At 38.6% G+C, this 240528-nt stretch overlaps 8 protein-coding genes and 1 long non-coding RNA gene across 17 annotated transcripts; 3 read left to right on the forward strand and 6 right to left on the reverse strand.

Annotated features, from left to right (window-relative positions):
• Positions 1-485: 485 nt before the first annotated feature.
• On the reverse strand, positions 486-53127 carry il11ra (interleukin 11 receptor subunit alpha). Of its 3 annotated transcripts, none has more exons than XM_080304421.1 (12): positions 52963-53127; positions 15128-15224; positions 11078-11144; positions 9210-9376; positions 8434-8548; positions 7491-7651; positions 6228-6391; positions 5634-5778; positions 5281-5373; positions 3200-3302; positions 2944-3023; positions 486-673 (listed from the first exon to the last, which is right to left on the reverse strand). In XM_080304421.1, the coding sequence occupies exons 2-11, from the start codon at positions 15222-15224 to the stop codon at positions 2945-2947; spliced, it is 1191 nt and encodes a 396-aa protein (XP_080160547.1). In that variant the 5' UTR covers positions 52963-53127; the 3' UTR covers positions 486-673; position 2944. The 3 variants fall into 3 exon arrangements, with proteins under 3 accessions (XP_080160547.1, XP_026030015.1, XP_026030016.1); XM_026174230.2 differs by lacking the exon at positions 486-673 and adding an exon at positions 1507-2367; XM_026174231.2 differs by lacking the exon at positions 486-673 and adding an exon at positions 1933-2388.
• A 5311-nt stretch (positions 53128-58438) lies between these two features.
• Positions 58439-63275, forward strand: LOC113025953 (cystatin). Of its 2 annotated transcripts, none has more exons than XM_026174233.2 (5): positions 58439-58579; positions 58733-58965; positions 62431-62582; positions 62680-62781; positions 62970-63275. In XM_026174233.2, exons 2-5 carry the CDS (start codon positions 58878-58880, stop codon positions 63063-63065), a joined length of 438 nt encoding a protein of 145 aa, XP_026030018.1. In that variant the 5' UTR covers positions 58439-58579; positions 58733-58877; the 3' UTR covers positions 63066-63275. The 2 variants fall into 2 exon arrangements, with proteins under 2 accessions (XP_026030018.1, XP_080160543.1); XM_080304417.1 differs by having other exon boundaries at positions 58448-58579; positions 58757-58965.
• A 3178-nt stretch (positions 63276-66453) lies between these two features.
• On the reverse strand, positions 66454-79260 carry rassf6 (Ras association domain family member 6). Of its 6 annotated transcripts, none has more exons than XM_026174234.2 (12): positions 79093-79260; positions 74344-74470; positions 73530-73604; positions 73273-73351; positions 70902-71062; positions 70372-70463; positions 69919-70118; positions 69733-69834; positions 68046-68097; positions 67838-67956; positions 67597-67694; positions 66454-67206 (listed from the first exon to the last, which is right to left on the reverse strand). In XM_026174234.2, the coding sequence occupies exons 3-12, from the start codon at positions 73586-73588 to the stop codon at positions 67131-67133; spliced, it is 1038 nt and encodes a 345-aa protein (XP_026030019.1). In that variant the 5' UTR covers positions 73589-73604; positions 74344-74470; positions 79093-79260; the 3' UTR covers positions 66454-67130. The 6 variants fall into 6 exon arrangements, with proteins under 6 accessions (XP_026030019.1, XP_026030020.1, XP_026030024.1 ...); XM_026174235.2 differs by having other exon boundaries at positions 73530-73601; positions 79093-79234; XM_026174239.2 differs by lacking the exon at positions 74344-74470 and having other exon boundaries at positions 79093-79245.
• Positions 79261-81735: 2475 nt separating this feature from the next.
• On the forward strand, positions 81736-114782 carry musk (muscle, skeletal, receptor tyrosine kinase). Its single transcript, XM_026174245.2, has 17 exons — positions 81736-81986; positions 87600-87726; positions 87883-88034; positions 88186-88313; positions 88617-88758; positions 88840-88964; positions 92242-92401; positions 92943-92949; positions 95598-95861; positions 98969-99162; positions 100689-100712; positions 100868-100956; positions 105210-105384; positions 105597-105783; positions 105880-106074; positions 108129-108277; positions 111797-114782. The coding sequence occupies exons 1-17, from the start codon at positions 81872-81874 to the stop codon at positions 112501-112503; spliced, it is 2940 nt and encodes a 979-aa protein (XP_026030030.1). The 5' UTR covers positions 81736-81871; the 3' UTR covers positions 112504-114782.
• Positions 114783-118306: 3524 nt separating this feature from the next.
• On the reverse strand, positions 118307-161353 carry lpar1 (lysophosphatidic acid receptor 1). Its single transcript, XM_026174246.2, has 3 exons — positions 160711-161353; positions 137512-138267; positions 118307-122119 (listed from the first exon to the last, which is right to left on the reverse strand). Exons 2-3 carry the CDS (start codon positions 138248-138250, stop codon positions 121797-121799), a joined length of 1062 nt encoding a protein of 353 aa, XP_026030031.1. The 5' UTR covers positions 138251-138267; positions 160711-161353; the 3' UTR covers positions 118307-121796.
• LOC145430069 (uncharacterized) lies at positions 130408-137487 on the reverse strand. The gene is made up of 2 exons (XR_013910472.1): positions 131996-137487; positions 130408-131539 (listed from the first exon to the last, which is right to left on the reverse strand). It is a non-coding gene; the product is annotated as an uncharacterized LOC145430069 (long non-coding RNA).
• A 46867-nt stretch (positions 161354-208220) lies between the features above and the next one.
• Positions 208221-209967, reverse strand: LOC113027355 (heat shock protein 30-like). The gene has a single exon (XM_026176973.2). It carries the CDS (start codon positions 209572-209574, stop codon positions 208936-208938), a length of 639 nt encoding a protein of 212 aa, XP_026032758.2. The 5' UTR covers positions 209575-209967; the 3' UTR covers positions 208221-208935.
• A 1316-nt stretch (positions 209968-211283) lies between these two features.
• stbd1 (starch binding domain 1) lies at positions 211284-217520 on the forward strand. Its single transcript, XM_026174247.2, has 4 exons — positions 211284-211453; positions 211544-211844; positions 212802-213079; positions 214399-217520. The coding sequence occupies exons 2-4, from the start codon at positions 211550-211552 to the stop codon at positions 216331-216333; spliced, it is 2508 nt and encodes an 835-aa protein (XP_026030032.2). The 5' UTR covers positions 211284-211453; positions 211544-211549; the 3' UTR covers positions 216334-217520.
• A 5500-nt stretch (positions 217521-223020) lies between these two features.
• LOC113025960 (phospholipid-transporting ATPase ID-like) lies at positions 223021-237797 on the reverse strand. The gene is made up of 27 exons (XM_026174264.2): positions 237358-237797; positions 237076-237131; positions 236718-236831; positions 236476-236574; positions 236267-236328; positions 236088-236160; positions 235916-235986; positions 235724-235806; positions 233699-233857; positions 232844-232932; positions 232536-232729; positions 232252-232460; positions 232113-232156; positions 231859-232024; positions 231354-231542; positions 230632-230747; positions 230377-230541; positions 230047-230158; positions 229813-229918; positions 229335-229485; positions 228218-228401; positions 227900-228123; positions 227010-227093; positions 226042-226287; positions 225625-225763; positions 225258-225388; positions 223021-225104 (listed from the first exon to the last, which is right to left on the reverse strand). The coding sequence occupies exons 1-27, from the start codon at positions 237410-237412 to the stop codon at positions 224847-224849; spliced, it is 3579 nt and encodes a 1192-aa protein (XP_026030049.2). The 5' UTR covers positions 237413-237797; the 3' UTR covers positions 223021-224846.
• Positions 237798-240528: the final 2731 nt, after the last annotated feature.

Consider the following 240528-nt stretch of genomic DNA (forward strand, 5'->3'; position numbering starts at 1 on the left):
CCCCAAAGATTATGTTTTTTCCTTACATATAAACACCACATATAACATAGGTATGCATTTTTTAAAAGTTTGATATACAATAATATACAAAAAAGCTTCAACTGGATCCATGCATAATATGTGGAGCTAGCTTGAGAGACAATACAGTTGCCAAACTGGGAAAAACAAAAAGAAGTTGGACTTGGATGCACCTTGTGTTTCTGAAATGACAGCCAGCAAAAGAAACTACACAGCCTTAGATGAGCAGAATGTAACAACCAAACCAGCAGAAAGAAAGAAAGAAAAATTGCTTCTCAAGCAGAAGAGCCTCTCGGTTCCATCTGTGGTGCAAAGCTAGCAGGACACAAGGTTTATAGGCACAGGTGTGAAAAGCAGGACTAAAGCAGACAAGCTGTATCGGAGGTATTTTTAAGTGTTGGCCACCCAGAAATCGAGTGTTTTCCGTGAGGCGATGGGTTTTGAGACAGATGTACAGTGAGCGAGGGTTACTCTTGTCAGTTTATTGCGTGCGTGCTCATCTCCACCACCGCCCAGCATGCACTGATCTACCTCATAAACTCAAAGGTTAATTGAACAGCTGATGCAGGTGGTTCTTGTACAATCTCTGCAGTTGATGGCAACTATTCGATCTGTGCCAATGCCCCGCTGTTTATTTCCTCTCCCCAAATGTCCCCTAAAAAACAAACAAAAACCCCAAGAAAAATCAGCATCCTAAAACCATCGTTTACATTCATTTTAGTAACTGCAGTGAAAGCCTAGTGCTGCGTACCCCTTTCGATGTTAGTTACTATGGTGAACAAGACCGTAGTAACCACCCAGAATGCACCTCTCTCGTGTATGGACAGATATGAGGCGTGCGAGTACACACATTGTTCCTAATGATATCAAATGCAGCACTTTCTGCATCACTTTCCATGTTTCGTGTTACAATAAAGCAAGCTACTTTGTAGCACTTTTTGCTTTTGTCCCCTCAAAGGCCCTTTGAGGGCCCCTTTTGATCTAAACCTTTGCCCTCATTTCATTAGTAACATCACTCTAATCTTGTAATTTATTAAAAAAATAAAAATAAAATAAAAAACATGATAAGGAAACTTTTTTTAACGGCCTCATTATGTCATATTTTGTCTTTAAAAGGCTGACTACACCAGTCAGTTTATGACAACAATTTTCATCTATTCCAATTAAATTTTAAGTTCCAGCTCTTCAGATTTACTACTTTCCTCTTTTTCTTATGATTTCATGGTTTGACTTAATAATGAATCTGAACAAAACATACTCCCATTTTTTTTAACACAATGACCCTGGGGTTATTATTATTGGCATTATTGGCATTGACAAAACAGCTGAATATGTATGCTCTAATATTCTCTAGATGACTAAGAATCCATGTATTTTCATAATGCTGGTGATCTGTGAAAGGCCAGTATCTTTCCCTCTTTCTTTTATGCGAGTCTTTCATTCACACACATTTAGAAACAGTGAATGGATGGACAGAAAGAACTACAATAAAAGAAAAAAAACCTTTACTTAATATGCCAGACAACATAACAGGGATATCATGCAACATAAAATCACTTGTCATAAATGAAACAAAGTCTATTAAACCCCGGACCTCATTCTCTATGTCCATATTCTCCCTCATGCCAGCAGCAGGTGACAGGTTGCTCCCTGCCTCCCACCTGAGCCCATAATGCCCGTCATTGCTTCTTTGGCATCAGACACGCACAGAAATTAGCAGAAGTGTTGCTTCCTTCACAGCATTGAGTTGGTCAATCAGTCGAGGTGAGAATGAACATGTGTTACCTCTCACAGTGATTGAGAGTGTGAGGAGTTCTGGGTGACGAGTTGTTCCAGAAACAATGTTCCCCTTTGCTCCTGTTTGGCAGCTGCACTTGTTTTTCCTTATTTGTTGCTTAAAAGTTAAAAAAAAATGTTTGGGGAGACTTGACAGAGCACTGGTTATGAGTGAACTCATATGTCCCTGTGCAGTGTTGCTCCTACAGTCGTGTGTAGTAGTGAGCATTGCTGAAGTGAAGAGGACTGTCCCTATACCCATGGACGGCAGGTAGGAGTCTCATGTTGCATTATGGGTAGTGCACTTGTAGTCACTGAATATGTCCAAGGAAATCTTTCAAAAAAACTGTCCATCAGTCAGCCGATATAAACTGGTAATGACCTTACTTTGTCAAGCTCTTTACATGAGTTAGTTCCTGCTGCCTTGGATTCTGGATGGACTCTTGAATGACGCTCTGTGGTTAATATAGCCAAATACGGACGGTCAGCATGTTAACAGCGGGGAATGGTACAGGCTGACACACTGGTGAAACCCCAGAAGGGGCTGATGGGTTGAAGATGTTTCAAATTAACCTGAGATGAGAGGAGAAAAAGCTGATGAAAAATGAAGATGGGAAGGGAGCACGTGAAGGAGAGCAGAGTAGAGGGAAGCAGGAGGGAAAAAGGTTTTACAAAAGCACAGATTTAAATAGCAGAGTTAGATGACAGATATACAGCCATACTTAGAGGGTTATAATCTGTGTGTGTGTGTGTGTGTGTGTGTGTGTGTGTGTGTGTGTGTGTGTATGTGTGTTAGCCTTATAATCACAAGTTGGCTAGCTATCTGAAGGGTTGTCTGAATGTTGTTTATAGCATTCTTTTGAACCATTTTGGTTCTTCTTTAGGCAGTGGCTCACTAGCTTAGTGCTCTTTTGAGGGCATTTTGCTGTACTTATACAAATTTGAAAGAAGTGACATTTAATTAGGAGTTTAATTATCTCCTTGCCACAGAATCTGTTCACCATTGAAATGTCTGAAACTGTCAAAACTCCCAAATGTGCTCATCTAAACACAAAAACAGACAGGTATGTTCACATATGCAGCATAGTTTATGTAAGGGGGGGAATAAAAATGGCAAAAAGCCTCTAAAAAATAGTAACAGTTTCTTACATTAGATTGGGATGGACTTCATCTTGACCATAGAGGTGAGCTCTTGTTTGGTGGCATGATCACGTCGCCTCTGTCTCATCCTGGATATACAAAATGAAACATCAACACTGACTGACAAAAACTTTAAGAATGCCAGGCTATCCAAAAAAAAAAAAAAAACAAAGAAAAAAAATGTTACTCAAACTAAAACAGAGACACAGACCACACAGTCATGGACTGTGGATGTGGGATATGCCTGTGTGTGTATTTTTCTTACCACACAACAAAGATGAGGGAAAAGATGGTGGTGAGGATGACCACTGAGAACAAAACCAGGAGAATCACCAGACCTAAATTACCTTCATCCCCGTGTTTAGAACCTGGGTGGGAAGAGAAGAGGAGCAGAGGAGAAGGGAGGTTCAGCAAAACAAGCAGGGTGGGAGGTACAGAGAAGGACAGATGACAGAATTCACACAGGACATTGCAGAGAGACGAACGCACACATGATGGAATAAGCAGATGTAAAAGTGCAGTGAAATAAATACAATAAAAGTCCAAATTGGCATAACATGGGGAGAAAAAAAAAGAAGTTTACACATCTATGTGAGACAAAAATGGAAAGAAAAAAAGCTGTGTGTGTTCCTGGATTTAATTACTCCCTGGTGAGAAGCTAATTTGAAATCTGCCATTATGGCTTTTCATCCAAACATGCATTTATTATACTGAGAGGAGTAAACAACTCGCTTTCACATACACAAATGAGAGAAAACATCAACCCGAACTGTAAAAGTACCAACACATCCAAAAACGAAAAAGCAAAAGTGCATATTACTGACAGCATTAAAAGGTGATTTATGAGCACATCTGCAAACGACAGTGCTTTCTCTCACACGCTGACACAAATAGAAGAAGACATCTGCTTCACAGGACACCAGTTTAAATAATCCAACAGCACCAGTCACAGGCTTTTAGCCTGTCCTCCACTGCCAAACCTGTAGTTGTCTCCTTGTATATACTGCGTGTGGGTGGGTGTATACTTGTTGTGCGTATCCTGGATGTGTATATTTTAGACGGCATGCTTGCAGCTGCAGGCTGCTTTTAACTCTGTTTTTTTCCCATGTATACCTGAGCTTGCCATGTACTTTGCTTTCATCCAGTGTGCACACAGCATCGTAGAAAACATGACAACCCACAGGTGCCAATTACTGCAATTATATGTAATTTGGTGATGAAGCCAGGCACAAGCTACTTGCACTGTTCTATCAAGTAACAAGTAATAACCATAATAAATGCCTTCCTAGAGATTGCTGCTGCATCAATGCCCGATGAGCCTTCTCAATGCCACCAAAACACAAGGTAAAAACATCTCGTCTTGCGCTTATTAGGCTATGATTCGCATAGTTCAGTGGTTTTCAATCATTTTCATCTAATATATGCTCAAAAAAGGGCCAATAGATACACTGAAGGACACCTACATCATTAAAAAAACATATTTCTCTTTTTTCCCCTCTATCTCAGTAACTGTTCATCTGATCCACTTCAAACTTGTTGGGCATGTTACTGGAAACTGGAGTAAGTGCAGTATCAAGTGCACTTAAAAATCACTTGGACAAGAGGTGCTCATATTTTGGCTAAAAATTGTTCTCTGATAGTTGTATTTCCTCCACAGTGACTGCTGTCTACCCCATGCTATGTGTGAGGGGGAGGAGGAGGACCACACATACACACAAGGGAAATGTATAATTGGCTGTCTTTGTGATGACATCGCAGACATTAACGCATCCCCAAGCCTCTTACCCTTAAGTTTGACAACCACAACTAAGTGCCAGACTACTCTCCGAACCTAACCCGGAGTCTGGGACTCTCGAGTTAAAAATGTCTTATGTTTTGTAAAACTTTTACAAAACATAAGGTCAGGCCATCCACACTAATTCAAGGGGCTATTGGGTCAAAGAACCAGAAAGACCTTTCTAAGTGCTATAGGAAAGCAAAATGCATATATAAACATAATTTTCATTCTACTGCTATGTGTTTAATTCCTCTAATAACTGTAAATAATGCCTCAGCTTCTCAGCTGTTGAAGATAACTGAGTAAAATCTAGACAGAGGGAGAGCGGAAAAAAACAATCTGCTAAAAACATGCTAATAAATGAAAATCATTTATGGTTAAAATTACTTAGTAATGAAACGGTAATAGCAACTGTTACAGAGCAGGTCTAATATTAGTAGTGCTAAAAGGGGTTGTGGTAATTGTGGTAGCAACCTAGGTGGTGTAGTACTAATCTAGTGACATTAGCTGCACTCTAGTTGACCCCCAACATAGCTGATTGTAATAACAGTTTTCATTTGGTGTCTTACCCCGTGACTTTGGAGTGGAGGCTTCAGGCTTTGATTTGGTTGGGAGAGTAAAGATGTCCTCTGGCTCCACATCAGGCTCAGGGGTGGTATAGTCTGTAAGGCAAACACAGGCCCAGAGTAAGTTTTTTACTTCAGTCAGTAGACAGGAATAGTACAAAGCCTTTAATAAAAGTTCTAATACTACTCTTAACTGAATGTGATTCAACTTTAAGTGTATTTAAAGATAATTATTTGATCGTGTTACCTTTTAATCAAATCTATATAATGCCTTAATTTATTGATCGCTTTTTGCATCGTAAATTTACTCTCAAAATAAAATGACTGATACGGACTACTTTAATTTTTCCTCCTACCTTCCCAGGGCCTGCCGAGTAGCAGAGGAGACCATTCACTCCACTGGCTCTCCGCGTTAATTTCATCACGGGTTCGGACCTGAACCTGGTGAAGGTGGCCTGCCAGAGCGTCCCATATTACAATTGAATTATCCAAAGAGTAAATCTGGTTAAAAAGAGAGAGAAACATGTCAGGGAAGGAACACACACACACACACACACACACACACACACACACACACACACACACACACACACACACACACACACACACAAACAAGATGGTAGCAGTCAACTTGGAAAGTTAAAACAAAGAAACCGCAATGCAGAAGTTCATGACCAACACTTCCCCCTTTGTGTTTAGCTGTAGTGTGTTTAAAGTGACCTACCAAAACAAAAACAGTGAAACAGTTGTGCGGCTTTTAATGTTTTATCTCAGTTTCTGCCCACAAGCAGAAAGTTGTGCTTTATCAGTTGGAAATCAAAAAATTATTTTCAACTGCTGGTAAAATATTTGAAACATTTTTTATATTTTCTCCAATGTGCATGTTCAAGTTTATTCCTAACTACAACCCCATCGACATTGAAGTGAAATCAACGGTCTTGCTTACGAACCTCTGACCAGAACATAGAGCCCTGTGGCCTATATCTGATATGAAATATCAAAGGAAAAGCATCATGCTGGGGCCAGGAAGAGGGAAATCTCCATGAGATCAGTAGCTTCTTTGGATACCCTCCAAGTTCCTTCACCAACACTGACTCTGGAGGGTCTGGTTTTACTGGAAAACACAGGATTAAATCAAATTTGATTAAGTATTATATTTTGTTATTTTCACTGGGCAAAAAACATACAAAATCTCTCATGCTGTTTTACTTTGATGTTACTATTGGTGATCAAAAACTCTAAAATAATGACGTTAATGAAATAAAGTATGTTGAAACAAAATCATGACCTGGTACAACTGGTACAATGAATCCAATTTAACTTCAATGATTTCATTAACTATTGTCATTGTTTTAAATATTGCCCTCACCTGTGTGTTAAACAAAAATGCAGAGAATGGGAAAAATGGTGAACAACATCTAATGGCCATTCACAGATCTCAAACAGCTATGAACGCCTCTATTCGAGAGCAGTGAAAATGTAGACAGTGATTGTTAGGTAGTTTTTATTGTTTTATTTGCTTATTCTTCAAAAGTTATGTTATACATATTTCACCAGACACAGTTTTCTGTAGAAACAGGAAGCTGACCCTGTGACACTGGCATTTACCGCAAGAGACCAGTACAGAAATACATATCCGCAGAAGTTGACTTGCATTATATTATTCTTAGAAATTGACCTGCAACACACATACTCTGTGACACACACACACAGCTTACACACAGACAGCATCAGGACCTGCGTAACAGGAAATGTGATTATATTTGCATATTGACGATGTAACCTATAAAAATAAACGAATACTGCAGTTCGGGGTGATTCGCTCTGAGCTTTTCACCCGTGCAGCACGTTAACCTACACAAGTGTCTCAGTGTTGTTTATTCACCTGACTGTTTGTTAACTGTAAATCTTTGACAGTGATGCAGCAAAACAGGATGAATTAGGTCATAATATGAGAATCACAAGGGCATGGTCATAACAGCAGTAACAAAGACAGGCGTGTGTCATTAGATATCATGATGCATTGTCTTCTGTACACACCAGTTTGCTTTAACTTTACCTGTGCATGTGTGAAATTCCACTTTGTGTTCCCAGAATTTGTTTTGTGTGTTTATTCATAATGCAGGTAATATTTTGGAAATGGGAAAAAAATCCTTAAAATGTAATGTATATATGAGGTCTATATTACACAAGTGTGTTTAGCGTGATCTTACATAGCTCGTGTAATTTAACACTGGCAGTTGTATTCTTAGACCCAAGTGCATTCGTCTCTGTGATTCTAAGGGTATGGATGGGCTGCCAGAAAGCAGGGTGAACTACATCGCAGTGCTTCTGGGTGACGTCCACGATGCATGGGCTCCACTCTTTACCATTGCTTAAAAACACACAAAAAATGCTATTTAGAGTTAATGACAACTGAAATATGTGATAAAAACAGCAAAGATAGTACAACCAATTCACCACAGCTCAATACTGAAGCCTCTAAATAAATGTCAGGCTGATATAAATGTAGTGTGTACATGTCAGCTCTGAGAGTCTGTTCCGCCAAGGCTTATGGTGTTTACAGTGACCAGATAAAGCTGTGTAGTGTGTGGTCTGTAAATTCCAGATGAATTATTAAGAATCAGTCTCTTCTAGTGTTTCCCAATAAGAATTTTTTCGAAGTGTGCCAAACATTTACCAGTGAGACAAAAGATAAAATGAACAGAAATGACAATGGCACAAGTGAAATTATTTACCTCAACAGCAAAAAGGTAACAGATCTAATAGCCCTTTTGTGGTTCAGTGATTCAGTATGCTTACATCTCAGAGTAGAAAAGTCATATTGTGACTGTATTTGTTTACACTTATTATTTATTTGTTGAATTGTCCACCAGCTGAATGTCTAATCTTTACTCAGCAGTCCTTAAGAGTCAGTCTTGTTCCTGCTAGTGTCTACTGCAGTCCATGAAAACACTTTAAATGTGTATTGTTTCCTGTTTGAGAACACTACAGTTTGCAAAGGTATGCGTGCCCAGCTTAAGAGCCATATGACAAGTTGGAGGAAGAACAGCAGACTCAAAGAAGGATAATTTGATATATACTATATATTAGCATACTACTCAAACTATACACACTGCATTCAAAATTCAACTCTGTGCAGTAACTAGCTCTTACCTGAAGGAGGCATTATACTCTGCTGGCAGAAAGGTCTTTACAGTTTCTACCCAGGAGCAGCGAACATGTGTGTGATTGGGCACTTGACAGGAAATGGTCAGCCGCCCAGGGGGATCTGGGGAACAGTAGTAAGGCATAGATCATTTTCAGGATAGAAAGGGAGTGATGTTTTTCAGAGCTCTGTTATAAGTTGTTATATATTTTAAAGTTTATATGGCTTGTCTTCAAGTCTAAAATTAACAGCTCGGTGTCTGTGCCCTAGTTTCCTGCACATTAACCAAAATATTGAATGACCAGTACCATGGAAAAATTCCCTGAACTTCAAAAGGAAGCCTACTTAGGGAGATGCTTCCTGTGCAAGACAGTTATAGGAAGTGGGAGGCAATTTTGTCTAATTGATAAACGATAAGACCAGTTTCCTCTGAGGACCAGCATTGGTGCTCTGATTATCACTGTTTCAGTAAGTTGTCCTGTTAAATTCCTTCATTAAAAATGCAGATCCAGAGGGAAATAAAAACATGTTGAGATAAATTTGTAAAAGAAATGAGAATTTCTCAGGGGCACAAACATAAACTTCCTCTAAGATCTGTAGGGGATTGGGAGACTTACTGTATACATGGGGCCTGTAACACAGGGATGCAAACAGGTTTCTGCTTAGAAAACTGAATTTTTGAAGGCTGCAGTCCCATGCCAAAAGACTAGATACAGAACAGACCTTTTTAATGGTGCTAACCCATAAATTAAGAGCAAGCTTAACAAGTCACAGGAACACTTACGGCCCAGCCTGAGTTTTATAGAACGGAGGAGCCGCCCACTGTTGTCATAGCAGCTGTAGGTGCCCTGCGCTGAATGGTTGACACGCAGCAGGACTAAGCTTCCATTTGGTGTCACTTGATGCCATGGTAACACTGCGCTGTGGCTGAGATGCCACGACACAGGTAACCTAGTCAGGGACATGTTAGACTTTGGTTATTATGCTTTAGGGGACTTTATCTCAACTCCAATCCTAGATTAGAACAATAACAGTAAGCACCTAATATCAAAAACATACATGTTACAACATTCATTTATAAAGAAACTACAACTAACACAACATCAGTACAGGTTATATTACATTCATTTTTATTGTGCCAGCCCCCCTTTTGTTTAAAATAAAGAAGTACATCTTATTACTTTTTTTGAGCAACACACTACTTTCTTCTGCTATGTAAGTCAAACAATAACAAAATGCACAGTTTGTTGATGCCATTAAGAAGCCGTCCTTATTCATGTCAAGTCATGTACATTATTTAGCTGCATTATGACAAGAAAGGTGCAAGTAAAGTTAACCAAATTAATGATAACTGTTAACTTGCAGCTATTGAAGCCAATAGTAACTGTATGGGCAGAAAACTACTGTTAAACACGCCAGTGCTTCACTCAAGCATGACAAAAACAGGATGAAGGCACATACAATACACTACAGGACAATGAACAATTTTAGCAGTAGAGTAAAGGCATGAATATACCTGAGACTGACCATTTGAGCAATTAGGTATACGCCATAAAAAGATAAGGTTTCTATAGTCCTGTGGACGACACAGTATATGTTCGTATAATCAACTAATTCTTCAGAATCTTTTCCTATGGAATTTGCTGGCATTATGCTTCAGTTATGTGTAGTATCTTATTTTTGTCTCATCTCTGTAAAGCTTACGGGTTTTTCTTTTAAGTAAGATATCTGCTGTTAAGTTTCTTTGTTGTAATTAAGGCCTCGGTTAAGCAGGCCTAAAGACCACTTGGCAACCTCCAGTCACTAGTGAAAAATATATTCCTATTGGCTGGCAAGTGGTTGTTGGCTAAAATTGGTTGAGGAAGGAGTACTAAAAACCTCCTTGTGATTGCTTTGGTTGCTAGAGGATTGCCGCATTCACCCATGGTTCACCCAAGACCCTGGCCTATCTGCACCAAACCACCAAATTGTAGTAAAACTTGAAAAATTGTGCTTTACAGCTGAAACCAGCACATTTAAAAAGGTGCAACATTATATTTTCCTGATTTGCACTGCATCTTAGCAAGTAAGTGGCAAGTCTTTGTGTGTCAATTCGATGTCTACCCTACATACTACAGGAAATAGCAGCAAACTGAAGTGACCAAAGTAATCAGAGGAGGTTTTGGGGGCATTAACATGTACTTCTTTGCAATGAATTTAACCTGGCAAAAGCAAGCAATTTCCTGCAACCGCTCTGGGAATACACGCACAATTCCCCAGCGACCAGTGGTTACCAGTGACTGACTGGCCTTAAGCCAATATGACTGAGGCTTAGCGATTGAATTCACAGCACACTCCAGCAACCACTCTCGAAACAGCTTCCTTAATGACCCTAATGGTAGTTAACAGATGGCCGCAAACTGGTTTCTAGGCCGATGACACTGGGGACTATGGCAAACTTCTTTTGACACCAACATTAAAAATGAACCTTCTGAGTAAGAAAATAACTAAGAAAAACAATGAGTCTAACAGTTTTTCAGTATATCAATTAATATCATCAAAACCTTTATGACAAATTTGCTCTGCGTGCAAATGCATGGAGATGCTATACTGAACAACTCTTTCCAACACCACAACAAGTGTGCTAGTGTGTTGCTCTTTTTTCTTCCTTACCTGATTTCCGAATTATTGCATGCCAGTGTCACATTCGACTCCAAGCGCCCATACTGCTCGCCTGACACTGCAAACACAGACATCGCATAAAATATTAAAGCACTGTGTTGTCTGGCTTGCAGTATCTGCACATTGCACAATCTAACATACCATGTGTCAGCATTGTCTGTATTAATGTGATTCAAGCGGCACCATTTACAGTATATTCTGCCGTGTCACAATAACATGACCATACAAGGCAAGGGATCCTGCAGACACCAGGCTGAGGAGACTTTGGCTCACAGTATAAAGCTGCTCCATCATTAAAGTAATATTACTGTGTATCAGCAAATCCAATCTGGGAGCCATTTAATAATGGACAGAGGATCAGTGAAACGTTTCACCAAAATACCAGGAACATCCTGTCGTACTGGCTTCTACAAAAGGAGACAGTACGGCAGGTCGTGTGAGAGTTTTAAACTTGGAAGTGCTGTAATATGAAAAGTGTTCACTTTCTACAATATGGAACCTTCAATTTTCTTGTTGATAACGCTCACTCATTGATTACAGAAGACTCAAAATCACCTTGGTTTCCCAGTCTTAACTTCACAAAGACACAGTAACATATTTCACGGTGACTTGTATTTATTTCTATTTCAAATTACTGCTGTATTGAATAATGGAGATAACTTTAGTTTTATCTGCTGAGATTTTTTAGGTTTTATCTCTGATATCCTCCTCTTCACCAGCTTTGCTGCAGCTATGCTTTAATCCATAGACAACTATGGCAACCTAACAGTTTAGGGCTTTTTGGTATATTATTTATTAAACAATGTAAGATTAGATACAGATGTAACCTTGTAGTTTTAAAGATCATTCTCCAATTTAAATCCAGCAACAATGGATACTAATGACTCTGGATATGAAATTTTGATATCAGTAATATTCTTTGTAATCTGCAAAACTACAACATGCTGTCACACAAAATTGCAGGGTGGTGCAGATTTGAAGGAATACTAAGACTAGTGTATACCTGAGCAAATATTTGAGGTGGCTGTAGTGATTTGCAAACTTGATACACTATCTCCAGTATGAGTATCTGTGTGTATGTTTAGCTTGGCTACAAAAAGTGAATGCCAGCATTTATAGTAGATTCAGTGTGAAGGAAAAGAAAAACAAAACAAAAACACTGACTGCCAGTCTGCCACGAACACACCTTCATTAATGTTAACCTCAATCACTCAGGCATGCATACTCCCTGCCGACCTCTCCTCCCTTGGTAGCAAACAATCTACCCCAGGTTTGTGATTCTGCATTTTCCATTAATTCAGCTTTTTTTGTATCTTATTATCTTGTAACAAACTTAATAAAGTGGCTTCATTAAGCTGAAACCTCCTTTTATGTTCAGAAATCACATGGAGAAGAAGAGGCATCTACTATATGTTGTTACATATATTATTTTTCCCCCTCCCATAACAACTGCGTATGCCCTTTGGGGACCAACTAAGTAAATCCTAAATTAAATTTGACACATACTCAAGATGACGACTTTACTGACAGCAGTTTCAATATTTGGTTTTCACTGGCACTCCTGCTGTTAGTAGCTGTGCAAAATGAGACCGCTGGGAAAAGAGGAACAATGATCCACAGTGACTTTGTGGTTGCATTTATATTTTTGAGCGTAGGAGATAAATGCTCAAAGAGGAGAGTACAAAGCTGAGTGACATTAGAAACAGAGCTGTGATAGAAAGATACATCTAAAACTTTCAAAATGAGAAAAACGCTCTCCAGTTTCAATAATGGAAATAAAAATAAGCCTGCATCTTGTTATTTACGGTTTGAATTAATTTGATCAGTTTAATTGCTCTTCAATCAACAACTTAATGAGTAAGATCTGGAAACATTAAAAGAAAAAAAGCTTGTAAGGGTTCAGGCAAAACTCAAACAAAAAAAAATCCAAAAAACAAAACTACAGATTTCTGAAAAATAAATAAATACTTTACTTTTACGATTGCTAGATCAAGGTCTTAGAGACTTGAAGGCACAGAATCCAAGGTGTTTGAAGTACAGACTGACATATCTGGAGTCTTTAATGATTTGGCGTGCCATACCATCAACCGATGTTGGTGGTGGTTGGTTTTATCCAAAGTCTAAAGCCAACTATTTCCTTTTCCAGTAGGACTTGGCATTTCCCCATGGTGCCCAAACTACTGCCAAATTGTTTCCTGATGTCACTACTGTGCTTTGTTGGACAGCCAGAGGTATTTGTCCGAAAGATGAGAAATAACCAACTCCAAAATACAGGTGAGCTAAGGTATGTTATCAAAGCTACCCAGCAGTGATTGAGTGATTCATGGTAAAGGAGCCACAAGCAAATAAGACATACTTTTTAGAAGTTATATATTTCTTTATTGTAAATCCTTTTTTGATTGATCTTAGTAAATGTTCTAATAATCTGAGATAATTGATTTCTAATTTCCATGTGCTATAAGTCATAATTATCAAAATAAAAGAAAAGATATGCAACATTTCAATTTATGTGTAATGAATATATTGCATTGCAATTTCTTATTTTAATTATGCATTTCGACTTTCCACCTTGATTAGATACGTGTGCATTGTGCAGTGAACAGAAAACAGGGAGAAAGCGTGTGAGGGCATACATGCACCAAAGGCCCTCGGGTCCAAGTTGAGATTGGGCTGCTGCATTTAGCCTTTTGGGATGTGGGTACCTGCTTAACCTGCAAGCTAAACCAGTAGCCATTTAACTGTAACTTCTATATAAAAAGGTTTAATCATTCAACCCCACTTGTGTCCATATAACAAAACAAGCGTAGTAGGTTAAATATTACCTTTCACCTTTATCTTTTCGTATTGTTTCATCTTCTGTGTAATACTTTCCTTCCCTCCACTTTTGTTCTTGTAGAGCCTCTCCCAACAGCTTTACCCAGATTTTCTTTTCCCCTTCAACCACTGAAAACACACACACACACACACACACACACACACACACACACACACACACACACACACACACACACACACACACACACACACACACACACACAAAATCCTCCCTCTGTTTCTGCGTTTGTGAGTGTGTGAGCATGTATGTGTCCTACCCGGGGCCTTGGTGCAGCTCAAAGATTTGGCTGGTCTGAATGTGTGTATTCATGTTTTATTGGCAGTGAAGTACATTATTCCCCAAACCCGCAGCGTTCCACTCATATCTGATTCTGCCTCTGGCAAGAGGACCCAGACATGTGCACAGGCGCACACAGACATAAAACCACACACATAAATGTGCATTTAAGTACACATACCCACATACATGGACACACGTGCATAGGCACACACACACACACACACACACACACACCCACACACACACACACACACACACACACACACACAGGAAGGTTGCAGGTCTCTCCTAACATTGAAATCCGATGGCAGGGTGGACACAGAAATTGCAAGCTGTGTGAAACTTAGTATTTTCCAGACAATAAAAACTGAGTGTGGAATTGCTGCAGGGAAAAGAAGGGGAAAAAAGGAGAACTGAAAAGGAAACATTTTGACAGTTTCAGCTGAAGGTCTATGGGCAAGCTGTTCATTTTGTTGGAGTAATTAAGAAAAAAAGAAAGTGAGAAAGAAAGAATCTCAATGCTGTAGAAATCTGTGCACTAAGGCCAAAAAGGCTCAACAATAAAATTCTTGTTGGAACAAAAGTGAGTAATGAGACTTTCTCTGGTCACGGCTCTTCTAACAATTTCATTTTTCATAGTAAATGCACTGGGTTTAAAAAAAAAAAAAGAAATTAAAAATATGTTTCCTTCTTCCATTCTGTTGCAGGAGCTTTATATCTCACAAGTACTTGCAGTCAAGATAAGTCAAGAGCACCCAAAATAGCTGACACAGGAATCTGTCCCTGATCCTTAACACAATATGTGTGTAAGTACATGTGTTTGCACATGAATTTGAAAGTGCACTGTCACAGATCTTCTTGTTAAAACAGAAAAGGTCTTTCCGCAAAGTGTTCAAATGCAGTTTGTGTGTGCGCATGTGTCTCACCTTCATCGGTCCAGATCTGAGCACAACTGGGACACAGTGACCACGATAAAAACCAGATGACTGTCAGACACACAGGGCTGAACAAAAGGCCTGGCATCTAGAAAGAAAGAGAGATCGAGTCAGGAATAGAGGTAGCATTATGATTAGGAGTTATTTTAAAGCATTAACATGAGCAGCAGCAGCATTATCATCATCATCACCTCCATTCTGGGTCCATTTTGTACTAGAAAATTGGTATGAAAACAAAAATGTGCCCATAAACAACCTGAATTTTCCATTTCTTTTGTCAGTTTCCTCACAGCAGAAACTACATACCGATGTATAAATGGCTTAGAAACATGTTCCATGCAATTACTTGACAAATCATGCCGTACATGCTTCTTCCTTATTACTGAAAATTCAGTATCAGAAACTATCCAAGTCCAAAAATGCATAGAGCCTGGCCAAGACCACTGTTTGCCTCCATCTCTCAGTGGTGGAACTGTTGAGAGATTTTTTTCTCCTCAAAATTAAAAACAGATTTCCCAAATAAAACAAAAGTGAAAATATGTTGGACAAGACTCTAGGTTTCCATTTGCCAAAAAAAAAAAAAGATCGTCAGCTCCACATGTGTTGGAGAAGTCATCTATCTTCAAGTTTTCTATAAATTCTCCATTTCTTTTCCCAGATGTTCTGAATTTAAGACAATGAAGGTTCAGTGTTTAGGCTCCAATCACTGTGATGATTGGAGCTAAAGTCTAATTATCTGCTGGCATTCTTAAACTAAGATATGAGGCATGATGATGTCTGCATCTGCACTGTTGGCATGCTACATTTCCTAATTAGCACTACATGCAAAGTACAGCTTGATTGCAATTTAGCATTGTGTATAAAATTAAATCTATAAAATTTTTGGAACACTATTAAGTGTATTCAAGAGGCAAAGCATGGTGCAGCCGTGCCACCCGTCATAGCTAATTGACATTGCTTTAAACTGACGGCTGCCAACCACGAATGTCTCATTTTGTAAAATGCCAGTTGCCTCGACTCCTATCTCCTCGCATCTCTTCCTCCTGTGTCTGAGGTAGGAGGGACTGACGCACACAGAGAGGAGGCGAGGGGAAAAAAATCAAATATGTAGAAACTGCGAAATGAGATAAGGGGATGATACTCTCTAAAAACTTCCTGTTGGAACTTTCAGAAACCAGATCATTTCAGCAAACCCTCTCATTATATTTCACACAATGATTGGTCAGATGTGTGAATGTGAGAAAGTGCACCGAGCTTTAAATGCTTTTATCCTTTGTTACATAACCACATAACTTGCAACAATTTTACTTTAAACAACAAGACGCAAAACTATGGATGTCTTCCTGTGTAGTGTGATTAAAAAACAGACAAGGCAAGCAAGGACTTCAAAAAAAAAGAAAAAAGAAAAAGAAAGTTCCAACTCCACACAAGCTCAGGGACAGTCACATGAACCCTTCCTGACTGCTTCTTTATCCATATGAGACACACATCAGTAAATAACATATAAAAATGTTTAATCAGGCATGTTTAAAAAAAATTAAAAATAAATCCAGAAAAATAGGTTTGACCCACAGCAAAGAATAAGAAGCACAGTGATTTTATAATGTTATAAAGTTACTCATAATTCAACTTCACTCTTTTGAACTGCTCAATGTCATGTTTGTATAAATGAAAATGTAGGGTTGATTGTGGGTTAATCCTGCCTGGTGAAGTCATCACAATGAGGTAAGAACAAACCTCTTTTATTTGTACAGAAACTGCACTTCTTTCAATGTCAGAGAGAAACATGGTTCATGAAAGAAAATATCAGGAGCGAGTTAGAAGGCCACAGAGACCTTCAGTGAGCTTATCTAACAGTCTTTTCGTGGTATGAAATCCGACAATAACAAGAAACACAAAGAAGGGAGTAGGCGGAGAAATCAAGTGCTAGATTAATTAACCTCCACCTCCAAATCCAGGGGACTATTTCTTTTTTTCTTCTTTTTAGTCTAATGTACACTCGAGATTTTTCCATGAGTACGTATACTAACATCACCACCTTATAGTCAAGTTTCTTTAATATTTACAGTTTTATGGCATGGTCATTATAGAATAGCATAACAGTGAGAAACATTTCAAAGAGAGTGGTTAGAAGTTCTTTGACTTTTAAGCTTATATACAATGTTGTGCAAAATGCACCCTATTTTCTCGATGTTTTTCTAGGGCTCTTCTTTGGATCTTGGCTGCATTTTGCTTCAATCTTTGCCAAGGTCATCCCACACTGCTTCAACAATGCTGAGATCCAGGTTTTGGAAAGGCCAATCCATGGATGATAGTGCTCCACTGTGTTTTTCTATCCAGGTATGCTTTTATTGCATTAGCAGTGTGTTTGGGATTGTTGTCATACTGAAGAAAATGAAGCCGCTGCCAATCAGATGGTTTCCAGATGGTGGATCAAAATCTCATGGTACTTTTCTGAGTTCATAATTATATCAATTTTGATACAATCCCCAAAACCACTGGTTGAAATGCAGCCCCAACCCATGACAGAGCCTCCAACTGTGAGAGTCTACACATGACTGTAGACACTCACTGTTGTTCCTCTCCCCTTACCTCTTCTGTGTATATCAACAACAATTAGAATCAGGTATTTGACATTTGGATTAATCTAGAGCTGGGCGATATGAGATTTTTTCATATCACGATATGTTTTTTTCATTTCAGGCGATAACGATATCTATCACGATATAAGCCAAATAACTATATTTGTAAGATTTAAATGTGCCGTTGCTCACAAGTAAAATGTGAAATAATCAGCAGCTTGTTTTTATTTAAATATTTATTTCCCATAATAAGTTCAACAGGGTAGATGTACTTAAGGAACATGAGACTTTTTCAGATAAATAAAGGCAAATATTGCAAACTACACAAAAGGCAGCCGCTAAAGCGTTTAAGTTTCAAAATAGAACAAACGAAACAGACTAAATTGTCAATTCCACTTAGAAATAAAGTATTAATTCTAAAAATAAATCTTAGTTTGTTTTACAGAAGAACAGACAAAACTGACTAACTTTTGTCAATATCAAGTAAACTGAGAACTAAAAGGAAATTCTCAATCTCTCCTTGTTGTATAGCTGAGCTTTTCAAACAGTTTTAACAGTTACTTTAGTCTGACAAAAGCCGAATGATGAATTAGCGCTTCCAGTCAGAGACTGAGGCTACGTCCACACGTACACGGGTATTTTTGAAAACGGAGATTTTCCGTTTTCGTTTTAAAAAATAATCCCGTCCACACATAAAGGCAGAAATGAAGGAAAACGCTGCTATGAACATGCCAAAGCAGCAGGTGGCGCTAGATTCCTAACCGTGCAGAAATGTTGGCCAATCAGAAGTCTAGAAGCCTCGGTGGGAAAAAGTAAACAAAGCTGGGGCATAGAAGCAGAACCGAGTCGTATGTGTGGAGGGACAGTAACTGTGTGTATATGTAAGCATTTAAACACTGCAGAGAGTAGAATTAACAGTATTGTAGAAATTCATTTCACCGAAACAATAACGTGGCGCACAGTGTGACGCATGCACCAGTTTATTGTATTTCCAGACTTGCTTTCGGCACAATTTACAGTGCACGCTACTCTGTTTTTTGTCAGACTTGAAATAGCCGAAATACCTTCACACTACGGAACTTCTATGGCTCTTCCGTTCGACAATCTCTCCGGCATTGGAACCATCATCTGTTTTCTCTTCGGTCACGCTCGGTTGATTTTTCTAGTCGGCACACTCATTTCCTCCATTACGCGCTGGCTCCATTACCCGCTGGCTCCATTACCCGCTGGCTGCTTCCCAAACAAACACACGTGCGGCTTGGCACTTGTGCTGTACGTAACAAGTCACGCGACGTGACGCTGCGGCTGTGATTGGTTCGGCTCTGCGCTACTGAATTTGGATCGGCTGACCTTTTTTTTTTTTTTTTTTTTTTTTTAAGAGGACAAGAGCGGCGAGGTCTATCGCGATAGCTTAATTTCTCTATCGAGTAAAAGTTATATCGCGATACATATCGTTATCGTTCTATCGCCCAGCTCTAGATTAATCAGTCCTTAACACTTGTTACCACTGATTTTCAATCCAGTTCTTGTGTAATTTGGAATACGTCAGTCTTTTCTCACTGGTGCCCTTTCTTAAGAAGCTTCAGTGAACAGCAGATGAATCAGCTAAAGGTGCATCTCTCAGGTGCTGTGTCAGGTTTTGCTGGATTTCCCCCCCAATTTCCTTAGCTGTAAATAGGATTTTGGCTCTTTTTTTGGTGCAACTTCTTTCGCCTTGCACTTGTCCAGTTTTTTTAAGGATACAGTTCACACTATAACAAGATGTCCCAAGTTTTAAGCTAATAGCTTTTTGAGAATCATCTTGTTGGCACAAAAATACTATTTGCCTGTCAAACTGTCTTATCTCACATTTTTGACAGGTTCAACTAAATGGAAACAAACTGTACTTTAATGACAGGCTGCTCCTATCAAAGGGTCTGGGGAGCTATTAGTCAATAGCACTTTAAAAAAATTATTGTAAAACTCGGTAAAAAAAAAAAGAAAGAAAAAAAAAAGAAAAAGAAAAGAAAAAGTTCTTCACAAAGTAAAGAACAATTCACCCTAAAAATGAGCTGTGATTCAAGACTTCTGCACAATATCGTATATCCTTTCCAAAGACAACCTTAAAAAAGCAATCTGAGTCTAGGAATCATTGTTTCGTTTCAGGGGGAAAAAAAGTTTGTTCCAAAAAGCTTCAGACATACTTTTTGGTTCCTATAATAATACCTACGGCAAGATTTTAGCAATACATGACACAAAAGACATGAGATAAACTCTTATTTGATATCAATGTCTTTTTTTCTTAGTTAATGGCTTTTTTTTTTTTCACTGTGCGCCAAAATTTAGACAACAGACATTTTCACTGCTACCTTCTCAATCATTGTCGTAATTCTCAACATAGCATGTGTGTGGATTAGACAAACATGAAAAAAAGAATAGGTTGCAAAATATCATTTGTTGAGACTACAAATCAATTTAATAATGAATCCTATTTTACTTTTGTAAATAGTGGAAAAAATAATTCATAGTTCCCTATGTTACCATTTACAGCAGATTTTGAGGAATCACAATACTTCCATCATAATTTTGTGTTATACTAGCAATACAAATATGTCGATGTCTATTCAAAAGCACTTTAAACCATTCACCTCTGGTTCTTGGCATCTCAGCAAAAGAGATCATATGTTTGTTTAAACCATAAAATAAATAATCAGCTTTCATCTGGACATGAAGGTGTTGTGTTTGGCTGATGTAAGTGCTGTGAGTTTGCCAATGTCTAAGCAATGGTTACGATGTGTTTAGTAAATTTTAGACACTGATTTAGAGTGTTGTGAATAAAATAATACAGTTAATGGTAGGACTTAATGTAAGCCAAATAGGATGACGGCTGCATAATGAGCTCAGAGCAAAACAAAAGCATAGTGATACACAGGGCAAAACACAATGGTAGGGTGTAGTGGTGTCGAAACACTCACACCTATTGTTTGCCATGTAAACCCACACCATTGGACTAAAGATACTTAATTATGCCGTTAAGCAGCATCAGTGCAGATCAGCTATCTCAAAGAGATAATGTTCATCATATTCACTCACTGGATTCACAAATTCAAGCTGCTGTACCAAGTATTGTACAATGTACTTTGTAATGCCTCCATTTTAAAGACCATTTGCTATCTATTTGAAGTTATGTGACACAATTTTAAAATATTTTTAAGTAACGAAACTTATGCAAAACTATAAAGCTGACTACTTTGTCACAAAAGACAAGTAAACCCTAAAAAAAATAAATTTATTTTAGCTCTACATAATTTCAGATAATCAGAAACCATTTATTTAGATTTAGAAGTCCTACTTTTATATGTTCAGCCATATCTTCTTATTAGTACTGGCACAAGCTCAGTTCCAGGTTAAAACAGTTTAAACCCATGATTACAAACTCATTTATCAGAAATTTACAGCTGATTTAAATCATCTTATATATTTTTTTTTCATAACATCTTTTAACAATCAAAATTTTTAAGGAAAATATCAGACTGATCCATTGGTACTGCTTCCTTTCTAGTAGGTGTAGCATGTGTGTTTGCCAAAAAACTAAGGCACCATCAGTGTCTCGCAAAATTGAATCGCCTAAAGATGTTTTTGAAAACCAGATAGGGGAGCAAAGACTCCACTTTCCACTGGTGTTCTGGCACAGCAGTGTTACATTCAGTGCCGTAATGTCACACATCACACACTCAGCAACTTTAAACCTCAGACTGCGATCTCCATTTTTACACAGACTTAGCTACATTACTTAGGTGGAGCTACCCAACACTCGGGTATTATAACACTAATTCATATAATAATAGTATTATGAAACTTTACACTATATTATGATTTGCCTATTGCACTACAGTATGTGCTGAAGAGTCCAATGATGGAGGTCCCACATTCAAAAGTGTAGTGACAATTCAACCTTTGCACAGCAGTGATTTATGCAGGAATGGTCTTAAAATATGTATTTTCTATGTTTTACCAATCTTTACTATTATTTAATGAGATACTAACAGCAGAAGGTGGTTGTGATGCATGTATTAGCTGTCTGCCTACCACCACTAAAGAACAAAACTAGAAGAACACATTACCAACTACCAGGTGGAGGACTAGCACAACATGTGTAGCATGCTCAAGTCGAATGTTACTGTAAGACATGTTACTGTAAGACAAAACACACAAACCCAAAGTCCACTATAGACATCCAAGGATTTTTTCCTTATTTCAAAAAACAAACATAAATAAGGTCTAGTGCAAACTCTGGGCAGCTATTTGAGAATGGATACTGGTGTCTAAAGCTATCACTTTATGAGATCAACAAAGTCAACAATGTTAGGTACACTATGTCTGGAAACAGTTTTAATTTCTCATGGGCGACATTGTCATATTTACTGTTGTCTAATGTGAAAAAAGGTAAATATTTGTTGACAGGCATGAATGGGTAAAGGGAATATTTATTCAGATCCTTGGATAAAACAAATTCTAACCTGATATCTCACACGAGGTATTCATATTGATGACTGTCCACCATCTCTAGCCTGCTAGCTTTTTCAGACCTGAATAAATTGTTTTTTTTAACTACTTTACTCCTCAGTGAGTGCTTGGCTATACTCTCTACACAGTAAAACATCCATATTCTGAACACCTTTGTTTGTTTGAGTAAATATTTCATCGCCCATTCCTCATCATACCATAGGCTAAATCATTTTGTTCAAGTTTTGTTTTGTTCAAGTTTTTAAATAATTTTTTTAACAAAACGTATAAACAAGAAAAAATTTATACAGTGAGTCATTTGAAAAGTGGAGGTTAAGGAGAAGTACAGCATGCATATCTGTATAAAATCCAGGTTAAATCACCCATAAATCGGCTCAAGAGTTGGGAGTTCGCCTTGTAATCGGAAGGTTGCCGGTTCGAGCCCCAGCTTGGACAGTCTCGGTCGTTGTGTCCTCGGGCAAGACACTTCACCTGTTGCCTACTGGTGGTGGTCAGAGGGCCCGGTGGCGCCAGTGTTCGGCAGCCTCGCCTTTGTCAGTGCACCCCAGGGTGGCTGTGGCTACAATGTAGCTGCCATCACCAGTGTGTGAATGTGTGCGTGAATGGGTGAATGACTGAATGTGTAAAACGCTTTGGGGTCCTTAGGGACTAGTAAAGCACTATACAAATACATTTACAATTTAAACGTGCTTTAACCTCCTAGGACCTGGCGTCCACATATGTGGACATCACATTTTGGGTTATTTGGACCAAAATACTCAATTTTGCTCTACAAGTGCCTGATATCCACTTACGAGGACATTATACTGCTACTGTTCTATCAAAATTTGAAACAAATATCCTCATATGTGGCTCTGATTTTTCATAAAAACAAAAATAAGCCCCAATATGCATCGGGCCCCAATATGCCCAAATATCAAAGAGAAATTAAAAATGCATGCCGTGGAAGAGTTCGGGTCTTAAAACTCTATAAAGGAACATAGAAGCACTCTATTCCCAATGATGCATATCATGTGGCAATGTAGTGTTATCTATACAACACTCTAAGCTAGTTGCTTACTGTTTAAGACCTTGACACGTGCTTGTTTTCCTTACTCCGCTTAGCAATGGGACCTTGGCCACATTTTCCACACTGTAAAAAGGCCAAATTTGAGTTGAGTGAGCAAATGTTTAAGAAAACTGAGCCGTGCCAAAATAGTTTATTAACAGCGCAATCAACAGAAAATCTGTGACTGAGCTTAAAAGCTCATCTAACCTAAACTACCAAGTTTATGAATACATAATGCGATTTCCTAAAAATCAAACAGGGAAAAATGTGGGATAGTGGATTAGTATCATTTAAAAGCAGGGCATGCAGCTCTAAGGCTGGGAAGTACTTTGCATTATGTGGCATTCTTCAAAAAGTGGCTAGTCCTTCCAAGAACTGGACCAACCCATCCAAGAAATTAAAATAACAACCCACTGTAACTATAGTCTTGCTGAAATGGGCATCCACCAAAGGAAATGCTGCCTGTTTCTACAGTAGAACTGCGGTCACAAAGACATTGAGTAAAGTTGGGCTCGTTTTTAATCAACTTTGCACTAATAATTGCAAGAATAGCAGAAAAGTAATGCAAAAAGTGACACAAAAGTAAACAAATTAAGTAATGCACAGCTATATAAAATGAGTGTTGAGTATTTCAATATATTGTCCATACAGCTGTAATGTCACTGCCCTTCAAGCAATTGTTTAAATATGTATCCAGACCAGCTTAATCCTCTACTGGAATAATACAACCGTTTTTAAATTCACTTAAGTGCTATCAATTTAACTAACTGAGTAGATGTAAACAGTGCCTCAGATATGGGAAACTTAAAAGGTCTTTACAACTGCTTGCCTTGTCTTTTTTGTTGCTTTTTTCCCCAGGTTTTTCCTGTTTTATAGTGCCTTCCTCGGGTGCTAGAATGCTCAAGGATTACTATACATAAATATGTCATTGTTTAAAATATCTTACCATATTCCACGTCCTTCTTTTATCCATAGCCACCAGAGCAGATAATGCTGAACTCACTTCCACATAATTTTTTCCATTCACACCTCTTATCTCTGCCTACCCCTCTCAAAACTTTAGAGGTCTCATTTTCTCCCTCCCTGCTTGTGTTTTCCTGATCAGGCATTTTCCATCTCTGTTGCCAGACAGTACAAGGTCCAGTAAATATATTTACGCAAACATTTCTAATTCCTCTTCCCTAATACTTGGAGACAATGCTTCTCCCTGAGACCAAAAAGCTAATCTGTCCTCTCATTAATAAGCAACACATTCCTGCTCATTCTCTGTGTTGACATCCAGGACCAGGATTTCAACTACACGAGTAAATAAACAATATTTATGGATGGTTATGAATGATATCCTGGGTTTAAAACATTTGTTCATTGAAGAATATTTTCACCACAACTGTAGTTAACAAGTCACTCATTTGTGGACATTTTTTCCACAAGTTAGCTGTGGTTAATAAGTCACTCTATTATGGAAGGCTGCATCATACCCTCGAAACAGTTAACTGTCAGAGTTTGAATCCCTAGTTTAAAGTGTGAATCTGAAATTGGTTAACTGTTCCTGAAGATCTTCAAGATGTTGGAGACCAGTCTGTAGCAGCAAGTGCTATTTACTTTTCTGTTTTCTGCTGGTGGGCTTAGCAACAGTGCCAGATATGCCAGCAGAACCAACAAACTGATTCAGAAGGTCAGTGTTGAGAAACTGGAGGTGTCTTGAGTCAGTGAGGGACAGGATGTCACTGAAAAATAATAGAAAATAATAGTTCATCTCTGTTAGATGAAGCTTCTCAACTGAGTTTAGAATTTCATCCTAGTACCTTAAGCTAATGTCTTGGGCTACTGTATTACTAGGGATTATTCGGGACCAAAGCTCTTTCCTTAGCCAAAGAAAAGTGAAAACTGATTTACAACTGTATGTTGTTATTTTGTTTTGGATATTTCTTCCCTTTTTAGAGAACGTTCCCAGCTGTTTAATCTTATAGTAAATGAGTGATTTGAATGTACACTGCTGTGACAACAGATAAATAATAAACAAACAAAAAAACATAAGAAACCCTACCTTGCACCTACAACTGCTATAATAAATACAGTATAATAATACAAATAAGTGAAACTTTTGAGTCCCTCACCCCTTCTTCTATGCCAAAGTGAAATTCTCTCTTTGGTTATTTTTCAAATCTAAATTATTAGCTTAAAAAACTATTTGAACCATCTTCTGAAATTTCATGAAAAACCATGAACTGTGATGATAAACTTTTCAAGGTGAAGCTAAAAGGTACCAATGACAGTTCATTATTGCCACTGAAAGCACAGCTGACCTCGTTCTTCAACCAATCTCTGTGATACTAGACCTCCACAGCTGAAGGAACCTGACTGATAAAATCTGTACAAGCCCGGGATTACCACAAAGCACTTACTGAGCAGGTTGAAGTTGTCTTCCAAATACATAAGTGGAGAACTACGCTTTTATTTAGTGTATACGTTATGAGTTAGAGTGAACTATGATGTGCTACGGTGCTTATTTAGTCTAGTGGTTACTGGAACACAAGTCTAAATACAAAATTACCACCACGCCTTGAAAAAACCGAAGGACCACTAAGAGATTCTCCAGTTTCTATTCTTTCTTTTCATAAGGTGTGTGTGTGTGTGTGTGTGTGTGTGTGTGTGTGTGTGTGTGTGTGTGTGTGTGTGTGTGTGTGTGTGTGTGTGTGTGTGTGTCTGTTCTCTGACTCACCACCACCAGTCACCTTTCTACTGTAACTCTTCGAGCAAGACCTAGAATAGACAGGGGAATGTAGCCATGGATTCTGTCACTAGGATGCACCCGTGAAGAAAGTGTTCCCACATGCCCAAAGATGCAAAACAACAGCTGCCTTAAGTCTATCAATGAGACATTTACTCTTGAAAATGAAACTGCTCCTATTTTTGTAGACTTCTATGCCTTTTAGTGCATTCCAGAGTATTAAGAATAACTGATACAAGGGAACTTGTAGAAATGTCTTCCAACCCATCCAACAGAGATGACTTTCACCTTTGAACTGGTTAAGTTATCCTGACAAAAAGGCAAGCAATAACTGCAACTCCAGTAGCTCTAAAATAAGGAAAGTCAAACACAGATGTGTCATTTTACTTTAAAAAATGTGATTATAAAAAGAACTTCATAGTAAAATGAGGCGTGCACACACTGACAGTGAATAATCCAATCCAAAAGGAATCTCTATTAGCCAGTCCTCTCGTTGGCAGCACAATCCCACATGGTGAGTCACTCAGACTCTGGCATGCCACGGCACATTCAAACAGCTTTACAAGAGAAGAAACGAGACAGAGAATGAGAGAGAAAATAGAGCAGAAGAAACAGAGAGAAAGGACAAAGAGCAAACGACTGGAGGCTAAAATGTAGACAAAAATTAACAAATGGAAATAAATGGTAATGTTAAGTGTAAAAAAGAAATGCACAAAAACTATTAGACACACTCTCATACAGACTCACTGTTTTACTGTCCAGTGACAAAAACAATATTACAGGATGTCCTGTTCATAAAGACGAGTCACTGGAGTCGATGTCATCAATCAAACATTAACCTACATGATGTTTAATTTAGAATATTGCCTGCATTGTTAGGTCATCAGCTTGTACATGAGTACGTGTGTGTGTGTGTGTGTGTGTGTGTGTGTGTGTGTGTGTGTGTGTCACTTCATTCAAGAAAACAATGATGATCAACTGAGGGATTACCTAACCTAAGCATGTATATTGTGTGTGTCTGTGTGAGACAGAGTTAAAAAAGTACACAGTGTGCGCTAAACCAACAACATGGCTTATTGCAAGATGATGGGCAAGGACTACAATGACACTGGTGTTTACCCAGGTCACTATGGCAATCACCGCACACCCACTCTGTCTGACCTTTCCAGTGACAAAAACACTGCCGACTGGCATGTGTGTGTTTGTATTTCCACATGTCAAGAGCTTCATTATGCGTCAGGCTTCCTGTAAGTTTGTGGACATATATCTTTCAGCTTATTTGTATGCCTATCCAAGTAAGTGGAAAATACTCACTGATATGGATGTGATTGCGCACCCATGTCAGTGTGAAATAGAGATGCATGCAGTCTAAGTGTATCCCAGTCGATTTATCCGTTTGTGAAAGTGTGGGAAACTGAGTTGGTGGTACAAGTGTGAGCAGAAGATACTGATATCCACAAGTGCACCCGAAACAGAAAAGGTGTGTTGCAGGACTGTGTTTTTGTTGCTTTTTTCTTCATTTATTTTGGTTTTTCTGAAAGGCAGCTCCTTTCAGAGGCTTAAATATTTGATACATTTTAATGTTAGTTTTAAATTTTACCAGCCTGTTTTGTAAGGAGCCAATCATTCCATGAATTATTACTATTATTAAATATACAGTGCTCAATAATTGCATTATAAGTGCTCAAATAAGCTTTTTAACCGAATGCATATTATTTAATACTAAAATAAATAATATGTTCTCATCTATGAAGGTTTCAATTTACTGTTTTATTAAAAAAACCAGAAAAAATAGTAAAGCACTTGCATTTATTTTTAATTTTATTAGAGTTAGTGGTTGACTGTCATGCTTGAGTAATTGAGCAGTGTGCTGGCTCAAATTTGGGAATAAAACCTGAATTCAGTTTATTTATGGTTTCAAACAACTTTTTGACAAATTGCTAAAATATTTGTGTTTTCTTTTTTTTTATAGGAGTGGTCTAATAAATTTGTGAAGCACTCTATGTGTGGGTTTTTTTTTATCCCCCCAATCTTTTAATTTTTTTTAATTTATACATTTATATTTTTAAATTGTACTTAAGGTCATTTCTAAGATACATAAAACCAGGGTAAAAACTAACATGGGTGCTATTAATGACAATAAGGATACAGTCGCAATAAGGAAAACAGATGTGCAATCAAGATTCTTGCCTTTCAAACGGTCACATCCAAGACAGGAACCAAGTGTGAAACCACTTGAAGAGCGTTGCCAACTTCACACCAACTTTGGTAGGTCAAGACAACAATACAACAGGGTTAAAAGCGCAATAAGAGAGTCAGATCTTGAATGAATTGAGTCAAGTTGGCACTTACAGCCAATCTGTTTGTGATAATACTGGGGCTTACCGTGATAAATCTCAAATCTGTTGGCATCTACAGCTGACATGTAGTGCTATATTGGAGCTGGGGATGGACTTGTGAGCCACAGACAATGAAGACTCCACACATCAGGAACAACGGGTCAAACCTTCACCAATTATTTTCACAGTGACTGCAGTCAATGAGTCGGACAGAAGCAGGTTGCCTCCTGTATAACTTTAAATGTTATCTGATTTGCCGTTATCCCAACACCAATTTCTTCATATTCTTCATATCATATTTCTTGATGTCTTAGCAGACTCTTGGACATATTCAACTATTAAACTATGGAGACAAACCATTCCATAAAAGTTGGTCAGATAATACCTGGCCCATTATGATTTTTACCCCTTTGCCTATTCTGTTTTTACTTTTTTTTTTTTTTTTTGGTCCCAGCTTGCCAGGTACATGCTATGTCTCACCTTACAGCTATGACTAATCCAAAAGAGATTCTAGCAACTACTAATAAGAGTTTAAAATGAAATAGGAGAAAACTACAAAGATATTTTTAAAAATGCATAGGAGGGAGAAACACTAATGTTATAGGTACCCAGAGAGGGGAAACGCATTCAGTCACATATCAAAACCAAAACCATGTAATGCAGACGTGTCTTGAGTGCACAAGATAAGAAAACAAGTGAAGTGGACAGAGGAGGTGTCATGATCCTGAGAAAATAGGAAAAGTGATAAGCATGGGAAATTATTCCTCTACAAGGAGGAAAAAATAGGACAATAATAGGGCAAGTATATTTTTATTAAAACTTCAATCATTGTGGAGCTGGAAATTAATTAACACTATTCTTCTGTGTTTTGACATCTTTTTAATAATAGTGCTCTGACATACTGAGACCAGGAGAGGAGCTCTGAATATAGAGTTGGACTTTAAAATAGCTCAATCCATACATACATGAAAAATAGACCTATAAAATGTGTTACGGTCAGGACGTAAAGTAGAGCGTTATTGTACTAATTACAAAACAGTTACAATGTCATTACTTGCATTATAATAATAATGGATTGGATTTATATAGCGCTTTTTCAAGGCACCCAAAGCGCTTTACAATACCACTATTCATTCACTCTCACATTCATACACTGGTGGAGGCAAGCTACAGTTGTAGCCACAGCTGCCCTGGGGCAGACTGACAGAAGCAAGGCTGCCATATCGCGCCATCGGCCCCTCTGGCCAACACCAGTAGGCAAGTAGGGTAAAGTGTCTTGCCCAAGGACACAACGACCAGGACAGAGAGCCCAGGAATCGAACCGGCGACCTTCCGGTTACAGATGCGATTCCCAACCCCCTGAGCCACGGTCGCCCTTACAATGGCTCTGCGGCCTGGAGGGGTCTACAGCCTTTACGGAGCAGAAATATGGATTTTACATGTATTTTTATTGCTAACGCTTCAGTTCTTAGCAAGCATCTGCACAGAAAGCATGCTAACGTAATAATAGTGAGGAACCCAAAGTGATCTTAAAGCTTAGTGTTTGCTGACCCCAGCCCAGCAGCCAGAGCTGAACTTTGACAGGCAATAAAATCAGTGATTAGCCGTCAGCCTTGTAGTAGACTCCGTTTGTGCCAGTAAATGTGTCTAGAATCATTGTGGCAATTTTAAGTCTCTTTGTTTTGAAGGCTTTTCACATACTAAAAGAAAGACAGTATGTGGCCTCATTAGGATAAGAATCTGTGTCAGTGTATGGAACTGGTAATTATGTGAAAATGTGTTTCTGGTCATTTATTCAAATTCAAAGCCTTTATTGTCACTTCATTTGAAAACACAACGAAATCTGAGTTGCATCACCAGAGTGCTTAACAAACACACACAGATGCACGTGTTCCCACATGTATCTGTGTGTGTGTGTGTGTGTGTGTGTGTGTGTGTGTGTGTGTGTGTGTGTGTGTGTGTTTTACTGGAGTAATCCAAAAGTAACAAATTACTTTCTCCATCAAGTAATTAAATCACATAGAAAATTACTTTTAAGAAAAGTAAACCGTTATGTGTAACACATACTTTTTTGAGTACCGTAACTAGTTATAGCTGACAATGAAAACAGAGCATGGGACCCAACAGAAACTAAACCTTGGTAATACTACCCAGCAGTCAAACTGCTTAGGCCTACTTCCAATTTTTGCCCAAGCCTAAACACACAAGAAATAATGACTGCCATCTGTGTACAGAGATAGCACCTAGCCAATCCACAGACCAAGGCCTGAGATGGTGTGCATTTTATGCATTTGTGTGCAAAATAAAGCAAGAAGAGTTCATTAGGAGGAAAGAGTGGGAGTAATTTTTTAAGTCATTTTGGGTTATTGCCGAAAAGAGAATTTTCCATCAACTTGTTAGTACTTTCAAATGTAAGATATTATTCTGTGTCCATGACTTTGGCAGAAGTATCAAAAACTTGTACTGTTCTCTCTGTGTGTGTGTGTGTGTGTGTGTGTGTACACATGCATGCGTGTGCGTGTGTGTGGCAGCACCAGTATCTTGGCTTAGTTCTACGACGCTGGAATTTCCTTCAGCACTGCCGCCAGGGCTAGATGGCTACCATATGCCAGCTATTCACACACATGCAAACACACACACAGTTGAATGAAGACCGCAATCCTGCTTGCATACAAGTTTGTAATACTAAAGCCAACCTCACATACAAACAAACACATACTGAAAGGCATAATGGGGTGAAGTCAGAGCTAAACACACACACACACACACACATACACAGACACAGACACACATAACCACACACATCACTCGGTTTTGTGTACTAGTACATTTTTGTTTGTGATTGTACTTCTGCATGTGGGTGATAAAAGTCACAGTGAAAATTCAAAGACTGTAAAGAAATCGTAAAGTAAAACATCATGCACCTTTAGCTGCTCCTTACTTTGTGATTTAGTTGCGATTTAACAGTAAACAAGTGGTTGTGAAGTGGGTTAACGATGACAGAAAAGCAATGCTAATGCCATAATGTCAAACTGGTTTATAAACACTTCTCCCAGTATGTCATAAAAAAGTTTTCGACATGCAAGAAAAAGAAAAGACTGGTATTCTGGTATCGGCCCAGCAACAGCACTCTCACTCCAGCGTGTTTTGGGTCTGAAGTTAAAGGATAAAAACAGTGCCATTTCTAACATAAACAACCAGTTGATCCCCAGGAAATGAATCAACAGTAAATCTGTTAACTGATTATTGTTTTTAGACTAGGGCTGGTTCCAGCTTCTCAAGCACCGCAATATGCTGATATTTGTGTTTTGTTTTACAGCAGTATACAGTCACACAAAAAATGAACCTAGAGTAGAAACAAAGTAAAATAATAATAATAATTTTCAGTTTAGAGAAATTCTAAGTGACCTATTTTCTTTTAAAGGTGGAAATAAAAATTACAATTACTTCAGATGGTTGTTTTTGTTTGTGTCTGGGTTCTTTAATCCAAAATCTGAAGTTGTATCCAAGCCTAATCTTTTATATGGAGGCTGTAGTAAATCATCTTTCCAATCAAATCGAACCAGTGTTTATGTGGCTCAAACGCTGCATCAGCTGCAGGGGGGGGAAAAAGCAATCCAGTTAGATACTGATGGATGACCAATAACAGTTTTGCTGATAATGGACCTTTTAAGCCATGTCTAGTAACAAAGCATCAGCTAAATTTTTCTGCTAGTTCTTCTTTCTGGAGAAAATGTGTGCACATTTGGTATCGTTATACATCTGGTACTGCTTCTTTTTGAAAAGTTTATAACAAAGTAAGTTTATAACAAAGAAACCATGAATCTAAACTGTACACTGTGGCACCTGCTTAGCCCCATCCATAGATAATCATCAGCCTCTTGCACACAACGTGGTGTTCGATCCTTAAGAGGAATTAGTAAAAAATATACAAGCAGTCAGAGTCAGAGTAAACACCATGTGATGATGCTAACCACAGCCAGCATTCGGTCTCTTGGTTAATGCAAGACCATAGTGATCCAAAACAAGAGAGATCTGATGAAACTCTTGTGGTTCAAAACCAGTCCCACTGCTAACTGCTGAGGATCTTTAGCTAAACCTTCTAGGCAAACAGCAAACTGCTAGCTTGTAACATACTGTCAAAGAATCCATGATCATTTATTTACATGTAACATCTGTCACAATGGTCTGGTCCATACACAACCAGGTTTATATGCAAATACAACCATCTATACAAATATTTTTATAGCCCTTTACCAACTCATCAGTCCTACTGAAATATTATTTATGGGACTAAATTAAAAAAGCAAACCAATGATTGCCAAGCTTCAACCATTAATAATCTTGATGATTTCAAAGAACATGGTAAGAATCAAAAGCCTATTCTTTTACAGGACACAAAACATGGCTTGATCTCCCAGACTGATGTCATTCCTGTGACTTAAAGATTTTTCCAACTAAATATCCAGCCTCTCTTTTGCTGGTAACCAACTTATATAAGCCAAGACATTTTGTTCTAGCTTAGCAGCTCTCAGTAGAATCAAGTGACCACAAACATAGTAGCCAAGCAGATGTTGTCCTGTGGAACCTCCCTGCCAGCACCAGTCAGAACAAACCTTCTTATAGGGGTGTAACTTTATTCAGTTTGAAGTAGTACAAAGAGGAATGAAAACTCCCAGTCATCATTTCATGTACATTTGCTTATCTAAGAGATTAGAAAAATGCAACCAGACATGCATGTGTGCATTTTATTTACTCCTCAACTGTGGTCAGACTCGTCGCCTAGCACAATAAGCCTTTCAATCATAAAATGTGGTTTCAAGAATTTTATCATTTTTACTGTATTGTGGAAGCCCCATTGCACCACTCATATACAGTTCAATCAAGTAACGACATGAAAAAAACAAAACATATTTGGATGCGTCACACAAAATAATTTTTCCTATTTCTCTATGAATGTACACATGAGTTGTGCAACATACTTTTTTTAGTTTAATTAGGTGTTTGTAATGTATATATGTATCTAGGGCTGTTGTATACACCAAAAAAGTTGCATGGTTGAACAGTTTCAGATTTCGCCTTTAAACATTAAAAAGGTGCAATTAATCTAAAATAAGACTGTCAACCTAACCAAATTCAAAAAAAGGTTCTGGTGACATTTGTTTACAAGCTGTGGTTTTCTTGTAAATGTATGGAGTGAACTAAAATAAACTGAATACAAAAAGGTGACAAAGAAAACCTTTCCACTAACTAAAAATCAAGCATAGATGTGATCTCACCACTCAACATGTTTGGCTGTGCTTAACTACGCTTAACCGTCTGGACTACGTTCAGCTGGAGTCAGCTGGCAGTACCAGAATATTACCGTAAACCGCAGTCTTTTATTGCTGTGGTTTGGAAAATTCCATAGCTTTAGTGTCCTAGTTAGAACTTCCATTCAACCGTATATTGACCTAAACAAACGTCAATGCATCTATCACTCTGCTAACAAACTACACATCCTAACAGAGAGGCTGCAACAATGAGCTTTTGTATGCTTTTTGTACTGCGAGTTCCACTTTATACCGCTCGGTCCAGCATCTGAATCATTACTGCTAGTAGCCAGAAGAAGATGATGGCCCAACAACATCTGCTCTGTATGAGCCAATGACAAGCTCTTTAAACATACACCCACTTACCCTCCCACATCTGCTCTCTGTTATCCAACAAAGCCTTATACACAGACACAGACAAATGTGATCAATTAGTAGCATACCCAACCCATCATCAGAAACTGTAACAATATGCAGAAAAGAGATATAAATATATAGATAAACTCTTACACAAATATATGTATAAGCAACCAGAGACCAAAGGAAAGGACGGACATGAGACAGACATTTTTGTGACATTGTGATCAATACCATTTGAATTTTATGCTAACTGAACAAGCAGTTGAATTCTAACAGCAATTGAAAATAAGCAAGTCATGTGTCATTTCATGGCTTGCTGTCAAAGACCCAAAAAATATCATACCAACTACACACACATTTACACACAGCGTCTGCACACATATGCTGCTGATGAAAGCTTTATCTAACTCAGTCCAAGTCAATAAGCCAGCAGGTTCGCCGACCAGGAACCACTGCCCAGTTCTGTTTTTTGCCACACTGCTCTGATAATCTGCTGAGAGTTTCTGCATCTGAGTATGTGTGAGTGCGCGTTCATGTACATTTGACTGGCGCCATTCTACGGCTGGGAACAATTATAAAGACATGAAGCAGATAGCTGAAGATTTGTGTTTTGTTCAACACTGAGAAACACACAAGTGCATGAATATACACAAAAAAAATGATGATGAAGTGGACTGTTTACACTTTTTGAATATTGTAATTTGTTCCCATTGACACTATTTCATTACAGTGAGAAATGTTCAGATAGCAGTGCCTTACCTCATAACAGGTTAGCATCCAATGCTTTTTAGAGAATCCTAATCTGAAAAATGATTAGTTAAGAAAACAACTGTTAAGTCTAATGGAGCAGAAGTTTAGCATAGAATCAAAACACTTAACTCAAGTTTCTTCTTCTTCTAAATATTAAAAAGACCCAGATTTCAGCTATAATGAACATGATAGATACACATGACTCTCTTGCCTGCTTGTTACACTGCAGTGTCTGTTGTGGCAGCGAAACTAATATTAGTCTAATTAGAGATGCAATTGATCATCCAGTGACTAGAACCGGTGAGATTAAACTCTGATATATCTGATACTGTAACAATTCAATTAGCCTGTGCAGCAGCCTGACATGCACATAATAATCCATAAATATGAGTACATGTCCGCTCATTAGAAATATACCATGTATATATGTGTAAATATCCAAACATGAAATGTTTTGCAAGAACACTATAATATATTTGCAGAAATATATGTAATGAGCTGTGACTTTACCTGGCTTTCTAATAATGGTAGATAGCATTAGCCTGCCAAACAACATTAGCATTTTGCCATATGGCTTAAAACCCATGTATAGACTCCACTGGTTATTCCACAGGTTTTTAAATGAAATTTAAGCTACCTTTTGTTCTACATTTGTAAGCACCAACTCCAACTTGATTTGCTCCGACTACCTCATGCCATTTCAGTGTTTTAAGCACATGAAGACATTCAAGGCAGTATAGAACCGCTCTACCAAACAGCATTTTAGAGGTATAATTACAGAGCAGTTAGATTTTAGTTGTACAAAGATGCACCGTCCAGTAATGTGGGGCACTTAATTTTAGGATTTGTTTAAAACTGAAAATACAAACAGTTTGTATACACTGTCAGTTATACTTCTTAGAAAGAAAATGCAAATTTGCTAAAAAAACAAACAAAAAAAACCCCAATATGGGCAGGTTGGAGTAGTTTGCAAGTCTAAAAATAAGAAAACACTCAGAAAATACTAAAACTGAGCGCACTATAATGGATGGAATTAAAGATCTGAAGACATTTTGTGTCTGCATGTTTTTATGTTTTTATCTACGAAACCATTAATTAGTCTTTATTGGTATAAAAGTATTGTCAATGTAGCTCAAATATGTGGCACTTGGCAGCGTGCATAGCACGGCGCAAACACAATGTCAAGCTAGTTTAGAGCTTCCCATCACAGACAGATAGGAATAATGTTAAAACCCAGTTGGAAGGTGGCTGTGTAACCAACAGTTAACCAGCACTGTATATTAAAAAATAGCTAGGGCTAGGCATGTACATACCTACTCACCCACTTTCCAACCAACTATACACCCACCCAATTTATTGTTGTAAAAAAACAAACAAACATCTAAAACGGAATGAAAACTCAATGTTTATTATCAGTCTGATGTCAAAGCATTTCTAATGATAACATAGAGCATATGTAACTGTCAATTAACCAAAACAAATAAAAATGCCCAATAAACTTAAGAATGTTAAACAAGAGATAAGTAGGTGCTATAACGCTTGAGTTTTTGTTTTCTTCTTTATGACACCAATTTACGTTTGCCTGGCTCTCACTAACTGATGACCATTACACAGCAAGCAGAGACCTCTAACTTGTTCAACAGGAAGGAAAAACATGAAGGAACATATACACCCAAACTACACAAACATGTGGACCATACCTACCCACCCCCAACACACACCCACCCACACGAACAGAAATCCCACCCCCTGCCACCCACTCGCATTTCAACCATCCTACACACATGCGCGACCCCTGTTCGCTGGAGATGACTCACTGTGCTGGGAACTCCATGCTTTTCCGATTACTACAGACCGGCTGACTGACTGTCTCAACACGCTGAAGAAGAAAAAAACGGTAGATTTTATAGTGTAGTGATAAGAGAAAGTAGAAAAGAAGAAGAAAAAACTAAACAAAACACAAGAATAAGTGTGCAAAAGAACAGAAGAAAAACAGCATCATTCCATGTTAAACCTCAGTGGTTGTTCTACTATACACAAGGGCACAGTGAAACAGCCAGTTTTACCTCCAATCACAACACAGTAGAAACCAAGGAAAGAAAATCCTATGAGTGCTTAAATATGAGAAACTCATGCTTTCTTGATTACTACTGTCTGACTGCCCTTCCAAAAATGCTTCTGGCAAAGAGACAAACAAAAAGAAAGGCACAGAGCAAGAACGATCCTAATGCAATCCACATTTTATATGATGAATGCCTCTCCTGCCAGTCATAAAACTTGACTGAAAAATACAGCAACTGACTATAGGTAAAGATCTTTAACTAAATGCAAAGTCTGTCAAGGTTTTCATGGACAAAACTGTTTTAAAAGGAGACTGAACACTCGTATTTCACTTTAACATGTGTAAGTGCAACAAAGGCCTTTACTTGGAAGCAAAAAATTGGCTAAACATTGACTAAACTCCAAGATATCTGATGAGAGAAGAGGTAAACAAAATTTGACCAGTACTTGAAAGTCTTCTATCCTGAAAGCAATAGACCAATTATAGCAACTGTAGATAGATAGAAAAAAACAGAACACCAGCTATGAAATCAAAAAATAAAATAATACCAATTCATAACAAAAAAGCTAAATAAATGTGCACTTGACCTAGCACCACAGGAAACAACTCACAAATGAATGGAAAAAGAAAATCATAAAACACACACACACACAAAAAAAAAAAGCTGTTACATTTAGTTAGTTACTGTATGCCAGATGTTTTTATTTTTCATTTCTACAAAAGCAAAAATAAGTTGCAGGCACGCATACATTTCATCATTTGCCTGCAGGGTGTAATTTATCTGAGTGATGGGGGCTAGTTTTAAAAAATATTATTTTAAGACTGCTTACGTTTAATTCATTGCAGGCTGGAATGTGATGGAATAGCAATTTAGAGATGTGGAATGAGAAAGGAGGCAACAAGGAAAATAAATGCAATGAAAGTAAAGCAGAGCAGAGGAAAAACTAATTATTCACAGCACTTAAAGGCCCTGAACTGTGATCTCTGGACACCTGCATCAAAAACAACATGAAAAAGCAGATTGACGTCTGTTTGGAAGTGAAATGGGCTAAAAAGCCAGTATGAACTGTCAATAACTGGGTTAATTTGCCACCTATGAGCTCACATGTATGTTTTTTTTTAAGTATTATTATGTATTATGCTATACTCAACATCTGCTACACACTACCATTAAGAACAGAATGACTGTTATTGTCTTTTTGATCCTGGGTTTTAACAGTTAAATCAAGTCCTCTCAGAGTGGCTCCATAGATGAAGGTTCACACATTCGCCTAACAAGTGAAAGATGCCTTGGTTTGATCTTGGGATGAGACACAAATCCCTTTGGGAGATTAAAAAAAAAAATCCCCATATTAATAGGGAAACAGCTGAAAGTAGAGCTTTAAGTCAAGGTCTCTCAGACTAAATCAGGAAAAAAAATACAGTAAAATAAACAACAATCATATACAGAGTTCTGCTACAGTGTACACTGGAAGATTTACAGTATACCTATTCAGTCAAGCCAGACACTGGAGTATACAGACCCTATATGTGTCAGGATGAAGTAAATACTCTAAAAGATACAGCAGGCTAACAACCTTTTCTTCCTTAATTACTGGAAGCACTAAGCGAGAAATCTATAACAAAGTTTCTTTCAGAATAACTGAGTAACAAAGCCCTCATCAGACTGCAGGGCTCTGCTGCACAGACCTAGATCACAAACAGCAGACTATCAAACGGGTTTTCTTGAGATAGTAAGGCAGATAGCAGGTTGATTTACAGTGCACCACCATGATTTGGTTCCCAAGTTTGTTGATTTTCAGATAGTCCATGTTTGTGTGTTCATGTCTAATGTGTGTGTGTGTGTGTGTGTGTGTGTGTGTGTGTGTGTGTGTGTGTGTGTGTGTGTGTGTGTGTGTGTGTCTTTAGTGATCCAGGAGTCAGATTATGAACCCTGTCTGAGATCAAAGGCAGACGCAGAGGGAAGGAGACTTTTAAAACCAAAAACCGGCTCAATGTGACACCACCAAAAGGTTTTGGGGGTTTTTTATACGAGTTTGGATGTCTCCTCATCCACATACAATATATATTTGTTAGTTTAGTATGTTGAGGTATAGTTTATGATCTTTTGACTAGGGCTGCCACAAACGATTATTTTGATAGTCGACTAGTCACCGATTATTGTTGCAATTAGTCGACTAATCAGATCATGCATCCACTGGACGTAAAACGTACAGCTTATTGCACCAGCATGCATCTGCTCTTATATAACTATCATTAGCTTACAGCTTTAAATGTTTAAGGTATGTGCTGACTAAAAATAAAGACGAGATAAGATAAGATAAAACTTTATTGATCCCACGACGGGGAAATTTTTGCATTACCTCAGCTCAGGTACAGATATCAGAAGGAAATACAAAAAATACAAATAAGTACAAACAATGAAAATAAGTAAGATAATACATTATATACAACAGTAGCACACACAGTATGTGACTATGGATATGGTTGTGGAACTATGCAAGACATAGCTTAACATAACTATTGTACCACTACTATTCCTATGTATAGACATGTACACACACACATATACACACTAAAATATGTATACCTATACATACATATATACCTGCACATGTCCATACACATTGAAGGTCCATTATGCATGAAATGGTGACCGTGGATGTTCACAGTGTCCAGTGAGTCATGACATCGTGATTGAGGAGTTATAGAGTCTAACTGCTGTTGGGATGAATGATCTGCGAAAGCGACCTTCCTGCAGCGAGAGTGTTTCAGTCTCTGACTAAAGGAGCTGCTCAGCCTACTCACAAACTCATGCAGTGGGTGATGTGGGTTGTTCATGAGGGATGTCAGCTTTACTAACATTCTCCTCTCGCCAACCACCTCCACAGACTCCAGAAGACATCCCAGCACGGAGCTAGACCTCCACACCAGTTTGTCAATCCTGCTCCTGTCCCTGTCCGTGCATCCACTCCCCCAGCAGGCCACTGCATAGAAAAGGGCAGATGCTACCACAGTGTCCATAGAATGTCCTTAATAGAGTCCTGCACCTGCTCAGTATCCTCAGCAGGTGGAGTCGACTCTGGCCCTTCTTATACAGGATGTCTGTATTTGTAGCCCAGTCCAGTTTATTGTTGAGGTGAACACCCAGGTAAGATGATAGTTTATTAAATTTTAATTAAATTTCCAGATTGTTTCAGTGGAGTTTAATAAACTCAGCCGTCTGCTCCTTGCCATCTAAAATATAACAGGACACTGGAGTATATTCTCGAGCGTCTCACACTTCTGATAATCAGCTGTCTGCTTGACGTTTACTCAGCTGTGTAAAAACTATAACTTTAATCTCAGCCAAACCGATTTACTGAGGAACAAATAAAATACTAAAAAAGGCCCAACAATAACATTTTTAAGTTATCTAAGTGACTTATATATCATGTTTAACCTGAGTAGCGAAAGACGGCGGTGGGTTTGAAAACGATTTGCCGGGAGTCCGGTGTTCTCACCGGCCCTAGTGAGCCTTGCCCCCGGCTAGCTATCGAGCTGGTGGGTAACAGACGTCTCCGAAAACGTTGGGAGCGAGCGCTTTTCAAAATATGTGGTGTCTTGATAAACTGAGCAGATATTTGAGGTTTACACAGCTACATTCTCGCCTGAAAATATGTTAAACGTTTATTTTGTGACCCAGAAAGAATAATAAGAGTAATATTAAAACTAACTAGCTGCCGCCATTGTTGGAAACTGAGCTGGGCCTCGCTATGAATTCTGGGATAGGTTGGGCCTCGAAGTATACATCCGACCCATCCTTCAAATGTGGGGAAATGAAGGGCGCATTTGTCGGCCGCATTTGTTGGAGTCTTCGAATTTGGACAGTCTTCGTTGTGTCGCTGTAACGACAGCAACGACAACAAATGCAGGCACAGGAGGATGCGGTTACTGAATTTGGACACGGCTACAGCTTCTTCTTCTTCGAGGTTTAACAGCAGCTGGCATCCTTGTACATGCAGTGCTGCCATCTTCTGTTTCAGTCCATTATTACACTCTTAAATCCTACTACTTATTCCTGCGTCTTTTGTGATCTTACAAAGCTTCAAATGACGCGTCGACTATTAAATCAGTCGTCGACGATTTTAATAGTCGACGTAATCGTGACTAGTTGACTAATCGTGGCAGCCCTACTTTTGACAATAAGATAATTTGTCTCAGTGCACTGGACTTTGCTGCCATTTTGTGAAATCAATTTTGCTGCCATTTTGTGAAATCAATTTAACACAGAGACTTCTACCCATGCTTTTGCAGTGTCCCATTGAATGTTATTTAACCTAATGGCCTAATGTTGACTCAGGGAAAAGCCTTGATGAAAAAATCATTTAAGCAAACACAGTCCCTATGGCCATCAAGTAGTAAGTGCTCATTACTAACTGTCTGTATCGTGTTTTCTGATCAATCTCAAAAGCTATGTTCTTAACATGTTCCTAAACATGCAAAGCATTTTGTGTCAGTATGTATTCTTCCTTGAGTGATGGTGAAAAACATGTATAGAAATATTAAAGCATATTTTGATCTGTTGCATTATTTCCATCCTCTAACATTAATTGCCTGTCATCTACAAACAACCTCAATCTGATGTGTTTAGCGCTGAAGATTTGCCAAAGTAAACCAAAGTCTAAGGATCATTTATCACATCCATCTACTCTAGATCACTGGATATTTTCCGAGTTTCTCGCCAGCTAATTTTCTTAAGCCCAGAGCAATGTTGTTGAAATGCATTCATGTCAATGGCATTTTCTTGACTCATTGCAACCAACCATGATAAATGACTATAAAACTGTCTTCAAATGAAAATTACAATTAAAAAACACAATCCACAAACTTTAGATGGCAGACATTTCTATATTAAGCAAGCTATGATCAACTGTGCATTTAAGATAAATGTAATGAAGAGAGACTTGGATCTTTATGATTTAAGCCTTTTTTAGATGAAGGAACTCTAAGAAGAAAAAGCAAACATTTAGTGTTCAAACTGTCTCACAGTGAAAGAGCCATTAAACAACTCAACTGTTGAATTATACACATCAATAATATAACTATTATTTATTTATATATGATAATATTACTACAGTTGGATGGATGAACATGAACTGCCAAACAAACCTTATTGGTTCCTGAACTACTGAGAATGCAGTGGTTTGTATTCAGATTTTTGTGTTAAGCAAGCTTTAATTCATCATTAAAATGTATTTATAAAGTTTTCATTAAAGCTTCAACATGTCGAGCTGCTGAACTGTTTTTTTCCAGCTTCTTCTTTAAGGCCTTGTATTAAAATTATCTTACTGATGTAGTGACGCACAGAAGCTGCAATGCATTACCATTGTTTCCTAAGAACTGACACCTACTACCAAAGAGTTCAGAGTACACACGCTGAAAGGGCAGAGGATCAGGTGTGCTCTTACTACTTCCACGTAGGACAACCACTGCTGTGATACTAGCCCATAGTCAAACTGGGCGATATAGCCTCAAAATTGTATCACATTTCAAGAGAAACTGCTTGTAGGCAGTATCATTTATGTGTGAATGAAGGGTATTTTCCTTCAAAGGTAAGCACAAAAATATCCTAGGTAGTGTTTTCTCTGGAATTTTTAGGTAAAACTATAAAATAACTGGTTGACACCAGTTTAACAGTAAGTGAAGCAACTTCAATCAATCTTGTAACTCTTTATACTGTACCATATAAAACTGAAAAATATTTTCTACCTGGGATTCATCTGGGTCAAGCCTTTTAACCAGTTGCTTAAAGTCCTGCTTTTCTACCATAAACACCATTTGCTCTTCCTGTCATATGGAGTACAACTATCAAGTGTTCCAGTAATGCTCAGTGAAGTTATTTGTTTACATTAAGGTTGTGCATTACGTGCTACTAGCATCTACTCCACCATAGCATGGTAGTACTCAACTCTGTGTTTTTGCCTAAAGTGATGGGACACATTTGTTGTTACTTCCTTTAGCGGGAATACATTTAATGCTGATTTTGCAGGACCAGACAATGTTGGATATTATTGAAACAGTTCTCTTTTTAAGTACTAATTCATCACAAGAGGCCGACTCTTGCTTCATCAATCAATCAATCAATCAATCAATATTTATAAAGCACGTTTCATACAAAAAAAAATGTAGCACAAAGTGCTTTACATGGTTAAAAGCAGCCCACCCCACCCTCCAACTCACTCCCCACACTCTCATTAACAACTCGCATGTGCCCGGCTTGCCTCACTGACACATGCACTATGGAACGTAAATACAAGTTGTTGCTATAGCAGCGATATCGTAATTTGGCATTTTTATCTCACGTAAAAATTTAATGGCACAGCCATAGTCCATATAATTCAAATGCATAATGTGACATATATTCAACAATCAACAAACAGCAACAATTCCAAATGCCAAACCACATCATCATACCGATATGATAATTACATATTGCAATCTTTATGCTGAAAGCTGATCAGATTCAGGCAGCCAAAGCCTTACTGCTTGACAACAGTTCTCATTCAGTTTTACACTGATAGCAAGTATATAACCAAAGCTTCGTCACCTGCAAAAACAAAGATTTCTGCCCTGAAAACTGCTTAAGAAACATTAGCAGTGTATTCAGTTTCATATTCATTTGTTTCTGTCACCTGCCTGCCAAATAAGATAAGATCAACATGCTCGATACACCCATTTATTCTCCTTTCAGACTGCCAACACTCCATGAACGGAACAACACAGTGGGAGGGGGTGAGGGGGAGGAAATAGATACTGGGAGACCGAGGGCATATAAAACAATAAAACTGGATAGGGAAAGAGAAAGCTGAAAAAGGCAGGAAAGTAAGGACAAGGGAGAAACAAACCTAAACAAAGCGGGAAAAAACAGACCGCAAAGGGAGAAGACGCATTTTATAATTTGTGGGCAAGTTCATACCTACTTGCCATAGACATTCCAACTGAATTAGGTCATGACAGAGACACATACATTTTTTGGACCCTAGAGACATTTTGGCTACATAAAAACTGTCATATAATTTAAACAGACAAGTCTATTCATTATGTATGAGGAGAAAGGTAAAAATAGTCACCTAAAGGGATCAGTAGTGACAGTTTTGGATTTTAGCCTTGTCCCCAGTGACACAAAGAGGTAAAGGACTGTTTTGGAGTGCACCAAATATTCAAGCATAAAATGAAACAAATCCTAAAGTCTTTGTTTTGCTCTAACTGATGACAGTTAATGCAAAACAACTTCAATTACACAGAGCAAAACATAAGGACATACATTTTAATGGTGTTAATACTTTGTAGCAATAAGAGAGTGGCTATAAAACTAAATAACCTAATGAAAGAATTTTTTTTTTCCAAACCGTTTCAAAGTATTTCAGCCCAGCTTCACACTACCTTCCAATCAGCACATCACACAAAACTTTGAAACTACATTTCTGATGAAAGGAAATCAAAACTGAAAGCAATAGATGTTTTTATAGATGCAAGTTTGATAGCTTGATATATAAAAGCCTCAAATTAGCACAATTAGAAAAATGAAAATTTTAACATTTCTGGTTAAAAAAATTACAGAAATCATGAAATGATTTAAATGTTGTTGCTATTTATTTTTCCGGTGATTCAACTGATAAATTAAGAGTTACACCTCTATTCAAGTGATGAGCTTTTCTCGAGATACGTCAAAACAAATCCCACCCCATGCAAATACCAATACAAACAAATGAATGGCAATTCATATGTGGAGTACACAAACATGACCCCCCCCCCCAATCCCCACCACACAGTGGAATCACTGAATCACTGATGCAAATAACTGAACACACAGGGAGCACTAAGGACTGTTTTGGATTATCAAAAACACAAATACATTATTCACACCAGAAAATCTCCCTTTTTTAAAACATTTGTTTTAATTTTTGACTGTGAGCTTCAACAACACTATGTTTATCAACTCTACAGGTTACCAAAGCCTCTGCCATAGCCACTCTGGGTCAAAGCCTGAACAACATATGTGCATGGCAAATGTTGTCTATGCAAGTTTCTATGCAATGTTGTCTATGCAAGGCTGCTGTCTCCACACTGGACTGCACTCAAAATCCATACATTTATTAGAGAAAATACAAAAATTACACTTGACTGAAAAAAACTGTACTCATTTCACTAGCAACTACGGTCAATTGCAAGGTGACAAGGTTTTTTAGCTACCTAACGTATACTGGAGACAGACTTGAAAGCACCACTACTTACACTGACCAAAGGCTAAAATAAGAGCACCAATCATCTCTTTCCCCTTTAGCCCTTAGAGTTCTTCCCTGTCTCTGAAAATAAACCCTGCAGAGAGAATAAAGCAAGGACCTCTTCGAATGCTGAAAACAACAGGTTCACAACTTTCAAAACAATATTTTTGACATGGCAGTCATGTTAAATATGACCACCTGCTCGGTGGAAGTTAGCGCTAAAAAAAAGGTAAAATTTTGGTAACTTTTCCACACCAGCTTGTAAATCAATCCACTGTATTCTTCATGATGGCTTTGCAAATAACCGTGCATAATGTGGAGGTAGAATTGCAATCAATATAGTGTTTTTCTAGAACAGACTAAGGTTCTGCCAAGCACTAATAATCTCCCAAGTGAGCTCTGTTTTCAGAGTCAACACTGCATTGGAAAGAAGAGTTACTGTTTATACAGCTAAACCTAATAGATGTTATTTTCACTGGCAAAATGGCAGCAAGGTGCCAAAAGTACCCATTTTTTCAGTCACATGGACATTAATATTTCATATATGCTGCTCACAGTAAAACAAGCATACACACCTCACAGCACCTTTCTTCATCATCATAGTAAAAGCACGCAGTAAAATTAGGGTTTATCGTTCTTTGTGACAAACAGAAAGCATAGTTTCCTGAGAGATCCTGCCGAGGTCCAGAAGATCATCCAGTACATTTGCAAGGGAAGGAAGTACATTCTTTAGCAGTTATCTTCCCTGGATCCACAAAAACCCTGCCACACAGAAGTTTCTACAAAGAGGCTACCATTGCAAAGACAATGACTTTGCAATGAAATTGCTTTAAAAACACAATGAATTAAATGAGAATTTCAACCTTGCATCTTTAGGCTTCCACCAATCAGTGATCTGATAAAACAAAGTGTTTATTTTGCTATAAATTCTAAAATGTGGACGCTGTAAATACACTTACTTACACACATGCCTTCAATCCAACAGCACTGAAGACACGATGCTGCTGGGTTGAGTACAGTACCCTATAATAGTGTCTAATGTGAAACACATGATCACATTTTCCACTTGGTTTCCTTAATTCAAACAAAGTTTGAATTCAAATGTCAGTTCACGACATTTTATCTTATTAACTTTTTCTGTGAAATACTGTTACAATAAGCGGCTTAATCCTTGACACACGGGCCGAAGAAAAAGCACAGGAACAATCACAATCATAAGCAGTATATTTCCGTCACTGCCTTCTCCGTTAACCATACTTAAAGCCAAACCAACAACTATAAATCCTCAATGGCATGATGACAAGTTTTTACACTTAGATGTATGCCAGAGATCATGTAAACAGTATGCAGCATAGAATGTATTGTGAAAATTGACAAAGGAAACAGCTACCTATGACCACAATTAAGGACAACTACCGCATTTTTCGGACCATAAGGCACACTGTTGATGAACGGGTCTGTTTTCATACATAAGGCGCATTAAGCGAAACAAAACAGTCAGATAAGTCAAATTTTACTCAACTCATTCTTCTTGCTTCCTCAACTTCCATACCATTAATTCATTAATGTTAAATTCTCTTACCGCTGCTCCATTCCTGTGTTGTTGCAGTATATTAATGACTAACCTCATATTGTGGATGGATTATGTCACGTAGCACATTATTATATACCAGCTAGCCCAACTTCAGTAACCCTACAAAAGACACTGCTGTTTAGTTTTTTGTCTTCATTTATGTTGGAAGTGATAGCAGAGCTGTACGTTTTCATTTTATCAGAAATCTCTCAGTCAGAACATGCTATAACATGTTTAGGTGGAAAATAGCAAGCTAACTTCTAACTCCGTGAAATTTAATAAATTCTGTTTTCATGGATGCCTGGATGTTAAACTTAATTGTTACATCTGGTAAAGCAGCAACGCTGATCATTTTATTAAAGATGAAAGAATTTAGAAAGTTTCGAGAAACTCAGTGATGCCGCAGTGTTCGTTTGACTTTGGGACCTGAAGCGGACGGAGTTTTTCACCCAGATTACTCTGCGAGGCTCCTGACTACGGTAATGCTCTGACAATCCATCAAGTGGTCCAGCTTCGTAGCTTACCAAAGTCATTTGAGCGCCGCATACCACATAAAATCGGTTTGAGGTCAGTAAGCACAACCAGAATTCATACATAAGGCGCACTGTCGATTTTTGAGAAAATTAAAGGATTTTAAGCACGCCTTATAGTAGGGCTGCTCGATTATGGCAAAAATGATAATCACAATTATTTTCACTGAAATTGAGATCTCGATTATTTGACGATATTTATTTAACCCTTTAAGACCTACCATAGAACCAAGTCCGCCAGAGCTTATATATATATATTATTTTTTTTATACATGCTGTAGTGCCATTTCTGGGAGCATTTCAAGTTACTATACATCAATACAACTGTTATAGCCCATAATTTAATAATATGTATGCATTAAGTCCATAGTAACTACATTAACTGCATAAAAGTGCAATAAACTACAAAAAAAATTAATTGAAAATCGTTTTTGTTACATATATTTCTACTTGGAGAAATTTAAGAGGCTTATCCCTCAAAACTTTAAATACAAAAAAGTTGCAAAAAATAGTTTACAACAACAGGAAATTTATTTTGAGTGTCTTCATAGTTTTATTTTTGAGATACACCAATTTTTATATACTGCAGGAAAAACGAAAAAACTATCCTATGATGCAAATTTGCAAAGAAAACAGCAGGTGCATCAAAATAAACTATTTCCAGCAGTGTAATTCGAGTTCTAAGCATCACAGAAACTATTCAGAAAAGTCAAACATGACTTATAAAAACACCAGTATAGGCTTTTAAGGCCTACAAGTAAAAAACTACATTTTCCGCGAAAATGACGTCACTTCCGGTTTAGGGCAGGAAATGGCGGACATGCGACAGTTCGTGCTGACGTCTGTTTCACTGTGGGAAGTGGCAATGCGTGTTTCTGTAATATTATGTTTTTGTTCCTGCAAGCGCTTTTTATGCAGTTTTTGCAAAGTTTTATGTGGAAGGAAACCGTGACCGAGGACAAGCTGATGGCATAAGATGTAAGTACAACTCCTCCGGTTTCATATACAAAAAAAATTATTGTGCTAGCTTACGCGGTTCAGGTTCTACAGGGATTTAAAAATAGTTACACAAAACTGAACGTGCGGCTCTTTAAAGGGTTAACAATAAGAATGTATTGAATAATGACTTTAAAAAATAATATAAAATAGTGTGCAACACCACTGAAGTCTTTTTTTACCTCTCTTTTCAACCAACAGCAGTCACTCTCCTCTCCAAATAATTTCTGCTTAGCTTTCCGAGCTTCCCTCGGGTCCTCTTAATCAGCGGTCTCCAACCTTTTTTGCGCCACGGACCGGTTTATGCCCGACAATATTTTCACGGACCGGCCTTTAAGGTGTCGCGGATAAATGCAACAAAATAAAACTAGTACCGGTACCGAAAAAAAGAAGAGTTATTCATAACACACGTGAAAAGACCCAGGAAAACCGAGTTAACGATCAAAATGATAACAAAATAACGCTGAAAACCGATAAAAACCCTGAAACCATACATTTCACACCTGAGCCTCAACTCTCACGGCCCGGTACCAAACGACTCACGGACCAAGGCCCAGGGGTTGGGGACCGCTGCTCTTAATTGTTGTGACGCATGTTCGAAATGCAGAGAGGTGCGCTGGATTTGCCACACGGAGCAGCGCGAGAGTAAAGCACGAGGGAGGGGCTAATAATGATCGTTGAAAGCCCAGATCGTAATCGTGATTAAAATTCGATTAATTGAGCAGCCCTACCTTATAGTGCGGAAGATACAGTAGTAACTATTTTGCATTGGCTGATTGAGACACTACTAAAGTGTGTCTCAATGGCAGGAAACTACTCATTTCCTGCCACTTCTTTACACGGATGGAAAACAAGGTACCAATGGTCGCAATGGTCCAGTCTCCACCCTGCATAAAAAGATATAAAACCTGTTCTGATAAAACTGATATAAAAAATAAAGAAGATGTTGACAGCCATGTCAAAAATCATGCGTCCTTATGGACTTTATTATGGGCTTTATTTTTTTTATAAACTTGTGTAAATATCTGCCATATTTGTTTCCAATATTGATGTGGCATTCTTATGTTCAGTTCTGCTATCTAAAACAGATCCAGCATAGTTCAGCTTTTCACCACAAGGCCCCATTTATCAAAGAGTGTGTATGTTAACATTTCAGGGCAGCTGGGTCTCAGATGGTAGAGCGGGTGGTCTATTGGTATGTTTGGGCAAGATACTGAACCCCAAGTTGCTCCTGATGCATCCATCGGAGTGCAAGTGTGTGCATGAATGAGTAGAAAAGCACCAAGTTCCAGTCCATTATACATTAACAAGGAAACAATTATTGTAGAATAGGCTCGATTTTATTTGAGATGGAAAAATCCTTACTGGCTAGCAAATATTACACTTTCACCCTCGCTGTCGCCACAGTATCATTGCCCTTATTGGTCAGCTGACCACAGAAGAGAGTCATAGCTCCTAACAGAGAGGACGCATCTCTCTTAAGTGGCTTGATCTTGTGGCTTCTAGCTGTGGGAACTCTTCCAAAGGCAGACATTCATAAAATATGTTGAAATGGAATGTTTGCCAGTTTGAGGCTTGCAAAATAACTCTTCAAATGCACAGTTAAGCACAGCTCCTGGTGAGTGGGGATAAACTGCTTAAACAGCAGCACTAAGGACTAGAGAGACCCCTATCTAGGCCCCTCAATGTTGGTTTAATATCTGGCTGGCTCCTTCTGCTCTTTCTTTTACTTACACATACACACACCAAAAGTATGGCCTCAGACCTGGCAAACAGCCTTCAAGTTCTTGGAGCAGCTTTCTCTCTAATTTAAAGTTGATTGCCATGGCCCTCTGTGAGTGACTAGTGAAATACGAGTGTGGAGAAGAGTATGAAGGCTTGGATGTGCGTTTGGCTCCGCGTGCATGTGAATGTGTGAGTGTGCATGCACAAAGCCATTGGATCGTTTACATATATGTGCATGCAGAAGTCTGCGTCAAGGTCTGTGTGGAGCCAGAGTGTATCTGTGTGCTCGTGTGGTTTTTGGCCAGAGCTAGAGCAGAGATTGGACTTCCAGCTAAAGACGTCTGCAGGGAAAGCGAGCTGAATAACAGTACCCTGGTGTTAGAAGGTGAGTTTAACTGTACTGAGCTGTACAGAACATGTGCTCAAGTGAAGAAAGTTAGACTATACAGTCTGGGGTCTGTCTTTATAAACCTGCTGCGAGTTAATGAATACTTCATACAACAATGGGGAAGATTGGGTTAAGTTAAACCTTGCCTCGGATCCTGTGTATTTCTTGGTGACGATTAAATTGATTACTAATGTTTTCTATAATATTTTCATTAGCCAAAACACGCAGGTGTCAGCCACAGTCGACTTGTTTTACTCTGCTTAGGATCCTGGATTTCCCTTTCTTTTTTGGATATGTATGTGGTCTGTGATTCCAAAAAGCAAATTTGTTCCCACTATTTTTCACAATGTTTAGAAAGCAAAAAATACCATCAAGTTTTCCTTTTATAGAGACAGAAGGCTTTAATCCGTGGGTAGGCCAACATCCCAGAGGTAAACAACAAGGTGCCCGGTGTGCCTCGTTTTTCTTAGTCAGTGTATATTTAGTTTCACAGTGGTGAAGTGGTCAAGAAATCTGGTTCTTCGCAAAGGTGTCCAAACTGAGATGCATCCTCCCGAATGAAAAACAGTAAACACTGCTGTAAGTGACACGCATGCTACGCCAGGTGTTTGGCTTCTCTTTCCACACAGCCCATTGTGCGTCTGGCTACGACAAAACAACAATTACACGATCTGTCTCTCTGCATAGAATTAGCTGAATGGATTTTAAAGGAGAAAAATAAACAGCAATCAAACAGGGAACCACTGAAAACCTGGGACAAATTAACATCACAAGACTGGCTTAAGCAACCCCGGTTTTCTGTTTTACTCCCACATGGGAGTGAAGTGGAAAAATGGACTCCTATTGGCCAACTGTAGCTAACAGTACAATTGCTTCCGCCTCACAAGAAACTAGAATAGAATAGAAATATCCTTTATTGTCCCTCATTGGGGACATTCACGTGTTCCAGCAGCAAACTGACAGGCAGACGCAGCATGCAGAGTCAAAAGACAATTTACAACATAACGTAACAAAGTACTAATGAGAAGTCTTTTTTTTTTTCTGAAAATACAAGATATCTGAAAAATTCAAATAATAATAGTACTAATAAAGCAGATGCAGTTTTGTCTTGTTACTGTCTTTGACATATAGTACTAAGACTCCTGAAAACTATCTCCAAGAATTTAACACGGAACTTCTACAAATCATAACCGATCCAACAGCTCTTACTTTAATATTCCTCGTTTTCAGTACATGTAAAAATTATTTTTGTTGAGGGCCATGTACTTGAGCCAGTGCAATCCTTGATCAATAAAAGTGGACTCTGATCCTACTTTTCGCTGCATCCACCTCTTTAAAGAATCACAGACGTACACTGATGCTGGAATACACAAAGTTATTGGCAAGGTTCAAATGTTTCCACTGATACAGAAGTACTGCTTACACTGTGGGCAACTATGAGTTTCTTAAAGCCTTTAAGCTCATAAAGACAGATGTTACAGCATGAACTTTGACCCACATTTTCATTTTAGCGGAGCAACATTCAAGAAACGGCTAATTTCAAGCAAAAGGCTCGCTGCCTGCTTTTCTGATTTCTTTTCCCACCTTCCTTCCCTTTCCTACTCCTGAGACACCTCCAGGCTTCATCATTCTGCTTTGTCTGTTTGCATTCCTGTTGAGCTCTATTTAAAAGCTTGATCACTCCACTGGTTAGAGGAATGCACATCTGTAGTGAGACCCCATCCCAGTGTCTCTGTCATCTTTTTCTTTTTTTGTCTGTATCTCTGTCTGCTTCTGCATTATAGTAAGTATTTGTTTCTGATTGAGTTCTCAGAGCGTTAGCTTTTGCTATTGACCTGGAACTTGAACTAATTGCAGATATAAATATACAACAACAAAGGGCAGGATGAAGACTAATCTTGTTTATTACATCAACAAGTGCTTTCAGTGGCCATGATTTCAACGCTTCATTTATACTCTGCCAAGTGAGTTCCCGTGCTTGGTTTTCAGAACTGAAACCAAAGCATGTCAATGAAAGCCAGTGAAAGTATTTTTTCTTTACCTTTATCACACTATTTTACTATATTTAGAAAATAATTAGACAAATCACAAGCACGCTTTCCACAACAATAATACAAAAAGTACACTAGAACCAAACCACACCAATCTACAATCCACCCATCACAACAATATTTACACATTTAAATATCATGCAGCACCTTGTTCTCACTGTATCATTTTTAAATGAAATCTAAAACTAAAACACAGCAACTGAAAGACATTTAATTAACAGTGGAAACAAAAAAGCAGCCATGCTCAGTTTATCAATAATAAAAGAACAACACATTGTAACCAGTGCTTTTTGTCCAGGGTACCACCAGCTTTTTACCCATAATTACAAGGCATGGAGTTAAAATACAATTAGAGGGAAAAAAGACTGTGGTATGATGTTTAACAGCCTAAACAGGGATCCACATTGAGGCTAGTACGACAAGTCCCCACTGTGAACAACAGTAGAGTACATTTCCCTTCATTCCCTCCTGTCCCGTGTAGTGAGGCGGATTAAACTTTTCGTCCCCACATCCCTCACCAACCACCCCTCACACACACACACAGGCAGTTTACTAGCCGCTAATCCTCTCCCGCCCGGTTTAAACACTTTAAATGGCCGGACTTACCTTGGAAACTATCCCCGAGTCAAACAGGCATTATTATATTGTCGCCTTCCATGGCTGGTACCTCAACGAGTTGTTCCTCGACTCACCGATGACACTAGACACGAAGTAGCGGGGCAAGAGAGCAACAAAGTCGGACAGCAACCAGGAGGAGGAGAGAGGAACGAGGCCGGAAAGTGGGCTGCTGCGCCATTGGAGGCGGCGGATGTCAATCACCTGACTGAGTGGGCGGCCCCTAACTGTAAAGAGATTATGGAGGCTGAGGTGTAATGAGGAATGCGGGATGAAAAACAGAGCGAGGTCTCCAACAGCAGGGTTATGAAAGTCTGAATGTTTTGGTCTGTTTTTAATGTATGCAGGTTTATTTCAAATGTGTGTCTACTATAAAAAATGGAAAATAATCAAAATTCAACTTCAGGCAGTTGTAACTTTTAAAAAAATGTACTTATAAAAGCTGCCTCTTTTAATTTCTAATGAAATTTTTTCCATGGTTTACCTGTTTATTTCTTATGCACATAGCATAAAATAGGTATAGGTAGTCGGAATAGGTATTGCAATATAAACAATAAAAGCACAACACTTTTCAATGGCAAAGTAATGCTGCATACAGGCAGGTTTTGATTACAGATTTCACCAAACTGACAAAAGATTTTCACTGGATATATTAATTTTATTTAAGGTGATTTATTTTTAAGACATAATATTGTTACGTTAGTTCTGTTTTTATTTTATTTTATTTAGCTAAATGTTTTGTTTAGACATGAATAAGCTCTTATGTGTCAAAGTAATTGAACATGTCTATAACGATGGAAGCAAAACAGCTTTTTACAGGTTTCCAGCTAAAATGTTGATCCCGTCTCATGAAGTGCACCACTGATTTACTTATTTCTTTTTATATTTGGCTTACCTGTTTGTTAATGAGTAAATAACACATTAAACCAATTAATGGTTCCAGTGCTCTGGGCTTCAGCAGCAATAAATGACATGACAGTAACAGCTAATTATTGGAAATAATTCCCTTTTCGCCTCCCCCATGAATGGTAGAGGTGGAAAAACACATCTGTTGGTCTAATGCAGTATATTAAAAAAGCACTGCTTGTCACAGGGACAGATTTACCACATGACAAAACAGCTTTCTGACATAACAAATTCTCGTGCAAAGTCTGTTTTACACTCTTTTTTCCTGTAAACTAACTTTGACCTCTCACCTAGATCTCCTCCACAGAGAATAAAACAGCCACTTGTGCAGCTTTTCGTTCAGTTTTATGATTAACAGTCAAGAACAATTAGAGTGCAAACTGTGGCAGTTGGATTCCAGTCCGCTCATCAGGCATACAAGGGTGACATCAATTATTCCATTGAAAAGGGGATTTCCAATTTCCAAAAGCTCAGCCAGCCCCCCTTACTGACCCTGACCTTTTTAGCTGCAGCTTGGAAGAGTTACATTTTAACATCTCATTAGGAGCAGAAGAGCAGTGATTGCCAAGCATGCGTAAAAGAGATATGAAAGAGTCTGGTTGTCCATCTTAATTTATCAGCTTATCCAGTGTTTACATATTTGAAATGAGATTTTTTTTTCTCCTACAGAGTGTACCTGCTTAATGTTTGTCCTAGAACAGCAGTCCCCAACCCCCGGGCCTCGGACCGGTACCGGTCCGTGAGTCTTTTGGTACCGGGCCGCGAGAGTTGAGGCTCTGGTGTGAAATGTATGGTTTTCAGGGTTTTTATCAGTTTTCAGCGTTATTTTGTTATTGTTTTGATCGTTAACTCGGTTTTCCTGGGTCTTTTCACGTGTGTCATGAATAAATCTTATTTTTTTTGGTACAGGTACTAGTTTTATTTTGTTGTATTTATTCGTGACACCTTAAAGGCCGGTCCGTGAAAATATTGTCGGGCATAAACCGGTCCATGGCGCAAAAAAGGTTGGAGACCGCTGTCCTAGAACACTTGTGGAGTGAATTCTCCATCACTACAAGCTTTACAAAAATACCGCTTTCCTGAAAATGAGCATTCACTGTTTGTTTGCTTGTTTAAATTGTGTTTGTTAATTTAAATCTTTCATACTTTTGAAAGAGCAGTTTGTGGCATTGTTGGAGTGTACTACCTTTGCCTTCTGCTGACCTATCCATCTGTGTGGTTTGTATCTTCCAGTCTATTATCTTGCCTGGCATCTGTCTTACTACTGCTGGACGAAATGTACCTGTCACTCTGTTCCCATCTGCCTTATCTTTTGTCTCATTGGTTTGTATGTGTCCGTCCTTCATCTGGGTCTTTTTTCTGTAGCTCATTTAGCCATCTGTTGTGACACTTCTGTATTTTCATGCATCCAAAAACTAGGCTTCAAGTTAGCAATTAAATATCTGTTTCTATGATAAACATATTCAAATTTAGATTGAAATTATACTAGTGTCTTCTCTTTAATTTTGTTACAGTAATGCACCTTGTAATACAAACTTTAAAGTAAGTGTAGACTTTAAATCTATTATGCAGGCTATTATTTGTTGACGACGACCAAACTCAAATTCTTACATAGAGCTTACAGTTAAGCACTCAGGACTCATAATGTGAGATAGCACTAGAGCATCTCAATGAAGTGAATGTTAAAGAAAGAAAACTTTACCTTATTTCTCTACAGTTATATAAAAAAAAAAGTCAACCACTTGTTGCTTTATGTTCTGTGGTATTGCTTCCCTCTGCTGGGCCTTTTAACTCATTACAGAGTTCAATAAGTTTAAAATAAGAACAGGATCAGTCCTATAGACTGTGTACATCATCCACATTTTGTATACCACAGTTTACCACACTTTAACACAAATACTCAAGCAAGCCAGTGTAAATCCACCAGTGCTGACCTGCTCGCTGTCTCTCAGTAAGATTACATTAAACCTCAGTTCATATGCAGCCAGTTATTAGATTTTAGCAACACATATTTTACAACCAAGTCTTTACCTCATTGTGTTTTTGAGCTCTACCACCAGTGCACAGTTGTAACTTGTGCATACCACTACCAAAAGTAATCGCAAGATTACTGTCAGTACACCCTATGCTTTTAGGCATTTTAACCTGGTGGTGGTGCAAAAGGAAAAGCAAGACAATCCCTTAGCACAGATGCAATATACCATAGGGGCTCCACACACACCCTTCCAGTTTTCTCTAAGGGTATATTTACTCATCATACTACATGTTTATATATAACACGCTGTCAGAGTGATGAGCTCAGAACTGTAATTATTCTATTGTTGCAATAAATCATTTAAAGTTGTGAGTTGTTTGATTGAACCATCTTAAATATTTGTTAATATTTCAGCCTGGGTCAAGGTTTTTGTCAAACTGAGCCTCCCATAAGTGATGAGGATTATAAATACTGTGATTTCCCATTTGTATAATTAAAATTTAATGCACTTTCTGAATTTTCTCTAATGTCTGACCTGAGGCTGGTAAAAGCAACACTATTTGATATCCAATGAAAATCACTGGATATTGTTTATAATCGTCTTGAACAACAAAACAAGATGTCACTCTTTCCTTCTTTCTTTTACTTTTTTTTTTTTACTTGGTGTTGCTCACTAAGTGAGTAATCTTAGCATATTCCACTTGCTTATATTGGCAAATCTATTCAAAACTTTCAGAACAGTTTGTTCCATGATAAGAGATATTTTGGACCTGCTGTGGTTTTGCTGTGTGCCATGGTTTTCACTGTTACTCACTGTATGCCGACTGATGTCATCATCTGGCTTGTGTTGGATCTCCACAAAGTGGCTTATCCAGTGCTTTAAAACAAGATGAGAACATAGCTGGACTGGCCATCGGGCATACCGGGCATTGGCCCGGTGGGCCGCTGGCGATTTTTTGTTTTTATGGGCCGATGGATTTTTTTTTTTTAGGAAGGGTATATATAATGAAAGGTGTTGGATTGGCCAATTGGTCATGATCGACTCTGGGCTGGACCAATTACAGCCGAGGAGGCTGGATGCACCCTCCCCCTTGTTTAGCAATCACGTGATTTTCGCGCATTGCATGCCGGGAACTCGTGGCAAAACAATCCAAGTACCGCATCAAATGCAAGCGTTTGCAGCACCGCAAAACGTTCATTCTCCGGTTCCAATACCTTCTTGTTTTTTCTTTGCCGCACAAAAAAGGAATGTACAAAACAAAAGGAGAACAATGCCGGTCCATACAAAGACAGACTCGACGAAAAGACAAAGAAAAATACGAGGAAAAAATCAAAGGAGTGAAAGGGTCAGACCCTTAGGAGCACCCAGAGTGGACAAAAGACGTCAGCGTGCTGCTCAACTTTCACCACGCTCAAATTTATAATTATAAGGTTCTTGGAGTGAGTGCATACACTCGTGAAGTTTAGTAACTTCAGATCACTGCAACAAGCCCAGGTACAGTTTACCGACAGATGGGTGCAGGACCTTGAAATGCACCGTGTAGAACGAAAGACCATCGTACATATCATAAGTTTACCAGTCTCACAAATCGTCCTCATAAATACACATTCGTTAACCGTTTATTAATAGGACCTTTGAGCTCAACGGTAATTAAGTAGTAGTGGAAATAATTTCTGGTAGCATCACAGAAATGTAGCAGTGACAATAATACTGTATGCTGTAATCGCACTGGGCAATTAGTGATACAAAAAAACTGTTTTATCCTGTGAATAAAAGTATATGTTTTTGTCAATGTACCATAATAACAGAAGCGAAACGCAATATTGTGTCAGGATAATTTACTATTTATGCACAATAAATAAAGGAGCATAGCGCGACAATTTCTGTTCAGCGCCAGACTTGCTTGTAACCTATATCACCAATTATGTTAAGAAAAATGACGCATTAACTACAACAAAACTCTGACCTTTGTGGGAATGCTTGGAGCAGACTAACCTGTGAGCTGGAGTGTTCTGAGACGTTATATTTGGTATATCCAGACCATCCGTCGGCTCTTACTTCGGAAACATGGCTTAAAAAATTTCTCTTCAGCGACGTAATCCGATAAAAAAAAAAACGATCTCTTTACCCGTCGGCTTCCCGTGGCTGTCATGCGACCAGCTATTGCAGTTAATAATACAACAGCTTCTTGGCATTTTTTGGGTTTCTTTTTATCGCTAGTACCTCTTGCCACAAGTTCCCAGAATCCTTTGCGGTTTACCCCTGAATGACGTCACATTTTCAATCTTTATCCTGGTGGGCCGGTCTCTAGTCAAAATGCCCGGGCCGATTTTTTGTCCCAGTCCAGCCCTGGATGAGAAGATGGAAATGTGCAAATCTAAATAGACACAGACTACACACCCACATGATGCATTCAGAGAGAAACAACAGAGCGCGCACATACACACAACAATGCCCGTCAGACACTTATCTGAACTGACTCTTCCACTTGAATATTTCTTTTCTGGCATTCACACCCTAGGTTAAATCTATGCATGCAGTCATATGTGGTATTAGCTGGGTGTGGTCTTCACTGGCTTGTTATACAGGCCACAGCTGAAAGGCTGAATAGTCACAGGCATTCACTGACGCCACCCTCTCCCTCTTTCACTCTCCTGCCTCACATTTCTCTGTTTCACCCTCTGTTGCTCCAGCACTCACCAGTATTCAACTTCTTTAACAAAAAGGTATTTATATTTCCACTTTCTTTGTAGCATAAACTATACGGATGGATAATCTATATGGATTATATATAGTACTTTGTACTTTTTTCCTTTCAGCTATATTATTTAAAGTTTCATTTCTAGAGTAAATCCTCTTTATCTCTGTCCTCATTTAAGTGCTCTCTTTGTGGACTTGGACAGACCAAATCGAGTGGGACATCTGCAAGTTGGTTGACAAGTAAATTATTCTGCTCATCTGAAGTGTTTTTCTGGAAACCAGTCTTTCTCTTGTGAGGAGCACAGCAGAGTTTGGTGTATAAAGATGTCTCTTCCATTGTCACTGCTGATATGCCTATCAGTTATCCAGCTGGGCTTGGGAGATCAGCTTGTGGAGAAAGTCGTCATAGCCGGTAAGTAATTATATCGATAAGAAATATAAGAAGCAAAAGCAAATGTGGAGTAATGTCACAGGCAAGCGAGCCAGAAAAAATAGCTTCTGAAATTTTGGGGGCAATACTGCAGAAATACTATCTAATACACGCACATTATTTCTTTTTAAATGTGAAGTTTCATGACAACTGAAGTGGCTGTATTTATTAATGTGCTTCAAAAGAGCCTTACACTGGATATATAAATTCATGAAAAAATATCACTTTCCAACAGGGACATTTGCAAAAATGTTAAGAAGCTGTGTAAAATTAATATGTGAAATATTTGCAGATCACATAAATATCTAGTTAAAAAATATTTCATTGTTTCCTTAAAGTATGCACTGATTTTAAAACCAACACCAGCAACATGCTTTGTGAAAGAGCTGGGATCTGCAGATGTTTAACCCTATGTTGTAACATCTGTCCTTTTAACAAAACTGTATGAGATCAGCTGGAATTTTGTTGAAATCATGTTTGTCTATTTTTGTCAGATGATGGATGTCATTTGTCCTGAGTAACAATGGGTTCTGGCCAGTTTAGCAACAGGACTGTTTTATTACACAGTTTGTTATGCTGTTGTAAATCATGCAGTGATTAGTTGAAAAACAAAATCTTGTCTGGTTGGCAGCATCATGTTGCTCCAAAACCAGTTTGTGTTGCCCAGCGTACATAGTGTCAGCATGTACAATCAAGCAACCCAATAAAGATATACTGTCCATGATTTCCAACCATAGGACACATTTCCTTTCAAGTCCATTTTAAATGCACTTGATCCTAGAAAAGGTTGTTTTTCTTTTCCCTGTCTGATCCCAATTCAGTGCCCATTTAGACCCAACAGATCATGCATGCAGTGTTGGCTGGTTGTTGTGATTTGGGGCTATATAAATAAAACTCAGTTGAACAGAACTGAATTAGTCTTGCTCTTTAGATGCAAATCCTACATGGATAAAAACAGCCACCAGTATATTATTATGTTAATTTAAACTTCATCTAAATACATTATGAGAGGCATCCATCTATTTCAACAAATTAGTTTAAATGGGTCGACAGAATCTGTCTCTTGGATTCTGATTAGTACCTCAACATGTGGTGACAGTAAAGTAGAAACAACATTGGGCTTGAAATGGGAGCCATTCTTATAAAGTACAATGGAGGTATATAACAATGACTGCACTGGAGCGTAGACATCTGTGTCAGAACCATGACTAACAGTCTAGAAATGAGTCAGACAAAACATTTGCAATTCAGCTACTTTGACTTTGTGTATTCATATGACATTTAGCCACAATGAAAAACATGTATTAGTACTACTATCGCAGCATTAAAGAAAGGATGAGATGAAATGTGCATATACACATCTGTATTTTTTTATACAAATGATGAAGAAAAAATACAATAACAAAATGCAGATACCAACCCAGGGTAATAACAAGACAAAATACAGAAAAATACGAATGCTAATAGTGAAAAAGATATGATAGTCATTAAATATTTTTTGTGGCATGATGAGAGAGGCTAGATGTGATCTTCTGTTGTGCCCCTTGGATGTCGTGTTTGTTGGAGTTTAAGGGAATTGTGTTTGCTATTATGGTAGCGTAGCTGTTATACGCTTGTTTCTTCCAATGCTACTGTGTTCTTTAATGGCTTACAGTTGTTGTTGTGGAAATGAGATGTTGCACCACGAGTGAAGTTATGCACTGGGCTAACAAAGTGTTAGAATGTGTGCAAATGCTGAATAAAATAGCAGTTGTAGTGACAGCTGAAGCTTCAGTGTCTCTGTGTCAGTTCTTGCATTACAGATTTCTCAGCATGGCATAATATGGTCAGAATAGTTTGGATGGTAATAAATAACATTGTTTAAAACCATTCATACAGTCAGGGAGCTTACATTTTGCCTCTTAGTAAGTCTTTGAATGTCAAAACGGCACCAAAATGGCGCCATATTTGATGACTCTGTACTGCAGTCTGGTTGGCTACAGTGAGTCATGTTTATCTTAGTGAGAACACAGATACGGCCGCTTATCGGGGCCTGGAGCCTGGGGCTCGCTCGGGCCACTTCGGAGGTGGGGTGCCCCCGGCCTCTCGGCCTGGGGCTCGGTCACTCAGGCACAGCTGGCTGCCGGCGGAGCTTTTTTTTTTTTTTTTTTCTTCTTCCCCCCCCTTCTCACCGTCTCTTCTCCCCTTTGGTTTTCTTTCTCTCCCTCTCTTTCTTTCATTCTTTCTCCCTGTCCTGTCCCCCAGTCATGTCTGTCCCGTTTGTAGCAACTGAAAATAAAATAAATTCATAATTATAATAAAGGTCAATCAAATGGACCAATATGGCAAGGCCATGATGATCCACTTGGTAAAATAAATCCGCTTGGCATCTTTCTTGGCCTTAAGACAACAATTCTGATGGCTAAAGATCCAAACGGGACACAAAAAAAAAAAAAAAAAGAGAACACAGATACAGATGTTCTTGTTCAAGTGCTGTTTAATTTGGCATGGTGGAGTTGTAGCTGCAGAGTGTTAAGGAATAAAAATAATAAACGAGTAATCCATCAGGAAAACTCAGTACCAGTACTTAGTATGTAAGGAAGATTATATATAGTCCAGTAAAATCTGCAGCATGGATGCAATTTACGCAGAATTTGGAATGCAATGTGATTTATCATTTTCATAACTTTGGAGTGTTTGTTTTCAGACATACATCTGACAAAATTGCATTTTTCCTTGCGTATAACTTTAACTTGTGTTTTAAGGGCAACTCCTTGCTAAATCTGTTAAGATGAAAACCATTGTTTTACTCACCGAGTACTCAAATAGATGTACGTTAAGGGGAAAAATAATGGGGGAAGGATTAAAAGAAAGTCAGCCTCGAGAAATTAGTTTCAGGAGTGATTTGAAACAAAACACTGATTCAGCTGATCTGACAGGCCAAAGAAGAATATTCCAAAGTTTAATCTCCACAACATCAGAAGCTCACTTCTTATTTAAAGTAAGAGGGTGGAGCAGTGAAAAGATGAGAAGTCGGCTGCATCTGCATATAATACCTCAGTCGCGCTGATATATATGTAGGCAGGAGCCATGTAGGGCTTTACAGCAGATTCTGATGAGCAATGCTTGGTTTGGCCTAGAAGTCAGTGTAGTTTGGCAGTATAAGACCAGCTCAGTGCAGGGTTTTGTGGTTTCTGGACTAAAATATGGAGTTCGGCATAGTGTATGACTTTGCAAATGAAAGCAGATCCAAGTTAATATTAGGATATAAGAGGATTACTAAGGTAAGCACTTTTAATAATTTCCTAAATTGGCAGATGCATTAAGTGGCACACGGTTTAGTGCAATAAGGAAATGCATCCTCATAATAATATCCATTCATCATTTTTTTAATCATTGATGTGATATCTTGATGAAATTGTGTAAATTAAATGTTTGTGTGTTTTCGTGTGTTTAATTTCATCAAAGAAAACAAGCCTCTTCTGGGTGGCTGGGTTAAAAGGAATCCAGATTCAGCCGAGGTTCAGGAGGCAGCTCAACATGCTGTGAAGATGTTCAATGAAAAGCCCAAGGGCAAGAAAATGTTCAAATTGATTGAAGTGACTGATGCTCAGAGTCAGGTTAGAATCAGCTTTCACAAACAAAATGAATCAGCGTTTTACTATTGCAATCCCACTACAGCGTAAAATATACATTTATGTATGCTGATGTTTGTAGGTGACCAATACAATCGACTATAAGATCGATGCAGTCGTGGGAAAAACCAAGTGTCCCAAGTCTGAAAACCAAGACTTGAAGGGCTGCAGTGCTGTGAAAAAGGTGAATGTTTTCTCTGTCTGCATTTGTAAAAGTCTGTAAAGTTTGTAAAGTCTCTCAACAATATTTTTTTCCAAAGCAAAAAAAGTGAAAAGCTGAATATTAATAAATATTAAGTTAAAAACAGAAATCTAGAGAAATGCTCCCTTTTGATTCTCATGTAATGCTCATTGTTGTTTCCTCTTTCACAGCATCTGAAGTGCCGCTTTGTGGTGACGTACAACCCCCGCAACAACAAACACGAGCTGCAGAAACAAAAGTGCAGGAAAGTTAAAGACAATGTTTAAACTTTGAACAGCTTTAATTTGAATTGCTTTTGTAGGCTTATTGCCATGGCAAATTTATGTGTTCTTATTTCCTGTCTCTGTAATTTAGATATATTTTCAATACTATGTAATGCAGCACATTAAACATGGTGGATGTGGAGGATTGTTCAAAATGAACAAATCATAAATTTGAAATAAAGATTAAAAAGGTTTGCCAGAATGCAATTATAATTTGGTTTACCATGGTTGTGGTTCATGGGTTGAAATGCCTTCTTTTTCTATTTTACTTTAGCTTAAAAAAAATATGTGTGTGCCATTTGTGCAAAATGTCAACTTGATTCAGTTATTTAGTTATTACTGTGGGCTATTTAGAATAGACTCAATCATATGCATGCAGGTAAGAGTCAAAATGTTCATGATTTATTCATGTTTATCTAACTGATGGTTTTCGTTGTTGTTGTTGTTGTTGTTGTTTTATAGCTAAATCAGCTGATTAGACATTTTGTCATGAAGTTTTTCACAAGTCAATCTCTCTTCATGCTCTGTCAAATGTCTGAAAAGAAGGATAGGAATTGAGTCATTAGAATGATTTGACATTCAGAAATAACATCTCCTACACCTGTTTCTGTAGAAATATCTTCCAATGAAAAAATACATGAGGAATGAGAAACACATTTCATTATACATTTTAGGAAACAGTGGGTTGTCTCTTCCATGCCTTTTGTACTCACTGCATTTGTACAACTTATTGATCCTTTCTATATCAATCTTAGACATTTTGTCTGTTTGTCCTATTGGCACAGAATGATCGGGAATGGCAGTAATGGTTTCTTCTCCAGGCACTCATGCAAAGTCATTCCTAAGAAATGACTTCATCACTTAAAATTCATCAACAACTAGGAATAAACCAAAATTCAGTGTATATTTAATTTTTCTCCTGCTAAAGAGTAATGTGATTCAGATGCTGCTACCACAGCGCTATACACACCCAACACCAACATGCAAAGAGATGAAGTCAGAAACTGCTAACTGTTACAGAAAAAAATAATGTAACAGTTAGCAGCTAGGCAAGCTACCATTACACTCATAAACAGAGGTACTTCTTTAAAAAAAAAAAAAAAAAAAAGAATAGCAAAACCATTTTGCTACTTTTCTGGAAACAGTTATGATACATCACAGAGGAGCAGTCATATAGTGTGTAAGTTGGCAGTATCCCGTTTATGCAAGTTGAATGCATTCTGTATTGAACAAAGAACAGAAACAGTTATCATTGTTCATTTCAGAGATATGAGCTTGTTTTGTCTCAGAGGTATTTTTGGAGACAGTCCTGTTTTCAGTCCAAGATCTCTGTGACCTTTGTATCAGTTTTTAACCAAATGTAATATAATGGGATGGTCAGACTTTCTAGGTATTGTTCTGAAATTCGATTTATAAATGAAACTACTAGCAACCTTTTCTTCCTTAGATTCAAGATAAATCTGAATCCATAAAGGGAGGAATCATTAACCTCAAACAAGTTGAAATAAATCTCATCTGAGCAGCCAATATGTATAATAATTAACTTTTAATGCAAAATAACACTGTAGGTTGTAAGCCACTGCCCACAGGCATGGTATGGGCAGTTAAGGATGCAGCTGAAACATTTTGTTTTGAATAAATAAAGATTACCTTTGTTTGCTGCCAGAATTTTAGACATTAAGCCTAAATGTTGAGTGTCCTCAAACTTCACGTCTAAAATTAAATGATTCAGTTATCCACCATGAAGAAGCAAGGAGTCATAAAATGAGTTAAAGACCCATGATAAGAATATTCAATCACCTTTCTTTTGTGGACGCACCTCCAGAGACACAAATGAATCTTAAGCAGTAAAATAAAACATGAATATTGAAGAATTTCATTTTTTTGTTTTCATTTTTATTGTCCCATCTTACTAGCTTTTTAATACAAACTAAGATTCATGTCGTGTTTACTTACTGCAAGATCAGTCTAAGAAGAAAGAAGAGGCCCATGTCTCCAAATACACACACACACACACACACACACACACACACACACACACACACACACACACACACACACACACACACACACGTGTGTGTCTGTAATCATTGGTGTACATCTATCTGGAATGAGAAACCATTACTTTTCTTCTCAATTCTGATGAACCAGTTTGACCTTGCTATCATGTGAATGGCTGGTTAGACATTTGTGCATGTTTGTTAATGGGCAGTTAAATGAGCTAATAAACCCAACTAATAATCAAATGCGCTCTCTCTCTCTCTCTCTCTCTCTCTCTCTCTCTCTCTCTCTCTCTCACTCTTTAAACTTGTGGCTTACACCCAGAGTTGTCAGACACTTACATAGATCACATATTTGCTCTGCATGTACAATATCATCTCAGTTAAAACTACAAACTTGTATGATTTTCTTTTAAATAAAAAAGAAAATTAAATGAATGAACTAAATGAAAAGTTGCATTTAGTGGATAAGAATACATTCTTCCTCTTGAGTAAAACCCAATTTTCAAAAACAGAAATGTAAAACCTCTTCTGGGGCTTGCACAGCTAACATCTATGGATCTCCTTCATGATGGAACAGCAAAACTGTGCCACTGGGAACACTCATTTTCCATTTCTTAAAAGTCTACCATTTGGAAACTGGTGCACATGGAAACCCTATCCTACAATAAAACATCTGTTTATTCTCATTTAGTCATTCATCATGGCGGAGGAAAATTGCTTAGTAATATAAGGCTGTCTGGTGGGCTGGCAAGCCATTACAAAGTCTTTGCCTCTAAACTGCAGTGCTCACCTCATTTCACATTCATTATTTAACTATTAAGACAAAGTTTTCCATCTGTAAGCATTTTCCCATCTTTCACACACAGACACAGAGAAGCAAAATGAGAGAGGACTTTTATTTACTGGTTTTATCTCCTGTCATCCAGTTTTCCTATTATCTGTCCCCTAAAGTAGCTTATTATTGCATTCACTCTTTGTCATCTTGTTTGTACCATTGTTGATGATTGCTATATTTAATTAAAGTGGCATTTTCATCATTTTATGATTCATCTTAGACATATTTCCCCCACTTTCAACCTGTCATGTGTGGCATCTTTGGAACGATGTTTGGCTGCACAGAGTGACTAAGTGACAAATTAACCACCAGCCACTTTGAGAGGTTCAGATGAAGGCAAACAAATAAAAAAAAGGGTGGAGGCAGAGAAACAAAATAACAGGGGCCTACAGTAAGTACAAAGTATTATGCAGACTCTCATGGAAGAGATAGAAACACACTGGGAAAACTACGTAGAGAGGAAAATGCAGGAGTCTGAGGAACGTGCAAATGCTAAGCCTCAAGGAAAGTTTTGTCTGGATTAAAATTTGACGAACACCACACACAAGAACTATTTCCATTGAGCCAATCAACACTTTATTACAAACCAGGAAAATAAATACCAGAAATCAGCAATAAAATCCATCCAACTCAACCACATATAAAATAACAAAGTACAAGAAAAAAGAGTAAATAGAATAGAATAGAATAGAATTCAACTTTATTGTCATTGCACATGCACAGGTACGATTAACAATCAATATAGTTTTATCAAAAGTCTATATACACATACATTGATCATTGATAAAAAATAGAAACCTTGAGCAGAGTCCATTTAACCCTTGAAAAGCTCCAGTGGCACACATAACTCAAACATAGCAAACAGAAAGCACAAACAGAAGTGGCCATGCTGGTCCCATATTTATTCACAGACACAGTGAACTACAATTTCTGGCAGCAACTTACATTTGCATCTTTAATTTATTTTACAGTTTAAAATAGAAAAAGACACATAAGACTGGAAGGATGATATATTTTTGTATGGGATATACACCAGCCTCGTGCTTCATATCCCAAATTGTTCATCTTTATTATGTATCAGAGATTCAGAATTATAACATTAAAGAGTGCGTGAAGAAAAAAAAAACAAGGGAAAAGAATTCCTCATATTTCTGTAGATCTTTCATCGTTGAACATGGAAATGGTGCTGTACTGAATGTTGAATCTTGTTTTAGGAAATCAGGTGAGTTGTTAGACACTGGTCTCAATGGGACGTGACATCTTACAGTTTAACATATTGGACAGGACTCTCTTTTGGTGTTTGTACCTGGCACCCACACACACACACACACACACACACACACACACACACACACACACACACACACACACACACACACACACAGACAGATAGATAGATAGATAGATAGATAGATAGATAGATTAGGAGAGAGATACAGACACCATAAGCAAAAAATAAATGAGAAAGTTTAAATATTGGCGCCACCACCTGACCTCAAACGTTACTACAGTTTTTATACTGGTGAATGTTGGTTATGCACATCTTTTTGACTGGTGTAAAGGAAGATGTAGTCATGCATAAGTGGTAAAACACGCACCGTTAGGCTCTTTATTTATATTCTCTATTTTCAAAACTTAATTGCACTCGTGAGAAAGCATTTCAAGAGCGTTTAAGCAAATAAAATTGTATACTAACTTGTTCTCAATCGTTTGTATCTCTCTGTTCTCCTCGTCTTTGAGTTTCTGTAAAACTTTTTCAAGGATTGGAAGCTCTAAGTTCAGATATTGAGCTACCTGCAAAGAAAAATATGTTACCATATAGTTTGCAACAAATAAAAAAGCAGAAAACTCCTTATTAGAAGTAAATGAAGGTACCTTAAAACACTTAAAGGGTAACATTATGTTACCATAAGTTAAGGCATGGCTACTACACTCACATCATCACTAACTTCCTCTTCATCTGCATCCATCAAAAAAATCTTCATGATGTCATCAGAGGGTCCCTGCAGTGTGCGCTCCCATAACGGCTGGTCTGTGTTACTCAGCTTCCTTTTTTCTGGACAAAGCACACAAGTGCCACATTGGTGCAGCATTTTCTTGTGCTATGTCTAATTATTGCATTTCTTGTGGAAAAGATGAACCCACCTCCACTTTGATGAAGACAGTAGAGAGCAAATTCCTGGGGATCGTTCTGTATCTGATGAACATACAGCCAAAGAAATATATAAATATATACATATTTTTTTTTGGATGAAGTTATTATGGTTTGATGAATTCTGACTATACATTATTTACATCCCATGCTTAATCCATGAGGTATAATAAGATATTTGCAACCCTGAGAGCAACCCATTATTTCACAAACGTTTGTAGAAGAACTCTATGTGCCTAGTGACTGGATTTTACCCACCAGAGGCCCTGGAAGTGATTGGACCACCTGGATTCAGTGATTGATATGGGTGACTAAATACATTTGCCAATATAGTGTACCTCCCTCCCTAAACAGTGCTGTGATTTCTTTTTTTTGACTCCTTCCTAATTTCTTGGATTTTTGCATATTTGTCACACTCATTTATTTCAGATCATCAAGCAAATTTTAATATTCATTTGTGTTCATAATTTTCATTTAAGGGTAACCTGAGCAAATATAAACTACAATTTTTAGATCATGATTTCATTTTTTTAAGGGACAAAAGCTATCCAAACCTCTCCTTCAGGAATTCATGATTCCGTTAATTACAAGAAGTAATCCAGGTCCTAGAGCAGCAAGGACCTGGAGTTGCTCTGTTGCTCTGTGCTCTGTAGTTGCTCTGTGAGTAACTACAGAGCATCGCACTATCACCATTGTCTGTTGGTATAATGTTCTTTTTTGATGTAACAGGATATAAAGCTGGTTCTTTTGTTATGCCCCGAATGAGTTCATGTTGTAAGTTTTGTAGGGCGGCCAGTCCTGGGAAGTTTCCCCAGTGTTCCAAGTTTTCTCCCTTTGTGGATAATGGCTATCACCTTGTTTCACTGGAATCCCAAAGCCTTAGAAATGGCTTTGTAACCCTTTCCATACTGAGATGTCACTGACTTTGTTTCCTATCTGTTCTCAAGTAAGTTAGGTTTAGGCAATGTGTGTCGCTTTCCGAGCTCCTTTAGCCCGTTTAAATTTTCTCAGACAGGTTCTATTTAAGCGATTACCTGATTCAACATGTCTGACAGTAATGAGGCCTGGGTGTGGCTGCTGAAAATGAACATGAGCATTCAAAAAAAATAAATAAAAAATTAATGATTTAACAAGAGGGGACGATGCAGAGATATGTTTGGGTTGCTGTTTTTTCCCTCCTGAATAAATGAAATCATCATTTAAAAACTGCATTTTGTATTTAAAGGTACAGTGTGTAAGTTATTTGTGACCTTTGAATGAAAAGTTATGAGGTGCATTATATGTGTGCCTGGTCTCTAGTCACATGCATAAAAGGATGGACTGGTGATACCCATGTTGGACACTGTATTCAAGATAGCCGCAACATCGCAACATCCACAAATGGTGCTCACAACAAAGTCTTTTTAATGCATTATTTCTACGTTTAATCAGCTTCTTAAAAGATTTAATTACACACTAATCAAGATATATATATATATATATATATATATATATATATATATATGTGTGTGTGTGTGTGTGTGTGTGTTCAAAATTGGGGTTTTGTCTATTAAAAACCTCATAGACTTACTGTACCTTTAAAAACTCAAGAAGGTGAAAATCCTTTTTTTCACAGCACTTGCATGTACACAAAATAAATTACAACAATTTTTTGTACCAGCCCTCTGGCACCAAACTTACCTTGAACTTGTGCAGCAGCTGTTCAATGACTTGGTTTGTGGTCATTCTGCTAGAGATACGAACTTTAGTTGGTGTACCAAAGCACGGAGTGAAGATCGAGGTCTGTGGAACAGAGTGAAACAACACTGACCTTAAACTCATGATGAAGAAAACAAGCCCTGAGGGCAGTTTTAAGCAGAAACCCACTTTGTAATTGTAGAAGTGGCCATTGATTGAAAAGCGATGCTGCCTTTCTTTTTCTCTTTGAGCTGCTGACTTTCCTGTGCTCCTCCTTCTTTTAACCAGCGAGGCATCACTCATACAGCGGAACAGGTTGGACTCTGCTTCCTGTTCTGGATTCTTCTGCTTTGGAGGGCGCAGGGTTGAGGTCTCATAAACAGGTGGTCCTTTAAATTGTGCAAACACCCCCAGAGAAAAAAGGTTCACATTCAACATATGGTGTAACTACAATAAACAAGACAGTTTTAAATGTGTGTAAACAAGTAGACATAACATTCAACTAAAGCTAACAATAAGATTTGATGATAATCCATAAGCCAAGATTTTATGTCCAACAATATCTATAATATACTCTAATTTAATGGTTAAGATAGCATTTTTGAGAAATGACAGAGATAGTGAAGAGAAAAAAGCGTTCACCTGGTAAAGGGTTTTTGATTGTTTCCTGTGGTGTCTCAACCATCTCATCTATCTGGTGAAGGTCAACATATTCTCCCCATCGTGACATTCCTCTGAAAGAAAGATTGACTATGAAAACAAAACCTGAAACACTTTAGCTATATAACTACTGTAGTCATGCAGTAGGGTCGCGTGTGAGCTGAAGCCTAGTCCAGCTACCACTGGTTGAGATGCAGGGTACACCTTGGACAGGTTGCCAATCTTAAGCAGAGATAACAGAGAGAGACAGACAACCAGTCGCACTCACTTTCACACCTATGGCCAATTTAGAGTCACCAATTAACTTGACCGCACCAATTGCATGTCTTTGGACTGTGGAAGAAGCTGGAGTACCTCGGGAGAACCCATGCAGACGCAGGGAGCTCATGCAAAGCCCGCGGTCAGATGGTGGAGGCAAACTCAGGATCTTCTTGCTGTGAGGCAATGGTGGCAACCACAGAGCCACTGTTTCCCACCAGTACTAAAAATATTGTACAAAATTTGATTTTAACCTCTTGCTTTCCAGTGGGCTGACTGGACTGGTGGGATCTGGAGAGGTCTTAGGAACAAATGGAAACATTTGCTTGTCATCCTGTATTTTCAGCCTGATTGGTCTCCGTACTCCCCAGCAGATATTCAGCATGCCTTCCACCACCACCGTGCCATCTGCTTCCTGTTACAGAAACACATACACAGACATGTTAAAACAAGCTTCACTATTAGCTATATGGCTAGATACAGTCCCAATCAAAGGTTTAAGACCACATGCCTTTAAAAGGCCAAATCTGTACAAAAATGTGGATTTTCTGTCAGGTAGTCACACTGTCATGTTGTTCTGATGGCAAAGGAAAAAAAACTTTCCCTTTTTGAACATGGTCGGGTTGTTGAACTGCATAAGCAGGGTCTCTTGCAGCGTGCCATCACTGCCGAGTTGGGACGCAGTAAGACAGTCATTTGGAATTTCCTAAGTGATCCTGAGGGTTATGGAACAAAAAACTCAAGTGGAAGACCCCAAAATTTCACCAGCACGGAGTTGGAGAATTCAATTGGCTGTCCGTCAAGACACTGGACGATCCTTGACCCAAATTAAGGCCATTACAGGTGCCGACTGCAGCCCGATAACCATCAGATGGCATCTGAAACTGAAGGGCTTCACAAACAGAAAAGGTCTTCAAAGGTCTCGTCTCCTTGAAAGCCACAGAACTGACTGTTTGGACTTTGCAAAAGAGCACCAAACATGGGACATTGAAAGGTCGAAGAAAGTTTTATTCTCTGATGAGAAAAAGTGTAACCTTGATGGTCTTGATGGTTTCCAACATTAGTGGCATGACAAGCAGATCCCACCTGAGATGTTTTTCTATACGCCATAGTGGAAGGGGCATCGTAACGTCTGGAGTGCTTTTTCCTTCAGTGGAACAATGGAGCTTCAGGAGATGCAGGGGTGTCAAACGGCTGCTGACCATATCCAGATGCTGCAGAGAGCATCCCTCATGGCCCTCGTCTGCGTGGTAACGACTGGACAACGCTACAGTACACAACACCCACAGGACAAGGACTTCTTCCAGGAGAATAACATCACTCTTTGGACCATCCTGTGTGTTTCCCTGATCTAAATCCAGTTGAGAACCTTTGGGGATGGATGGCAAGGGAAGTTTATAAAATTGGACAGCAGTTCCAGACAATAGATGCCCTTCATGCAGCTGTCTTCACCACTTGGAGAAATGTTCCCACTCACCTCAAGGAAATGCTTGCATCAAGCATGCCACAACAATTTTTTGAAGTGATCAACAATAACGGTGGAGCTATTCGATACTGAGTTCATGTTTGAAACTTTGATTTCTGTTTTGGTGGGGTTTACAGGTTTGTTTTGGGGAGGTTTGGTCCTAAACTTTTGATCAACTCTAAAACAGCCTTTTTCAGTGGGAACCTTGAAACCTAGTTAAGATCCAACTATGCAAAATTTTTCAACTATGCCATTTTTCAAATGGTCTTAAACTTTTGATCGGGACTGCATATAGCTATAAAGTTGGAGACTGCATGAGACAACAGAATTATCAAAATTACAGCTCTATCATTATGTCATGGGGGAATCTAATGGATTATAATTGGTTATTATTTAATGATCTATGAAACAAACAAGCAAATAATAAATAAATATAAAAAATAGGCTTATTCTACAAGCAAATGCAATACGCAGTAAGAGCAGCAAGTACAAATGGGTGCTTTGTTTTAGGTCTATAAATTAAAGTTTATAGAATAATAACACTGTTTTAAATTTGTTCACTGTGAACAGGAAAACAGAAAACCAAGGAATAAATTTGTGCATAGGAATCTATATTTAATACTGATGCTCAATGGGGAAACACGGAGAAACTACTTGAACTTTAGGCCCACCTGCTTTCTGTGCAAAGAAGTCTGGGAGATCTTCCAGGAATGGTGACGCTATTTTCAGGAAAAACTGGCTAGTAGGTGGTGGTTAAATACCTGTTGATCTATGATGTGGAACATAACCTGCTCCTGAGCAGGTTAGGCTAGCAGTGTAAGCTACAATCTACACCTGTAAGAAGTGATCCACCTTCACAGTACTAAAAACCCAGGATTAACACTGAAGTACAGGCCTCGGGTCTGCAGTCTATTGGCTACCACAGACAAGGACAAACAATCTTTTTCTGTCAGAGTAGTGTGAGAGAACCCACACACATGCAAACTCCACACAGACAGGCCTAAACAGGCAGGTGCATTTGACCCCAGGAAGCCAAAGCACTAACCATTGAATCATGGTGCTTTTGTATATTACCTATTAATTAACTAACTAGCAATGTGAATATCCCAAGAATTGGGAAACAAAAGGGAAACCTATTTCAAATTCTTATTAAATCATACCTGAGCGTAAGTGAGGCGAAGTTGAGTCTGGTCCTTCAGGAAGCAGTTGTAGGTATTAAACAGGGAGAGAAACTCCGCTCTAAAATTAATAAAAAACTAAATGCAAGGTTTTGCACAGCACAGCCCGACAATGTTCAGGTCATATTTATTAGTTTATTATTTTATATGTTGCATTCTTTGTCAGATTATTTGGAACCACTTAAGGGAACATGAAATACAGAATGCATAAATGACATTTAGTATACAAAGTAACTCACCTGGACAGTGTTCGCCCATTCCCTGCCTTGATGACTGGGAGGAGAGCTGCTTCATTCATGTCTGGTCATCTACTGCTGTGAAAACAAACAAACAATTTTATAAAGTTAATGAAAACTTTATAAAAAAAAAACCCTCAAACATATACGTGTAAGCTTGCGTGTAAAATCAGGTGACTAACACCAGATGCTGCCAACTTGTTGAACAGTATTGCGTAGTAGTGCATATGGCTCCATAAAAATAGTTAACCAGCATTATGAGCAACTTGAGCAAGGAAAGACACTGGGAGCTACAGTGCACTTCTACAATCCTCAACCAGCTGTCAGTGTTTCTAAGAACAAATTAAATAAAACGAGTCTTACCTCCTCTAACATGGTGAGTCAGAGCTATCCTCTCTTCTCACTGTCTTTGTGTCTGCCTCTTTCTTCCTTCTGTGCTTTAAATATCTCTTTCCAGTCTCTCTGTCTCTCTCTCTGATGTGTTATATTTATCCCTCTCTCTTTCTCTTGCTCTCTCTCTCTCTCTAACATGCCTTCACTCTTTTACTTTCTTTTTTGTGCTCGTCTCTAAGAGATTTTATAGCAGCACTCCACCCAGCAACCCGTGATGACAGTGTAGACCTAACCATTTGTTTATTCTTTGGTCAGAGACGCCGAAGTCTGTGACCGACAAAGAGGACTGCTGGAATATTCATGTTGCCTCATTTAAAAAACAAAAAAGCAAAAACTTCTTTCTCCTGTTATTTTCTGGAATCCTGCAAAAACTCCCAGCAGTCTGAAAACAGCAGTCATATATGCCTATTTCTTTCATTCTTACCGGTTTTCTCTGCCTCAGCCTGTTTGCTGGTAAGTAATATCTCAGTTATTCAGCAGCTGTCATACCAGAAGCCACGGCACTCCTCTTTCTGACTGACTGTTTCCTCTTGCACAGGGAGACGTGCCAGCTACAACAATAACAATAACAAAACTTTAAGCACGCAGTTTCTACAGAAAACGTTGGTATTTGTATCTCATGTGCACATGAATCTGACTGAATCTGGCAACAAACTTTAATGTAAAACTGCATTTAGGCACTGTAACAGTAAAGCACAATGTACAATCCCTAATATATCAAAGAATCAGTAAAGACTCTTTTTTACTCTTTTCTGATAGAAAACACTATGTTTAAGAATAATAATAATAAGAAGAATAACTTTATTTATCCCGAGGGAAATTCTTTTGTCATGTATATGCTCAAAGCAGCAGGAGAGACAGAGGAACAGATGAATAAGACATGAGGTATACAATATATACAATAAGAATAGTAGTGTACAGTAATATACAGTAGGATAGTGCAAGACATAGTATCAGATAACTCTAACAAGTAATATATATAACTATATCCTTGTGTTCTGAGGGCCTCTGGATGTCTGGAGTTTTGATCTCCTCCATACCTGCTTCACGCCCTGGAGGACGGGGCTGTGGCTCCCCACACCCTCTAGCAGATCATTACATGAAGGAACCTTTTAAAACAAAACAAGCGCGTCCATGCTCACAGGTGTACACACGGGTGATCACACCCACAAACTACACCCTTTTTGGCTCCTACCTCAAAGCACACTGTGTTCTGTTGATCTTATGTGCTGCACAATAATGTTTAATATTTAGTATTTACTGTCATATTCCCATATATCATTGTGATGTTGTTTATTCTATTACTCTTGTTCTCTTCTGCTTGTTTTCTTTTTTCTTTCTCAACAGGTGATCCAGGTGATCGATAGATGCATTTTCTTTTTCTTTTTTTTTCTGCCCGTTCTGTTGTTTTTTGTTTTTTGCCCTTCTCCCCCATCCCTCTTCTCAGCTGTTTCTCTTTCCCTCTTTCTTTCTCCCCTTCTTTCCTCCAGTCAAGTCTGTCCCCGTATTCAGCAAGTGAAAATAAAATAAACAATAAAAGGTGAATCAAATGGACCATTATGGCAAGGCTGGGATGGTCAATTTGGTAAAGTAAATCCGTCGGGCATCTTTCTTTGCCTTTAGACAACAATTCTGATGGCAAAAGAGCCAAACGGGACAGGCAAAAAAACCAAAAAAACAAAACTATATCCTGGTGAATAAATAACTTAACTATCAATGCTGGCGATTCTAGAAAGTGACAGTATTGTGCAATAGAATAAAGGGAGTAGCAGCGTATGATGGGGGGATGAAACAAATATTCAATAAGGTACTGTTGGGTAATATTGCACGGTCTGGAAGGGAACAGAATAACATTGGTAATCGTCTCAGGAAAATCACCTACAGAGTGAGGAAGAGTTATTCTTATTGCCCCGGTACAAAGGATTTACTATGGCGGTCAGTTCTGCATTTCGGGGCAATGAGTCTTTTGCTGCGTTTGCTCCGATGGTCCATCATGGGGGCGTTCAGGGGTGGGAGGGGTTGTCCATGATAGAAACAAGCTTTTTTAGCATTCTCCTTTCAGACACCTCCTCCAGGTTCTCAAGTCTGACACCCAGGACAGAACCAGCCTTTCTAATCAGTTTGTTCAGCCTGTTGGCATCAGCTGTCTTCACCCCACTTCCCCAGCACACAGCTGCAAAGAACACGACGCTCTCCAACACCGAGTGGTAGAACATGGTCAGCATTTTCCTACCAACATTGAAGGACCTGAGTTGCCTCAGTAGGAAAAGTCGACTCTGCCCTTTTTTGAAGATAGCATTGGTGTTCTTGGTCCAGTCCAGTTTACAATCCAAGTGTACCCCCAGGTACCGGTAGTCCTCAACTATCTCCACATCAGCCCCTCTGATGGTGACAGGGTTAGGAGGAGGAGCCTGCTTCCTAAAGTCCATAATCAGTTCCTTTGTCTTTGTGATGTTAAGTAGGTTGTTTATAACCGTGTGCTACTACTACTACAACTCCTCCTCCTACTAATTACAATAATAATGGTTATCATAGTGATAGAAGCTTGGAGTTAGAGTTCATTTGAAAATCCAGGGTCTATGTAACAACTCCCAGGTGGGCATGTTTGTGTGAATGAAGTACTAAAGTACATGGCACAGAGCAAATGTACTTTTATAATAATGTTTGCTGAAATTGTTTTTAAAAAAAGTATTATCACGCTCATCATGCTGACTCCAGCTTACGAGTTTGAGTTAACTCCAGCAGTTTGTATGTTTTCCCTCTTAAACATGCAGAGTTTAGGGTTTCCAACAAATTTTAATCAGCAACTCTTTTTAGAATGTATAAATTGCCTATTAAGATTAATACGTGTTTCATTTTTTAAATCTAATAACGCTCATTTTTGAGAACATCATCTCACCTAAGAGATTTAGCCATTACAAGCATAGTAATTTATTTTTTACTGAGAGTGAAAATCGCAAGAACAAATATAACCGTGTTGAACTATTATAAGCATTAATCATTGTCTTCACTTGTTTCACAAAAAAACATTTATAATTAAATCTTAAAGCAAAAAACAAAAAAACAAAAACTTGCCTATTGCAAACTAGTCTGTGCATTCAAAGCATTGGTAAGTCACGTGCCTTTCTAATCTTATCATCCCACCACCCCACTTATGAGCTCTGTTTTAATCTTAGCTCTCAGTTAGTTTAATCTCAGTTTGCGCGGTATAAAAATATTCTTATTTGTTTATTTTTAGATTTTTTCCTCGCATTGAGGATATTTGTGCTTGTAGTTACACAGCACAAACAAGCACAGGATGTACTTTCATTTATATATAACCTTTCTGTTCTTTGTGACCACTCAAATCACTTTTAGCTACAAGTTTTGTTTTAACCATTTAAAATTAATATATATATATCACTTTAGTGCAGCTCAAGCAATATCTCATACAAAAGCCCAATTTAGAATTATCAATTAAACTAACAGGTATGTGTTTGGACTGTGAGAGGAAGCCAGAATAACCCAAGTGCTCTGGAATTGGTCAAACATGCAAACTCCACACAGAAAGGCCTAACTGGGTTTTGGACCTCCATAATCCAACTATATTTCAGACCTTGTATCTGTGCCATGGCAATACTTCTCAAGCCACTCTTCAGGCTAAAAGAATGACATTTAGACATTTTGAAGTATTTTATTTTTATATTTAATCTTGAAATGGTCCAAATTTGTCCTGAACAGTATGCAAAGGTTAAATCATTCCAATGGTATTTGCTTTAAGAAATCACAGCACTAATGTGATCGACAAGAACAGTTTCTAGTCATAAAAACGTGATACGTGGTAGTAAGCTGCAGAGAATTTAAGCTCTAGCATATAATAATGTGAGCTCTTTCACTGACCTCTTATAAGCCTTTGTAATATAAAGGAAACAACTACTGTATATATACTGAAGAATATAAAGAATGCACAGCAATTTATCACCATTTCACACAGCATCCACATTCACAGTATTATAGTGTATTCACAAACATGTAATTATTTTAAATAATTTTGTTTTTTGCATTTTGTTACAATGTAGTTATACATTTTTAAAATTAATTCTTCATTTAAAAATATTTTGCATATTATAATCAAAAGTTGACTCTTAAAGTCTATACAAAGCATGCTTTGAGGGTGGACATCCACTGGAAGACAAGTGACCTTTAAAGTTGTAAATCTTGCTTGCAGAAAAAAAAAAAAGAAAAAAAAGAAGAAAGAAATCGCCAGCATCAAATGTGACGTTTGAATAGAACCATGGCATATATTTATGTTCTCTCAAGAGGCTAGTGGTGAGTAAAAATCCCACTGTAGGTGAACACTTTACAGCCCTCTCTCTGCTAATCCGCTAAACAAGCCATCAGGAAATAGATTTATTTATTTATTTATATTTTGAGAGGGCATATGTTCTGATAGCATGCGATAATCACTCGGAAACTTTTACAACTCTTTGGCATATACACTTCACACAATTCAGTGCCACAGTTGACTGCTTCACTTTACTTTTAGTACGATGTTATCTGGAGGTTGAACAGATGATTTTGTGTGTGTATGCACTAAAAGCCTTTTTCAGATTGTCAGCTGTGGTTCTATAAAAACGGAATGAGGCCAAAGAAAACAAACACACATCCATGTATTTGTTTTACTTCCTTTACTTTACTTTTTGCTCCTCCCCATTTTGCCACTCCTTTCTGTATCTGACTGTCTTCATACATAGCCCTTGCTCTTTGTTTCTCCCTAGATTTGACCTGATTATGTCATTTTAATATACCCTCTGGTTGTTTCTTGCACCTGGGCTGCAAAACTTGACAAACATTGTGACAAAGCTTTGTTCTACTCCAGCCTACAGATAAACTGTGCTGTATCAGGCTACTGTATGACTCGAGTCACATGAGCTCTAGTCTGTGACATTGGTGTCCACCCCATGTGGCTAACATAGAATGAGTATGCTTTTCATACAAATAATATAAAGAATTCAACTATTACAGTCTTTTATTTTCTTAATGTGACTGGCAAGTGTTGCTCAGCAAGAGGTGTAACGCATTTCATTTCCATTTTGTTAAGCCAGACACTCTTTGGTTCTTTTACAGCTGCAAAGAACACCTTAACAAACCAAAGTATAAAGTGAAGATGTACCAAAAGTAAATTTCCTCTTACCTGACTAGTGTATCTTTTAATCTTCTATCGAATGAAGCAAGTTCACTCCATATTCGAGCTCTCATGTGTGCATAATGTACATGTGTGTTTGTGGTAGGAGGTCCAGAGTACGGTGCATGTGGCAGGAGGTGAGCGTGTGTAGCACCCCACAGCAGCTGGTTAATTATTACAGAACATGTTGAGACAGTGTTCATAGGGAGTGGCTGACTGACACCAGATATGACTCGACTTAACTGTACGTTTGTGCATGCATGCCCGGAGAGAGTGAGAGTGGGGGTTATGCATAACACATTGCATTTGCCTGCTGGGCAATTTTACAAATTACAAATCAACTGAGATTGTAGTGGGATTGGAACACTGTTGATGTTTGTACCATTTGGACTGAACCATCTAGAAAGTCTTCAACATTCTAAATACAGAGTTTATTCACATCCTGCACATTTGTCCTTTTAAAAGTTTAGACCAGGTGTCTTACACTGCCAGGATCAAACATCTACTTTGTTGATGTTCAGGTTACAGCATGTAACACCACAAAATCCTACTAGTCAACATTCAGTATGTTTGCTTTTAAAATAGAACTTGACTCCTTCTTTTTATTAGGTTATAGTTAGGGCTGGATCAGGTGACTCTGAACCTCTTTTAGTTATGCACAGTAGGCCTGGGCTACTGGGGGGTTCCCACGATGCCCTGAGTGTCCTGAGCAGATGACTGCCCCTCCCTGAGCATGCTCCTACTGGAGGTTTCTTCCAGTTAAAACTGAGTTTTTCCTGCCCACTTTCTCCAAGTGCTTGCTCATAGGGGGTCATCTGATTGTTTGGTTTTTGCTGTATTAATGTATGCTCTTTACCTTATAGTACACCTTGAGGTAACTGTTGTTGTGATTTGCCATTATATAAATAAAATTGAATTGACCTGAACTGAAAAATGTGACTTTGGAGTTTAATGTAATTTTTTTATGTTCTCTCAAAAGAAAACAGACGTTTTGTTCAACTGTCATAATCTCAAAAGCCTTAGCAATGATCTTTTCAAATAAGCAATTTGTGTCAAATACACATGCATGTGAGCACCAACAAACACATTAAAACAAATACATACATATGAATACAAAATGTAGGGCAGAAACCTGGTAGTACAGCCTATGTAGAGAAAAAAAAGTTAAAAAGTTTACGGTTGTCAAAACAATGGACGTCTTTAAAGTATGTTTGCAAACCTCAGTCTGATGCAAATTGGAGCCACTACTGCGATTCTGTCAGCAGAGGGAGGCAGAGTATTAGTGCAAATATTTAACAGAGACATCTGGTAATACTGAGTCAGAGATTCCAGGCCTATCAGTCTCAGAGGGATCTTGTTATCTTTTTCAGTTTTATCCTGGTTTGATACCAGGTTAAAACCTGATCTCTTTGATGTGTTTGGGTTACTTTGGTGTTGTAACACTTTCATGAAACAATAAAACTGATTAAAAAAAACTGGACTCATTACACTACATACAGCCCAGTTCTGTCAAGCAGCAGTGTAAACTAATAAAATCCTGTGCTTTGGCAGAGCAGCAGTTTATATAACATTTACTGTATACTGTTTACTATATAATAGGCTAATGTACTCTTTGAAATAGCAAAGGGTGAATGGAGCTAGACAATCAACAGATGTGAATTATTTCATCAGACGCAACGTTTACATGGACTGTAAGTTAAAGAATTCTCATATTATAGGCTTTTGCTAATTAGCCAAAAAGCCCATAAGAACAGAATGATAAAACAAAACAAAACAAGAAGGTCACAAACAAGCAATCCTTTGTATTTTACGTTTAATTTAATCCGCTTTATTTATTAATTTTTTGAAACAAACCTCCCTGTGACATCCGTTAGGTCAACAGTTAAACCTACACAGATGACAGACTGAAGCTAACTGTGTGTGCTGATGGAGTACAATAGTAGAGTGTATCTGAAGCAGAATGGATAAGGAGCAAATAAACTGAAATGCCATTCCTTTCCCAAAATAAAACAGGACGTACAGGCTGGCAGGCAACAGGTGGGCACAAAGGCTTCCTTCTGGAGTGTGTGTGTGTGTGTCAATATATAACAGTAAATGCATGTTAAGTAATGTGCTAAAATAACCCTGTCTATATATTTTTAAAAATACATATTTGTAAATTTCTTTATATATTAATATTAATGACTTAGTATTAATATTAAAAGAGGATACATCTGCAGATAAAATATACCTTATTTTTCTTTTGATGGTTGACATGAGCTGACTTTAGTGGCTTTTTGGTTATTTTACTTGTGTATTTAAGGATCACACCTCTGACCAGATTTACATGGAGCCATTGGTGCATGAGAAAAAGGGTAGTATGCCAATATAAAGTAATTTGCACTGCATATAAAAAATGTAGAAGTTTCAGAATTTCTGTGTCTTTATGTATGCCCATACTGACCAAAACCTGTACCTAGTGTCTTATATGAATATGATAAATAAACACTGTTTGTTGATGACTTTAAATGTAGTTAACACACCAGCACTGGAGCCTGTGGAGCTTAGAGCAGAACTACACAACCTGAGTGACTGTACATGAGGACAGCAAGCAGCTGCCGCCGTCAGTTACAAAGTTAAAAGACACACGCGCGCACACACAGATACATACGCAGAGTGATTGAGCTGGTTCTTGCTGAGCGCAGAGCTCATGGCTGTCCCTGGCTAAGACACACGCAGATGCACATAGGAGAGAAACACAACAAGAACATCTCTATATGTACTGGGGGAATCTCACCATAGTCTCATTATGTATCTGCTAGATAATGGTCTGACCAATAATTCTAGAGCAAGGATGACGACTGTGGAACACATTTTGGTCTTTCTGCTGATTTTGATCCCTTCATGTTACAACATGCAGACAGGTAAGTGAGACTCCTACACCAGAGGTCCTTCAAGCATGTCTTTTTAAAGTTTTCTAAAGTGTCTTATTACACTGACGTGGTGAATAATTAGAAGAACATGAAGTTTGAATTAATTATGCATGAAAGCTGCAATGTGCTTGCCAAGTTACAACAGCAATCCTAATAAATGTCACGAAATGTAAACAGAAGAACAAAACGAAAAAAAAAGGATAAACCTTTTAAGCCCGTGCCTTTGGATGGGTGCACATGTGTAAGTGAATATAATGTGCAGAAGACAAAGAGAAAGCAGTCTGAGTTTTTCCTGGCACATGTAATCACCTGTTTCCCACTGCACATCCTGCAGGGAAAAGGAGAAGGTGTTTATAGGTCAACATAGTGTAAATGTGATTAAATCTACATCCTTCCTACACTTTGGGATATCCTCTCTGAAGCATATGGTAGGGGTGGTGGGGAACTAGCTATTCCTGCTTCTTCTTCACCACATCTCAGCCTGATTGAGACACCTCCTGCTGAGCTACATTGGGAGGAAACAGCAAACCTGAGCTTGTTGTTGAACCAATAAGGTCAGCTTCAGGGTCATGAGATGCAAGATGTAGATGAAGTCATCGATAATACACTACTACACATTAGAAATTATTTAAAGACTACACACATAAAGCTATACATGCTACAAATCGTCTCATAGAAACAGGTGGTGCAGATGCAGTTTCTCTTTGCCTGGTTGGCTATTGTAACAGTCAAGCTACACGGTGGACTGACATGGTGTAGGGTTAGGTTTGACTGTAGGTTTTTCCTGTGGAAGTCATTGATCAGAAGGTTGAATTGATGTGCATAGCTTCTTCCACGTCATTGCAGATCAACTACAGTCAAATAAGAAAAGAAAAGTATTTCTTGAAGATTTGATTTAAACAATATCTACAACACATTAACATCTTAAACTATTCCACTGGATTTACAATAAGTCTTGAGTCACTCCTCATTTTTTTCTTTTGCTTCCAAGGACCCAGACTTTCTTGTACGTTTTAAAGCGGTCTAAAACAAGTTCTCCAAGCTTTCTGAAGGTCTTTCAAATTTTCTCTTTGGACACTGGCTTCTATTTTCTCTTATATACTGTATTTCTGGGATGTTTGTATATATTTCAATAGATCACTGAACCTATTTCCTAAATATAAAGCTAAATATAAAGAAATAAAGGGTGACTCAAGACTTTTGCACAAAAGCGTACAATATTTGAGTTTAAACATCTGTGAAAATTAAATGATCATGGGTGACGAGTTTGGCTTGACCACAGTATAACAAACTGTGATGAATATGTAAATGAATATTTAGCAACTTTGGACAGACAAGTGCTATAAAAGTGTTATTATCTTATTACTATTGGTTGTTTTATTTTGTGTTTTTTCAGGCACTGATTAATTGACCAAAGCCAATATGGCTGGCACAGAAATATTGACTTTCATGTCATGCTACGGGTGATCTGTCTTTATTTTCCTGTGTTTGGTTTAATTTGAAATGACTGCGAACCAACTGTGGTGACACATTGCAGCATTGCCTCACAGTAGAAGGTAACTGGTTTGAGTCTCCTGGTCAGCTGGGGCCTTTCTACATGGAGTTTATATGTTGTGTCTGTTACTGACAGTCGAAAAGTAGACTTGATAGTTGGTGGTTGCACAGGTAGCCAGTCCAGGCTTTTTAGTAGCAGAAATCTACACATTGGATTATGGTTTCAATCTGCATCTGTCAAGTTAACAAAATTAGACTTTCAATATGTACACCTTCAGACTCAATGTATAATTGTTAAGTAATTAACTGTCTATTCTCAGAATCAAGATCACTTATTGATTCAAAAGCAGCCTGATTAGTTAAAGAGGCTTTTTAATGTTGCTCAACATGCCTGTGTAACTGAACTAGAATAAACAATGGAAGAATCCTTTGCAGACATCTGAGCACCAGATACACCATGAGAACAATGCTATTTTTTTTTGTTTTGTTCTCATTTGTCCAAAGTAAAAGTCAAAAGCTTCTATCTGGTCTGCACAACAGCATTGAAGTATGCCTGGTTGTGTGTGTGTGTGGTGTGTGTGTGTGTGTGCGTGTGAGAGAAAGAGGATAGTATTTACAATTTATCTCTGAGCATGGAAAAAACCTGGAGGCTAAACTTTTATTCAAGGCAAACTCCAAAGGAACCAAAGGTTATGAGTTACAGGCTGTATGAAAAAAGCACATTTTATGGGATAAAGATTAGGAAAAGATACATTTTATCAGGACATTTCTTGAATTACACACACATTTCTAAAGTGCTGCACACTAGCATAAACAAGCTGGTTGCTACTTCTTCAGCCAATCAAGATCAGCATTAACACAGCAACACTAAAAATAATAAAGGAACTTGCTGTTAGTTTGTAAGAGTTTGTAATGCCTATAGCAAAGGCCAGAAGTGATCACTGTAAGTGGCCTTCTCTATTGCAGGCCTTGACGGCCTTGAGTCATTTCTGGTGTCCAAAAAACATTCAGAGATTTTGGAAAAACAAAATCCTCTGCCGGGGTCAGATCCGCAGAGGTTCTCGTTTGCTTTAAGTGGTGAGTCATTTGGCTTCAGTCTTCAGATGTTACCCATCTGTTCAGACATAATATTGGCAATGGAAAGACATTGCAGACAGAAACAAACAGTCTTCTCCAAATTTGCTGCAACTTTAATACAACATAATACTTGAAAAAAAAAAATTAAAGTTCTTAAGAGGAAGTGTTTCCTGATATTCAGCCTAGTCCTTAATCCACAACAAGGGTAACAGCAGTTCAACATGTGGTTAATTTCCTTTAATGAGATGGAAAGTTATTTCACCACAGAATTAATTAGGATTTGTTCTCTTGGGACAATGAATCTCCACACAAATTGACAAGACAATACATAGAATAGTTCATTGATACTGAGTTCATAGACCTCCATCTTACTTTGACTTTAGCTACAAATATATCATTTTTCTAAAGACCAAGACTTTTTCAGTACATGAGTATGCTTTATAATAGGTTTTGTTTTCATCAGTCAGTAGGAAGTCACAGCAGCAGTGACCTTGAATTGAGGGTGGGGATGTGGCTGCTTCTCCCAGCTATGTTATTGTGAAATCTTGGTTTCACCAAAGACAAAACAAGCACAATGCCCTGTAAGCCCTAATCCTATCATTGCTTCTTCTTTCTTCTTCTTCTTCTTCTCTTTCCATGCTCTCACCCTTCCTCTGCTCTCTCCTTTCATCCCTCCGCTGGTTTATATCTTTCCTCTTTCTCTTCTTAGTTCGTGCAAAGTTTAAAGCAACCTAACTCTCTGATCTAAATCCTGTGTTTCCATCTCCTTACTTCTCTTTGTCTTTTAAAAGTGTGCTTTTTGTATCTTTCTTTTAAACCCACTACTAACTCTCTACTTCTCAATATAATAACCTAGAGCAACAAAACAATGTTGAAAATACAAGCTCAAAATTCCTGCAACTCCCTGTCCGTTATTAAGACGGAGTAGCCAAATAAATATTGATCACATCTTTAGTCTGGATGGATTTACATCACAAGAGATGTGTAATATTTTGCATAGTGTTTGTACACACAATTGGTGACTTATTCACCCTAGTTTTGACAAAGACCATGTGCTGAAATCAGATAGTGGAGAACATTGGGTGCTGTGGGGATAAAGGCTTTCCTTGAATGTTAAGTTTCTCTGTTGCCTTTGCTTTAACCTCACCCGACTAACAGCAACCCTCTAAACACTAGATAAAGTTCAGCTTCTATACTGGTCTCTCCTTTTGTGCTATCCTCCCTTCCTCGTCTTAATCCTCCAAAACTAACCAAATCCTAAATGTTAATTCTGACAATAAACATGCTTCTTCTTTTTCTTTCGTTATCTCAAGGTCAAATTCTTCTGCTTACTCAGGTCAAAACTGTGACAAAGCACAAAACCTCTGACCCTGTCTCATTAGTCAGCAGTGTTAGCTGGATCCTCACTGACTAAAACAGATGACTCAGTCCAACAGAAGAATGCCAAGAATGTCAAATAATTTAGCTAAAAAGATGCAGCTGTTGAGACCTCCTTATCACTTATTATAATGTACTTGAATCATTATATTGCATGCTGAAATAAATGTAAAAAAAGAAAAGAAAAGTGTACAGACTGTGAAATGTCCAATATCTATTTTTGTCTATCAACAGGGCTCCTTATAAAATATGAAAGCTTTTGTAATAGTATTTTAGATTTCTAGACATAGTTTACTTATACGGTATCTAATGACTAACTAATAACTGCCAATATAATTCTAAAATTGCAGTCACCTATAAATGAAAAAATAATTAATTCAAGTTTTGTAGCTTCTGCACCCAAAATCACAGCAAATACAATGTACTATCCTTTAGGGCTGCCACGATTTGTCGACTAGTCACGATTACGTCGACTATCAAAATCGTCGACGACTGATTTAATAGTCGACTTGTCGTTTGAAGCTTTGTAAGATCGCAAAAGACGCAGGAATAATAGCAGGATTTAAGAGTGTAATAACGGACTGAAACAGAAAATGGCAGCACTGCATGTACAAGGATGCCAGCTGCCGTTAAACCCCGAAGAAGAAGAAGCAGCTGTGTCCCAGAATTCATAGCGCGGCCCAGCTTAGTTTCCAACAATGGCGGTAGCTAGTTAGTTTTAATATTACTCTTATTATTCTTTCTGGGTCACAAAATAAACGTTTAACATATTTTCAGGCGAGAATGTAGCTGTGTAAACCTCAAATATCGGCTCAGTTTATCAGGACACCACATATTTTCAAAAGCGCTCCGACGTTTTCGGAGACGTCTGTTACCCACTAGCTCGATAGCTAGCCGGGGGCTAGGTCACTAGCGCCGTGAGAACACCGGACTCCCGGCAAATTGTTTTCAAACCCACCGCCGTCTTTCGTGACTCAGGTTAAATATATATGAGTCACTTAGATAACTTAAAAATGTTGTTGTTTGGTTTTTTGTTTTTTTTTTTGTATTTTATTTGTTCCTGAGTAAATCGGTTTGGCTGAGATTAAAGTTATAGTTTTTACACAGCTGAATAAACGTCAAGCAGACAGCTGATTATCAGAAGTGTGAGATGCTGGAGAATATACTCCGGTGTCCTGTTATATTTTAGATAGCAAGGAGTTTATTAAACTTTACCGAAACAATCTGCAAATTTCATTAAAATTGAATAAACTATCATCTTGTCTTTATTTTTAGTTAGCACCTTAAAAGCTTAAAGCTGTAAGCTAATGATAGTTATATAAGAGCAGATGCTGCTGGTGCAATAAGCTGTAGTTTTATGTCCAGTGGATGATGATCTGATTAGTCGACTAATTGCATAAATAATCGGTGACTAGTCGACTATCAAAATAATCGTTTGTGGCAGCCCTACTATCCTTACAGTTCTTCATTGAGGCTTTAAGGGTAATAACATATAACCAATAAACATTTAACAGTGTATTATGTAGCATAAAACATAATTCAGCGCACTATGTTTATGTATTAACTCAAACACAAACTGCTGCAACTACAACAATAAATAACTTACATATATAAAGAAAAATCTTGATTTTTTTCCTTTGGATCTTTTTTTCGTAGCACCTCGTATCATCACATTATTAGAGACAGTGGACGTTCTACTGGATCACAATGCCACCTTCATCTGTGAGGTGGAGTCACACCCCCCTGCTGAGATCACCTGGACCAAAAATAATCACCAAATTATGTAAGTTTACAGCTTTATTTAAACTACAACAGTGAACTTAATTTTGATCCAGTTTAGAGTTAGGTTGGGGCTGTAGTCTAACCCAGGAGTATTACATATAGAACACATATCCAGTGATCACTTCTTTGCTTTGCACTGTCCTTTTTGTCCCATTAGGTACTATGACACACGGTACCTTACCAAGGAAAAGGGTCAGATGTTAATCATCCCACATGTAAGAGAGTCAGACAATGGGGAGTATTGTTGCCTTGCCAGTAATGGCATTGGAGAACCTGCCAAGAGCTGTGGAGCGCTTCAGCTAAAGATGAGTATGTTTACTTTTTTCCAAGGATGTATGACTGGAGTTTGAGCGAATCTGATCATTAGTTCACATTTTTGAAAAAAATAACTAATACCAAGGCATCATTAAAAGAACACATTCCAAGCCACTGTTCTATGTCTTGTTGGTTTCGTCATCAGAGCCACAGATCAAAAGGCATCCCACCAATCTAACACTACTGGTAGAATCCAAAGCAGTGTTGCCCTGTGTTACCCTTGGCAACCCTAAACCAGATGTCACGTGGCTCAAAGATGATGAGCTTATCAAGGTACAGTTGCTGCAAGTTTTCTAGGTAAAATACATGCAGTTCACTGACTTATGGAGTTAATAATAACTGTCTGAGAGTACCATATACTCATGAGTAATTCATTTTTTTTCACTATTTGACCAGAACTGCAAATAGCTGGATAGTTTTCAGGTTTTCAAAACTGCAAGACATTACTTGAAAAGGAAAGTTATTCTGTTTTTCAGTTTGCTTTCTTGCGTCTCATAGCCTGTGTTGACAAATAGTTGGTAATAAATAATGCTAATATATCATTTCTATTTTTAAAACAAACAATAACTCTTCCAGGTCAATGACCGTGTTACTATTCTCGACTATGGGGCATTGAAAATTCATAACATACAGAAAGAGGATGCAGGACAGTACCGCTGTGTGGCCAGGAATAGCTTTGGTTTGGCCTTTTCAAAGCCTGTCACCATAGAAGTACAAGGTATGTATTTTAATGTAAGCTGTAGCTTGCAGTAAAACCATGTGTGTTTTCTACGCTATTGTTGTTTGTGTGTGCCCTCAGCTCCAGCACGAATCTTGCGGGTTCCAAAGGACAAAAGGGTGGCGTATGGCAGCCAGATTTCCCTAGAATGTAATGCCACTGGAAATCCAGTCCCAACCATTACCTGGCTGGAAAACGGGAATACTGTGAGTACTCAACTTGTGTGTGTGTGTTTGTGGGTACCTGTACAGCTGCTGATGCTGATATTTTTATAATATATACTGATTTTTTAACAAAAAAAATAGAATTTAATCAAAATATCCAGCCAGCTATACATATCCATTCCTTGGCCTCTGTGTGATCCTACCAGGAATATGCTTGTCTCCCCCACAGTGGTTGCAACAGTGGTTGAATTTGGCTCAAATGTCAGTCACACACTGCCGACATAAGAGAAATTCTAGCACGTAGCTAAAATAGTGACACATTGTCAGCTGCATAGCTGTACATAATGGGAAAGCGGCAACAATAATTGATTAAATGTCCAAGCTGTCATGTAAGAGAGAGTGATGTTATGATTACAATTTGTATTCATTATAACCCCATATCAAAAGCAAATTAATAGTTTATTTTCTGCTGTAGGCATAGATATAGAACTACACAAATACTTATTGTCTAAATCCAACACATTATCATTACCCACTTTTTTGACTATAGCTAAAGAGATGACAGTTCACTGGGTAAATGCAAATGCTTACAAGGCACTCTTGGAAACAAATCCGTCCATTGGTTTCAGTTCTCCAGTAAGAATTATAGTATCCAAGTGGGCTTGCCACTTGGATACTATAATACATTTTAATACTATAATATTATGGGGCGATCGTGGCTCAAGAGTTGGGAGTTCGCCTTGTAATCGGAAGGTTGCTGGTTCGAGCCCTGGCTTGGACAGTCTTGGTCGTTGTGTCCTTGGGCAAGACACTTCACCCGTTGCCTACTGGTGGTGGTCAGAGGGCCCGGTGGCGCCAGTGTCCGGCAGCCTCGCCTCTGTCAGTGCGCCCCAGGGTGGCTGTGGCTACAATGTAGCTTGCCATCACCAGTGTGTGAATGTATGTGTGGATGACTGGATGTGTAAAGCGCTTTGGGGTCCTTAGGGACTAGTAAAGCGCTATATAAATACAGGCCATTTTTTTTCTCTTTTTAGACAAGCTTGCTTGTGTGTAGCTCTGCAAAATAGAAGCGGTTTTATTGATATATGTCCATCTGCTAATGACTGAGTAAATGACACAAAAGTAAAAGGAGTACTGTTTAAAGTTTGCAGCTGGGCCTTATTATCACTACACTAGCAAAAAAAACAACAATACCAAAACCAAACAAAAAAAAACCCTTACACTGGAAAGCTAAAAAAACATGGTACTGCTATATTAAGCAGCTACTTCTGCTACTCCTGTACATAAAACAACGAATGATTTAGTAAGAAACTGAACACAAGCTATACTTTAAAGATCAACACTAAATGTGGGTACCTAAGGGTACCCGCAGGTCTGAATATTTTTGTCTTGGCTGTCATACGCAATATTCTATGGTTATAAAAGCAACTGTCCATTATACAGTTTGAGTGAACATAAGGATTCCTCCTTGTTTTTGGGTTGTTGTTTTTTCTTTATCAGAAATGAAATCAGTTAGAGACTGTGCAAAGTAAAAAATTAACATTTAACTTACAATTTTTGAACATATACTAAAGTAGCTTCCACCTTTTCTTTGAGCTTTGCCCGAGACCTACTCATACAGGGAAAAATTTATTTGTGCAATCTTTGTACATGTAGCAACAAAATAATTAGTCATGAAGCAGAGTGAGCATTAGCAAATATACAAACCAGACCTTACCTGAGATTGTATGCATATATATGTAAAATTACACATTTAACCTTTGCTGTCTTTATCTGTCTCTTTCACGCTCGCACGCCCACGCACACGCACACACGCACACACACACACACAGACATTTAATGGCTTTGAGATCACAGCAAAGGAATTATCATCATGGTGACAGAGGATTGAAGAGATGATCTTGCATTTAGCTTATAATACACTCTGTTAATTAAATTTTTCATATTTATTTCCTTTCTTATTCATAGCCTTTTCCTTTTTTGTTTTCTTTAGGTCACGAGCAGTTGTCCAAGCATTTCACTACATATCGTACTGTGTATGACTGTGTACGTGACAAATAAAAAATTTGAATTTGAATTTATTAGTGTTAATTGTTTTGTTTTTTTTTAGTGTGAGAGGGGTATTGAAAGATGGGGTTGTTTTTTAAGGTTTTTAAGGGGTCGGAACCTTAAAATGCATGAAATTCAAATTGGAACAATGCAAACTTGAACGTGTATGTGACCACCTTTAAAACAGGGCTTTTTTTCATCAGGCAGCAGACATTTCTTAAACATGCTGTTGCGGTCGACATATACCACATAATGTCTGGGTATTTAATAGTCTTGGGTGCTAGCTACAAAGTGATTACATGCTCTTAATGCCTGTAAATACTATGTGTGGGCATGTGCTGATTAAAATGACTGTGAGAGTTGTTTTTCTGGCAGCTTGGTATGGTCATTAATTTCAGTGGATGGATGGATGGAGCTTGTCCTAAAAGCAGGCGGTGTCAGACGCAGTTTCAAATATAGACATAGCCGCTTAATAGCACCTCTCACATACACTCACATGCTCACACTTTAGAGGTCCTCACATATCATTTATAAATATATAAGTACATACATGAATCATCTAAAAACAACAGATACATTTTATCTGGCTAGATTTACAATGTGTGAACACTTTGGGAATTTCAAATCTGTTAAAATAATACAAGTGGTTATATCGGTGCCAGACACGTACTGAATGCATTTCATTTTATGAGCTTAACACAAAGGCTATAATGATCAGCGTATGAGGAGTTTACACACAATTATTTTTTTTAACTAACCAGTTTTACTCAGACCACTATCAAATATCAAATGACCAAAGTGTCAATAAGAAAAACATCTTGTAGTAATCTGTTATTACTCTTATTATTAGTAGTTTTATATAAAGTCTAGATTTTAATTTAAGATATATAAGTTTCAGTATTTATCAATATTTTATATAAATGTTTAATAAAATATGTAATATTATATATAAATAAACTGTCATGCAGCACCCTGTATTATATAAATTATTGTTAAAATTCACCTCCCATGCAGCAGTTATGAACAGGAAAGCTAGGCAGACAAAGCAAAACCTGATATTTATGTTTAATTCAGCAGAGGACTCAATTCAGCCTCAAGTGGCCATTCCAGGTAGTGCAGTTATTTTTTCCAGCTCTGTCATTTAAGCTTAGGATGCTCTCACAGAAAGTCTTCATGCATCTCTGCACTGTTATATGCAAATTGCTCATTGCATGTATATGACAGATTTTTACAACTTTGATCTTTTTGTCTCAATTTCATTTTCCTCCAGATCTCCGGAGCCTCAGTAGAGGAGACATTAGTGGGAGAGGTGATACTCTCTGTTCTTAAGGTGACGGTGACTAAGCCAGCCCTATATACGTGCCTGGCTTCCAACAGACACAATGCTGGAGCCAACACTGTCAAAGCAACTGCAAAAGTCACTGTTGCAGGTGGCAAGTTTTGATTTCCAGCTTATACTATGGTGTTACATGTTTCAAATTTGCTGCAGCCTGCTGCTATATTAGAGAAAAAATGTCTGCTTTCTATTTAGCTTCTATCTCGGTGTTTATTGTTACTGTCAGTACTACCTGCTGTTATGCTAGCTGCCAGTTATATTGGTTGTGCTTTGTGTGGTTTCAGCTGTTTGTTGCCTACCCCATTTGGTTACTACTCCTCAAACAAAGCCACTCCTTCACACACACACACACACACACACACACACACACACACACACACACACACACACACACACACACACACACACACCTGTTCCCCAACAGAACACACTGCCCTTCCACCTGGTTGCCCCTCAGTCTCTCCACAGTTAGTGATGACTTGCAGAGAGTAACATCATGGTTGTTTTTCTCATCCTGCTAGGACTATTTTTCATCTATCAACCATTTCTCATCACTCTGTCTCTCATCTTTTTCCCTCTTCTTCTACTTGCTCCTATTCATCCCGTGTACTCTGGATACTGCCACTTCCCAGTAGAGTGGAGGTAAGAGAAAAGATATGTGCCAGATTTGTGTGAAGTTGTCTAAGCTTTGTTTCTTTTGTTACTTCTTTTTGTATATATTACATTTGAATTGATTATAGAAAATGTTTCAGCTCATTTGACCCATGTTGAATCAGAATAATTTCACAGTACATTGCCTGCCACTATTTTTTTTAAAGTAAGCACCATAAAGGTCTCTGTGTTGCTGCTTCTATTCATTTTCCTGAACATGCCCGTATGCCAAGAAGAGAGTGGGTCTCTCAATCACCCATATGGTGTGAGTTGAATTTGAACTGTTCTGAACCTTAACACAGCTGCTGTTGCCACATCTGGACTATGTAACTGTGAAGATGGAGAGAAAGAGGGAGACAAGATGCACATAGAAGGAAGCAGAAAGAACGAGACTAAAATAGAAATAAAATAAGGAAAATAAAATGTTGGCCTCAGGGTCCTTGATGAAAAATGAAGTACATTAAGGATAGAGGGCTGTAGGTCACAGAAAGGCAGGTTTAACCCTTTAGAGCCGATCGGAGCGGGAACGCTCTGTTATGCGTAACTATTTTTAAATCCCGGTAGCACTGCAACCACGTAAGCTAGCGCAAAAAATTTTTTTGCATATGAAACCGGAGGAGTTGTACTTACATATTGTGCCATCAGCTTGTCCTAGGTCACGGTTTCCTTCCACATAAAGCTTTGCAAAAACTGCATAAAAAGCGCTTGCAGGAACAAAAACATAATATTCCAGAAACACGCTTTGCCGGTCCGATCAGCTGTTCAAAACACTTCCTACGTTGGAATAGACGTCAGCGCGAACTTTTGCATTTCCGCCATTACCTGGCCGAAAACGGAAGTGACGTCATTTTCGCGGAAATGTAGTCTTTTTTGCGATCAGGGCCTCAGGGCCTATACTGCTCTTTTTAAAAGTTATCTTTGACTTTATGACTTTCTGTGTCGTTTCTGGGATGCTTAGGACTCATATTGCACTGCTGGAAATAGTTTATTTTGGTGCATATGCTGCTTTTTTGCAAATTCGCAGTATAATATTTATTTTCGTTTTTCCTGCAGTGTATAAAAATTGGTGTATTTCAAAAATAAAACTATGAAGACACTCAAAATAAATTTCCTGTGGTGGGAAACTATTTTGTGCAACTTTTTTGTATTTACAGTTTTGAAGGATAAGCCTCTTAAATTTCTCTAACTACAAATATATGTTAAAAAATCAAAAACGATTTTCTATTTTTTTGTAGTTTATTGCACTTTTTTGCAATTTATGTAATTACTATGCACTTAATGAATACATATTATTAAAATCTGGGCTATAATGGTTGTATTGATGTATAGCAACTTGAAATGCTCCCAAAAATGGCTCCACAGCATGTAAAAATATAATATAAGCTCTGGCGGACTTGGTTCTATGGTAGGTCTTAAAGGGTTAATGGCTGCATTTATCTTGATCACTTGTGACCACATCTGGACTAGATGCACAGAGATCTGGTGAGGAAGAAAGAGAAAAAAGAAAGAAAGAAAAGAGTGAATTGATAGATTTACAGGGCACCTTTGAGTTTGATAGTTTGGCTTGAACTCTGCTGAAGCACCAACCTCCCCAAGAGGGAACATCTGGAGTCTGTAAGAGAATGCAGACAGGCCGCAGTGATGCTGGAGTGAAGGTTATCAGAGTACATGCTGTCAGAAACACAGCAGTGTGGAGCAGACAGAGATAAATGTGGATCATAGCAATGCTTGAGGACTAACAGATGAGAAAGCATTAAGAAAAGGAGGCAAACAGGGTGAAAGAGGAATACAGGGACTTTGTCCCACAAACATTCATGTTTATGCAAAATAGGTATGACTGAGCTCCAGCAAGGAAGTTGAACAGACAGGATGCAATCTCACTTAAACTTTCTCCAACCTGTTTCATGATCAACATCTGGATGATGTTAAAGAAGATATTTCAAGTGAAAGATGATTTCTTTTTACTTTTTAGTGGACACTTGCTATAAGCCAAGACAGTAAAAACAGACCACTCTCTGTACTTTTAGTCTGCAACTCTTACTGGTTTTCTTTTCAATGATTTTGTTAAATTAAAATATGCAAATAACAAATACCTAAATTACACAAAGAAATATTACTAGAAAACGGTATGGAATATGGTCAAACTCCAGTTTTTGCTGCATGACTGAATCACACAAGGCATCTTTTCTATTAGAAATAACATGCCATCCCAAATACATATTAATGAATTAGGCACTAAAGTTACTTTCGCAAGTCCCTGTTCTTAGTTAGGTTTAGGCTCTTAAATCTGTTTGATGATGTGGTATTCGATGATTAGTAAAGGATCATGGTTATCGTCACTCCCCATAACGGTAGATGTTGAAAAATGGTGATTTGGGAGTGATCTCATGTGTTATAAACCTTTTCATCACATACTGCTAGGAGAGAAGGGGTATCTTAGATATGTAGGAGATTTGAAAAAAGCAAAAAAAAAAACGCCCCCAAAAAATGTACTCCCCAGGAATTAGTATGGTAGAGATGTGTTAGATAACACGCCTACAGTGGAGCTGTATAGAAATAAAAAAAAAGCATTAGAACTATTTTGTTGTGATTTTGCCTTTAATTTGCCAAATGTTTGTATGTGTGTCTCCTTTAAACAGACTTTATAAGGGGATCGCAGGCTACTGCAGTGCATATCGTGGAGATGTTTGCCGCACAATATTGCACGACGATTTGCTGGTTTTCTTTAACTCGTCCTTCTCAAACCCCGAGGACACGCAGGAGTACTTTCTTCAGAGCTGGTGGGCAGAGGTAGAAGGGCTCAGTGGGGTGTGCAGTCCTGCATTACGCTCATTGCTCTGCCACGCTTCCTTTCCTGACTGCAACCCATCAGGGCTAGGACCTGCACCAAAACCTGTCTGCAGGTAGTATTGTTCTCCGAGGTCTACCTTTCTCTTTGTTTTTGCACAGTGTAGAAATAAAACTGAATGGGTTGATATAAGTTGTGCACAACATATGGTTGTATAGAAGGCCAGGAGTGCTGAAAGAAAAACATAAATAAATATTTGATTAAATGTCTCATTAATGAATTAAAATTGGAAATACATGTATACATAAAAAAATCAAATTTAATTATGTAAATATGTCATCAATTGTTGACAACATATTTAATTATTTTATGGTTCCTGTGTTGCAGTGTATCTTATCTGTAACTGTCACTGAAGCTCAACCATAGGCCCTAATATTTGGTGGGTTACCATAGAAAATGAATCTAGACAGACTGATCCCAGATAATGGTGATAATATTAGTTAGGAAGTAGTTAGCTTGATTTGTTTTTGGAAAAAATAGAGACTATCTCTGAAAATGCTCCAATGTTTTCAACCTCCACTGACCCTCTGAGTGAGGGGTAGTAGTGATGGGATTTCCGGCTCTTTTTAGAGAACCGGCTCTTTCGGCTCGGCTCACTAAAAAGAGCCGGCTCTTTCGGCTCCGAACCGCCTCTTCAGGTTGTTTTGTTGCTTTAATTAATTTATTATTAACAATAATATAAAATTATGCACAAAAGGAATTACTAATGTAAAAAAAAAAGTGGTTTTATTTATATAAATGTATATGGTGGCCCCTAGAGACAAAGCAAGTACAAACTCCAAAAAGCACGTACAAATTCCAAAACACATTTCTAGCATTAACTGAACTTCCAAAACAAAGCTACCTAGATCACTTAAATTACACAATTGAAAGCATATGTGTATTGTTTGTGTATTTATATACAAGCACTCATATATATTCAAATAATAAAAAAAAAAAGTTCATTTACCTGTTATTACCACACACGAAATCCGGTCGTTGGTACTTGCTGGCTTGTGTAGCCACTAGGTAACAAAAGCTCAACACTGCGCCCAGCATCCTGGAGCACTTCTGTTGTCTTTTATACGTGTTTTGGAGTTTTTACGTGCTTCTGAGTTTTTACGTGTTTTGGAGTTAGTACGTGCTTTGTCTTTAGGGGCCACTGTAAATATACTTTTATTTATTCACTCCACATAAAATGTAATAAATAAATCATATAATACAAAAACCAACTAGTCACAGTTCAACTTTAAACTATTTAAATTTTCAGCTTTTTCCTTTTAAACAAATTTAAAGTGAAACAACACAAAACACTGCAAACCACAACACAATTAAATATAAATTAAAATATGAAAACAAAAAGAAGATGCACATTCTCTGTCATATGGGCCTGCATAAATAAACTTTCTGAATCCTTTATCATCTGCAACTGAAAATAGCTGTGGATGATTACTATACCTTTCTAATGTGACATTGTGGTCCCTGGCTCTCTTTCTCTCTCTGTCCCTCCCGTTCTGTTCCTGTGCTACTGAGTGTAACTACCGCCCCTCCCCCCTCTGCCTAGCACAAAGTACAAGGCTCGCGTGCAGAGTGAAGCAGAAAAAAAGTGCGAGAGAGAGGGAGAGGGTGAGAGAAAGAAAAAAAAACCCACGGCTTGCTATAAGGAGCCGGATCGTGTGGTTCACGTCAAAGACCCAGCTCTAAGAGCCATTTCGTTCGCGACCGACACGTCACTAACGGGTAGCATAATTCACTTCTAAAGTCTAACAATGCTTGTCTTGTTTTTGGTTTAAATTGGTGTTTTATTTATTTTAAAGCAAATTGGTTAGGCTAACATTAAAATTAAGCTTCATAACTTTATAGTTTTAGTGAACTTTAAATCAAATCAAATCACTTTTATTGTCACATCACATGTGCAGGTACATTGGTACAGCACATGTGAGTGAAATTCTTGTGTGCGAGCTTCACAAGCAACAGAGTTGTGCAAAATACAATAATGTAAACAAGCAAAATACAAGAATTGGCTACATCTGAAACTAATAAATATATGTACAATATATAATAGTATATGCATTTCTGGATGTGTATACTAAATATTTTTCTACACGTGTGTGTGTGTGTGTGTGTGTGTGTACACATATTTTACAAATTAAATAGAGTAAACAATAAATAAAATATATAAAAATATACAGAGTTGAGACATGTGCAAAACAGTGGCATTACTGTACAGTATGGAGTGCATAATGTTAAAGTTCCAGTAGTGAAGGTGAGGTGTCTATGACGTGTTCAGCAGTCTGATGGCCTGGTGGAAGAAGCTGTCTCTCAGTCTGCTGGTACGGGACCGGATGCTGCAGAACCTCCTTCCTGATGGAAGTAGTCTGAACAGTTTATGGCTGGGGTGACTGGAGTCCTTGATGATCCTCCCCGCTTTCCTCAGGCACCGCTTCCTGTAGATGTCTTGGAGGGAGGGAAGCTCACCTCCAATTATCCGTTCAGAGCACCGCACTACTTGCTGGAGAGCTTTGCAGTTGTAGGCGGTTGTAGTTGTAATGTCTCATTTTCAGTATATTTTGAATACTCATTATCTCATTATCTCATCTTTATTTCAAGATGTTCAGATGAGTTGGAACAACTTATTTTTAATTTAAAATAAAAATTTTAATATGAGGACACAAGCATTTTCACCAGGATCTGGACTAGCATAACGGTGACTGATCTCAAGCGAGCTCCAGAAATGATAAATTTTTCTATATTTAATATTTAATCAACTAAATTCCGAACATGAGCTGTCTGTTTTGAAAGTTTTGAAAAAGCCTGCTAGAGTAAAAATAAATAAATTAATAAACTAACATTAACAAGTGATATACATCTTTTTTTCAGTAAGAGTTATACATACATGCATGATGGTTTTAAGAAAGAGCTGCTTAACAGTCTGTTGATTAAACAGTAATATTTAATTTAATTTAATATACTGCTGTACAGTTCTCAATCACTTTTAAAAAAATCAGTTTACTTATTTCAAATTCTCATTACTTAATGATGCATAATTAATTAGTATTATTAGTATAAGTATTTATTTATTTCAGTTTGGCACTTTTGGCCCTCCACAGATTTGGACCCATTCAGATTTATTAAACAAAAGAAAGAATCACTGAATCTGATACACCTTTTCTTCATAAACAGAGAACACTGCCTGGCAGTGAAGGAGCTGTACTGCCATAAGGCGTGGCTGATATTAGAAGGCAGCAGTTCAGTCCAGTCTGGACTCTTCAGCTCTCTCACCGGGTCCCAGGCTCCCGTTTCACTGCTGCCAAAATGTCAGACCTTACCAAGTCTTTACACAGACCCTGATGGTTGTACATATGTTCCTTTTGCAGGTAAGACAACCTGAAGTGAAGTTTAATTAGTTTGTTGAACCACTTTAGTTGTAAAAATTGTTAGTTTGGTAGTTGTAAAATAAGTTGGGCAAAGACTAACGTATTTAAGAGCAAACTGACCTTGTGTTCTCTTGCACAAGTCTGTTAAATTAAAGATTTTTTTGTTTTTGTTTTTTAAAAAGAACATTGACTTCTGCTTTCATTAAACTAAAAAAAAAAAAAGTAGCTATGAAAAGTAAGTGAAGCATTATGTAAAAGAAAGTTGGCTGGGTACAGCTGTGTGTGCTAAGGGCCAAATAAAGCATGGTCTGCTACACTGCAGGTCATTGATACTGATGAGGTCATTAAGAGGGTTTGTCTGAATTGAGCCAAAATATATAGCTGCAGGTGTGTGTATCTCTGTGTTTGTGTGTTTCAGTGAATCAGTACTGATCTTCTGGTTCAAATGACTTCATAGTAGGGCTGCCACAATTAGTCGACTAGTCACGATTACATCGACTATCAAAATCGTCGACGACTGATTTAATAGTCGACGCGTCGTTTGAAGCTTTGTAAGATCCCAAAAGACGCAGGAATAAGTAGTAGGATTTAAGAGTGTAATAACGGACTGAAACAGAAAATGGCAGCACTGCATGTACAAGGATGCCAGCTGCCGTTAAACCCCGAAGAAGAAGAAGTAGCTGTGTCCCAGAATTCATAGCGCAGCCCAGCTCAGTTTCCAACAATGGCGACAGCTAGTTAGGTTTAATATTACTCTTATTATTCTTTCTGGGTCACAAAATAAACGTTTAACATATTTCCAGACGAGAATGTAGTTGTGTAAACTTCAAATATCTGCTTGGTTTATCAAGAAACCACATATTTTCAAAAGCACTCTGACGTTTTTGGAGACGTCTGTTACCCACTAGCTCGATAGCTAGCCGGGGGTCAAGGCTCACTAGAGCTGGTGAGAACACCGGACTCCCGGCAAAACGTTTTCAAACCCACCGCCGTCTTTCGCTACTCAGGTTAAATATATATAAGTCACTTAGATAACTTAAACATGTTATTGTTTGGCTTTTTTTAGTATTTTATTTGTTCCTGAGTAAATCGGTTTGGCTGAGATTAAAGTTATCGTTTTTACACAGCTGAGCAGACAACTGATTATCAGAAGTGTGAGATGCTTGAGAATATACTCCGGTGTCCTGTTATATTTTAGATAGCAAGGAGTTTATTAAACTTCACCGAAACAATCTGCAAATTTCATTAAAATTTAATAAACTATCATCTTGTCTTTATTTTTAGTTAGCACATACCTTAAACACTTAAAGCTGTAAGCTAATGATAGTTATATAAGAGCAGATGCTGCTGGTGCAATAAGCTGTACGTTTTACGTCCAACGGATGCATGATCTGATTAGTTGACTAATCGCAAAAATAATCGGTGACAACTTGACTATCAAAATGATCGTTTGTGGCAGCCCTACTTCATAGTTCCTCTTCTTCTCAATATTTAGATTAATTTTTCTTAATCTTTTCTACATTCAGACATCAAGAAAGATCTAATTACAAGTAAGTACAAAATTTTTTCAGTACATCACAATGAATTTGTTTCTAGCTGCCATAATTAGTCCAATGCAAAAATGAATTACTCTATTATTTTAAAAAGTAATTGCTACAGTTAACATTGTTATCTTACGGTAAACTGTTCTGTTTGACATCAACAGGAACATGTTACAATGACCGAGGTTATTTCTACCAGGGTAGTGTGAATGTAACCAGGTCTGGGACACCATGTCAACCATGGAACCAACAGGTATTGTTGTCTTTGGGTACATTTGCGTAAACGTTCCTAGAGCTACAAAACTACTTAGATATTTTATAACTAAAGTATAAAACCAGCAAAAGTATGAAATAACCACATGTAATCAAAAAACAGGACACACTTGAGTGTTTTCAGCTGATTTTAACCAAGAAAAGATGCTTCACTGATATTTTGAGTGTGTGTGTGTTTTAGGTTTTATGTATGTTCAGTTTTATATTAAAACATTCCTTTCCCTTACTCAGAAGCAGAAAAGCATACAAAAATGCTTATATGTGCAAACAACAGCAAATACAGCATCACACAAATGTGTTAATCACACACACACACACACACCCACACACGCACGCACTCTTCCTGTAGCCCAAAAGCCCCTTTATGTTTTTATGGCTTTGCTCAGTGAGAGGGTCTGTTTGGGTGAACTGTTACTACTCTCCCGTGCAGTGTGTGTGTGTGTGTGTGTGTGTGTGTGTGTGTGTGTGTGTGTGTGTGTGTGTGTGCCAGGTCAGCAGAGAGGGAGGGACTCATTATGTCACATCCTGCCTCTGGAAGCAATTAGCTCTCACACGCATATGTTCCACATGCTCCGTCACTAAAACACACGCACACACACACCCACTCCCACTTCAGCATATTGGATTTGCTCACGCACATATACTCTACTATCTGCTAACTGCGAAAAAGCTTGCTTTCTAATGCAGTTCTCAAATGTTAGTACTTACACTTATGTTTACTACTGAACTGTTGTTGTTTTATTCTTCGTAAACACCCCAAACTATGTGTGCATAAGACCACATGAAGAAAACATATGAATACCACATTTAACCGTGTCTGATGTAAACAAGTAAACATAAACACATAGGTTCGGTTTTGTATTCTACAAGAATTATATTCAGTTCAACCATCTTCACTCTTAAAACCAGTGACATGTTTACTGTTCTCAATACTGGATGACATTGGCCAGAGATGCTTGTGTGTCTGTGTGCATGGATTGGTTTGTGCAGAAATATAGTCACTGTATATTACATGTATTTATGGGAAAGTCAAGACTAGTACCACTATACCACTAAATGTGCAGTTATTTTAGCTTCAGAATGTTAACACCCTTTCTCTGCAAAATTGAAATGTATTTTAATTAAAGGCAGGCACTGGAAAAATTACCAAAAAAAGAAAAAAAATCCTTCTCCAGAATCCTATTGTGGTAAAGGGCTCATTTCATAAAACATTCAACAAACAAGTGTCAACTTGTAATATGAGCTCATCTTCTTTCGTGGTAAATTTCAATGTATGTCAAAAACAGAATCACGCCTGAGCTTGGTGAGAGTTATGTAGGAATAATAAGATTACCTGCACTGTATGAAGGGTGATCATTTGTGGGGGGAAAATGCAGACAATCCCGTGGAATTGAATGTTGAATACTGAAAGTAAAAAGGTGGCATTGACTGTTTTATTTTTTTTTATTTGAACTGTAAGACTTTACAAATACCCTTTAGTTTGCATCCTATCTGCTAATTTGAATTAAAATTAGCTCACTTTGCACTGTTATAGCATAGTGACAATAACAATGCACACCGTCCTTTCAATTAGAATGTTCTAATCATCTAAGCTCTATGCATGGCACTATGATAAGAACAATAGTCTATTCCACATATATGCTTATCCAGCCTTATTTTTCCTTTTCTAAGATAGTCTTGTTTAAATTCTAGATTCATTCCAGAAGATTTTTTAAAGTCTTATCTCTAAGACATTAGGGAAAATGTTAGCTCCTTTACATAGCCATTTACAACAGATTGGACTAGTGTAATTTTTTGTTTAGACATGATATTGTACAAATGAAGAAGCCTGGATTTTCCGAGTGTGTTTTTTAATACCATAATCTTGAATTGTGACCACAGACTCATCAAATTACTCATACATTTGAGAGGCAGGTCTGAATTGACATCATAAACTTCGTAAGTGTTACCGGAAAACAGAGGGCTTGGTAAGTGGTAAGTGCAGAAGCACTAAAGGGAGCAGGGCTTAGCAAACCAGTGCTGTGTGTTGTCTGCACTAGGACAATAGGATTGAAGCTATAAAGAAGACAGAGTGACATCAGGAAGTTAGGCTTTAGTCCATGCTGCTTCCAGGAAAAGACTGTTACTTTCTGATATAATGTCCTGGCTGAACATAAGTCAGAAGGTGAGCTGTTAAACATGATGGAATCATTTTGATGATTAAGCTGAAGTTCCTGGCCAGCACCAAAGCTTTCATTTCCTCCTTGTAAGCAGCATATACCACCATTATTGGGGTAATGTCTCTTGTAACAATTCTCCCAAGGCAATGTTAATGTGATTGCACAATTTTGAACTCAACAACCATTTTTTTTCAGTAGATGTTTTCAGATAGACCTTGGTGCTTGGGGATGTGTACTTTACAAGTTCATAAATTTACTTGCATCTCATTGTCATTTTATTATAGAAAATCAGACAAGATTTGTGTTAAATATAAACATCAGAGTGAAATCAGAGGGTGTTAAACTAAGAGTCACACCCAAAGTGTGATACATTATAGGGCAAAGTAGCTGTCCCATAACAAAATGACAGCCACACTGAAGTACAAGACGCAGAGTAAGGAGTTAATAAAAAAAATATAGTCTGGTTTACAACAGTATGTATGGTCTGACACATCCTTTGTTTAAAGATTGGAAAGTAAGAATGGTAGGCAACTGACCAAACCACTGAGGTACATATGCCAAAGTCCATCCTTCAAAATAAAATAAAAAATTAAAAAAATGTTGTGAATTATTTTTTTAATCAGTAGCTTTCATTGCCCCCAAAATTGGGGCTTTAGCCTTTAGCCCCACCCCTTTGCTTTGTCTTCTATCTTCCACACATCAGAGAGCATATGCTTTACATAAATATTTTCATAATACAAATGATCCCTAATCAGCTCTTTGAGTTTTATAGGAAATGAGCAGAACACTGTAATGCTCCACAACATATGCTATTCTGCTTAGAATGACTTCTGTCTCATAAAAATCACATTTCCGTTCAGCACAAACATGTAAACTGTAAATGTACATGATACATGAATGGAGTAACTTTGGTGCCATTTTGTGCTGAGTCATAGAAATACTGCAGACGATGATTCACAACTTTATTGCAGGGGAAAACATTGCTAACGAACTAAACATACTATACAACACTGTCATTCTCATGGTATATATATGACTCGGCGTAAGAATCATCCATAAAATAATAACACAGTGGCCACTAATTAAACATTAAAAAGGGTCGAGTTCTCTGCAGGAAATGCAACTTGATCCACTGCTGGGGATTACTTACCAGCAGAGATCATTTGTTTATGCTCCAAAACCCCCTTTTCTGCTAGAAATCCTCTCTCTCTATGGATCTAGAGTGTTGCAGAATAGTGTTGCAAAATGCCTGCAGGAAGAAGATTGGGGAGGATGGTTGGTTGTATGAAGTGTTACACTTTGACAATGGAGGCTTGCATCCCATTTCCTGCCAAATGTCAGTGTATTATCTTGAAAGGCGATGACAAATGGCCTAACTTGTCATTCTAGTGCGAAGACCTGTTGTTTTAAGCATTCCTGGCACCAGTTAGGAATCAACCCCATGCTGTTGACTTCACACGTTCAGCTACAGCAACATGTGTTGAACCCAACATTTTCAGTTCATGTCTTCATGTCTCTTGGGATGGAGTTGGCCATTGCTCTTTTTATGATTAAAGCTCATGACATACAAGCCCACCAGATGTTCCATATTTAAGTTGGCAGTCTAGATTCCAGGAACAGTCATGCAACCCCTAATGTCCCTCACAATAGCCCATGGTTATGGAGCTGTAACCTTACTACACAGAACAGAACCTGGAAGAAATATTTGGAAGGTCATCTTAGCTTCACTTTTGATTTGAGACTCACCAGTTTTAAAAACTATCCATCCAAATCAATTCTTTCTTTCACAGAAAACTCACTAGAACTGATCCCTCAGCAAAGGTAGATTTCCTCTTTACCCCCTCGGAATACAGGGTCAGCAACAGAACAGAAAAGAGATCATGCATTACACAGACTCCAGCCCTGTACTCACAGGTTGCAAACCACGTTTATTCACCAATTAATATACTTAACCGTCCTTGTTGCAGTATGTATGTTGGTGATTTTTCTTTTTCTATTTTATTCCTCTTAGTGGGAAAGGCCTGAGAAAGTGTTTCTCTTTTTTTGATCCTTACTACTGTGCTTTATCCTGCAGGTTCCCCACCAGCACCATTTATCAGTGGATGTCATTCCAGAGTTGAAGAATTCAGGCAATCACTGCAGGAACCCAGGAGGAATCAGTGACAAGCCCTGGTGTTATACCTTAAATCCGAACATACGCTGGGAGTACTGTGCTGTTCCACAGTGTGGGGAAACAAGCATAGCATCAGGTACTGCCCTCTGCATTCAGAACTTTTTTCCCCACTTCACCTGTTTACAGTTCCTGTTTTCTTTACACTTGAAACCAACACTTCACCTACAGTAGACTAAAAGCTACCCAGTAGCCAAAACTTTGACTGCACAATCTGGATTTTAGACAACAGAGTTCTAGATTTGTCATTTTTCCAAGTTTAGTGACTTTTCCTATATCTGTGCTTTTAAGTAGTGAAGCCAGAGTCTAGAGACCCTCTCCAGACCCCTCGTTTCCCTCCCGTGACCACAACGTCATCTCCAGCTTACTCAATGTCTGTCATCGTCGTTATCCTGACTGCTCTTGCAACTGCAGTATTTCTTGCCATTATCATTCTTGGCTGCCGCAGATGGAAGAAGCAACTGAGGAATCGGAAGAGGTAAAAGAAAGATGATAAAGATGGAATATGTTTCTTTATCTAGTGTCTGTTTTTATCCTTGTAATGCTCACGCTTATATTTATTTATTTTTATTAGAAGAGTAATAGAGACCCCGATGTTGAACGCCCTTCCATCAGAGCTATTGCTCGATCGACTCCACCCTAACCCCATGTACCAGCGCGTTCCTCTGCTGCTGAACTCAAAACTGTTGGCCCTTGAGTATCCCCGAAATAATATTCAATACGTCCGAGATATCGGGGAAGGAGCCTTTGGACGAGTTTTCCAAGCCAGGTGAGAAAGAAGAGAGAACTGGGGAAATACAGCATGGACAAAAGAAGAGATGAACAAATATGATAAAAAGAGAGATTAAGGGGAAGCAAGAGTATTTCTCATCAAATGGTTAGAGATCTAAAAGGATGTTTTCTTCCAGCGCAGCACTGCTTTTGCACACTAATATTTAATATTGCCATGTCATAATCATAATCGCATCCAGGGACTAAGCTGATGATGCTGATATGTCTAAGGCAGAGGGAAAGGGCAAGGGAATGAGACAGGATTGAGAAGGATGACATGGCTAAACAAGGTCACTGGTCATTTTGAGAACTGCTGCGTCATTCACAAAGTCACAAGGCAAGCTGTTACAGGTGTCACTTTCACTGCACCCTGAGCCTGTTTACAGCATGACATGAATGTTGCAAACCTATCTCTTTAATCACACTCAATACCAGAGCTGGGTCATATTTCTAAAAAGTCATAAATCGGTCATGAGCATGAATCTAATTTTTTTAGGCTTGATAGATAGCAGTCGTCAGAAGTTTGTAGCGCTCGTTATCAGTCAGAATGTTGTAATATTGGTGTAATCTGCTTAAATTCAGATGACATACAGTGGCATGACTCCATGAAGCAAACATATAGCAGAGCCACTGAACCTATCAAGCCTCTTTGACAGTTTTTTGTAGTTTACTAAAATAACCCAAATCCAATTATTTTTTGGTTGTATTTTACAAGGTTTACTGAATACAGGATTTCACAATCACAGCTATCTATAATTGTTTGCTGTCACAGCCAAGAATTCAGGACAGCAGAAGTAAATCAGTTTAGATCTTCTCGATATAGGTTTTTCAACTTTGTTAGACTCCCTGTTATTCATGCAACACAGCCTTGTCACCCATATGACGTCCATGACTGTGCTACAAAATAAAGAATGTAAAGCCCAATGCTCAACTGCCTGTTTTGAAAACTAAAAAAAGTATTTGATTAATACAAGAAAAAAGGAATCTCAATTTAAATAGAATTTCTTATTGTGTTGTAAGTAACATGATTATAACAAGTCAACTCAAAGCAACACACGATAGACAACATTTAAGAAGCCACATAAATATAATGCAATAGATAAACGGAGGCAACAAATCACATCATATGATAGCTTGATCACAGAGCAGTACAATAATAGCATGCAGCATTATGACAGTAGCACCTGAGTGCATAGTCAGTCAAATCTGAGAGATGTCCTTAAGGCTAGATGATAATCCCTCGTTGAAAACTAGAAAGATGCAGTATATAGACACCTCTGGGACCATAATGCGCACACTGACTTACATGAACACAAATACATACTCTAACGCACACACTTGTATGATTATACAACTATGATATGAAACCTCCAAAACAGAAGTTTCACAGGAATAAACTCATATGCACATGAAGTACACAGTATGTATGTGCATTCTTTAGTACAATGTAATGTATGCATCTCAATCTAAATCAAAAGCAAACACAAGCTGTTTCCTGTGTGCACATTCACTTAGTAAATACATGACTATAGAGTGCACTTAATCATTTGTGACACACACACACACACACACACACACACACACACACACACACACACACACACACACACAGAGCCACGTGAAAGATAGTTACTTAAGTAGACCTGAGGAAAAAAATAACTTCTTCTCTGACATCAGCGCTTCAGTCTGTTTTTTGTGTGACTCTACAGTATGTGTGTGATATCATTGTTTTTATCAAGATTATTGTCCCAGCTATATCTACTTTAGGAAACATCATTTTGCGCCTGAGCCAACAGAGGAAGTATTTCTCTGTAGACCTATTAGCATAAATATGTGTTCATATATGTGTTTCATTCATATTTCTAACGCTTAAATAGCTGTGTTGTTTACTTAGACACTTTTGGGTAAAGCTAAAATACACATTTGAAACATATGGTAACAAAAGTCTGGTTTATGCATTAGTGACAAAAACATTAACAATACAATAGAAATACTGATAATATAATATTTTCGTGCTCAGTTCATGAATATCTTTGTTTGTGTCTGTTTCAGAGCTCCAGGCCTGCTACCCATGGAGTCTTTCACAATGGTTGCTGTGAAGATGTTGAAGGAGGAAGCTTCAGCTGACATGCAGAATGACTTCCAGAGAGAGGCAGCACTCATGGCCGCATTTGACCATCCAAACATAGTTCGACTCTTAGGTTAGTGTGTGCTTGTGTGCAAACGAGAGAGAAAAAGTGTGCAACGAAAAATCTGATTTCCAAAGAGACAACGGTCACAGATGGAGCTTACATTGAATAATTGCCGAATCCCTGAGTTTACTTCAGGGAGAAGTAAAGTAAAGTGGAAAAACAGAAACATGGAAATGGAGGAAGAAGAAAAAAACTCAAACAAGATTGAAAAGACAGAATTGGACATGTAAAAACTGATAGAAATCGACATTTATTATTTGGTTTCAGAGTTTTATGGCCTGAAAGTGCATTTAGGTATCTAAAATAAATCAGTTATTTAAAAGAAGCCGGACCAAACAAAGAGCTTTTGAAAAGAATGCTTTTCAACTCATAGAAGAGTCTTTTGGGTCATTTAAAATAATATTTCTATTCAGTTGTTAGTTTTCACCTGCTTATGTTAAGCAACAATTTAACAATAAACTTTCAAAAAACTGTAGAGCTTTCATTAAAAAGAACTAAATAATAAAATTAAAAAGAAAAGATTGCCTCTTAGTATTTCCCTGAGTCTGATTTTCCAAACAGCAATTTTTCGGAAAGAATTCACTCTCTTCAGATGCTTTTTTTTGTTTGTTTCCCGCTGTGGACCTATCAAAGTCCGAGAATAATCCACATAGTGCTGTTTGCCAGTAAACAAGTGCTGACTGACAACTAATGTGCCTTTGTTGGCCAATATAAAACAAATGTGCTCTATTAAAATTCCGTATCTTCACTAATGCAGCTTATCTAATCTAATACAAACAGCTCACATCCAAATATATTTCCAGGAAGACATTTGGAGATACAGCATAGTTGGTGCAGTCAGCGAGTAAACAGAGCTGTTGATCACTGGCTGTGCTCAAAGAAGTTTTCTTTTGCAGCTCCAGTCGTTGTGCAATATATTTCTTCAAAATTAGCATTCAGTCACTCCCTCACTCACTATTTTTTGTTATTTTCTGAGTGGCATTTTAGATGACTCATCTGGAGAGTGATACACTAAGAGCAAAGACTCTGGTGTGCATGAAACTGGAGTTGATTAGATTATTTCCTTAACCTTTAATTATCCTCTAGACTAATAATACAGGCGTAAATCATGTGCAGGAATATATGCATCATCCAAAACACGAATGCGTCAGAATTAGATATACCATAAGTCTACATGTGTCTTGTGCCGTGTGTGGCCTCTGTCTTCTATATATTTAGCAATGAGTGAAACATTTTAATCCAGCTACCGTCCTTTTGCAAAGGTCACTGGCACTAAATTACAACTTGTTTCCCCCACCCTGTACACAGAAGCATATACACCCAGCCACCTTCACACACAAACACACACACACGATAATTGTTCTCTGGTGAGCTGTTCTATCTAGTGACCCACAGGATATGAATTAAGTGAACATGACCTCCAACCTCCTCCTCGCCCCTAAAGTTCATTGGAAGTATGTTGCAATCGCAAAAAAAGTGAACTACAACTAAATACAAATACTTTAGCTTCTGGCTTCAGTTGTTCAGAAAGTTTAATATAGATCAGAATAATTTGGATTTGGATTAAGAAATCTCACATTTCACGATCCAGGATCAGGTATTCAGTCCCACTTTTCTGCCTGTACAATTATCTTAACAAATGAGTGAATACTTTAATTTTTTTTTATTTGTATAAATAAAAAAAGTTCATCACTCAATTAAAGAAAAAAGATTCAGATTTCTTCATTTAACAATTTTTTTCTTTATCTTTACCAGATGAAAATGTCTTCAGTGCACTTTCATCTGCTAAGGAAGAGAAACTGTGCTTGGGATTGTCTCAGTTCATGGTATCATTATAATTAGAACGATGTGATTAATGGATGTTTCATAAATGATGCTACATAAAATAAAACTGGATCCAAGTTTTCTCAATCCTAAATTCCTGAAATAACTGTGTGCTCAAAATAACAGAGAAATAATAATAGTAATGATAAAAGAGTGGATTACATAAGGTTGTCTCATTCCACAATTTTGAAAATTTTGAATCTATTTCAACATTTTTGATCCAATCAGATTTTAAAAAAGATTACATCTGACCAACTGTGCGCTGAAGTACAGTGTTCCAACTCTGTGTTCCACCACTGAGCTGCACCTATATGAGCACTCCCTTACTTGCAGTGGACATCCCTGGAGGGCAGTGCCAAATGCAGTCCAAGGGCTGCCTGTGCAGTGATTTTCCGTCTAGCTAAATAAGGCCCTTCATTGATTTCCCCAGAATTCAGCATGACACATTTCATAATTTGTGTGGCTTTGGAACCTCAACAAGGAGGGGAAATAAATGTTACTGGGTTTGAACAATGTTTAAACTGATTTAAAATGACCAATGGGCCATTGAGCTTCCAGTTTCTTTCATTGAAAAACAGAAGCAATAGTAAATGCAGTCAATCAAAATTATAACTGCGGCCAATAATAAGTTGGTACATTTCAATGCACTAACTGCATAAATTACACTATTCATGCACTAAAGTGAGAAGAAAAGAAGAGTGAACTGAAGGCACTGTTTGAAAGTGGTGTATTTCTGTTCATCTAGCAATATATTTTTTAACTTGTGCTCAAAAGAACTGAAACTTTTTTGTGAACCATACGGATGGCAGACCGGAGGGCTAGTCTTGGCAGTGTGTGCTCACAAGCTGCAACAAGTACTCACAGGAATGGAAGAACAAACAAGCAGACAGACACTCTTTTATAGAGTTGTAGTAAATAAGGAGGAAATAAAGTAGGATGAATTTTGTCACTTTTGTCAAGATCCTGTTTCACCAAAGACCTCATTCATATGCTTGATTTTTGTTTTGTTTTTTAAAGTTGACATCTCACTCCTGCAGTTTAAGTTTTTATCCAATAAGTATGGAAGTTCTGTCAAATAAAGGTTGCATTCCCACTATATTCAGTATAAATTGGCATTTAACAAATAAATCCATGTCGTTTTAAAGATACTGTAGCACTGTTTGTGCTGTCCTCATCAAACATCCAAAGCCCGTGGAAGCCCTTACTGTTAAAAATGTAAACACAACATTTCAAATAACTTGTATTAATCACAAGTGATATTTATAACATGAGCAGCCTCAGTCATTACACTCTCAATTTAATAATCTGCCTTCATTTGCCATCATTTCCCCAAACCCAGCTCAGGAAAAAAAGTCCAAAAAAAGTAGAAACTTAATTTGCCAAAAATAAATATATCATATTTATATCAAAGATCCACTAAAGTAGATGTAAGAACTTATGCATGACTTATTTGTGAGTACATGCCCATCTGTGTTTATGTCTGGGTAATAGTTTTTTTTGGTTTTTTTTGGCATTTTAAGGTAAATGAACTCATTATGTGATACTGTAGAAGAAAAACTGTTAATTTAGTGTTTTCAGTGATGGGACTGATGTGTTTATGGCAAATATTTGTGTTTCTTCTTTAAAAACATCTGTGGTGGGAAAATAAAAGCGCTAATCTATATAATAGGCCATCAAATAGTTTCCTGTGTGCTCTCTCCTCAGGTGTGTGTGCAGTGGGTAAACCAATGTGTCTGATGTTTGAGTATATGGCCCATGGTGACCTCAACGAGTTCCTGCGTCGCAGATCTCCAACCCAGTCAGTGCGCACCCTCAGTCGTGCTAGCTTGTCGGGTCGCAGTTTCTCCTCTGAGCTGGAGACCGGGCTTCTCTCTTGTACAGAGCAGTTATTGATTTCCAAGCAGATTGCTGCAGGAATGGCATACCTGTCTGAGCGCAAGTTTGTCCATCGTGACCTGGCGACACGGAACTGCCTGGTTGGAGAGGAAATGGTGGTAAAGATTGCAGACTTTGGCCTCTCCAGAAACATCTACTCAGCTGATTACTACAAAGCCAATGAAAATGATGCCATCCCCATTCGCTGGATGCCTCCAGAGTCTATATTCTACAATCGCTATACTACAGAGTCAGATGTCTGGGCCTATGGTGTGGTGTTATGGGAGATCTTCTCCCATGGGATGCAGCCATATTATGGTATGGGTCATGAGGAGGTTATTTACTATGTGAGGGATGGTCACATCCTTTCCTGTCCTGAGAACTGTCCTTTGGAGCTCTATAATCTGATGAGGCTCTGTTGGAGTACACACCCATCAGACAGGCCCGGCTTCAGTAGCATACATCGGATACTAGAACGTATGCATCAAAACAGACTAAGCATGAATGCTCACACTGAAGCTGATGCTGACTGTTAACTGGTTTTCCCTGTACAAAAGGCATTGATTTGCTGTTTTAATGATTTAATGAATACTTACATTGGGCCCAAGCACTCAGTGCTGGGGAAAAATTATTTGTCTCCTTCATGATTTCTTATTTTATTTTATTTACTTTATTTAATTTCATTTTTGCATATTTGTTATACTTACATATTTCACTTGATCAACCACATTTTAATTTTAAATAGAAATAGCCAAAGCATGCAGTTTTTAAATGATGCTTTAATTTATTAAGCAGAAAATGCTATCCAAACCTGCATGGCCCTATGTAAAAAAGTAATTGCCCCCTAAACCTAATAACTGGTTGCACCACCTTTGGCTGCAAGAACTTGTACGACACTGTGGAGGAATTTTTTGCCCACTTTTCTTTGCAGAACTTAATTTACTGGAAGGTTTTCTAGTATGAGCAGTCTAAGGCAATCCTATACCACTCCAAAACCTTCGTTCTATGTGCTCTCAGTGGGCTGGCCACTCTTAGTAAGTGTCAGGACAAGTTTTCTTTATTTGTGGATAATGGCTTTAACTGTGATTTGCTGGAGTCCCAAAGCCTTAGAAATCCCTTTTTAACTCTTTCCACTCTTTTTAGTGAATTTGTTCACATTTATTCTTGGGTTTCTTGAGATCAAGGTAGGAATTATTTCATTTTAAGGACTTATAGCCTATTTCATTTAGTCAAACAGGTTCTAGTTAAGTTTTTTTTAAATTTTTTTTTATTTAACATGTCTGGTGTGATCCAGCCAGACCACAACATAAAGGTGACCCATCCTAATCAGACTTCAAGCAGCCACATCACACAGTTGGTACAATTTTACAATGATTTTTAAATGTTTTTAACAATATGTTATTTCTTTAGGATGGAACACTAATAAGGAGCTGAGTGTAACTTCATGGTGGCCTTTATACCAAAACAACAAACAAAAAGAAACAATCTGAAATATTTATCAAACTTACCTAAGCAAAAAAAAAAATAACCAAATTGCAATAACTGACCTCCGTACATAAGATAAGGAGAGAAAACTAAAATAAAAAGGCAGTCCACAGCAGCACTGTACTTTGCATGCTCAGCTGGTTAAGTAATTGCAGTCATTTTCTTTTTGCAGCTTGTCTGTTCAGGAGACTGAACATGGCCACATTGTAGTCATTTGTATGTTGCTACTTCAGAATTCAGGATTTCAGTTTCTGACTGTTTACCGGGAGCTGTCCATCTGACAGGTTCACTTTAATTTTGAAAAATGTTAAACCTGAATCAGTTAACTCACCCCAGACCCTAAGTCTCTGAAATACTTGGAAACCAGCCATACAGATATACCATGGTCATTTTTAGCAGTAGTTGCTCTTGTACCTCATTCATCTGTTTTTTTCTTTTTCTCATTGAGAGTTTTTTTTGTAAACGTTGATGAAAATTTAGCAAATGCTCTGAATAGGCTCAATGTGACCCTAAAGTTCACTGGACAGAAAGAGAGAATCTACACTTGAAAGGTTTTTTCTTTAACAGTGTCGTAGAAAGGGATTGATGAAATATTTATTATAAGATTGTACACAACATTTCTCTTCAAGTCAGCTTGCTTATTCCACAGTGGCACACAGTCACTTTAAATCACTGATGATTGTTTTGTAGACAAGTTGGTATTCCACTACTGGGCATTCTGTTTTTATTTGTGTTTCTTTGGTTTTAGTTTTGTTTTATAGATGTGTTTTAGCTTGTTATTGATATTTCTTGAACATATGAACAAATTACAGTAGGCATAAGTTCATTAATTCTCCTCACTTTCATTTACATTTCTCATACAGTTCCTTACTGAAGCACTAAAACTCACATATTATGAATAGAATTATTAATGGGACTCGTTCTACTGACTTAAATAGACTCTTGTAAGTGACAAACTGCCCACATGTCTTTGCATCCTCATTTTGAAAATATAAATCTAGAATGGAAGCTTATTAGGTCAGCTAGGTTAGAGATCATACTTAGTGCTTGTGCTCTTTAACCTTTTTTCTTTGGTAAAAATTCCATTTTGGTTACATTAATAGAATAAAAAAAGCTAAGATATTCATATCTAAAAAAAAACATGTTGATTTTGTCTAAGAATGGCTGACTTAACTGTCTTTCAAAATTTGCCATGTTGTTACATTTTTGCTGTATTTGTTGCATTATATCAGTAATGTTTTGGGCTTTTTCCCTTTTGTTTGTCATACATAATTCACATTAAGTATATTTCTTTGTATTGCTTGCAAATAAACATAATTATTGAACAGTTTGTACGTCAAAACTAAATGTGACTTCTTTTTTTTTTTTTAAGAGTACGATGGATCTTTTTCACAAGGTCTGCATGCATCTGAATTCAGGCAGTTAGAAAGGGATATTTACACTTGCCATCATACTTAACCCAAAACACCTCTCTAAAGAAGAAAACCCAAAAATGTCCACAATCACTTTCAAAGGTGTGTTGCTCTGGTTCAGGAGCTCCTACTGACATTATCACTGGTAGAGTTTTCTCTCTCTGAGCCCAAACTATATCTTATTTTATTTCATTGCATGTCTCTCTTTATACAAGGCCCTTAGTATCTTATTATGTCTCAGTGCAAGAGGATGCATTAGAGAAATGGTGCTACACAAAGCATTTTTACCATGAATTTCTATGTGACTGCAATAAGCCCTGTTTATTTGCAATTGTACAACTTCTTCAAAATGTCTGCGTTTGCATCTCAGTGCAACAGTGTGTGTGTATACAAGTTAAATGGAGGACATCTGTGTGCGTTGTGGGGGATGCCTATGTGTAAACTGTTTAGATTAGACTGTATGGAGTCTGGCCTTGCACTTTCATCCGTCTTTTTCTTGATCTACACTTTGGCTCAGAGTCTTTCAATCCTATCTCCATCACTTCTCCACCAATGAATACAATACAGAGAGAATCATACAATGGTATGTTAGTAGGTTTTAGACCGCATGTGGCGCTATCATGAAAATTATGAGGTGATCACATTCATTATGAACATGCTACTTCCGAATACATAATCATTACTCATTCTTTGTATTTTTATTTTTTAATCCTAATCACCTAGTCATCCTTAAACAGTTTTGTTAGTGAATTGAAATGTTTGTTTTATAAAATGCTAAACAGTCCTTTGTGTCATTTGTGTGTGTGTATAACCACATCAAAAAAACAGAAGCAAAGCATTTTGTTGCTCTTCTTTGGTGTGCTGTCCAAGGATGCAGATTAAAATTATTTCACAGGCAACTCTATCAGCCATAAAAATGCCTCTGCAAAAGATATGTACTCGTTAAACAACACTGGCACTTAATCCTGCAGGTTTATCTATTCTGTCAAAGGTCAACACTTTCAGGATGGTTTGGAACTCTTGAACAAGTATTCACAGGTCAAAGTTCACTGAAGTTGAAATCTATACAAAAGAGCCATGTGAATGTACTTCCTAATTTCCTTCCTATTTTCCTCCAAGAGTGAATCCATGATTGTGGTGTTTTGTTTCTTATCTGCAGCCGTTGCAGTCATTTCCTTGTCCTGTCTCCATCTTCTTTGTTTTGTTAGTGTTTTTGTTTTCAGTGTACTGCAAAGCCATCAGCTGATCCTTACTGGGAGGTAACACTTATTCACAGTAAATTAGTAAAACAGAATTATTTTTGTGGCCTCATGAAAAACAGATCTTCACGTCTGGCAGTCATATGTTATTATAGCTAAGAATCACTTCCTGTTTTGTCAAAACTCTGTGTTAGTGTAACAGAGGAAGCTGGTATTTTCTAAATGTTCTGGATGTGAGCTGTTCAGCAGATTTTTAATGTCTTGTTGACTTTTCCATCTTTCATAAATGTAGCTGGCAACATGATGCTCAACTCTATCCATTAAAGTCATTATCCAAACAGGCAGTAGGACATTTGACTAATGGGACTAATTTTTCACTCAGCAAACCATGGGAGGAACTATGGAAAGTGTCTATATTGACTTTGTGACTAAGATGTTACATCCCCCCTCACTCAGCAACTGTACAGAGAACTTCCTGCGTGGCCACACTGGCCCTGATTGGCCTTTTCGGGCAGCAACAGGACGTGAACAGACGTATATCAGTCAACTGGAGGCTACCACTCCAAAGCTGTGGAACAATAAACATAACAGAGCAAATGCACTCTCACACACAGACACACACACAGAAGGGGAGACAATGTTGTTTTCCATGGAAACATCTCTTTGCTGTTGCAAGGACTGCTGCATACTTTATGTCACACATGACACAGACCCTGACCACTCTTACAGTGTAAGTAAACATACAGAAATACCATATTAGTGGTTCAGCTCCAGTTGTCTCTGCTTTGCACCTGTAACCACGTGCACATGGTGCATTAATTGTGCTACACTAAAGATGCAAATTTGACCTCTTTTCCACCAACGCTGCACCAGTGCTGGTAAAATGCTAGTTCTTTAATGATGTCTTTCTTTCAGAAGTTGTGGCAAATCATGCTGAACAGAATCTGTGGGCTACATCTGGTTAGTTTCTCATATATCATATCTTCTAGCCACTGAGGCAAATTGGTTTTTGGTGGAAACACACAAGAGATGGTTTTAGACTGGGAATTGGCATTGTGTCAGTCGAATATTTTGTCACAAATTAAATAAATTGTTTTCCATATATTCACCAGATAATCACTAACTTTTGTATTCCAAATTAATCAGCCTACAGACACCAAAGGCCAGTATAGACTAGACAGAGCATAAAGTAGTCATAAGAGTTTAATGGTAGTTCTACATCGTTATAACATTATTAAAAATGAGAAAACCTGTTCCATTTATCAATCAATCTATCAATCAGTCAATCGAATCTTTATTTTGAAAATATGAGTAATGATTGTAAATACATATAACAAAAATAAACATGAAATCGCTGAAAGCCATCCTATTAATGAGGAAATAAAAAGCAGAAGGAGGAAGCATATGCTTATCAGTCCCTTCCCCTATTCAGCTCGTCCCAAATATATCTTTCATGATTATACAACCTAATGTATACGCATATACTATAAATAAATGTGCCTGTCTAATACACATTTTACATTCCAAAATCATCTAAGATGACTTCAAGTATGGCATCACATGTGTCTAATGAATTGTTGTCAACACTGTCTGCCGAATATGAGCCAAGTCCAGAAACACTGCCTCAGGAGACTGTGTAAGGTTCGGGAACTTATTCATTCAGCATTTTCTCACTATGTAAAACAGTCGCACACAGACAGCATTGAGAGGAAATGTGTTCCTCCTCCAACAATAAATACACAGTCGCACAAAAATTTCTGGTAACAGTTAAGGCTGCCCAAACTATGTTAGCAGGCTCATTTTCCACAAACTATTTAATGGCCTGGGAAAAAAATGACAACAACAACAACAATAAAAGCCTGTGTCTTTCTGTGTTCCCCATTCTGTTTGGACAAAAGCACAAATATTGGCATGAAATCAAACAGAACAACCATGACAGAGTCTTTGTTTTGTTTGTGTGTTTTTTACATAGGTCCTTCATTTCATATAGATAACTTTCACACACTTTCACCTGGAGTCAGGCTGATGTTTTTATTGTATCAACACCATGACTGTGGTTGGACATTTATTAATATTGGACTCTGAAGTACAGATAATATGGAAATCACATAGATTTTTTTCACCATTACTTAAAAATATAAAACATGTGGTGCATGTTTTGTTTTTTTCTTTGCCTGGAAACCTTCAACATCATTTTAATGTTATGTTTCACTTTGGAAAAACAAAATGTTCAGATCTACAGCTTTGTTATTTGTTTTGTTTTTTATTAAACACATCAGTTTTTTTTGGTATTACAGAATGTTTCTGAACTGCATCACACAGTGTTTGTGTCAAGCAGCATCAGTTGAAGGCCACAGCAAACACAGCACACATCATTCAGACAAAATAAGAAGCAATCAGGGTAAAATGGCCATGACGTTATAATCTAAGGAGATAAAAGTCATCACACCATTTTCTGGGCAGTTTCAGGAGGCCTGTTGTTGACATCTGTAGCTCTCTCTCCCTCTCTCTCTCTCCATACATATAACTAAACACTGGCATAAAAGAGGGCAGGCATTGTATCCATACTGATACTTGCATTTCTACATTGGCTAACAACTTTTAATTTGGTAGGTTGTTAGCCACAAGCTGTGTTAGCTGCATGCTTTGACTTGACCTCTAGATGCCACTAAATCCTACACTCTGTCCTTCTGAAACATATGCAGGACTGGTGTATTAGCAAGCTTGAAAAGTAACATAACACCGCTCTTTTTTTTTTACTCTTCTCACTACTGCAGTGTTGTACAAGTGCATACAGACAGCACTGATGGGTGTGGTTGCGGCTAAACACATTTGGGTATGATTGGACATGTTCTAAGCTTAAAACTTTCAACCAGAAGAGGGCGAATCACTGCTTTTCTGCTGTTAATTGACTTTTTATGGACAGGAACTGAAAAGCACTGCACTCATAGATATTGAATTTTGCATCACAAACAAGTTAATGTTGCTGTAATAGTGTTTATGGGAAAGTCATTATTTAGGATCACAATACAAATGGCATTTAAAAAAACCATACAAACAACCCTACAGTACATCTGGACAGAGTATAACACAGTGAAATTTACAGACACAAAACATGTTTCCCTTTGGTGATTAACTTTGCATAATATATTTTATATATACATATTGTACACACAAAGACTGACACACTAGTAAACAAAGACACTGAATGTTTAGTTGGTTTGATATAATAACCTAAATTAATACTTAAAAGAAATGTTACAGTGAATTTCAAATATGGAGTGTTGGGTCCAGAGCCATATATTGACAAAATCTGGTCAAGATTTTTATGACATTAAAGTGTGAAAGCTGGACAAATTTAATGCAACACGTTTGCTATGGGGGATTGGTTCCTTAGAATATTTCTCTCATTTTGTCTCAAGTAGAAGTACTGCTAGGGATTAAAAAAAGCACTGGCACAGGAAGGAAATGACTAATAAAAGTGATGACTGAGGTGCCCTAGGGCACAGTGCTTTATCTCACACATGCATCAAAAATGTATGCAAGTGTTGCAGAGTGATGGTGAAATTTTTTTTTGTCTGTATATCACAACATAAATTGCCTGATTAATAGGCCAAACATCTGGGCAAAGATACCTGGTGACTTAATGTTAGCTCTGCAGCTGAAATTCCTGAAAAACATCTGGTTTCCTGGAAAACGTTTGACTGTACTTTTGGCAGTGATTCTCACTTTGCTGTCAGTTTTTGGGAGGTTTGTCTATGTATTTTGGCCAAAATGTGTTTTGATTTAAAACATTCAGTTTGCAATTTTTAACAATGTGCATCATAGCATTGCCATGCTGGATTTCAGCTGGCACAAAATTGCAAGTTAATGAGAGCACTTGTGGAAATATTACACCATTCGAACTGCACTGACTCATAAGTGAGTCAGTTATAAAGGCACCCTAAGGCGGGAAGATAAGAATAGACTTTAATTTGTCATTGCTGTCATAAAAATCAAAATAAGCTACCAATAATACTTTAAATGTAAGCGTCAACTATCTCTCTGACAGAGACACAAAATAAAACATGTTTTGGTTGGATATCTGCTTACTTCATATCACTGATACCAGTGTTACAGCAAGTAAACATCTATGCTGGTCATTGAGATTTTGTTAAACAACTGCACATTTGCTAAGGCTTAATGCATTTCTGTGTCTGTGGGGTTTTAGTTCAAGAATTCTCTAAACAATTAATTCAAATTCTTTATTTTTTTGTTTAAAAAATGTGTTTTTTCTAATGGAGGTGAAAAACACAAAAACTAAACTAAACTGAAGAGCACTGCTTTTGGCTAACTTTCACTGTGTACCACTGACAATTTACAAACTGCCTTAAAAGTGTACACCTTTGAAGAATTTGACACAACAAACTGCACAGTTTGCTGCTAATCAAGGTTATGTTGTGAGTCATTAGCCATCCCAACAGCATAGTCATAGCATTGTTGTGCCTAGAGCCCTGCCTGACACAGTGGCTAGCATGGCTACACCAGAAGTGAGGTAGGTAAATGCTCACGTATCATCGTTAGTTCATGAAAATTGGTAAAAATAGAGTGGGAGAAGGGTTTTGAGTCAAAAGGTTTGATTTTCTTTTTTAATTTTAAGTTGTTCTGTTAAATAACCCATTCTCAAGGTACCACAAAGCAATCTGGTACTAACTCAGGTGATACTTTCACATTCACTTCCACAATTCCCCCTTTTCCCTCCCGAGACTCTGAAAGTGCACCAAACATGACTCTCATCCTGCCTTCACATAACTGTCCTCCTCTTACTCTTTTCCCTGGAACAGCCTGCCTTTAAATCCTTAGAGGGAGTAAACAATCCAGGATTTGTAGCAAACATTGGATCCTTACTTTATTTAAACTGAATGGAAGCAAAAACCTGATTTAATGGATTCACAAGAGCGTGTTCATAAAAGAGGATAGGTAGAATAGAATGAAAAAAAAACAAACAAACCTGGTTGTACTTTGTAACTTACTTGTTGCTAAACAATAGATGACAACTCTACAGCAGAAAATGATAATGTTTGAGGTTATTAAAATACTGTGTTGAATTCATGGATGAAACAGTGTCACAGGGTTTTGGTAGATTGCAAAACATGGAAAACAAGTGAATATAGGCAGGATTTCATTTTGGATGAAATCTTTTGAAATATATATAACATTGGTAACAATATCCTGCTTTGAGCCTACACCACATCCATTTAAAGTTAAAGCTTCTGCCCGACAAATGGAGATGAAAATCAAAAACACTATGTTGTAAATCTGGGATCAGGTGAGTCAGCAACCAACAATAACATAAATGTAGGGTGTTAAGTTTGATACTTTTCATAATGATGGGGCTCTAGACGAGTAATAGTACAAACCTACCAGGCATAAAGTTAGGAAGATTGGATAAAGAGGATGGACTATACTGGCAATACTCTACTTCACAGATTTTAAATAGTTCATATCATCTTTACCTGTGACAACACATTTAACACAAATGGAAATTAACAAACAAAATAATAACAGCCTATCAGAGTTCTCTTCAGCTCTGTCTTCAGAAAGCTTGAGTCTTTTCAGCTTTCATTCTAGTTGCCATATTCTTCTTCACATACACTCATTTACCTTCTCTCAGTCTGTATCTCCTGTAGAGAATAATCCCTTCAAGATGGATTCATATCCAAGACACTGGGCTTTTTTTTCTTTCTTTTTTTTTTATACCACCGAATGTTCATTGTGGTGGTGATGGTGGTGCATGGTGCTGCCAGTCAGCACCGTGTGATTGATGGAAGATGCAGATCGGTCGGATCCCTCTGCTGCCGTCCCATTCACATTCTCCTGCCTCTGGCAGCACAAGATCTGCCTGAAGGTTGCGCTCATCTCCTTGTCACGGTAGGAGTAGATGATGGGATTCATGGCAGAGTTGAACTCGGCGAGTAGCAGGAAGAACTTTTCGTAGGTCAAGACATTGCAGCTAGCGCAGAAAACATCAAGGAGGAGGATGACCAAACCAGGGGTCCAGCAAATGATGAACGCACCTAAAAAAACACAAATTGTACATATTAGTTGAGGTAATTGACACGCCCATCAGAAAACCGAAGCCTACTCCATCCTTTCATACACTGCGCTACATAAATGGTAACTGGACTGGTACTGTTCTTAATTAATAATGCTTTTCTACTCAGAGTATTCAAAGCACTCTTTTTTATATAAGCCTCATTCATTCACTAACACACATTCATATAAGTCCTTTCTTTCTATTTCACTTTTACATTAAAATTCATACACTCACACTTTGATGCATCAGTGGATACTTGGGGTTCAGTATTTTGCCCAAGGGTACTTCGACATAAAGGTTGGGGGAGCTAGGGATTGAACCACCCACTAACTCCGGAGTAACAGCCACCTCATAATGGAATCTAAACCTTAAAAGTAATCCACATCATAACTGTTTCTATTTTAAAATTGTCATAAGTATAATACTTACATACTTGGAGCTAACGTGTAATTTTGTGATATGTATGAAAGAAACCTTTTTGCCTTAGACTGAACAATTCAATACTATTTATTTTATTTACTCGTCTCTTCACATGAATCAAGCTGACTTCTTCCATTTTCTGGAAGTGGGTCACGTCAACTGAGTGTTTAGTTCCACAGATGATGACACTAAGATTCATCATATGATGACACCATGAATTTACAAAGTAATTTGTGTTTGTTTTAGGATTTTAAAATTGTAGCACATAGCAGTTTTTGATCGAAGTATGCAAGATTCATGTAAGTAACGGTCGTGACTCATGAGCAACATTTGGGAACTGATTACTTGGTTTGGGCTTTTGCTAACTTACACTTGAATAATAACGAGTCAATACAGGCAACTTGGAAATGGGTCCTTTTGGTGCTACATTAGAATTCATCCTACCACCTCTCATAATTCTAACAAAACACTATCAATCCACTAACAATGCAACATCCTGTGTTTGAATCAGATAGATATTTCCTTTTCCAATCACAGGGCCAGGGACCCCATTAAATTTGACGCATTGATTGCTTTTAGACCACCACTGAGGTCATCACACATCTATTTCTGCTGTTAATGTGGCGATATCAACTACATTATTTCCAAGAGTTATAGGTGTTGCCACTTATGCAAACCCTAATCATTAGTGCTGGTATAGCAGAAGAAGCTTTTGTCACAAAGTCCTGTTTTGTTTTTTTTATACTGTCGTAACATCTCCCTCAGGGCTTCTATACTGATATCAATACAATGGTGGTAAAAACCAGCGCAGTCACACATTCGTTTCCCTCTACAAACTGGCAGCAGCAGTGGCTGAGCATGGAAGGTTACAAAAACTGAGAGGTGCGCAACCCTATGACACTGTTTTTGTCGTACAGTGCCATTCGCGAAGTATAATAGTCCTCTAACACAGTACACTCTCTCACAAGCAAATGAGGCCCCAGCTCACTAGGATGTTTGAACCAGATACCTCCTTAATGTGAGGCAACAGTGGTAGACACTGCACTATGGCGTTGTTTTAGTGCCTCTCTATAATGAGCACACGTAACCCTCACTGATAGCCTTCCTGTCCTTTTTCTCAAATGTTTTTTGTGTATCTGTTGAAACAAATAACAATCACTCTACAACCACATTAGCATCACTTATGAAGCACACCACCATTAGTCAAGAAAACAAAGTACCAATATCTCTTTATGACCAAATGTAAGTAAAGAAAGGTTAATAAGGTCAAAAACCTCATTAAAAATTGATGAAAAATAACTTAGATTTAAGGGATTTGAATGACTGTGATAAATATTAAATATAAATAATAAATCAGCTATGCACTTTGTTCATTAAAGTGGACACTTCCCCGAGTAGATGAAATATGTTAGTGCAGTGGAAAGGGTCACTGACATTACTCGTGCATGTCAAGTGCTGTGAATTCAGTCATCAGACAATATTTGTCCTAACTATACGACAACTATAGGACTTTCCACTTGGTAAAACAAAGAGTCTTGATGAGAAATGAGCAGAGTTGACAGAGAGAGAGCGAGAGCAAAAGCGAGAGAGTATTGACAGGAAGGTCTGTTATCTGTTAGTGTTGTGCAGGCGGCAGCTGCAGCGGAGCTTGACCTCACTTCCTAACTATGCAAGCGGACTCTCCAGAGTTGGATAAATTTCTCAAGCAGTTCATTGCCCAGCAGAGAAACTATTTCAACTATTTGTCTCTCAGTGAAACATCTTACTCGGAGCAGGACCAGACTCAGCACAAAAAATGCTCAGAGGAAGCATTTAGAATTTCCAGTCTGAAAAACAAGAGAAAAAAAAAACCTTGACTCTAACATTATGACTGCGACTGTATTTTCTGTTTTTACTGTCTTACTGTGTCAGTGTTGATGTAAACATTTATTATGCATCCAATCTATCTTAACCACAATCCACAATATGTTATTGTCGTAGTAGGGCAAAATCCATCACAATAATAAATGAAAAAATCTGATCACGTCCAGTGAAAAATATATAATAAAACACTATATGTGCATATATGTAAAGGAAATTTGTTTTATTTCCACTCAAAATGAGAAAGGAATGCCGTTTTGTGATTTTATGGCCTTCGAGGTTAACCCTCAAATTCTTTAATTTCCTTCCTGAATCCTAGAGTATATAATTACCTTCATTACTTATATTTATTGCAGAATTTCCTCTTTACCCCAAAAGAATATGGCTGGTTTACCATAGCCACAGTGTACAGTGTTACTACCATGCCAGGTTTACAGAGGGTAAACCAGAGTTTTGTTTATGGAAGCAACATGTGATTCTTTTTTCTTCTTTCTTTTTTTTTGCCCTGTCACTACTTAAAAATGCCACATGGAGGGAAAAGAGGCTGGAGAATGGAAAGTCACTGGAAGAAGGTAAATAAACACAGCTCTGAAGCAGGCCTGGAAAGTGTATGGAAACGTAGGAAAACTACTTTGGCACGCTCATTGTCTTATAAAAATAAGTAAGTACATAGAAATGTGTTAAGATGTGTGTGGCTATTGCAATGACAAACTACTATTGCAACAGTTTCATAAATGACACATTTTCCTATTAGTTAGTTAATGGCTCATGTGTCACTAGAATGCAGTAAATAAACCTTTAAAGGAATCGTTTTGCTGTCAAACCTGATAAAGAGCTTTAGGGGAGACATTTTTAGTTTGTGGAATGATTCTCAAGATTTACGTAACTCAAAGCAATTATTAGAAACAGCAGCGCACAATGGATTAACTGTGTCATTGCTCATGAACAACATATTAAAAATGTATTGCTTCAAGGGGTTTATAAAGACTGATCTGCAATTTTACTTCAACTGACTCTCAACACAAATATCTAATTAGCCAATCAAATGTCTTAAGGCATTTAGACATACAGACATGAGAACTAGCTAAACTTCAAACTGAGAAAGAAAGGTGATTTAAGAGAATTTGAACATGACATGGTTGTTGCCAGATGGGCCTGCACTCCCATAAATACAGTTTCTGAAATACTGGCCTGGTCTGAGTATTTATGAAACTGCTGCTCTACTGGGACTTTCCCACACAATCATCTTCAGGGTTTATAGGGAATGGTCTGAAAAAGAGAAAATACCCATGGAGTGTCAGTTCTCTGGGCAAAAATATTTCACTGATGGCAGAGGTCAGAAGAGAATGGCCAGACTGCTTTGAGCAAAATAATCACATATTAGAACTAGAGATGGACCGATCCAATATTACGTATCGGTATCGGTCCGATACTGACCTAAATTACTGGATCGGATATCAGAGAAAAATAAAAAATGTAATCCGATCCATTAAATATCACGAAAGCACCTCACAAAACTTGCAACACGCCGTAACTCACCTCAGAACGTTAGCACGTCGGAGCAGTATGCATCACGTGATAGAGCGGCTGTGGCATGCGGGACCTGTCGGTGGTCTGGATAGCATGTGGAGCTTCGCTAGCAACCCGGCATTTCATCTCCGACAAAGTTATCCCGAGAGAAGTAAAGCAAGTGTGTAAGTCCATCTCTGAATGTAAAGCATTCCTGCGTTAAGCTTAACAAACGATATATGGAGCGACTGCCTCTTCTTGCTGCTACTTCAATCATGAAACTGCTTAATGATCAGCTGATCGGCTTTTCTGTCCGAGTCCGTCTCTCTGGTTTGTTTTTGGCCCACTTTGCACCAGAAAGAGGAAACCAGCAGATAAACAGCAGCAGCACGTTTAAGCTTGATCAGCTGTTGTTAGAATGTATTTAATATTACTTTCTACTCGAGGATCTTTTTCTACGTAGCTGAGGCTGGTAACCGTGCAGGGGCGGATCTAGCAAAGTTTAGCCAGGGGGGCCGATAGGGCATTAACAGGGAAAAGGGGGCACAAAGACATACTTTTCTTTCTTATTCTCATTTAAAATGTCTAGCTTTTAATAAATAATTATCCGAATCTTACACCCAAAGTTTTAATTTGATGTAAAATGAATAGAAGTCAATTACTGTATATAGTGACTATTAAGTCTAATATATATACCCTAGTAAGCTATAGTACTTTTTCCTTTGGGAAGGTACCATCTGTGCAGTCTGCAATTTTGTTGAAGAAAGATGTTGAATCTATTTAATATTTCTTGAAAAATAATTGATTTCTGTGCATTTTTTTTTCATACTGCATCAAATTAAGGTTGATTACGTCGATTAAGCATCATGAGGTGGAGCGTGAGGGGTGGTTCCCTATTTTTTATTTATTTATTTTTGTTGTTGCTGGGAGTTGGAACCCTATTAGTTAGGTTGCTTAATATTTACGCTAAGTACTCTTTAAAATACCAGAATAGGGAGGATGGTGTAGGTTTAAGTTTATTAGATTGATCAGTATTGCTGAACTATGAAATATTTTTTTTTGCATACAGGTATAACAGAATAGCTTTAGTGTAGTTGTTGTTTTAAACTTGAGTATGAACTTATACAAAATGCAGCAAGATATTTAAAAAAAACAGTTTTGTTGATTAAAAAACACTATATCACTATATATTCTCTTCTGCTTGTTTTCTTTTTTCTTTCTCAGCAGGTGACCCAGGTGATTGATATATGCATTTTTTTTTTCTTCTTTTTTTTTTCTGCTCATTCTGTTGGTTTTTGGTTTTTGCCCTTCTCCCCCGTCCCTCTTCCAGTCAAGTCTGTCCCATATTCAGTAAGTGAAAATAAAATAAACAATAAAAGGTGAATCAAATGGACCATTACGGCAAGGCTGGGATGGTCAATCTGGTAAAGTAAATCCGTTGGGCATCTTTCTTTGCCTTTAGACAACAATTCTGATGGCAAAAGAGCCAAACGGGACAGGCAAAAAAAACAACAAAAAACACTATATCGGATTCATATCGGTATCGGCAGATATCCAAATTTATGATATCGGTATCGGACATAAAAAAGTGGTATCGTGCCATCTCTAATTAGAACCCAGGTATACAGAAGAGCACCTCAGGATGCAAAACATGGCGAACTTAGAAGCCTGTCAACTAAGACGAGGAAACTGATGCTACAATTCACACACATTCACCAAAGTTGGACGCCAAAGGATTGGAAGAACGTTGCCTGGTCCAATGAGTATTGTTGAGGTTTAAATTTATCATCTCAAATGTTTATATGCTGATTACATTGCTTTATATAAGAAAGGCCTAACTCTGAGTACACTCTGTGCCAAAAGTCCTGACAGGAAATTGCATGCTTTTGCAGCTAGAATCAAGTGAAAGTGAAACCAATTAGGCTGTTCGATGCACACTAGAGAGCAAGTATATAAATACCTAGGCTTCCGTTTGTGCTTCAGACCTTGGGGTGTGTGTTGTGTGCAAAGGTCTCCATATCCAGGATATGTTAAAGATCATTTTTAAAGTAAAAAGACTACTTTGAGCCTTGTCCTTTTGGCCATAAAGAATCCGAAAGAACCGAATTTAATAGTATCAATTTCTGAAGGCATTTAGACAGTGAGGTCAGAATGTGGAGTAAACAACATCCATCTATGCGTAATATCAACACTTCAGGCTGATGCTGGTGATATTATAATGTGGAGACTGTTTTCTTGGCACATTTTGGACCCAGTAGGACCAAATGGACATCATCTAAGCACCACAGCCTACCTCAGTATTCTTGCTGACCTTATCTATGCATTTGTGACCACAATATCCAAATCTCCTGATTTCTGCTTCCAGCAAGATAACACACCATGTCACCAATCTCTCACTATCTCACACTGGTTTCCTGAACATGACAGTTCGAATGGGCTCCACTATCACCAGACCCCAATCCAAAGGAGCACCATTTGGATGTGGTGGAATGGGAGATATGCTTCATGGATGTGAAGCTGACAAATAAGCAGCAACTGTGTGATGCTGTCACATGAATGTAGAACAAAATCTCTGAGGAATGCTTCAGTCGTCTTGTTGAATCTATGCCACCAATTAATTCGGTACTAAGGGGAAAAGGGAATCCACCCTCGTACGTCCTAGGTGAGCCTAATAAAGTACAGAGTTATGTATGAGAGGTTGTTCCTGTACACTCTCTAACTATGCAGTTTCTCAGATTATCATTTAGTTACTTAAAAGAAATTTTGCATGATGCATTTGTATAAATGTTTACTTAGGACTATCCTATCCTATAGTATGAACTGCTAATATTAATATGTATTGCTTTATCCAAGTGTAAGATACAGCAACAGTTTTTTAACCACCACCATGCTCTCTTTCTTATCTTAAGACTTTTCTTAATGCTCACATGGCAATGTAATGGCATGAATGGTAAGTATGGTACATGTTTTTTACTTTTCCATTATTTTCCACAACTTTTATCCTCTGTTTTTTTTCCTTACAGAAATAATCTTTTATTAGAAAAAGAACATGGGTCTATGGCCTAGGTAACGAATAGGTGGACCACAGATGCATTTCTTTATGCACCCATACCTATACTACATATTTATCACACCATTTCTATTTTACTCTGTGCAACCTTTGTCGTATTTATGGTAGGGTTATTTTAATCCTGATAGATAGAAGAAAAGGGGAAACTCAAACTACACTTTTTCATGTTTTTTTTCTTTAAATAAGCCCTTTATTTAAAGACAACTTCTTGAAAAGCTATTTTTAAATTTTGAATGTAAACCTTGCTTGCTTTACTTGCAAAAAGAATATTTTATTATGAAAGTACCGTCCAGTTCATTGAAAATAAATAGGAAACACTAATTCAACAATGGTGAATTGTAATTTCTTTCTTTTGCTTCACAGCCAGTTGTTGCCTGTTTACAGACAAGTGTTAGGCTATTTGTAATATACTGCATTGAATTATAATCTATAAGGAAATTTAGCATATTGTGGACTATTGTTTGAGGAAACTTTCTCTATCCAGACCTCCTTAAATTCTAATTAAGTATCTTTGGTCTATGGGAACAAAAATAAGGAAATAATAGAGGCCAGATTATGGCAGTGAACCCTGCACTCCCACAAAGACACATGCACGCAAAACACACATGCAGAACTGAGGGTAGATAAACACTCACATGTGCAGACACAAACACATGCAAACACTCACTTACTTAATTATACATGGCACAAAGACAGATGGGTTAAATATTTTGACAATGTTGAAAATATCACAAAACTTTATTCCATCCTTGAACAAGACACACAAGCTGAAACGTCAAGACTGGGCCAAGAAATATCTCAAGACTGATTTTTCTAAGGTTTTATGGACTGATGAAATGAGAGTGAGTCTTGATGGGCCAGATGGATGGGCCCGTGGCTGGATTGGTAAAGGGCAGAGAGCTCCAGTCCGACTCAGACGCCAGCAAGGTGGAGTACTGGTTTGGGCTGGTATCATCAAAGATGAGCTTGTGGGGACTTTTCAGGTTGAGGATGGAGTCAAGCTCAACTCCCAGTCCTACTGCCAGTTTCTGGAAGACACCTTCTTCAAGCAGTGGTACAGGAAGAAGTCTGCATCCTTCAAGAAAAACATGATTTTCATGCAGGACAATGCTCCATCACACGAGTCCAAGTACTCCACAGCGTGGCTGGCAAGAAAGGGTATAAAAGAAGAAAAACTAATGACATGGCCTCCTTGTTCACCTGATCTGAACCCCATTGAGAACCTGTGGTCCATCATCAAATGTGAGATTTACAAGGAGGGAAAACAGTACACCTCTCTGAACAGTGTCTGGGAGGCTGTGGTTGCTGCTGCACGCAATGTTGATGGTGAACAGATCAAAACACTGACAGGATCCATGGATGGCAGGCTTTTGAGTGTCCTTGCAAAGAAAGGTGGCTATATTGGTCGCTGATTTGTTTTTCTTTTGTTTTTGAATGTCAGAAATGTATATTTGTGAATGTGGAGATGTTATATTGGTTTCACTGGTAAAAATAAATAATTGAAATGGGTATATATTTGTTTTTTGTTAAGTTGCCTAATAATTATGCACAGTAATAGTCACCTGCACACACAGATATCCCCCTAAAATAGCTAAAACTAAAAACAAACTAAAAACTACTTCCAAAAACATTCAGCTTTGATATTAATGAGTTTTTTGGGTTCATTGAGAACATGGTTGTTGTTCAATAATAAAATTATTCCTCAAAAATACAACTTGCCTAATAATTATGCTTATTTGGGAAAGACTGGCGAGACTAATACGACTACATTAGCCAATCAGACAACTGTTAGGCTGGCTAGGTGAAAGTGAGTAAAGTGTTGGTTGATTTTTCAGTTACTTCGATTTCTTTACAATGGTCATAATGACTAAATTAGAAAAGAAGATGGCTACATTGTTAGATGTTAAATGTGTTTACTTTTCAAGTGAGCACTTATGGGCTGATATTTTTTTACAGTAAGCCTGAAACACGCATACTTAAAACAAACTCTACCGCTAACGACGCCCCTGCTACTTTTCTTTTCTTTTTTTTTGTTCAAAAGCTAAACTCATAAGCAGAGATGGGCAGTAGCGCGTTACTTGTAACGCGTTACTGTAATCTGATTACTTTTTCCAAGTAACGAGTAAAGTAAGGGATTACTATTGCAAAATCGGTAATTAGATTACCGTTACTTTCCCGTAGGAACGCTGCGTTACTGCGTTACTAAAACCGTGATTTTTTTTTGCGAGAATGTCTCATGACAGTGACGTAAGCAAGTGCGACGTTGGTGACAGCAGCTGTGTGCAGATCAACAATGGATAATATATCGAGTGCGGGAGAGAGTATGAGCGTGCAGCGTTTAAAGTGTGGAAGTACTGACCTTACTTTGAGTTTGATTCCATAAAAAGTGACAAAAACATTAGCGTCCATCGTGCGTGGGAAGAAAACTTCTTTTTACAGCGAAAAAAACCCCTAAACTTCCGAGCAAGCACCGAGTAGCTATGACGTGATGGGAAACTCACAGAGAAACTCGCGCGGATTCTTCAACTGACCGCAGCACACCTACACCTAGTGATGGGACGTTCTGTATCGAGGCTTCGGAGCGTGTGTCGAGTAATGGAGGGGGCGTTTCCGCGAAGCGCGTATCGAGGCTTGCTTCATTTATGGGAGGAGCTGAAAATGATGACGTCCGAAGCCTCGCTGCCCGGCTGTACCACGTGACTGGTTCATGAAGCGGTTCGAACTTTGCCGCAAATAATCATTTCCCATACTGCCACTATAAATATACACAGTATACTGCCATCACTACACTATAGGTGTTTTACACACTCCTTTTGTTGTTGACATTTACAGGCTGTGTGCAAAATGCCACACTCTTCAAATTCATGCCAGCTATTATTTTTACGTCCAGTAGGTGTCCTGCTAGAGCAAATGAAGCTTCATGAAGCTTCGCGTTGGGGTGAACCAATTGGATGAAAAGCTTCAGTGCTTCATGGGGCTTCATCTGCCCATCACTACCTACACCAGGGTAACCCTCCGCCTACCCTGCTCCTGCTTTACAGGTGAAAATAGAGCAAAAGGACCGCTGAGTCTTTGACTTTATTTATTTTCTGCTGTGTTTTACTTGCATCTGTTTGAAAGAGTGAGTGAAAACACAAAAAATATTTTATTTTATGTGCTGGAATGTGTAGAAAATAGGTTTAAATGTTAAACTAATTTATTCAACTCAGAGAATGTTGCATATAATTAAATGTTTTGCTTGATGCATAAAGTTAAAAGATTAAAACTGATAAAACAAGTTAAAAAAAGAGACTTTTCCATTTGATTACATTTTGTATGATGGATTATGTAGAAAAAGTAGAATTGGGCTGAAAGATCTATCGCTTTATCACCTCTTCAGGTTGTAAATCGTGTTTTTAAAAAGTAACTAAGTAACTAAGTAATTAATTACTTTTGAAAATAAGTAATCAGTAAAGTAACGGGATTACTTTTTGGGGGGAGTAATCAGTAATTAATTACTGATTACTTTTTTCAAGTAACTTGACCAACACTGCTCATAAGTACTCCCAATGTAGGAAGACTAAGCTAACACTAGAAAACAAAAGTTTTTGTGCAAACATTACACTTGCATGTTTGCATTACAATTTTATGTCTATGCTAGTTATCCAATATTCAACACCCATTAAAATATTACATTCAAGAAACAGCTTCCTATTCTTCTGTCTTACATTTACATTACTCAATTATTTTGGAAGGCTCATTATGCCAGCTTAGGTTTCCACTAATGTGAATTCTCTGTGGCTCTTAAAAACACCCCAAATTGAATTATTGTTTTCATCTTCTGGGAGTCTCACTCATTTTCCTACCATTAATCTATTTGTATCATTTTTTATTGCTCTCCTCAGTTTCTTTTTCTTTTTAAAATCTATTGTTTTTCAAAAATCCCTTTATGAATTTTAAAATCTTGAGTTTATCCTTCTTTTCTATCTTGGTTTTTTGGGATTTGTTTTCATTGCACGTCTCTTTCTGATCGTGGTCATGTTTTCCTTTCTGCAACCTGTATTCTTGTCAGCCATCCCCTGCTTCATCTTTTACTTGTATCTCACATTCTGTCTCAACTGTCTCTCTAACCCAATCATTATCTGTGGTCATGACCATGATCCCTATATATATTTCTAAAAGGGCCCATTAGTTTCCCGTTTGTCCACAGAAGGATTTCTTTTCCCATTCCCCTCTTACCCACATCAGTGCTTCCACACAGAAGATTAGATTAAAGTTCACATTCAATAGCTGAGAGTCCACAGCACAGAGTCCACAAAGATGCTTGTGGTGTACACAGTGATGGAGTCTTGTAGTGGTTTCACAGTGAGCTAATGGTTAGAGAAACCAGCTTTTGACCGGAAACACAGTGAGTTCCTTGAAATAATGGCATTTCTTTCCTGCTTGACCTACACAAAAATAGCCTATCTGTTTATCTGCAGAGATGTTTGCTTGGCAGCAGTGACTCATCTATGCACTGAGACTTTTTAAAATCTGTTATTTTTTAATAAACTTGGAATAAAAAAGAAAATCAAACATCAACATCAAAAGGTCTACTTAGGTTCTCTCAGCTGCTTGATAAGAAGGCAACTGGACTTAGTTTGGTTTGTGAAGATGGTTAGCCTCTCGTCATTTAGTTCTAAAACAACTGATGTACCCTTTAACCTTGTAACTGAAGATGCAGACACCCTAACAAATGCAGCATGAAAATCTTTTTCAAATTTTGTGGGATCAGATGTTTTTTGGAGACATATTGTAACTTGTATTATAGAAACACATACAGAAGACAACAGACATCAAGGCGGGAATGAAACGAAGGTACCGGTTTGAAATGAGCAGCAGGTTTTGTGTTTAAGATGTATATGTTTTAACAAAAAAGGAAATAAATAAAAATTAATTTGAAAGAATAAGGAAACTATATTATTTTGAATACAATCTAAAAGCAATTTATAACACCTTGTATATTTAACTGTTTAACTCTAAGTCAAGTGTGTCATATTGGATATACGGTATGCGTTTTTGTGAGTTTCTGAGACTTCTACATACTCAGTGTGACTTTTTTCCCAGAAAAAGTCCAAATAAAATCTACAATTCACTTTTGAGGAATGCACTGAAAAAGAAAATGCCTTATCAAATATTATACAAATTTAAAGGGCCTCAAATGTAAAAGGGTTAAGCAGTGTTTAAAGTTTGCCTGAAAGTAACAACCCATGCTGCTGAAATCACATTTGTAAGGCGTAGATCCTGCCATAGGGAGCAATTACAAAGACTGTATTGTCTACAATTATTTCTTGCATTAAGTGACGTACACAGATGCACACAAACTCAAACACACAGAAAACAGGTGACACTTTGAGATGCATGCCAGTTGTGTTTCCATGCTGACAGTAGATTGGAGCGTTTGGCTTGCGGTTTTTACAGATTGGTTCTGCTCAGCCAGAAAATACACCAGCATTATAGCAGAAAATTACAGAAACGTCTGTGTATGAGTAGGGCACATTTGTTAGTGTGCAATCATTCATTTCTGTCCTTCCTTTGAAATCTAGATACTGAAATAAGTCTTCGGGGTAAATACTGACTGCTTATACACTGTAATTTGGAGACAAGTACCAGTCTGTGATATGGCATCTGCATTTGTTTGGGCATGGTATTGCTTGGCACTCCATGCTGTCTGACGATGTGACCTCATACAACACCATAAGCTTTAAGATAATCAAATCATTCACAGAACACTCCAGCATTTGCCAACAACTGACACACACACACACACACACACACACTGAAATAGCTTAGAGAGTTTTCCCTTATGGTAGATTCCCATTTGGATGCATGGAAGTATATTGGCTGCGCTAGATGATGTCAGCTGGTATTTGTTAGGATTGCTCCCAAGCTTCACTCCTTGCTCAGCCTAAACATATTCCTGATTTGAGATTTTTGTGTGGTACTAAATTTTGAAGAATTGGGCTTTAAAAATTGGTTGCTGCGACTAAAAACAACTGGAATTTTACATGTTCTTTCCTGGAGATGGAAAAATCCTTTATAGTCATTTTTTTTGGCACATACTGATATCTGTATCAGCGGAAGCTAAAAAACAAATTTGTTTCTATTTGTTTTTTTGTTTAATGAAAAGTAAGAGAAGTCCAAAGGTTTTCAGTGCATGTACAATGAAACAGGCAAGCAATACAAGGGAGAGACTTGGTTTGGGGCATGGAATTGAGCGTTCTTGATAGTGCTTCAAAATGACGTCATTTAGACTAAACCAAAACAGATCACACCCTCACTCAAAAGACTTACTTTCTCAGTAACATGTCGGCTTGAGTGGAGAAGAATAAATGTGGCTTGTTCTAAAATTTTAAAACAATATTTCAAATTGATGCTAATGATTTACTGATTAAACTGAAAAGAAACTGTAAAAACATAAAGCTATTTTTCTATTTTTGGTAAAGAACAGTCATCTCTAGTCCGAAATACATGAAGCTAAATGACTGTAACTTTGTTTCTTAATGTTAATTCCTGAATCCTAATGCTTACTATTGTTATGTGATTATAAAACCTGTTTTCTACCTAGATTTATAGAGTGAGTCTTTTGCAAATAGCTATGCAACCTTGCATTAACATCATTAAAGTTCATATGAAGTCAGTTATTCGAATGTTCTTACATCCACTTAGCTTTTCATTTTTTCCTGTATTCCTGAATAGAAAAAAGGAGCTGTAGGATAGTTGTAACGACACCAGAGAATTGACATTTTTATTTATCCATTAGACAATAGATAAAGACAGCAATAATGCTGGTTTCTATTGTTAAAAAAAAGTTGTTGTTTTTTTTGTTGTATATTCATTACTGATATTTTACTGCAAAAATGTGCTTACGCATGTAATATAATTTATAGCAATGGAAGAATCAGACAAAGCAGATTAAGGTTTTTTTTTTGTTTTGACTTTTTTTTTTTTTAGTCCTACTTCCTCCTAGAAAAATCACATTATCTGCAAAGAAAACTATGACAGTTAGATTTAATTCATACCATGGTATATAGCTTCCACCCCATGGCCATTAGGAAACATACACCAAAGCTAGCAGATTAATTTCAGAACTGTTTACCTCATACGTTACCAAAGAAGTAAAGAAATAAACAAAACATCTCTACACAGCAGATGTTCATTCTCTGCCTCTTTAGCCCACTATAGGCTCCAGATCATAGTCTCCTGTCCACTACTTTGAGTTAAGTTTGGAGTAAAGACAACAACAGGATGAGATAGCAGAGCACATAGGAGAGAGATCACTTGCAATCCTGTGGTATGTTTTGTCTAGGATGCAACACATCCTGCTTCCAGGCACTAAGAAGCCTTTTCCCCCACAATTTTTTAACATACTATAAACATAACTGAGCTGGTCTGCTAATTTGTTCTAGTTTTAAATGAAAAAAGAAGAAGAAGAAGGAGTAGAGTCTGATTATTACAGAGTCCTGCAAAGTGTGAAACATATCTCTGCTTAATGCTCACACATAAAACTGTCAAGACTTCACACGCAGCTTGGGTGATAGGTTAAACAGGCAGAGTTACGTCTGCAGCGTATAAACAGACACCAAAAAAGTTGACCACACTGCAGCACTACAGTAAAAAAAACCAAAAACTGCTGCTGTTCATTGCAACTGTGTTTTTAGTTTTAGTTTGGAAAGCTGGACTGAGGCCAGCTGTATCTGTGAGAACTGTAATCTGTTTTTTTTTATGCACAGCCTATATACCTCAGACATCCGTTAGTGTTCTTTATAGGTGAAAATGAAAGTACAGCTGGAGAGTAATTGAGGGTATTTCACAATTCTTACCAAGAAAACAGGACATGCTAGCACTAGAAAATTTCTTCAGAACTATAAAAGATGGGATGTGGGATTAATCTAAATTCCTCATATTCTGTTGGTAGTACAGATGCTGTTGTTTACAGACTACCAGAAAAGTTCTTTTGTTTTGTGCACAATTATTGTGAAGCGTAAAGCCTTAAAGGCACTTGCATGGACATGGGCCTTGGTACTTGATATATGCATCTTCTAAAAGAGACATAATTTACTATACTTTAAATCAACAAAACCACATTATTCAAACCACTATGTTTATATATTTTTGCTTGCATATATTTAATTATTTTCATACTCATTTGGCTATTTGCAATCATAAGTTTAAAGGTGACTTCATAACTAAAAACCTGAGCCTTTTAATAATGATCATGGGGAGCACCACTGACCAATATGATTTACTATATATGAGGTCTGCAGTAGTGCTAGGAGGACATTGTGCTTGGATTCAGTGTTGAATGTAACAGCCTCATAGTTAAACTAATTAACACATGCATCGTTTTGCTGCTGCTGGCGACTTCAAATGTTGGGTCATTGCTACAAAGACAAATACATATATAGGCAGTGGCATCCTGCTAGAAAGTCTAGGTTAGTGACTATCAAGAGATCAACAGCTACAGTACGTAGACTGAAAGTGAATGCTCTTACCCAACACAATGACCACAGTCTTCAGAAGAGACATCATGGTATCTCGGTTGCGTCGTGGTCCAGAGCTGTGCCGTGACATCCTCATGGTTCTCTGCCTCACATACACAAAGATGTGGGCATATAGTGTCACCATGACAACAAAAGTCACAAGATTAAACACTGCCCAGAAGACCAAGTAAGAGTTGCTGTAGAGAGGTGCCATGTTGGAGCAAGACTTAATGCTACAGATACAGTTCCAACCTACGCTGGGTATCGCCCCCATGACTATGGACATAGTCCAGATAATGACAATCACAACCACCACGCGCCGGTTGCTCATGCGTGTGTGTAACTGCATGCGGAACACGGTGATGTGGCGTTCAATGGCGATGGCAAGCAGGTTGGCTACAGATGCAGTAAGGCTGGTGTCAATCAAGCCCTGACGCAGCAGCCATGTCGAAACAGTCAGACGCTTTGTGTTTGGTCCCGTGTTGAACATCAAGTAGAAGTACGCCAATCCAGCAAAGAAGTCAGCAGCTGCCAGGTTGGCCATCAGGTAGTAAATGGGGAAGTGGAATCTCCTGTTGACGTAGATGGCGATCATTACCAGAAGGTTGGCGAGCATGATGAAAATGCACACAGTGATGCCAAGGCCCATCACCAACCGGCTGTAGGTGTCCCAGTCGTTAGCAAGAGGCTTGTCGCTGCGGTTGTAGAAAAAGGTGATGCTCTCATTATAGTAGCATTGTTCCTCATCCATGGTTGTAGTGGTGTTTACTAAAATGAGAAAAGACATGGAATACATAAAATTTTCATAGAACACAGTCTTTTGATGTATATTTGAATACCATAGATTTAATTTCAAAAGGGAGGTTTATTTTTCAGATCCATGGAACTGAGACAACATGCACCACCTCAAATTAAAATCTGCATTATGAAGTCAGTGCTGTTTAACTTTTTTATTGTTTCCTTTACTTGATCACCTCGTGTAAATCACACCTGTGATGTTAAATCATCACAGAAGGAGCATTAAACTAAACAAAGAAACACTTCCACTGAATGTTCAAAAGCATATGTGAGTATTTCAGCTTATCTGATTATCTGATTGCAGTGCTGTGTGAGTGAAACGTGAATCCTTTTCTCAGATTTTATCTTGACAGGCTGATACTTACAGAGGTTTTGCTAGAAATTGTTACAAAACAGTAGATGCAGTGTGATCAAAACGCCTTTGTGTGCTTTAAATGTGAGAATCTGGGCCTATTCATTACAATTTTGATGTGAAGCAATCTAGTATATTAATCTATATCATAAGCATGCTCCATGTTAGTTGTCATCTATAGCAGTCACTATTATCTCATAGAAAACATACACTGTCCAATATACAACCATGTGTAAAATGAAGCTTGTGTTGCCTACAAGTCACAGAAGTTTACAAGTTTACAGAAACATTACACAAAGGTGCTGCGTTTTTTGTGCCTGCAGGCTTGCCTTTTTTTTTCATCTGGTTGAGGTTAACTAGTATTTATGCTTAAAAGATGCATGAGGAGGAGACTGAGTGAATGTGTGTGTGAATGGGTGGATGACTGAATGTAGTGTAAAGCGCTTTGGGTCCTTAGGGACTAAGTATAGCACTATACAAATACAGGCCATTTACCATTTTACCATTTACTGAGAAAATAAGTAGAAACAACAGCATCATCTCTCTCTCTCTCTCTTTCTCTCTCTCTCCCACACACACACACACACACACACACACACACACACACACACACACACACACACACACACACACACACACACACACACACACACACACAATCACTACTCACATGAGTATATGTGTTTGTAATAAAGCTCAAGTCCCACACGGATGCTGGCTAGTGTCTCTCATGCACCTAAGACCGGAAACAGGACCTCAGGGCATGAGTAGTCTGTTTGTGTGTGTGTCCTAGAGATACAGACAAAGGCCGGTGTTTTCTTTTTTGTCTTTCTTTTAAATTTTCCTTTCTTCATCTTCTTCTGTAATCATCCAAATTATTTGAAACCCTTCATGAAAGTGCAAACATGAAGCCCCCCCCCCCCCCCTCCTTAGCTAACTTGCAATTTTGGGAGAAAAAAAATTATTACAACCTTCACCTCTAAAATAGTCACATGAACAATCAAAAATCATCCTGGGAAATGAAGCAATGTTGAAAGCATTGAAAACTTAAGCTTGCCAAAGCTATTTGTTCAAATTCTGCAACTCAACTTGGTAATTTGCTTTTCTGAATGTTATATAATGGAGAGCGAAAACCTGCAGGTCTAACCAATAATTTTCTCAAGACTGTGCAATTGTTCCATAGTGACTCATGCGTTAAAGTATAAGTTTGGTATAAACAGCAGAATGACGGCAGCAAAATGAGCAGTGTGTGATATACGTACATTGCTTAGGTGTGTATTAGACGTTGCAGTGCACCAATGGCAACTTAAAGCTGTTTGCTTAAAGTTGAAACCAGTTAAAGAAAATACTTTTCTGGATATTTAGATTTCATTTTATTTATTTATCTTTATTTTCTTAAAGACCAATAAAGAACTCCAGCTGCAGCCATATTTGCCTGAAGCACCAGTAAAATGTTATTTTGTTTACTAAAATAGCAGTGGTACATTGTATTAGCAGTATTGGATTATAGCTAGTACTGGACTGTTCCAGGCCTACGGGATGTATCTGCTTCTTAATTTCCAAACACTAACCAGACAGCGTTGGAAAGTAGGGCCTCCTTTTTCAGACATGCTTATTTACCAATGTTTTGTTTTGCTTTTTTTAATGGTTTTGTCTATGTGTAAGCAACGATCATTCCCTGTGTTAATACAGCTCATTTAATACACTCGTGGAGAGACTTATGAAACTCTTTGGCAACTGATTAATTATGGAACCCTTGGACCTTGGTTCACAGCTGTTTTCACTACATTAACCACCAATATGTAAACTCACTAGGTCCTTTGAGATTGTCTTCCATTGTTATGCTGATGATCTACAATTATTTACACCAATTTCTGGAGGAAATTGATATGCCTGTTAATTTTGGTGAAAAGATGGTTTTAAAATTTAAGTATTACTGAACTAAAACATGGATGGACAGAAAGCATTTATTTATTTTTATTTATTTATTGTTTAAGAAAACCCTTTTTATTCATTCAAATGGCTTTCTTTCACCTGAGAAGTTTTGCTAAAATCAGACATATTTTGTTGTTCAAATATGATGAGGTTCTATTTTATGCCTTTGTGCATCTAGTTTGGATTATTGTATTGCTTTACTATTAGGATACCCAAAGAAGAGGTATGTTAGAGGTCTGAACGTGGTTTAGAATGCAGCAGCTTGCATTCTTACTGGTTCATCTAAATATGATCATTATACTTCTGCGCTTTGCCTCTCTTAATTGGCTTCCTATTTATGCAAGAGCAGACTTTATATCTGCATAACATTCTTCTTGAAAGTCGAAAAAGCCAGAAAAAACAGGATTTGTTTTGCCCCTTAGCAAGGTAGAGCCATTCATTCATGATTACTATAGTGCAGTGCTTGTTTGCTGCAGCGCAGTCATGGACAGAGCCTGGTCAGTGCACTACATATGGCTTATTTAGGGAGTTCCAAATACACAACAATGACAGTATAGATTACAAGTTTTCCAGTTTTACTACTCTTTACATTCACTGCTGCCAGCTTAGATTAAGTTGTAGTTAGCTCTGTTAGCTCTGGTCTGTGCTTTCTAAAGGACTATGATGGAAAGCACTCTTTAAATAAATATATTATTGTTAATAAAGAGGGTTTTTTAATTAACCTGCATAGTTCTTCCATACAAAAATTAAAATATAAAAATTTTAAAATAAATAATATAAGGAAATCATTCAAGGACTAACATTTTAAAAGGACTGACAACAGAAGATGACTTGCAGAGGTTTATAGTATACTGAGGCTAGCGAGCAAATCATTTTCAGTGTAGTAATGTGCAGTGTCCAGCCCTGTAAGGAAACTGCATTGTTTGAGTTTTTTAAAACCAGGATTCATTTAACCCTCTGGGGTCCACGGATGCGCCAGGGCATCAAAATCACATGACCAATTTTAAAAAATGTACAATTTGTATTTGCATTTCAAGTTTTGAAAATGATTCGTTAAACATATTTTTGGTTCTTACAGTAAGAAATATAACTTTTTTCTACTCTGATTTTAAGTTTTTTGTCTGAATTCAGATCAATTGTGCTAATACATTATGTCAAAATGAAACCATAACTCCAAATTCAGATATGTGAGGTTGTGCTGAAAAGAATGATACCAAACAAGGCAAGATAAACAGTTTTAAAAGGTGAAATGTAGAGGTCAAATCAAAAGTAGTCAAAAACAGCTAATTTTACCCTGGACCCCAGAGGGTTAAATAGAAAGCTGTATGGCCTCATTGCAAAAGAGTGTTATTAGGACATGTGAAAATAAAGAACACATCTGTTTTTGAAGCAAACTGCTAAATTTGCAATACTCCCCCCTTTCCTGTTTGTAATGGGTGTGTTATTTCCTTTTGGTGTCTGTGGAAGTTTTTTGGGTTTTTTTCTTAAAGAAGTGACAGTATCATTCCTGCATCTAATTATTAAGATTTTAATCATTGCTCATGTAAGGCAGTCAGTCAGCAATAAGAAGAGGCATTATGAGGAACAACTAAATGACAGCAGCAACACTAATTTAAAAGAAAGTCACAGGGATCGAGTCTCCATTTACAATGACAACAGCAGATGCCCATGTCGTCGTCTGCAGTTTATGGCCATTAAATGTCTGGAGGGAGCAATCAACAGGGCATTAGATGCCTGAGACAAGTCATTATCAAAAGAAAGTGGAGGAAGTGTCAGTGACCTCTCACTTTCATCAGACCTTCGGAGCCTGTGGAAGGAGATCCTGTCATTGTGTATGTATCTGCATACAACAGTTGATAGCTGAATATTGTACAAGACTGTGTAAGAAAAAGGACATAGAATGAGGGGAATTTCGTTTTTTGTTCCTGAACAACACAAAGAACAGTGCAGTGACTTATTTTTCAAGAATTTAAATGTGTTTGAGAGCAAGAGAGGAACGTTTGGGAAGTGTGTAGAAGAGAACAAAATGCTCACTGTGCCCAAGTGTGTGTCGACACACTCTTCATGCTTGTTAGTAATGTGTGATAAAGTCTGGCTGTGCGGAGTGAGAGACTCAGTGTGTGTTTTGTGTGTGTAAGTGTCTAACAGGCTATGAAAGGACCACCCTGGAATCCATAGATGTGAGGTCATTACTCAAGGATCAACAGCAAGGCTACATCCGTATATTGTCAATGTACGCCTAACTGACACATGCATAGGGGCTAGTTGTTCTTCACCATTACTTATTCACGCTACAACAAAGTGCTAAATTGACAATAAATGATGCAGCCTTGCAGGGTGAGATAATTTTTCACCTTTGAAAAATTGAGATACTAATGCTCAATCACAAAACTACACGGTTCCTAGAATATGCATTCAGTACCACATACAATGGAAGCTATAGCTTGAAATGAGGTAAACAAAGGACCATAGACTTTTTTTATTACTATTAAAAGATTTATGGAAATCTTCAACACTTTGCTTTAGGTTAGCTGTAATAGAAACGGGCTCATGGCATTTAAATCTGTTAACACACTTTATGGTATTAGTAGAAAAGCACTGAATCAGGACTGCTATGTCAGCATGTGCTACATAGTAAATTGTTTATCCAGCCCATTCTCATTGCAAGGACATTAAATCTGTCATTTTCTCCAAATTACACACAGGGCGTCTTTTCACACGAGTGGCTGTGGACCAGGTTTAGGTAATAGTCACGCAGATCTGTTACATCTGTCAGATACACTAGGCAAATGCCATATTTCAATGTGTTGACTTAATGCTGTGAGCTCAAACCACAATCTTTTACTAAATCTAAGTAGCTTTTAGTGTCTGAAGTGAAAAAAGTGAGTTCAAATCAAACAAATCAGCAAGTGAAAACCAAGCAAAACAAAGTTCAAAAAGTCAAAGCTTCCAAACAGGAAGCAAACCACAGTTTCCTGGCAGACACATCAAGCGCTCGGCCTCTGCTTTTGCTTTTGAACTACACTAAGCATGAGGACTATAAAGAAATAATTCTTGGGTGTTGATTTTCTTTAACAGTTTGTGCTAACACGGCTCTTTTCTGTCAAGATAAAAGAGAAGATTTTGTCAATTTAGCGATTTTTCTACTGGCCTTTTATATTTACATTTGCAGGAAAATGTAAATTAAATGCAGGTTGTTATCAGGTTGTTACCATTGTTACCAAAAAAATACATAAAGTCATTTGCACTTTGCACTTCATGTTTAGATGCAATCCTCCATATCTGAGCTCCTCAATACTTGTTATTTTAGTGTCTAGTCTAGCTTGTTGCAAACAGCTGGCTGTGTCAAATTCTTTCCTTTGACTTTAATAAAAAACTTCACATAGCACGCACAGAAAAAAGCGTCCACTTACAAAATTCTAAGTTTAATAACAGCAGACTGGTCAGGATCTGATTCTAAATATTGCTGCTTTGTGCTGTCTTCACCTGTGACACACAGATTTGAGATTTATACAGCAGAATAATAATGCAGTCCTAATGCTAAACTCCATCTGAGCTGCATCATCTGAAGAACTTACTCATTTTCTAAAGTAAGAATTTTTTCTTGTATCAGAAAATGGAAATTTTACATGTCCTCTCCGACCACACGTGGTTCACTCTGATATTTTCTGAGAGAAATACTTGCCTGAAACCTATGCATATATCAGCTTGTCAAATAACAAATATGCAAAAATCATCTTGTTTCTCATCCTTTTACTACCCATTTGTTTGTGTTATACTTGGTTTATTGTGCTGATCATTATTGAACTGAAGTGGCTGCGAGTTCATAGATGAGCATATTATGATTGGATTATGTGAAGAGCTATCCACTGTAAGTTGAGTTCTTATGCATCACTGCCTCATGCTCATCAGCTGAGCAAATTTGATACTTTGTTTTGTTGGGGTTTTTCTTTTTTGCTTTGTTGTTGTTGTTGTTTTTAATTGGCTCCAAAACAAATGTTGCTTGTGAATGTATTTTGCACTTTTTTAACCACTGTTCTGACAAGTGCCGCGATAAACCAACTTCAGTCACTGCCAGACAAGAAGTCCACTAAACACTTAACAGTAGAGTCTGTTCCCACTCTATTGAAAATGCATCATCCAGCCTTCTGGCTGCTGTTATTGAAATGCACCCCTGAGAGAAATACCTTTAAGAAAGACACACGTTGAGACCAATCACTGATCTGGGATTCCATGCTAAGCAACATATAGCCTTCATGGAACTCATGAAAGAGAAGAAAATTTTTATGTATCATACATTGTTTAACCCATAGTGATCTATAACTCACATGTGCAATAAAAGGCTGTATATGAAGTATTGTAGTCTACAAATTGTCTCTTTCTTGAATGAGTCTCATTGATGTAGCATTTTACTGTGAAACTTCTCTTTTCTTTTTATGGAGAAAATGATACATCTTCTAGCTTTGGAATTCAGACAGAAATATGACCATTTGAAGCTTGTTTATATGTGAGGTCACACACTAAAAAAAGCTAATGTTCCAAACAGGATCCCTGCAGTTTATCAGTGTTGTACTCCAGAGTGAGCTCCTGGCTCTGAGGTTTTTAACTTTGAGAAAAAGATTTTCATAAAAAGTCACGAAACATGTAAGAATGATTGCAGAGAAGCATAAATTATCAGAAAGAGAAAAGGGAGTCATTTAGCACACAGCTGGGGTGAAATCATGATTAAAAAAATGTCTAACTATTTTTGGTACATAAAATGAATCCTGTGGAGCATTTTTCAAATTGTACTTTGATGTGAATGATTTATGAGACACAGGAAACATATGAAAGTGATAAAAAAAATGTCTTCTTTGAAAGCTTGCAAGGGGTTCATGAGCTAAGGCTCTTCTCTATATGTTTATTTAATGCGTACCTCACAGTAGTAAGTGAACACCTTCCCTCTTTTCCAGTTTCTAACATTAACAATGTCAGCTATTAAAATATTATATACACTTGCAATATAAAGAGACTTCACATAGTCTGAGTGAGTTGCTGTTGACCCTTACTTTGCACCTATTCTACTGCTAAGCTAACTAGCTGTTTTCCACAGTTTGTAGGTTGCATTTTATAAACTACTGTTACGTTCCCCCCGAAGGGGTCTAGGCATGCGAGTGAGGGGACCAGTAACAAATGAGTCCAGAAACAGAATGAAAAGGAAAACAGACAGAGTTGTTCTGTATTAATATAGTTTTATTACAAATGATATAGGTTTATTACAAACGACATTAACTTAAAGAGCTGGCAACGCCGTTTTACCAATAATGCCAAAGAAACAAAGGAAACACTCGCAGCAACAAAAGACAAGAAACAAAAATGGGAGGCACTTCCCACACTTCCTACTCTACTCCTCACCACGGGGAGACACTCTCAGGGCCCACAAGCCCATCTACTCACTAGTCAGAAGGCGGCTGTCTGTTCAAAACCTAGCACAAAAACCGTGTAGCGCCACAGAGGGAAAAAACCACCCTGCTCACAGCTCATCCCCAGTTTAAATAGCCTCAGAGGTGATTGCTGACTGGAGTCAGGTGGCAAACGAGGCTAATCAAAAGCAGCTGTGTCCTGGGGAGAGAGGAGAGTGAGAGAGCGGGCAAACACTCCACCCACACACTCCCACAGCCTCACAGGATGTAACATTCCCCCCCTCCCTTACATTAAAGCTCTACCAAAACAACAACAACAACACCTTATCGCGAGCTGCGTGAGAGTGCATCAGCCACTATATTGTCAGTACCTTTCTTGTGTATGATCACCAGATTATAATCCTGGGCCAGGAGTGCCCAGCGCATCAGTCGCTGGTTGTGGTTGTACATCCAGTTCAGAAAAACCAGGGGATTGTGATCTGTGAAGACGGTCACCGGGGAAGCACTGGAGCCCACATACACTTCGAAATGCTGCAGAGCTAGAAGCAGAGCTAAGGCTTCCTTCTCTATGGTAGAGTAGTTCAGCTGATGGTGTTTGAACTTCGCAGAGAAATAACAGACCGGATGGCACACACCCTCCTCATCATCCTGCAGTAGAACTGCTCCGGCGGGACTGGCATCGACCTCTAGCATAAAGGGTCAAGAGAAGTTAGGAGCCGCCAACACAGGGGTGCTGCACAGGAGAGATTTTGCCGACTCAAAGGCATGCTGGCACTCCACTGACCATTCAAAAGGCACATTTGGGCTACACAGTTTGGTCAGCGGAGTCACGACCACAGAAAAGTTCTTACAGAAACACCGGTAATATCCGGTCATACCTAGGAAACGCCTTAGTTCCCGTCTGGTGGTTGGACTCGGGTAGTCCAGGATTGCAGCAATCTTCGCCTCCACTGGGCGGACCTGTCCAAACCCCACCTGCTTACCTAGGTAAGTGACAGTCGCCTTACCAAACTCACACTTAGAGAGATTGAGGGTCAACGAGGCCTCGGCTAGCCGCTGAAACACTGTCCTCAGAAGGGACATATGATCTGCCCACGTGTCTGTGTATAGCACTACATCATCTAGATACACATTGCACTGGGGCACATCTCCCAACACCAACTGCATCAGACGTTGAAAGGTAGCTGGGGCATTTTTCATGCCAAAGGCCATTACTGTGTATTGCATGAAGTGGTCAGGGGTGACAAATGCAGAAATATCTGAAGCTCTGGAAGTGAGAGGCACCTGCCAGTAGCCTTTAAGGAGATCAAGTTTGGTGATGAATTTGGCAGGGCCGATGCTGTCGATGCAGTCTTCCATACGAGGAAGCGGAAAAGAGTCAGACCGTTACAGCGTTTACCTTCCGATAATCTGTGCAGAAACGGGGTGTGCCATCAGACTTAGGCGTTAGTAGACATGGGGAGCTCCAGGGGCTACAACTAGGTTGTGCCAAGCAGTTTTCTACTAAGTACTCAACTTCCTTTTTCATCACCTCACGTTTGGCGATGGGGCAACGGTATGCATGCTGCTTGATTGGGGCTGCGTCTCCAACATCACTGTCATGCTCACAAACATTGGTACGTGAGGGTACATCACTAAAGAGAGACGGGTAGGAGTGCAACAAGTCAAGTACATCTTTACACTGGGACTGAGGAAGGTGAGACAGGTTGGCCTCGGCCTTAGCTAAAAAAAAAAAAAAAAAAAACAGAATTTGACAACCGCCCACATTGCTGTCCCTCAGAAAGGGTACCCAGATCATCATCACCCTTAACTTCTACACTTGGCAGGGTAACAGGGACTGAACCAGGGACAGCTGTCCCAGCAGTGTCTGGTGATTCTGTCATGCTGGTGTCTCTGGTATGGTATGGTTTCAACATGTTAACATGGCATAGGCGAGTCTTCCTTCTGTGTTCTGGGGTGTTGAGAATATAGTTGGTGTCAGACACTTTTTTCACTATCACATAGGGGCCTGAGAAACGAGCCATGAGGGCAGAAGTAGGCACAGGCAGCAACACAAGAACTTTGTCCCCAGGCTGGAACTGTCTTTCCACTGCTTTTTGATCAAATAGTTTTTTTCATGTTTGCCTAGGATACACAGAGAGCCTCTTTTGCTAACAAAGTAGCCCGTTGGCACCTGTCCTTGCATGTTTTTATAAACTCCACCACATTAGTTTTAGGCACACAACCGCTGAGAAAACTCTCCTTCAGCACCTTTAGTGGACCCCGCACATCATGTCCAAACACCAGGGTAGCTGGGCTGAACCCCAAAGACTCCTGCTTCGCATCACGTATAGCGAACAATACAAAAGGGACCCCTTCATCCCAGCTTTTTCCTGTGTCATGGCAATATTTACTCAACATTGCTTTGAGAGTTTGATGCCACCGCTCAAGTGCACCTTGTGACTCTCGGTGATAAGCACTACACACAGAATGAGAAACTCCAAAGGACTGTAAAGTCTGTTTAAAATCCCTGGACATGAAATTGGTACCCTGATCTGTCTGCACAGTTTTCGGGAGGCCAAAGGTGGTAAAGAATTTGACTAGTGCTTTGGTAATGCTTGCTGTAGTGATTCTCCACAGCGGAATTGCCTCGGGGAATCGAGTGGACACACACATTATGGTTAACAAGAACTGATTCCCTGCCCACGTCTTTGGAAAGGGGCCAACACAGTCTACCAGGATATGCTCAAATGGTTCACCGACAGCAGGGATAGGACGTAGAGGGGCGGGGGGCACCGTCTGGTTCGGTTTACCCACAAGCTGGCAAGTGTGACAGGTGTTACAAAACTGCACTACATCTGCTTTCATTGCCGGCCAAAAGAAATGCTGCAGTATACGGTCATACATTTTAGTGACACCCAAATGACCTGACCATGCATGATCATGTGCTAACTGTAGCACATGCCGCCGCAGACTTGTCGGAACCACCATCTGCCGCACTGCGCTCCAGTCTTCTCCAGGCCTTGGGGTCCACTTGCGCATCAATAAACCTTCCCAAACGAAAAATGTCTGCTTCTTGCTCCCCTCACCACCCTTATCCTGAGCTGCAGCGGTAAAACACTTAACTAATGAAGGGTCTTCTTTCTGAGCCTTCACAAGTGCCCACGATACCATTTCCCATTATAAAATCCACCCCATTAATTGGGAAAGAAGGCCGCACACCCACTGAGAAGGAACCACTCACCAGCTCACTCTGTACCCAAATACGATGGAGGGGAGCAGGCACAAAACTCATCCCAACACCTCTTACGATGATGCTAGAGTCACAGTCAGACTTCTCATTAAATTCAAGCACACTAGCTAGTATGAGGGACTGTGAACCACCAGTATCACGCAGAATGGTCACTTCACGCTTATCCTCGGTCTTACCAGAAAGCGAAACTGTCCCCTTAAAAATGAAGGGCTTAAAACACTCATCCGGGGTCTCAGGGGAGGGGGGCCTACTGACAGGAGGCATGGTTTTAATCAGCCTGACCCCTTTTGGTTTACGTGAAGTCGAGACTGTTTCCGTTTATAAGCCTCACAATCTGCGATCAAGTGGCCAGACTTAAAAACAGAAAAAACACTTTCGGTCTGCCTTGGGACGAAACCCAAATACCTCACTCTTTGGGTGCGGTGCAACTGGCACCTTGCTAGCCTTCACTGGGGCATCGCGCCGGTCATACCTACTGACACTGGTTTTATGGACGAGCGCGAACTCATCAGCCAGCGTCGCAGCCTGCTGTAGCAAGGAAACCTTCTGTTCATTAATATATACTGCGATACGCTCAGCAATGCAGTTCTTAAATTCCTCTATGAGCATTAGTTCCCGGATCGAAGCCAGGTCAGTGGCTTTGCAGGCACACCACCGATCAAAAAGAACACCTTTTTCCCCTGGCGAAATCAAGATAAGACTGACCCTGTCCCCTTTTCAACCCCCGGAAACGCTGCCTATAGGCTTCTGGGACCAGCTCATAAGCCAGCAGGATAGCAATTTTCAGCTTGTCATAGTCCAAGCTGTCCTCAGCTGACAATGAGGAACAAACTTCTTGAGCCTTACCTACCAGCTTACATTGGAGCAAAATGGCCCACGAATCCCGTGGCCAGTGCAAGGCCGTGGCTATTCGTTCAAACGACTCGAAGTAGCTGTCGACCTCAGTGTCATGGAACACCGGAACCAGACGACTATTTTTCCCTACATCAAATGGTGTGTCTGCCTGACGAATGGAGGCAGTCGGAGGAAGAGAAGCCTGCCGGAGTTCCAGCTGTCGCAACTTAACAGCTGTCTCCGCCTCCACCTCCACCTTTTTCAATTCGACCTCCCTGGCTCTGGCAAGCTCTGCGTCTAAACGCCTAAGCTCCAACTCCTTTAGCTGGAACTCCCTCTCACGATCCTCCTTTTCCAACTGGAGACGAGCCAGGCGTACACGGAGCTTAGCATCCTGCTTCCAGCCTACACTTGATTCAATGGAGAGAGGTTCGAAGCGAGGCAATGTCATGGCTTTGTCCTCAGGCAGCCCCTGAGCAACAGGTGTAGACACCAATGGACCTACAGCTTGAGCTGCCACCTGCGGAACAGGCTGAGATGCTACACCATGCTCAAGTGGACTGGCAGACACTGGCAAGGCCACTATCCCAAGCGAGGGGTTTTCCTTAAACACAGCAATATCAAAGGTAGCCATTAAATCTAAAACAAAAACTACCTGAGGCTAACAATAACAACAAAGAAACACCACCTCCAAAACTCAGGTGGGAAATGTGTGGCCGCAGGTTAACCAATAAATAAAAATACCACCGACCCTCTCCCCAGACCTACCTACTAAAATTTCAGCCTAGTTAGCTTCTGGAGTGTACCAGGCTCAAGGCAACTTTAAAGGCTAAGCATCAAGTGCACAAAGCACCGACAAGCCTACCCCCGACAGGGAACTAATCCCCACCCGGGATTACTCCGAAAATAATAAAGGCAAAATAAAAAATGAGTGCCTGAAAGAGGAGCTTACGCTCAGCTAGACACTCCCCTTTGCTAACTGGAGAGAGAGCGCAGCAGATACCATACAACTAAACAGGCCACCGGCAAACAACTCCCTAAAACTCAATTGCTGTTCCTTCCATTCAGATCCCGGACGAGCCCCCACATTGTTACGTTCCCCCCGAAGGGGTCTAGGCATGCGAGTGAGGGGACCAGTAACAAATGAGTCCAGAAACAGAATGAAAAGGAAAACAGACAGAGTTGTTCTGTATTAATATAGTTTTATTACAAATGATATAGGTTTATTACAAACGACATTAACTTAAAGAGCCGGCAATGCCGTTTTACCAATAATGCCAAAGAAACAAAGGAAACACTCGCAGCAACAAAAGACAAGTAGACTACTAAACAAAAATGGGAGGCACTTCCCACACTTCCTACCCTACTCCTTAACACAGGGAGACACTCTCAGGGCCCACAAGCCCATCTACTCACTAGTCAGAAGGCGGCTGTCTGTCCAAAACCTAGCACAAAAACCGTGTCGCACCACAGAGGGGAAAAAAAAACACCCTGCTCACCACTCATCCCCAGTTTAAATAGCCTCAGAGGTGATTGCTGACTGGAGTCAGGTGGCAAACGAGGCTAATCAAAAGCAGCTGTGTCCTGGGGAGAGCGGAGAGTGAGAGAGACAGAGGGGGTAGGAGTGGCAAGAGAGGAAGAGGCGGGGAGAGCGGGCAAACACCCCACACACTCCCACAGCCTCACAGGATGTAACAACTACATATTGATCAAAAATGACTAAAATGGAGGAATTTTATTTCATACTATGTATCATGGTATATGGTATGAATCACTATGCAAGGCTACCCATATGTTTGGAAATGTACTTCAAATGGGTTCAAAAAGTATTTTTTTCTACATTTCAATGCATTTTAGATTATCTATAGGAAATATTTGATTGCAGCTTGATTATTGGGAATTTTAAATGTGTGTTTAATCCATGTTCAACTCAAACATGAAACTGAAACCAAAAAGTCTCATAACTTCCCACGGTTCTTCCATCCCTCACCTCCAAATCTCTTTCCTTTTCTCTTTCCACCTCTGTGTCCCCCTCTCCTCTTTGCCCTTGTGCTCATCTTCTGCAATCTTTTTCTTCTCAGATTTCCTCTCCTGTTGCCTGCGTCTTTTCCTCCAGCTCCCTCCTCCCATCTTTGCCAACTCTCCACACAATGTGACCATTGTTTCCATCTCTCCCACCCCAGAAAGCAGAGACGCAGGGCTTCTACAAGCTAGCATGCACACAAACACTCAGCCACATAGGCTTTCATTCTCTAACTTTATCTTTATCATTACAAACCACACACACACGCACACACTTGCACATACACTCAAACAGTTGCTGCGTACCGACAGAACTCGGAACAAGGATTGGATTGAGAGCCTGTGTTGAGTCATGAGTGACTGCAGGCGTGACCGGCTGATTCACAGCTCATCAGAGGATGATACCCTTCGAACCACTTCCATCACAGCACACATGGCCCCAAATGGTCATTATACTGGAATAGAATAGAATAGAATAGAATACTACACCTTTGTAGGACTATTAGTGTAATCAAGCACCACAATTGCATAAATAAACAAGAATGCAATTCAGTAGTGAAATACATAACCAACATTGTTGGCTTGCTTTAATTGTTGCTTTTTTTTTTTCTCAAAAAGAGCTCTCTGGTAGTGATATGAATGCATTTAGAAAATGTAGGAGCTTCAAACATACACAATATTCTTTAGTGACAAAAACCACACTAAACAGTGATAGGCTAAATATATCGAGTATACTATACATAATATTGAACAGAATTTTCTACCAAAACATTATGGCAGTAAAATAAATAAACAAATAGTGCATTTTAAAAGATGAAAAATCATATTTCAGGCATTTCAAGGAGCAGCGTTTCATCACACCACCAACAGAAGCACATTGGGAACGGTTACTCCTGGATGCACTGACAAAATAATGTTTCATTTCACAAGGAGAAGGAGTTAACTTCTAAATTACATAGAGAGAGGCGGCTCGGTTTCACAGTGGCTTTCGGTTTTTCCAAAGCCACTGACAGCAATTTGTTATTTCTAAATAATGAGCAGAATCATAAATAACATATAAAAGCTGTTTTAATTTGGCTATAAATTCTCACAGGGATCATAGCTTTGGAAAGTCTAGTGACAACCAAAATCCAACTCACTAGTTATTATCTATGTGGTGGCATATGATGCAGCTTTTCATTTTGGAACTGTCATGTAACTCAGATTATTAACTTTAAGATCTTTCTCATCTGTCCCACATGTTTAGGTAGAGCAAATCTTTATGCTAGAAGGCATAAAAAGGGGAATCTGCTATTAAAAATCCTCCTTCTTACAGTGGTTTAAAATATATTTTAAAAAGAAACTGTAAAAGAAAGAAAAAGATGCTTAAAATAGATGAATAATTGATGGACGGTTGTATGAATGCATTTAAAACAGTCTAAGAACCATTTATAACAAGTGGTTTTATTATAATAACTGAAGTATTTAACAATGACTGGATTACATTTTTTTTTTACCTAAACAGTCACTACCATATGTATCAGTTTGTTTTTATTTTTGTTTTTTTGTTTTTCTGGATTTTATTAACAGGCATGTTCTCTAATGAAATTGCACTATTAGAGCCAGATTCCACAAATTACATCACCGGAGCTCAGATGCAATATGGGATTGCGTCAGTGTCGTCTGCAGAGATTTCAGGGTTTGACTCAAAAGTGTTCTTCAAATTCATCACTTTAATAACCTGGCCTGTCAAAACCATTAATGCACTGCACTGAATAAAAACAAATGTGTGCATGTGGTCATAATTTGAAATGATGATTAATTTGTGTATATATCTAGATTTACATATGCATAAATGTATGCATATGTCTGTATCTTCATCTGTGTATGCTCATTGGATACCTTTTTTATTGGATACCAGATCCCATTTTGTCTTCCAAGCTGCCTTAATCCTTCATGGCTGAGATTCAACAAGGTCCTGGAAACATTCCTCAGAGATTTTGGTCCAAAGTACCATGATAGCATCACACAACTGGTACAGATTTTTCAGCTGCACATCCATAATGGGAATATCCCATTCCACCACATCACAAAAGTGCTCTGTTGGATTGAGATCCAGTGACTGTGGAAACTATTTGAGTACAGTAAACTCATTGTCATGTTCAAGAAACCTGTTTGAAATGATTTGAGCTTTGTGGCATGGAGTGTTATCCTACTGGAAGATTGGTAAACCATGGTCATAAAAGGCTTTAAGAGAAAAGTCTGGCCCTACCATCGAAATGATCCAGGGGAAATTAAGACTTATCACACTAGGTAACATTTTTACAATCGTCTATTGTCCAATTTTGGTAAGCCTTATTTGAATTGGAGGCCTGGTTCCTATTATAAGCACACAGGATGGACATTTGGTATGGTACCTTTAAGGTTTGATGTGTTATGCATTCAGAAAGGAGTATCTTCATATCTCAGTTGTAACAAAGGGTTATTGGAGTTTCTGTTCATTTCCTATCAACTCAGTCATCTACCACACACTGGATATATTCTTTTACTTGGGTCATTTTCTGTAAACAGTAGAAACGGTTGTGCGGGAAAATCCCAGTAAATCAGCAATTTCGGAAATGTTCAGACCAACTCATCTGACATCAACAACCACATTCGTTGTGGGGAGATCGTGGCTCAAGAGTTGGGAGTTTGCCTTGTAATCGGAAGGTTGCCGGTTCGAGCCCCGGCTTGGGCAAGACACTTCACCCGTTGCCTACTGGTGGTGGTCAGAGGGCCCGGTGGCGCCAGTGTCCGGCAGCCTTGCCAATGTCAGTGCGCCACCGGGTGGCTGTGACTACAATGTAGCTTACCATCACCTGTGTGTGAATTGGTGGATACAGGCCATTTACCAGTCAAAGTCACTTCATTGACCTTTCTTCCCAATTTTGATGCTCACTTTAGCAGGTTATCTTGACTATGTCAGCATGTTTGATTTGCTGCCATCTATTTGGCTGATTAGATACTTCCAGTAACACTATGAGTAATGTGGGAGTCATTTCAATCAAAATATGTCCTTTGAAATACAATGAAACATTAAGTTTTTGTACAAAGTATCACTACCAGGAACAAAAAAGACAGGTAATATTTCTCATATGTTAGCTTCTCTTCATTGGCCCCCTGTTAAATTCAAAATTCAATTTAAACTCCTTCTGATTACATACAAAGTCTTGAATAAGCAGGGCTCCTCATATTCTAAAGACCTCATTGCATTGTTTTAAAAGAGCATTTCACTCTTCGACTGCATTGAATTATACTACTTTAAAATGCTATGTAACATCTGAAAAAAGGGTTAGTGTCATTGTTTCACTTCAAAAAGAGCGTGGTGAAGTACAGAACCAAATAATCATACTAATACAGAACCCCAGAAAGAGTCATGATTTGTGCTGGGTTGAAAAATTATTTCCTCATTATGGTGTTTCTCAGTTCCTCTTTCTTTCATGCATGACGGACACCTTTCAGATGATTTTAACCGTCTTCTGCCTCAAAGCCACACATGATCTGTTACAAGGAAGTTAATGAGTGGTCATTAGAGAAATAAGTGGTAAGTGCAGGGTCTATGTCTTGAACCATGTTAGCATTAGAGCCACTAAATGTGTTTATCTCTAACTGATGTGGTCCAGTGTCTGGCAGCACGAGCCTACAGTACTGCACCATTGTGGGTTGAGCTCCTGACAATGTAAACATCACATGGATGAACACTTGGCTTTTGGTCACACTGACCATTATCCTTTTAAGCCCTTAAAGCCTGCCTCTCAATAAAGAAGAACTTGTAAGTAAAGTGGTAACATAATATGACTGTTCCATATTTTGGAGAGCCAAAACATGTACTGTATGCATCCAAAACACTTTGCAGTAAATACACATCTACCCTTTGTGCAAGTGATTGTGTATTCTAACCTAATTCATGTAATCTTTCTGGGTAAATATTGGGTCCATTTTCTTTTCTGTTAGCACCAGCTAAACTGTGGATTGAAAAAACAATACCTTACATGATGACAGCATAATAATATGTACACACTGATAGTTGTGAGCAGTTTGTGTATAGATTTACCAAACTGTGCAAATCTGCTTTCTTTAAATATTTATGAATGTTTCCAGCATGCCATGACGTTATCTGAAGTTCGTTTGGAATATACAGTAACTACATTAACATCAAATATATTTACTTCCCAAAACAACATTCATTGTGTATCACTGTAGCCATGCAACCACAGTAGTGTTAATCTGACAGCTGTCAGTTTCCTGTCAAAACCACAATTTCTTTTTTCCATTTATCTAAGGTAAAAAAATGAATTGTAAAGGTAGAAGATGGCAACAAACCTCCCTGTGGATAAACAGAAGAAATGGCTACATACATTGAGAAAAACAAACGACTGCTTCCAAATAAGTAGTTATGAGCAAATTCTATCAAAGTCTATCTATTAAAAGCCAAAGGTAATGTTTTCAGAAGATGAGATATACAGCTATAATTACTTGATCCCAGAACCAAGAACAAGCTGAAGTTTGAGAGATATTTTCAGATATTGTTTATGTTATTGACAGTAACTGATAATAAAATATATCACAACTACTGTATTCATTTTAGATTTAAGGTCCTTATTGCATCATTTTTTAAATTTTGATTAATTAACTTCACAGTAATGTTCAAAGACTGTGCAGACACTGAGGAGCATAATATCTGTAATTCATGTTAATAAGAATGCATGTGTATGTAAGTAAAAGTCAAGATAACTTCAGAGAGAGTATCAGTGATTCTAAAACCATTTATAACTATTTGTTCTATCTTGTGTATATTTTTTATAGCTGTGAACAGCCTATTTTGAATTACTTCCCTGTTTAAATGGCCCTTGAAGAAATTTCTTTTCTGCAGCAACTGCTCACACATTCATGCAGGTTGCTGCATTAATGTGGAAACAATCTGGACCTATGGAGTAAGAATGGGTGGAATGCAGTTCCTTAGAATAGGGGGAGGAAAAATCAGGGTTCCAGTAATCACAACACAGATGTTTCAAGAACCCAGGCTTTTGATGGACGTCAAAGCTCATGACGGGAAACATAAAGCAGTCATCTTCAGGGGAGACAGTAAGTCTTTGCAATGGGAGTTCTGTTTAGTTTGATAAAAGAGGTCAGAAGTCAAAAGAATCAACTTCTCTGGAATGACTTTCAGATGAGTATGTTTCTGTAACCCCATCAAATCTATCAACAACAACTTTAAGGGCTAAGAACCCGAGGTGCTTCTCTGAGCCTCTTTGCTTTACCCATATTTTAAGTGCACTTGACTAGTAAATAAAAATGTTTGTGGCCTATATATATATCTAAATCTATATATAGACAAAGTATCATTCAACAAAAGCACTCAAACACTGTCACTTTAAATCATCATCAACTGTTTTTTAATACAATGGCATCATAAGTCTTTTACACTTATCTGTTTTTTTTTTCCTGCTTGTTGTATGACACTATCATCTCTCACTTTCTCTCTTCCCGAGTTATGTCTTAATTTTACAACACTCTACAGTAGCTGTGTAAGTTGTAAAATGTTGCACTAAATTAATTTGGTTTGTGTGTCACAGAGTGCTGCAGCTACTTGAAAATGTTATTTTTGTTACCATAAGATGATGCTAAATGAAAAAAAGCAGATTTATACAGTTGTTGTTTTTTAAATAAGTACTTGAGAATGACTTAAATAAGCTATATCGAGAGTGAACAAATTGACCCAGTTCAGTAAATAAGAACTATGTGGCTCACTACACTGCTGAAGAATTTCCCAGAAAAGAAATGTCCAAAAAATGTGAGATTTTGTATATATGACAATAATTGAACCACTGTGCTTGTTGGATTGATCTCCTGTTTCTTAGTTTTTTTTATGATCAGATTAAAATCTAACTTATCCACACTATCCATCAAATAAGTAAATAAAACTAAATCGATATTCAACAAACTATTAAAGAGAAATCTTTCATTCTGGTTGCTTAAGGCTGTAAGAAATGTCGAGAATGTCGAATCCATGATTAAAGTCGCTTCAAAGGCTACGTCCACACTAGCCTGGATGGATTTGAAAACGGCGTTTTCGTCTGAAAACGCTCTGCGTCCACACTAGCGTTTTCAGTCGTTTTCACAGAGTTGTGCGTCCACATTGAAAACGCTTACGTTCCAGTCCTGCGCATGCGCAAATGCGAGTGAGAATTAAAGAATTTGAAGAAAAGCTATCTGGAGCATGTACAAACTGATAGTAATCTTTTTTAGGGCTGTCAAAATTGAGAGCAATCAAAACAACTGCTGTACAATGCCCTCCGCTATCTTTGTTTAATTGGTCACATGACTGCGTCACATGACTAAAACGCATCATCGTTTAAGAAAGTCTGCGCTTTCGAGTGTCTACACTGTGAAGGGACAGCTCCGTTTTGAAATGTATTCGTTTTCGAGAGCGTTTTCAAAACGCTGTGTTTTCCTTGGGGAAAATGCCGTCTCAGTGTGGACGGGAGGCCAAAACGGAGAGAAAACTACTACTTTCAAACAAAAACGCATTAGTGTGGGTGCAGCCAAAGTCATTTGAAATCTCTCTTCAGGAGTGCTAATGGTCCTATCACTCTCTTTAGCATCAAAGACCCCCTGAGACCTGTGACAGCGGGTGGTAGGTAAGCAGTGGTCTCACTCTCTCTTGTGAATACACAAATAAACACACCCACTCAGACACAGAGACACCATTTGAGTCCCAAATTAGTGTTAATCAGGAAACATCAAAAGGGAGTGACAGCATGTATCAAGCACCTTTTTTCCCTTACAGCAGGCCTTCTCAATCAGTTCAAATTTACTTTGATGACACAGAAACCCTGCGGTCTTATCACATATCTTGGGTGCATGTGGAAACTTTGATAAAAAAAAGGAAGGTCATGAACTTAATAAACTTTTCTGGTCAAGTTTCAAGGTTTTTTTGGTGGGTGTATAACATTCTTCAAAACAATAATAATACTTTAGAAGGAATAGGCATATAATGAGCAAACTGCCAATAACAGGAACTAAAAGGAGCCAGTAAAACGCATCACATCAGCAACACAGCTGTGAAGTCTTTTGTCACTTTCCAAGCAAGAACACAGCCAACTGTGTTTATTTGAATGCATGACCCAGGCTAAGGTAACAGAAATCCATCCCTGAGGTCTGTGGAGATTGATGACAAACCAGATGTGTGTGGCTCAAAAGAGCTCTTTCAGGAAACATAAAAGTACTCAGTTATGCCTTTTTATCTCTTGTATAGATGTGAAATGGTTCATCTTCAAATGGAAATTTGCCATGGGGAGTTTTGACTAAGAAAACTCAAGTAAGGACAGAACTCAATGGCTTCATTTCACCCTATATCATCTAGAACATCTTAACTCAGCTTAATTGTTGGGCAAGTTAAAGTTTGAGCAAACCTGTTCTAAATTAAGTCCCACGGGTCTCAAGGGAGATTCAGATTTTTCCATTAAGAGTGTTTCACAGTGCCAATAACAGAAACAGAGCTTTTAAGACGTGCTTTTGTCCGATAACAGTCAGCAAGGTCCCCACAAGAGCTGTTTCATGTATATTTATCTCCAGTTTGTTATGCATGACTTATTATGACTAACCGACAAACAACACAGCATCTGATCAGAACCTGTCAGATGAAAAAAAAAAAACCCAAGCATTCCATCCCAGTTGGTCTTAAGATGTTGGAATTATTGCTCCTTTTGACTTTTAGACTACAAGTTGGACCTCTGAGCTATCCATCTCTGCCATAACAGGTGAAGCCTGTGTACCCTAAATTCATACAGTTAAACTTAACTATCTTGTGTTCGATAAATAACTAAATCACTTTGTTTCCCGAAGGTGTTACTAAAGTCTGCTAAAATTGTAACAGTTACAGTTGATTTTTAGGGCTTGAGTAGGGTGGATTGACGCCTGCCGGCAGAAGACAGAGTCAAGGCGTTTTCTTTGGAAAGACGCCAGCACTACAAGAAATGCTTCAACATGCTGCTGGTGGTTTGGTCATCTGTAATACTCACACTGACAGCACAAGTGTTTTCTCTTGAATAACCGATGCTGGTTAGAATGAGTTTAGATTTGATTTGGGGGAGGAAGACGCAGAGATTCGATAAAGAAATCTAAAATAAGATCATAAGAACACATTCTCTATAACGAGATCAGCGTGGAAAATCTAAACAGATGTCAGCCTTTAAAAACTCCTACACCCAACGCCCATTTATTTTTTTCCTCTCACTCCCATTTACAAGTGTTGTTCCAATCCCAGAGTTTGATAAAGAGCCCAGTTCTGGCGCAACAAGTCCTTCATTCCAGCCGCGTCCCTGTTCTCACATCCTCTATAGACGCACAACTGCGCGTCTCCCGTTGAAATAACGGTGCGCTGAGGGGCTCCAGGCATCTGCTAATACCATCAAAGCCTTTATCTGAACTGACTGCTCTATCGCCACGTCTACGTGGCAGGTATACTTTTGATTATGAAAAGATGCCCACTCTTAGGCATATGTGCATAGTAAGACAGCGGTCCACATAAACCTATACATGTACCCCCTCTATGTAACAAATGTTAAATTGTGGGGAAATCTCTCAACAGTGAGGATAAGATATCAAATACTTACAGTGTCCTGCATGCAGTGAGAGCAGTGGGTAGGTGGTTTAGCTTACTCCCTGACTGGTTCCTGGATGTCCAACTCAAGTTTGATCCGGAGTGTCTAAAATTCCTCCAACAGACAACTCATACAGACTCTGCCTGCGCAACTCTGAAGTCAACGCCGCAGCGGTGTAATATAAGATTTAAAATCCAACATGCAGCCAGGTAACCCTTTCATTTTATGTCCGTGCAGGGGAAAAAAGCGAAAGATCGGTCAAATTTTCCCACCGCTATGTCCCGATTTTGTTTGTTTTTTGGCTTTGTTGTTTTTTGGCTGTTTTTTTTTTCAAAAATGCAAGTTGTTTTAATTTTCCCCCCCAGATATCGAAGCCTTTGCGCTCTCTGCTTCGTCTCCGTGCCTCTCTGCGCTGGCGCGGCTCTCTCCTTCTCTCTCTCTCTCTCTCTCACCCTCTCTGTCTCTCTGGCCGACAGACTGCCACACAGACTGCACAGGACGGGACCTTTGTCCGCATGTGACGTCACTCACACACACAAGCCGACACGCTGATAGAAATGTCATATCTTTTATCAAGACAGGACTACATGCACATTGCAATTTTATTTAGAGAACAGGATGACACACAGTTACAAACACGGTGATGGCTGCACACTGAAATACAGTGCACAGAATACACAAGCAGCTTTAATACAGCTGAGTGCGTCACATAGCGTCACATAGCACTGTCTGCTCCATTCCCACAGCTTAGACTAAGTAGTTTCTTGAAATGTCCCTCTATAATCCAAGTGCAAACAATATATACCGAAAGGTACCATAACCGGAGCTTTTTCTTTGTGTCTTGATCTCGACAGATCAAAGTGAATTTTATATTTTGCAAACTAGCACCTAGTTAAAAATAAAAAAGCTCTCTTTCGCCCATATACTCTCACAAGTTGTTCCTCTTTAGTGAGCCAGAAAGCTAAACAAGTAGAGTGAATATTCATTAGCTAGTGAAAAGAAGTATGTCTATTTGTCTGAATTGCCTGTGAATAACTGCATTTCATTTGAAATAGGGCTTCATGAGTTATACTAGAAAATCAACAAGTTGTTCAGTTTGCACTGCATGCATAGTGGTGTATTGGCCTTGACCCCCTTATGCTATTGTAACCCAGGTCCCACGTAGCTATGGTAAAGCTAGAGTATATAGTACAATGAGACTGGGCCTGGGTTCGTAGTGCTACTAGTAATGATACCTGATACCCTCTAATTTAACTAATAAGGATCACCACAACTGTATTTTACACAAATTTATCCCTCACTGGGTATTTATTTAGACAAAAAGAAATGAATAAAATAAACAGTTATTTTTATAAAATGAATTGAATTCAAATAAACAAAAATACTGTAAATGTGACTACATGGATTATAAATAAAAGATTATCAACACAAAATACCTCTTTCTTAGGTGCCAACTGTTATTTCAGTTACAACAGCTCACACCTTTAAAATGGATGGATTTCAACCTTTGATAATAACTTTGATTAAAACTACACACTTACTCAATTTAAACCAAATTTGTAACAGTGGGCCCACACACACACACATTTTAACCTGTCCAGACTACACGTGCTTGTTGCAGGCCTGATTCGAAGTTCGGGTGCGGTGAGGCCTAAAACTGATGGCCGCTTCATTCAAACTGAGCCATAAAACAAAATACGTGCACTTTAGTTCCAGTTAGTACTCACGAGTCCAATGAGTTTGTTAGTGGGGCAATCAGAAACGGGCAGTTAGTTCACCGGTAGTGAAGACAGTCAGGGGTGAGAAAACAGTCAGGGGTGAGAAAACAGCCAGGGGTGAGAAAACAACAGGGTCCATCCGGGTAGAAACCTCTCTCTCATTTTTTATAACAGTAGACTTTTTTCTTTACACTGCAAGCCCGAAAAATTGCAAACAGGACTACACCCTCCCCCTTCTAACCGTGTAGATGTCCTCATCACACCTCTGACTTTTCTTTAGCTTTACAGGGTGATGGTCTTCCTCACTTCCTAAGAACTTCTTCGATGTCTTAGAACGTCCCTTTGGTTCACTGATGTCTGGAGGGTTTAATTTTAGTTGAATGACCATACCATGGTGCATGATGGTAACAGGCTCACAAGATGGGTGACCTGGCTTTTCATAGGTCAATCTCAAGGGTGGTTTTGGTTTCCTCAGGGATTTTCGGGATGTGGAGAACTGCTCACTCTCATTTCTTGTACTTCTATGAGAACTGTCACTTCGGGTTCTGTTTGAAAAGGGTGAACTTGTTTCCCGTTCTTCTTCTTGCTCTCCCATAGACTCATTTGTCTCTTGAGCATCATATTCCAGCATAGTAGGTGTATCATCTCCAGATGAGTTTTCACTTTCACTTTCTTCTACTGGTTGACTTTCTGCTGCTTCAAAATGTTCCTCCTCAGAAGTGTCATCCTCTTCCGAAGTCTGATGTGGCGTTGCCAGTTGTCTCCTGACCTCTTGCACGCCAAAACTTTGAGGATTATGGACAGCTTCAAACATTTCATCTGATGATGCTGTGTCACTTTCTTCAACTGGATCAGGCGGTTTAACTCCTTGACTTTTCTGGGCACGATGTGCTCTGGTTACGGGTCTCTTAATGTGTCCTGTGTCATCCGATGGATTAGGCATCCTGACCATATAACCAATGGGCAACAGGTGGTCTCGATGGAGAGTTTTGAGTACACCTGGTCCATGTTCTGGTTTTACCTTATAAACAGACAGGTTAGGCAACTTCTCCACTACAACATACTGTGTAGATTTCCAATGATCCTGCAGTTTATGCTTGCCTTTTATTCCAACATTCTGAATGAGAACCCTGTCTCCCTTCTCCAAAGGCAGATCTCTCACGCGTTGGTCATAGTGTGCTTTGTTCTTCAGATGATTTTTTGTAGCTGCATCTGATGCAAGTTTGTATGCGTCCTGCAACTCTTTTCTCATCCGTGAAACATACTGTTGGTAGGAGGACTCACTTTCACCATTTGGCGAGATTCCAAAGCAGACGTCGATGAGCAGTCTAGCTTCTCTCCCGAACATGAGATAATAAGGTGAGTACCCCGTCGCATCACTCCCTGTACAATTGTACGTGTGTACCAGGTGGGTGATATGCTGGCTCCAACACTGTTTCTTTGCAGTGTCCATGGTACCGAGCATTGCTAGAAGGGTTCTGTTGAATCTTTCCGGTTGCGCATCACCTTGCGGGTGGTAGGGAGACGTTCGTGACTTCCGAATCCCCAACATGGACAACAGCTCCTTGATCAGTCGACTCTCAAAGTCTCTGCCCTGATGAGAGTGTATTCGTGCAGGTAGACCGTAGTGCACAAAGTACTTCTCCCACAGGACTCTTGCAACGGTAATGGCTCTTTGATCTTTGGTAGGAAATGCCTGTGCATAACGTGTATAGTGATCTGTCACAACTAACACATTTGCAACACCCTTAGAATCAGGCTCTATCTGTAAGAAATCAATGCAGACCAAGTCTAGAGGGCCATTACTTGTTATCTGATTCAAGGGCGAGGCACGCTGACGGAGCGTCTTCCTGGAGATACACCTTCCACAAGTGCGAATATACTGCTCAATCTCAGCTGCCATACGAGGCCAGTAAAACCTCTCTTTAATCAGTTCTGTTGTTCGCTCTGCTCCCATGTGCCCACACTCATCATGCAGAGACCTTAACACCATAGACCTGTATCTTGCTGGCAAGACAAGCTGCAGGCTTTGCTTTCCACACATTTTTTCTTTTACTCTGTAGAGTAATCCATCACTCAACTCCAATTTGCGACTTTCACAGAGGAGCATCACAGTCTCTGGTGAGTCAGTTTTAGAGCAAGCAAACCCTTTATTGCTCTTGATGGCTTTCTTCAATGGCCCAATGGTAGGGTCCATATCTTGTGATGTTTCAATGTCTTTCGGACTCAGCTGATCAAGGATGTTTACGCTGAGATTCACAGGAAATGCATAGGCTTCTGGTACTGCAGAGGCAGGAGCACCAAGTTGATCCACCAATCTGTCAGGTACAACTGCTCCTTCCCTGATGCAGGCTCGTTTACAGAGAGCTTTAATGCCAGCAGGCGGGATGGAAGTCCATTCTCCAACTTCCTCTTGGGCATACTGTCGGGACAGCAAGTCAGCATCAATGTTGTGGCGCCCAGGGCGTTACTGTATGGTGAAATCATACGTGGTGAGGGCAGCGAGCCAGCGATGCCCTACAGCACTGAGCTTAGCCGAGGTCAATACATACGTTAAGGGGTTATTGTCAGTCCTGACAATGAATTTGGCACCATACAGGTAGTCGTGAAATTTATCCACAACAGCCCACTTTAATGCCAAGAATTCCAGTTGATGAACTGGATAGTTACGTTCTGAGTCTTTGAGCTTTCGACTTGTGAAAGCTACCGGCCTTAGGCCCTCAGGGTGTTCTTGGTTCAAGACAGCACCTAAACCATTCATGCTGGCGTCCACATGCAAAATGTATGTCTTGGTGGGGTCAGCGAATGCCAATACTGGAGCATTGATCAGACATTCACGGATCTGTTCAAAAGCAGCCTGGCAGGCTGGAGTCCATCGTTCCGCAAACGGCTCGGATGCTTTAAAATAGGTGTGGTTTGGGTCTACACTCTTCTTGGCTTTGGGGTCTTTCCAAGTAGGTGCATAACCCTTGGTGAGTTCTGACAAAGGACGGATAATGGCGGAGTAGTTAGCTATGAACCTCCGATAGTAACTACAAAATCCGAGGAAAGACTTGAGAGGTTTCAAGTGAGTGGGCACTTTCCAGTGTTTCACCACCTCAACCTTCTCTGGATCGGTGGCTATTCCATTGGTAGATACAATGTGACCCACATACTTAACTTGAGGACGACAGAATTGGCATTTGTCAATGGAGACTTTCAAACCAATCTCCTCTAGTCTGTCCAACACCTTGAAGAGGCGTTGCTCATGCTCTTCAAGCATTCTGCCAAAGACAATGATATCGTCCAAGTACACAAGGGCCTCCAGAAGGTGCATGTCCCCAACAGCCTTTTCCATTAAGCGTTGGAACGTTGCAGGTGCTCCAGTGATCCCTTGTGGCGCATGCCACAAGGGATCACTGTGGCGCAACTTCCTCTTGGGCATACTGTCGGGACAGCGATTGATAGAAGCCCAGGGGGCAAATAAATGCCGTCTTTTCCTTGTCCTCCTCAGCCATTTCTATCTGATAGTAGCCACTACGCAGATCTAGGACTGAGAACCATCGGCTGCCTGTAAAGGAGTCCAAGGCATCATCAATGCGTGGCATTGTATACTGATCAGGTGTAGTGCGGTTGTTCAGTGTTCTGTAATCAATACAGATTCTTATAGCCCCATTCTTGTTCCGCCCAACAATAATTGGGGAGGCATAGGGGCTACGGGACTCTGTTATAATTCCAGCAGCCAACAGCTGCTGTATGTGTCGCCTCACATCATCAATGTCGGCTGGGGCTAGTCTCCTTGACCTCTCCCGGAAAGGTCTAGGGTCATGTAGACGAATGTGGTGTTCAACCCCTTTAGCCAAGCCAACATCCCACTCATGCATTGAGAAGACATTTCTCCTCTCAGCTAACTTCTGCCGAAGTCTACTTTTCCACTCCTCTGGGATGGGGGAGTCCCCATAATCGAAGAGGTTTGGATCTATTTTCTCAATGGCAAGGTCAGAGGGTTGGACTGGGGTGACTGTATCCACGGCAAACATTTCAGCAATGACAGATCCCACTGGTATGGAGACTGTCTTGGTGGACTCATTTTGGAGGAGTACATTCAAGCTATTGCTGTCTATACCAGCATCTGAGAGCACACCTGGCTGTACCAGCACGCCGGCAGGGAGTAACTGGGTAGAGGGTGCATCAATCAAGATAAGGTCTTTGGAGGGGGCACTGTGCCTGTCTACTTTGCAGGTGGCATAGTAATTTGCTCCTGGGGCGATAGAGAGAGGGCAGGGCCCTTTCCATTTTATCTGTCACAGCACATCATTTTTTGGCAGTTTCTCTGGTGCCCTAATGGGGGCATACACAGACTGAATTCTCATGGAATGAGCTGTGTTCTGGTCACCTTTCATTTGCACCAAGTCCCATAGGCGGCGGAACAGAGGCGTATTGGTGCCCACCAACACGAGGGTTTGTTGCTGGTTTTTCGGGTCAGGACAAATCAATGCGAGCACTTCTACTCGCCCGGAGACACCAGTGATCTCCTTGGTAAACTCCATCTCTACAACAACATAGCCTTTGTAGGGATACTCTGTGTCAGCAAGTCCCCAGAGTCCCAAGCGAGAGAGAGGTTTTATGGGGACATCTGCCAAGTGTTGGTTATACCAGCTTTCAAAGATAATAGTCACGTTAGACCCACTATCAATAAGAGCATCACAGACCACATCATTGACTTTGACTGTGTGAATAAATGACGGGCCTACAAGACCCTCAGGCTGTCACAGTCTGCAGAGACAGGCCGTGCGGTGGTGTGTGTAATGGACCCAGGTGCGTACACAAGTGAGTAGACGGGAGTGAACTTAACAGAAAGCGAGCCTTTATTTTGGCTGGAGACAAGGTGTACAAACAAAGCAAGGATAGCGTGGCTAGGCTATAACTAAACTGGGAAAACTAATACTGTGACAAACTAAGGAAACTCAGAGACTATGATGTTTGCTGCAAAGACTGACCGGGAAAAAATGGAGGTGAGAACACAGACGACGCGACACCGCCTACATGAAACAGAGACTAAATACACATGAGGGATGATCAGGGGAAGTGGCCACACATGGGAGCACAGCTGACACACATGAACCTAACGACAGGACAGGAGAGGTGAAACTAAATACACTGACATTGAATACAGACTTTCAAAGTAAAACAGGAAACATGGAGATAGACATGACATGAACTAAACATAACCATGCAGACATGACTCGTAACAGGTAGACGCACGAACCAGGGAGACGGAGTACAGGGGAAGCGACAGCATGAACCTGACAACACAAGACACACAGACATAAACACATGAAGGGCAAGGGAGGCTTAATACAAGGGTGATATAATTACAAATGAGCTGGAATAACTTAATGAACCTAAACAAACAATAACATCAAAATAGACTAAACACAAAGCACTGGGTCGCATGACCCAGAAACTGACACAGGCAGGCCTGTGTCAGTTTCTGGGACTTCAACCTTGTTGGTCCGAGCAACGCATTGCTCTTCTCCTGTAGGATTTGGGTCCTCCTTGTTAGGACCAGATACTCCTCGTACTAATCGTATAAGTTTTCTTATGACTTTCTGGGGGTTCTCAGGTGCAGTGCACCTTGTAGCTATGTGACCATTTTCTCCACACTTATAGCAGAAATATTCATCACTCTCTCTAGAAGATGATGCTTTAAAAGAAGCAGGCTTGGGGCAAGAAGCTGCTTTGTGTCTGCGAGACTGAGTTGAGTGTTCTTGTGGGGGTCACTTGTAGACTTCACCGCCATCACACTCATTTTATGTTCTAGTGCTTTCACTTGCTTTCTGAGTGACCGTATTTCACTCTGCGAATCACTTTTCTGTTTTTGCTTCTCTGTTGGGGGTTTGAAGGTGCAATCAGACAGTGGTTGAATTCCTGAGTGGTTTCTTTCCTCTAACTGTGCTCTCAACTCTTGAATCTGAGCTTGCAGTTCACTCTGAGTGACCGCTTCAGACTCTTTCTCCTTTTCCACCTGAACTGTGCGAACCCTTTGGTGACACTTAGATGTGGTCTGGCTTTGTTTGGCTGCTTGACGGCCTTCCTCTTCCATCACCTCTCTTAACAAGTTCAGGAATGAGGGAGGATTTTCCATTCGCTCCCTTATTTTCAACTGAAGCAACATAAGCTCAGAAGTGGATCCTTCAACTAACTGCTCTAACCGAGCTTTGTTAGCAGCACTAACTGGTAAGCCACCTCCCTGGACTACTTTAACAAGAGACCTCTCTAATCTTCACAGAAACTCAGACAGGTGCTCACCAGGCTGTTGGTGAAGGGCTCTGAATGACAGATAGAGATCCTCTGCGGACTCTACACTGCCGAAAATGGTCTCTATGGCCTCTATGTAGTCCTGGGAACTAGCATCAGGTTGTTCCCAGGACGCATGGCCTGAATGATCTCCAAGGCAGGCCCTTTGAGACTTTCCAGTATGCGTCTACGTTTTTCTTTATCGGAGCACTCGCCTTCCTCTACTAGAAGTGTCGCTTGCTCCAACCAGGTATCTAAGGCTTCTTCCCCAGCTGGGGTGGGACTGACACCGGAAAATGTCCTTAGACATCTATATGGATGGCTTTCAGGCTGTTTATTTGTTCTGACCATTAACTCACTTACTGCACGGATGATGGCTTCAGAATTATCATCCACTTCCCCTCCGTGGGTGTGTAACCCTTGGATATCCTCTAAGGTTTTCCCTTCATTCTGCAGAAAAGAATACCAGTAGCTGTTATTTTGGCCCATTCCTCCATGCAGATCTTCTCGAGAGCAGTGATGTTTTGGGGCTGTCGCTGAGCAACACGGACTTTCAACTCCCGCCACAGATTTTCTATGGGGTTGAGGTCTGGAGACTGGCTAGGCCACTCCAGGACTTTCAAATGCTTCTTACGGAGCCACTCCTTTGTTGCCCGGGCGGTATGTTTTGGATCATTGTCATGTTGGAAGACCCAGCCTCATTTCATCTTCAAAGTTCTCACTGATGGAAGGAGGTTTTGGCTCAAAATCTCACGATACATGGCCCCATTCATTCTGTCCTTAACCCGGATCAGTCGTCCTGTCCCCTTGGCAGAAAAACAGCCCCATAGCATGATGTTTCCACCCCCACGCTTCACAGTAGGTATGGTGTTCTTGGGATGCAACTCAGTATTCTTCTTCCTCCAAACACGACAAGTTGAGTTTATACCAAAAAGTTCTACTTTGGTTTCATCTGACCACATGACATTCTCCCAATCCTCTGCTGTATCATCCATGTGCTCTCTGGCAAACTTCAGACGGGCCTGGACATGCACTGGCTTCAGCAGCGGAACACGTCTGGCACTGCGGGATTTGATTCCCTGCCGTTGTAGTGTGTTACTGATGGTGACCTTTGTTACTTTGGTCCCAGCTCTCTGCAGGTCATTCACCAGGTCCCCCCGTGTGGTTCTGGGATCTTTGCTCACCGTTCTCATGATCATTTTGACTCCACGGGATGAGATCTTGCGTGGAGCCCCAGATCGAGGGAGATTATCAGTGGTCTTGTATGTCTTCCATTTTCTGATGATTGCTCCCACAGTTGATTTTTTCACACCAAGCTGCTTGCCTATTGTAGATTCACTCTTCCCAGTCTGGTGCAGGTCTACAATACTTTTCCTGGTGTCCTTCGAAAGCTCTTTGGTCTTGGCCATGGCGGAGTTTGGAGTCTGACTGTTTGAGGCTGTGGACAGGTGTCTTTTATACAGATGATGAGTTCAAACAGGTGCCATTCATACAGGTAACGAGTGGGGGACAGAAAAGCTTCTTACAGAAGACGTTACAGGTCTGTGAGAGCCAGAGATTTTCCTTGTTTGAGGTGACCAAATACTTATTTTCCACCCTGATTTACGAATAAATTCTTTACAAATCCTACCATGTGGATTCATGGATTTTTTTTTCACATTCTGTCTCTCACAGTTGAAGTGTACCTCTGGTGCAAATTACTGACCTCTGTCATCATTTTAAGTGGGGGAACTTGCACAATCGGTGGCTGACTAAATACTTTTTTGCCCCACTGTATTTATATTTTAACCATTTTTTATAACAGTAGACTTTTTTCTTTATACTGCAAGCCCGAATAATTGCAGACAGGGCTACACTATGAAAGTCATTTCTATAAACAGATTCTGTATATGAATCTGTAGGTGGGCTGTTTGGTACCAGCAGTTGTGTGGCTTTACTTGTAGGCCAAGTAAACATGTCTATGGGAAAAGAGGGATTGCACGTGCTATTGCTTGAAGATTTTGTTTGTTTTTGACTGGCAGATGGAACAGGAAGTGTATGTCTGTCAGCTAAAGTGAAGATTTTTACTTCGGGCTGAAATCTATGCCTCAAATACATTGCATCTAGAAGCCCCTCTCATACCCTACAACGTAGTCGTGACCTGGCGTGCACTCTTCTGGAAAAGTAGCTACACATTCTAGCAATGCAATCATAGTGCCAATACAAGGAATCACAAAGGTCAGCAAACTTACAGAGAGATAATACCAAAACTATCAGAACAGATGTGAGGAAATGTACAAAGAAGTACAATAATGTGTGAGAGAAATATGTCTGTCTTTGAAAGCCACAGTCCTCTACAAAGTCTTGGTATTTTCTAAATTGGTTGGCATTTCATGTAAAACACGACACAGCTACAAGCTAGTTAGCACATAATGTACCACATACAACCATAAAGGATGGTAATCATGCAGACCACCTATGTAGGTTATGTGATTTCTTTGCAGAAGTCTAAATCAGGCATAAGGCCAGAATTGCTTGCCTCCAGGGGCTACATTAGCATGTAGCTAATAGGTTACAAGATCACACCTATTGCAGCTCATCGAGGGGTTTAAGTACTGCTTCTGATGACTAAGGCTACGTCCATCGTTTTCTCTCCGTTTTGGCCTCCCGTCCACAATGAGATGGCATTTTCCCCAAGGAAAAACACAGCGTTTTGAAAACGCTCTCGAAAACGCATACATTTCAAAACGGAGCTGTCCCTTCACAGTGTGGACACTCGAAAACGCAGACTTTCTAAAACTATGATGCATTTTAGTCATGTGATGCAGTCATGTGACCAATTAAACAAAGATAGCGGAGTGCATTGTACAGCAGTTGTTTTGATTGCTCTCAATTTTGACAGCCCTAAAAAAAGATTAATATCAGTTTGTACATGCTCCAGATAGCTTTTCTTCAAATTCTTTAATTCTCACTTGCATTTGCGCATGCACAGGACTGGAACGTAAGCGTTTTGGGCCATTTCAATGTGGACGCACAACTCTGTGAAAATGACTGAAAACGCTAGTGTGGACGCGGAGTGTTTTCAGACGAAAACGCCGTTTTCAAATCTATCCGTGCTATTGTGGACGTAGCCTAAGAGTCACACTTCTGACACACTCACCAAAGCCTGATACACAGTTTCACACCATTTAATAAAGCACAGTGAACACGCCCATGTTGCTATAAACTGAATGTGATCCTGCAGTTTTGGAATTTTAGGAATAACCAAAACCACAGGGAAAAGAAGGTGTCTAATTTGATATATCAAATCTGGAAAAATGTGTTATGTTTTTTCTAAAAGGTGTGGCATCCTAACTCAATAAAGCCTGAGTCTGCCCTTAAATCTAGTGCATGTGAAACTTTATTAACAATAAGTGCTGTTATTTTCTCACTTAAGCTATCATGTAAAAATGCTAGCCTATAGAAAAATGTAAATGTCCTCCTACCAAAGACATTTCTTGTAGTATTCCTTGTCAAGAATTGTTCTTTATTCCTGCATACCTAATTGGAAACACATTTTTTTTCCTGGTAACTTCTTAAGAAAGAGACAGGAAGGGAGGGGTGGGGTGATGCAGAGAGAGAGAGAGAGAAAGGTTTGAGCCCGAGTGACTCAAAGACATATTGTATTCCTTGCCAATTAACCCTCCACATAGAAATATTTCCTTCTGTCTGCCTGTGCGTGTGTCCAAGTGAAGTTAAACCTTCTCATCTGAAGTTCCATGACTTTGAAAAAGTGTTTGGCAGTGACAGTTATGTCTGCCAGCTTCACGCCATCTGTGAACACTTAGCGAGGTGTTTGCAGTAAACCAACCATCGAGGCTGAGGAATGAAATCAAGCGTTAAAGTTACACACATTGAACTATAAGTCATTTTCTCATTTGTTTCATTTAGTTAAATATATCAATTACATTTAATAATATGTAGCAGAAATTTCCAAGCAAAGCAAAATAATGCAGCTTTTATTTTTTCGCAAGTTGTGCTGGTAGCAACACTCAGAGATTACACAGAGCAAAACTGGAAGCAGACTACAGGCCAGATTAACCATAGCTGGAGAATTTGTTGAAAAATCAGAAATAACAATTAAAAATTAAACTTTCCTGTTGTTGCTCTTCTAATCTCATGTGGTGGAATATTTCAGTATCAAGCATGTATCTTGCAGTACCTAATGACAGCATCTGTGAGACAGTAGCTACTTTTAGCTGCCCCTGTGCCACAAGGGGTTGCCACACCAGATAGCTCTGAACACATGCCCAAAGGGGATTTGTACGGTGGTCCTGAGAGGTCAAATTTACTGCAACTTAAGAAAACACCAGCAAATAGAAAAATGCTAAGTAAAGCACAATATAAATATAGGGTGTATCAAAATGAATCATCCAATTTCAAAGTGTAATTCTGTAGCTGTTCACTGGTAAACGTGCCCTTAGAAAGGGTTGATTCGTGAGTTTCACACTGTTAGAAAGACAGGAGTCGTGAGTTTCACGTGGTTGCTGGTAGCTACCATAACATCACCAGAGGATGCAGTAACTCCAGACAAAAGTAAGGGATGAGGCAAAAGCTTAAAATCACAAAACAAAACTGAAGTATTTTTGTGGCAATAATAATTCGATGGAACAAGCTAACTGTAATAGCAAACATGTTCTTACAGTATACGAACACACGTTACCCTGCATCTTTTTCTCCCTCACAACACTGAGGAATCCTCCACTTGTTTTACGTTTCAGTGCAGTTCTTAGCATTTTTTAGTTACTGTAACTTCCATAACTTTATGTAGGGAAACTTGTTAATGTGACCCCAGAAACACATTTTGTTTTGTAAGATGCTTCTGTTAAATTTCTATTATGTTTTCTTTAATTCCATTGTGTGTGTTTTAATTTATTTATTATCGCTGTTGTGTTTTATGTGCTTTTAAAGTGTTTTTCTCTTTGCTTATTCTTCAGTCACTGTGTTTTTGACCTCTCAGGGCAAACTTAGATTTATATCTCCAGCTGGAGTCAAACCAGTGACCTTTTGCTTGACAAGTCAGTGTGTGCACCACTGCGCTGCTATAGACACCATCTATGACACAGTACGTGTTGAAAAAGAATAAGAAACTTGTATGATTGTCCTCCAGTCAGCGAGAGCGTTTTCTAACATGGCTGTGCCCGCTTTACAATTTGTAAAGGTTTTGTTAAACACAAAAACTACTGCTTCAAGGTTAACAAAATAAAACACCTAAGAATTTCAGAATTTGTTCCTGTGTTCAAAGCGTAGTCAAATACACTCACCAACCACTTCAGTCGGTATATGTTTAACTACTCGATAGCAGAAATATCTAATCAGACAATCATATGGCAGCAACCAAGTGCATTTAAGCATTTAGACATGGTACAGACAATAGGATATCAAATCTCAAACTAAGGTCTCTGGTTCGTCTCTCTGCATCATCACATCTCAAAGAAACAGAGCACCTTTGAGATGTTTTGGAATGGGAGATTCATGTAATGGATGCACTGCAAATCTGCAGCAGGTGTGTGGCGCTATCAAGCAAACATTGACCAAAATCTCAGAGGAATCTTTTTTGGCACAGTGGGTATCAAAGCTCTCTGGAGTGAATTCGTCACCTGTCCTTTTGACCTTCCTGAAAAGCTGATTCCAACCTTAAGGAAATCTGAAAATGTATCACATTTTTCAACATTCAGGATGAGCTCAGCATTATTTATCAAGATTCTCTGCCACTATAGTTGTTTGTTCTCATATTCCATCTATGTAATCTGGCCCATATATATACCATACCTATACCATAATAAAGTGAAGAAAAGAAAGATCCAAATAAGAAAATACTCATAATTATGTGGAAAAAAGAGGAATGAACTACAATGAACCCAGTGATGGGGGAAATCCGTTTGCTTTGAGTGATTTGTCAAAACTGTTGCATAACCTCTCTGCTACATTTGTGCTCTTGTTGTAACAGAAGACCCTCTATTTCACACAAGTTTAACAGACCAAATTTAAACTATGGTGTCCCACAATGGAAAGCAAACATCTGCAAGTTGGCCAAAGGAGAATCCCACCTACTGTACACAGTGAAGTCTCACGTCTACATGGCTGCAAGAAAATGAATGCCTGTTTGTAGCCTATATATGCTCCTTATATGAGACTCAGTATTCCCTTTAAGCAATGCTCAAAGCTTGGATTCTTTATTCTCCAGCTACAACCATCAAGTATTTTCAGTCAAGTCAAAAAGACGTTATGTGAGGATAAAGAGCCAATAGTTCATATCTTGTCACTCAGTCTATAAAATATCTATATGGAGAAAATTATTGTCGAGATCTGCAGGATCTGAGCCCACTGTTTTGTCAATGTCTGGACTGGGCTGTGTCTTAAAAGTATTTCTCACAGTTGTGTATGTTTGGGTCATATGTTTTAGCATATGTGCATTAATCCAACCTAGAAACACCCAAATATTAAAACAACAACAACTTAACACATACAGTATGTATCAGAAAACTCATAAGCCTGACCATAAGACTTGTTTTTATGTGCGACACCCACAGACCCATCTGGTAGCCTTTACTGAAATGTTTTTTGTAAATAGAACCAACATAATTGCAGGAATTCAAGAGAAGAGCAGATGTTACAAAGTACCTTATGTCTGAAGTCACTAGAAGCATGGACAAAGTGGTGTAAGTCACATATTGGGAGAAATAGGCACATCACTTACTCTTCATGATGTCTTCTTACTGCCAAAAGAGCACACATGAATTTTTACTTACTATGGAGTTACGCACTTTTGGGCCCTGTGAAGTGGGGGAAAAAATGGAGATAAAACATGAGTCAAAATAGCTGGCATATGCTTCCAGGTAGGTCAGTCCAGAAAAAAACAGTTTTTAACTGCTGTTGAAGAGTTATTAAGGATGTTTCAAAAGAACTGCATTATGATAATGGGATTAAAGGAAACATCGAAAGTTCAACATCCCTGAAGTGGAGCAAATTTAAGCTAAACTCAGTATATTTCAATATGTACGGTTTGACTTTGCACTTTAGCCTTCCAGCAGGTAGGACTAAAAATGTAATTGTAGTGTATGCTTCATTATGTAGTCACTCAGTCAGGGCTTAACCACAAGACAGAGAATGCAGAGGAGGCACAAATAGTGCCAGATGGCAGTACCCTTCATGTTTTTGTGGATTTCAGCCGTTTTACAAGATATCCAGTCACAGCAGACTTGTATCTCCAAATAAATCTCAAACTTTAGTTTTTTCTGATACAGATGTTTTTTTAATGTTGTTATACTGTATCATCAATATTCAGTTCATTGGATTCCAAATGTTGTACTAAGAACATAATAAAAATCAAGCTTACACGCACACACAAAAAACCACATATGAGAGATTATACATACAGCTCTCACTTTGGGTTAAAAACCAAAGAGTAAAATGGGTTTTAAGATGCAATTTAAAAATTTGGAGGCTAAGGGCAAGCCTAGCATGTAAGTGCGACTCATTTTACAGTTTAATGGCTATGATTCTCTTCTTTTGTCTTCAGGGTAGGAAGAAGTAACAGGTCAGTGAACCAAGTGACCTTGAAGAGACATAAGGTGTTAAGAGGTCAGCAAAGACTCATTAAGAGATTAAAAAACATACAATAAAATAGTAAAATGCAATCCTAAAACAAACAAGAAGCCAATGAAGGGAGGCCAAAACAGGCATGTAGCAGCATTTTAGATCTATTGTATGTATGAGACAGAGGCCTGATTTACACTAACATAAATGACATAGTCGTGATATGTATAACCCGCTTGACATTTTTAGACAATGAATAGTTCTGACCTTAAAAAGAAGTATTAATAGTAAAAGCCATATTTTAAAACACTTTGTTTATCCTATTTTAAAACAACTTTAACTTTCATTTTCATGTCAGGGTTAATTACAATTATCTGAACATACTGAAAGGTCCAAGGGTGCTCAGGTGTAATTTTGGGGGCAGTAGTTTTACTGTCATCTAAGTTTTAAAATTGTAACCCTTGTATGGTGTTCGGGTCTGTGAGACCCATTTTCAGTTTTTCTCAAAAGAAAAATTAAACAATTAATTATTTTTTTCAACCTGAAATTCATTGGCTTTGGCTTATTTTCTGTGAAGAACATAAATCCGAACTAATTTTCAATGACCTCATACTGTACCTCCCCCCACGCATTTACATTACATACAAGGTGTTCGGGTCCACTGGACCCAGGTCTAATAAAAGTGTTGAAAGTGCAGGTCCTGTGTTCCCACACTCTGTCTTCCTCCTTTCTGGTGCTGCTGATAGTGTTTTCTTCCCCTCCTGCTCCCGCACAAAGTTGCCACATTGTTGAAAATTCAACTATCAACACCGTCTGCTCTTACATTCCCACACATTTTACCCTCTTTCTTGAGGGATCCAAATTTTATTTTCTCATACCCTGTCCCACCTGCAAATTAGGGGCATAATACTATAAATAAGACTTTGCCAGTGTGGTTCTTTATCACAACTGATCAAGATGGCAAAAGATTATCTGCTGCGAGGGCCATCCAATTGATTTTGGAAGAGAGAGGGGCTTCGGAGGATGATGTTGACAAAGAGGTTTCAGAATATTTCACATTTCTGAAAATTCAGAGTCTGACAGTGACTTTGAAGAAGAGGATGAGGTTGAACACCATTTAGTAACAAAACGAAGACGAGTACCCCATCAGCAGCCAGCTCCAGGACCAGAACAAGCCCACCAGACAGCAAGTGAAGAAATATGGATGTCAATAACTGGTGAAATTGAATGGTCTTCTTGCCCAAGAAATGAGCCACCCTGCAGAGCTGTTACTGTAATAAGCCAGGGCCAACACGGCTGACAGTTACTCATGTGCAGGACATCAAGTCTTCATTTGAGCTTTTCATCCCAGATTCCATCCAGAAAATTATTCTGGATTGCAGTAATCTAGAAGGACGGTGTGTTTTTGGAGAGAGGTGGAAGGAGATGGACCAAATTGATCTGCAGGCCTACTTTGGGGTTCTTATCCTTGCAGGAGTTTTGAGGTCCAAAGGGGAATCCACAGAATCCTGTGGGATGCAGAAACTGGCAAGAACCTTTCCGTGCATCAATGTCTCTGGAAAACTTCCACAAAATTTCCAGGATTATCCGTTTTGATAACCGAGACGACAGACCAGCTCGACGGCAGAGAGACAAGCTAGCTGCCATCAGGACAGTGTGGGATAAGTGTGTGCACCACCTCCCCCTGTTTTACAACCCTGGGCCTAATGTCACCATTGATGAGCAGCTGATGCCATTTAGTTGTGAAACATATTGCTTCACGTGTAAATGTGTTGTCTTTCCACTCACTCCACTTGATTATAACTGATTTATTTTTTATAACATTTTATAAAAGAAAACAAAAAAAAACGAGAAGCACATTGATTCATAAATGTGATCTAACAAAGGTAAAGGGAAAAAAAATAACTATGTTTGCTGTTCATATGGCTTGTAATTGGGATGAAGTAAACATCTGTTGAGTAATTTAACATAAAATTGTTTGATAGTGTTAATTTGGAAAGCCAAAACTCTAGCGGGTCCACCAGACCCATGAACGCTGGCTGAGTAACAAAAATATGAACACCACACAAGGGTTAAGTCTGTTCAAGCTTCGTTGTCACTGAAACAACACAACAACATTTTTAAGGAGCGACCATCATTCCTTTTAAGTGGCAGGTAAATTTGGGAATCATCAGCATAAAAGTGGAAAGACATGGTATATTTTTTTTCAAAATGGATCTTAGAAGGAGTAAGTAATGTAGAAAATAACTGACCCCAGAAATGAACATTGGGAAATTCCACATGGGAGCAAAACTTAGAGGGAACTAAAGCCACTGAAACTGACCTTCAAGCATCTATTTAACAAATGTGACCTAAAGCTGTAGCCTTAATCACCGCACAGTGCCCTGGGCAAGAAAAGAGGATACCATGGTCAGCTGTTTCAAGACAGCTGTAAAATGTAAAAGCATTAGAATAGCTAGTCAAATAGTCAGATCTAACAACTGTCATTTTTGGTTTTGGTCCAACATGTAATTTATATGCTTTTGGTTCTAAGACCTCAGTTTATTTTAGCAATGCAACCACCATGTCTATATTAAAAGTAGTGTGGGTGTGTAGGTCAGCTGAACACTTTCATCGAGACAAAATCTACTGCAAGAATGAACCACAGACACTCTAGATACTCAAAGGATTCATCTTAAAGATTTTTGCGATCATATGGAACATTTTCACTCACATTATAAACATCTACTGCACCAACTGGAAGCAAATGTTGCACAAATAGTCATAGGTTCTCTGTGTTAAACACATTTGAAGATCAAATTACTTTCATGCCATAACCGCATTATCGCAGCAAATCTCCGTTAGCGAGTTAATGCGGATCGCTTCGTGCATGCGGCTGCACGGCATCAACGTGTTAGTGTGGTTAGCTCGTTAACGCGTTAGCGTCGTCCAGCCCCACACACGCTGACGGCACTAATTTTAACTCATTCACTGCCATTGACGTCTATAGCCGTCAATGGCAGTGAATGAGTCAATGGGTTTAACTCATTCACTGCCAATGGCTGGCAGTGAATGAGTTAATATTCGATAAAGAACAAAAATAAATAAATTTTTAAATAATAAATTCCATCAATTAACAGAAAAAGTTCCAAGCCTACCTGGCCCTGTGAGAAGAGCAGGATTCATGGTTCCATCGACTACACCAAGTTATTCTGAAGCAGCGAAGGAGCCCCAAACCATCACACTACTATAACAATGCTTAACTGTTGGAATGATGTTCTTTTTATGAAAGGCTTTGTTAGTTTTACACCAGATCTAACAGAGCTCACACTGTTCAAAATGTTCAGGTTTTGTCTCGTCAATCCACAGAGTACTTTCCTCAAATTCTTGGGGATCATCAAGATGTTTGTTGGCAAATGTGAGATGAGCCTTTGTGTCGTTTGTGGTCAGCAGTCTTTTTTTAACTTGAAACTTTCCCATTGATGCCTTTCTGCCCAGTTTCTTTCTTATTATTGAATCATGAACACCAATCTTAACTGAGGCGAATCACACCTGCAGTTCATTAGATGCTGTTCTGTGTACTTTTGTGACCTCCTGTTTGACTCATCCATGCACTCTTGGAGTAATTTTGGTAGGCTGTCCACTCCTGGAAAGGTCGACCACTTTTCAACTTTCTTCTCCATTTGTGGATAATAGCATTGTGGTTTACTGTAATCTCAAAGATTACAGTAAACAGATACAAATGGCTTTGTAACCCTTTCCAAACTGATAGATTTTAATGACTTTGTTTGTCAATTGTTGCTTTAGATTGTGCCACAATCTGTTGCTTTTTGAGATCCTAGTATACCTTATTTATCACAGTTTTTCCCCATCAGCAAGTAAAAAAAATCATTGTTTAAAAATTGCATTTTGTATTTAATCAAAATTTTTCATGGCATTGTGTATACATAAATTAACAGTCAGTTAGTATTTTACATCACTGGAGTAGCAGTGCAGTATTTGCCTAATCCAAAAACTGTGGTAACTCTTAGTGGTATATTGACTCACATGCCTTTATAGGTCACACAGCCGATCCCTCTCCACTTGACATTTAGCTGTTGTTTCAGCTGTTGATAAGGGAGTCTTGACATTTTGAATTTGCATTATTAAGACAAAGACACTCTCATTACGCACAAACTGCATTAACAACCATATAAATTCCAACTCTTAATACAAATGAGACAAGGATGCTGACAGTGAGAGAGTTCAGTCAGAAAGAATTAAGAGGCTTTCACATGTGCCAGCCAAAGGAACAACAAGGAGGCCCAGGGATTCAACAGGGAGTTGAGTTTCAGCTTTGGAGCCTGACTCAGAGGGCACAGGGGTGAGGTAGGGTAAAACAGGGGAAATGGAAGGAAAAAAGTAGAGAGTACACAGCCCGTGGCAGGGACACGAATGATGTCACAATGTAAACAAAAAGTAGGGGAGTAGTGGATTGAATAAAAGATGATTTATGAGCTATTGCTGATATACAGCAGACACAAATACTGAAAAGTGGATGTACGAGAAGTATACGGCTACTGTCATCAACATCTCTGATGTGGTGTGTGACTTCAAATCCAAAGGAAGGTTGTTGAGCAAGCCAGTTTCTGCAATACTTAATTGTTTGGCATCAAGAAACAAAACTTTTGATTTACAGCTATTGACATAGAGAACTTTCTGTCTATTGGGTGGAGGCCTTGGCACTTGAGTGATGAAAACTCTTAAAAAAAGAAAAAGAAAATATGTAAAATAAGTAAAATAAATTTCCATTTGTCAGATTTGGAACTACTTGTAAATATATTGTGTCAAATGGCACTGTTTTCTTCTCCGTCCTTTCCTGTTATAGTTTTTTTTTCCAGTGACTCAGATATTTTATTGTTGTGGTAATTACATATGATGCACATAATGACTGTGAGACTATCTGTGAAACAGTGTTAGCGTGCGTCCTCACATCTATGGCTCATCTCTTTGAAATTGTCAAAGTAGAAAGGAGCTATTACATGGAGATAACAGATTAGACACGGTGACTTCCTTCATTTCAGGTGGTGAGACATCGTAATGGCTTCTTTCCACTGATGACTGTGTTAGTGATGAAGTGTTTCTTTTGTAATGGACTCTTGTTTACAGTTTGTCTTGCAGTTACTGGGTCCTAGAGCACATTGTGTTTTTGCCAATGACAGGCAGTCACTGTAAAAAACAAAACAAAAAGAACATTTAAACGCAGTGAAATTTGATTTCAAGAAGAAGTTTGAACACAAAAACATGGGCGTTAACAAACTTGCGATAAGGTCAGTGATTTCAGCAATATGGCGATAGATCAAAGAGATTAACATTTTATATCTCACAGTTTCCACAACTCATACTAATGGTATTGCTGTCACTGCAACATGCCCACAATGGTCTTATGTGTTATTAGCAGTTAAAACAGCTCTCAAGTTCTCTTCGAGTTTCATGCGTAACCCCTTGTGTTTATATCACACACACTTGCCTGTTATGAGACAGCGGTTTGTTATTGAGTCAGTGAAGTCATTGAGGTCTAGAGTTTGTAGTGGTTCAAACTCTGACCATGGCACCCAGGTCACTGCACTACTCTCTGTGTATGTGCACTAGTGTGTGTTAGATAAAAACATGTCCCTTGGAATGCAGATGAATTTGAAAATGCTTCCCTGTTCCTTTTCCCACTCCACCATCAGCAATTTTTCAATTGACTAAGCAAGGCTTGGTTGAGGGGGTGGGCATAAAAAGAACAAGCATACTACAGTGCAAACAAACAATCTTGATGTGGGTCACCTTTTTATCAGGAGAAATCATTAGGTATCTCTTATTTATGTTTAGACTTAAGTGGAATGCCAAACAGGATAAGTATAATACATGTAATTGTTGCAGCAACTCTTTTAAAAGCCATCCATGGCTTGTGATGCTAATCGCACCACAACAGTTGCTGCATTTGTACTATTGTATACTTTCTAATTCAAAGCAGCTCTTGAGCTACGCTAGGATGCTAACACTGCCCTGATCAGAGCAGTGCAGCATGGAAAAGTCATTACAGCTGACAGAGGGACCTTTTATTTGGAGAACTAAGCACAGGTTCACATCAGGAACCAATTACCTTCAACTGCCTTAACCAGAAACCAGCTGAAGAACCCCCACCTCTACCGTCTTCTGTGTGCATCCCCCATTTCTCCCTCTATTTTTTTCCCTGGCACCTTAATTTTCACCTAAACCCTCCTTTTCCTTCCCGTCTCTCTTTCTATCTGCCCTCAGTAGTTTCTCCTCCACCCTTTCCTGCAGCTGCACATACTTTTTTCTCCTAGTTTTCACACTTTTTCTAAAAACAAAACTTCTCACCACCTCATTTCTCTCATAACCTTTCCTTGCCCTGCTTCTTGGTTCTTTCTGCACTTCACTTAGACCATGTTTGTATTTCTAATCCCCTTCTATGTTCTTATCTCTTTGTTCCCTGCTACTCTGCACCCCTTGCCGTCCGCCGAGCTCCCACATTTCCCCTTTTTCTGCTTTGTAACCTTTCTCACAACAGCAACAAAAAATGTGGGATTAGAAATCAGCAGATCAAACTTTCATTAGTAAACTTTGGTGTGGATTCAGATGCAAAGTTTGTTACAATACGGTGATGTGAAAAATTAAGCATATATCCAATATTGATTCCTTTTGTTTTGTAGCTATATTATATTAAACTTTGGTGAGGTCTTCAGTCTAATTTTAACATAAGTCAAAGGGAGCCAAAATAAACATTAAACACAGGTTTTTAAATGATGATTGCATATATTCAAGCAAAAAGGTTGCCCCATATCCAAATCACCAATGTCAAAATGTAAATGCAGTCACCTCCCTCAACCTAATAGCTGCTATGTTAAGCTGCAGCAGCTTTAACCAATTGTTTCAGCTACCTGCAGATCAATGTCTGACATCACTGGGTTGGAATTTTTGTATGTTGGTATCCTTTAGTGTTTTTGTTCTACGTCTGATGTTATTTTCTTTTTCCTTTCATCCTTCCACAAAACATTTTCCCAAAAGGTCTTCCAAGTAATCAAGGTGGGCTGATGCAAGGAATCTTGGACGTGGTGTTTTAGTTTTCTCTTTTTGGGGAAAATGTCTCCCACTGTGGATCCAGAGTATTCAAAATAGACTGTAAAACATTTCACCACATGTCATCTGGAATTTCTTTTGGTTCTTCCAAAGTGTATGGCGCAGCATTGTGGGCAAAAGTAATACTACTGAGAAGTCAAGGTTGTATCCTTGCTCAAACCAGCTACTGATTTAACCAATGAGAAGCTGGCAGTGCCATAAAAGGGGGCCACTAGTAAGACCTTTTAGGCACCGATATATGAGGGCTGGTTACAGTCAGGCTCCGGTATGTTGAGCCTAGCTGCAGCCACTTGTTAATACTGCATAGAAGCTTATCATACAGACCCAGTTAGCAATGTTTAACACTTCTATATATACTGTAATCATTTAAAACCTGTGTTTTGGGGTTTATGTGTTTTGCTTTTGCTAGATTTTAAAAATTCTGTCATAGAATTTACGAGGGTACACAAAAATATGGACTGGGACTGGGTTTTGCTGTCTTATATGTGATCATTATTATATTCAGCTTTTTATTTTATTCTTAGGTTATGTCCACATGAACAAAAGTTTTTTTTTTTCACTTTCATTTTGACAAACATTTTCGTCTACATAAAAACACAAAGATGAAGTCAAGCACTTGTTACGTGTGTGGCAGTATAATCTTATGCATACTAAAATTTTGGCCAATTAAAAAGCATAAAAAAAATCATAGTGAAGAGTCTGACTTCAACAAAGGAAATAAGGTTTCCTTGTCCACATGCAAGTCAGAACATTTCAGAAAATCTTCACCCTGGAAGTTTTTATCAGTGAGCAGCTCAAAACACATAGGAAAAAACAAATGTTTACCAAAATACTTGTGTGCATGTTGTTCACGGCCTTACTTTCATTTTCACCTGTTTGGTTAAGTACAGGCACACAGACATCTTTGTTATATAAAGGAAAAGTTTATGGTTTGGTTTAAAATGTCACTGTTAAAGTTAACCACGTGGCAATAAGTACAGTCATCAGGGTAGTTCAATTAAAGAGCTTAAGAAGTAATCTTTCAAGGGTGAAAAGATGCCAGTTAATGTTGATTTTGAATTTTTTGTTTGCTAAGGTATATATATATTTATACTCAGTTGGTGTAAATGATAGAATTTCATTTGAAAACAGTAAGCAACAGTGTAATCTGATGATTACTGGCACAGATGTACATGGGATTTTTGTTCAAATTCCACCTGCCTGTGAAACTAAATTAGTCAGTGATTTGATTAAATCTAAGTTTTCATCTTAAAATCACAGCCTTCATACTGGAACATATTGACTGTCTACCCACAGGTATGCATGTGGTCAGTGTTTGAGTAACATGGAATACACTGAGAAGTGCCATGTCTGTGGTTAAAAGTCTAGTGGTGTGGTACCATGTAAGCATACCACTCAGAGACATGGTTGCGGTAACCCTCACACACTCTATCCCTCTCTGTCTCTGTTTAGCTTTCTCTCCCCCTTTGTCTTTTCCTCTCAGGGACTCTACTTTTCCATCCCCTCTCTTCCTTTTTATCTCATGCTGTCATTCTGTTTCCTCTCTTTTTCTTCTCTTATTCCCTGTGACTGATTATATCTGCACATTGTAAATGCAGTTTAAAGATGCCTGTCATATACAACATCCAATATAGTGATTTACTCACAGATGCTTGTAATGCAGTTGTAACTTTCTTTCATATCTGATTATATAAACAATCCATAACACACAATACAATACTTTGCAGGATTTGATCTATTACAAAAAGCTTTATAAACAGCATGCAGTATAATATGGGTAGCCTCACTACCTACATTATACTGCCTGCTTTGTTCTTACTACTTTATGCATTTTATTGTTACGTTCTTAGTCTAGGTCTGTATTAAACGCAACAAGAAATTGGCCCACTCCCGCGCCACCCAAGCAAGAACACAAACAGTAGTATCTTTTAAAGTGCTAAGCAGCCATTTATTCGCTTCAGCAGTGAGCAGTGCCAAAAATAACAAGCAAAACTCCCTAATGGTCCCTATGCTTTCCTACACAAATGAAAAACCAACCAAAAGACAATTCACTTACCTAACTTCCTAAATGAAAAAAAGGAGAAAACTTAATCAACAAAAATGGCTTCTCACGCCTACTAGGCTGCTGCAGTGAAGAATATATACAAGGTGAACAAAATACACAATTGCTACTTTATAAATCTATTTACAGCTATTTACAAAATTAAGAAACTAACACCAGTCACACACACGGTTATACTTGCAAATCAATGGGCAAAGACACTCTATGAAACAACGACTCAAAAACACACACTCTTTGTTGGATGGTGGAGGCTAGTAGAGAGGGGGCCAGGTGGTTGTCATCTGGTAGTTAAATACTGGAGGTGATCAACCAATTATCCAATCCGAGGACAGGAAGAGACTCCACCTAGCCCAATTCTACTTTTTCTGCATAATCCATCATACAAAATGTAATCAAATGGAAACGTATCTTTTTAAAACTTTAAACTTTACATCTTTTAACTTTATGCATCAAGCAAAAATTAAATTATATGCAACATTCTCTGACTGGAAGAAATTTGTTTAACATTTAAACCTATTTTCTACACATTCCAGCACATAAAATAAAATATTTTTTTGTGTTTACACTCACTCTTTCAAATAAATGCAAGTAAAACACAGCAGAAAATAAATAAAATCAAAGACTAGCGGTCCTGTTGCTCTATTTTCACCTGTAAAGCAGGAGTGGGGTAGACGGAGGTTTGCCCTGGTGCAGGCGGTCAGTTGAAGAATCCACGAGTTTCTCTGTGAGTTTCCCATTAAGTTTTCTTCCCACGCAGTGAACAGCGGACACTAGGGCTGCCACGATTAGTCGACTAGTCACAATTACATCGACTATCAAAATCGTCGACGACTGATTTAATAGTCGATGCGTCGTTTGAAGCTTTGTAAGATCACAAAAGACGCAGGAATAAGTAGTAGGATTTAAGAGTGTAATAACGGACTGAAACAGAAGATGGCAGCACTGCATGTACAAGGATGCCAGCTGCGTTAAACCCCGAAGAAGAAGTAGCTCTGTCCCAGAATTCATAGCGCAGCCCAGCTCAGTTTCCAACAATGGCGACAGCTAGTTAGTTTTAATATTACTCTTATTATTTTTTCTGGGTCACAAAATAAACATTTAACATATTTTCAGGCGAGAATGTAGCTGTGTAAACCTCAAATATCTGCTCAGTTTATCAAGACACCACATATTTTCAAAAGCGCTCCTACGTTTTTGGAGACGTCTGTTACCCACTAGCTCGATAGCTAGCCGGGGGCAAGGCTCACTAGAGCCTGTGAGAACACCGGACTCCTGGCAAATCGTTTTCAAACCCACTGCCGTCTTTCGCTACTCAGGTTAAACATGATATATAAGTCACTTAGATAACTTAAAAATGTTATTGTTGGGCCTTTTTTAGTATTTTATTTGTTCCTCAGTAAATCGGTTTGGCTGAGATTAAAGTTATAGTTTTTACACAGCTGAGTAAACGTCAAGCAGACAGCTGATTATCAGAAGTGTGAGACGCTCGAGAATATACTCCAGTGTCCTGTTATATTTTAGATAGCAAGGAGTTTATTAAACTTCACCAAAACAATCTGCAAATTTCATTAAGATTTAATAAACTATCATCTTGTCTTTATTTTTAGTCAGCACATACCTTAAACACTTAAAGCTGTAAGCTAATGATAGTTATATAAGAGCAGATGCATGCGGTGCAATAAGCTGTACGTTTTACGTCCTATGAATGTATGATCTGATTCGTCGACTAATCGCAAAAATAATCGGTGACTAGTCGACTATCAAAATAATCGTTTGTGGCAGCCCTAGCGGACACTAATGTTTTTGTCACTTTTTATGGAATCAAACTCAAAGTAATGTCAGTACCTCCACGCTTTACACGCTGCACGCTCATACTCTCTCCCGCACGATATATTATCCATTGTTGATCTGCACACAGCTGTTGTCACGAACGTCGCACTCACTTACGTCACTGTCATGCGACATTCTCGCAAAAAATCACGGTTTTAGTAACGCAGTAACGCAGCGTGCTTACGTGAAAGTAACAGTAATCTAATTACCGTTTTTGCAATAGTAATCCCTTACTTTACTCATTACTTGGAAAAAAAGTAGATTCAGATTATAGTAACGCGTTACTTGTAATGCGTTACTGCCCATCTCTGCATGTTACTACACGTATCTCTACTCTACTATCTCTAAAGACCAAACTCTTGGTCATGTTCCCCAGGTAGCTGCTAAATTTGTCAGCATAACCTCTGATCCCTGTTGACATATAGCTTGTTTGTATAGCCAGCTAGAAACAAGGGATCTATGTACAGGCTGTAAAACCAAAGCAATTAGTTGAAATGTGATTGAATTTTAGTAATAGAGCTAAGGTTGATTGTAGAATCAGACTTTACTCCTTTCACATTACACCTAGTTCTCTGATCCCTTGTTAATGAAAAATTGCACATACGGCAGCTTCAGTCATGTTTTTATTTTATTTATGAAAATATTGACATAGTCTCACACACTCTCTCTCACACACTCTGTACACTGACCTCCTCATACAAGAAGCAGGTAACAGACATGCACACTCTCCCCTGTAGGGTAACTCACACACTCAGACATTCTTGGGGAAAGCGCTATTTGTTTTAATGGCCAAAGGGGGGATGTGGATCTACCACCCATTGTGGCACAATGCTGACTGTTGCGGTTCTCAGGCATTGTGTGATGAAAATCAGCCCCTAAAACTTCACATTAGAGACAATCAACCCTAAAAATGCCATGTTGACGCCTCAGCAACAGCTTGAGATCAGCAATGGTCTGCACAAGTTTGTCCAAAGAAAATCCCAGGTCAGTACTTTATATATTGGACAAATAATATTAAGCCAAATAAGAACAATCAACATTCTGTAATGTGGGCTCTCTATATGGTGCAATAATCATTCAAGTACACACACATAAATTATTATTAAGCACACTAAATTCTAGTCCAAATTAAACAGTTTTAGTCTGCCAAACCCGCAGCTAAAAAATGAATATATAAAGCATCGCTTAGTCCAGGGAGAACCCTGGGAGGTCTTCTTGTACTGGCTGATTGGCGTCAGCTGTTAGCGGAATCCTTGATGACTGGCTCGTTTGCAGTTGTGTAGTTATTGTGTTCCAGTCATTTAAAGCCCTTGACATTATAACCTGACAGATATCAATGTCCCTTCTATTAAAACAACAAAATAACTTCATGATCTACCTTCTGTTTCTCCACTTGCATATAGTGATAATGTACATGAGGGAAAAGATTGATTGGATGAATACAGAGGATAGAGATGGAAGTTACAAAAATAAACTTACTCAGGGCTTGGCTGGGAACTCCCTGTTTATTCTATGGCAAATTGAATGAAAGACTGACATTTACTTCTGCTGTTACTCAACTTTTTCCACCCCACCTCTGCCAAAAGCTCCTCTTTATTAAATTCCAGCCAGTTTGACACTCTGTAGTATAGTTACAGTAAGTAAAGTATATGTTACTTATACTTCTTTTGGGACATTTCTTACAGTTTAAATTCAACTTTCATGATTCCTTGTATCTCCTCCTCTGTTGTGGCTGTGTACACGTATGCATGTGTTTCCCCTGAAAAATGGTTAGTGTGATTTATAGGGACGTTGCAGACTGTGGAGAGACTCTGGTTTCAGCTTTGAAGTTACAGCAACCACAGGACCTCTGGCTAACACACACACACACACAAGGACCTGTGGATTAAACACACACTCCCAGTTGCTATACCAGAATCCTAGAAGAAGAAAGTGTCAGCATGGGAGAGATGTGATGGCCAAAGAGAATGAGAGAGAGAAAGATGGCTATATAAAGAGCCTAAAAAAATCTAAAAAAAAAAAAAAAGGTGGGATAGGGGAAAAGAGGGTGGTCCCTACGCATGGAGGTAAAAGAACCCCTTGTTTCTTTCAACAAAGTCACATTCAGCTCTGTGTAGTTCAGTCTCTTTAGTTTGGTCTAGCTTGTCACCAGTTCCCAGGCGCTCCATATCTTCCACGCTTCAGCGAGAGAAAATCCTCACTGTAACTGTCATACTGTAGGTAACTGTTTTACATATGAAAAATAATTATATGAAAATTACACAGCACTTTGCAAAATATAGAATTTATGAAATAAGATATTAAACAAGTAATTTGATTACATAGAAATTAAATATAGAATTGAAATCTGTAAAATTCATGAAATTACTCAACTAATATAAAGAGCCTCAGACATTATATCAAGTTTTAAATACTGCCCAGTTTTTCATGTTAAATACTAAATAATAGGTGTATATTGTAGCTCTTAGTGTAAAAGTGAAACAGTACAATAAGAAATATCCATTTTAAAATAACACTAAGCTGTCGCTTTAAAAGCTGATGAAGTAATCAATGGTGTGAAAAATACTTACGTTGAGATTTGGAGGTTTTCTTAAGATATGACTGATGCATGTGAGACTGGACATTTGTATCTGTGTGTGGCATTTTTTGTGGCATGCTAAGAATGCGTAAGAACACACACACACAAGCTGTTGTGCTTTTACATCAAAGTGGTGACATGTTGCACTCCACTTCAATAAGAGGTCAATCCTAGCAGATCACCCACCATCAAAGCAAAGTGTCATTCATTTTTGTGTGTGTGACACTGAAAGAGACTGAAGGAGAGTGATAGAGAGGGCATGTGTTTCTGTTTCACAAGGTCAAATGAGTCTGCTAGCTCTATCTGTCAGTGAGTTCACAAACACACTTTGAGGCAAGTCAACGACCTTACCTGCTGAGTTAGCCATGTTTCAACATATAGACTTTAGGAACTAGCCCATACTAAAGCTGGCTTTATGGTCGAGCGGACATCATCCACTTCCAGGGATGCGCGTCTTGGAGGACTCCACAGCAGTGCATCTCACATAGGTCAAAACCCCTCTCTGTCCAGACAGACACATTTGCGGGACTATAAATCCTGCGTAAGCCAGTGGACACCTGTAAGTGTTGATGTCTGATAGCATACTATGGAGACTTGTGCAAAAATGTTCTTTAAAAAACAACAAAACATATCTTCCCAATGATGAATTGTAGTTTGTTGGCCTGGACCATTCAGGTGATCAGTAATGATCTTAAAATATCAATTGTAGCCGCCCATGAATCTTTGGATGGCAACTTAAGCTCCATCATTCCACAGGGAGAAAAATTATATTAAATACAAGTAACATACAAAACAGTTGCCAGTCTTCCCAGGAGTGGAAATAGACCAAAGTGGAGATGTTTTACTATAATGAAACAAACACAGCATATAAGCACAAAGACCTCATACCAGCTGTCTGGCAGTGGAATGGGGACATGATGATGGGGCCACAGGAACTGAGCACATTGCAGTCACTGAGTCTGTATACCAAAGTATTGTAGAGTCATAAAGCAAGACGGTGATGTCAGGCACAGCAGCAAATCTGCAACAGTATGGCTTTCAGCAAGAAAAAAAATCAAACTGTTGCAGTAGTTCAATCAAAGACCTGAACTCAACCGGATATGGTGTGGGGACCTTAAAAGAATTGTGCATAAACAAATGTCTGCAAACCTTTAAAAACTGAAGTAATGTTATAAGGTATGAGCCAAAAATACTCCACAATGTGAGAAACTGACAGAGTAACACAGAATACAATTACAGGTAACATTTTTATTAAAATTGTTCTATAAGCATGGTGGCGTTGATTAGCACTGTTGCCTCACAGCAAGAAGGTCCTGAGTTCAGTTCCATCATCAGGCAGGGGTCTTTCTGTGTGGAGTCTGCATGTTCTCCTCGTGTTTGCGTGGGTTCTCTCGGGGTACCCCACTTCCTCCAGCAGTCCAAAGACAGGTAGTTAGTGGGGTTAGGTTAATTGGTCATTCTAAATTGCCCATAGGTGTGAATGTGGGTGCAAATGGTCGTCTGTCTCTCTATGTTAGCCATGCGACACACTGGCCACCTGTCGAGGGTGTACCCTGCCTCTCGCCCTATGATAGCTGGGATAGGCTCCGACCCCACATCACACTAACAGCGATGAGCAGAAGAGACTGCATGGATGTTCTATAAAGCTGCTGAACCAATAGCTGGTCTCTGTCTGTTTTTCACACACTGTTTTTGCATTTTGGGTTAGTTTTAGTCAAATAAATAATTAAATGGTGTAATATGTCATGTGCTGTTCATCTGAGGTGGTATTTACATAATTTTAGAACGGAGTAAGAAGCTGATTATTTTTCATTATGTCATCATATGTATGATTTTTCAAGTGACTAAAAATACAAATTATTTCAGTAACCTTTTGTTAAGGAAGCACCTTCGAAGTGGCTGTTCAGTCAGCTGTGGTTGTTCCTCACAGTCTAACAATTGGGAAATACCTACCTTGACTAAGAAATGCTCACTTCTGCTCTGCAAAGAATGTTATATTTTTTGGCAACATTCCTAACATGTAAGCACTATATTTCACTGAATTTCCCATAAATCACTCATGACACGTAATGACAGCACTTTGTCAGATTTTTTATTTTTTGGCATTTTTTGACCTTATTGAATAGTGAAAAGGAAGAGACACGAAATGCAGGAGAAAGAGAGCGACAGGAAAGGGCTTCAGATTGGACTCACACCCAGGCTGCTACCCTTCACCCATGTGGCATGTGATTGCTTCCCCTCTCACTGAGCTAAACTGGAACCAACTTTGTCAGATATTGAAAAAAGTGGTCTGCTGAACCAAGCAAGGACAATCATTACAATGTTTCCATACCACATGGACACTTTTCACTCTGTATACTAAAATAGCAAGCCTGTGGGCCAACATTAATAGGTCCAATAAAGCTACTTTAGAATTAGGCTCGGTCTTCAGTTTAAGATCCATGCAAGTTAATTCCATGTGTTTCATATGTTGATGTATCCTATTTTGACAAAAAGCACATTAACCACAGAAATGTAAGACATGCCTTTTTCGATTGCAATTTCCTGGAAGTCAGCTCTAGTTTTTATTAAAGACAATTGAAATGTAGTGGCTGATTTAGTTTGAAATGACTGAAAAAAAAAAACATTGCCGTTTTAGAAATGCAGGTGTTTTCTAAAAAGCAACACTGGAGACAAAACAAATTTCCCACGTGTGGGACTAATAAAGGTTATCTTATCTTATCTTATCTTTATAGGAACGGTAATTTGAATGGCATCGATTAAAAAAAAAACTGTCCAGTACTAGCTGGAAATGAGCAATTGTGGTTTGGTAAGTCCTCTTCCATGTTCCTCTCCTGTGATATCATGCCTTTCGTAAGCTACTTCATCTTATTGCAATAAAAAAGAACTGTGCAGTTGAATGCAAAAAGGGTGAAAACATACTGAGTCAGTTAGTAATAAAATGATTAGTCAGTTTATATCACTTGAAGAGCTGTACAAGGATGCCAGCATTTCTCTGGCTTGCATCTTGTTCTGCATAAGTGTTTTTGTTTCAAGTCTTTGGTCTTTGTGGGAAAATTCATAGTAGAAAAGAAAAAAAAAAGCACATTAAAATTTATACTGTTCAGGTACTTTTTCCATCACCATGGGGGACTTCCAAGGGACTAATCCTTGAGAGGATTGCTCAATCATGAATATTTGTTCCAGAGCTGCCTAATTCTAATCATTCAGTCATCCCAAAAGTTGGTTTACTTGAAAAAGTTATGATTTTAGGTCAGCAATGCTCAGTGTTTGACCTTGGTGTCTATTTTACACAATTCTTGCTGTACAGAAAGGTATTTATGCATCACAAATGTAATTATTTACAGAGGAAACTCCTTGTTTACTGCCCTACTTTCTTTGTTTGGACTGTGAATGTTTGTTTATCCATTGGTTTGTATGTATGTACAGAGCTTCATTACAATGACATTTTGTTTCAGAATTTAAAAAAAAACAAAAAAACATGCCCACAAGAACCAGTTTAACAACAACATTACTGACTAACTCAGTAAAAGGAAGTACTGGTGTTCATTTGTATTGTGTGAGATTACACTCATATTATCCACTTGTAAACTTTGTTCATTTTGTTCAAAATTTTAGTATTTTGTTAAGCAACTCAAATTCTCATGAAAAAATCCACAGGTAGTAAAAAAAGAAAACAAAGAGCTAGCGCTGAATGAGATGTGTTCTGCTCTCAGAAAGAAAGCTGAGTCACGTTCAGAGATCCTATGAAAACATATATTCTGGCCAAGGCAAACAAAGCAGAGCCTTTTAGGGAGAAAGGGACATAAAATAAAATGAATTTATTTTTTGTACCCCTCAAATAATTCACTTGTATCACTGTGAATTAAAAGTGAAGAAAACCATTCAACAGAAAGTATTATAGCTGTGTGTGACACAAAAACAGGTTGTGGCTGGAAAGGGGGAAACAGAGAGAAAGAGAGACTGGTGTGCATGACCCCGAACACTATTTTAGCTAGAAATTTCTTGCTTTGATGTTTATTGATATTAAGAGAGAATTCTGGAGTGATTCAAGGAGGCGGCTTGTGGACAGCTATCAGACTGCAAGATTACCATTTCAATTAACTGGAAACTCACACATGCAACAGTTTTCCTACAAATAGAATTTAAATAGGATAGTCAAAGGAGAAAAAACACCAAAAATTTTACCCTTGTATTCCAAAGGCTAGTATTAATAATACCAGCAGTCCTTTAGTCTCCTGTAGTTTCTATTTACCCAGGTCTTTGTCTCTATAACAGGAGTAAATCATTGGTCCCATAGAAGTTTCTGGCACTCTTTGTTTTTATCACTTTCATCACTGGTTCAGTCTGAGGTCAGGGGAAAAACACAGCGTGTTCCTTTCTCCCACAGTCATCCTTTGCTGGTTTTCTCTCCAAGTCTCTGCTTGTAGATCAAAAAATAAAACTTTTTTTTTTTAAACTCTAATAGTCTCCCTCTACAAATTTTACAAAATGTCAACAACAATATGTTTTCTCTTTCATAGTTTCATTACTATCTGTTGACCAAAAGTAATATCTTGCAGCCAAATTATGTGACATGATACCTTGAAGTGAACTACATGTGTGTCTTAGCTCTCAGGAGATAGATAGACATAGACAAAGAGAAGAGGAACTACATTTACCAAATGGGACATCCTCACAAGTAACAACACCACATTCAGGAGCCAGAGGTTGCTCTTGGCATGCAGGGTCTCAATGGTGCTATTATGTCTGGAAAGAATAATAATAATAGAATCCTACATTTCAGTAACGACTAACAAATCCCATGGACAGATATAGTAATTGTGACCTTATATAGTTCTTATTCCTGATAATGTAGGAGCAACTATAACTGGGGCGCTGCTTGTATACAGCAAATATTGTATTTGAACCAGACAGTCCCGCGTCTTTCCTAAAGTCTCCACTGTACAGTCCAATCAGATCACTAGACCAGTAACTAACTATGTCAGACTGTATGGGTGTTGCCATCCGTTAAATCTTTACAGAGGATACAGCTGTGGTTCCTTGCTCAAAGTCTCACTGGGACCTTCTTCTGTCCTCGCTCTGAGAAGCATTTGAAGGATTGCGACATCCCCGATGGCAGCAGACCTTGATCAGTTTCCAGGTCAGGAGCTTGAGGACAAGAGGGTCGAGGACAGGAAGAAGTATAATTAACTGCACAAGTATAATTTCTCCCTCCTCCCTTCCTCTCCTCTGTTTCATTTTCCACGTGCCCACTCTCACTCACAGTTTGTCTTTCCCAGAGAGAACTCCACTATCTGTCTGAATCACCAGTATGACAAGGTACAACTACGGTATTATCCAGTATCAGTATCATAGGTTATGATGGAGTAACTGCAGGTCTTGATAAGTTCGATTTCACAAAATTAACATTGTGCACATCTTTCTTTTTCATTATTGTTAGCCTATCAGTTACTCTATGTATTTCTTTTCTTTCTTCTCTCTTTCATCTTGCTATTCCTGTTTAGCATGTGTTGTTAATAATTTTATCCTGTATTAGTTAATAATTTGCCATTCTGACTGATTACTTTTTTAATAACCAAACATAGTGGTTTCCTTTTGTAACAAATACAGCACTAGCCAACACTTCCATTTTCTTTGCAATAACAGACCAACATGTAAGAAATAAAAATAAAAATGACTTAACCCTTTTCTGTAGGTGGGACACACAACACTGGAAGATTCAGTTAAATTGATTTACTTCCCTGCTCCCAATTGCAGTATCATGTGTGGGACACAGAGACACTTGAAAAGTGAGTTGTGTATGAGGTAGACTCCAGAGTGGAAAACCAGGGTTTTGGAAACACGATTTCCTGTGGAAACAGTGATGTAATGTGTCTTTCACAGTTTCATATGCATCACACACGCACACACATACACACACACAGGCATTGTCTGTGTAAATTTCTTGTTGCAGTCACTCTGTTAATGTCATTAACATGGCCGTTTTTGTCAACTGAGCTGTATACTGCACTGGTTTATGGTGGGATTTTGGACTTTACTACAGTGGTTATGGAAGAAAGTTTGTCAGCACAATTCATTTGAGACTGATAAAACACAGGAGCAAATTCTCAAAAATCTTATAAATCTGTTATGTGCCTTTTTGGTGAAATACCACAAAGTTATTATTCTTTTCTTAATTGTCTTAATTAGGGTTTATTTTAAAATCTATTGGTTAATTGCGCCTTAATTGCGTATCATAAGGTGTGTATTAAAGGTGAGAGGACCCAAATGCAGCATGTGTGAGACAATGGCAATTTTATTTATATACCACATTTCTTTACATGTAAATTCAATGTGCTTAACATGAGATACAAACATAAAAACCTATGTAGGTGTACAATGCCTTAAGGCAATTGAAGTAACAAAATAGACAAAAACTACAACATACATACACACACGCACAAACACAGTTATTAAATGCAACTCTGTGAAAATTAAAAAATAAGTTTTGAGTCTGTTGTTTCAATAACCTCAGGTCACCAGGCAGCTTGTTCCAAAGAACAGGATCACAGTAACTAAAAGCATCATCAGCTCACTTAGATCAAATTCTGGGAATAGTTGGAAGGTCTGCACCTGATGACCTGAGAGGCCTAATCAGGTTACAGACACTGAACAACTCAGACATGCACTGGGGGTCCAAAGCTTTATGAACTAACAGAAGGATTTTAAAAGTAATTGAGAACTAGGAGCCAATAAAATGACTCCAGTACTGGGATAATATGTTTCAGTTTCCGTGTATGTTGGTTAAAGTTGTCCTGACTTGCTCACTGTGTTTCAGAGAAAGGGATGATAAATGTGAACAAATATTTCAGTCTCGTCTCTGTTCATTTCTGAGAAGTTTCAAGAGATCCAGCAGTTAATGTAATCAATGCAGCTCACTAGTTTATAAATAGGGGTTAGGTCATTGGAGGAAAATAATAGACACAGCTGTGGATCATCTGGATGGTAGGATTTATTGTGATGTAAAACATCCAAAGGTTAAACAGCTGGGGGGAGGGGGGGGCTAGGAATCTACAAAACCTTGAGTGAAACTTAAATAGAAGAAGAATAAATGCTAGGGTGTGTAAATAATCTCAAAATCTCTAAAAATAATCAAGAAAAACACAGAACAAGGAACCACAAGCAAACGAAATAGAAACCAGGGGTCCGTTCTTCGTACCTCGCTAAGTAAGTTAGCTGGATTTGATTGTTGACGATTTCGCGTGATCTTGGATCGTTCGGTTCCCCGAAGCTCATCCGGGACTTGCTGTCATAGCAACAGATCCGTAAGCGTAAACCTGCTCGGGAGCAGGCTTACTTTATGTAAACAGGATTAGATCGCGGCCACTCAGGTATGTCCGCTTCATTTATACGAAAGCAACAGCGATATTTTTCCACTGTTTTTCCATAAATAAATATTATCAATGTAACTAAAGATAATGCAGTACTTGATCCTTTTATTGATTTCACACAGATACATACAGGTCATTTCCTAAAAAAAGGGAAATGTACTATTAATCATTCTATTTCATGTTTTTGATTATTTCAGATGTAATTCATATTTTAGAGTAGTAATAGTAAATTACTTCATGTAAGCAAGATGAGAGACCACGGCTATAAAAGCAAAGGTGGATTTGGGAAGCCTGTCGCAGCCATGTCCTGTCCGTTTGTACGCGAGCAACCCATTGCCGAAGGTGCAAGATTGATAAGGAGAGTTTTCAGAATTCAGCGTATATTGCGGGATAGACAGGATCCTTTAGCTCAACGCGACAGTGTGCTCATAGAGAGATATCGATTTTCCCGTGAGGGTATTATTTACTTAACCAACTTGTTGACGAGGGGGTGCAGGACCACCACCTGTCCTTTTTTTTTGCTCTGCCCTTTTCTTGGTTGCTGTTATAAACAAACAAACAAACAGATTATTTCAGGGTCTCTTTTCAAGAGACTAAAAGCAATATAAGTGATAAATATTACCATTTTGTAGAATATTCTTATATTTCACTTTTACTTGTTCCCATGTTCTAGTGGGACCTGTCATGGCTCTAATGTGAAAGAGGATATAATGTAATATAATATACTAAATTTACCCTACCACCTACTGGTGTTGGCCAGAGGGGCCGATGGCGCGATATGGCAGCCTCGCTTCTGTCCGTCTGCCCCAGGGCAGCTGTGGCTACAACCATAGCTTACCTCCACCAGTGTGTGAATGTGAGAGTGAATGAATAGTGGCATTGTAAAGCGCTTTGGGTGCCTTGAAAAGCGCTATATAAATCCAATCCATTATTATTATTATTATTAAATTACTTACGAGTTTAATTTGTCAGCAACTTTCTGCCAGCCCTCTCTCCTTGCTTTTGCAGCCTTTGCAGTGTTCCCTTGCGTTTTAATTAAACTCTGAAACTCCTGAAATCCCTCAATCAAGAGTTCTTGCTCTGCTGCCGAAAAATACCGAGCGCGCTCCCTCGACATTTTCGCCGACCAATCAAAGGGTTGTCGATCAATGTTTCTACTATCGATGCGTAGCCCCTGTTAAGCCACCCAGTGATCTCACATTACTTCATCCAGCTGTACTAATCGTCAACAACAGGTGTGTTCGAAGAACCGGAATAGCGAGCTCAAAGTTAGCGCGATGATTTGATCTTGGATGTAGTAAGCGAGGTACGAAGAACGGATCCCTGCTGTAGGCAAGAATTAAAAAAACAAAAACAACAACAACAACTAAACAAAACATATAAAAATCTCCAAAAACCACTCGAATCCCAGGGACAGGGGATTGTTTTAACAAGCTTGATGGTACTAGCCACCCACAATCTGTCAAGGCTTTCCACACCTGGAGAAAATGATGTTGAGAGTTATTAGACTAGGATACAAGATGAGGTGAGGCCAACAAAAAAGCATTAAAATAATCAAGAATTGATGAGAACACAAATTAATATAGCTATCAAAGTGGGTTGTCAGAAAAGCATGAAGGAGGATCTATGTGGGGGTTTACTAATAAATACAAAATCAGAAGCTCACAGACAATATAAATGCTGGCAGGTTGACTAGTTGGCTGGCAAAGAAAATGAAGGCAGCAGAGATTTTAAAAAAAATTGGCAAGAGTTCAGAGCAAGAACAGAAAAAGTATGGCTGGAATTCTAAATTCTCAGCCGGAGTGGATCTGGAGTGCTCTTGTAATGTTAGTGAGGGAAAAGGTGAGTTGACTGGGTGACTGGAAGAAATGAGGCAGGTGAGTGTATCACCTGGGAGAATCTGGTGGGTTCAAAAGGTGATGCAAGGGAAACAAAAAAAGAGTCAGGAGTTAGCAAACTCCAGTTGCTAATGGTTCAGACAGGCACAGAACAACAGCTGTGTGTTACAGTTCCCCTTTCATTTTGATGGGTACAATTTTAAAGAGCCCCATGACGTAAGGGAAAACACACTGACCACTTCACATGCACAACAGACCCATACCACACATATGCCATCAGTGATGATGATGGGTGCAACGTTAGACATGTCAAACTGGAGGCCCAGGAATCTAGTGACAATGCCTAAAACACCGTAAGCAGTGTTACAAAAGTAACTGGACTGAAATGTTTTGACTATGTTCTAAGCCAAGAAGGTGAACTCAGTCAAATAGGTATGCTGTCTCCGAGACAGAGTTGGAAAACAACTCTAGTGAAAACTAATGCAGACACACACAACTGCGTTTTAGTATATAATGATAGTACTGGATAACTGTGCACATTAACCCTTTAAAACCAGTCAGTTTTAAACCCCTGTAGAACTGCAACCACGTAAGCTAGCGCAATAATTTTTTTGCATATGAAACCGGAGGAGTTGTACTTACATCTTATTCCATTAGTTTGCCCTAGGTCACGGTTTCCTTCCACATATAGCTTTGCAAAAATTGCATAAAAAGCACTTGAAGCAACAAAAACATAATATTCCAGAAACACGCTTTGTCGATCTGATCAGCTGTTCGTAACACTTCATAAGTTGTCAGCACGAACTATCGCATGTCCGCCATTACCTGCCCAAAACCGTAAGTGACGTCATTTTCGCGGAAAATGTAGTTTTTTACCTTTGGGGCCTTATAAGCCTATACTGCTGTTTTTAAAAGTCATGTTTGTGTTTATGCTTTTCTGAATAGTTTCTGGGATGCTTAGAACTCAAATTGCACTGCTGGAAATAGTTTATTTTGATGCACATGCTGTTTTTTGTTGTTTGTTTGTTTTTGTTTTTTGCAAATTTGCATTATTATATTTATTTTCATTTTTCCTGAAGGATATAAAAATTGGTGTATCTCAAAAATAAAACTATGAAGACACTTAAAATAAGTTTCCTGCTGTTGGAAACTATTTTGTGCAACTTTTTTGTATTTACAGTTTTGAGAGATAAACCTCTTAAATTTCTCTAACTAAAAATATGTGTAAAAAAAAACCAAAAACGATTTTCAATTTTTTTGTAGTTTATTGCACTTCTTTGCAATTTTTGTAGTTATTATGCACTTAATGCATACATTTTATTAAAGTTTGGGCTATAATGGTTGTATTGATGTCTAGCAACTTGAAATGCTCCCAAAAATGGCACTACAGCATGTAAAAATATAAAGATAAGCTCTGGTGGACTTGGTTCTATGGTAGGTCTTAAAGGGTCAAATAAAGGGAGCTGGGACTTGGCCCTGGTTGCTTTTTCCAGCAATGTAAAACTTTAAACTAGGTCAGCTTTCAACAGACTTAGCTGAAGAAACTGTATATAGAAAATGGATGTAGCCAAAATGGCTTCAGCTATTTTAAAGACTTCTGTGTGTGAAGTTTAGCATGTTGCTTTTCACCATCTTGCTTTTGTAGGGAGGCAATACAGTGCAAAGTTATCAGAAAAAAAACTGGCTAACGTTTATAGCAACATTCATACTACTACTGCTACTACTAATAGTGGTTCTGTAGTGCACAACATAGTGGTCGTGGTTAGCATTGTTGCCTCACAGCGAGAAGGTCTTGGGTTGAAATCAGCTGGCTGGGGCCCTAATGTGTAGAATTTATTATGTTCTCCCCTGTTTCCTCCTCACACTCTGCAGTCCAAAGAGGCATGGGTTAACTGGTGATTCTAAATTGTTTGTGAGTGGGAATGGTTGTCTGTCTCTGTGTCAACTCTGTCCAGGGCATACACCGCCTCTTGCTAAGATAGGCTCCTACAACCATTAATTGGATAAGTGGAAGAAAATGAATGGATGGATAATAATGTGTTACAGCTTAATATTGAGAGGATGTTTCTGTCAAATAATTATTGTAATCTCAGTTGTGGAAAAATGTCAGAACAACAAATGTGGCCAAGAGGTTAAATCCTCCACAGTTGTCAGGCACTATAAATACATGATAATCCACCATGTTGAGATTGTTGAGATATTTTCATACTCAGTGAAAGTGTTGAGGCCAAGTATTATCATGGTTAAAAAGATTTCTACTAGCCCAAAGCTTTCTGCTGGTTCTGCTGTCAATTCACTCTTTGTTTTTTCTCCTTTTGCCCCAAAGCAAAAGCACTTCTACTACTGGAAATGTACTCACAGAAGAAAAGATTTTTCTTGGAAAAAATATTTGCTCTGAAGAACAACTCATGTAAAAAGATTTTATGACCTCGTCATAGCTTTCAAATCCATAGTTGATCCCTCAGCTGCAAGGTTAAAGAAAATGTTTGGCTTCAAATGCCCCCTAGACAGCTGTTTGTGGCTATGCTTTATTGATATCCCGTTTCAACCTCTGATCTGATCAATTTCAAATTTAACCTTAATTAATGTCTTTGAATGGCACTTGAACTCCAGTGCAATAATTCCACATTTCATTGCCTGTGCTGTGCAGTTCTCTTTTGCTAACTTGCCAAGCAGCAAAAATGTCTCTTTCTTCCTGTTTTCAAAATCCCAGGTCATTTATTTGAGCTTGATGGATAACTGTTCAGACCACATTTATGCAAGAAAAGGATAAAAATGATTAGTTTCATTTTGATGTCTGTGGGTGGCGTGGTTAAGTCATTCCTCCCTTACTCACTCTGGCTTGAGCTTTCCATTTTGCCTCACTGGCACGAATTCAGCTTACAGTCCATGACCTCTATGTCTGTTTCTTTTCCTGCTCCCTGTTTTTTTTTTTCTCAGTTTCTTTCCATATCTCTGTATTTGCTGTCTCTCTGCATACAGTACAGTTCCCACACTTCTTTGTCCTTCTGTTCATCAGTTTCATTTATTTCCACTGATTTCATTTAATTTGTCTTAATTACATATTGGCTTATCATGCTCTGTGTATTCCCTGCTATATTTCATCTTAACTTATGACAGCTTTATTGTTTCACTTTCCTTCTGTTTTTCAATGTACTTCTCATATTTCTTCTCTACTGTTTTCATATTTTCTCTGTTTCTGCTGCCCGCCTCTCCTCGTGCTTGACCTCAGCAATCCATCTCGCCTTTTATTTTCTTGATGTCTCACTGTTACTAAAACACACGCTTACAGACACACAGGGGAAAGTAAAGAATGTGAACTCTGAAACGCTGCCATAGCATGCATTTCCCATCTGAGAACTGGCTCTCTACATTTTAGTTATTACACAGATATGACTTTCAAAATTAATTTCTGCTCTCAGCTGTGACATATCACATCACAGAAGCTTCAAAAGTGTTCCAATTGTGGTTAATACAATTAATATTTGTGTGGTGAATTTCCTGGGTGAGTAACACTAGTTCACTCTCACTTCCACCTCATCTGAAAACAACATACACTGTGTGTGTTTGTGCTCTGTATGTGTGTGTGCATGTGTTCAGAGTGTACAGACTACGATTGTTCTCCCTGGGTGTTAGCTTTCGGTGCAGGAAGTGCACATTCGGGTCAGAAGGGGGGATCTAGGCACGCTTAGTCTGCCCACATCTGTTCAAATACCAGAGACTCTTGACACACAGGAAACGTGTGCAACTTTGTGCACGTGTGTGTGTGTGTGTGCGTGCGTGCGTGCGTGCGTGCGTGCGTGCGTGCGTGCGTGTGTGTGTGTGTGCCTGCACAGAGCCAAGGACTTGCTGTAGAAGACTCTCTTTGTGAGCCTAATTTATAAAAATATTTGACAATTCCCTGCATAACAAGTTCCCATAATAAGTAACTGAGGGAAATTTATCACGTACCTGAGTATAAAAAAAGCACAGACACAAAAAACAAGCATTGAATAATATGTTCCAGGTCACTAATAGTTTTTTAAAGTCTTTCCAAAAGTAGTAGTTATGGAAAAGAGAAAAATAAAAACAAGGAAGAAAAAAGATTCATAACCAACCATAATAAACCATAAAACAAATACAGGGAGTATCACAGAGTTTACATTTTATTCACCTACCTACATGTATTGTAACTTGTCTGTACATGTTTTTAAATGTACATCAGTTACTGAATTTTTGAGATGCAGTTATAATTTTCCTGTTTGGTATTATTTCCGATTCTTATTTAAGTATTTAAAATATGAAAAAAAACAAAAACCTGTTGAACGGTTTTTCCAGTATAATGTGTCACTCCTTTAAATATAGATAAACAAAATTAAAGACCTTTAGTCAGACTGGATTGCTGGGTGCTTGACTCTATACACCTGCAGCCATGGGATTGAAAGCACCTGGAATCAAAGATGATTCGTAGATGATGGTGAGGTTCAATATTTTTGTCTATATTGTGTATTTAACAATTTGCACAATCACAAAAAAGTCAGTAATATACAGTGCTTTCACCACAACTTCTCCAGTCCAGAGCATTTAAATAATAGTATTTTCTGGGATCAAATACAACCCCAGCTTCAAGAAATCTCATACACTGTGTAAATCATAAATAAAAACAGAATGCGATGATTTGCAAATCTCACAAATATTAATTTTATTCACAACAAACCACAGAAAACATATCAAATGTTTGAAATGAGAAAATTAAACTTTTTATGATTATATCAGCTCATTTTGAATGGGATGTTAGAGTAACCCCTATAGACATATTTACTAGTATTTTTTCACGTTATATTCCAACACCCCTTGAACACACCTTAATTCGTCGTAGTCCCGTGACTGCAACATAAGCACAGCTGCTGAGTAAGCAAACAAGGCAGAGCAAGTCAAAAAAAAAAAAAAGAAAGAAAATCTAAAGCCGGTCGGAGTAGTTGAACTGTGTGTGAAATGGAGTGTTATATTTTTAATTTTACTGCCTATTTGATTAAGCACTTTCACAAATGCACCGAAATAGATGCACTTTTCTTTTAGTTGTACATGTTAATCAGTGCCTTTTATGCACTTTGTCATTTCAGTTATGGGTTATTCATATTAATAAGTTGCTTGAAATTAATTAAGTTCCAAACATTTCATAATTTGATTACACATGCCTTAAAAGGGGGTATATAAATATATTTGATCATAATTCTGTAAAGCAATACAATTTTTAAAACAACATTGTAGATGATTTTGAATGACATCTCATTTTATTTAGACACAACTGCAGGAACTATTTTGTTCATTGTTCTGTACTGTATGTGCAGACTGGGTTTTTTGTGATTCTGGAGCCTGTCCCGAAGTTGGTTCCGGATACTGATGGCGAGCCAGACCCTGTGAAAACTCTGGATGCAGGAGTAGATCTACAAACTGAACCACTTCAACTAGCAGGATTTCAGATAACCAAGAACAAAACCACTTACTTCCAAAATCAATGTAGGACGCCTGTGCTCTTTAGACCCTCACGTGGCAGTGCATTTGAAACAGTTATGATTCTGTCATGAAAATAACTGCACAGGCTCACAGACTGCATACAATCCTTTTTGGAAAACATGGAAGCAACTGGACCATCTACCTTGTTATCAACCCTCAGTTCAAAAGCCTGCAACTTGAATTTGCATCAGTGCCTATGGAATTACCAGCTTGCACATCTCTCCAGATGATGTCTAGTGAAGGCTTTTGATATTTCAGAAAGACAATATAGTTAACAACATGGTTTCATGGTAGGATAGGCCAGGTGCAGACCTTTCACCAACTGTAAACATTTGGTGCATCATGGAAAGAAAAATATGACAAAATGGAGCCAGGACTGTTGAGCAGCTAGAATCATCCAGCTAGAATTCTTGCCAGACAAGAATGGGGCAACATTCCTCTCCCAAAAGTCCAGCAACAGTTCCTAGACATTTAAAGGCAGTTGTTAAAAGAAGAGGGGATTCTACTTTAAACAGTGGGAAAAAATTTTCAACATGTTTTCAATGTTATGTTTTGTGTTGCGAATGTAATACATGTTTGTAAGATCAGTAAATGTTTCTTTTCCAAGGAAATTCTCTTTAATTTAAGAAATTTGTATTTCAATCAGTTTCACTGACCATCTGTCACTTGTGATTTTTGTTCTTTCTGCATTTAGTCTTTTGCTCTTCTTTCCATGTTATGGGTTGTATAACCCTATTAAAAGGTTCCATAAGCTTTTCATTGTATTTTTTAATCCATCAATATATATTTATAATATATGAAAGATGATGAATATTCTCCATGCCTCTCTCGACATATCACATGTCAACATTAAAGTTCAGATACCTATGTGAGCTCAAGCATGGCCCTGGATGGATGGAATGATGAAAGATACCTATTATTTCAAAAACATGTATGTACCGGCTCACTCCTGATGGCCGATTATTTAGTATCTACTGATATCTACTGCTAGCTAGTTTATTGTGATGGTGCCGTTTTTTATTATGTTGCTTTTTTTGTTGTTTGCTTTCTCTTCTGTTTTTTTTTCTTCTCCATACAGGTGATCCAGGTGTTTTGTTTGTTTTTCTTTCTTTCTTCCCCCCCTTCTCACCGTCTCTTCTCCCCTTTGGTTTTCTTTCTCTCCCTCTCTTTCTTTCATTCTTTCTCCCTGTCCTATCCCCCAGTCATGTCTGTCCCGTTTGTAGCAACCGAAAATAAAATAAATTCATAATTATAATAAAGGTCAATCAAATGGACCAATATGGCAAGGCCATGATGATCCACTTGGTAAAATAAATCCGCTTGGCATCTTTCTTGGCTTTAAGACAACAATTCTGATGGCTAAAGATCCAAACGGGACACAAAAAAAGAAAAAAAAAAAAAAAAGAACAAAATACTGCTATAAGGAAATGAAAAATAACTGCATTGCAGTGCTAAACAGATTTATACTGAGAGCAAATATTGTTTACATATACAGTTAATATTATTCAAATATGCCATTGTAAAATTTTTTACAATACAGTTAATCCAAATTCTGCAAAAAGAATGTAAAAAATAAAATTTTTGTGCAGGACTGTTCAGCCAAATCTGCAGCAAAGATGCCTTTTTGAAATATACTGTAGTTGTATATTGCTTGTCAAGCACAAAATAATTGACACCAGAGTCTGCAAAATACAACCTTTAATAACTTTATAATTGTCATTTTTAATGAGGTGCCATGTTGTGCTGAAGCTTTGTAACATGTTTCCGCCATGGTGTCTGCATCATTTTTTGCATACACCAAATAGATTCGCAGGCTTTTGTAATAGCAATAAAAGCTGTCTGCTTTAAACACACCCAGTCAATTAGGAGTCAGTTAAAATGTCGACAACAGGAGGGAAGGGAGTGGAAGCGTTACAAGCGAAAAAACATGGATGCACTGAATGTGAGGAAGAAAAAGGAGGGCAGGGATGATATAGGAGGGTGTTGGAATTGGATGGGAACAAAAGGGGGGTGGGGGGGGGGGAACAGGAGTGATGAAGAATCGGTAAAGGTTCTAATGTGCAGCCAAAACTAGCATAATGGCTATACCAAGAGGAGAGGAAAGGAGGAGATCAGATAAATGTGTAGTAAATGTTGAAGACAAGACAAGAAAGGAGGACATAACAGGAGATGAGATAAAAGAAACTTTTAAGAAGGGAGGGATAGTGGAATGATTATGGGAATAGACCTTTGATATTTAAAGATCTCTTAAATAAATAATCTGTCAACACTAGCCTGAAAAACAAAGGGCAGCGCCACAAATAGAATATAACGCACAAGCTGAGTAAGTGCCCAAAGTATGATACTGTGGTCCTCCACCCCTGTTTCGCCACGTTTACGGGGACTCCATTTAATCTTGGGAAAGAAAAGCCCTGACAGTCTAACTGGAGCGGGGGGAGAGACCAAATACCCAAGGTAATAGGTGACATTAACTTGTGAACAATACAAGGGAAAAGCACTAAAATTGCTTCATTGTTTTGGGTTAGTGCTTTAGCTAACATTAGAATTATTTCAAGGATGATGGGGGAGACAACCAGTGGGGGTTGGATGATGTGAAATTCAAGCATCTTTTTACAAGATAAAGTAAGATAATTCTGCTCATCATTAACATTATCACAAAAGAAGATTTCTTCTTCACAAGAATAAGAACAAAACATTTGCGTATTACAATTCATACTCTGGATCTACACTCAACAAAAATATAAACGCAACACCTTTGTTACTGCTCCCATTCCCCATGGGATGGACGTAGAGACCTAAAATTCAGTCCAGATACACAATATAACCATCCCTCCCAAACAGTGGTCACAAATCAGTCCAAATGTGTGGTAGTGGGCACATCTGCTATATTGAGATAATCCATCCCACCTCACAGGTGTGCCACATCAGGATGCTGATCTGACATCATGAGTAGTGCACAGGTGTACCTCAGACTGCCCACAACAAAAGGCCACCTTGGAATGTGCAGTTGTGGAATGAATTTTAGGTCTCTACGTCCATCCCATGGGGAATGGGAGCAGTAACAAAGGTGTTGCGTTTATATTTTTGGTGAGTGTACTTTTCAAGGTGATATGCTTCTTGATAATGGAGTCTAAAAAAGTGATCTAAGTACCTGTTCTCATACTTTAACACTCATAAAAAAAGGTCCTCCCATATGGATCACCCTGTGGTCAACTCAAAGATTTGTTTTGAAAACAAACTCCTCGTTGCACAGAGTGAGACAAGCCCAGTGGACATTATTGGTCTAAATGTGACATCTAGTGGATATTTCATTTCATTTCATTAAGTGCTTTTAAATCTAAACTACGAATCCTTGAGGCCAAGTCCATAACATGTAACTGTTTCAATTAGATTGATTGTCATTTTAACTGACTTTTTTATTCTTATTTGAATTTTATTTTTTATTTTATTTGTATTCTTTCACTTATTGTTGCATGTGTGTTGTTGCTGCCTGTGTTTGAGTAATTTCTGTAACTGTGAGACATCTGCTGCTGCCTATCTTGCCCAGGTCTCCCTTGAAAAAGAGGTTTTTAATCTCAATGGGATCTTCCTGGTTAAATAAAGGTTAATAAATAAATAAATAAAAAATATCAGGGTTTTATACTACTTATATATATAAGTAGTATATAAGTAATATGTAAGTGGTACAGGGTGGGCTTTTAATTTATTAATGATATCACCATGACAATACAAAAGTGCATGAGACAGTGAAATAAAGCATGAATAATTTTACATTGCTATAATAACATATGAACGACTAAAACTCAGTTAAAAAAGAAAAAAGTACAGACATTTTATATGTTGAACAGTTATATCCAAATCTATTTTACAATATCATCAACATTAATGTTTTCAGCTTAGTGCTGTGTGTTGCTCTGAGTTTCTGTCCTGCTGATGTTTATTTTTAAAATAAAGACGTTTATTCTAAGGCCAAAATCTCACTTTAAGAAATATGTAAAAATTTTACAGTCTTTTACTTTTCGTTGACTCTTTCTAGTTAAACATAGAATCCATCTACATACTTGTTTCTGACTGTCTGTAAACTCAGTTCTATTGAAAGTTTAGAATGCTAAACATGTGCAGCAATTGTCCAAAATGGAAACAATAGTGGTTATTTAACATTTTCCTACTTTCAGTGAAAACAGTTTTATTTTTAAAGGTTTATAATATAAAATAATTATGTGAGTAAAAATTTTATTTTATTTTTGAAGCATTATTATGAACAAAAGAGTAAACCATGGTTTACCTTGGTTACCCCATGGTAATACATTTAATAAAAGCAGTTAAAAGAGAAAGTGGATTCATATTTTGAAAAAAAATTACATTAAAATGTTTCATTTGACACTGGTATAAACAACAATCAGTCCATGTTTTCAGGTTTGTCCTGTGTGCTGCTGTGTGTCTCTGTCCTGCTGTCTTCTGCCTGTGAACACACACTCTGCTGTGCTTTGTCCTCTGAGCTCCTCTTGATAGTCAGCTCTCTCTCAGCCTCTTCAACACACGGAGCTTTGGCTGCCTGGATGTGGAGCTTCCCATCTGGAGACAGGTGGCAGGTGATGGCTTGAGGGTTCAGTCCTTCAGGCAGATCAAACTCCTGTCTGAACTCCTGCAGTCTGTAAGAGTACGAGCCTTTCCCATCCTCCTGCTTCTTCTCTGTCTTGCCACTGACTCTCAGCTTCCTGCCCACCTGCCTGACAGACAGCTCCTCTGGGGAAAAGCCTCGAGTGTCCAGCATCAGAGCAAACTTGTCTCCCTCTTTCTCCAGCTGGACGGCAACTGACTGCACAGCCATGCTGCTTTGGAAAGGATCTGTCTCCTCCAGGATCCTGTGTTGAAGTTTATCCATCAGCTCCAGACTGCTGCACAGCTCCTGTAGGTTTCTCTGCAGGAGATCCTGCTGGTAGAACAGAGGCTTGATCTCTGGCCACAGACTGCGCACAGGCCAGTAGAAGTCCATGAATGGACTGAGTGCAGACTGGACTCCATGAGAGCACAGCATCTTCAGTGGGTTTAGTGTTGAGTCCTCTTCTTGTGAGATGAAACACTGTTCAGGTGTCTGTTGTCTTCTTGGTGTTGCTTGTCTTGCTTTCTGTCTCAGCAGTGAGACTGTCCCAGTTTATATATACTAAGTGGAGGAGTTCCAGAGTCTTCGGGAACTTTCCTGCATTTGCCACAGATCTCCACATGATGGAGCTGTTTCCCAGGAGTGCTTACTTTACTCAGTCTTTCCTGTTCCATCAGGAAGTTTGCTACTAGAATTAATTTCCTGACAGTGCAGAAGTGGTTTGGGATGAACTTCCAATTGCTCCTGGGTGGTTGGGGCTCGGTGTACCAGAGTATAAAAAATAAAATAAATAAATAAAAAATAAACGTCATCTTTGAAACCACTTATTTTGTTTGTAAAACAAGTTCTCATACAGGTAGACTGGATTATATCATAGCTCATTACATTTCTCACAGTTTAATAACAGACAAACAGTCTCAGCAGGTTAAGCTCATGAACGGTTTTACCAGTGAAAGTAATTATTAGCTGTAGTGTGAATGATAATTTTGAACAATATTTGAAGTACAAATAAACTGACATTAAACATGATTAAATGCATCTTTGAATCATTGTTATTTTATGCTTGAATGTTTGCACAAATTTCTTCAAATGAATGAATGAAAGTGAATTTAAAATAAAAAGACTTATTGAACTTCTATAAATAACAATGTCCTTTGTATGTTTGTATGTTTAATTTTTCATGTCTTTGTGGATTGCATACTGAGCTGATGTCTCTGTGTTTACAGTTACTCATATTTTAAAATTAAGGCTCCTATTTTGAAAACAGTTGATGTATGCTGAAAAGAAAACTCGACCAGAAACACATTTAAGTGAATCATTCATTATTGGTTTGAATTTCATTTTTTTATACTTTACATTCATTCTCAATTACTGCAAATCAAATGAAAGATCAATTTAATGAAATCTTTCTTTCATTTTGACTTGAAAATAAAATGTTATAACAATTTGGATTGAATATATGCTTAAGCACAAGTTAAAAACGGTTTGGCAAAAGTGGATAAAAATGTAAGAAATTAGTATTTCTTGGATTCATATTTCACATATTTCACAAAATATGAATCCATAGGCGACGGAAGAAAAAATATCCAGGTTTCCTGTAGTTTCAGGTCATTTCTCCATTTCTCCACTAGGTGTAGCTGCTACTCTAGTTTTTTTTAAATATAATAACGTTGTTTTTTGTTTTGTTTTTAAATAGACCACCATATTTATATAATTTTGTACGTTATATATATATATATATATATATATATATATATATTCACCTTATCGGTTATTTGATGTACCAGTTCGTGGTTTTATTACCATTAGGTAACAACTATAACGTTACACAGAACACGGCTATTTTTGGTCACTGGTGATGTCGTGTAACAACATCAATAACGTTGGCCTGCACGTTTCAACGGTCTCATTTTATATAGCTCATGGACCCTCGTTCAGATATGGAAGACATGAAGGAAAGCTCAATTAATTATATCAATTTCTGTCATAAGTCTTAAAAAAAGACGCACTGACCTCCGAAATGTACACGTCTCATGAAGGAGAAATATTATTAAATACAGACCCAGGCTTTCTACATAGTCTCATCAAATAATATTGAGTCCCCGCCAGTGGTACTAAATCCTATCAGCCCACCCCGTCATGTCCGTTTTCAAGTGTGCTGCGATGAACGTGTGCAGTGGTTCGTCAGCGTTTTATCAATGAATTCTGCGCTCCCGTGATCCAATCAGCCAATGAACAGCTCGCACCTGCAGCCGTTCACAGCTTGGTAGCTTCAAGAGGTCACTACACTTTGAAACGTGGAAGGGAGAGCGTGGTGAGTTTTTAAACAGCGACAGCATTCAGCAGGGCCTTTAAACCGATATTAGAGCAGAACGGCTCATTCTTCTTCTCCTTTTAATTACAGATTGTAATGCCGGTGAAAAATAGCAACACCGTGGGTTTGGAGAGACGCGTGGATCTGGCCTCGCTTTTCTGTATGATCGGGCGGCACGGCCCAGCCGTGGCTCTGGCCGTGATAGCCATGGTGTCCATGGTGGCAGGTTTCATCATCTACCGAACAGTGAGGGGGAAGCGGAGAAAGGCCACAGCCGGAGCCACAAGCACCGACAGTGACAGCAGGGACGCCGGAGCGGAGACGCTTATACCGCCGGATCAGGAGCCGGAGCCGAGCCCGGAGGTTTTGCGCATCACGGCGGACTCAACAGGTACAGATTCGGATGAAACGTTAAAACCTGCGAGCTGCTGCAGTTTACTAGTGCGGGAATTTACGTATAACTTAATCTATATTATTATTTCGTAGCTTTGGTGGTAGATTCAGCTTAAGCTGCGTGCGCACAGACGTCAAAACCGAGCGTACTCCCCTTTCTTTCTGAAATACAACACTTTAAGCAGCCCATAATGGACTACAGCTCACAGTATACTGGTGTCTAGCCTTGTCACAGTCACGGCAAAAGATTAGCTCTAAAATATCAGGCAGATGTCCAAAAACAGACTTTTTATTTTTTATTATTATTATTATTATTGCAAAATTGAAAAAGGCTCCTCAAACATTGTTGCATTAGTAGCTTAAAGTAAGATGACAACCTTGGAGGTCTCGCCTGTTATATGAATTGTTCCTGCAGGAACAATGCAAAGTGTCTTTAATTACTTTCAGTGTTTGTTTGAAGCACCATGATATCTCAAAATGAATGGGCACAAGAAATGTAGCTAGAACAAGTCTGCGTATTAACATTTGATACAAACACTCAAACTGAAATACAATTGACTGAGGCTTTGCAAGAGGTTATGGCTAAAGAACTGTGCTGATTACTTTTAAGAGTGTTTATTTCATGAAGAATGGAAAATTGATAAGTTCCAGCAATGAATGAATACATAAATAAATAATCATCTTGCCTGATTTATGTCTGATCGTTAAGAAACTTGTCAAGTACAAGCTACTCATCCTGTCAAATATTAATAGACCATTTTAATAAAATGACTGCCAGTGATTAGTAATGACTTTAATTTTTAAGAGTGCTGTAATTTGGGTCACTTCTCATCTACTCTGACTAAAATGTATGAAGTGATCTAGATTATGCAAGTCAGATTCAGTACATTTTAGAAATAAATCAAAATAAACTTAATATTCAGCGTGTTTGTGTGTCTTTCTCCTGATGTCATAGTTGTGAAAGCTGAAGGCTGTTTAGATGTGGAGGAGGATACTGCTCTTAACATCAGGCATCGACGTCTCACTGCTGAGAAAAAAACGCCGCCTCACCGTCAACCCAAAAGTGACTCTGTACAAGACAACAAGCACAGTGCTTCAGTGCAGCAGGTAGCCGAGCTGCATGCAGAGGAGGAAGACAAAGGTGCTGAAATTGATGTGGAAACTGATGGCACAAATGGCACTATGGAGGAAGGTGAAAATAAGGTGATACAGAGCCACAAAGAAGAACTGAAGGTAAGCGGTTATCTTTACAAATTGCATATTTTGCCACAATTAAATTCACTTTTGGTAAATGAATGATTGTCTTGGAGTACAACTGATTGTGAAATTTTGCCATGGCACATGTATTCTATTGTTCAGTTACCCTTCTGTCTAGATCCCAACAACAGCAGGCACCATTGATTAGAAACCCAGCAGCTAATGACAATGAAAGTTGGCTACCAGTGGGTGGTGAAATAATGTTCAAGGTCTTGAACCCTTACGTTATCACCAACCCATTATTGGTTGTTTTTTACTGAATGTGAGTTATTGGGGTCTGAAAACAATCAGGTTTTTTTTTTTTTTTTTTAAAGTGAAAGTCAAACAGATTTAAAGAAGTTAAACTCCAACTTCAGCATGAACACTAATATTGCTTCAGCTTTTCTGGATTTGTAGTCATTTGTTCCCAAAGGCAAAATAACCACTGATTCAGCTTTAATGCAATTATGCCTGTTTTGCTTAGATGGCTTTACATCTAATCTCTTTGCTCTGTATTGGTCAAAAGCTGGGAAGTGGTTAGCTTGGCTAAAGTGATGGTGTGACTTGGCAGTCATTTTGAATGTTTTGGGGTTTTGTTTTTCCCTTCGGTAAAGCCCATATCTGAATGTCTCAGCTCACCAGCATTTTCTGTGGTTGAGCATAAAGACCACATGCATAGATTCCCCAATGACGGGCAATTTTAAACAAAAACAAAACGGGGAGGGAACGCGCACACATTTTGACTTTGCCCCAAAACATTGCTTGTAAAGCATTTCAAAACATTCTGGCTTCATTATTGGATTAATCAAGAGTGCAAACACAAACAGCTTTACCGCACATGATTAGCTAATGTTTCATGCTTGGATTGTTTAGCTCTTTGGGTGGAGTCTCAGAGGTTAGTTTAGGGCAGGGGTGGGCAATTTCAGGCCTCGTGGGCCGGTGTCCTGCAGGTTTTAGATCTCACCTTGGGTCAACACACCTGAATCGCATAATTAGTTCATTACCAGGCCTCTGGAGAACTTCAGGACATGTTGAGGAGCTAATTTATCAATTTAAATCAGCTGTGTTGGTTCAAGGACACATCTAAAACCTGCAGGGACACCGGCCCTCGGGCCTGGAATTGCCCACCCCTGGTTTAGGGCAAAGACTTGCAATGGGGAAATGAGTGACTTGATAAAATCTCTGTATCTCTATGTAGTTTACATATTACATAATGCTAGTTTGGTGGTGGTCTTTAATCCTTCATATTTTTCTAACTATTGTGTGACTAAAACATTAAGACCTAAAGATTAAACGTATGTATTTTATGCATCTAGGTACTACAAGAAAAAGGCCAAGAGGATGATGTGCCTACTGAAATGGAATTGTCGAATAAGGAGGCCAGTCAAGAGGAGGAAAACCTTCTGGACATTTCAAAGAGCACAGCGGCCAACTTGGAAGAACCAATTGTTCATATTGAAGACGTACCTGTTCCTTCCATCTGTTATTTCAAAGAAGAGAATCTTCAAGGTGTCACTGATTTCTCTAATGATTATAGCAACAATCACCATTTTCCAGACGAAGAAAAGAAAAGTGGTGGTGAGGAGGCAGAAGAGGAGTTGGTAGATGACCAACTGACTTCTCAACAAGCCGGGATCAGCTCCACAGTGTTTGTTGAAGTAACCAAGCTACAGGGCCAGTGTCATGAGGTGATGCTATCCTTTCAACAAAATGCAGATGAAGACAATGTGAGTGATTCAACGGATATAAACTTCAACAGTCACCTGCTACAATTGGCTGAACAAAACAATGAAAGTGAGCTTGCCTGCAATCAAGACAGTGATGTAAAAGAGGAAGTACCCACTGAGGACATTGCCTCACGTGATGAAGAAAGTAATCCTTCAAGTGTAGTGCTGGACCACACCCTGCTCTGTTTGAACCATATGATCGAACCTGAAAACGCTGATAATGGTGATTCTAGCAGTGTAGCCAATGATGCAAAGGCCCAAATCTCTGGCATTGGGGAAATCTCCAGCTTGTCATCAGATCAACAGCAACTGCAAAGCAACATAAATGAAGATGACATTTCCCAAGCTCTGGGAGTCACCAGTGGGGCTGCTCCTGTCACATCTGAAGACGGTAAGCTTCCTGTACTTCAGATTCCACTGCCGTCTTTTGAGCAAAGTGAGCCGACTTGGTCATCTTCTGGTCTTGGTGGTGAGAGTGGAATTTCAAGCATGACTGTCAGCCCTGATTTGCCAGACGTTATCAGTGAATATGAAATGCCAACTGAAAATGTGGCTCTCACAGTAAAAGATGATGCACAGTTCAAAGAGCACACTGAGGCTCAGAATGGCCTCCTTGATGATGAGGCTCGATCTGCCATGAATGAAGATCTAGCAAATGTGATATCCAGATCTTACCCATCATATTTTTCCCAGCAGACCCTCGGTGAGCAAATTGACTGGGCTAATGACAGTTCTTTAGCAGCCAATGAAGACATATTGGGACATGAAATTGAGGATCGCTACTATAGAGAGATGGAACAGGCTATAGAGCAGATGGCAGCCAATGTTACTAGCTTAACCGATGAGCTCGCAGTGAAAACAGACATGAAGGCTGATATCAAGGTTGTTGAAATCAATCAGAAGATGGAAAGGGCAGAGAAAGAGAAGGAGGAAGAGGACTATGAAAAGACTGAAATCAGTATCATGGAGGCAACTATGGACAATAATGAATGGATTACAGATGGAAACTACCAAGTTCTTCCCTGGATGAACCAGTCTGTCCCTCCTTTTGCCCAAAACCACACACAACTTGAGCCAGTTTCTACTGAAGCTGACCATCCAGGTGCTTCTGTCACAGATGCTACTTGTATAGATGCATCTCTGTCCTTGAATGATGTGAAACAGGCTATCCCGCTTTCCCCTGTTCATGAAAATGGCAAAAAGGTTGTGGCAGTCCAGCCCATGTCCCAGAATGTCAATGTGACTTTCCGCATCCATTATCTCACCCACTCACCACACCAGAAGGTGGCCATCACAGGGAGCCAGCAAGAGCTGGGGAACTGGAAGAAATTCATCCTGCTCGAGAGAGCCGAGGATGGGAATTGGGCCACTGTTGTCAGCCTGCCTGCAGAGAGTATCGTGGAGTGGAAGTTTGTGGTGATGGACAAGGGTGAGGTGTGCCGTTGGGAAGAATGTGGAAACCGCCTCCTGGATACAGGCTACGGAGACGACCTGCTTGTGCACAAATGGTGGGGATTATTGTAAACGATTTGTTGAAAAGGCTGCAGTTTGAGATTAGCAGGTGCACCAGGCGTTCAAACTGTGTTCACGACCAGGTAAAGTTGTGTTTATGTTTGTCAGTAAATTGATAAAACATTATGATTAAATTTGGGGCAGTTAAGTTTGGGTTCAAACTGGGCTAATTTTGGTTGAAAGCAACTGTTTCTACTTGATACAGATTGCAAATTTCCAATTTTATAGCAAAAACAATAAATGATCTTTTAGTGTTAAATTCATTAGTCTATTGAAGTGAAATGCTCTTGAACTTTTTTTTTTCTTATTATTTGTACAAGCAAAAACGTCAAACTTGAGCCTTGCGGTGTCTTTGTTTCCCACATGCCAGTTCCCCCGAGAATGGCTTTGACTTCTGCAGTTTTAAATCATTTAAACATCATTTTACTAATATAAGACTTGGAAGCATGAAATTTCAACCAGATTTATTCTAGTATAAACCTAGATGCAGTATACAGGTGACGGAAACTTCCAGCAACACAATTCCCTGACAGACTAGCTCTTATAAAACCTCTGATGGGACCTTCTAATAGCCAGTAATTAGGTATGCGTTTTCAGGGACTGGGAAATATTTTGATCAAAACACTGAACCATTACACAAGATGGCTTGGTTCCCCTTTTACAATACCACTGATTATGCAAACTACTCCTTAACAGGATGATTTAATGCAAGCGTAAATGAAGAGATTACTGTCCATATGCTGCTTGAATATGCCTGTCTATAAGGATAAATGCACATAATTAAATTTTACTAAAGCAATAAATACAGCAATAATTGTTACGTACAATCGTTGTTACATCAGGTACTCTTAATGCGTTTACCACTAAACTGTGATGGTTGTAACTTCAATGCTGCTTTTATCTCATGGGACTATTTGCATGCAAGACAGTCCCATTGTTGTTAATAAATGTGCCTTGTGAAAATGATTTTCTACTGTGTTGTAATGCATCAAACGTGTCTTTTGAATAATTTGATTAGCTACTTAAGAGAAAATTATTCACTAGTTATCTGGTTCATCATTTGGTTCTTAATCGTGTAGTGTATATAGCCTTTGTGTCTCAGATTCTATCATTGTATCCTGATATGAAATATTGTGATGATGCTACTTAATGTTGGTTATTGTGGAGATGGTTATTAAATAAACGAATCTTAAATCTCATTCCTGAATGTTTCTTAAGCATGTAAATTTATTCAAAACTCTTTAAATGCTTTAATACACATTTAAGAAAATAGTGCCTTAAGCACTACATTTGAAGAACACTATTTTATTTATTTTAACAAAGAGCTAACATATGAGGATATGTTTTGCTGTCTGCTAATCATTTACAGCAGTTGCAACAGACCAAACCAGATGCAGTTGGTTTTTGAAGTTATTGCACCAAAAAAAAAAAACCTTTCAACTTTCAGACCACTTTTTTTTTTTTTTTTTTTTTTTTTTTTTTTGGAACCATTGGCAAAGACTGTGACCTTGTTTTGAGTCCAGCTGGCACAGAGGTGTCTCATGCAGTGGAAAGCATCGTTAGCGGGGATATTTTCATGCCAGCTTGTCAGCTCAATTCAGCAGTGAGCTGAAGGTGACTCTGCTCTATCTGGAAAGAAATGTTTTTGATCTTCTGGTCTAGGAATTGTGGATGGTGACCAATCTGCCTATAATACAGGCCAAAATGCAGTCCTGTTAGTTACCTATTCTGTGCAGCAGAATTGATGTTTTGTGAAATAATCTAACAGTATGAAATTATATGTAAGCACTGAAATTTAAAATGCAGTACAGAAGCAATGCCCCCCCTTCAGTCATTTAATTAGATTTTAAGTGCTCATTTAATTGTCAAATCAAACTCAAAGTAAGTCATGCAGAAAAATTGCTCACAAAAGATTTAAAACAATTATTCTCATTAGCACAGAGTTTAATGTGATTGGAAAGGAAGCCATCAAAAAGCTCAAATTCCAATCTTACAATCACGAGAACTTGCTTTGCTCCATCCACTTGTACAGTTCACATTTCATAGACATTTACATTTGGATAGCTCATGTCAGTCCAAAGTGATTATTACTTAATGTTGGCTTGGGTATTGAACCTTTGCAGAGTTAACATCATGTTCATCATATTTAAGCAATACCTTCTTTGACCCACTGAAAATGAGATCAATAGGACTCTGCCCAGCTCTAAGTCACGTGATTTCTGTTGTCTTCTATTTCAAAAGGGAAACCTTTGCCTCTTTGACCCAAATTTACCAGAAGATGTATTCATACTGCACAGACTCTAGGTTTACATTGATGTAGACATGTAGTAAAAGTGGAAGGAAAAATTATCTTTAAGTTAAACCTTTTGCAAATAAATGAGATACATTTTACAACATGCACAATTTTGGAGCACACTCCCTCACTTGTGCTAACATGCCAGCTGGGGGTTGGAGTACCTTTTATTGTTAAGGCTAATCCTTTATTTAGATACAAGGCTTGCAAGTGACACCACTTAAGCCAGGGGTGTCCAACTCCAGGCCTCAAGGGCTAGTGTCCTGCAGGTTTTAGATATCACCCTGGGTTAAAACACACCTGAATCAATTAGTTTATTACCAGGCCTCTGGGAAAACTTCAAGACATGTTGAGGAGGTGATTTAGCCATTTAAATCAGCTGTGGTGGATCAAGGACACATCTAAAACCTGCAGGACACCAGCCCTTGAGGCCTGGAGTTGGACACCCTTGACTTAAGCTCTTCTTATAGATAACTCATTTCAGATCTTTCTGTCTCTACATGAGCCTCTATACTCACCTGCTGTGAGTATCAGTATTTGTCAAATAGCTAAACACTTCAGCCACCATTAAACTGTTGTTTGAGCTCCTGTAAGGCTGGTGTCTTAACACTGAGTCACCAGTCTAATCTGGAAACAATTTCAGGCTCTTAACATATTTAGACTGCCTAGACTGAACAAAGCCTTCAAATCAACAGTCTCAAATGGTTAGTCAGCTGTTATATTTATGTTCCCCTGTGAAGTATATTCATGTGCTCTGGATGGGGAATGACCTGCAGGGTTACAGTCCAACCAGTTGAACGTAGTTTTACTGAACCCCCAATCACATAAAGTGATTTCTTTAGTTCAGAATTTACTGATCCCACTTTCTTGAATACACTAGAGATGATTTCAGATGGTTTCTTTCCACGATTAAAGCATTTGAAAATCAGTGTGTTTTAAATACACAGCCTTCAGACCTGAACAGCATTGACTCTGAAATAACAGAAGTACGTAAAAAGCTGATTTAAACCACAACAATACCACAGATTTAAATCCGTGGTATTGCTCAGCAAAGCTCAGCAATTTTTAAAATATAAATGCCATAACCATATTGATTCTTGAGTATGATAGCAAAGAACACTCAGAAATTCAGATATGCTTGGTTTGTCTTAAGCGAATATGTCTTCAGACACTTAAAAGTTGTTCTTAACATAAACCAGAGCACTGTCTCCTTGGCTCTACCACATAACAATTCTTAGTTCAAGTTGGACTGCCAAGTGTGAAATTCTTTCTCTTGAATTTCAGACTGTCTCTTCTTACAGAAGCCAACCAGTAAGACGGGGGGGGTTGTATGCAGGTGTCTGTTCTGTTTTTATAACTCACTGTTTTTAACAAATTCTTTGAATGTATGTATTTTCCCTTCACTCCACTTTCTTTTCTTTCCTCCATTTTAGACCATTTTAAACCAGCACTGTTGGCTATGTCTGGCTCAATAAATATTAATGGGGTAAAGGATTTACCCTGCTTCTTTTGATGCTTTACTACTGTTTTTTATTATTCTTACGTGATTATTTAAAGATATGGGATGAAGGGTCAATTTCTAAGTTATTCCAAAATGTAAGAATGACCAAGTTAATAGTCATAGTGCCATGTCATAGTTAGGGTGTGCCATACATGCAGGCTATTAATAATATAACATGCAAGAGCTTCTCCCTGCTCTGTACAGTGAGATCCTCCGATGACCTTCACTGGACTGTCAAGCATGCTGGCTGCGCTGCATGGCCACGAAAGGAGGAGCAGTCAGTGTGGGTTAAAGTGGAAAGGAAGGAAGCTACATGAGCAGAGTTTTATCAGTGTAATACAAACTGATTTCCAGTGTTAAAATACAATTTAACATGGAGACTTTCAAAAGATTTTAATTTATTCGTCATGTCTTCACTCAGTGGCTTTAATAATTATTTTATTGGCCTACATGTTTCTTGTCTACTTATTTTTGGTCTTCTATGCAGTCCCTCGGTTTCTATGTTTAAAAAGAAATGCACTGCTCCATAAAGCCCCAGGCAGTACAAACTGACCTGTTTCTTTATAAGCCAACTAAAAGCTCTTCTGGATCTGTGCCACACTGGAACAGCCCTCTGTCAGTGAGGTCGTTGCTCGCCGTCTCAGAGGACACTGCAGTTGTGAGATGAATGCAGCTGTGTTTGTGTACAATGGGAAGTGTTAGTGAAATACGTGATTGTGAGGGATGTTACGTCCCTCTGCAGCTTTTAATCGTCTCAGTGTTTTCAGCTGGTGCTAATTGGCCACACCTAGTCAGGTGTGGATAAAAGCATACCTGAGGCAAGCTTTCCGGCAGTGCACTAGTCTTTGCCTTGGTGGCACCAGCCATTTTAGCCAACCTGGTTTTCCATTTTAGGATGAAACCTCTTCTCACCCACACTCTGTTATTCATCTCCTTTTTTTTATGTTGCGGCTTTTGAGCCGGGTCGTAACATAAGTGGGGGCTCGTCCGGGATATTTGGACATTTTAGTGGAGACTGAATGTCAGTTTGTTTTGCTTTTAAGTGGGTGAGTGATGGTGGTCACTGTAATTGTGCAAACTCCCTTTAGTGTGTTTCAGCTGGGTGGCTGTGCTGCCCTTCCATCGAAGCACTTGTTTGTTGTTTTGCTTTATTGTTTTAGTTTATTGTTTTTGGTGGTTATCCTGGGTGGGGGTACGCTTCAGAGTTTGGTAGGAGACTATATCTCTGGTCTGCTGCCTGCTCTCGAGTTCGCGTTTAAAGTTGCCTCGAGCCTGGTACACCACTGAAGACTAGGGTAGGAAAAGTAAGGGTTTTGTTGTTTTTAGTGTTTTAGGCTGGGAGTTGCACATAGAAAATCAGTGGCACCAAACTTGGTAGGAGGTTTGAGACCATTCTTGATTATGGTCTGTAGCTGAGGCAGGTAGGCTGTTTTTAAGTTGGCATTGTGTGCACACCCTGTGTGTGCATATGTCAGTGTGGATGGATGCTAATGAGATCCTTGTGAGGTGAGTGTTTTGTGCTGTGACCTTTAGTGTTGTGGGGAATATGGCTATTTTGTTGGATCACTTTTGTGAGTGTTGTTGGCCAGGTGATGGCAATAACACTGTGGGCTGCTGAGCCACCCTTGATGTGATCATTGTGTGGCCATAGCTCTCCATTTTGTGGTTGGTCACTAGTATGCTTGATTTACTGAACATTTTGGATTAAAGTAACTTGTTGTGGTATAGGGCCACTTGTATGTGACTGGTTGTGTGGTGGAGACAACAGATCACTTAGTTGTGATTATTTGTTGCTACTTTTGGTTTTGTGTTGTAGCAGATCAGGTAATCATTTTGGGTTTGTGACTGTTGTGCTCCTTTGTGTTGGTCACATGTTACTTTTTGTCTGTTCAGTGTGGCAACTTCAAATCCTCATGCCCATCCATGCTTAGAGATGCCAACTATAACGTGAACACTGTGCTTCTGTTAGCTTTAACTTTTATTCCAGGTTTGTGGGTCAAGGAACTGAAGGCTTCAGAGGGGCTTTTAATAAATTTAAGGGTCCTAGAGGAACCCTTTTAAGGGAGGTGTTACGTCCCTCTGCAGCTTTTAATCGTCTCAGTGTTTTCAGCTGGTGCTAATTGGCCACACCTAGTCAGGTGTGGATAAAAGCATACCTGAGGCAAGCTTTCCGGCAGTGCACTAGTCTTTGCCTTGGTGGCACCAGCCATTTTAGCCAACCTGGTTTTCCATTTTAGGATGAAACCTCTTCTCACCCACACTCTGTTATTCATCTCCTTTTTTTTATGTTGCGGCTTTTGAGCCGGGTCGTAACAGGGACAATACACACAGCTGCACACATATTGCAAAAGAATCTGTGTGAATCTGTGCTTCGTAAACAAGGTCAGGTTATGAATTTGTTTTTTAAATTGGCACATTTTTGGGCCTCTTGCAAATCCTGACAATTCTGTTCTCTGATACAATAACTGTGTGTGTATATAGTTTTATTGCATGCATGTTTCAATAAATCTACAGTACTTGTATATTTAAACAGCCTTTAAGGTGTCACTTCATTCTGACAGACAAAACTGCACGAGTGTGTATTTTTGCTTCTTCCCATCTTTCCTCCCATGTCACAAAAACTCTTTTATTGAAGAGAGAAATTCAGTCACAGGCAACAAAATTTGTCGATTTTATAATTCAAATGTGTTGCCTGGTGACCCCTGATCTTTCCCCAGTATGACACTTCAGCCTTTGCAGGCTCTATTTCGAATGTTGTGAAAATGTGAACACACAGTTACAGAGACGACACTGACCCCTGGCTGTAATTGGAAGATGCTGAGCTTAAGCTAGTGCCTAAACAATCAAGAACCAAATGTTAAATGAACAAATAGATAATAAGGAAAAGAACAAAACAATGTTCAAATATCTTTATGTAAAAATTTATTATAACTAAAAAGAAAACAGTATAATAGACTTCAATTCAAATTAAATCACCAATTGATAATTGTTCAGATTAACATGTGACATTTCACCTGAGAAAAAACATGCAGTAAAGATTAGTATAATAATCCAGTTGTTTCAGTTCAGCTGGTGGAAAGTTCAACATTTTAAAATAAACAGAAAACAATGTAGGACAGAAACCAAGAATGTCACATTTTTCTGTCTCTTTTAACTAATTTCAGGTTAATATTAACATATTTTTAACAGATCAAACAAAGCCTTTTTACCAAACCAACATTGGCTCAATTAAGACCTTTAAATCAATCATACCATATGATTCTTAATTTTAAAAAAAATAAATTTGAAATGTTTTGAGCAATAATTCCCCAGGCTTTCTGATGCTCTTTCAAAGTTTTTCTTTGCTTTTTCACCCATTCAGTCCTGTCCTTGTGCCTGACAATTTTCAGACGAATATTTTTGTTCATTTTGTTTGCCAGTTAACACTGACCAATGATTTTTTTTTAAAAATAAACCTAACTGAATGAACCTGGACAAATGGTGGACTAAAGAAGTGACAGGTCAACCAACTATCTACGACACATACCTGAAAATCCTGAACTTAAGAAATAAGGGAGAAAACCCACCAAAGACCTGACCTCAGGCTCTTCAGGTGATCCATCCACTGTTCACTAAAGGTTAATCAGAAATGATCTCAGTGTAAGATTGGCTCTCAAGCAGCCTTTGTTAAGAAAGGAAAACAGGTGGGAAAAGGCTAATCTATGCCAAACTACTCAATTTAGTAAGTGACAACAGGTTTTATGGATTAATGAATCCAAATGAAATCAGTATCAGTATCACTAAATGTCATCAATATGCACAGTGGAATCAGTAAAGAGGTCTACAGCCATCTGTAAAACACAGTAGATGCTCTGTGATGGTTTGAGGATAGATTTTAACCAGTGCCAGTGGGAACCTTTGACAATTTATGTAATTATGAACATAGAAAAGTACCGTCACATTTTGAGCCACCATTTCCAGTATGAAAATGATGTGAAACACACTGTCAGAGTATCAAAAACAACAACAACAACAAAACCAATCATAGATTGGAGCACAGACCTAGACAGTGTGAGATCATCTTGATGGAGAAGAAGAGCTTTGAATGTCCAGATTGGAGAACTATTCCTGAAGATGACTTAACTACAAGAAGGCTTGGTTAAGAGAGCTAAGGCAATGCTGAAGAATAAAGGTGGTCATACAGATATTGACTTTCAAGCTTGTTAGAAGTGTACAAACCCTTTGCTGTATAGAGTGTATTTCCATGTATTTGTGTTTAAGTTTAAAAAAAAACTGTTGCACCTTGTCGCGGCCTTTTACGTTCCAAACACCAAAAAAGTCCAAGAAAAGGCCGTGGGTGGCAACGGGAGGTTTGTTTTAGAACGCACTTCTGACTCCATTGCTTAAAAATCATATGCCGTTTATTTCGTGGAAAATTATAAACAAAAATCAGCCAAATAACTTCTTAAAACTTAAAATTAAACGAAAGTTAACTTAATTTGCTTTAACAACTTCAAAAGTGGTCAAAAAATCATTTTCTAACACACCTAGTTCCCATTTTGAGGATTGATGCAAGATTTTTGCACAGTACTGTAAAACACCATGATTTTTTTATACTGACTCGGTTTTAAGTGTAAAAGTTTGACCTGGAAAGCAGAATTTACCCTGTGTATCCTCTCATGACTGTTGATTCAGCTTCAGAATTATGATATATATATATATGAAGTGCTTCAGTCCCTGCAAACTTCCAGGCTATGGGCTCTGTGACTCTGACTCCTCAGTAATAGTGCGATAGTGCTGTGGCTGATTTTGAACCATGGGAGAATCTCTGTGGTCAAACAGAGCTAGTCTTCTCATGTGTCCTTTCAGCAGGAATTTTTGAGACATTACCAGAGCACCGTAGCCCTGAGAGTGTGAGAAAGCATAGCCTGACCGCCTGGTGATGCGCTTTTTCAGTGTGCGACGAGGAGCAGGTGCTGGCAATGCCTCTTTTCGCGCCTTAGCTCTCACCTAGAAAGAAACAAGTTAGATGACTTTAATATTTATTTAGTTTTTTGCACAACATTACATCAGTTCACATCGTTATTTACGGTCCACCAACTCCTACACATAAGATGCCTAAAAGACAAGATGGCTTTAATGTCTATCTAATATTTTTCTCACCTCGTCATTGATGGTAGGACGAAGCTGTATGAGAATGAAACGAAATGCTACCACAGGCAGGACACAGAGGAGCGAACTCAGGAATATGGTGAGCCATACGTTAGGCTGGTTCAAAGAGTTTCTTGCTGTGCCTGGAATCCAAACAAATATTGGACCAGCAATTAAAAACAAAGTAAAAGAATTGTTGTAAGTTACAGCATTATAATGTGCATATGTAAGCGATAAACACTAAATCCACAAAAAAATGGAATACGTGGAAACGCTGACCTATTTACACTGTATCAATCAGCCAAATAACTTGATATGGTTTAATTTCTCAAAAATCAAGTGGACCACAGCAAGCAGCCTCCATGGCAGATCTACTTACCAGTGAAGGGGAAAGCAGACGTGAAGATCAAAAACATGCCGCTGCTGTACATGGTGAAAGTGATGGCAAAGTAGACCGCAATACTTGCCCACACAAATAATTGGTTTATTGCTGTCCAGTAATAGGTGTCAAGAAACAGCTGAAAAAAATGATTGTTTTTAAATGTGTTCAGTGACTGAGATGAGTATAATTTTATACTGTGGTATGGGATACATACATATATAAATTAAAAAGGCAATCCCACAAATATATGTTTACACATCTAAAAAGCTGTTCACTGATTTGTAGTGCAAAATATTACAGAAACAGAGGACGAACAGTGTTGCGACGTCGCTGTCATTTTCTTTTATTCCAAGGCTAATATGTCATTGCCAAGCGTGCTATAATGCTTCTGACAACAAGAGTTGTATTTCTTACCTGTGCAAACACCACTATAAGCAGGCAGGTCTGTGCCAGTAAAGCAAACGACTGATAGTCGGCAATGTCTTTTCCGTCATCTCTGACTGTGTCATGCATGGAAGCCCAGGGAATAAAGAAGAGGATCAAGGAACTGTAGCAGCTGTGCATCACACACCTCACAAAAGCTTTCTTATTGAAGTATTGGTTCTTCTGGCCTGGAGTGTAGAGCTGAGGGTGCTGTAAACTCCAGCGATCATTTACATCCTGCAGAAAACAGGGTTTAAAGGAAGAGATGAGAAAGCCTGGTTTATGCAGGCACTGGGATATGACATTAAAAAAACTAACTAAACATTGTGAATAATTTTCTGCTGCATATGTCACACAGTGGAAATTTGTGTTTGTTTAATGGTTTATGTTGTTTTGATCATAGTGTGTATTGGTGCATAGAGTACTGAGTTTATTTGAATGGTTTTATTCTGATATTTATATTGCATGTTTTAGTGTTGTTGCACGATATCCTTTTAATCCAGTGTGGACTAGGCGGACAATAGTAGGCACTTGTTGAAGTGTGGGCGTGCCCTGAGGCGGGATATTAGCCACCAAACAAACTTGTTAGAGGAGAGGGTGAGCTCAGAGAGGAGGAAGGAAGAAACACATGCAAGCCAGCGCCTGCCTGATCGTGGGGTGCGACGGGACATTAGCGACGGACCAGCCAGCGTAACACAGCGACCCAGTCCCAACAGCAAGAAGAACGATATTGGGAGGCAACGTGTGTAATCGACAGCAGGGCAGAGGTGCACCTCAGTGTGTGAGAAATGTTGAATAATTTTTTTGAAATAGTGTATATTTATGAATAAATGGTGTATTTAGGACCTGCTTAGTCTCTGGGCCCTGAGCGCTGATTCACTTGCTCCCCTCGTCCTTGTATGTGAAAGAAATTTAAGGTGGGATATTTAGACTTACCAGTCTATGCTGGCTACACATACCTGTTCAAAGAGGCTCAAGCCAAGGACAGGAAGAGCTGTGTAAATTGTGTTGTAGAAGGTGATGAACCACTCGTCATACACAGTCTGTAGATAACCAGAATATGCATGAATGTAGCATTAAAGAAATTATATGAATTTACTTATATACATTTGTCCTGGAATTGTTGGTGAGGAACTGGTTTTCAGTCTGAGATAGAGATAAATCATTAAAAAAAGATCTCCCAGCACAAAAACTACAACAGTGTTTAGATAAATAATTAACACACCATGACTGACTACAGAGTTTTGCTTTTTGCTTGTGAAAAGTTTAGTTTCAGCTCTACGTTTATTTATTTAAAATTCTCTCTATTTCTTTGTTTTTGTGTTGTTTTGGGTAAGTTTATATTATATGCAAATGGAAAACTTCTAAGGCTGAAAAGAAAGCCAATGCAACAAAGGGCCAAAAACTGTAGATCCTTGAAGCTGGGTCAAAAAAGTAAATTCCCATAGTGTACCTTATTAAAATGCATTACAGCATGGTGTTTACAGCCTGCATCCTCCTTCATGGCAACCATTCAGGATAGCCTGAGTTGTGATAATAATCACCCATTTAAATTATAGTCGGATAAATGATTTGCTGTGTCTGTGCAATGCAGCTATACAGTCCATGAATGCAGCTTGCTAAACAAGATGCTAGCATAAACCGATAACTGAGCACTCTAACCTGTCCAAAACAGGGCTTCAGCAGCCAATCAGCAACTGACCGGTATATCCATGTTTTTCTGCAGTCTGGCTGTCTGGCCTTTTTGTTATTTTGCTCATTTTTCTTCCTTACTATATTTCCTTCTGTTTTCTCAAACTGCATATAAACATTTACATTTCACTATACATTTACAATGCATATGTCTCACCTGTGCTGAGAAACCACAAAAGAAGGCGTACCAGAAATGCATAAGGGTAAAAGTGAAGTTCTTGTAAAAGAAATATCCAAGGAACTTGCACATGCGGATGTAGGACCAGCGACCATGCACCAGCAGGAGGCGCTGAAGGTAACGGAACTGGGCAAAGGAAAAGTCGCTGGACAGCACTGCCTGCATGCCTTCCTGTCCACTGATACCTACACCAATATGAGCAGCTGACACACAGAAAAGGAAGAAATAAAACGGCCAGGATCAATAACAGTAGCTACATATTTCCCAGCTGGTTAGTTGTAGCAAAAATACAGTTACCCTTTATCATGCTGACATCATTGGCTCCATCCCCAATAGCAAGAGTGACAGCCTGCTTGTATTTCTTGACCAGCTGAACCACTTGGGCCTTTTGCAAAGGAGTGACCCTGCAGCAAATCACTGTCTGACACATGCATGCTGTCCTCAGCAGCTCCAACCTCAAGTTCTTCTCCAGTGCAAAAGCCTGATGATGAAGAGAAGAAGGGATTACAGTAGTGCAATGAGGTCATCTGCCAAGCCTCCCTGGCACAACCTTATCACCTCAAAATGGACACCAAAAAGAAAGTCTCTTAAGGCAGGTAAATTTGAATAATCATTGTAGTATAAAAATATTAAATTCCAAAGTGTATATGTTTAATGCCAGTTACATTTAAATTAACATTCTGGAAATTTCTCATTTTAATCACTTAAAAAAAATTCTGTGAGTAGGTAGGTTTCAGATCTGGATGACTCGTTTTAATTACTTGCACACTTCAGAATTGGTGCAGTTTACTGCATTCTTAAACTACTGGTCTCAGAGCACACACACACACACACACACAAAACAGTGAATGTAACACGTTTGTCGTGCTGCGACTGGCTAAATCTGACTAAGGTTATACTACTGGCAAGCTGAAGTACCAAGTAGAAGTACCAGGATGAAGTAATTCTGAGCTTGTGTCATTCTAGCAGCAGCATCCTGTTTGTGGCTGACTTTACAGGACTACCCCCGCCACAACTCAGCCAGTGTATCACAACCTGTTCAGGATCAGGAGCATAACCAGACAATTTTTTGGCCAGCATTTTGTCCTGATATGTCTCCTATTAAACTTGCCTCTAACATGCTATTGGATGTGTTTATCAGAGGCAGCCACAACCGATGATCGCTGCTCAGCTGCAGGCTGCACTCATCCAGGCACGGAGAGCAATTTCTCAACAGAATCACATACTTGAGCGGTCCATGTGCAGACAGGTGGCAGCTTATATCACAACCAGAATAAGTCATACCTCAAGTTAAGCACCTTCTATACACATATAAAATCTATTTCAAACATAACATTGGGTGATTAATACATGGAAGCACAAGTGAGAAGGAACAACACAAGAAACAATTCTTGTGGCTTCAGCAGCTTCTTACCAAACTGTGCCCATTTATAATTAGGCCATATTCTCCATCCACCTTCTCATCCTGCACAGTCTCCATTTTCTCAACCCAAAACAGGCCTCCGCGGGATGTAGTCACAGATGGCTCCTCTGCTGCTTCTGGACACATTTTCCTTCGAGCATTCCTGAAAATATTTGGACAGAATAAACTATTTTAAATATATTTTAAAAAACCTTAAAGTCTTACAACTCTTAACCCATCTTCTTCTTTTTCTTCATTACTATTATTTTTATCCTAAGTCAGATTTTTATGTAACTTATTTTTTTTATGTTAGAATTAGCTTATGATAGTTAGTTAAAAAATAAGATGACAGTTTCTATTATTTTATGGGCTGTTTATTTGAAAGCACGGTAACAAAAAGCTTAAAATATGTGTCAGTTTGTTCATAATTAAATAAAGGTCATAACTTTCTTAGTTATTTTAAGTATGTTTAAATTTCTAATAGACTCACAGTAGCTCCTCTTTGACTCCTTCAGCAGTGTTTGCTGAAACAAAGAAGACATCCTTCATCTCCTCTCTTAGCATGTTACAGGAATAGCCAATGTTCTCTGCTGTCTCTGTTTCAAAAAAAAATCTCAGTCACTTTGGTGTAATACATGTTTCTAACTGTATATCATATGGCAGTATTATTTATCCATTTTGAAATGAGTGGTTTAAATAGATTACACAGTATGTTGACACTGACCTTGCTTATCTCCAGTTAACACCCAGATTTTGATGTCAGCTTTAGCCAGTTGCTCAATGGTCTGTGGCACACCGTCTTGCAACTTGTCCTCCACAGCTGTCGCTCCCAACAACTAAAGCCACAAATGTAGTTATCATTTAAACTGATGCTGCAGAAAGTAAAGCAATGAAGCCATCCTTTGCTTTTGTTGCAAATGATAGTTAAAGATGCACATTTAACTGTAACTCTAGTGGAAAATCAAGTATCATTTCTGCCAAAGTACTCACAGGCAATCAACCAGCAAACTGTGGTCGGTCTATCTAGCAACATGGCAAAGGTTTTTGGACTAACCATCATATCTTTCTCTATCTCTTCATAAAGTTCATCAAGTTTTTCTTCACGTTCCTCCATGGCGATGCTGGCCTCATGGTGGCGCTGTGTCCAATCTTTCATGTAGCTCTCATCTAAATCCTTGTAGGCCAAAGCCAGTGTACGGAGGCCATCACCTGCATACTCCTATTTTTGTTTGATAAATGAAATTAATTTAAAAAAAAAATACTTCTGACTTTAGCTTCAAGCTGCTGGTATAAGTTTTGGATCGCTCACATTGAGGTGATTTGTGGTCAGCTTCATCAGTTTGTTACAGGAGGGGTCTAATCTTTCCAAGATGATGGTGTCTGCACCTTTGCAGTATAGAGTCAACTTCCCCTCTGGGCCACGCACTGTAAATGACACGGAAAGTTACAATTATGTTATTCAGAAATGTATCACAGGTAGGTACTGAGCAGCTGGTCCTAGGTTATAAAATAAAAAGTTGAATGGAGAGACAATATTTTTAAATTATATTTTTAATTATAATATTATGTAAATAGATCTTTAACCTCCTAAGACCCGGACTCTTCCACGGCATGCATTTTTAATTTCTCTTTGATATTTGGGCTGATTGGGGCCTGATAAATGTAAAAACAACGAATTAGCAGATTTTTTTTTTTTACCTAATTTTAGTTTCTAAGAAAAATGAGAGCCACATATGAGGATATTCATTTAAAATTTCGATGGAACAGTAATAATAATAATAATGGATTGGATTTATATAGCGCTTATATAGTAGCAGTATAATGTCCTCGTAAGTGGATATCAGGCCCTTGTAGAGCAGAATTGAGTATTTTGGTTTAAGTAACCCAAAATGTGATGTCCACATATGTGGACGGCAGGTCCTAGGAGGTTAATCGGAAAATTAATAAAATATTAAAGAAAATTAATAAATATCTTCTCTGTGATAAAAAGAAACTTTAGAAATTAAACATCTTGCTGCCCCTTTATCTCACCTATCACTGACATCCTCTTCCTCACATTATTGAAGTCCAGAACAGCCAGAAGTTCGTAGATGACTTGTTTGCCCATCTCTATGACTGTGATGGTTTCTGGTGTGCGTGATCGGAACACAAATCCAAAGTTTCTTGCAGCAGTCACCAGAGCGCCTTCATCAGGTGACTGAGCCTGATAATTGAGCTCTCCTACAACATAAACATTATAAACGATAGTGGTAAGTGAAAATGTGAAAATTGTGCATTTGAGGACTATAAAAGTCAATTTGTTGGGTTTTGTTTTGTTTTTTTTATATGCCCTACACATATAATGGAGAAATTGTCCTTAAATAGTGATAGTGGCAATTAAAAAAAAAAAGAAAAACAGTCACTCTGTATTATTTAAGACTAGGTTCTATTAAAAAAAACAGTCAATTATCAGGACATTTGCTGCAAAGCAGTTCTGCTATCAACGGCTTTTAAAGAGTTTTATTAAATAAAAGATGTCTTTTAGGGGACCCCTCACCCTCTTTCTTTTCCTCAGGCATGACAGTGTGACACAGGGATAACAAGCGGAAGAACTCCTGAGTCTCAGGGTTTCCACTTCTCACCATCTCCACCAGACTGTGGTCATGAAAGCTGAACTTTGGATCAGCCAGATTGTTCCAGGAGAAGTCCACTCTCTCTGTCCTCTGCAAGAAAAGCCAAAACAACAAAGTTGGATCAATACTTTCTTTAAACAAAGTTCAAAAACAGAGTAATCATCTGTTTTCCTCTCACCTCTGTAATTTCCACTCTTTGTCCAGAGAAATCATAGAGGTCCCCTTAATAGAAGATAAATATACCTTAAAAATCACTTTTTCAACCAATGCTTGTTTCCGTTTGCCTCACTAATTTTTACTCAAGCAAAGCTGCTCACCGTAAGCTTTTCCATTAATGGAGCACTTGTTGAAAGTCATGATGTTCTGTGTCAGAGTGCCAGTCTTGTCACTGAAGATGTATTTAATCTGGCCTAGCTCCTCACTGAGTGTGGTGGTTCTTGCCTGAGCTGGAGTATCATTCTTAGGATAGTACATCTTCCTGTCCCAGTTTATGAAGAAGCTGTTTCCCAGACGAATGACTTCCATGCTAATATTGTAGCAAAAATTGGTCAGTTGGTCAAAACATGAAACAATTGTCAAGGTTTTCTGTGCTGAAACTTACCTGACGTAGAGAGAAATTGGTACCACTGTGTTAAGAATGATGACATAAGACCAGAAGGTGAGGAATGATGAGAGATGAGCATCAATGCCCGCTTCGCGAGGAAGAAACACAGTGAACAAAGAGCCCTCGCTTGCTTCCCAGAATGCATTTAAAATGGCCATAATGGCACACATAAATCCCAGGAAACCGAAGATCTGATAGAGTAAAGAGATCACAAATCTGCATGTGAGTAATTAATGTTTTTATGAACGTAATATATATTATGAGTCATCTTTAAAACAGTTAAAGGTACGTGTCTATAAACTCACACACAATACAAGGATATTCATCAGGTGATCAATGCTGGTCCGTTTGAATACTGACTTTCCGCTGTTCTGCATCAGCTTAGTGTCAGGACCTGTAGAGGTTCATGTTGTCATGTTGAGACACACTGGTGACAATACTGGTGTGACAGTTACAGTTTTTAGAAGTTTTACAGACTGTTTAGTAGTAGGAGAAAGTAGTAAAAGAAATACAGGGATTTTTTGCTTTTACACAACACACTGTAGTAGACTTTAGTACAAGGAAGAGACCCTCACCTCTATAATAGAAACTGTGAAACCTCTAACAAATGTGTGAATTTGGTTGAAGCTGATTCTCAGAAAGACTTTTTGTGAGTCCCGTAATAACCTGTACCTCAAAAAGAGATGTGCCAATTGATAGATGTACTCACAAATTATTTCTGGACAAAACAGTAACTGAGATGGCAGTTAGTGCGACACATTAAAGATAATTCTTCTATAGTCTGATTGGTTAGAAGGAAGATTCAGAGGTTAAATTCTTTCCAAATTAAATTCCTAATTTAGCTAATAAATTGTGCTAAAAACAACAACAACAGAAAATAGCATTTTATATAGGTCCACTACAACTGGTTTTACAATGCAGGTGAATATAAATAGTTAGGCTATTTCACTTTCAAAAGCTGGACACTTTAACAAGTCTAATGTGTAACACATGCACCCTTTGGATGCCCTCGCACACTTTACTCAAGAGGCCCATCCATCCTCTACTTTACTGTGTGTATTTACATTATTATCAGAGTAAATCATAAAGGTTAAATCCAAAAAGAATCTTGTCCATTGCAAACTGTACACAACTGCAGTACTACTAGCGAGCTAGCATACCTCCAAAAATTACCAAACCGAAGCACCACTCAGTGTTCCTGAGAGTGCAGCCTCTGAGCAGCATTTTGTCATTGTCCAAAGCATAGATGTCATCGTTCATTGTCAGGGTCCCTTTGAACTTATCCAGACGGTTGTTGGGAGGTTCACATCGCACTTCACCTGAGAAACAGAGGTGTCAGCAACAGATTTTGGATTAAAGTTCCCAGGTTTCAAGGGAATAAGCTCACATATAGCTCCACGTCCTTAAGTCTAGCTGTTTGCAGAAATTAAAAAAATACTCAAAATAAATACATTCACAGAATACAATTCAAATTCAATGTGTCAATCTTTTAAGTTCTCTAACATAATTTTTGGGTCATTTTGAATGTGATGGGAGCAACTTGCATGGGCCTCATAGGGCAGGAAAAAGTGTGACATACTAGCTAGGGCACCAATGGTTGGAAAGGCCCTTGCAAGCCTGGAATAAAATGTCTGCTTTAGTTTGAATTTCTTCCTTTTATTTCTGTTGTAATTCATTTGCCTGGTCAAAAAGATCCACCCCTTCTTCTTTACAGCACAGGTAATTATTAGTCTATGTACAGTAGGTTACTGTTAAAGGACATTGTGAGTGATAGCTTTCCTCATAAAAGTATATTTAGAGTATCAAGAAAGAAATAAAAGAATGAATAAGGAGAGTAGAGAAGTCAGCATTTATTTAAAAAAAGGTGAGCTGGTAAGCAAGATAAACTACACTCAAACTATTCCACTTTGAAGCCATGCAGTATGAGGTTTAGCATCCTGCTAAAATATGCAAAGCATATCATTTGAAAAAGACACAATCTGGATGGGATGTTGTTTTAAAACCTGGTTATACCTTTTATCCTCAGTGGTGCCTTTCCTGATGTGCAGCTGCCAATTTCCCATTCACTAATGTACCTCTATCCGACTTGATACAGTATGCAGTAATTGTATTTGCTGCTGAACAAGCACTCTCCTCTTTAATACAGAAGATGGGGCTTTATTTTTCAAACATAACTTGAAAATTCATTTGAATTTGGCCACAGAAAAAGCAATTTCTGAAAATGTTCCTGAGCTTGTGCAGTAATTTCATTGACAGAACCATGCCTGATTTTAATGCAGTGCTACTAATATTAGTAAATATTCATGAAATTGTAAAAAGTCTCAATTTAAAAATTTGATCTGTTTTTATTCTGTCTCGTGGGTATTTCTGAGGTGTGTTATAAGTTTGTTATATGACAAATCATAGTCATTGTTCTGTAAGTAATTGCATCTACGTGTCAGTAAATGTGTTTTTTTCCTGATCTTCTCATGGCAAAGCCTGCTATCTAGTGGAAGGTCCATTTCTCTGTGTCTCTGACAATTCCTGCATCTATTACTCTTGACAAGGCATAATGGGTAAGTGTGGTGAATTTGATTGATTGATCTCACTTATTAGTACCTTGTTCAGTGAAGGGATGACTTTCTTTTGTGTTTAAAAAGTTTGTTACATTACTAGTGTAAGCTAGCTGTTGGTGCTTTGTTTAGCCTGTTAGCATGAAACATACCAGCGTATGGTGTTAGCTGTATTTCTAGACATGTGATGCCAGTGTATTGTTGATGTTGAGATTGTGTAGTGGCTGTTTACTCACGACAACAATGTTGAATGTACCATTTGTGTATTTGTATGGAGACTAAATACACCGCACTCTATTTCTGTTATTACAGTTTTACAAAAGAATGAAAGAATTTACAAATGGCGCAAATCAGTAAAGCCCTGAAGAATGTGACACAGTCTCCTAAGTGTTCACTGAAGCCATTTAATGTTTAGCTTTCTGCACAAGTTGGATAGAGACATTCAGCTGAGGGCAGAAGAATTTTGTTGCATCATGATAATGCATATCATTGTATATTTTTGCACAGTGTCATCACTTTTTTGAAATTGGGATTTTATAGACATAGCCTCAAAAACATTATTTACAGGAATGTACTGTAAAAATTTCATTCAAGAGTATTTTTTCTGTTGTTTCTGTTTCTGTATCTTCTCACCATTAAAGGCAGCCAATGCCTCAATGTTGTCTTCCAACTCTCCGGTTGCAGTCAGAGCCTGTTTCACCTTCAGATTGGTTTCTCTGGGGGAGACCAAGAGGACATGAAAAAGGTAAGGGAAATGTAAGGCATTGTTAGAAATTAGCCATTATGCTAACATACACAGGTTTTTGCACAGTACTCCACACTCACCCATCTAATTCAGCTGTTTCCACATAAACTAAATTAAGGGGCTCACTGCTAGACAGCAACAGAAGGTCTGCCTAAGAAATGAAAGCAATAAGTACGGTCCAGTAGATTGAAGCTTTTGAATTTAATTGCTTTCACTTTCTTCAAATCTTTGCTATAGCCTCCCAAAACTTACTGTGACAAACTCATTATTCTCCAGTTTGACTATGTCCCCAACCTGAACATTCATCCATTTTTCATTTTTTAGTCTGTTGGGAAAAGGAACAAAGACATAAAATAGAAATGAATCCAAACACTGCATAATTCTTCACACAAAAGTTGTTCTTTTTTTCATTTGGGTTTCCAAAGACTTACTGGCCATCCATGAGGACGTCCACCTTTCGGTTATTCACTTGTCTGTCACATTTGTGTCTGTTCTGCTCAGTTGATACAAGAGAAAACATTGTTTGCTTACAAATCAGATTTTAGTTCCTTATTTTTTCTTTTCCCTAATATTGAGTGAGATTCTTTTTTAGTTAAATACGATTTCAATTCTGTTTCCAATTTTTATAATTTCTGCTTACTATGTCATCATTGGCATCCTTGACTGCCGATATTGACAGCACAAAAACCAAAGGGACGGCTGTGGTGAACCACGACAAAGAGGAGATTTGTGGGATTAACTGTGGGCACACACACACATACACTATTTTAGTACAATGATCATTTAGCTTGATCATCTGCAAGCTAAATAAACTTAAATTGCATTACTTATGGACATTTTATAATGTTTGCACAATAAGCAGAGATGGTTCTGTAGAGATACCTGAAGGATAAGAAGGAAGAGGAAGTAGGCATTAGCAAGTCTTCTGAACTGCTCAAATAAATTAAGCGGCAGGAAGGTGAAGATGCTGTATTTGGACGTCCTGATGGCATTGTTCTAAAGTAGAGGAAATTTCCAGATATCAGTCTCTGAGATGTATGTAATTTTCAAAACAAAATAACCCGAAAAAACCCAAAAAACCCCTCAAAGATACATTTGTGATTGACAGCATTTAAGTATGTCTGTAAATGTTGCAGTGAAGTAGCAATCTGTGCTTTCGATCTCAGTACGACTTTCAAACAGTCTCTTATATCCATGGTATTTAATGAATATTCATAATAAGATTTGTTTTTATACTTACAGCATAGCCATGAGATAAATTGAAAGATCTGTCATTAGCTCTTAAACGTCTCTCCTCTGTGAAAATAAAATATGGAGGGCGAGAGTTTACAATAAGTTAAAAGAGCGCTAAGAAAAAAAAAGTCTACTCTGAAAAAAATGTTTACTCCAATTCATACTTAAAACTTAAATTTACAAAAGTTTCAAAACCCAGTAGTCCAGGAATATTTTCAAATAAGAAAACCCTGATAAACATAACAGTTATTCAGCGCATAGCAGAAATTCTGCATGCATCAGAGCTTACCTTCGCTTTTCCCTTTTCCACGTACCCGGTTAAAGCGTGACACTACAGATCCCATCTTTATCTCAGTATTTCCATGTTTTACAACCTAGGGAAAGCATGCATGTGTTTTTATGACAGTGACCTATGTAGCTAGGCAAACAGTTGTTCCTTTGTGGCTTACATATATCGAAAAAGCAAGTGAAAGGAGAAACTTGCAAAAGCAAGAGGGAATCAGTTAATATATGGAAGGCCATGTTTAAGTAGAATTGTGATTCACTGTAAAAAAAAAAAAGAAAGAAAACCAACCTTAAAAGCTCTGACAGCTTAATAAAAGCTTAAAGTTTTACATGCAATATGTTCAATTCCTTATTTTTCTTTTTTTCTTTTGTTGATATATTGAGTAGCCACTGACTGATGACAGACACTATTCTTTCACCAAAACAGTGCTGATGATGGTAGTAAACAACTACTATCATCTACATACTATATCTATCTATCTATACTTTATTTATTACTACTAAATAGAACTATATAGATATAGGGTAAAAAGATTTGAAAATTAGACAGAGTAAATACAAAATGCAATTTTTAAAATGATGACCCTTCCCAGAAGTGGGCATCCTAGCAAAATTCCTTAGAGATTGCATGAAGCCACAGACAAATCCAGAAAAATACATTTAAGAACTGCAGGCCTGACCTGCTTCAGTTAAGATCAATGTTCATGATTCAACAACAAGAGACTGGACAAAAATGGCGTCTATGGTAGAGCTCCAAGGTTAAAAACATTGCCGACCAAAAACAACACAAAGACTTGTCCCAAACCTGCCAAAAACATCTTGACAATCTTCAAGACTTTTGGGAAAACATTTAGTGGACTTACTTGAAAAATATATCCTGTTACATCTGGCGTAAAACTAACAAAGCATTTCATAAAAAGAACATCACGCCAACAGTCACATATTGCTGTGGTGGTAGCATGATGGTCTGTGGCTGCTTTTGCTGTTATCTAGGCTGTTGAACCTGGACAACTTGCTGTAACAGATGGAAGTATTAGTTCTGCATTCTACTAGAAAAAAATGTTAATGAGGGAGAATATAGCCATAAGTTTGTGCCATGAAGTTCAAGCACACTCAAAATGCTCAAAAACCCTCCAATATGTATGAATTAAAACAATTCTGTAAAGAAGAGTGAGCCAAAATTCCTCCCCAGCCACGTGAAAGACTCATTCTCAGATATTACAAATACTTGATTGCAGTTCTTGCTGACAAGGGTGGCACAACCTGGTGTTATGATTAGGGGGCAATTACTTTTGCAACATAGGCTAGCTTACCTTAATAAATAAAATCATCATTTAAAAACTCCATTTGCATTCTCAGTTATCCTAGTCTAACATAAAAAAATTATTCTGTGACAAATGTGCAAAAAAAAAATTAAGAAGGAGGCAAATACATTTCACTGCACTGTACACCCACTCTCCAGACTTTGTGTTACTAAGCTATAAAGACATAAAACCACTCCTGTTTTAACCGTTTGTGCCAGTCAACCAGGTTTGTTCATCACCCTTAAGTGTTCATTATAACATACAAGTACTGTTTGTATTTTTCATCATGTTTTCTTTTTGCAAAGTAAAGTTCTGAATAGAAAAAGTGAGAATAGGAAATGTTGACAGTGAAATCAATAGCAATTTAACAGTAATGAAGTGAGTCAGAGGTTAGACACTAACCTCTAATGCTACCTAATACATTTATGGAATCTTCAAGCATAAAAAGAAGCCAACAAACTGTGTTAAGTTTCATTTAATATTTCTTCACTCACAATAATATTAAATCGGTCCAAACTATTGTGAATCTGACCTGGCCGGAAATCTAGGTCAGACTTCAAGGGTTCAAATTGTGAGCTTGTTTGTGATTATTATTAATGACATTCAGGATATCAAACACACTTCCACGGTCTGAAGTGAAAATCAGCCACATACCTTAACAAAATTATGATTTCCTTTGTCCTCAAAGTCCTGCTCACACACAAGCACAGGCTGGGGAAAAAAAGAGGTTTTTAAGATTTTAAAGTTTCCTTTTATTTCCGCCTTTGACAAAGTTAACCCACGCTAGGTACCAATCCAGGTACCCAGTGGTGGGAGAGGTGCCTACAGTAGAGATTTCAGGTTCATCCAGGAAGAACTGGGCTGGGATACCCCTCCACCTAGCAACTCAGAGCTTGTTTGAACAGTGCAGTGATCTTTGGACCTCGATGGCGACTCAGTGTAGGATGTAGGTGCAGTAAAACAGCAATAACTGGGAAGAAATTCAGCCAATCAGAGGTAGCATTATGGTTGCGACCTGGGCGGTCATGTAACACACCCCGTGCCAGATGCGCATGCTCAAATTGAGCAGTTGAATTAAATTCAGGTCACGTTTTGACTCATTCATAAGCATGAAAAAATCATGTATCGTTATACTGATTGTCACCAAATATGGAGCTTGCTGACATTTACCGGTCTGATCTCAAAATAATGGAAAGGCATATCATAGATAAGTTATTTTATTTGTCAAGATTAAAAGGAAGTCTGTGAGGAAAGATACAATCTGCTCTGTGTCCCATTAGAATTTAGTAACTGTTGGAGCACAATACAGAATTAGCAGTAATGACAGTAAAACTGAAGGGCCAGTTTATTGATAGAGGCCATTAGCTGGTCCAATGTGGTCTAAACTTGTGAATACAGTGCATAAAGCAAACTGTGTTGATCTACAACACCAGAATGTGAAGTATCAGAAAGAAGGCTGAGCTTTATAATCTAACACTTCCCAAAAAAGAGGATGAAACCACACGTGAGACAGATGGTGGTAGAGCTGATTTATTGGAAACCCCAGGAGCAGAGGGATGATTCACAACAGGTAAATGTTCTGTCCTGTTTGAAGCCACTGAAGATACAGTCAGGAACTGTAACAACCTCTTGAACATTTTCAGCAAATAAAATGCTTTGGTCTTGATTGATAAAGGCAGTAAAAAATCACCCAGGTGAGAAAGTAAATTTTGAAGGGCTCTACTGGCAAACTGTTTCAGCAAAGAGGAAGCTCACACATACACTATCGCAGCCCCACCAATGCTTCTGTTTTTCATAAACAAATGTATTGCAGCTCAGGTGACTAATGATGATCAACTGGAACTAAAAAGTGCAACTTGTCACTCAGAGTA

The sequence above is a fragment of the Astatotilapia calliptera genome, chromosome 7 (genome assembly GCF_964374335.1).
Source record: "Astatotilapia calliptera chromosome 7, fAstCal68.1, whole genome shotgun sequence".
In the NCBI taxonomy this organism is placed as follows: domain Eukaryota; kingdom Metazoa; phylum Chordata; class Actinopteri; order Cichliformes; family Cichlidae; genus Astatotilapia; species Astatotilapia calliptera.

Coding starts and splice junctions, on each gene's coding strand:
- il11ra (XM_080304421.1), bottom strand. CDS start 15,224: ATGCCAGGCCTTTTGTTCAGCCCTGTGTGTCTGACAGTCATCTGGTTT. Junction 8,549..9,209: donor TATAAAACTCAGGCTGGGCC/GTAAGTGTTCCT, acceptor ACTGTTCCCCAG/ATCCCCCTGGGCGGCTGACC. Junction 5,374..5,633: donor ACTCGGCAGGCCCTGGGAAG/GTAGGAGGAAAA, acceptor TTTGCCTTACAG/ACTATACCACCCCTGAGCCT.
- LOC113025953 (XM_026174233.2), top strand. CDS start 58,878: ATGTCTCTTCCATTGTCACTGCTGATATGCCTATCAGTTATCCAGCTG. Junction 58,966..62,430: donor GGAGAAAGTCGTCATAGCCG/GTAAGTAATTAT, acceptor ATTTCATCAAAG/AAAACAAGCCTCTTCTGGGT. Junction 62,782..62,969: donor GCTGCAGTGCTGTGAAAAAG/GTGAATGTTTTC, acceptor CCTCTTTCACAG/CATCTGAAGTGCCGCTTTGT.
- rassf6 (XM_026174234.2), bottom strand. CDS start 73,588: ATGAATGAAGCAGCTCTCCTCCCAGTCATCAAGGCAGGGAATGGGCGA. Junction 73,352..73,529: donor AATGGGCGAACACTGTCCAG/GTGAGTTACTTT, acceptor TATTAATTTTAG/AGCGGAGTTTCTCTCCCTGT. Junction 67,957..68,045: donor CTGTCTTCATCAAAGTGGAG/GTGGGTTCATCT, acceptor TGCTTTGTCCAG/AAAAAAGGAAGCTGAGTAAC.
- musk (XM_026174245.2), top strand. CDS start 81,872: ATGTATCTGCTAGATAATGGTCTGACCAATAATTCTAGAGCAAGGATG. Junction 106,075..108,128: donor GGACGAGTTTTCCAAGCCAG/GTGAGAAAGAAG, acceptor TGTCTGTTTCAG/AGCTCCAGGCCTGCTACCCA. Junction 108,278..111,796: donor AAACATAGTTCGACTCTTAG/GTTAGTGTGTGC, acceptor CTCTCTCCTCAG/GTGTGTGTGCAGTGGGTAAA.
- lpar1 (XM_026174246.2), bottom strand. CDS start 138,250: ATGGATGAGGAACAATGCTACTATAATGAGAGCATCACCTTTTTCTAC. Junction 122,120..137,511: donor GACTGTGGTCATTGTGTTGG/GTAAGAGCATTC, acceptor GTGTTTTTTTAG/GTGCGTTCATCATTTGCTGG.
- LOC113027355 (XM_026176973.2), bottom strand. CDS start 209,574: ATGCTGTGCTCTCATGGAGTCCAGTCTGCACTCAGTCCATTCATGGAC.
- stbd1 (XM_026174247.2), top strand. CDS start 211,550: ATGCCGGTGAAAAATAGCAACACCGTGGGTTTGGAGAGACGCGTGGAT. Junction 211,845..212,801: donor CATCACGGCGGACTCAACAG/GTACAGATTCGG, acceptor CTGATGTCATAG/TTGTGAAAGCTGAAGGCTGT. Junction 213,080..214,398: donor GCCACAAAGAAGAACTGAAG/GTAAGCGGTTAT, acceptor TTATGCATCTAG/GTACTACAAGAAAAAGGCCA.
- LOC113025960 (XM_026174264.2), bottom strand. CDS start 237,412: ATGGGATCTGTAGTGTCACGCTTTAACCGGGTACGTGGAAAAGGGAAA. Junction 236,329..236,475: donor AGGATGCCAATGATGACATA/GTAAGCAGAAAT, acceptor TCAACTGAGCAG/AACAGACACAAATGTGACAG. Junction 230,159..230,376: donor AGATAGAGAAAGATATGATG/GTTAGTCCAAAA, acceptor TTGTGGCTTTAG/TTGTTGGGAGCGACAGCTGT.